This window comes from Protopterus annectens, chromosome 5.part0 (assembly GCF_019279795.1).
Source record: "Protopterus annectens isolate FY-2018-M chromosome 5.part0, PAN1.0, whole genome shotgun sequence".
NCBI lineage: Eukaryota > Metazoa > Chordata > Ceratodontiformes > Protopteridae > Protopterus > Protopterus annectens.
In genome coordinates, this window is record NC_056735.1 from 56,655,749 (window position 1) to 56,944,106 (window position 288,358).

Sequence of the window (288,358 nt, forward strand, 5' to 3'; positions counted from 1 at the left end):
CCTTCAAAAAATCTTCTTTACATAAATTTTCCCATACTTTTTTTACTCTTTTGCATTTCAAAAACACGTTCTGTAGTTCCTTCTCCTTGGTAATGTAATATAGTCTATCACTATTTTTCTCATATGACATATTTCCTTTTACTGGCAATTTATTTATTACCAGTCTCCACAAGAATCTTGACATTCTACTTTCTGATTACACCATTTGCTTCTTATTTTTATAGCTTTAATTTTTTCATCTGTTAGATTTTCCCATGGTTTTGCATAGTAACATTTTATCATTACATTTTTATACCATATTTTTCTATCATTTTTTGCATCATCAGTTTTTATTTTCCACAAAAATATTTTTTCTTGGTAATATTGTATTTCCTCATTTATACACTCTTTTTTTCTTTTTCACTATAACCCCAAATGTATCATACTTATATAAACAATTTTACTACTAATCTCTTCTTCATATATGTACTTTAATACTTTGTACAAATTTAATAAAGCGATGTATACCACTGGGTTAATCAAACCTAAACCTCCAATTTCATAATTCACATACAAAACTCCTCTTTTTACTGGGTTTAGTCTAGAACCCAATAAAGATGAAAACAATTATCTGCAATAAGCCCTTTTCAAATACTGTTGGCAACATAAATAAACTTGCTAAGTATCCTATTTTTCCATCAGTACTAAATTTATCAAATAAGCTTTTTTTCCTGAATTATAATGTATATGTTCTCCAGAAAACACTGATTTTTTTCTATTGTTTTTTCCTATTGAATTCTACTTACATATTTATTCCCAGATTGTATGCCTAACACAGAAATTTCATTCATTAAAAAATATATACTCCAATCTTAAAAATTACTTTTCTCTTTATTTAAACCCACTTCTATAATCTCTAGACACTAATTTGTGGAAATTATTACTTCTTTTATCCAAATGTTGTTTTTCTTACAATTATTATAATGTCATCTGCATATGTTAACAGAACTGGGATCCTTAACCCTTCAGGTGTTATACACCCTGCCTTCTTCATTTTGCAAGTTATTTCACACACTATTACATTCATAACTAATACAAAGGGCATCCCTGTCTTAGATCACTATTTATATGTACCTCTTGGCTTAACCAACTATTTACAAGTATTTTACTTTATTATTGCTATATGCTGACATACATCATTTCCTACCTTTTTCACTTATATTCTTTCATTATTACCCATAGGATTCCATGTCTAATTGTGTCAATTGTTCATAATATCTTCCACAATTTCTCTATCATTAATAATTATTGACAACCCTTCCTTTTAATACTATATATATGCTATCTTCCATAATAATTTCCATTTTAGTTTCAAATTAATTTTGCATTATTTTCATAAAGATCTTATAATCATTATTATTCAGTCGTATTGAGCTCTACTTTTTTCAATTGTCTTCTATCTTCCTTCTAACATATGAATCTAAGTATTCTTCTACATAATTATTAATACATAAAACCTTCATTTAACTATTCATTTAAAATATTTTAAAATATTTTTTGCCAATCCTTTAACTTTTTATGCATTTCATACCTTATTCCATCTGGGCCTGCAGCTGAATCGATATTTACTTATCCTGATACTTTATCTAGCTCATTTAAAGAAATCTGTTTTTACAACTCTTTATAGGATCATAGCAAGTTATTAGGCTACCTGCCCATAGGCCCTATGAAGACTGGTAGAGAAGGGTGAAGGCTGTCAGCCTAGCCAGATAGAATTTTGCAGATAATTCTGTCATTTGTAAATATGAATATAAACTACAGGCTTGTTGTCTTAAATGTAACAAAATACTGTTACATGTGGAACTGGAAATAAATGTGACAACACTGCACTCTACTGAACAAAGTAAAGCATGTGGTGACCCTTTGAAGTAGACAGTGGTGCCGAAAAGTCTAGATGAAGAAATTCTTAATATTGTTTTAACCAAGAGCTAAATTGCTAGATTTAAACATGCAAATGTATTGTTATTGCTCTGTTCCTGACCAGCTGCAAGATAACAAAAGGGAGATGTTAATAATGTAAATGCAGTTAATGTGTAACCTGGAAATGCCAGGAAAGTGTAACAGAATGATGTAATGTTTATAAGAACTGCAATTTCAATTTAAACAGAGAGAGTCAGAAGGCATTAAGCATTTTTGTCTTGATCATCCAATGCACAGCCCTGCCTCTTGCTCACATTTGTGGTGACAGTGGTTGGGATATCCTCACATTTGTGTTTGGGAGCGGTGGGATATCCACATTACATATTAATTCGTTGGCAAATACTAATTGGCTTGTAGTGGTGTGGGTAGAGTGAATCCTGTAGCTTGTGTACAGTGAGCTTTGAAGGTGTTTTTTGTACTCTAAAACAGCCACGCAGTGAATGCTCAGAGTTCAGATCATGATTTATTTCTTTTGTTAGCTGAGTGAGTCAGGGTGAGCAGGCAACATGTCAGCAGAGAAGTATGGAAAGCTGAAAAGGACCCAGCTAGCGGAAATGTGCCAGTCTAGGGGGACTGGTGCATGGAAACCTGACTAAGGCAGACCTGATTACAGCCTTGGTTACAGCTGCATCAGAAAACAGCAACCAGGAGGACAATCAGACTGGCAGTGGAGATATAATTCACTGGGAGAATGGAGAGCTCAACCTTTTTGCAGTGAACTTAAAAATCCAGCTGGAGCTAAAGAGACTTGAGTTGGAGGCCAGGTGTGTGAAATTAGAAGCAAATGAGAAACTGCAACATTTGCAGGCTGAGGAGAATGAGAAACTGTTATGTCTGAAGGAGATGCTGACTCTTCCCCAAAGGCATGGAGGTAATGGGGAAGGGAGTAACTGGACCCCAGAAGTACAAAAGGTCAGTATCTTCCGCAGTTTAAAGAGGGGGATAATTTTGATAATTTCATTCATATGTTTGAGAGGGTATGTAAACAGTATGACATTGACCAAGGGCTCTGCGTACAGTTCCTGAACCCCTTACTCCATGGTAAAGCTGTAACTGTTCTGTCCAAAATGTCTGATGTTGCATGTTTTGATTATACTGTTGTAAAAATAGTCTTTAAGAATTGTTTAAGCTAACACCTGAAATGTATAGGAACAAATTTCATGAGCATAGACACAAGGAAGATGAAAGTGTGTGTGAATATGTTGCTGAACTGAGCACTTATTTCCATAGGTGGGTGAGTGGATGTCAGGTCACCATTTTTGAAGGGCTGGCAGACTTTTTGGTGAGAGAACAAGCCCTTAGCACTTTACCTAAAGACATGAGGATCTGGTTAGCTGATAGACAATGTGCTACTTCAGATGAGTTGGGGAAGAAGAGAGACCTATACCTGGCAAGCAGGGCAGGGGTAGCAATGTTCCAGCAGCTATCTTCTACCCAGGTTTGAGAAATCTGAGCAGTGTTGCAGGAATTTGGGGACATGTTCACTGGGAAACCAGGGTGCACCCACCTGGTGCAGCACCAGGTGGATACAGGACCCCAAAGGCCTATTAGGCAGGCCCCTTCTAGAGTGCCTGAGAGAGTCAAATAGACTCTGAGGGAGAAGGTACAGGAGATGTTGGAACTAGGGGTGATTCAAGAGTCCAACAGTCCCTGCGCCTCACCAGTGGTGTTGGTGCCAAAGAAGGATGGCAGCACCAGGTTCTGTGTTGACTACAGGAAATTAAATAGTCATACAGAGTCGGATGTTTACCCCATGCCTAGGACAGATGAGGCCCTAGAGCTGCTGGGGGGGCTAAATATCTTACAACCATTGATCTTAGCAAGGGTTACTGGCAGGTGCCCTTGACTCCCAGTGTTAGAGAGAAGTCAGCCTTTGTGACTCCTTTTGGCTTGTATGAGTTCACAAAGATGCCCTTTGGGATGAAGAATGCCCCAGTGACTTTCCAGCTGCTGGTAGATCATATCCTAGCAGGAGCAGGAGGGTTTGCCCTTGCTTACCTGGATGATATTGCCACCTACAGCCATTCCTGGCCAGAGCACCCTCAGAATGTCAGGAAGATGCTGGGCAGACTACAGAGGGCAGGGTTGACCATTAAGCCAAGCAAATGTCACGTAGGTATGGCAGAGATCTCATACCTAGGACATAGAGTGGGGAGTGGTAAGATAAGGCCAGAACCTGCCAAAGTGGAAGCCATTCAGGCATGGCCTGCAACTGTTACTAAAAAGCAGGTGAGGGCATTTTCAGGGACAGCAGGGTACTACAGAAAGTTGATCCCCAGTTATAGTACCATAGCTGCTCCCCTTACAAACCTGACAAGGAATAACAGGTCAGATAAGGTAGTGTGGACCCCAGCATGTGAGCAGGCATTTCAGAAGCTTAAGGAAGCTTTGAGTGGACCCCCGTGTTAGCCAGTCCAGATTACAGCAAAGAATTTGTTGTGCAGGTAGATGCTGCAAACCATGGGGTAGGAGCTGTACTTAGCCAGATTTCCTCAGAGGGGGAAGAGCACCCAGTGGTTTATCTCAGTCATAGGCTCCAATCCAGGGAGGAATGCTATGCAGCTGTAGAAAAGGAATGTCTAGCCATAGTGTGGGCACTGCAGAAACTTTAGCCTTATGTGTATAGAAGGAAATTCACTGTTATGACAGATCACAACCCCCTAATATGGTTAAACAGAGCCAGCCAGCAAAATGCCAAGTTGCTAAGATGGAGCCTAGGGTTGCAAGCATATGATATATCAGGGGAGCACTGCAGTGGGAGTAGCAATGGCAATTCAGATGAGCTCTCAAGACAGGTACACCCAGATAGACCTAACCCTCTCAAGCGGCGTTTCTCAAGGGTCACTTGAAAAACTAGTTTGAGTTCTCTGGTGGTGGGGGGAGAAATGTGAAGACTAGTAGAGAAGGGTGAAGGCTGCTAGCCTAGCCAAATAGAATTTTGCAGATAATTCTGCCATTTGTAAATATGAATGTAAACTACAGGCTTGTTGTCTTAAATGTAAACAAATACTGTTACATGTGGAACTGGAAATAATTGTGACAACAGTGCATTCTACTGAACAAAGTAAAGCATGTGGTGACCCTTTGAAGTAGACAGTGGTGCCGAAAAGTCTAGATGAAGAAATTCTTTCAATTGTTTTAACCAAGAGTTAAATTGCTAGATTTAAACATGCAAATGTATTTTTATTGCTCTGTTCCTGACCAGCTGCAAGATAACAAAAGGGAGATGTTAAGAATGTAAATGCAGTTACTGTGTAGCCTGGGAACTCCAGGAAAGTGTAACAGAATGATGTAATGTTTATCAGAACTGCAATTTCAATTTAAACAGAGAGAATCAGAAGGCATTAAGCATTTTTGTCTTGATCATCCAACTCACAGCACTCTGCTTGCTTTCTTCTGTAAGTTATCTTAGACTTGTGTTTTCTTTTAGAGATAGCTAGCACTAGAAAGATTAGACTAAGTGTTTTTTCTGTGATGTCAGAACTGTACTACTGAATTATTTTAAGTATTTCTGTGTGATCTCTGAACTCTTGACTAGCACTGACTGTGTAGCAGAAAGTATTGTCTTGTAGTTTTAATTATTTATTATTAAATATTTTAAAACCTTTTAACTGTGTATGATTTGTGTAGAGATAATTTAAGCTCTAGAGTACATTGCATATTTATAGCGTTTACTGTCCAAGTCACTTCAAATAAGCTTTGACTGATCAGTCACACTTACCAATTGGATAATAATATTGCACAGTAATAATTGGATGCCCTTTTAAGGGCCTTTGGGTAGCTGATAAATATTATCTGGGTGGTGGCAAGTGGTACTACCGTATAGTCTGGGTAAAAGGGGCACAGTTGGAGATCCTATGCCAGCCATCCCCAGAAGTGTCTGTGTGGTTGTGTAAACTCTTATCTCAAAGTGTGTGTGTGTCAGCTACTTGGTCAGAGACATGAAGTTCTGGTTGGACAGGGAGGGTGCTGGAGATTTTAGCTTGCCCAGCTAGGCTTAGATCTGGACCCTATAGCTGTGCCAGTGGGGAGTCTTATTGAGGACCTGGAGAGCAAGGGAGCAACCAGCTCTGGACTGACTGTGATCTCTGTGTGCTCTTGAGGGAAATTGCACTTTACTGTGTGTATTTGTTATCCTTTCCTCATATATGAGATGCCCTCTTAGCCAATACATTAGCCCATGTTCCCACAAGTCTCTTTTTCTGTTAACTTTTTTTTGCTTTCTATGTTTTTTCACTACCTTGTACTATACTATCCATAATCTTTTCCTGAATTCTTTCTGCTTCTCCTTATATTTTTTTTTATTTCTCTCATTACACTGCCATCGTCCTTTACTAATCTGCTTAAGTAACTCAGTGTTTCTCTTTTTCCTTGTAAAATATCTTTGCTTGTATAACAATTATTGTATTTTCTTGCTTTTTTTCTTTTCTTGATTTCTATATAGAAATATATATTTGACAGGTTCTTCTTTGTTTGAGATATGTAATAATTATGTTAAATATCTTTCCAGTAAACTTGTATTAAGTAAAAAAAAAACGTCTGTGGATGCTAAACAATGTTAATTTGTTTTTCTCTTTCTTACTTAAATATATTTGTATTGACTGAGTCATGTAATTCTCTATATATATGTTCTATTGTTCATTTTTTTCTCTTTTTGCAAAATGTGGAGCTTTTCTCCACAGGCCTCTGCTGAAAAAGTACTACTTGTCCAGTTGGACTTTCCCAGTAAACAAATGTAAACTAAATAAAATAAAACAGATAATTATTTCTCTTTGTCAAAGTACTTTCTGTCATTGTGTTTCAAATCTTCCAATGCATTTCTATATTTTTCTTTGTCTACTTTTTTTCACATCATATTTCTTTGTCTACTTTTTTCACATCATATTTCCACTGTAAAAACATTGTTTTTATTTTTACTTAAATATCATGCACCATTCAGACTAGCTTTTATAAAATATTCTCATAGTAATATGATCTTTCCATAACTGTATTACTAATTTTTTCCTTCTTCATTCCATGCTTTCTCACTTATTCTTTTTATTCCTTTGTCTATTTTATATTCCTTGTTTTCTTCTGTCTCTAGCTATATTTCAAGATGATCAGAACATCCTGTTTTGCTACCTCCCCTACTCCTACAACTAAATCTTCTGATACTATAAAATAATCTGTTTCAGTTCTATACATACCCTTTTTGTAAGTCCATGAATTTTTGTCCCAAATTTTAAATTTACCACATCTTATAACATCTAACATTTTTAATATCATTATCTTTATTTTTATGCATCTTAAATCACAAAGTCTCCTATTATTATAATATTCATATTTGTCACTACATCGTCTAAAATCTGATGAAATAAGCTTTTCCTTTTTTACAATTAGTGTAAGCATATGATGTTATAATTATATATACTTGTTCATTCTATTTTAAATCTGCAATGGTTAAACTTACCATTTTTGCTAACGTTACATTTAATATCTTTACTGTATTTCTACACAACGCTGCTATTCCAGAACATCTCTTATTTCCCAAATTCCAGATTATCTTTCTTCTCCATAGTTTCTCTGTTTGTAATAATTCCTCATTTGTTAAAAATCTTGTGTCTTCTAATATAATTACATCTACATCACATGAATTACACCACTCCAAAATTCCTAATCTTCTTACTATATTTTTAATACTAGTCACATTTACAGAAAGCACTGTTTTCCCTTTTCCTTATATTCATGTTTTTTCTAAGTTCCTAGCTAATTATGTGACTATCTTTCTTAAGTGGCTATTCTAAGTCTAACCAATTTTCTTCCCAAAAGTGAGAATAAAACACTGTACATTGTGTCTGTGAATTAAACTATTTAAAAATTATACCAAGCTCCAATCTTTACTTGAATATATTCATTTTCATCTATTTCCTTTCTTTTTTCTTTTGCACTTATACTTTGAAATTTTATTTTTCTGTCTTTTACCTTTTTACCAACATAATTATTTTTCCCTTTTACTATTTCCCAGTTATGCCTTCTTCATCGTTTATTTCAGAAACTTTTTTGTGTTCTCTTTAGTGTTATTTTTCTCATCTAATTTTTCTTCTCTTTCTTTTTCCTTTTCCTTACTCTTATTTTCATGTTTGCAATCCATCCATAATGTTCCAATTTTTTATATTTATAACATTTCAACTAACATTTTTTGCATCATGTCCAGTTTCCCCACAAATATAATATTTTCTTTTGTCACACTTACTTATCAAATGTCCTTCTTTTCTCTACACACACACACACACACACACACACACACACACACACACACACACACACACACACACACACCATAAAAAACATATTTTGGGGTTTCCCCAGTATTTTACAACACCCCTATTCCACTCCACATTTATCAAGCTTGGTATGTGTTTAATTGTTTTCTCTTTCTATTTTTAACACAATATTACAAACCCAGCCACCAGCCCATAAACCCTTTATGTCATAAATGTTTGCAATGTCCAGTACTTCTTTACATAAAGCATTTCAAATGTCCTTTCAAAGTCAAAGTAGGGTTGGGAGGGTGGCTCAATGGCTAAGGTGTTTGCCTTACAAACACAAGGTGCAGGGTTTGAGTCTCACAAGGGATAATTGGCTAGGCTTAAAATGGCTCGCAAGGGCAGTTAGCTTAGTACTAAACTATGAACCTAATCCTAACACTCTCTTTCTACCTCTGTCCAAAATTGTACATGAATCTTCTTGTTTGTTTCCCTGCTAAATTATTCTGTCACATAAAGATCCTATGGGTTACAGTCTTTCTTTTTTCAAATTCTCCAAGAACATTTTCCATTGAAAATCAGTCTCAGATATAATGTCACAAAATGTCTCTGTTATTAAGAATACATGCTCTTACCTCACATGCTTTACACCCAAAATAGTTAATTAATTGTCCCATACTTCATACCTGTCCATTTCTTTGTCTTCTTTACTTTGAATCCTTACCACATACTTCTTTTTTTCATTTTCTTCTTCTTTGCTACTCCACTTTTGTCTTCCTTTACTTTTTCTGCATATGTTTTCTTTTCCATCTTACCACTATTCTTCAGGATTGTCTCTGCATCCTCCTTTTGTGTTTTCTCTATAATGTTCCCCCAGGAAACATCTCTTTCATTTTCTGTCTCACTCTGCACAATCATTTCTTTAAGTAAATTGTCCTGCCACTCTCCCAGTTGTAATTATATATCCATCATTCACTGACTCATCCCCATCAATCAGGTTTCTTTGAAACATTTCCTCAGAATGCTGCACAAATTCTCTGGTCTTGATATTCGCTTTCTTCTTCATTTCTTTCACCACTCCACAATCACCTTCTCTCTCCATCTGCCTACCTGTTTCTCCAGGCCACCTCTGCACTTGGAATAAAATCAAGAAGTGCTCCTCCGAAATGGGTCCCACTCACAACAATGATGAGTAAGGGAAGTTCCTGATGGCCAAATTTCTTCTAGTACTATAAATACCACTTCAGTTCTTCCTTGAAAAGAGGCTAGTAACCTAGTGGGACTAACCCGGTCAATAAGAATAAATAAATAAAATAAAAAGTCTTTCTTACTTCAACATCACAAAAAAGAATCAAACCATATTAAAAATAAAAGTTAAACTTTCACATTTCTGATTAAGATATTTGAAAGTCACATTTGTGGGATCAAGTACTATGTAGTGAGAACAGTCCTGAACTTCCAAGATATTGGCATTGCTTGTCTGATGTGTCAAATGCCAGCTTTTATAAACCAGGCAGTGCTAAATATAACAAAAGTTAGGTGTGTGTATGTGTGTGTGTGTGTGTGTGTGTGTGTGTGTGTGTGTGTGTGTGTGTGTGTGTGTGTGTGTGTGTGCGTGTGTGTGTGTGTGTGTGTGCGTGTGTGTGCGTGTGTGTGTGTGTGTGTGTGTGTGTGTGTGTGTGTGTGTGTGTGTGTGTAAAACCACAGGCCACCTGCAGTTGTGGGCTGCAGATGGCTATCTATGTCTCCTCTATTATAATCCAACACTGTTCTATATGCAGGATGTGGAGATGGAAAAAATATGGCATACAACAAAAGTCTGACCTAGCTATAGACTACAGCCCAGTGATATTCAACTCCCCCTCGGATTGGGCATAATCTGGGGAAAACAATGGAAAGGGGAGACATCTCAACTAAGTGATACTTGGTGCTAATGCCACATGACATAGTGTACTTTATGGTTTCAAGGGGTTACTGGGGAGCAAGATGGTCATGATGACAAGGGCCAGGGCACCATGCTTGTAGGACATTCTTTCACTATTTATTTATTTATTCATTTTAGAGCAATATTCTTTGCTCTAAAAAACAAATAAAATACCTCTACTAAAAGAAAATGCCCACAACATCAAATTTTACACACACATGCTGCAGGTATTGATGAATGGCAAGGTGTTGTCACTGTTTTTGGAATAACACTGTCAGTGATCAGCCTGATACTTTTTTGCACTATTTCTGACTTCATGATTTGTGTGGATAGGGGAAGAGAGTGGTGGTGTGGTGTTATTACTGATTTTTACAAAAAGACTGTCAGTAGTCAACCACAGATTTCTGACAATAGTTCTCTTGTTTTGTGATTTGTATGAAGCAATTTGAATGGAATACTTTAACCTGTGACAACTTTTTGTATGACTTGTAGAATAGACCTCTCAGCTGTCCATATTTTGGAAGAACTTACTTATTTTCAGGCATTATTTACCCATATACATGATTCCTCTATATTGCAGGCATGTCCCTATTTTCAGACTTGATTTACCCCATTACACAATTTTTGGAATCCCTCATCACATGTGATTTTTAAAGCTGTCTAGTATACAGAACTCTAGACTGCATGACCAACATAACAATGGCAACAAAACAACAAAAATTTAAAGAGAGGACAAATGTCCTACATTTCATTTATTTGAAGTAAAAATAAATGACCTTGTGTAATAACATTTCACAATGCAGTTCAGTAAAGTCAACATATATTACAGTATCTCTTTAATACTGTGTTTATACTTTTCCATCTTTTTTGTCACTTTCAATTTTTAACATATGTCTTGGAGTAGTATCCCACATTCCTCCTGTAAGCAGGAAGAGTTATGTGCTATTTGGTATTCAAATTACATGCTAATTAGATGTCCAGATTTTTTTGTCGGCTGTACCTATGTTTCAAGGCCCTTTGTTCTTATTTTCAATGTCTGTGGGCTAAGAGGTATGCTGTGGAGGTGAAATAATATTACATAACCATCAGACTTTCTGGCTACAATTGCTGGTTAAGGCTTGGTGTTGGCTGGATGAATGTAGCTGACCCTCTTGTTGTGTGTTCAGTTTAAACAGTCACTTTCTGGCTTTGTCAGACTAGTGCTTATTTATGGTAGCAAGGTAGGCTACTTTACTGGACACCTGATATGCACAGACAGAGTAGGTATAGTTGCTGTGGCTATCTGCTGTGGTAGAAAATGACCAGCTGCATGCTGCTATTTGCTTATTGTTTTGGCTTCACAGGACTTATTTCATTTTGTGAAGCAATGTGAAATATTTTAATGTGTGGCAAATGTTTGGAACAATGATGAAATCTATTACAGGGTCATCCTCTTTTATCATAATCAGATATCTGAGTTGTACATGGAAGTGGCTATAACTGTTTGGTTGGGGGCTGCCTGGATGAAAGTAACTGACTCTGTTGTCACCTGCTCAATTTAACAGTCATCTCTCAAAATATGCAATAAATGCCTCACAGCATAAACAAACTTTCATAAATTATGGGGCTGGTGCCCCACTCCACAGACCATGGCTATATAAATAGATATTGACATGGGTTAGTAATCATCTCTGCCTTGAATCCCACCTATTCTAAAACCAGCCCTGCTCATAGGGTGTACACAGAAGGTTGTCACATTTGTGTGGGGGCGTTGGGGATGATGTAACATTTTTCCCAAATCTCAGAGGTCACTATATGTTGTTTTGGTCTAGGGACAGTGTGATCGTGATTTCTTTAACTTCTCTCACAAACTTCAGAGGGGTGCACAGAGAGTCACTATGACTTGTATAAGAGAACTGTGCTGTTTCTAGAAGTAAAACATAGAAAATATTGTAATCATTATTTTTTGTCCCCCCCAGTCAAGTAGCTGATACAGACACAGGTGGCTATCTTTTGGGGGAGAGCAAATAAGCATGCTGTTTATATATGTCTGGCAGCAAATGTGCTATTTTCTGTTTTGTTTTCATTTTTTTGTCTGAGCCTGACATCAGAAAAGGATACAGAATGCAGCTGTGTTTTTGGGGTAGGGGTGAGGAGACATGCTGTATATAAATATGACAGCAGTAACATTAAATATGACTGTAGGCATATGTGCCTTAACTTCAATCCCAATTTAACACCAGAGAGAACTATACAGAAAGTGACTACTTATTCTGATGTGGTGGGGGAGGGGGCAGGTACTATTTCCATATATATATATATATATATATATATATATATATATATATCCTGACATGTAGTTGTCCTCTCATTTTATTGTGAACTCATGTGTGGTCAGCTTTGAGTATTAAAAGTAGGATACAACTTATTTTGTCTTTGAAATAAAAAGTAGGACTGAATTTCTTTTCTGTATGCATGATTTTTGTTCAAGCCATCACTGGATCAAAATGTTGGGGAAAAAACCTTTAAAATACACCTCTGAAAATCTATAACCCAAAGCCTTTTGAGTGGCCAGTAGGCCCAAGACCCTCACCATAATTTAATTATTACAGGGTTGTCTTGGTCAGTGAAGGTATGTTGAAAGGATGTAGGAAAAAGCAAAGTTGAAGAGGAAGACTGAATCTCATTCTTTAATCCATCCATCCTTCCATCCTCAACCCCTTTCCCTTTTTGCACATGGGGTCAGGGTGTCACTTCGACAGTGACAATCACCTCATGCCAAGGTTTACACCACCGGGTGGCTGGCTTTAATCTTGGTTTTATTTCAGGCCATTGGATGAAAAAGCTGGCTAAAAAACCTCAAAACTACATCTCAGACCGCCTTAGAAACCTATTTCTTTATTTGATTGTAGTTTTTGTTCAGGCAATCACCGGATGAAAAAAGATTCTTAAAACCTAAAATGCACCTTACAGCATCTAGAACCCCAAAGGCATCTGAGGCCTTGTAGCTCCCAGACTTCTGACTTAATGCAGCTGTTTTCTCCACAGTTAACAGAGTGCGATCTTGCTTAGATGGAGCATGTGGAATGTAAGGATGAACGGTTAAAATGAAGAGTAAGGCAAACTGACAGAAAAAGGAGAAAAAGGTAATCTGGATGGTGTGAGCAGACTCAGGTAGGTTGTGCTATAGGGGGAGGAGCCATCGAGACTTTTGTCTAGTGCACCAGTTTACATAAAGCCAGCCCTGATATGGGTCAAAGGAGTTAAACAGATATATTAAGTTTCTTTTAATTTCACAAAATGTTTAGGGTTTCCCATACCATGACAGGAATAGTTTCCATTCCTAAGTCAATTAAAGTTCATGAAATCAATATTGCTTACATTTTTGATGTTTGCCCAAGAGTGCTCTTCTCGGTACACATCATGTACCATGAAATGCACCTTATGTAGTTCATATGGAGTTGCCTGAATTGGAAGACACATGTAAATATGCTTGTTACCTATCTGTGCATTAATGATTTCATAACTTCATGAAGAAGTGCTAAATAAATATTTACCCCATCCAAAAAAGTTATATAAAACAAACAAAAAAATAAAATAATTACTATGTATCTGCTTGATTATATTGCCAATATTGATGTGAAATATCCAGTTGAAGCCATGTTGAAAATATGGGATGAATACATGTCCACATTTTTCAAACTTCCAAATATTTCTTGCATAAGCAGAGCTGCACTCTTGCTTCTGCATTTTTTTTTTGTCTAATAGGAGTGAAAACCCAACTCCAAAAGACTTGCTATCAGCTTAAGTGACCACTTATATAAGAACAAACTTAGAGCAAAGGTTTTGAAATCTGCTCCCTATAAGCTTGTTTATAAATAGCATGTATACAATGAAGTAAGTCACTTACACTAAGAGCAAGCCTTTTGGAATCTGGCCCATGGAGCACGTCATGTAGTAAAAATGTCTTTGTTCCCAGAACAATAATCAAAGGCCAATTGCTTGTATGGTATAAAGTATTCAAAGATGACTGATTAGATTGGAATTTTTGCAGCTTAATGTGAAGGAAAAACTGAAAGAATATCCATGTATTTTCTATTCTAGACTAAGCAAATGCATACACAGTGAGAATCAAATTATATTAACTTTGACATTTGTTAACTTGAAAAGTTGAGCTGGTCCTAATGGATATTTTTTAGCCATAAGCTGGATGTTACTCTAAGCACAATTAACATATGTGATACAGGATACAGAGTAAGTTCATTGCTTAAACAGTTTAGGATATTTCTAAAATATGACACAAAATCATATTTACAGTCCACTCCACTAATGTTATAAGAGACAGTTTACAAAGGAATGATTTTACTTACACCTGAAGTTGACGTCACTCCAAGTGGTCGGTAAAGTCTGTCATGCACCATCAGTCATGATGAAACAAAGATCATTGCAACTACATAACGAATTCTAAATTATGAAGGCCCCATTTTCCTTCCTTGCCACTAAGTGGAAAACCTGGTACAAGTTAACTTTCTTATAAAAACAAAACTTCATCAGAAAAACAAATAACATCTAAAGTTTAGAATACAATTCCTTTACTACAGTTTTAAATATGCACATCTTGTCCAATGAAAACATCTGTTTCTGCTAACGCAGAAAACAGATGCTGTTGATATATAATCATACTCGCTGGTACATCAAACACAGGTAACCAGGAATGCCAAACATTATAAATTATACAATGAAGTTATTTAAACATGTAAAATAATGCTATTGTATAATAATATACCACAAAAAAGTTGTGGCTAAGTCATCTATACCACGTAGTGGTGATAGTTTTGTCACTGCTCTTTCCTGATCATACACAGCCCCTACCATGGGTAAACTGTGTCTTACCCACAGCCCCTACCATGGGTAAACTGTGTCTTACCCACAGCCCCTACCATGGGTAAACTGTGTCTTACCCACTCTCTGCTATGGTATATTGCTTTACTGGCATGAATTTCAAAATGCATTACAATTACTCATCAGTAATATCCTTGAAATATGTAGTGTCTGGTAAACTTCGATAAAAGATTTTCTTGAAGGAGTATTTTACTGGCTGTTGTGTATAAGCCAGGTCTAGGAGAAAGCTCTATAACATTGTATTCTAAAATGCATACAATGTATCTTAGGCTTAAGAAGCATCAATGTTACCACTGTATTTGTGGGAAACTAGGCTTTTTTAAATGATAAAGAGAAGCTGTGGGGTATGGATAGTAAAATGAAATCAAACCGTCTAAAGGAGGAACAATAAATCATTGCAAACATACACAGTGTAATATTATTCTCTGACTGAGAACCATATTTGTCTTATTTTGAGTATTTAGACACATACCTCTCACTAAACTGGCCAGATTTTCACAGAATGTCCAGATTTTCACTCCATATTTTTGGTCTGTTCCTCATGAAATTTGTGTGTTTTCTGGCTTTTTATGGCAAATCTATGAGGACTTCTTCTTCTTTTGGCTTTTTCCTGGTTAAGGGTCACCACAGCGGATCACCTATCCACTCATGATTGGCAGTGGAGTTTTACGATGCTGAGGTGCCAGCCTGGTGCCCATCCACAGGACACACTCACACCTAAGGCCAATTTGGAGTGTCCAATCCACCTACAGCATGTCTTTGGGATGTGGGGGGAAACCGAAGCACCCGCAGGAAACCCACATGACCACAGTGAGGACATGCAGACTCTGCACAGAAGGCACCCCAGCCGAGAATCGAACCAGAGAACCTCTTGCTGTGAGGCCAACGCTAACCGCTGCACCACCGTGGCCGCCCCATTCACTAAATAATGACAAGCATTTGAGTTTCAGATTTCATATCCTTCAGAAAATGCATGGTAACAGAAGACCTTTCATTCTAGAAACTTTCTAAGTTTATAAGAGAAATATTTAAAATGTGTGCCTATTTTGGGGGCTTTGTCCGGATCTTTTGTGCTAAGAGCTTGACAGATATGTTTGGACAATTGTTTTATTTTTCTTTCATTGATTGCTTTCCCTGTCAGCTAGTGGTATCAGGTTCCACCTTCCATTCCAAGGGTTTTATTCAGTGAGAATGTGAGTGTTCTGTTTGCTTTCTTGCATTGTTTTCCAAATTAAATGCAGTGGCATCCTCTGTACTCAGTTATAGACTTTTAAGTGGTGACAATTTTTGTGTACAAATTGGTAAGAAATGAGGCATTAGCAGCCTCTCTTAGTGTTACATTTTTTGGGGCATAGTATCAATACCTGGAATAACATTCTCTATGCAAGACTGCTAGATGATTAAACATTAAGAGCAGGTATTTTCATCACAGAGCAGAAATGTTATGGAACACCCTCCCTAATTATATAAGGGAAGTTGGCAGTATCAAACTTTTCAAGTTCCTGATAGATAAATTATATGGAAATGTTGTCTACATTCCTGGTGTTACTGTTGGCAAACTCTTAAATGGCTCCTGAGTTTCAATTTCTTATACGTTGAACATTGAACATTCAGCGAGGTGGGAGTATACTTTTACTCTAACAAAATAACAAGAACATACATTATCTATAATTTCAAAGCATGCTATATAGTCTAGCACATCAAAGATGGCTTCCCCTTATCACAATGTAGGTTCATAGGTATACTAGGTTAGTGTCCACTAGGGCCTTTATAAGTCTAGCCATGCAACCCAAAAGTGTCCCATAAGTTATATGTTTTAGACATTATATAGGGGTGATTGCTGGGTGCAACATGATTTACTGACTGTAGATGCCAGACCAGGGGTGAATTTTTGATTTCCCATCCAATGGTCCAAGCTACACTTAAATGGGGTTAGGGAGGGATTGTTTCACATGGGTGAGGAGACTGCTCCAGAAAAATGAAATTCTCTGAGATACATATCTGTCTGCCCAACATATCCTATTTATGTTGCAAGCAAGATTTATGTCTTTCGAGCTAGAAGTAATATTGTTGTTTGTTTTGTGGATGTGCTCAAAGTTCATCAGAGTGGGGTCCATGGATGACTTGTATGCCAGGCATAGGTCACCTCTCAGTAGTCTGTAGGACACTGAGTATAAAGCTGGAGCTTTGAGGTGATCAACATAGGATATTGTGTTTATGCCCTTGTATTCTTCTTGTAAGGATCCTTTGTGGATGTTCCAGATGCTAAACATGTCTGGTGAGGTACATACCAAAGGGAGCATTATACTCAATGATGGTTCTGATGCGGGCTGAGTATAGTGGTACGATGATCTCCTTGGCTCTAGATGTCATGCACTTACATATAAGTTGAGCAACATAGAAGGATTTTGTTGCTACCTTGGATACATGTTGGTTGAAGGCCACGTTACTGTGTACATGTGCTCCCATATCCTTGACTAGTGGGTCAACTCTTAAGGGTGTTCATTGATGAGATAGTTTCCTGGGATGGCTGACTTCCCAAAACTTAATATAATGTTTCTTTGCACTGAGTTTTCAGCCATGGCTTTGGTATCAGTCATTTTTTCTGTGTTAGACCATCTTGTAAGATGTTAGTGTCTTAGGAGGATTCTATGACGTGCCCAGTTTGTAATCATCTGCAGACTTGGCCATTCAGAAGCCTTTGTCATTAGCCTTGACTTCTGAGAAGTAGATGCCAAAGAGGAATGGGCCCATCAGAGAGACTTCAGGGACTCCATTGGTGACCGGCCTCTTTGAGGAGGTGGTCTCACCAGTCCTAACTTCCTGTGTCCTAACTGTAAGCCAGCTGGCTATCCAGCATGTTATACAGGGGATTATGCCTAATTCCTAAGTTTGTTAACAATGCCACAGTGTGGTACTGTATCAAATATCTTAGTCAGGTCAAGGTAGGCAGTATGCACTATTTTATCCTCATCCACTGCTTTGGCAACCTTCTCAATTAAGTCTACCCGGTTCAGTAGGTATGAGCTTCCTTTACCAAAGCTATACTGGGATGGATCCAGTGTCTGAAGGTCTCCTATGTCTTTTTTCATTATTTCTATGATAATTTTTTCCATGGCTTTACATATAAGACTAGTCAGACTAATGGGTCTGCAGTTTCTGGGATCTGTTGATGGTCCACTCTTGTGAAGAGGCTTGACTGTTTCAGTTCTCCATTCTTGTGGCACAAAGCCTGTTTTAAGACTATAGTTAAACAGTAACTCCAGTGGCCCTGAAAGGTCATGTTTTAGATTATTAAGGAGGCATCCTGGGATATTATTGGGGCCCACAGAGACAGTGTTCTTGGCCTTAGTGAGAACAGCTAGGACATGCGCTCTATTTATAGTTGGAATGGTCATGTTTGAAGGTATTTCTTGGGAGGTGGCTGGGGGTGAGTGGAGGTAAAGTTGGAAATGAATTTGTCAGCCAGCAAATTTGTTATATCTCCCAGTTCAGTAAATGTGGCACCATTAACCCCATGTTCTGTACACTGCTATGTGCTGCCTTTGTGGTTTTTGACATAGTTGAAGAAAACCTTATGGCTGTCTTTTCCTGTGAGGCTATCTTGATCTCAGAATTGGATTTCTTGGACTGAATTAGCACTCTTAGCTGCCTGTTTATTTTGATTACCTTTATGGGAGTTGCACTTCCTGATGTTAGTCATGATTTTTTTTTCTTTTATTGTATAACCTGTTTAATTTGAAATGCCATCAGAGTGGTTTGTTTTTGGAGCTAGTTCTGGGTTTACTTCTGGTAAGTACAGCAGCCTCTATGCAGTCATAGGCATGGTTGTACAGAGCTTCTTTGAACAATTTGTTATAGGCTGCTGTGTTTCCTGGATTTGGAGGGGCATTGAATTTTAACAAATTATCGCTTAATAAAGGGTACTTTGCCTTGGAATAGTTCCTAACTGTTAATGAGTTTATTGTGGTTACTGAGTTGATTTTGATTTCAGAGGACACAGCTTTATGGTAAGATCTTTACCAGGGAGGACATGACATTGGGTGTGGTGCAACATTTTTCCATATTTGTGAGATTCAGGTCCAGTATGTTGGAACTTCTAGTGGGTGTATGCACTAAATTGTTAGGGGTGTTTGTTTTTATGAAGTCTAAGAATCTCTGTGCCTGCAGATTTGGGGGTGTGTAGAATTTTCAGTCTATAGAAGGATAATTAAAATCCCCCATAAGTAACGTGTTAGGTTGGGTGGCAAGAGTCTCCAATAGGTTTAAGTATGCTCTATGAGTTTCATGGGACATAGAGTGTGATCTATAGCTCTCTAGGCTCCAATGGGTTTAAGTATGAGCTATGAGTTTCATGGGATATAGAGTGTGATCTATACCTCGCTAGGCTCCAGTAGGTTCAAGTATGCACTATGAATTTCATGGGATATAGAGTGTGATCTACAGCTCGCTAGGATGTTATACAAGATTTCATCTATGGTGACCTGCACACGGTGAAACTCTAGTGCATCAGTGTGTTTAACCAACCTAGAGGTATGTTTATTATAAATAACCAAGTCCAGGAGGATGAGGTGCCCAAAACAAAACTAATAAACAGGAAAAAAGCACCAGCCACCCTAAAACATTTAATGTATTCCACAGCAAGCAAAGCACAACACAGCACACAATGATAACGCTGAAACTACTACCAGTTCATTTTCGTCTCCAACTTCATCAGAAAAATGCTGACAATCCAAACCCCTCCCCATTTATACCTTTGCACACTGCCAAAACTTAAAATCATGTGACCTTGAATTCAATTTTAACCCTTTCCTAAACATACCTTAAAAACAGGCATAATAAATACAAGCATAATAAATACAACTTTTCCCTGTTTAAAACACTTTTAAATATCTAAAAACACACTTTCAAAACCTGTAGTAAATAAACAGATGGATATAAAAAATTAATGCATGTTAAAAATTAATAAATGAATGCAAAAAAAATCAAGTAAAATCAATTTTGTTGAGCAATATTTCAAACCACATGTGTGAAATTCATAACTTCGCTGCTCTTAATTTTAAAACTGGAGCTAGGGAGACCATGTCATTCAAACCCGGCCACCTATTAGCTTCTAATACCAGTTGCCAGTAAACCTCTCTATATTCCATCATGGTCTACCAAGAACCACCCCTACCATCCATTACCACTTCATCTAATACAAAAAAGTGTAAGAAGCACCTTCACAGCTCAAAGTGTGTTTATATAATGCATTTCTGTTGTTACCCCTCTTAATGTCGTAAAGGTGTTCATATATTCTTTTCTATAAACACCTTTCTGTCTTACCTATGTAAAACGCTTTACATTTCTTACAGGTTGCAATGTAAACAAGTCCCTTACTTTCACAATTAAAATAGGATTTAGAGGTAATGTGTCTATTCCTGTTACTTACAGTAATTTCAGAAGTATCAGCTATAAAAGGGCATTGTTGGCATGCTCCACACTTGAAGGTACCCACTTTTCTAATTAAGTTTCCCCCAAGTTTGTTTTCCATAAGGACCTTAATACAGCTACCTTTTCTGAAGATGAATTTTAGTGGAACATCAAATTTTAAATTTAAGTCAGAGAGCTTGGAAAATCTGTTCCATTCCCTCTGGACAATGTCTCTAATGACCTGCGCATCACTACTAAAATCCACAATAAAGGCATTCTCATAGGAGTCACTGTCCCCATTGCTCGTTACCCTTTCTTTTATACCTGTATCACCTGAATGTAAAATTGGTGTAAATCTGTCCTTCCTATGCTGCAATACTTCTTCCTGGATTTCCTTAATCAAGATCTCTGGGTATCCTCTTTCTAAAAACATACATTTTAGTAGGTCACACTCATCCAAAAAGTCATTGTCATCAGAGGTCATTCGACTACCAAGTGCATATTGACCCTTCACTATTCCTTTCTTTTGGAAGTATGGGTGGGCACTAGAAAAGGGCAAAAATGAATTACAATATGTCTCCTTCCTGTGTACATTTGATTCAAACCCATTAAAACTCTTCCTAATATGGATGTCCAAAAAGTCAATACTGTCATAACCTATCTTATATGTGAATTAAAAAAAATCAGTACTTTTGGAAATGCGTTCAAAGAAGTCCATAACTTTCTCCTCACTAGCTGTCCAAAATATACAGATATCAACAAGGAAACATTTGTATAGTGCCCAACAATCCTTAAATACTGAATTAAATGCATACTTTTGCTCCCACCAAGCCATCACTAGGTTTGCATAAGTGGGGGCACACATGGCCCCCATGGCAACTCCCTTTAACTGTCGAAAAAATTCCCCTTCAAAATAGAGAAAATTGTTGTTTAATACCAATTCCAATAAGACAGTAAAAACATAAATTTCTTTTTCAGGAAAATTATTTCCGTACCTTAGAATCTCTTCAAAAAAACTCTAAGCCAGCTCTATGGGGAATAGAAGTGAAAAGGTCCACTACATCAATAGTAATAAAAAATTACTTATTTGGTTATCTGTTTGTCCTTTACACTTTTTAAAAAAATCCCATGAGTCCTTCAGCATATTATATGCACCCACAGATAGGTTCTTTAACCTGTGATCTAAATATTTAGCAGTGGGTGCAGTGACAGACTGACTTTTCTTAGATTCACATATATAAGATAGGTTATAACAGTATTGACTTTTTGGTTATCTATATTAGGAAGAGTTTTAATGGGTTTGAATCAAAAGTACACAGGAAGGAGACATATTATAATTCATTTTTGCACTTTTCTAGTGCCCACCCATACTTCCAAAAGAAAGGAATAGTGAAGGGTCAATATGCACTTGGTAGTTGAATGACCTCTGACGACAATGATTTTTTTGGATGAGTGTGACCTAGTAAAATGTATGTTTTTAGAAAGAGGATACCCAGAGACCTTGATTAAGGAAATCCAGGAAGAAGTATTGTAGCATAGGAAGGACAGATTTACACTAATTTTACATTCAGGTGATACAGGTATAAAAGAAAGGGTAACGAGCAATGGGGACAGTGACTCCTATGAGAATGCCTTTATTGTGGATTTTAGTAGTGATGCGCAGGTCATTAGAGACATTGTCCAGAGGGAGTGGTTAAGATTTTCCAAGCTCTCTGACTTGAATTTAAAATTTGATGTTCCACTAAAATTCATCTTCAGAAAAGGTAGATGTATTAAGGTCCTTATGGAAAACAAACTTGGGGGAAACTTAATTAGAAAAGTGGGTACCTTCAAGTGTGGAGCATGCCAACAATGCCCTTTTATAGCTGATACTTCTGAAATTACTGTCAGTAACAGGAATAGACACATTACCTCTAAATCCTATTTTAATTGTGAAAGTAAGGGACCTGTTTACATTGCAACCTGTAAGAAAATTAAAGCGTTTTACATAGGTAAGATGGAAAGGTGTTTATAGAAAAGAATATATGAACACCTTTACGACATTAAGAGGGGTAACAACATAAACACATTATATGAACACACTTTTAGCTGTGAAGGTGCTTCTTACACTTTTTTTGTATTAGATGAAGTGGTAATGGATGGTAGGGGTGGTTCTTGGTAGACCATGATGGAATATAGAGAGGTTTACTGGCAACTGGTATTAGAAGCTAATAGGTGGCCGGGTTTGAATGACATGGTCTTCCTAGCCCCAGTTTTAAAATGAAGAGCAGCGAAGTTAAGAATTTCACACACGTGGTTTGAAATATTACTCAACAAGACTGATTTTACTTGACTTTTTTACATTCATTTATTCATTTTTAACATGCATTCATTTTTTATATCCATCTGTTTATTTATTACAAGTCTTGAACGTGTGTTTTTAGATATTTAAAAGTGTTTTAAACAGGGAAAAGTTGTATTTATTATGCTTGTATTTATTATGCCTGTTTTTAAGGTATGTTTAGGAAAGGGTTAAAATTGAATTCAAGGTCACATGATTTTAAGTTTTGGCAGTGTGCAAAGGTATAAATGGGAGGGGTTTGGATTGTCAGCATTTTTCTGATGAAGTTGGAGACGAAAGCGAACTGGTAGCAGTTTTAGGGTTATCATTGTGTGCTGTGTTGTGCTTTGATTGCTGTGGAACACATTAAATGTTTTAAGGTGGTTACGGCTTGCTGGTGCTTTTTTCCTGTTTATTAATGCTTATTATAAATGTATATCAGGAAACCTCCATGTTTTTTCCCTGTCTGTGCAGCTACTGGTCTAAAAGTGTGGAAGGCACTGAAACCTTGCTCTGCTGCTTTAAACCATGTCTCAGTAACTGCACAGATGTCTATATTCTCTAGGGAGAAGAGGGCTTGGAGGAAGTTTAGCATTTTGTTTAGGCTCCTCGCATTGTACAGTAATACCATGATGTCCAGTTGAGTTGATATTGTTATAACAGTAGATTTCTCAGTTTGGCATTGTTTAAAAAGGGCAGTACTCCAAAGCCTAGAGGGGACAAGTGCAGACCATCCCTGGCGAAGCAGCATGTTTTGTTAACCATGTCTTTCCATGCTGACAAATATTGGCTCTCCTTAGAATGACACCAGAAACTTAGCCAATTGTTGCAGTCACCTTTTGTTTGCATTGTGACATCATTCTTGTTGAAGGTAATATGCCGCTCAGTGTCAGGCTCATACCAGCCTGAAAGCCATAATCAGAAAAATGTATACTATTTATTTTGATATAGTCCAGTGAGGTACATCTCAGGTCATTTACACCTACATGGACTATGATGGAATCATACTGGTACCTGTGGTGCAGTGACTTGAGTGTGTGCATAATTTGATGGATGCAGGCTTATCTTCTCCTTGTTCAGCCAGGTTAAAGGGGCATGAGTATGTCCTACAATGGAGCCCCCCATGACTAGAGTCCTGGGAACTGTTTGCTTCCCTATGGGCTTCATATTTGGGGCTCCACTGATTTAGGCTGTAAGCATGTTGTTAGGTGTTGCTTTTGTTGAGTGCTTTTGGGTTTGCTGAGAATAATCTTTGCTGATGAGTGTTCTAGGATTTTTTTTTGTCTAGAAAGATTGCATTTAAGTGCCTCAGCATATATTGGTCAATGCGCATGTTGTGTGCTATTGTGCTATATGTAGGAAATGCTGTCTGTTTGGTTTGCCAACCCGATGTGTGCTTTTATGGAAGAGGTTAGCCTCCAGTGACATTGTGTATGTGCATCTCTCTCATACTGTATCCATTATTTAAATGATTAAGTAGTTGTTAGTAAATATGAGACAATTTCCACATTGTCTCGAGAAACCCATATTAGCCAGGCTGCTGGAAAGGGAGTTGGAGGCAGATTGGACTATAAAAATAGTAAATGTAACAGTAATGCCACTCAGTGTGCAACTAGCTGCTTTAAGCTTGTCAGTGTGCAAAGTATTTGCTCTATATTTACTGCTTTACTGGGTACCACTTCATGGGCAGTTCTAAAGGGAAAATGTGCTTGTAGATGTTTTCATCTATACAGGACATTGTGAGTAGGTCTGTGTAAACGTGCCAAATTTAGACCAGCACTGGAAATACAGAAAACTGACTACTGAGTCCTCTGGCCAATAACATGACTACACTTAGAGCTATTTTGTGTGCTTCCCAACTCAGATAGTCCAGCATAGCTCTCAAGTTCTTAGAGCAAGAAATCTGGACAAAGCTGCAAATAATGGGGAGAGAAAGGCTCAAAATAGGCACAATTTTTTAAATTATTCTTATAAACTTAGAAAATTGCTAGAATAACAGATTTTGCATTAGTGTGAATTTCATGAAGTGAATGAGGTCTGGAAATCAAATTTATGTTATTATTTTCTGTCTTCAGTCCTCAATAATTTGCCAGAAAGCCAAAGATTTTATGAGGAAGAGAACAAACAAAAATAATTGAGGGAAAAATCCAGACATTCTGCAAAAATCTGTACAGTTGAGAGGTATGTAGACCAGGTAAATGCCTATGGTCACTAGATGAATAATCCCAGTCCTCCTAATATAAAAGCACACTAATAGAGCATCCGATATGAAATGCTACCACAAACAAACTTAAACTTGAGGAAAGTCAATAAGTAATTCAAGATAACAACAGTGTACTTTAAGCAGCTTATAAAAGTGTGACTATTCGATAAATGTAATTTGCTTTGTAGAAATGAGCCAAGAGCCACTAAATTGTGCAGAATATATAAAGGCACCCAAAAAAGTAAGCTGATCAATAAGCCCTCCAGCCAATAAAACAACTACATGTAAGAATCTCTAGTATGTTTCCCCAACCTATACAGACCAGGTTACCACCCAAGTCCAATGGATGGAAAATCCTCTGGCCTATTGATGTAAAAACACAGAAAAGAACTTGCTAAAGTGCAAAAATATGCTACTTATCTAACAGCTAATATTATAATTAACTCAGAGCAAGTAAATCAGTAGAACAGACAGTAAGAGACAAAATGTACTTTTTCAAAATAAGAACAACGAAAGGAAAATAAGTAAATCAAGATATTAACACCTGTGTAGAAATGGAGAAGCGTATAAAGCTTAATTTACAGTAAGGGTGGGCAGCTTAAAAAATCACCAAGTTTATAAAGTAGATAAAGGAATGGGTGGGTGGGAAAAATGACCTGCAGGGAGTCACCAATAGTGCATGTAGTTTTTGCAGGCATTGAGTCTTATCAGAAAAGGCAAGGCCACAGATCTACTATGTGTATTTAAGTATCACTCAAGAAACACATTAACCAATGTAAAAAGCAAGTGAAATGTGCACCCTGTGTAATGTATGTGTCTATCCGCCACATAGAACAAAAACACCAGGCCAAGAAGATTTTTCGAAACAGAAAACAAAATGGGACAGGTAAAACAAGAAAGCAGTTCCATCAGTTTAAACACTCACAGGCACAAAAAGAGATTACTTTCCTCACCAGTAGGGAGTCACCAACTGTGCTTTTATTTTTTTCTGGCCTTGAGTCTTATCAGAAAAGGCATGCTAGTAGCTGCAAATGCACATGACAACACAATAGCCATGTGTAAAAATGCACTGTGCTTTTTTGAATTGTGACATTTTCAACATTAGATACACTCAGTGGGCCTCCTTCTTAGTAATGAATATACCTTACCAACAGATAGATAATACTCAGGAATGGAATACCAGAATTAAGTGTAGCACTTCATAGATTTATTTTTATTATTTTATTTGCAGTTTGTTTGCCAGGATAGTCCACTGGGCCATGAGGAGCTCTTTTTCAATGGAGTCCTGAGGAGAAAAGTGCCAGAAAAATACAAATGCAGGTTAATGCATCCAAATGAAATCAAAAGTACATAAAACATACAGAATATATAACTATATATATATATATATATATATATATATATATATATATATATATATATATATATATATATATATATGTATGTATATATATATATATATATATATATATATGCATACAGAAATACAAAGTATACAAATAAAGTAAAAACAGACATTAAAAGGAACAAATTGGTGCAATGCAAAGCAAACATTTCTGCCAATCAAGTTCATAACAGTTGTCTTAGTTACACAGATTATATCATCACTGATAATTTTTACAGTATCCAAAAGTTAAGCAGATTCCTACAGTTTAATGGAGGTATAAAACTGTAGGAGGCTGCTTTACAGATGCTTTGGCTTGTAGAGGGTTAATAGAGTGTAAGAAGATTATGTAGGATGAGTGCAAATCCATTGTGAAGTTAGGTGTGAGTGAAGTAAGGTTTTGAATGAAGAGAGGCTGCTGGTGGTATGGGTGAGGGATGGGAGTGAATTCCAATGGCATGCAAGAGAGAACGACATTAAATGGTTGCCTGCTGGGCATGCAGGTTTATATAGTTCAACTAGATTTTGGGAATTAGATCTGAGAAGTCTATCAGGTCAATGCATTTTAAAGGTGGAGGCAAGGGAGGGACAGAGAGAGGGGCTAAAAATAAGTTTGTGTACTTGGATAAGTTGAGTATAGATGAGGAAATTGGGCAGGTCAAGCCAATTCAGTTGATGTAGGGCAGTACAATGGTGGGATGTGGATCTGTGGCCAGTTGCAAATTTTGATATTTTATTGTATCAAGAGGAGAGGTTTGTTTTGAGGGAGGATTGTAGGTTGGTGAGGATAGAGGCACAATATAGGAGGGATGGGATAAGATAAAACAGGAATATTAAGAACTCAAAACTGTTCTCATGAAATAACTTAAGAAAGGCAGATTCTGCACATCCAAATAAAATATATAAATCATGTGATTCAAAATGCATATAAGAATGCTGTAGTAATGAAAAAGCACAATGATCAAAGATATATATTGAGGTTACATGTAGTTCTCCTGGCCCATGGAACTTCCCTAACCACTGACAACCTGGAACTTCCCTGACCACTGACAACCAGAAGAAATTCGGTGGTCTTTGCTGTTTTCTTACAATAAAACCTCATATGAAGTGTAATTTAATGATTGCGTAAACTATGGTTAGCAATGGAAAAACATGAAGAAGTGTAAAAGACTGCATCAGCAGTGAATGACGGATAGTATGTCACTGTTTCTAAATAATGGTTGGCAGATAAGAGTCATGTCACATTTTCACATATCAGAAAAGTAGCAAACTAGCTATGACTATTTACTCTTCCATAAGCATGGTTTAGGAGAGTGTGTGGGTCATTTTTCTAAAATGGTCATTACATCATGGCTTGGTTTAACTCATGCGGTCATGTCTGAGACTATCATTTATCTTAGTTGACTATCTTACTTCTTTCTTTCTGTTGTCACAAAAGTAATCTATATATAGTTTTTTTATTTTATTTTTCATGGGCTAATCTCCCTTTGGTCTTAATCTGAAAGTTTTGTTTTTCAAGATGGAGGAATTTGTAATAACTGTGATTAGTCCAGAGTCAAGAAAACATGCTGTTGTCAAGCAAAAAAATCTATGGTTGCTGCATTACAGCCTCAGCAATGCATTAACGAAGGATTTACTTTTGAGGAAAATCCTAGCAACTCCTACATGATGTTATGGGAATGGGATGCGCTGTCATATGCCTTATGTCATTCACTGCCCCCACGTTTGACATGAAGAACAACATGGCCATTTATTGTCCAGATACACAATCTCTGTTGGTTGCAGTGCTATCAGAACCTTCTTCTGCTTTTCAATATCTACAAATTTTATCATCAAAGGTAGTACTTACATAAGCTCTCTTAATCAGTCTGAAAAGCACCCTTTATATTTATGAATGCAATTAGGAAGACGAGTTCAGCCACACTTAAAACTGAATGTCCAGGAAGTGAAGGTAGCCCTGGCAGAACATTCTGAATGCACTAAATGGCTGATGTTCTGGGTGTCATGGCATGCACTACCACAGCACAGATATGGAACTAGCAGTTGCCAATCACCCCTATTTTGTCTGAGATGCAGAGTTGCTAACACCATCAGGGTTACAACAGTTTGCAGAACTGACAAGGCGTATCTTCCTTCTTTAACTCCTTTTATGTTTAGATAATCTGCTTAAGCAGTAGCCAAGTCTTTGACTTATTCAGTTATGCAATGTATAAATGAGGTTTTAGATAGAAGCACTGGTACAGTTGGGGGTACAAGTGGGGCATATGCCCCTAGACTCTGACATGAAGGGGTGTAGGTTACTTACCAATGATGTGCAAATGGGACACTTACCCTGCATAAAAAAGTTTTTCTTTCCTGATTCCGAACCTGTAGGTCTACCAGTTTTGAAATGTATATAATTTTCTGTAAACTGAGCACTACTTTGGCTGTTGTTGTCAGTGTATTCTGATTGTAAAAAAGCATCAAAAATACTTTAAAACTGTTTTCCCTTTGTTATCAAAAAATGAATATAAAATTGTAGTGGTTATTTTCATTTGCGCACAAAAGCTGTCTCATCACCTGGAATTGTATTGCCATGCAGGCAGCTGTGATGGCATGGCTAGTGCATTTCCTAGAACTACACTGTTATGCAGGTTGTTGTGATGACATGATTGCGGAAGCAAGCAGTTGTGAGAAGTGCATCACTGATGCTTTGTTGCATTTTTCTTTGATTCTCTTGTTTTTTGTATTATTCATTAACAACATTTAACCATTCTATAGCTGAGACAACTGAAGACGTTTGCCATGGCATAGAGGAACAAAGTCCTGATTACAGACAGGGCGACCCGAGTTTCATTAGCAGCTTGGGTGTCTGAAACACTGGCAGGGGAGGATGGGTGTGCTGGTCATGCTGGTGGAGGATGGTAAAATAACTGCTTGGTGTTTCCGAGGTGGCATGCCAAGGTTGACTAATCATAGATGTCTTCCTTGTAGATGTCCCACCTACAGACTGTTACCAGGACATGCATTGGATGGGCAGAAAAGAAAGGAAAACACTTCTAGTAGCAGTACGACGTGGACCCAGGATATCGTGATCTCCTTGTTGGTACTGACTCTTATCAGAATTAGTCTGGGGGTGACCAGAAGGCATAGGTAGACCTGGTGATCAAGGCACAACAGTCCCCTGACAGCCAGCTGCAGGAGTCAAAAAGAAAGTAAAGTGAAAAAGGATATAAAAAAACAAAAGAAGAGCAATAATTGAAACCGAAAAGAGGAATACCGAACTTGAGCACTCAAAGACGTTGCAAGGCTTCTTGAAGTTTAATTCAAACAGAATGGCACAGATGATGTGTGATGTTCTGAAGATGACAGCCATCAGACAGCTGCAGCCAACACAGGGTCTAAGAGGGCTGAGATCTTCTATCAGTGCTGAGGGCAGTCGTGGAAAGAAGAGTGATAAGTCCAGCGCAAGGACAATGGGCATACAGCGCTAGAGGAAAGCATTGATCTTTTAAGCCAAAAGTCATCATAATGTAGACAATTTGATGGCAAGTACAGTGAAGTGTTACCATAATCACAATTAGTGATTGTGTCAGAACAAGTTCATGAAAGAAATTATAACCCTTGGAGCTAATATATTCATGGGCAAAGATGCTCTCCAGTCCATGTTTTGCGTATGATAAAATATAGTTTAAATGATGACTTCTTAATGGGCAGACAGTGAGGTTTATTATTCTTGGCTGGTCTAGTTTCCTTTTGAACAGCTTATTGCTTTTGTTACTTACTTTTGACTCTTCCACTGCAAACACAGTCTTCATTTGAACCAACAGATGGATTTAATAAAAGGAAAAATGCAGAAAAGGTTGTGGCTCATGAGAAAAAAAAGTTTACCAGTGATTGTTTACTATTTCGAAGGAAGCAATATAGAGAGCGCATTATCAGAAAAGTATAGACTCAACTTCAGGATCAAATGTAGTCCAAAATGTCAAGATGGAGAGATGTGTTGAAAGGGTTACTGAACTATACTAAATTCTTAGTTTCTCAGCATTTGGGACTGAGAGGTGATCAGTAGATCCTGGCTAGCAAATGAGAACAAATACAATTTCTGAAAGTTCTAGTTCAGTATCACCTGATTTCAGAAACAAATATAAAGCACTCTCAAAAAATCCTAGATATGTTTCCTACCTGCTGCCATGAGCACAAAATGAATTTATCACTGTGTTTTATCTTTTCTAATAACCAATTAGTTAATGACTGATAAAGAAACAAGTAATGTGGTACATTATTAAATTCAACTACACCATTGGAAAGAGTTGTCAGAGGTGCTCAGTTCTGTTGATTTACATCAAGACATAACAAACGCAACGTACACAGCAAAGACATGCATCTGGAGTGCTTCTCCCTGGGCCTCCGCTGAAAATGGGCTCTGTCCCAGTTGGACTTTCCCAGTAAAGAAATCTTAAATAAATAAATAAAAAATAAATTTTGTGAACTAAGAAGTAGAGAAAAGGGAAATTTTTATTAGTTTCATTCTACTGCTGGCCAAAGAAGCAGCTATAGTAGAAGGGGTCATACCTCAAAGAATGGAGTTTGATACCTATCAATGACTGTTAGTCAAGGCAGCCATGTTCATGGAGGAATTTTGGTACAAACACATATAATATTGGTTGGCAAATGTGACAATTATAATTTGAACTTGACATAAGTTAATTCTGCAATGCAGGATACACTTGTAATTTTTATTTTATTTTTTTTGTGGGGGGGATTACAACCAAACTGATACCTTAGCAGAAAATCAATTACAAACACTTATTGTTATTATTTCCTTTACATCTATGAGTGGCCCTGTAAATCTTTCCTGAGAATAGTAATTTCAGTCAGTGGTCGTGAATGATTTCCATCAAGGTGAATCTTATTGTGTTTAACCAGTGTCAATGGAGCAGGACGATCTTAATTATCTGGTCCAATTTACTATAGAAAAAGAAACAAAAAATAAATGTGGATGACATAATTCACCAGTCTGTGACAGTCAAGGTGAGAAAAGGTAAGCTTGTGTAATTTTAACCTTTAAAAAATACATGCTGTTTTTTTTTTTTTTTTTTTATTTCACATGGAATTATAAAGATTTTGCAAACCACACAGAAAATAAAATGAATATATATAAATTGATTATAGCATTTTACATCAAAGAGAGATGGAAAGAGATGGGTGTGCATTTTAGGTACTTTGCCACCCCATTACCAGATACCTATGGTACAATGCAGGGTCGCGTACCTCTCAACTGTACAGATTTTCTCAGACTATCCAGATTTTGGCCTCATATTTTTGGTCCATTTTTCATAAAATTGTGGTTTCCTGGCAAATTACTGGTAAATCATTAAAGATTGAAGTTTGAAAATAATGACAGACATTTGAGGTTCAGATATCCTTCAAAAAATTCATGCTAATACAAAACCTGTTATTCTATCAATATTCTAAGTTTGTAGGAGCAGTATTTAATAATTGTCCCTATTTTTGAGCCTTTGTCTCACTTTTGTTTATGGCTTTGTCCAGATTTTTGCTCTAAGAGGTTGAGAGGTATGCAGGGTAGTAGAACTGACAGCTACCAAGGTTTTCTGTATCACAGGTGATGCTGCACTGGACACTGGCTACTTTAATACTTTAATTATTCCATCCCTGCTGTACTGACTGTAGATTGGTGGTCTTGGTCTATGTAGATGCGGTCACTCAAGCTGTGTGAGATAGTCTATAAAAACTCTTCAGTAACATTTTGCAAATAAGATCACTGCTTTTCTAAACAAACCTTGTAGGTGTTTAATATATACATCAGAATTTGAGGTATGAAGAGTTTAGAAAGGCATGACCGTTACAGAAGTATGCAAACAGAAGAAGCTGTTTAAGTACAGGAGCTACAGTACCTTTCCTACTTGGGTAGTAAAATGCTGCCATTTTATATCCATACTGCTGCCTGTCCTTTTAAGCAGCTCTGATGGATATCAGACAGTATCCTGAGAAGAATATGTGGTTACCTTGGTTCCACTCAGTAATTTAGACGCACTGATAAAATGTTATGGGAATAATTGACTTAACACTTAATGCCTTGTTACTAGAGAAAAATGAGTACTATGCAAAAAAGCTTGTAAGAAAGAAATATACATGCTGTTGTACAATCAAGCTGAAGAAGTCAGCACTAGTCCAAATGTTTATGACCTTTTTCAGGCTCTCTGCTTTTAATATCACTTTCCTGATTCTTATTCACTTTTCTACAACAGTGACTAAAGAACAGCAGATAAAGTCTTTAATAAATAATTTCATAATATAAAATAAAAGCATATGCTAACTTTAGGCTTGGAGACAAAGGCCGCCGATTTCTTTACATTACCGCGCTGGCATTTTTGAGGTCCTTGCTGTGTACAGCACCATCTAATTACAGCGTAGGCAAGAAGAGTTATTTTAGGGATAGCCTAAACAAAAAATCTCTCCTGTAACCACTACATAACCATCTCTTTCTTTGGAGTGCTTTTTTCTGTTATTACTTCTCCTTCATACAAAGTTATTACTTTTCTGAAAAAACACAGTTACAGAAAGGAATGGTAGCTATTATGAAAGAACTTCAAAATGCAGCCTGTAATGTGTCTACCTGCCTGTTTATTTACTGAGTTGTTTGAAAATCTAGTTACACTTCAGTTGTTCAGCCAGTGTGACTGTGAACATTTCCCTACTTGTCTGCATTTTTATTTGGTTAACAGTATCTGTTTTTCTAACCATGCCACCCTTTATGTAACTAGCAATCTATTTTCCTGTCCATCTATCTATCTATCTATCTATCTATCTATCTATCTATCTATCTATCTATCTAGCTGTCTATCTATCAGCTTTCCTGTCTATATATCTGTCTGTATGTCTGTTTGTGTATATATTTTTGTCAGCCTTTGATGCAGAGAAGGAATTTCCTTCTATGATGTTTACAATTTATGTTTAAGTAAACACCTGGATGTCATATGCCTGACCATTGAAGCTATGCCCGGCATAATGTTCCTAACACAGACCACATGTAGATGGATAGATTAATTTAAGTTCACTGCACATGTCATGGGAAACTGTATCTGCAAAGGGCAGTTTTTGTTAATGACATTTGTATTGGGGGGGCTGGTGCCCTATTTATCCCATTCTCCTATAGAGATAGAAAGGAAGGCGGGGGGCTGATGCACCCCATAAATATGGCATATCAAAAGCACAAGTTACTAATATATTGGATCAGGGATATGTGCCCCAAGTCCTGATGACTTCATTCTAATTGTCAAGTAATATGAATAATTAATTCTATTCTCAAAATAACTTATGGGGGGTAAGTGTTTTAAAATTTTGGTACTTCCTTGCTGATGTGCAACCTCCCTCCTCCCGGTGGACATTTGTGGAGCACTACATAAAGCAAAAATACTGAACTATGCAAATTTGTGCAGGGTCTGAGCTGATTCCATTCACCTATTCTGCTGCTGAGTGTCTCGGTATTTTCCCTGCAAGTGTGTAGCATAGGCTCCCCTTAGTGGACCTTCCCTGCTGCATCCTCCAGACCACTGAAAAACAATATCCTTGTGCATGAAACTGATCCCCTGACGTCCAACCTCTATGTTTTCTGCAACCATCCCACTTGCTCTGCAACCATATAATTTGTGAGCACAAAGAGGTCCTAAATGTGTGTCTGTAGAAACAATTTAAGACTTGTGTGTGAACCTTTGCATCAACATAGATTTTACCATTGTACAACCTGGGGTAGTGTTTCACCGTGAAACAGTCATTGTAATTATAGATTCTCAAGAAATGTGCTAGTTGCTTATGCTGATACTAGCAAGTGGAAAAGAATAAAACCCAAAGACACCGGCAGCCCTAACCTGTTTATATACCTCTTTCTTTCTTTCTTGTTCACTGTCGTTTTTGTGTCCTCTCTCTACCTTTTCTTCCCAGTCTCATCACCTGTACTCTCCCTCTGCAAGCAGTCATACTGTGGATATATGTCCCTTGCTCTGCTCTAGTATTTCGCTAATAGAACTCCTGTACTTACAATCTGAGCCAACTTGGCAAACTTTTCTACTACTTCATTCCTGTCTGGTACGACGTCTTTTTCTCACTGCTTACTTCTCTCTGGTTTTCTCTTGTTGCATCTACCTTTTTCTTCTCTCACACTAGCCAGTCATACTATTTCTTCCTGATTTTTTTATACTTTCTTTGATTGTGTGCTAAACTCAGACCTGGGTGCTATCCCCACTCCCTTGTATGGCTAGACCCCTCCCCTTTCACCTCACTTCCTGTTTCTAGCCTTCATAAGCACCCTATTTTTATGGGCGCCATATTTAAAACACTACTATTCACCTATTCTGCTGCTGAGCGTCTTGGTATTTTCCCTGTGAGTGTGTAGCATAAGCTCATGTTTTTTTCACTGTTTCAGTCATTACTAATAGTCCTACATGTCTTACCAATTGCTTTTATTTCAGGCTTTTTCCATTCTGGGGCTTACTCAAGTATTTTGTATGCATTTATCATGGTGTATTTGAAGGAAAGTAGTTATCTTTTTTTTTTTTTTGTCATAGTTCATAATATTTTTGTATAGCAATTGCACGTGGTGTCTGTGTCTGCTAGCTCTACTGACCCAACCTGCTGGCCACCTAAATGACCGCTCCATAACTGTCGCTTATGTGCTAGCCTTACTGAACGTCTTTTTAGTATCTTTTTTGAGCCTAGGAAAATGAATTGTGCCTGCTGAACTATGTTATGTTTGTTTTCTGCTCCTTAGGCCACTTTAAAGGTCCATCCTGCATGCTAATTGCCTAAACTGCACATATACCATAGTGCACATGTATTTTTAGCATGCGCCCTTGCTAAGCTGCATAGTGGTCATATAGTCCTGATAATGTTTCTGGTTATTTTCACGTTGTAGCTTATTTTCCTGCTGTAATCATGTCCTACCTTTCAAAGTGGTGATGGTTAGCTCACATTATATTAGTGCTTACTGTATTATTATATATTCAGTATATATTTAAATAGTTATACTACTTGTAATACTTACACAGTTTTTATACTTTAAATAGTTATAATACTTATAATACTTATTTTAATGCATATAATACTTAATTGTGGTGTGCCTTTCAAGCTCAGTTGATTTTTATACTATAGTGAGATTTTTGTACAACTATAGTGAGAACTGTCTCTGTACTATTTGTTGATGTATTTCTTTTTTTTTTTTTTGCTTGCTAAACAGCTCCTGACCTAACTTCCCCTCTTCTTGCTTTTTAGCCCTTAGTGGACCTTCCCTGCTGCTTCCTCCAGGCCACTGAAAAACAATATCCTTCTGTGGGAAACTAATCCCCTGACGTCCAATCTCAGTGTTTTCTGCAACCATCCCACTTGCTCTGCACCCATATAATTTGTACCCACAAAGAGGTCCTAAGTATGTGTCTGTAGAAACAATTTAAAAGACTTTTGTGTGAACTTTTGCATCAACAAAGATTCTACCATTGTACAACCTGGGGTAGTGTTTCACTGTGAAACAGTCATTGTAATTATAAATTCTCAAGAAATGTGCTAGTCGCTTACGTTGATACTAGCAAGTGGAAAAAAATAAAACCCAAAGACGCTGACAGCCCTAACCTGTTTATATACCTCTTTCTTTCTTTCTTGTTTACTGTCCTTTTTCTGTCCTCTCTCTACCTTTTCTTCCTAGTCTCATCACCTGTACTCTCCCTCTGCAATCAGTCATTCTGCAGATATATGTCCCTTGCTCTGTTTTAGCATTTCACTAATAGAACTCCTGTACCTACAATCTGAGCCAACTGGGCAAACTTTTCTACTACTTCATTCCTGTCTGGTACATCTTTTTCTCACTGCTTACTTCTCTCTGGCTTTCTCTTGTTGCATCTACCTTTTTCTTCTTTCACACTAGCCAGTCATACTATTTCTTCCTGATTGTTTTATGCTTTCTTTGATTGTGTGCTAAACTCAGACCTGGGTGCTAGCCCCGCTCCATTCCACCCTCACTATGCTCGGGCTCCACTTTGCTCCCTTACCCTACCTCCATTCTCAACCACCCCCATTACAATTACCTTTATACCATCCTCTCCCACCCCTTCCTTTCCCAAACATCCAATAATAAATAACTTCCTGTTTAGACCCCCTGTTTCATCACTTCCTCTATTCAGCTACCTTCACAGCTACTCTTCCTCCTCTACTTTCACAGCCACTCCTCTTCTCCCCTCCCCTCCCACAAACATGAAACACCTTATAATTACCAATTAACTCCTCCTTATACTCTTCATCCTAACAACTTACCACACCTACTTCTCTCATCCATTACGTCTCTCTCCCACCTCTTCCACTACAAATAGCAACACTTTTTCCTTTTATATCTTCTCTACCCTATTCAGTCTCCCCACCTCATGCTATCATAAACTGAATAGACTGCAAACACATCCCCCTACTTATAAACCCAAACTAAAGCTGCACAAACTGCATCTGCCCTTGCTTATATCTTCTCAAGTCACCAACAGCTTACTTGTCTCTGGGGACATCCACCCCAACCCTGGTCCCTCTGCCTCTCCACATAACATTTCACCTCCCTTAACCACTCCCCACCAGGTAAAAATCTCTCCCTCCCCATTAACTACCACAAACTCTACCTCCACTAATCACTTATCCATATATTCCCTAAACATCCAAAGCCTATCCAACAAACTTACTGACTTCCATGCATGGGTTGCCCCCACTAACCATCACATTATTTCATTATCAGAAACATGGTTGATGCCACATATCTCAAATAATGAAATACTCCCACCAGGCTATAACATCTATCACTCAGATAGGTTATCTAAAAAAGGAGGTGGTGTTGCCATCCTATACAAAAACACCACAACCTCTCCCAACTACCCACACCCTTACCTAACTTCCATACTGCTGAACTCATAGCACTAAATTGCTACCTTGGCCCCCATAAGAAACTAGTTATTGCTTCTATCTATCTCCCCTCTGGGAACAACTTAGCAATCCTTGAAACTATCCTATCCTGGTTTTCCCTCAACATTCCATAAAAAACCCTCATCTTGGGTGATGTCAACTTAGACGGGTCCAAACTGAAAATATACTCTCCCCAATTTAGTATTAACCTCCATGGGTTTAAACAACTTATATCATTTCGAACTCATTACCACAAAAACCCACAGTCTAGCTCAATAATTGACTGGATACTGAGTAATTCTCCTCAACTATACTTCAACCCTACAACACATCCTGACCAACATAGCGACCACCTACCCATCTCTGTCCTTCGTGTCCCCTCCCAACTTCCTAAATCCCACATCTGTAGAGTCTGCCGTAAACTCTCTAACTTCAATCTCGTCCAATTTAACTCTATTTTATCTTCCATAGACTGGTCCATCCTCAAACATATCCCTCTAAATGATGCCATACATAGATTTAATAATATTTTCCTAGACACCCTTAACTCACTGGCCCCCTCTAGAAAGATCAGACTAAAATCCAAGTATGCTCCCTGGCTCTCAAAAGAAACAAAGTCTGTGATGCTAGAAAGAGTCAAAGCTTGGAAAGCATGGACAAAATCTAAGGCCTTACCCCTACTCCATAGCTATAGACACCTGAGAAATCTTGTCAAAAAGCACACTAACAATCACAAAAGGTCTTACTATAACACTGCCCAACTTAATAACAAAACCAACCCTCAAAAGTTCTGGGCCTCCATTAATAATATTCTTTCCCCTGGCTCCCCTGCAAACCCCTCCCCCTACCCAAACTCATCACCTCTTGAAACAGCTACTCTACTCAATAACCACTTCATTGATACTATTCAATCACTCATGCCTCCCACTAGCAATTCTACTCCTTTGCCAAACCCTCCCAAACCATCCAACAACCCACCTTTTTCTTTGCACCCTGTTTCCACTTCCTACATCAGATCACTTCTCCTGAAACTCAAACCCTGCTCTCCCTCCACTGATAACCTACCTCCTTCTTTCCTTAAACTTGCTGCTGATTCTATTGCCTTCCCAGTATCCATACTTATAAACAGATCTATACAGGAGGCTACTGCCCCTATATCATGGAAATCTTTTTACACTATTCCTTTGCATAAAGGTGGAAACTCAACTGACCCTTCTAACTACAGACCTATAGCCATCTTATCCCCCCTCTCTAAGATTCTTGAAAAATGCATCCACTCTCATCTACTCAACTACCTTCTTGAACACAATCTCCTAACTCCCAACCTTCATGGCTTCCATCCTAAAGACAGCACAACCTCCTTCATTCGATCCCTATTGAAAAAAACTAAAGCCAACTACCCTTTCAGCTGATCTTCTTCCAGCTGAATACCTGCAAATAGCTGCAGATGTCATAGCCTACCCCATTTGGATCTTAATTAACAGAACTATTACTGAGGCCACAATCCCAACAATATGGAAAATATCTTACATCATATCTCTTCATAAAGGAGGAGCATCCACTGAACTCTCTAACTATAGACCAATAGCCATACTATCACCACTTGCCAAAATCATGGAAAAGTGTGTGCATAACCAACTCATGTCCTATCTCATCCAAAACAAGCTACTAACTGACTCTCAACATGGATTTAGACCCCATCATAGCACGACTACTGCCCTCCTCCCTTCTACCGAGAAAATAAACTTTAACCGGAATAACAAAAATATTTCCTCGGCTCTCTTTCTAGATATGTCGAAAGCCTTCGACATGGTAAACCACCAGTTACTCATCAAAACCTTAGAAACCTTACATCTAGACACCCTAGCCCTAAACTGGTTTCAAGCCTACCTCACAGGCAGACAACAGGCAGTAATGTGGCAGAACAAGCTCTCCTGCCTGCTACCAAACACCATAGGCGTTCCTCAAGGGTCCATATTAGGACCTCTTCTCTTCTCAATATTCATAAATAACCTCCACTCAGTTATCCCCGAAGCCACCTGCATCCAATATGCAGATGACTCAACTCTCATCTGTTCCAATCCCATCCTAGATAACCTTCTAACAACTACCCAACACAGCTTTACCATAGTTGAAAATTGGCTCACTGACCATCAACTCATCCTAAACCCAAAGAAAACCAAACTACTTCTCTTCTACCCAACTAACAAAACACCTATCACACAATTCACTATCCAATCCAATAATGGAACCATTATTTCACCTGATACCAATGCTAAACATTGACAATAAACTTTGATTTGATATCCACATCAACCAAACTATTAAAACAGTAAACAAAAAACTTAGGTCCTTATATAGGATAAAAACCTTCCTAACTCCAGCTGCTAGACTAGCTACTGCCCGCTCACATCTCCTATCCACCCTACTATATGCCTCCCCCATCCTCACGAACCTCAACAAATCGGACCTTAATCGACTCTCATCTTGTTATAACTACATTGCTAGATTCACTACTGCCCTACCCTATAGAACACACCATTGTATTAACCTGAAAAAACTTGACTGGCTAGAACTCCCTAATCTTCTTCAGGAGTACCAACTCATAGAAGCCTTTAAAATCCTGAAACATCCAGAGAACACCCCTGCTCTAAAAAACATACTAACCCCTTATACCAACCTAAGTTCACTTCGCTCATCAAACAAACTCCTAATACAAACAAGCAAGTCCCATAACCTAGGTGGGGACACACTGTATTCTAATATTATTGGCAAGGTGTGGAACTCTCTTCCTAATAAGCTCACGTTTTTACCATCACTAGCTCAATTCAAAAAAGAGCTAAAAACCCACTATAAATCACACTGGCTTTGTCCTTGCACAAACCCAGACTAACTCCAAAAGAACTCTACCCTCTCCAAATCATAACAGTCCTATGTGCAATTCAACATATAAGATCAGTCTAGAATAACCCATATTAACTAAAGAATAGGCCATTTTTGTCTTACTCAACTAATTGCGAATTATCGTGAATATAATGAACTGTAACTAACTGTAGTTTGTTTCTAATGTAATAATTTTTTTTCTCTTTGCAAACTATGTAAATTGTCTATATGTCTTTGTAACTATCTGTCATTGTTAACCCTGTCGGAGCTTTTCTCCCCGGGACTCTGCTGAAAATGGACTTATATCCAGTTGGACTATCCCGGTCAACGAATGTAAAATAAAATAAATAAATAAACTACTGCTGAAGCCCTTGATAATAACAAACTGATATCTTGTCTCTTCCTTGACTTAACTAAAGCTTTTGATACAGTCTCCCACCCTCTCCTACTATCCAAACTTGCTAACCTCAATATGAGTTCTTCCTCCCTTGCCTGGTTCTCTAGCTACTCATTCTGCAGGCAACAATCAGTAAAATGACACTCCTTTTCCTCTCCTTTCCTATCTGTCCCAACTGGGGTCCCACAAGGCTCCATCCTAGGGCCCCTTCTCTTTAATATTTTCACCAATGATCTTCATACAGCTTGCAATACATCTTCCCTCATCCAATATGCAGATGATTCTATGCTCATTACTACCTCAAATAACATCTTCATACTCCAAGATCTCACACAACAGGTCTTTCTAGCTACTGAACACTGGTTACCTAGCAATCTCTTCATCCTTAACCCAAAAAAGACCAAACTCCTACTATTCCTCCCTCAATCATTATCCCACCATAAATCTTCCTTTGCCATTACATCCTCAAATAACACTACTATTCAACCTGAATCCCACACTAAACTCCTAGGGGTCATCATTGATGATGAACTCAAATTTAACTTGCACATTCTACAATGTATAAAAAAGACAAACCAAAAGCTTGGTTTACTATATCACCATAAGAAATTCTTAACAACTAATTCCAGACTCACCCTTGCGCAAACCCTCCTCCTCCCTTCCCTTCTCTATGCTTCTCCCATGCTCACCCATATTCAAACTACTATCTTAAACAAACTCCAGCAGACTTATCATAAGATAGCTCGATTTATTACTAACTCTCCCTTTAATACTCATCACTGCCTATCTCTAAACTCTCTCAAATGGCTTGAATTCCCACATTTATTATTACTAGCCCAACTGCAAATGTTACACGCTATAGTCCATAAACCTCTAGCATGTCCTGCTCTGTCTTCCTTCATTACTAAGTACTCTCCACCCCGTACCCTTAAGACATCACATCAGCAACTACTACAAATATACTATCCCAAAAAAGGAGTAGGTAAACTCCTGTATAAGTACTCTATGGTCCAAGCTTGGAACAAACTTCCAAGAGACATTTGTAGCATTGTACACCCATCTCACTTCAAGGAGAAACTTAAACTTCATTTACTTAACTCCAAAACATGCCCCTGTCAAACCCCAACTTAACTCCTACTCCTTCATTTCTTTCCTTCTATACAGGCTCTCCGCAGCTTAGTATATGCCTACTTGCACAATGTTTGTCTAAACATATCTGTTGAATGTTTCTCTGTTGTACATATTGCATATATTTCAGGTAACCACCTATCTCCTGACACTTCTAAACTACTCTCACCTACTTTAAAAACCACTCTTCCTCTCCTTCACCTACAACCTGTATATACCTCCTATATCCAATCTCTAATCCAAAAACGTAAACCTACCACCCCAACTGCAGACAAGCTTCTTGCAAAATTCCTGCAAATAGCAGCAAAAGCCATTGCTTACCCAGTCTCTATCCTAATAAATAGATCTATAAAAGAAGATATTTCCCTGCGATCTGGAAGATATCCCACATCATTCCCCTACACAAAGGAGGCAAGTCTAATGACTTCTCAAACTTTCGTCCCATAGAACTTCTATCTCCCTTAGCCAAAATTATGGAAAAATGTATCCACAAACAACTACTTAACCATCTCCTCCATAATAACCTACTTGCTAACACTCAACATGGATTTAGACCTTCCCACAGTACTACCACAGCATTACTCTCCTTTACCAACACCATCAACTATAACCATAACAATAATAAACTTACATCTTCTCTATTCATAGACCTATCAAAAGTCTTTGACATGGTTAATCATAAACTTCTTCTGCACCTACTAAAATCTCTTGCACTGGATCCCTCTTCCTTAACTTGGTTTACTTCTTATCTAGAAAACCGTCACCAGGCAGTACTCTGGAAAAATTCGCTATCTGCTCTCCTCCATATCTCTTTAGGAGTACCTCAAGGGTCTATCCTAGGCCCACTTCTATTTTCTATCTTTATTAATGACCTCCAGTCAGCTATCCCTAACACTACCTGCATACAATATGCAGATGATTCCACTATAATTTCCACTGCTTCCTCTCAAACTGAACTCCAGTCTCTTACACAAAAAGCCTTTTCAACTGTTGAACAGTGGTTCTCTGACCGCTGTCTACTCCTTAACCCTAAGAAAACCAAATTATTACTATTTTCACATACCCGTAAATCTACTTCTATAAATAATCTTAACTATGATTGTCACATTAACAACACAATAAAAGTAGTTAATAAAAAGATTGGATCCCTGTACAGAATCAAACCCTTCCTTACACCTGAAGCCCAGACCACCTTAGCCCAATAACACCTTATCTCTACCCTTCTATATGCTTCCCCTATTTTCACTAATCTCTCTAAAAGTAATCTTAAGAAACTTACTACATCTTACCATAATATTGCTCAATTTGCCACAGGATCTCAGTTTAGAACTCACCACTGTCTAAACTTAAAACAACTAGACTGGCTTGAACTTCCAAGCAAGCTCATTTATCAACAGCTCTTAATAGCTCACAAAATTCTATATCAACCATTTAAAACACCAGTTCTCAGTAATCTCTTGACTCCCTACAACAGCCTGAAACAACTACGTTCTTCAGACAAACTACTAGTTAATGGTACCAAAACTATTAATTCCGCAGGTAATTCCCTTTTTTTCCAAAATATGGAACAACCTTCCATAAAAATATCTCCTCTTTGGCCACTCTTCCACTCTTTAAAAAGCAATTGTGAATACATCTTAATAAATTCTGGCTTTGCTCTTGTACCAACCCTGACTAACCTGCCTTCCTCATTTCCTCTACCACAATTCTTCCTTCTCTACTATGATATCCTGACTGACTTCCTCTGACATAATATCTTTCTAGATATTACTGATCTCATATATATGTTGTATTAAAAAAAAAAAAAAAATTTATATTGTCTACCATTTTTTTCAAAACAATGTATTGATACACTGTATGTTTAGATACTATCAAATTTTGTATTGAAAGTCGTTAACCATTTACTTGAATATTTTCTTGTTATGGATATTTTTTAACTCTTAGATGTGTATTACTTATACTAAAATCTTCTTATCCTTTATGCTTACTGCTTTTGTTTTATGTCTATTTGTATTCTCTAATCTTGTTGTAACCAATTGAACTTTTCTTCCCGGGCCTCCACTGAAAATGGACATATATCCAGCTGGACTAGCCCTGTCAACAAATGTAAAATAAATAAATAAAATAAATATTTTATAGTATTAGAATTAGTGTGTCTCATATATCCATATGTCAGTTATTACATATGGTAGGCCTAAATATATTCTGCCGAATGCTTTTTATTTTTTTTTTGTACATATTGTATATACTTTGGTACTCTACAGTAATAGTATTAGTGTTTTCCCTTGACTTTTTCTCTGTAATATCTCCATATGTCAGCTATTGTTCTTCTTTCAGCTTTTCCCGGTTAGGGGTCACCACAGCGGAACTCCAGTCCGCTAATGATTGGCAGTAGATTTTTATGGTGCCGAAGTGCCAGCTCGATGCCTAACCTTCAATGAAGGCACGCCCATTCATGCATGTCTTTCGAATGCCACTCGACTGCGAGGAGGACATGCAGACTCCACAAAGAAGGCGCTCAAGCCGAAAATCAAACAGGAAAACCTCTTGCTGTGAGGTGACAACGCCACAGCTGCACCACCATGGCTTCATATGTCAGCTATTACTTATGGAATTGTAAAAACTGTCCGTGCATTTATTTCAAAACTGTTTATTCTTAAATTGTATTTTTCTTCTCTGAGCTTTTCTCTTCGGGTCTGCACTGAAAATGGGCCACAAACCCAGCTGGACTAACCTAGTTAACAAATGCCAATAAATAAATAAATATCATAATTTGGGATGGTCATTATATAGTATAGCATGACACAGAAAGACCCAAATCTTGCTGTCAAGCTCTATTACTCCAGTAAGTGAAGGAACGGTCATAAGAAGCATAACGGGTCCTGAGATGACAGAGATTAGTGGAACACAGGAGGACCTCAGAAATCTGTACATGTATTAAGTAACTTTCAAAGTCAATATATAGAATTAAGGACCCACAGAAAATCTGTATACGTATTAAGTGACTTTTAAAATGGATATTCAGAATTAAGGACCCGTAGAAATCTGTACATGTATTAAGTAACTTTCAAAGTCAATATATAGAATTAAGGACCCACAGAAATCTGTACCCATATTAAGTGACTTTTAAAATGGATATTCAGAATTAAGGACCAGCAGAAATTTGTATATGTATTAAATGGCTTTTAAAGTGGATTTTCAGAATTAATTATAGTTCCTTTCATGATGAAAATTAACTATGAAAATTGAGTAGATTAAATAAAACGCCCTGTAAAGGACATTCCTCAAATTATTTTCAGTTACATTCAAACATAATGTCTGATAAACACACATATTATGTTATGAAAAAAAACAGGCACATGAAATACAAGTGTGGTTGATAGTGATAAAGTAATCAAAAGTGGAAATGAGATTGTGGCATCCATTATGGCTAACGGTGATAAAAGTATCCACATGTTATGAGGAAGTGATAAAACCTACATGAACAGATACAAACAGTTCAAAGAAACTGCAATGAAATAGCTGATGGTGGCACTGAATTTCCATCACATGCAAGAGAACAAGATGAAAAGTTAGTCAGAAGGCTTTCTATTTCACTACATCTGAAGTAAACTTGACATAAGCAAAGAATCAGGGACAGCACAAAGCTATATCCACAGGAGACGCATCAGCTCATAATATACGTTTCCTCTTACCTCTGTGAGGTATACTGCAAGTATACTGAATTAGTTCATAAATTAGTAATTCACAATCTTACTCATTCTTTACAAAGAAGTGCCAGCATTTATGCAAAAAATATACAACCCATATTAAAATAGCCAAGTTTTATATATCATTAGGAATATCTTTGTTAGCATTATCTGTTTGACAGACTGTTATGCAAGACTACGCTTGTGTAAAGATTACACTATGAAGACAAAGTAATTGTACTTTCTGGGTTCATTTTACATATTTTTTAACCTGTTTTGCTAATGTTAACTCCCTGGACAAACTGTCCATTTCTAGGGGTAGCCTGCTAGCACTGACTGGTTAAGTGACTTGTTTAAAGTCACACAGTAACTCCCTGGACAAACTGTCCATTTCCAGGGGTGGCCTGCTAGCACTGACTGGTTAAGTGACTTGTTTAAAGTCACACAGTAACTCCCTGGACAAACTGTCCATTTCTAGGGGTGGCCTGCTAGCACTGACTGGTTAAGTGACTTGTTTAAAGTCACACAGTAGGCAAATAGAGGTGGAAGGAATCAAACATGTGCCCTGGGCACACAGCGCTTTAGTCCTCTGGGCTAACTGACAGACAGTAAAGCATCTGGAATCCTTGATCACAAGAGAAGTGTAAGGTGCTGATATTAGCCCTCCTGTATTTATAATACAAACCAGTTATGTTCATGTAACCGCCAAAATATTTTTTCTAGAACTTAGCTGCAGTTTTTTTTCAAATAACTGTGTTCATTGTATCAAACATTAAATGTTATTCAGAAAAAGCTATTAACAAGTATCTGCAGCCAGCTATATATAATTCATGTCAATGAAGGCGGGTGTGTGTGTAACTCAAATGCATAGATTTGTGTTCCCAGAGAGCAAATGTGTCTATCCTCAATTCCAATAATGTGTTTCTTAAGCATGTTCAATCCAATAACTGCACAGTAAAGCGGAGAACACGTTTTTGTTAGATGGCAGAGGTATCCTTTTCCACTGTATACTGAGGGGCTAGGTGGGGAATGACATAAACAGGAATTTGCCACTGCTCATAAATCAAAGTTGTAAGTACATCTATTGGAAGGTGACTCTAGTTTGTTCATGTGATAAATGATGAAGAATATGTATTAGCAAAGTATAGCACTTTCTTGATGGAAAAATGGACTATTTTTTAACTAGAATAGATCACCCAAAGGCAAATTCTATTCAGAAAACTCAAATCACTGCAGAACTGGTTTATGCTTGAAAGTGTCTTCGGATTAGTGTTAAACAAGAAGTGGACTACACAGGTTATTCCGAAATCCTTTTCTTTTACTATGGTAATGAGGGGACCCTTATGGGTCAACACTGAAAGTTCACTCCTGCTCACTAGTCACAATAACATCTGGACCTTTCCATTTCTATATCTAAACTGTATACCATCTTAAAAGAAGAACTCCCCCATTCAGTGAGCTGAAAATCTGGACCTAGAAAAGGGATTGACTAAATTTCACTCCTAAAGTAGACACTGGCTTACCTGTTTTCCATAGCTCTCAATTTGTGCTGTCCCCAGAGGTCAGTGTACTCCTATCTCAATCCAAAATGAAACATTGCCATCTCTGATCTAATATTGGTGTTAATGTTATAATATATATTTCACTATCTGTAGAGTCAGTAAAGATACTGAGTCAAAAATCTAATCAACATTTCACTTCTAAATAGAGATCACTAAATCTGAATGCATAAGACACATCTGGCATAATGGTTAATGTCTTCGTCTCCCATGATTAAGATACAAGGCTCATTCCTGATCTCCTGCCAATGCCTGTTTGCATCTTCTCCTTGTATCTCTGTGGGGTTCCTCCTACCTCCAAAAAACATGATGGGTTTTCAACCTCAAACTCACTGAAGAACTGGAACTGTGGGCAGCAGAACATACTGTAGATGGTGCCTATCGGGAGAAGAATTGTATAGACCAACCACTTTGAGCATCAACTGTAGTACACAGTATCCTCCAGGCAGGAGAACATGGATCACATACTGCACACTGTGTCAGGGCTACACAATCAGTGGTGTAAAAATTGGGTCTAGGTGATCTGGTCACATTGACTAGTGTCACCAAAACTGGTCATGGGTATTTGCTAGTGATAAGTGGGATGAGGACTTGGCCTCCTCTGCCCTACCCCAGAGAGCAAAGCTAATGGTCGAAGAGGTCTGTGTGTCCCCGTTGGCAGGTCTGTGTCCACCATAAAGTGCAGCAGCACATGATCAATAACCCACTGGCCATCTGGTGTCTGGTTGTCCAGACTGGAGTTACCTGCGATAGCTAAGTTGAGCGAAAGCTGGACATAAAACCAATCAATCTGCCAAACATGAACTAAGAATTGTTGCTTTTAATACAGCAGCCAAAAAGAAAAAGTAAATCCTCTGCAATGAACTACTCTGTTCTAAAAATTCAATGAAAAAAACCAACAAAAACCTCAGCAGAAAAACAGCAAGTGGATAAAACAAGCCAAGACTTTAATAAAAATAATGAGCACTTTCACAAAACCACTTTTGCTTCTTCAGATCATACTCAACAACTAAAACACCTCGAGCTAAATACAAAGATACTATTCCCCAGGGCCACCCCAACCAATAGACACACAGACAATTATGGCTGCTAAGTAACTAATTACTTGATACTAATACAATTCAAAGACTAAGCATAATTAAGTCATTAGCTGTCTGTCTACTTTAAAAACTATTTTTACAAACATACCTCTTTACATCACATTAAACATGCAATACAATACAATTCTACAACATTATTTAAAACTTTTTAAATGCATTTCTTCAGCCTTCTGGATTTTAAGGCTGGTTGTATAGAAGCATAATAATTCAACTCATACCTCCAGATTTACTAATCTTCCATGCAGGACTAGCTTAGTCCTGCATGGAAGCAGCCGTTCAGGAGGAGGATGGCAGCGCACCATGCATATTAATGAAGGTGTGCTGCCTGAGCTCCTAATCTTATACAGAACGTGTACAGAATATACACACCCCTGCAATGAAGAACATCAGAAAGACCAAAAGAATGAGCGAGACCAGTCATAGGTGTCTGCATACCCCCAGCAACATCCCCCCACATGTACAAGAGCAATAGTAAACACAAACAATATAAGGATCCACTTTTTTTATGAAACATTAAATTCAACCATAGGTGCGTGGGTTTGCCCATCGCTTAGCTACGGTTAATGCAGCTTAAATGGCAGAAGAGGATAAAAAGGAAGATATAAGCAAATGAAGCAGTATAGCAATAGTGTAGTGGGCAGAGCATTCACCTTATGAGCAGTCATTCCCGGTTCGAGTCCCACTGCAACACATTCAATTTTCCATGTCAAATCACATTATGACCAATATTTTTAGTTGCATAACCTAATAAATAACATATAATTGTGAAGTGGAGTACTGCATTAAATGCAGATGTGAGGTGTCAGTGTCATAATGTTGCAAAGTCCACAGATAATCACAGGAATTAGGGATACAAATGGAAGGTAAAATGTGTAATGAATACAGCTTACTCCATACAGCTTCCAAATCCCCCACCTGTCCAAGACCCATTAGACATTATTATCTAAATTAGTGCAGTGGTAAGCGGGATTAAGCACTAGTAAGCAAGTATAAGCATTATTAATCAGTAGTAAGCAGGAGTAAGCATATGTAAGCACTAGTAAGCGGGTTTAAGACCGTTTGCATGGGAGTAAGCAATATTGAAGCTAACTCTCTGTAAGCATCATTAACTGGTGGTAAGCAGTGCTTACCCTTGCGCAAATCCATGCAAAACCACTTACAAGTGCTTAAAAGTGCCTTAATCACCATGTATCCAATGTCCCTTTTACTGCCCAACAACAAAATAAACAGCCTTGCATGTCTTGTACCCAGGACCATCACTATAGACACAGTAGTTAACCACCAAGCCATCACAGCAGTTCATAAGAATGAGGTATCACCAAACAAATCCTCACTATAGTAAAATCAAACTGAACATGTGAAAGGAATCAGTATACAGTCATATGTTCTATAACCCACTACATAACATAAATATGTGAACTGGTGTACAGCAGTAAGCCCAGATGTTAGGTGTAAATGTAATAGAGTGTTGCAGTCCCCTATTAAACACAAGGACCCCATACAGTGTACATACACATGAATCATGGATACCAGCCATATATGTATAAGATGTAATGAATAATAAATCAATGCCAAAAAGCAAATATAATGCAAAGTAAATATTAAGCAACGCTAAGCATTGCACAGGCCAGCTTAGTAAACCTATGAACCTATTAAGCAATGTGTACGCCATCTAACTCAATTTGCCCACTGGTATACCCCTTTAAACAATGCCAACCTTAGGTAAGCAGGTTTGCCCATAGCTTAGCCTTTTCAAAACTGGCCAATCACGGCAAAGTGCAGAAATTTGGCCCTACTTAAACCCAACAGGTGGGAATACATCTCATAACTGGTTTTAGCTTCCCCTTGCAGGCACCATGTCAGGAAGGGAAGAGGGAGTGCACTTTCAAGCTCAGCGCTGGGGCATCCAGGAGTCCAGAGTCATGGCAGGACTCTTTGTCAAAGACCATAAGCAGAGACTGCTGCAGGGCCAGTACCAGGGTTCCCAATACAAGAGGGAAGCCTGGGACCATCTCACCTGTAACCTCACCAGTGCCAATGGCATACTCCAAACTGGTGAGCAGGACAGGCATCACTATGCCGACCTGAAGTGGTGTAAGGGGGATCTCTTAGATCAGTGGATCCAAGAGGCTAGGAGGACAGGGGAGGCCCCAGCTGTGTGTAAGTATCACTCCACTACCTGTTTAATAATTGCCAGCTCATGTATATTATGTCCTTCACAGCGGCACGTGAGTGGGCCGCGAACCAGGAGGCCCATGACTGTTGCTTGGAGAGGTTGTGACGAGAGGCAGGTTAGTAATACTCTTGCATGTACTGTCATAGGAAATAAATGTAACTGTATTAGTAAGTAAATTGACTGTAGAAAACCAATATTGTTTAAGGCAAGTACTGCTTACATTGGAGAATATGGCAGGAAGAGTCTCATATAGTTTGTATGTAAATAAAACATAATAGCCTGGCAATAAAGGTCTAACTGCTGAACTGCATGTGTATACTCTGGTATCATATGGTAATGTAGATTTGCAATCACGTAATAGTACTGTTGTACTAAGCACTGTTAGCTACACTGTGCAACATAAATAGAATGTTAGGAATGCCTGTATATGACTGGTGTAATCCCCAGAGGTAATTTAGTACAACTGAGAGAGACATAGAGAGAAAACAGTGAAATAAATGACAACAAAATCCAAATAGCACATGCAAATGAGACGTAAGCTGTTGTATTTTAGCACACACAGCCATGGTTCGAATCCTGGGAGTGGTAGTAGTTTGCATACAGAATCATACCCCACAACTGTACAGATATGTCCAGAATGTCCAGTAAATCTGCCCAGATCTGCTGTCTGTCCACCTGGGAAATCAGTGGGATGATCCCAGACATTTAGGCAGCAAACAAGAAATGCAACTGATTGTTAGATATTTATAAGAACAAACCTGTCACTCTAGCAACTCTCCAATATGTTATGGAAGGAATAAGCCAAGTATGTCCCATCTACACCCCCATGTTGTCAAGATGTGACCAGAGTGTGTACAGTAACAGAGTGAGATGTATGTGCATAATACTAATGTGTAATCTGGTAATTTGTGTGGCAACATTCATGTAGTGCTAATAAACATTGCTCTCACAGGTTCATCAATACAGACACTGTGTCTAGAAATAACAGATTGATACCCTATACTGGTACTGTTTACTCTGGTATTATATGGCATTGTTAGTGTTGCAGTTGCTCTGAATAATAAGGTATTACTCATCACTGTCACCCACACTGTGCGACATAAAGAAGTCCCGTATAAGAGTGTTGTAATACAAGGTCGGAATGTAAAACCACAGGAGAATTATAGACAGAAATCAGATAGGAGATACACAGCAATATCTATATAGCACACACAACTGTGATGGACAGTGTTTTATTTTTAGCAGACACAGCCATGGTCCATATCCTGGGAGTGGTAGTAGGCTGCTTACAGAATCATACCCCACAACTGTACAGATATGTCCAGAATGTCCAGTAAATCGGCCCATATCTGCTGACTGTCACCCTGTCCCCCTGGGAAATCAGTGGGATGATTCCAGATGTGTAGGCAGCAAACAAGAAATACAACTGATTGACAGACATCTATGAGAACAAACCTGATGCTCTAGCAACTCCCCAAAATGTTATGAGAGTAATAAGCCAAGTATGTCCCATCTACATCCCCATGTTGTCAAGCTGTGACCAGAGTGCGTACAGTAACAGAGTTAGATGTATGTACATAATACTAATGTGAAATCTGGCACTTTGTGTGACAAAATGCAGGTAGTGCTAACAAACATTGCTCCCACAGGTAAGATGGATACGAAGACTGTGCCGAGAAATAAAAGCATGATACCCTGTACTGGTACTGTTTACTCTGGTATTGTATGGAATTTTGAATGTTGCAGTTGCTCTGAATAATAAGATATCACTGATCACTGTCACCCACATTGTACTACATAATATAACTGTGTAAGAAATCCTGTAAGAGTGTTGTAAGTCACTAAAGTTTGAAGAGGGCAATAGTCTACATATGTCCCGGTTCACAGGCATGTGGTCAAGACATGGCTAGAGTCTGTGCAAAAAGAGATGGACAGGTATGTGCATAACATCAACCTGGAATCTGGGAGTATGTGTAGAAACAGTGTTAACAAACAATTCCTCCACAGGTATACCAGGTAAGAGGTGTATACTGCAGGTAAAACCAGTTCATGTATAAAGATGTTGACAGCCATATCATTGTCCAAACTAAGGTAATAGGGTAGCGTAGTAATACTTGTAAGGTACAGATAACAGCACTGACTAGGAAAGTAATGCGAACTACAGGAATATACTAGTTGTTAATTGACATCTTTCTCTCCCCCCACCATATCTCCCAACAATACACTAAATACCCACCACAACTGGTATGTGATGACTCCACTGTTATGTTGGCACATATGTCCTGTTGGTTGATAATTATTTAAATCTGTTTCTATGCATGTGCTATATTGAAATACTCCAACATAGGTGGCATGGTGCCATCAATGTACCTGCATGCTGTTGTCATTACCACTGTGGTCCCATATATGCATGTGATCTGTTTGCTATGCAGCTGTTCCATATCTGGTGTCTGGATTAATGGGAATATCTATGCATGCTGTTATACCTAACCCTGGAATGTGTTGACTATTACTAACCCGCATATGTTGATACACCATAAAAACCGTAGCACGTATGGAAATGCGGGTCCCAGCGGACCCACCAGTCCCACCTCAGCTGGCCATGGCACCAGACACCAGCACATCTGGGGCCCAACCTGGGACCTCCTTGTCTGTTGGTCCTGCACCACCTTTGGGTGGAACTGCCTCAGGGGATGGGGCTCGCCCCCCACGGGAGCGGGCGCAGACAGAAAACTGTCACCCGTCGCCAGGTCCGGGTCGTGGTGCATAGAGGGCTCAATCAGCAGTTTGGAGATCTTCTATGCCAGCTCGAGGGCCGCGTGTCATGAGTAGAGGGTCAGCCTGGCTCTCTGACTCAGTCCCCAGCACAGCCATCTTTGGGGCTGTGAAGGTGCAGTGGTGATTGCCCATGGGTAGGGATCTCAGTCCCACTGTTTCCACTAGGGGGATCATGGGCTTCCAACTTCCCAACACCCCTCCCCATCAAGATGTTTGTCCTCCACATGTCATATACTGCCCCTGTATGCATCTTGTTTGTCTTGTTTGTTAACCTATACAACCTACCTCCCCAAATGTACCTACTATCCATCCCCAACATCCCACTCTCACCTGAAAAAAAAGGGCAACCTGTTCTCAAAAAAAAATATTGCCTCATGCATAGCTGTCCATTTCGCACACATGTCCACTGGACACATGCAATCTGGTCGAATTGGCATCACAACATATTATTGTTGTCCTCACCCCTCTCTCAGGCATTTGAGTGTCCAAATCTACCTCCAAATTCAGTGTATGTGCACAGGTGTTGCTGTAGAAGAAATGGGCACCTATGGACCTTCCCTACACCCTCCTGCACATCCCTAGCAATTTCTCCCACTGTCTTTCCCTCTTTGTACCCCTTTTTCACCATTTTCCTATCAACCCTTTTTTCTCTTTGTTTAAAGAAATTAGCACAGGGGTTAGTGGGAGTAAGCACTTTTAAGCAGCAGTAAGTGGGTTTAAGCTTGTTTGCATGGGGGTAAGCAATGCCTACACAGATTAAGTAATTTAGAAGCTAACTGAGTATAAGAAACTGTAACCAGAAGTTAGCAGTGCTTGCCTCCATGCAAACCCACTTACAACTGCTTAAAAGTGCCTTAATCACTCTGTATCCAGTGGCTCTTGTTCTGCCCAGCAACAAAATAAACAGCCTTTGCAATGCTCGAACCCAGGACCCTGCACACCATAGCCAAAGTGATTTACCACTAAGCCTTGTCAGATACACATAACCCTGATGTTTTCACAAACATATCATCCAGCCCAGTCATTCAACAGTACAGGAAATGTATTTCAACATGTAGATGTGTGTGTGTGTGTGTGTGTGTGTGTGTGTGTGTGTGTGTGTGTGTGTGTGTGTGTATGTATATATATATATATATATATATATATATATATATATATATATATATACTAATATCTAAATAGATATAACATATCTATATATGTAGATATATACATATATAGAAATATATATAGAAATATATATATATATATATATATATATATATATATATAAACATATATACATATATATGCATACATCTATAGATATATATCTATCTATATATATATATATATGCATACATATATACATACATATGCATACATCTATAAATATATATATATATATATATATATATATATATATATCAAATAGTCCCAACCTCTTAGTGCAAGGGGATGCCATGTATGTATTGCAGGTATATATGTAGACTATAGCTACTGTGATAGGGGTTGTCTTCACAGACATGTTGTGTGTGTTAGGTCGCATCTGCTCTTAACATGCGCGCCATTGGCCACTGTCAGACATCCTTAGGACATCATAGTACAGTACCACTGCTAGCACAGTAATGCTCCTGTGGACTACAGAAGATATATGGCCAATAAATGTGGACAGTCTGACACACTCTGGTCAGTCTAGAGGTATACACAGAACCCCTTAGTGCAAGATATGTGAACCAAGCCTGACAATGTGGATTTTAACAGTCATGTAGATGGGTATATCACGTAAATACTGGTATACATTTGCCCCCATAGGTTATGCATTCACACACCCCTGTCTGTCCTGACACATACTAACCACTGGTACAGAGGTGCCATGGCCACATACTACCCACTAGTTAGTGACATACATCTGTACAGCATCCCACTGCTTTGTCTGACTTACATGACTGTTATGGTGGCCTGGCAGCAGTACATCTGGTAAGTATCTGGACATAACATCACACTGGATAAGTACACTAAGCTGCTAGGCATGTAACAAAGCACTGTGCAGGCTACGGGCAGACTGCCACAACACTAGCCTACATTTCATATGGGGGAATACACATGTACCTGCATATATAGCAGGCTCTACAGGCATGTCACAGCACAGAGTAACAGACACCTGTATGAAAGTGCATAACCACAACCAGTGTGAACACAACCACAGCCACATATGGTAGCTAGTGTAATATTACAGTATATGGACTATTTGATCAACACCATGCTCATATGTGCCACTCACACACTAACCCTACATATACTGGGCCACTACACAGTGTGGTCCAATGCCTGTCTGTGGTATGGGACATGTGTGTGTTTGGCCCTACAAACCTGTAAGCTGATAGGATAACATAAAGTGGAGCAGCATGTAACATCAGATAGAACAGGACCATGAACAATGACATCTTCCACAGTCTGTACACAGGCCAAGGTACATATTCACAATACACACACTGTCAACAACCACCATGAGTACACAGACCTCAGTACTGTACACACAACCACAGAATGTCTAGGTTATGTTCTCAAATATAACCCCTACTATACCTGACATGTGTAGCAGTCTGATATCTCCCTGGCTTGTTATCAGATATGATGTCAATAAATTATGGTGTACAGACCATATGCACCTTCTACAGCATGACATATGTATAAACATTGACAGAGTTGTGGTTGGAGGCACAAACACAGGGCCAGTATTGACATGATGCTGTGATAGCCTCATACATTTACTGTTGTAACAGGGTTTGTTGTGACATATGTCCTATGAGGGATATGAAGTCTGTAACTCTCATGTCTTTCACCATGTACTAGCTGCAATCCTCACACTATGCTTCTGCAGTTCACAGATAGGTGCTCTGTGAGTAACACAAGAAACAAAAGGCACCACACACTGCCCAGTCTGCAGATGAACCTACAGATGTGGGGTTCCTCAGAAACATAGCACTGTCATGACAGGTATTAAAACATGTAGACCAGCCATATCCACACACACCCTGTTAAACCAACATTACTCCAAATGCAGAATAGCAACACTTACATTCTGTAGTCATGTCAGGCACATCTCCATCCTGTGTGTTGGCCTGTTTCCACAGTGTATGTTGTTAGAGGTAAATCCCCAATCCATCTGTGATGCTGTCTGGCAAACAACAGATTTAGGTCCTGCTCACAGTGACTGAAAAGGCTCAACACCACCATGATGTTCCTAGATATTGGAGTGTGTTTCCATGCAGTTGGCTATGGGAATGTTACCACAGCTGTTCATAGGTTCATAGGTAGGTACTAGGCTATCTGCCAAAGGGCATTTTTAAACCTAGCCAGAGTGTGTCGGCTTTCGCCGCCCCATTGATTAATTAACTGAGCCACTCTCAAGCAGAGCCAATGAAGTGATCCCAGGGGTGTATTTTCTGTTACCCATCCACTCGTCAAGGCTTATCTTGAAGAGTGTTAGTGAGGGGCTCTGCCTAATGTAGTTAGGAATTTTGTTCCATGGCATGGGGAAGTCTCTGTGACAGGAATCTATCCCTCCAGCATGTTCTATTTATTGTTGTGGCGAGGTTTAGCTCACTAGAGTGAGTAGCTCGCAGTGTCTTGGATTTCTTTAGGTGGAGCATGTCCATCAATTCTGAGTTGGACATGGCTTTGTAAGTCAGGCAGAGATTACCTCTGAGTAAGCGATATGCCACTGAGTACAGCTGGAGTTTTTTCAGTCTGGCTGCTTAGGACATATGTTTGAGGCCAGTAATCCTCTTGGTGAGGTGATTTTGTGGTCTTTCCAGCTGTTGTAAGTGTCTTGTGAGGTACATCCCAAATGGGGCATTGTACTCTATGATGGGTCTGATCAGTGATGAGTAGAGGGGCACTATAACCTCTTTATTTCTAGATGCAAACCCCTTAGTAATTAGATGGGCCACATAGAAGGATTTCCTAACTACTTTGGCAATATGATTGTTAAAGGCGAGATTACTCTCTACCTGGGTCCCCAGATCTCTTATTACCCATTCTTTAATAAGGGGGCTGCCGCCTATGTGGTAATTCGTGGGTGCTTTGTTTTTCCCAAACAGGATGACTATGCATTTTTTGGCATTTATCTTGAGGCCATGACTTTGACACCAGGTGTCTGTCTCAGTAAGGCCTTTTTGAAGGATGTCCGTGTCAGCCGGAGAGTCAATTTTGGCTCCCAGTTTGCAGTCATCGGTGAACTTGGTTAGTCATAGTCCTCATGTGTTTGCCTGTACTTCTGAGAAATATATGTGAACAATAGGGGTCCCAGAACCGAGCCTTGTGGGACACCACTTGTGACTGGTTTAGAGTTGGACCTGGAGCTCGCTATTCTTACTGTTCGAGTTCTGCCTGTAAGCCAGTTGGCAACCCATCTTGTGACATAGGGGTTTATGTCCAGGCTGGCGAGTTTTTCTATAATACACAAGTAAGGAATGGTGTCGAACGCCTTGGCGAGATCAAGGTAGGCTGTGTGAACCACCTTTCCCTCGTCTATGACCTTGGTGACTGTCTCGAAGAAGTCAACCAGGTTTAGTAGGCATGATCTGCCCTTAACAAAGCTGAACTGGGTCGGGTCAAGTGTTTGGAGGTTCTCAATGTCTTTGTTAATGAGTTTCATGATGATGCGCTCCATAGCCTTACAGACCACTAGTCAGGCTTATGGGGTGATAGTTACCAGGGTCAGTTGTGGCCCCTCCTTTGTGGAGTGGAATAACCGTTGCTGTGCGCCATTCTATGGGCACATAGCCTGTAGAGAGGCTGAGGTTGAACAGCATGTTTAGGTGGGGGGTTAGTTCGTTCTGTAGTTCATACAAGACACAGCCTGGGACACCATCTGGCCCCATTGATGCTGTGTTTTTGACTTTTGAAAGCGCTGTTTTCACCTGTGCTTCTGTGATTTCTGGGACACTACACTTTTCCCGTATTGTTGTGGGCCCTTTTGAAGGTGAGAGGGAGGTGAAGTTTGCACTGAATCTATCTGCCAGGATGTTGGCAATATCAGTAGGTTCAGTATATTTTGTGCTATTTTGCACTAGCTCAGAGTATATCTGCAAGTTGCCACTTAGATTCTTGACATAGCTAAAGAAGGCTTTGTGGTTATCTTTCGAATCCTTGGCTATTTTTCTTTCAAAGTTAGCCTTGGATGATTTCATGAGGGACCTTAGTTTCTTACTGATACTGATCAGGGATGTCTTTCCTTCTTGGGATTTGCTTTTTTTCTGAACTAGTTTCCTCCTTCTGTTATATAACCTGTTTATGGCAGGGGTCCACCAGACTGGTTTCTTTCTCTTAGGGGAGTGAATCTTGGTCTTGCTAGGGATGGCACGAGCCATGCATCATTGAAGGTGCTCATAGAGTGCAATTGTAAAGGATTATGCATCTTGGGCAGTGTTATCCTTTAGCGTGGAGGTTGTGAAACTTACCACCTCTGCCTTAAGTAAGGTGAAGTTTGCTTTAAAAAAGTTTTTCACTGTGGTTTCCTTGGTTAGGGGTGGTGGTGGGGTGTGGACATCCAGGGTGATTAGTTTATGGTCTGATCTAACCAGTGATGGGTTGACCTCCGGTACAGAAAACCTGTTGCCCATGTTGGTGACCAGGTCCAATATGCTGTGGCCTCTGGCAAGGGAGTTTACCAGCTGATCCAGGGCATTTGAGCTGATAAATTCCAGGAAGCGCTGAACCTGGGACTGTGTACTCAAGTAGTTTTCCCAGTTAATGGTAGGGTAATTGAAATTACCCAATATCAGGGTGTTTGGTAGGACTTTCATGTTTTCCATTGTCTCCAGAAAGGCAGAGTGGTGGTCCTGGGTCATGGAGGGTGATCTGTAGCAGGCCACAATTTGCACTGCAGATTTTCCTGATGTTAGTTGCACATGGATGATCTCAGAGGTATCATGTTGCACCACTAACCTGGAGGTGTGAGTATCCTTGATGAACATGGATACACCCCCTCCTTTTGTGTTTCGGTCCGTGTTCTATGGCCGAAATGTGTGGTATGAGTTGTAGCCCAATAGTGCTGGAGTGCTCTCTGGAGCCTTGAACCAGGTTTCAGTTACTGCACAGATGTCGATGTTCTCCATACTTAGGAGTGCTTCGAGTGCATGCATTTTGAGATTTAAACTCCTGACGTTGAGTAGCATAACCCTCATTTTTTACTTGTGCTGTTTACGGTGGTGGGTTTGAATTTTGAGCCTTGCCTAAAAAAGGCACTATGGGGGCAGCGAGACCCATGGCCAGCATTTGAAAGCCAAGGGGTGACAGGTGCAAGCCATCTCTTGCGAAGCAATGCAGCTTGTCGAGCATGTCATCCCAGGCTGACAGACACTGGATCCCCTTTGAATGACAACAGAAGCTTAGCCAATTCTTGAAATTGATATTTTTTTCTTTATACTGAGGTATCATTCTTGGTGAGGGCAGGATGCTACTCAGGGTCAGGGTCATACCCACCTGGGCTACATGATCAGAGAGCTCTTCCATGTCTCTTTTCATGTAGATCAGGGGGGTACATTTCAGGTCATTCACACCAACATGAACAATGACAGAGTCATATTTGTACTTGTTCTGGAGTGGCCTGAGTGCTTTTGTTATGTGGCAGATTCTGGCTCCCGATAGGCAGCTAACAGTAACCTTCTCCTTGTCCAGCCTAGTGAGTGGGGCGTCAGTGTGCAGTTTTTATTTAGAGCCTCCGAGTATGATTTCATGTATTTATGTGTATTTTTTGCCAGTGCTGGATTAGTAGGTCTATGTGAGGCTGGAGGTATGGTGCAACATTTAACCTTCTCTTCATGTGACTATCTGTTCCAGTCTTGGGTGGAGAGACCTTAGCCTCCAGTTTGGCTGTATAATTGCATCTCTCACATATGTTAGTGTTTTGTGGTAGGATGAGAGGGCTGTCTGTGTGCATGAGGCAGTTGTAATATTGCCTCAGGATACCCAGATTCACCAGCTGGACTGGAGAGTACACCTGAAGTTGCCCTTTGGTCATGCCTGAATAGTAGGGTGAGCTGCATAGTTGCTTGGTTGGTGAGGGGTGGATAAAGAGCCTTGCCCTGCTGGGCAGTCAAGTGTCGGGGTATATTAGTGCTTGCTATTAGGTCTGAGCAAGTGCTGGACTGTAGGATGCTTTTTGAGTGCTTAGGTCGAGAGTTAGAATAGTTTCAAGTGAAAAAATGAAGAGGAGACTTAGTGGAGCCGGGAATAATTTAACCCTAGCTAACCAGTGCTGCCTGGTGCACAAAACCGTGCAAACGCAGTTTTCAAACTACTAACTTTGGGGCTGGAACCACTCTTGCAGCGACAGATGTCTGCTCAAAGTTCTCCTCTCTCACAGGTGAACAAAGAAACTTCCCTCTATCCAAGTAAGGTATGGGTAACTCAGAAACTTGTAACACAGCCCTGAATTCAGCACTAGCCTGAAAACTGGACTATCCTAGCTTAGAAAGGTGGCAAAAACAGTAAAAAGTACACTTAAAACAGCTTTAAATGACCACAAGCTATCAGAAAAGGCTATCGCACTTTAGTGTGTCACCTACAACAGTTAAACAATCTATTTAAACAAAAAAAACAACTTTTTAAAAGTTCAGGCAGTCAAATAAGTACAATATGTAAAAGAACAAGCTTTTAAATCACAATAAGTGCTGGAAAAATCAGCATTTAGGCGGAAAATACTTAAGTACAGCAAGAAAATACAGACAACTGATACTTAATCACTCCAAAGTCTCTCTTTTAAGCTAGAAGGCTTGTATCAGTTTAAGGCTTTCTAGTGCTTTGCAGTACATTAATTACAGGAAAGATGGGAAACAAGCGCAGATGTGGTCTTTTAAACCAGAAAGTTGAAAGGGATGGACAACTTCATGAATGATCAATAAACTACAATTCCTGGACCTAGAACCACTCCTCTTGTGGTAGACAGGCTTCCTAGTACTTACCCCTCCCACTGATAAGCTAGAAGGCTGCACTCCAACACAAAGGCTTGGGGGGCTCAGAAGCTTACAAACAGTCCTGGATACAGCAAATCTGCTCCTGGACTAGACTAGTTACAGGAAAGGTGGGGATCAAGTGCAAACATGGGCTTTAAAACCAGAAAGTTGAGAGAGATGGAAAAAACTGCCCAAATGACCAATAAACTACAATTTCTGGGCCAGAACCACTCCCCTTGTGGTAGATAGGCTACCTAGTGCTTACCACTCTCAGTGATAAGCTAGAAGGCTTCCCTCCAACACAGAAAGGCTTGCGGGGCTCAGAAGCTTGCCAACAGTCCTGGATACAGCAACTCTGTATCTTGACTAGGCTAGTAACAGGAAAGGTGGGAAACAGTGCAGGTGTGGCTTTTAAACCAGAAAGTTGAAAGAGATGGGGCAAAACTGACCAAACAGCCAGTAGCTACAATTTCTGGGCCAGGAACCACTCCTCTTGTGGTAGATAGGCTACCTAATGCTTACCACTCTCACTGATATGCTAGAAGGCTTCCCTTCAACACAGAAAGGCTTGGGGGGGTTCAGAAGCTTACAAAGAGTCCTGGATACAGGAAATCTGTACCTGGACTAGACTAGTAACAGGAAAGGCAGGAAACAAGCACAAACACAGGCTTTTGAATCAGAAAGTTGAAAGATGGAAGAGCTTCCCAAATGGTCAATAAACTATAATTTCTGGGCCAGAAACCTCTCCTCATGTGGTAGATAGGCTACCTAGTGCTTACCACTCCCACTGATAAGCTAGAAGACTTCCCTCCAACACAGAAAGGCTTGGGGGCTCAGGAACATACAAACAGTCCTGGATACAGCAAGTCTTTATCTGGGCTAGACAAGTTATAGGAAAGGCAGGAAACAAGCTAGGATTTTTTTTAGAGAAAAGCAGCTAAAACAGCAGTAAATACAATTCAAATGCAGTGCAGGCTAGCACACATGTATCAATATTATGGCAAGTACAGTTTAATTAAATGCAATTAAATTAACAAATGACTATAAAACAAGTGCAGAAGGCATTAAATTAGAAGGCTACTAACAAGCAGTAATAAGTGCAGAGTAAGTAAGAGCACTCAGAACAGCAAGTGGTTCCACATGCAGTCAGCTAGAGAAGGGCTGCAATTCGTGCAGAGGCCATCAGCTGATCATGACCATCACTTACAAATCATATGCTGCTGCCTAAGCAAAGCAGGTATATGTCTACACATCCACCAGTGAGGGGGTGAGAGAGGCAGACAGAGGTAAAGATACGTCAGGGAGGGGGTGGGTGAGTAAAACCTAGGCATGTTTGTGTCACACACCTACCAGTACAGGGTATCAACCCCCTGACTGACTATGTATTGCTATCACATGTCTATGCAGTTATTGGATGTGCCACATAGTGTACCTGTTGAGGAGTTCTCCAAATGTATATGTGATGCTGAGTGACATCTGCAACAGTGATATGGTAGCGATACGGTAGGTGTAGTACACGTGCCTGTCCATGTGAACAGGTGTCAGCATCAACACAGCCACACTCTCTCAGGGACCCACACACATTGACACACTTGGCAGGGTCAGGAATACACCTCCTCACTAGTTAGTTTGCCACAATACAGTAATGTGCAGGTATCACATGCACCACAGGGATTATCTGGAGGTTATATGGGCAAAGGGTATGTGGAGGTGTCTGACATAAGACAGCATGTTTTAGTATGCCAATGGGGTTGTAGTGAGTGTGAATGTGGTCGAAGGCATCATACACTACACATACAGACACAGGGTGCCAGTACTGACAGGCATGGGTGCATTGCTTCATGGGTCTGTAGTGGTTGACTGTGCCAGAAGGCTATAAAAGGCTAGGTGACAGGTATACCTTGGCATCAGGCCACATGACAATGGTCTGCAGTGTGGCTCAGGGGTGTAGTGTCTGGATTGGCCCGCACAGGTGGGTATTGTATTCAACTTCCAGTCACCTGGGTAGCTATTGTGTGTGGCCATTGCTGTGCATTGCTTGCCATGTATGGGTTCTTTAGTCCATGACATGGATGGTGTGTGGGATGTGTACATGTCCCACATGCATGTACAGTGACATGTGAAACTGTACCTGGGGTGTCTGCCCCATGTTGTGTATGCAAATTGTTATCATCAGATGTGCCAGTCCTGGCCTCATGTGGCGGGAACTGGTAATTGACAGCAAGCTAACCCTGCACCTACATTGATAGCATGATACAGGTATTCCCTGGTGTCAGTGGCATTTGTCCATACAGGGCATGTGTTTAAGACATGGTATGTTTTTTGTGAGTCACATTTGATGGCACCACAGGTGTTGTAGATGTCCAGTGGGGAACACAGTGAAGGCGCACTGTCTGCATGCACATGCATATTGGACTGATGGACAGGGTGACATGCTCTCTGTACTCCACTGCACTCATACCATGGTTACTATTGTAAGCAATATGCAGAGTACTACCAACATAGCAGTTGCTGCCTAGGCAAGTGTGTGTATGAGACATAGATTGAGAGTGTTCTCTGGATAATACAAGGGTTGCTAACTTTGTTCGCCAGGCCTTGGTGTCACATGTAGAGGTATGGATTGGCACCCCAGCCTCTCAGCTATTTCACATCTGTTATCCTTGTAAGGTGGACACTGTGACATATCATAGGGTCACCATATAAGAAATTTGCAAAAGCCACTCCACAATGAGTCCAGTTGTTACACACTCATAGCCACCTCCACACAGGATATGAATGACAGACAAGACACACATGCCATGTCTGGGATTAAAACTCCTACCTAACTAGTTTATTTCACTACAGCACTACGCAGTTATAGGACAAGCCAGGGAGATTACTGAAGTACTCCTTCCCCAAAGGTGTATTTCACAGTGAATGACATCAGCAGGCTTGCCAAAGTAGGGCATTTGAATTGTAATGAGTGTGACTAGCCTAAAAAGCATTGCTCCCTACACAGACATAGAAACACACAAACATCCACACTTGCCATGTGTGGGAATTGAACCCCTACCAGAGTACTATATCACACTACAGCATTACGCTGTTATAGGACACACCATGGAGATTAATGGGCTACACATTTCCTAAAGGTGTATTTCACAGTGAATCACATCAGCAGCCTTGCCAAAGTAGGACATTTGAATTGCACAGAGTGTGACTAGCCTAAAAGGCATTGCATCCATACAGAGAGACACATGCACACAGTTGCCATGTCTGGGATTAGAACTTTTACCCAATGAGTTTACTACACTACAGCATTACACAGTTATAGGACGTGAGACAGAGATTACTGGGCTGCACTTTTTCCAAAGGTGTATTTCACAGTGAATGACATCAGCAGCCTTGCCAATGTAGGACATTTTAATTGTAGTGAGTGTGACTAGCCTAAAAAACATTGCTCCCTACAGAGACAGTGGCACACGCACACACACACACACACACACACACACACACACACACACACACACACACACACACACACACACACACACACACACACACTTGCCATGTATGGGATTAGAACTCCTACCTAACTTGTTTATCACACTACAACATTATGCAGTTCTAGGACGCACCACGGAGATTACTAGGCTACACATTTCCCAAAGGTGTATTTCACAGTGAATGCCATCAGTAGCCTTGCCAAAGTAGGGCATTTGAATTGTAGTGAGTGTGACTAGGCTAAAATGCATTGCTCCCTACACAGACACACAGGCACAAATACACAGTTGCCATGCCTGGGATTAAAACTTCTACCTAACTAGATTATCCAACTACAGCATTACACAGTTATAGGATGTGCCCCCAGAGATTACTAGGCTACATGTTTCCCACAGGTGCATTTTGCAGTGAATGACATTAGCAGCCTTGCCAAAGTAGGGCATTTAAATTGTAGTGAGTGTGACTAGCCTAAAAAGCATTGTTCCCAACACAGACAGAGACACAGAAACACACACACACAGTTGCCATGTCTGGGATTAGAATTCCTACCTAACTAGTTTATCCAGCTACAGCATTATGCAGTTATAGGATGTGCCACAGAGATTTCTGGGCTATACCTTTCCCACAGGTGTGTATCACAGTGAATGACATCGGAAGCCTTGCCAAAGTAGGGCATTTGAATTGTAGTGAGTGTGACTAGCTTAAAAAGCATTGCTCCCTACAGAGGCAGAGACACACACACAAACACACATACACACTTGCCATGTCTGGGATTAGAACTCCTACCTAACTAGTTTATACAACTATAGCATTATGCAGTTATAGGACGGGCAATGGAGATTTCTGGGCTACATCTTTCCTACAGGTGTATTTCACAGTGAATGACATCAGCAGCCTTGCCAAAATAGGGCATTTAAATTGTAATGAGTGTGATTAGCCTAAAAGGTATTGCTCCCTACACAGACACACAAACACACTTGTCATGTCTGGAATTAGAACTCCTACCTAACTAGTTTATCACACTACAGCAGTACACAGTTATAGGATGCACCATGGACAGTACTGGGTTGCACCTTTCCTAAAGGTGTATTTCACAATGAATGACATCAGCAGGCTTGTCATTGTAGGGCTACGGAGAGGGCAGCATGTGTGCATGGGCCATAACGCATTCATCTAGAGGTTGACACACCACATGCAGGCATACACAGGGTTATATTCTGCAGGCATGTGTATACAGCTGTTAGATGATGACTGCATTGTACAGTACTGTTGCACAGCTAGCAGGTGCACCACATAGTCTGTAATGCTAATGGATACCAGTGGCTACTTACTAAAGTGAGTGACATTTACACATCCTGTGGTTGTAGCCATTTGGCTGTGTGCTAGGTGGGACAGACCTCATGATGGATGGCTCTTTGTCATAGTCACTCTCTTCCACACATCTATGTATGTCTACTTTTAGCTTATTATAGTGTGTTGTCCTTGGATATATGTCTGTATGCCTATCCAATGTGTGTACAAAGCATGACTGGTGCAAACTGAGGTGTGTATGCACTAACATCTGCAACTGTCAGATATGTAAGGTCCACTGTTGTTTGCAGACATGGGCTTCATTTGTTTTAAGTGTGTGAGCATGCCCGATATGAGCTTTCAGTATGTTGTTGTCTGACATTGCCTTCATTACTCTAAGTGTGTGAGCTTGCCCGATGTGAGCTTTCAGTATGTTGTTGTCTGACATTGCCTTCATTTCTCTAAGTATGTGAGCATGCTCAGTATGCCCTTCTGTATTGAATGTGTGGATCCATTCCAGGTAGTTTGTACTCCTGTGCAGACCTTTGTGTTGTACATCTATATGTAGTGAACTGTTTCTGCAGGGTATCCATAGATCATTTGGCAATATGGGGACAAACTGTGCAAGGGATAGTGTGTACTGTAGGTGATTGTGTCTGCGCTGCTTCTGCTACATGGTACTGGTGTTAGCAGAGATATTCAGACATGTGTGCTGTTATACACTGTGATGTTTTATGTCCTCAAGTACTGTCAGGTGGACATTCTTGCTCACAGTGATGTCCTGGGGAACAAGGGTGACTGCAGCTGTATCCAGTATTGTGGGCAGATGCATACATATTTATGATAAGTTATGCCATTCTGGAGGGGGAGCTGCAGACACTTGCTGCTGGATCTGTGTATCCAGTTCAGCACCTTGGTAGAGTGCTGGCAGGGTATCCCATACTTGTACATCCATCGACATGACAGTATGGCCTTATCGTGCTGTGGCAATACCTCACAGCTGTACAGATTCACACAGGTTTCCCAGAGGAAGAGGCCATGACTCAGGACATTACCCCTAGTGTGGTGTGTGGGCAGGTTTGTAGCCACCCATGTATGTGTTTGCAGTTAGGGATAGTGTGTGCACACAGCTGTTTGTCAGACCTTGTACATTCCATGCTGCCATGCTCCCACTCCCCCCCATTATTCTATCCTCTTCCATACATTATGCATACATTTTCTGATACTTTCCCTAAGGTTATCACCTCATCACAGCTGTGTATTGGTGTTGGTCCAAAGTTCATGCAGTGGGTCATGGTGGACATGTTACTGTGGTTTGTCCACATGGCCTTGCATATGGCTTATGTGGAGTGTGTTATGTTATTTGGGTGTCCATGACATAACATGAATTGGCAGTAAGTGTGTGACACAGGCCATTGGCAGAGGCCTGTAGGCCATTTGGTGGTGATGCAGGCCAGCTATGGCAGGCCATTGCATTCTGTCAGTCCTACAGTCCCAGACTGCCATACAGTATATTCTCCTGGGATGACAGGGTAGGTGTGCTAGGTGTTCATGCCAGTACTTTCTATCAGTATTGATCAGGTGGTGTGGATGCTGGCAGGGTGCTACCTACAGCTAGGGACACACCTGCATGGGACACCTGCACTGCATGCTGCATTCTTTCGTTATTGCCATATACAGGTAGGTTTCATATTGTACCAGTTCCCAACAGCAGGGATAAAACCAGAGAGGTACCTGTGGGTGGTGTTTGGGTGAGCTGTATGTGTGCTATGGACACTACTTGCATCTGATGCACAGATATGCAATGGGCATTCCAGTTATGCTGGCATGTGCAAGTACATCAGCTGTTTCCCAGTACATCAGTCCTACCACCTTTGTGATCTGCAAGTGTCTGGGCAGACATCACCGGTATACCCTACTACAGGCCCAGATAATGTGATGCATACCTGTATGTACAATTCCAGGGGTGTGTCCATTTCACAGTTACACATTATATACTGTATGTCTGGGGTACATTTCCCTGTGTACTGCTTGTATGTCTAGTCCAACAGCCATGCCATGTCAATCTTTCAGATGGTGACACATATTACCACCATACATTTACAATGGCATACCTGCATATTGTACAAATGCTACAATCTATCCTGTTACCTTGGCCACCTCTAGGCATCTGTGCTCCACTGGTATAATACCTACACATACATGTTACTACATTTCTACATAGGATTGGGGGGCACACCTGACTGTTACAGCGTGTGTACATTGGATTGCGGGGACACGCCAGACTGGTACTGCATTGCTATATAGGAATGGGGGCACACCTGACTGTTACTACATGTTTAAGTAGGGTTGGGGGGCACACCTGACTGCTTCTACATTTCTACATAGGATTGGGGGAGGGGCGCACACCTGACTGTTACTATGTTTCTAAATGAGATTGGAGGGGTCACACCTGACTATTTCTACATTTCTACACAGGATGTGGGGGGCACACCTGACTTACTACATTTCTACACAGGATTGGGGGGCACACCTGACTATTTCTACATTTCTACACAGGATGGGGGGGGCACACCAGACTGCTTCTACATTTCTACATAGGATTGGGGGGGAACACCTGACTATTATTACTGTCTACATAGGATATTGGGGGAGTACACCTGACTGTTTTGACATTTCTACACAGGATTGTGGGAGGAGGGCACACCTGACCATTTCTACATTTCCACGTAGGATTGGGGGGGCGCATCTGACTATTTCTACATTTCTACACAGGAGTGTGGGGGGCACACCTGACTATTTCTACATTTCTACACAGGATTGGGGGGTGGGCGCATCTGACCATTTCTACATTTCTACATAGGATGGGGGGGGCACACCTGACTATTTCTACATATCTAAATAGGATTTTGGGCACACCTGACTGTTGCTACATGTCTAAGTAGGGTTGGGGGGCACACCTTACTGTTACTACATGTCTACACAGGATTGGGGGGGAGCACATCTGACACTTGTACACATTTGCTATGACTGTACTGGTATGTCAGGTACGCCATTTCATTCTGTTTCCTAACCTATCATGCTGACTAGAGGCATGTCAGTGTACTACAGGTCCTACATTTGATTGACCTACATATTAGTTTCTGACTTCCTACCCTTCAGAACTAACATCCAACTTCCTGACCTGATGTAGTCTGTCTGTGTAGGCCTGGGGGGATTACCCATAGGCATCATTCATTGGCCTTAGCACAGCCTTTGTTTGTGTTTGTCTACACCTGTCCTGCTGGCTGTGACTGTTGTTGGGTATGTGAACCTCCCTGACTGGATGTGCGTGTCATATGGACACAAATGTAACCCAGCACATTTCCTGCAGTGGGGTTTGTCACAATGTGTAGTACTGGCTACTATGATGACACCCATATTTGTTACAGATCTCATGCTGCTACTATAGGTTTCTACTATCTGCTGGCATCCCATTCAGCCACCCGATTCCCTTGCATGCTCAAATCCATACCATAGATACAGGTAACAACACATACTACTACATTCGGCATTTGGTAGGTTGAGTGACTTACCTTGTGGGTGTGCCATCATTGAGGGTGGTGCTGAAGGGCTGCCTATGTCGGATGCACATAGTACACTCCCTACATGGTTGAGCACTGGTAGTGTCATGTTTGGCATCCCTTTTAATGTATGTGCGAGCCAGAGAGAGGTGTCATTCTCTGGGTCCCTCCTGTGTCAGTATATGTGTTATGCATTGCCTCTTTGCCAATGCTAGGGCATACTGGGCATACCTCTTTCAGCCTACTGGGGCAGGATCAGGTTGTTCCTCCTCCTCCGAGTCACTCTGTGCCTGTGCAGGCCTTGGCAATGGTGGGGGGCTGTGTGGCCCTGCCCCGTGCTGTTCCTGATGCAGCTGTTTCTGCAGGATCATATTGTGTAGCATGGCACATACTATGACAATTTGAGTACATGTAGCTGGTCAGTACTGCAAGGCTCCACTGGATGTGTCCAGGCACCAGAACCATGACTTGAGAGCATCCCAAACACATGCTCTATTATAATTCTGGTCTGTGCGTGTGCCTCATTATGGAGTTCGTGTTTGGGTGTGCATGCATTTCTGATGGGTGTCATCAACTACTGCTCCAGTGCGTAACCAGCATTCCCCACTAGGTGACCGTAAAGGATGTCCTCATTGACAAATCTCTGGTACAGCTGCATCAGATGCCAGATGTGGGAATCGTGACAGCTTCCAGGGCAGCCAGCACACACATTCATTATTATGCCCTAGGCATTGCACACAACATGACAGTTGATGGAGGGGAAGCCCTTTCGGTTGATGTAGACCCTACCCTGCTCACCGGGTGGTGCTTTGATGCATTTGTGCTTGCAGTCTAGAACACCCACTACCTCAGGGTATTCTGCTAATTGGTGGAAGAGATGCATATTGCTGGCCAATGCCTCATGGGTGTTGGGAAAATATACGTGCTCACCAGCATGTGCTGACATGGTTTCCAGGAAATGGTGGAGTATCCTGGAGGCTGATGCCTATGAGATCCCCATGATATCCCCAGTTAGCCTTTGGAAGGTACCTGTAGCTAGTATTCTTAGGCCTACACACACCTTGGTATCCACTGGGATGGGTTCCCCTCTGTTAGTTCTGTGTGTCAGGCGTGGCCGGTACAGCTCAACAATTTGCTGTAGGAGGTCCCTGTCCACCCTATCGCACTCCACTATCTCCAGCTCATGTAGCCCCTGGCAGGTTACCCTGGGTCTGTACACTCTTCTCCGTCTCCTCACTGTGGGTTGGATGACAGCATTCACATCCTCAGCACACTCAGCCTCTTCCACATGTTGTATGATAGCTATTGCAGCCCCTATCATTTTGTTGTTTTCTTTGTTAAAAGTTCCCTGTTTGTATACACTGGTGGTGTAAAGTATGTGGGAAAAAACAGCAGGAAAGGTGCTTGCATAGTTTATAGTAGTGTTCTGGGCTGGGCTGGTCTGCTCCTGTGTAATTGGCTGATTCTGATACATTTCACCTGCCAGCTATGCTAGTTCTCCTAGATTACCTTCCTACTGCTGTTTTCCCTTCCCATTGCCTACCTGTTTAAGCCCGGGGGTGCTCTGTGCAAACACAGTGATCAAATGTGCGCAGAGCTGCTATTTCCTGATTTACTTTCTTTTTTCCTTTAAAACCCGGTGCACAGTGTGCACCCTCACTTAGGCAATGTACAGAGTGCTAGGCAGCCTCAGACACACACCCTTGCTTAGCTCTACTAAGCTAAGGGCAAACCCGATCCATAGGGCTCCAATCTGCTTACAGTATGCCTGACAACCCCCCCCCCCCCATGATGTCAGCTAACTCCTAGGCTTGCACCAAGCTATCATTTGCATAGGATTGCCTGCTGATGCATAGTTACATGTCCCACACTGAGCCTCCCCCCTTAGCAACCACTATTCACTGGCCATGTTGTCTTCTGCCTGCCATTTGGTATGATGACAGAATAGTGATTTTGGTTAGAATGCTTATTTTAGGTTTTATTTCTTATTTTCTGCCCAATCCCATTTCCACGCCACTGCCCTACACTTAAACAGAGTGCCCTACACTTTTTAGCAGAGATCGGCTAAAAAAAATAAAAGTTCATTATTTTATTTTTGCAACTCTTTTCCATGCCAATGGCCTTATAGTTGGCCATTGGCATGCTTTCTACATAATATCCACCCTTTATTTGGAGCTGTCATGGCTCTGTTTTATAGTTTGCAGAAATGTACTTCGCTACTGGCAGAGTACATTTCTGCTGATTACACTAGTCCTGCACGGCCGGTTTCCAGGTTCCTGGATCGCAAATTCACCTCATTTGCATGGATTTCTCCTGCAAATGGGGTAATTTGCATACAGAGGCTGAGTCCGTGCAGGACTAGTGCAGGAGCGCTCGTGCACGTCCCTACAGGTTGTTCCTGGATCGCACGGCAAACATATTGCCTGCTGGAGCTCCTGCACTAGTCCTGCACAGCGTGGAGGGCTTGATTAATCCGGTGGTCAGTCTTGATGTGTTCTCAGTCTAAATATTCATCTCAGCTTTGCCTGTTCTGTAACATTGGTCAAATCCCCTCTCCTAACACTAGGGGGTATACCTTCTAACACTGAGAACATAAAAATATGTTACTCTCCTTTCTCAATCATGTGTTTAGCAATGGCACTGTAGGTAAAGCACACAATACACATGGTCTCTCATTCTCTCCCTTAAATGCCTGTTTGTTTTATCTATGTAAAATTGATTACAGACTGTGCAGAGGGCAACATACACTAAGTTATTTGTATTACAGTCAGCCTTTGCCCTAACTTTATATGTTCTGCCAGTGTGTGGATGTACAAATATTGTTGACTCATTGATTAAATGACAAAAAGAGCAAGCTCCACATTTCCTTGTGCCAACCTCCCCTGTGTTGTCTAATATCTCTTCACCATTCCTAGGATAACTAAGTTTACATTTCAAAGATGGTTTATTCTTGATACCAAAAAGTGGACTGGGCCCCACTAACTGGGCTATAGCTGGTTCCACTTTTAACACATGTCAATGTTTCCGTATTATATTCCTAATACCCCAATCATCTGCAGAATAGGTAAGTGAAAACAGTATCCCTTAGTCTTATATTCTTGGTTTATTTTATCCACTCACTGTGTGTCTGCTGTGGTTTTTGTTGTTTTTTCTATTGCATTCAATATAGAGTCACTGAAAGGATGCAGCTTGGAAGTGGATAACATGATGGTAAAGAGGAGGCTGGACATCCTCAGTATTCAGATGACAAGATGGAAGGGCAGTGCAGCAAAGCCACCTTGCTTGGGATCCAGAGGACATTCAGCTCAGAACTAATTTATAAATGTCTTCAGATACAGTATCATTCTAGCAACTTTCTAAGTTTAAAAGCAATATTTAAAATCTGTCCCTTGCTTTGGGCCTTTATCTACCATTATTTTCTGCTTTGGCCAGACTTTTTGTAAGGGATGCCAGCAGCAACCTGCTCTTAAGTCCAAAAGCCATCAAAAGCAGATGGAAGGAGTACTTCTAGAAACTTCTGAATGACGAAAACTCCATAGAAGCTGTACTGCCCGGACACAGCCTACAATGAAAAAAGAGGAACTCACCCTAGAAGAAGTAAGAACAGCACTTAGGGAAATGAAGTTAGGGAAAGCAGCAGGTTCAGATGAGGTCACAGCAGATATGATCGAGATGTTGGGTGAGTTAGGGGAGACATGGCTTCAGTGGGTACTCATAGCAGTATGGTGCAATAGGTGTATCCCAGATGGCTGGAGAACAAGCATATTTGTGCCAGTGCACAAGATTAAAGAAGACATTCACAACTGTGGGTAATACAGAGATATCAAACTCCTGTCACAATGAATGAAAGTTCTTGACATGGGGATTGATAAATTAATCCTCAGAGTAGTGGAAAGTAAGATGGGAGATGAGCAGTTCAGATTCAGATCAGAATGCAACATAACTGATCTGATGTTTGCAGTAATACATAATTGGGAATAAGCTAGAGATGAGGAAAGAGTTCAGCTGGGTGTTCCTAGACTTGGGGAAAACATATGACAAGGTCCCAGGAAAGCTGATTTAGGCAGTCTTGTGGTGCTTTGAAGTTCCAGAAACACTGTCAGAATGAGTGTGAGCTACATACAAGGACCCAATAACACAAGTATGAACAGTTTTCATCTTCACAGAGGGGTTCCCAGTGGCAGTGGGCGTGGATCAGAGTTCAGCTCTGAGCCCACTGCTGTTCATACTGGTGCTGGACTAAATTAGCAAACAGTACAGATCAAATAAAAAGGTTGCTGAATGTTTCAAACTTCTTGATCTCATTTCAGAGTGGAGAATCTTTATAACAAACCCTGCATGGCTTCCTTCCCTAACAAAGCTACTAACTTTGCATTTTGGATACAATATCATTTCCTATTACTGGACTATTCTGAATTGTCCAGGCCCCGATCTTCAGTTATAACTGGTGTTACCTCAGCATGGCTCATCTCACTCCACCTTAACATTTGGCACAATGTATACCTTTTTATTGACAAAAAATTCCATATTAAAAAATCCTTTAACATACATGCAGAAAAAAATGCTAATAGCTTATACTTGTTACGGTCTCTTCATCGCCACATCCACTTGTGGAACAAACCAATTTGAGATTGACTGTTAGTATTTTCGGCAGACCTACCAAGATAGAATGTTGACTTGAATGTGTTTCACCTGATTTCAGCTAGTATAACAAGCACATATGTATTCCCTGCTCACTATCCACTTTGCTATTACTTCTCAAGTGCTGGAAAAATTGAGGCATACCATCTCTCCAAGAGTGGAAAAAGGGACTGAAACCGAACTGTACTAAGACAACCAAACGTAAATATGATAACCATGCAGGCAAGTCATCCAGCCATGTGTAACTCTATTAGTGCCTGAGACAACTCATGTGACCATGTGTAACTGTATTAGTGCATCAGACAAGTCATGCAGCCATCTGTGACTCTATGAGTGCCTCAGACACGTCATATGGCCATGTGTAACTCTAGTAATGCCTCAGACAAGTCATGCGGCCATGTGTAACTCTAATAGTGTCTCAGACAAGTCATGAGGCCATGTGCAACTCTCTTAGTGCCTCAGACAAGGCATGCACCTATGTGTAACTATAATAGTGCCTCAGACAAGTCATGCTGCCATGTGTAACTCTAATAGTGCCTCAGACAAGTCATGCGGCCATGTGTAACTCTAATAGTGCCTCAGACAAGTCATGTGGCTATGTGTAACTCTATTAGTGCCTCCCTAGGGAACTGATCTTATTATTTGCTTCCCCATACATTGCACTGGTCCTCGTATGACCAGCCAGTCATTATATTTGGAAACAATATCACACACTTACAACTCATTCTCTTACAACCCACTTGCAAAGACTGAAAGAAGTGTTTTTGCAGGGTAAAAAGTCCCCCTGACACCACCATACCCTTTAACTAATATGGATTAACTCACAGTCCCACAATAGTGGGGAAGGAGAAACCCACCATTAAAACACACAGTGATCTCACATAAACAGTAATCCCATAATGGCTACACACCTAGCCTCTGATCTGTGATGAAATGCAACTTTGAACAGTTGATTTCAAACTATTACAACCCATTCAACTGGTCCTTGATCACATCTATGGAATCATAGGATGAGAGTCCTATTTTTATATATCAACTGTGTATTCTCCAGATTTATGGTCTATTGCATTTTGCATATATGATGTCAACAGCATTTCTACATACTTGTGACATCATCTTAGTGTTTAAGTGGTTCTACCATTTCAGTGTCAAAGCTTGTGACAAAGAATGGACAGGGGTCTGAGTGTATAAGGGTGTTTTACTCCCTGTGCAAAATCAAAGCTGTACCTTATATAACTTCTGTGCTTTGAAAGGTAACACATTGCATATTGTCATGTAACCATTTATGACTATCATGTCTGCTACCAACTGCAACCACACAAGTCTCAGAAATGTAATTTACACCATCAATGACATCATATCACTATCAATATTGCATCATATTTTAGTAGTTGTGCAATCAGTAAAGATAATGACTCAAAAATCGAAACAAGATTTCATTCTAAATATAGATCACTAAATCTGAATGCACATTCTAACCACATGAAAGAATCTTGAATTTCTTCCCTAACATATAAAGACCAAACATTGTTCATACCAAAAAGACAGACTAATGGCAATATAAAGAAAATGTGTAACCTGCTATCATGACAAGTAATATAAATATAATATAATTACTGCTGCGCCCTCCAGAGCAGGTTTCACTACGCACTCTATTCACTTACACTCTTTTCTTTTAGGGTGGCGTGATCATGATGAAAAAATGCAATAAAGGGAATGGCTTAAAAAAGTCAGGCACATAGAAAAAAAAAAAGTTTTATCTAACAGTCGTGCTATTTAGAATATCATCAATACAATTTAATTTGAGATTCTTTGAAATACATGTTGCCAGAAAAACAGTTGGCCAGATTGCTGCAGAGCCCTTCATATGCTTGCATCACACCATTCAGGATTACAAATGTTTGTAGTGCCCTCATTATCCTATGCCCACACACACTTGTGTAGAAGAGGAAATGTGCCACTTCTTTGCTAAACCATCAGTGTGGAAGAGAAAAGATATGCAAACAAGGTACAAGTTGCAGCAGTAGTGAGGATGGCTCCCACAACATCAGAAAAAATGCAGTACTAAGACAGACTGGATTTAAACACAAAATCTTGTCAATGATACCCAACTAGGAGCAAGTTGCCTTTTTGAAGAACATATGGATGTCTTTCTCAAGCACCTTCCCAGTAGAGGATGAGTCCTGAATTAAAAATAACATGTTATTTAGCATTACTACTTGGCAGCTTCATTGACATAGGGAGATATATCCCCGACTACAACCCGGATGGGGTTTGTTTCCCTGACTACAACCGGATAACATTTGTTCAATTAGTGACTTGGGTATGAGCTGGAACTGACTAGAAGGTGACACCACTCTTGTAGTCCCAGAGAAGAAAGGGCTCAGAACAGCAGCTGATGGTAGGTTTGGAAACATTATGGCCTTAGTGGGTAGAACTGGGTAACGATATCTACCAGCCCAGTCTTAGTAGCCAGCAGTGGTCTATAAATAACATGTCAGTGAATAGGAGACAGGGCCATCATTACAATGAATAATTCTATATTTCTGGATGCAGGATGGAAGCTGTCATGACTCCATCTCTCATGTAAATCTGCTCACCTGCTTTCAGGGGTTGGGCTGCAGACACCATGTGGAAAAATTAATCCAATTAATTATATATACATTAGTGGACTGAAACAGTTCACTGGCTCATGAGAGATGCCAAACCACAGCAGAAATATAAACCTTGACTTTATGGGAATACAATAAAAAATGCTTAGTTAATTTTGTATGCTATAAAAATATAGATTTTATATCTAAAACGCACCTACAAAATGCACTGCTCAGTTACTAGAAAAAAATAAAGAAATGCAATTTTGGTCCACTAAGAGAAATCACAAACATACTGGAATACAAATATGTTGTAATACCGTTTATTGCACCAACATTGCAAAACTTAAGTTGGTCCAATAAATGATATAACATCACATCTGTGTTCCAGTGTCTGTGTGGACAGATATGATACATGTAAGCTATGACATTGTAATCAAAGCCTGTTTGGTCATAACCTGATGACCAAAAAGAGCTTCCTAAAGTTTTGCTTCTTGTTATGCCTTCATGCTCCACACCTTCTATTCAGGAGAGCCCCCCCACCACCACCACTACCACCTTTTATTATAAGAGATTGGAATTTCAAACCGCAAGGTGAAATTAAACTTTATTCATTTATTTATTTTGAAAGCTGGGCTCACACACTGTCTCAGATGGGTAGACTTAAGTTAATTATTTTTCACTCAGATAACTGAATGCCTTTTATTTGTGTTATAGTCTCTATTTCCAAACTCAGAGCGTATTATCTATGAACTTTTGATTACAAACTTGTTGCATTTCTTCAACACCACTATGAGTTTGCATTAGGCACAGCCTGAAGTGGGATTACTAAAACTCTATTTGTCTCTGCATTCTCGAGGTGTTTATTTTTCCCTTGCATGAAGCCTCTCTATTCGGTCATTCAACCACGTTCTTGGCTTATCCGTTATGACGCCTTACCCTTATCATCATCCATCACGTTAAACCTTCACTCTCTGCATCTGTCTGTTTAGCTAAAATCTCCCCAGTCTGTTTCTTAAGCCTTGTCTCTTTTCCTGTATCCCGACTTTTCTTATTATGTTCTATTATTATTCCTATATTCTCTTTGTTTTTTACTACTGTTCCTCCTTCCCGTCCTCATATTAATTTTCCCAGTATTCTAATCCTTTTTAACAAGTTCTTGCTCCAAAACTTCAGTTATAACTAAACTTTTAAACCTACCACATGTGTATTGATTCATATATTTCTTTTTCTAACTTATTACAGATATATAGATCCACAATATGAAAATAGTACTTCAGTTTAGTACTATATTGCTCTAGTACCTGATGTCAAGTAGTAATAACTCAAGTACAGTTTTTGCACTCCTCAGATTAACCTATTGCCTTCTCTTAACAGACATCAGTTATGAAAGTTAAACACAGTATGAGTTTACAGCGTGAAAGATGAAACATTTATTTAGAGAATAGATATGGAAAATCCTAGCACATATACATGAACTCAACTAAGTTAGGAATACAACAACTTTTATAGATGATTAGTATAATAGTTGGTTTCTGTAAAATCATCATGTGGTTTAATAAAAAAAAAAAATATATATATATATATATATATATATATATATATATATATATATATATGGGTCTACTTCTATTCGCTGACAGCCCATTTCACTGAAACCCATTTGGTCGACAGCTCATTTCATCGACAAACATTCTAGGTGGGGGGCTGTGCCCCCCCCCAACTATATATAACAACTCCACAGTCGCACAACAGTGGGAGGGCAAAACCCAGGTTTTTGCCTTGAATACTTTTGTCAATGAAATGAACTGTCGACCAAATGGGTTTCAGTGAAATGGGCTGTCAGCGAATAGAAGTAGACCCATATATATATATATATATATATATATATATATATATATATATATATAAAATAATTCAGACAAAAAAGAAGATAAGCAGTGACTACTTGAAATGGTGACTTCCTGCATCTGCACCTCCTTATGTGTACAGAAATATTACTTTTTAAATATTATTAATATCTGTGTGCAAGAATGCTGTCGTTACTATTTTAAGATGCTATTAATTTAAGCCAAAATGAAACTTATAATTAAAATGTATTATTTTGCACCTGCAGAAATAACAAGACTTCATTCATGTGGACAAAGGGCACGCTTTAGCATGGAAAATGCAGAATTAGCTATTTCAGAAATACTGTTTTCACCTATATTGACATTGATATAATATTTCAAAATCATCTAAAATATGTTTAACTATTATACAAGACAAGAATGACAAAATGCAAATTTAAGTGTAAATACAGCCAGTTTAAGCTAAACATATATGTATTAATACATTCAGTTTAGACTACATTCAGGCTTCTAATTCTAGTATGCTAATGTTCATAGTTTTAAGCTATTCAATTGCTTAAGTTACAAACAAAGCAGGTTTTAGTACGTGCAAATAATAAACAAGCAGATATCAGGAAGACAACAACATTGAATTACTCACCATGCTTCATTTTTCTGCAGCTTCAGACTATACCTGACAAGACAATCATTTTACAGAGTATACAGTTTATGCACTCACAAAATGGATATCCAAAATCACATCTCACATAATGTAAAATAATAATTCCCAGTTTTACCATTTTTTTTATAATACATAACTAACTCCCTTATATTAAGTGTGGTTTTTAAAACAGTATAGATTGTTAATTTTATTTCAAAACGTTTTATAGCCTAAATGTTTGGTCAAGGTACCACAGCTCAGGTTTAATGATTCATACATGTACTAAAATTAATTTTACCTAATTTGAGTTATTTTTTTTAAGAAAATATACTTCAGAGCCTGGACTATTTTAATTATCCAACACCTTTCTAAACTTTCAGTAATTAGAAATCTAATGATTTAGGAGTGATATTGCCAGCTAATTTGATATGTTCATACAACCAGCACACCATTACTGTCACAATAATTATCACGATTGCAAAAGTATGCTAACACTAATGTGAGTTTAAATCTAGTAGACTAGTAAATCCACAAAGACAGTCCCCCAGATTTACTAATCTTCCATGCAGGACTAGCTTAGTCCTGCACGGAAACGACTGTTTAGGACCAGAACGGCAGCACACCATGAATATTAATGAGGTGTACTGCCTGAGCTCTGTGATTGACAGCAGAGCTCTCAGAATATACACGCCCCCACAATGCAGAACAGCAGAAAGGGGTAAGAAATGAGTGAGACCACTCATAGGTGTCCGCATATCTCCACCAACAGTCCCCCTTGTGTACAACAGCAACAGTATATATAAATAAAATGAAGAAACCCTTTTATTTTTTTTAAAAAAATCAGATTAAATCTAACCGTAGTTGTGCGGGTGTGCCCATCGCTTAGCTATGGTTAATGCAGCTTAAATGGCTGAAGAGGATAACAAGGAAGATATACGCAAATGAAGCAGCACAGCAATAGTGTAGTGGTCAGAGCATTCACCTTATGAGCAGGCATTCCTGGCTCGAGTCCCACTGGAGCACATTCCATTTTCCATGGCAAAGCATGTTATGACTGACATTTATGTTGCATAACCCACTAAATAATATATTTTATGAACTGGAGTACTGCAGTAAATGCACATGTGAGGTGTCAGTGTCAAAATGAATAAGGCACTAGTAAGCAAGTTTAAGCACAAATAAGCAGTAGTAAGCATATTTCAGCACTAGTAAGCTGGCTTAAGCCCATTTGCGCAGTGGTAAGCAATGCCTACACTGGTTAAGCAATTCTAAAGCTAACTCTCTTTAAGCAGATGTAACGGCAGGTTAGCAGTGCTTACCATCATGCAAACCTGCTTACAACTGCTCAAAAGTGCCTTAATCACTCTGTATCCAATAGCCCTTGTTCTGCCCATCAACAAAATAAACAACCATGCAAGTCTCGAACTCAGGACCCTATACGTCATAGTCACAGTAGTTAACCACCAAGCCATCAAGTACAGAAAAATGAGGTAGCAGCAAACAAGTCCTCACCATAGTATAACCAAACCGAGCCTGTGAAAGGAATCAGTATACAGTCATAGGTTCATAGGTTCATAGGTTGATACTAGGCTATCTGCCCTAGGGCATTTATAAGCCTAGCCAGAGTATGTTTGGCTTTCGCCACCCTTTTAGATTAGTTGACTGTGCCTCTGTATAGTAGGTCACAGAAGGTAGCCCTTTTAAGGTTTGTTTACTGTACCTCTGTCAAGCAGCGACACAGAAGAGATCCCAGGGGTAAACTTATGATCTCCCATCCATTTGTCAAGATTTCTCTTGAAGAGTGTCAGTGAGGGGCTCTGCCTGACATGGATTGGGATTTTGTTCCAGAGTGAGGGGAGCCTCTGGGATATGAATCTGTCCCTCCAGCATGTCCTATTTATTTCTGTGCTGAGGTTCAGGTCCCTGGAGCGTGTAGCTCTAAGGGATTTAGATTTCCTGAGGTGAAGCACGTCCATTAATTCTGGGTTGGACATGGCTTTATACGTCAAACACAGATCGCCTCTGAGTAGGCGGTACACAGCTGAGTAGACCTGGAGTTTCTTTAGCCGAACTGCATAGGGCATCTGTCTGAGCCCCTTAATCCTCTTGGTGAGATACTTTTGGGGTCTTTCCAGTTGCTGAAGGTGTAGGGTAAGGTACATCCCAAACGGGGCACTGTACTCAATTATGGACCTGATAAGTGATGAGTAGAGGGGCACAATGACCTCTCTTGATCTAGATGTGAACCCTTTCATGATAAGGTGGGCTATATAGAAGGTCTTTCTAACCACTTTGACAACGTGATTGTCAAAGGAGAGATTGCTATCTACTTGGGTCCCCAAGTCCCTAATTACTTCTTCCGTACTTAATGGAATTTGTGGTATGTGGTAATTTGTGGGCACTTTGTTTTTTCCAAAGGGGATGACTATGCACTTTTTGGCATTTAGCTTTAGGCCATGGCTCTGGCACCAGTTATCCATCTCTGTGAGACCTTTTTGGAGGATGTTTGTGTCAGTCGGAGAGTCGATTATAGCACCCAGTTTGCAGTCATCTGGGAACTTGGTCAGCCATAGTCCACCTGTGTTAGCCTGTACCTCGGAGAAATATATACCAAACAAGAGAGGTCCCAGGACTGATCCTTGTGGGACACCACTTGTAACTGGTTTAGAGTCTGACATGGCACCTGCTATTCTGACCATGTGGGTTCTATCCCTGAGCCAGTTTGCAACCCATCTTGTGACATAGGGGTTGATATTTAAGCTGGTGAGCTTATTTATGATGCCTGAGTGGGGTATTGTGTCAAAGGCCTTTGCGAGGTCCAGGTAGGCTGTGTGGACTACCTTTCCTTCATCTATGGCTTTGGTAACTGTTTCAAAGAAGTTGACCAGGTTCAAGAGGCAAGATCTGCCCTTAACAAAGCCAAATTGGGTAGGATCCAGTGTCTGGAGGTTCCCAATGTCTTTGTTTATGATTTCCATGATGATACGTTCCATAGCTTTGCAGACCAGGCTAGTCAGGCTTACAGGGCAATAGTTTCTGGGGTCTGTTGTGGCACCACCTTTGCAGAGTGGGACCACTGTTGCTGTATGCCATTCCTTGGGAACATATCCTGTAGTAAGGCTGAGATTGAACAGTGACTTTATATGAGGGTTTAGTTCTTCTTGGAGCTCGTGTAAGACGCAGCCCGGGACACCGTCTGATCCCATTGATGCTGTGTTTTTTGCTTTGGAGAGGGCAGCTCTCACCTGTGCATCTGTGATCTCAGGAAGGCTACACTCTGTTGGGATAGACATTTTCTCTTTTGGGGGGGAAGGGGGGAGAAGTTTGCACTGAACCTTTCTGCCAGGATGTTGGCAATGTCTGTGGGTTCAGTGAATTTTTTGTCATTTTGCACTAACTCAGAGCATATCTGGGAGTTGCCCCCCAGGTTTTTGACATAACTAAAGAAGGCCTTGTGATTATCTTTAGTGTCTTGTGCAATTTTTCTTTCAAAGCTGGCCTTAGAAGATTTTATGAGGGATCGTAGTTTCTTGCTAATACTGATTAGTAACGCCTTCCCTTTTTGGGATTTTGCTCTGTCATGTAGTAGCTTTCTCCTTCTGTTGTATAGCTTATTTATGGCCAGGGTCCACCAGACATGTCTCCTGCCTTTGGAGGAGTGAGTCTTGGTTTTATTTGGGATAGCATGCTCCATGCATTCCTGTAGGTGTCCATAGAATGCTTTTGTAAAGGATTCTGCATTTTGGGCCATATTGTCCACTGGCCCGGGGGCTTTGAAGGATTCCACCTCAGTTTTGAGAAGTGTGAAGTTTGCTTTTGAGAAGTTCTTCACCGTGGTTTCCTTGGTAGGGGTGGGGACGGAATATGGATGTCCAGTGAGATTTGTTTATGGTCTGATCTTACCAATGAGGGGTATACCTCTGGTGTGGAACATAGAGACCCCATGTTGGTGATGACCAGATCCAGTATGTTTTCCCCTCTTGTGGAAGTGGTGAACAGTTGTTCCACAGCATTTGAGCTTATAAATTCTAGGAACCGTTGGGCGAGGGTGTTTGGGCTTGAGTAGTTTTCACAATCAATGTTTGGGTAGTTGAAGTCATCCAATATAGTAGTGTTTGGAGAGACCTTCATATTCTCCAGTGTTCTCAGGAAAGCCGAGTGCGGTTCCTGTGTTTGGGAGGGTGGTCTGTAGCAGACTACAAACTGAAAGGCAGTTTTGCCCACTGTTAGTTGCACATGGATGGTCTCCGAAGCTTCGTGCAATGCCACTAGCCTGGAGGTGTGGGTATCTTTGATAAATATGGATATTCCCCCTCCTTTTGTGGTTAGGTCTGAGTTTTGGGGCCGGAAAGCATGGTATGAAGTATAGCCTGGTAGTGCTGGGGTGCTCTTGGGAGCCTTGAACCAGGTTTCTGCTACTGCACAGATATCGATATTCTCCATACTAAGGAGAGTCTCGAGTGCATGCATCTTGAGGTTTAGACTTCTGGCATTGAGCAGCATTACCCTTAGTTTTTTTTTCTTTGTGTTGTCTGTGGGGGTGGGTTTGTCTTTTGAGCCTTGCCTAAAAAAGGCACTATGGGGGAGGCAAGATACTTTGCCAGTATTCAAAAACCCAGGGGTGACAGGTGCAAGCCATCCCTAGTGAAGTAACGTGGCTTGTCGAGCATGTCATCCCAGGCTGACAGACACTGGATCCCCTTTGAATGACACCAATACTTTAGCCAATTGCTAAAATGTATCATTTTGTCTTTATACTGTGGCATCATTCTTGGTGAGGGTAAGATGCTACTCAAGGTCAGGGTCATACCGGCCTGGGCTACACGATCAAAGAGCTCCTGTACGTCTTTTTTTATGTAGTCCAGTTAGGTACATCTCAGGTCATTCACACCAGCATGGACAATGACGGAGTCATACTTGTACTTACTTTGAAGTGACCTGAGTGTTATGTGGTGGATCCTGGCACCCGACAGGCAGCTTACAGTGACCTTCTCCTTGTTCAGCCTGGTGAGTGGGACGTCAGTGTGTCTGACAATAGAGTCACCTATTACAAGTGTATTAGGTGTGTTGTTTAGCCTTAAGGGCTGTGACTGTGTGGCACACTGACTTTGTGAGCTATGTGCTACGTGGATATTGTTTCGTGGTAGGTGTTGCTTGGATGTCTGCTTTGGAGGTCTCTGCTGCTTAGGCAGATTTTTATTTAGAGCCTCCGAGTATGTTTTTGTGTGTTTATGTGTTTGGTTTGGTGATGCGATAGGTCTATGTGAGACTGGATTTGTGGTGTGTGTGGTTACCTTCTCCTCCTGACAGGCTGTGCCAGTACTGGGTTGAGAGAGCTTAGCCTCCAGTTTGGCTATATAGTTGCATCTCTCACATATATTTGAGCTTGTTGGGAGGAGGAGAGGGTGATCTGTATACATAAGGCAGTTGTAACATTGCCTCAAGATTCCCAGATTCACCAGCTGGACTGGAGAGTAAACTCAAAACTGACCTTTGGACATGCCTGAATAATATAGGGAACTACTTATTGACTGATCAGAAAGAACCAATAGGGAGCAAGTGCTTTGAAGGAGTATAAGAGGATGTTGTGCTTTAGTTTGTGTTTACCTATGAGATTACTTATACGAGCAAGTGCAGGGCTTTAGAATGAGAATAGAGTGCTTAATTTGAGATTTAGAGCAGTTCTAAGGGAAAAAGTGAAGAGTAGACTTTGTGGAGTCGGGAATAGTTTAAGCTTGTTTAAGCGGCGCTGCACGACGCTGCTCTGTGCACAAGACCGTGCTAAAAGAGGGTTGCAGGGTTTTACGAGATAGAGATCAAGGAGTTTAGAATTGACCCAAAATGGCCAATAAAACTACAGCTTCTAGGCAGTAACCACTCCTACAGAGACAGGCAGGCTGTTCAGTGTTAACCACTGCCACTGGTGAACGCAGAGACTTCCCTTTAGTCCGAGCAAGCACTGGCCTCCAAGAAACTTACAAACAGTTCAGAACAGCAAATCTGTAACTGAACTTTCTTAAATTTCAGAAAGTGGTAAAAAAGCAAGATTTTTTTTTTTTCTTTTTTGTTTTAGTTTAAAGGTAGCAGAGATGCACAAGTAGCAAAATAATCACAACAGTGCAATAAATGACCCCACACTTGAGTGCTAGGCCAAAGTCAGGTAAAATGCAGTTTTAAGAGAAAAAAACAATTTTAAATTAAGTGCAACACAGGAAATGCAGTAAACAGGCTCTAGATGTGTTCTAAATACTGTTTCTAATACAGATATAAACTTTAGCAAGCTGGAAAACACAGAAAAGTAGGCAGCAAAGCAGTAATTCTTAACAAAAAAGCAGAAGAAATTACTTAAAATCTCAAAAGTGGCTCCTTTCTCCTCTCAGCGTTTTCTCCCCTTGGTAGGTGCTTCAGCAATAACTAACAAGCTTGGAAAGAAGCCAACACCACGAGCCAGCAGGGTTTTAAGAGATAGAGATCAAGTGTGTATATGTGCCATAACCCATTACATAACATAAATATGTGAACTGGAGTACAGCAGTAAGCCCAGAAGTGAGGTGTAATTGTAATAGAGTGTTGAACTCCCCAATAAAACACAAGGACCCCACAGAGTGTACGTACACATTAATCATGGATACCAGGCATACATATAAGGTGTAATGCCCAAAAGGAAATACAATGCGAAGTCTAATGTAAGCAACGCTAAGCATTGCACAGGCCAGCTTAGGAGGTGTAAGCAATGTGTAGACCAGTTAACTCATTGTGCCCAGTGGTATACCCCTTTAAACAATGCCAACCCTAGGTAAGCAGGCTTGCCCATAGCTTAGCCTTTTTAAAATCGGCCAATCACAGAAAAGTGCGGGAAATCGGCCATACTTAAACCGAAGAGGCAGGAATACATCTCATAACTGGCTGTAGCTTCCCCTTGCGGGCACTATGGCAGTAAAGGGAGAAGATGTGCGCTTCTGGGCACAACGCTGGTACAGCCAGGAGTCCAAGGTCATGGCAGGACTTCTAGTTAAAGACCATGCTCAGAGACTGCTGCAGGGCCAGTACCAAGGCTTCCAATCTAAGGCAGAGGCCTGGGACCATCTCGCTCATGACCTTACCAGTGCCACTGGCATACCCTGAACTGGTGAGCAGGTCAGGCACTACTATGCCAACCTGAAGCAGCGTAAGGAGAACCTCTTGGAGGAATGGCTCCAAGAGGCTAGAGCATTAGGGGATGTTCCAGCCGTGTGTAAGTATCACCCCAGTATGTGTGTAATAATTTCCAGCTCACGTATATCATGGATAGGTATGGCTAAATATTCCTCTTATGTCTCCCACAGCTGCAATGGAGTGGGCTGCGAACCAGGAAGCCCACATCAGTCGCCTAGTGAGGTTGTGACGTGAGGCAGGTCAGTAATACTCATGCATTTACTGTCATAGGAAATAAAAATAAAAGTAGTAGTAAATTAATTGCTAGTATAAAACCTGTTTTGTTCAAGGCAAGTACTGCATACACTAGAGAATATGGTAGTAAGAGTCTCATATTGTTTGTAAGTCAATAAAAGTGTAATAGACTGACAAAACAGGTCTAACTGCTGGACTGCATGTGTATATCCTGGTATCATACGGTAATGTAGATATGCAATCATGTAATAGTACTGTAGTATTAAGCACTGTTACCCACACTTTGCACCATAAATTGAATATGTAGGAATGCCTGTATATGACAGGTGTAATCCCCAGAGGCCATTTAGTACAACTGAGAGACACATAGACAGTAAACAGGGAAAATGCAGACAACAAAACTGAATAGAATATGCAACTAAGATGTGAACTGTTGTTCTTTTAGCAGACACAACCACGGTTTGAATCCTGCCAGTGGTAGTAGTCTGCATACAGAATCATACCCCACAACTGTACAGATATGTTCAGAATGTCTAGTAAAGTGGCCCATATCTGTTGCCTATCAACTTGTCTCCCTGGGAAATTAGTGGGATGATCCCAGACATATAGGCAGCAAACAGGAAATATAACAGATTGACACACAGCTATGAGAACAAAGCTGGCACACTAGCAACTCCCCAATACCTTATGTGACTAAGAAGCCACATATGCCCCATTTACACCCCAACTTGTCAAGCTGTGGTCAGAGTGTGTACAGTAACAGAGTGAGATGCATGTACATAATAGTAATGTGGAACCTGGTACTGTGTGTGCGAACATTCAGGTAGTGCTAATAAACATTCTTCCCACAGGTCTGTCAGATACCAACACTGTGGCCCGAAATACAAGAATGGTATGCAGTTGCTCTGAATAATGAGGTATTACACATCTCTGTCACCCACACTGTCCAACAACATATAAATGTCTAGGAAAGCTGTATATGAGAGTTGTAATACAAGGTCAAAATGCAAAAGCACAGGGGATTAATAAGACAGAAATCAGATAGGAGATATACAGCAATATCTATATAGCAGTCACAACTGTGATGGACAGTGTTTAAGTTGTAGCAGACACAGCCATGGTCTGATCCTGGGAGTGGAATTAGATTCATACCCCACAACTGTACAGATGAGGCCAGAATGTCCAGTATATGGGCCCATATCTGCTGCCTGTCCCCTGTCCTCCTGGTAAGTCTGTGGGATGATCCCAGATATTTAGCCAGCAAACAGGGAATACAAGTGATTGTCAAACATCATGAGAATACACCTGTCACTGTAGCAACCCCCGAAACTGTTGGGAGAGTAATATTTCAAGTAAGTCCTATCTTCACTCCCATGTTGTCAAGCTGTGACCAGAGTGTGTACAGTAACAGAGTGAGATGTATGTGCATAATACTAATGTGTAATCCGGATGTTTGTGTGGCAACAGTCAGGTAGTGCTAACAAACATTGCTCCCACAGGTATGTCAGATATGAACACTGTGCTGAGAAACACAGACCATTATAACCTGTACTGGAACTGTTCACTCTGGTATTGTAGGGAATTGTGAGTGTTGCAGTTTCTCTGAATAATAAAGAATCATTGGTCACTGTCACCCACACTGTGCTTCATAATATAACTGTGTAGGAAAGCATGTATATGTGTGTGTCAGGTCACTAAAGGTGGAAAAGGGAAATATTCTAGATATGTCCCGGCACACCAGCATGTGGTCAACACATGGCCAGAGTCTGTGCAGAAAGAGTTGGATAGCTATGTGCAAAACAGTAACCTGGAATCTGGGAGTATGTGTAGAAACAGTTAGTTAGTGTTAACAAACATTCCCTCCACAGGTATACCAGGTAAGAGGTGTACACTGCAGGTAAAACCAGTTCATGTGTAATGATGACGACAGACATATCACTGTCCAAAGTAAGGCTATAGGGTAGTGTAGTAAGACTTGTAAGGTACAGATAACAGCAATGACTAGGAAAGTAATGTGGACTACAGGAATATACTAGTTGTTAATTGACATCTTTCTCTCCCCCCACCATATCTCCAACAATAATCAACATACCCACCCCAACTGGTATGTATTTACTCTGATAACGTCCAGTTGTTTGATAAATATTTTAATGGTTCTCATGCATGTGCTATATTGAATTATTCCAACATTGGTGGCATGGTGCCACCAATGTACCTACGTGCTGTTCTTATTGCCAATGTGGTCCCATATATGCATGTGTTCTGGTTGCTATGCAACTGTTCCATATCTGGTGTCTGGGTTAATGGGAATATCTATGCATGGTGTTATACCTAACTCTAGAATGTGTTGACTATTACTAACCCACAAATGATGATGAAATCAAAACACAATAGCACGCTTGGGAAGTCCGGTCCCAGTGGACCCACCTGTCACACTTCAGCTGGCCGTGGCACCGGGCACCAGCATGTCTGGGGCCTAATTTGGAACCTCCCTGTCCATTCATCCTGCACCACCTTCAGGTCAAACTTCCTCAGGGGATGGAGCTTGTCCCCCCCAGGAGTGGGCACGGACAGGCACCTGTCACCAGGTCGGGGTCATCGTGTGTAGAGCGATCAACGAGCAGTTTGTTGATCTACTAAGCCAGCTCAAGGGCTGCATTTCACAATTAGAGAGTCAGCCTGGCTATGCGATTCAGCCCACAGCACAGCCACCTTCGGGGCTGTGAAGGTGCAGTGATGACTGCCCATGGGTGGGGACCACAGTCTCACTGTTACTACTAGGGGGCTTGTGGGCTTCTGATATCCCAACACCACTCTCCATCAAGGTTTTTCCCCTCACATGTGTCATATACTGTCCCTGTATGTGTCTTGTTTGTCTTGTCTGTTAACCTACCCAACCTACCTCCCCAAATATACCTACTACCCCTCCCCAACATCCCACTCTCACCTGAAAAAAAAAAAAGGCAATCTGTTCCTACAAAAAAAATCTCGCCCCATACATAGCTGTCCATTTCACACACGTGTCCACTGGACACATGTAATCCAGTCTAATTGGCATCACAACGCATTATTGCTGTCCTCACCTCTCTCCCAGGGGTTTGTGTGTGCAAATCTACCTCCAAATTCAGTGTATATGCACAGCTGTTGCTGTAGAAGAAATGGGCAGCTATGGATCTTCCCTACACCCTTTCTGCATATCCCTGGCTATTTTCCCTACTGTCTTTCCCTCTTTGTGCCCCTTTTTTCACCACTTTCCTATCAACCCCTTTTTCTTTTCTTTTAAAGAAATTAGCATGAAAGTAAGCTGGAGTAAGCACTTTTAAGCAGCAGTAAGTGGGTTTAAGCCTGTTTGCATGGAGGTAAGCAATGCCTACACAGGTTAAGCAATGTAGAAGCTAAAAGGGTATAAGAAACTGTAAACGGAAGTTAGCAGTGCTTACCTCCGTGCAAACCCATGCAAACCCGCTTACAACTGCTTTAAAGTACCTTAAATAACTCTGTATCCAATGACCCGTGTTCTGCCCAGCAACAAAATAAACAGCTCTACAAGGCTCAAACCTAGGACCCTGCACAACATAGACAAAGTGATTTACCATTAAGCCATGCCAGATATACATAACTCTGATGTTTTCAAAAACATATCATCCAACCCAGTCATGCAACAGTATAGAGAATGTATTCCAACATTTAGATGTGTGTGTGTGTGTGTGTGTGTGTGTGTGTGTGTGTGTGTGTGTGTAAATATATTAATATCTAAACAGATACAACATATCTAGATATGTATTTATATATATATATATATATATATATATATATACATATATGTATATATATATATATATATATACATATATATATATATATATATATATATATATATATATATATATATATATATATATATATATATATATATATATATATATATATATATATATATATATATATATATATATATATATATATATATATATATATAGAAATACATATGAACATATATAAATGCAAATGCCTACATCGACACTTATATATGTCTACACCAATATGTCTACATATACACAGCAAGTTACATATATGTAAGCAGTTATATATCTGTGTAGGTATATACGGACATAGTTATATATATGTAAGCAGATATATATATATATATCTATACAGGTATATATGGCCATACATTTGTAGGTAACAATGGTAAATTAACTAAAACATATATGCCCACATGCACCGTTAATGGGGTTGAGAGGCCCCAAACAATATATGTCTCGTACGAATAGGTATACCCCCACTGCCAAACATGTCCACCATGCAATAAACTACCAAGTGTTGCAGATCCATAACCAGGACCTGACATGACATGGGCACAAGATGGTAAAAGTACTACATCCCACCTGTATGATGTCAGGCTGGTGGTATTGGTAACATATCATGCAGTACAGTCTGGCTCCCATAGGAAATGCAAAATGTGGAAGCTGTCAACATTCCCAGAATACATATACACAGACACATATATGCAGATACGGATATATATATATATATATATATATATATATATATATATATATATATATATATATATATATATATATATATGTCGAAAAATTATTCTAGGCAGTTCACTTCACTGAAAGCTCACTTGACTGAAAGCTCAGTTGGTCGAAGTTCATTTGGTCGAAAATGGAATATAGCCCCTGCACCACTGCAGTGTAACCCTGGAGTGAGAATATTAAATAAGGGGGTTATGGGGGGACAGCCCCCCACATTGGGGGGGTGCAGGGGGCATAGCCCCCCACATTATGCTAATAGTTTTTAGTTTGTACTAAACATATATATATATATATATATATATATATATATATATATATATATATATATATATATATATCAATGCATTTCTAATGGATATACCTTCTTATAGCAACAAATACATTACAATTATGTGGAGGGCTGTGCCCCCCACACCCCCATTGCGGGGGATGTGCCCCCCCCCCTTATTTAATATTCTCAATCCAGGGTTGCACTGCAGTGGGGCAGGGGCTATATTCCATTTTCGACCAAATGAACTTCTAGCAAGTGAGCTTTCAGTCAAGTGAGCTTTCAGTGAAGTCGACTGCCTGGAATAATTTTCAACCAAGTGTAATTCGACCAAATGTATGGAATCCATATATATATATATATATATATATATATATATATATATATATATATATGTATATATATGTATATATATATATATATATATATATATATATATATATATATATATATATATATATATATATATATATATATATATATATATATATATATATACATATATAGATATATATATATATATATATATATATATATATATATATATATATATATATATATATATATATACATACATACATGTGACTACACATACACACACAGAGATATGTACAGTAAGATACATATGTAAAAGGTGAACACAATATGGAACAGCCACTATGCCTACAGGCTACACCTTAATAACTGGACACTGTAAGGGCCACCCATACAAATGACAATTGCTGCCTGCAACATATACCCACAGAGAGATCGTAGGATAAAACATCACACACAGTTTTACAGAAATGGAAAACCTTTATTTGTGTACTATTACAGATTTATATGCCATGTCATATAGCTGTTCAAACACTGACATCCGTATAAACAGAGTAATGCAACTGTGAAACAGTTATACTAATACAGTAGTCTTGGAAGGTTTACAACTGTTGCTGTCTAGGCCAAGCCCTTCAAATTGTACAATAGTAAAGACAGACTGGGCCACAGGATACCAAACAATCAACAGTAAGTAATGCAGGTGTATAGTTCCGCAGCCTCTATCTACACTCTGTGCAAAATCACTAGGTGGTAAAGACTTCAGTTGACCAAATGGGATGTAACTGTTACATAACAAGGCATAACTGACAACATCACAAGCACACTGACAAACAGAACAGTCTGTATGGCAGGATGCAGTAGGCCTGCATTAACCCAATTGATGTAAGTAATGTAAATATAGGTGAAGTGTATGGTACTGTACATCCATATACCTTAAGGCTGCTGACCCCTGATACCCCCACATTTTGTAACAGCCTGGGTTAGTTATAGTGCATCCCCCCTTGACTCAGTAATACAGGGCCATATACCACTGTTACATACAGTGGCCTCTGGAGTGCATAAGGGCACACGTATTTTGTAGGTGAAGCCCACACATATATGGCTCCAGCCCCGCCACATGTGTGGGGGATACAACAGCAGTGGACTGATGGCAGCAATGGCAGTGTGATATACTCACAGCCCACTACAGAACAACCCCCAACAGCATGACATATGTGCAAAGCTTGGTATGTAGGTGGAGGACAGAGGATGGAACACAGACCCATATGTGGAAAACTGTTGCCATACACTAAGTATGTCGCTGGTGTTACAGGATAGTCTGCAATGTACCGTTAGTCGGGGAATTGAGGTTAGAAATATAAATGGATGTAGCCATGTACTGATAGCACTCAACACACACTGCCAGTGAAATATCTGACACAGGACCTGTGTGGTGAACAGACAAAACATGATAGGCACACCTCTGGCCACCAAGAGGATACGCCCACAGTTGAGAGCTATGCAGACAGACTGCATTCCAAGGTAAAGTTGTATGTACACACACACCCTGTAACACCACTAATATACAAAGCATAACACAACTCTACTCACAGTCTGTCTGTTGTCCCTGAACCTCCTACAAATATGTAGCTGCCCTGAGTGTGCCAGTTCCCCTGTAAGAGGTATTGCTACCTGCTGTCTGTAACACTGATGCCCACACAAAGGAAGGATGTCCATCACACAGGAAAGGTAAAGGGACCACGCCCACATGATGTAGGGATTTATAGTAGGTGGTTGCCATGACAGTGGTAACTGGAAGTACTACACAGCAAGCTGCATGCAGTTAGCAAGTGGAGGAGACTGACTGGTGCAGAGGCCATCATCTGATCATGTGCATCACCTACTAAAGCCAGGCTGAAATCTATTCAAAGCAGCTCAATCCATTTACTGGAGAGAGAGAAAGACAAAGACAAAGAGAAAAAAAAATAAAAAAGAAAGGCAAAGCTCTTCAACCTAAAAAGCTGAAGTCACAGGCCTTTAGCCAGCTGTCATTCAACAAGACATCATTCTTGCAACAGGTATGTGAAGTATATATACATGTAATAGAATGTAGTACTTGGTCCATCATAATGGGATAGATGATGTGGAATGATTTTTATGTGCCATCGGGTCTATATTACATAAATGAAAGTTTATCTAATTGAACGCTCACATGAGCGAAAATCCATGAACTGTAAACTGGAATTGTGGGGGGCTGCATCCCCCCCCCGCTAAATATATATTCTAACTCCAAGATCGCACTACAGTGAGGGAAGGGCAAATATTCCCATCTTCACTGTACCGTGATCTCACAATTGCGGTTTTGAGTTCCGCAATTTTCGCTCATGTGAGCGTTCAATTAGATAAACTTTTGTTTATCTAATATAGACCCTGTGCCATCAGGTGTTGTTGTGATGATGTTCAAATGAACAATTGCTATGGACAATAGTGTCTGTCCCTGTGAGTAGTGGGCTATAGCCATTAACTGTGCAGGTCAGCATATACAGACAAGATGTAAGCCATCATAGTGTGTGTTGTGTAATGGGAAGTATGTATATTACATGGCCAATAGCCAGTGGTGGAAGGAATGCCATTATAATGGACATGTGGGAGCCATGGCCCACCACTGGCAGGATACTCAGATGAATCTGTAATGTAGCATGCCGGAATGCCATAGGTGTGTAATAGGGTTACCTGCAATCGGGTCCTACATATACCCCCCTAATGTCAGGCCGTGTCCATATGTGGCACCTGTCTGTGTTGTAGCAAGGCAGAACAGTACAGCTGTGCAGGAAGGTGTTGTGAGATTTTGGAGATGATGTCTGAATTTACCCCACATATAGGTATGCATATGCGTACATATGTCACATATATGATATAGAAAGATATATATGTATATCAGCATGTATGCCCAGAAATATACATATACCCTTGTGTAGACATATATATGTGCACATATATACAACATCACGCATATCTACACATATATAGATATATACCTATATGCACATGTCTACATATATGCAAATGGGTCTACTGTATATAATCGAAAACTCACTTTATTGAAAATAAACAGTAGACCCACGGGTACACAAAAGTACACTTAAGTGAAAGTGCACTTCCATGAACATTAGTTCAATGAACCGATAAAGAAAAGAGAAACATGGTTTTTGCAGGGGGCAAGCCCCCCTGCACCCCCATGAGGGTGGCTGTGCACCCACCCCCTAATTAAATATACCAACTCCGAGATTGCACTACAGTGAGGAAACACGTAAATTCCCTTTCCCCACTGTAGTGTGCTTCAGCACCTGTGTTCCTTAATGGTTCGTTGAACCATTCTTCGCAGAAGTGCACTTTTGCTTAAGTGCACTTTCGCATAACCAAGAATCCACTGTTCATTTTTGACCAAGTGGATTTTCGGTCTTTTTCAGTAGACCCATACAAACACACACACAAACATATATGTATGTAAAAACATGTCCCCTATATTACTACCACAGTGATGCGTGTTATGTGCAAGGCACCAGCAAACATAGCAATACACACAGATATCTACAGCTGTCAGTGTGTGCACCATGAATAGGTATGTCACATGTTAGTCCTTTGTTGGCACCACATTGCCCCCGTCTATGAAGTATGCAATGGGAACATGGGGACGTATGGCAGGTACACATGTGTAGGTGGTCAGGATTGGTAGATACAGAGGACAGTCTACAGATGTGGTATGTGACACATGTGGTGGGTAAACACCATGTATGGTGTGTGTGGTCTGTGATGTGGATGCCCCATGGGCCCCATTATGGGCACAATGGGAACAAGCCTCCCATTCACTGCTACTCACAATTGCAGTCCATGTCCTGAAGGTGCCTGATCTGTAGGCTGAGCAGGAGGAGTATGTTGGCCCTGTAAATGTGTACTGCATGCCTCTGACTGATGTAGCACATCCCTCATGTGTCTGTATGGAACAGACCCTAGACCTGAGCTCAGGGGACAGGAAGATGTCTGTGTGTGCCCTGGGGGGGACAACATCCCCTGGGTGTTTCCACCTGATGGTATTGCTGGAACAGTACATGAGGAGGCCCCAGGTTGGGACACACATGTGATGTGGCCAGGTATCATGGGCAGATGGGTTTGGAGAGGTGGATCTGCTGGCCAGTAGAACATATACATGTTACTGTGTCACTGTTATAGAACATATGTTGGTAATAGTCTACACAATCCCGGTACATGTCCAACAGCATGCATAGATATCCCCAATAACACAGAATGTCAGATGTGCAGCAATCTCAAAGCAGCCATTGGCATATATGGAACCATAGTGGCCCTGACAATGGTATGCAGGTGAATAGTCTGTAACAGGTCATCAATGATAGTGTCCACACAGGGGACATGACTACAATCACATAGTAGAAGGTGTGGTACAATACAATATCTGTCCAACTGGTAGGTAGGCTGTAGCCATACCTAATGAGTTGTGTGGACAGTTTGTTGAAGCTGATATGATTGGGAGAGTGACAGAGATATGTATTATGAACTGTGGTAATCTTGCCGTATGAGTTGCTCAGACCTGTTTCCATCTTTATGTCTTTCAGCCAAGATGGCACATGCACGGTTGCCCACCTATTCCCATGCAGAGAATGAAGTGTTGATAGCACACATGATCCAGTGCTATCCACTGCTGTTTGGCACACACACACATGAGCAGCAGGAGTGGACCACCCTGTGGAACGACCTAGTCCACAGGGTCAATTATGTCAGACTGCACAACTGCAGTTATGAGCAGGTCCAGCATCATTGTACTGACCTGCTTCGCAATGCCTGTTGGTCTGCTGCTGCAGTCCGGGGGGATCATCTCACCACAGGGGGAGAGGACATGCCATCCATCCCCCCCGACACGTGTGGAGGAGCTCCTGGCCAGCCTCATGGCACCTACCCGGCCGGACAGCCAACAACCACTAGAGTCCTTCGTGGAGGTGGCTGTCATCCACACACCAGCCGAGGAGCATGCAGGTAAGGACACAGGGCACATCAGTAGACCACTGTTGTGTAAACATCCACATTGGTACAGGTAGATCATGCATATCTGACATGTCATAGATATATTGTGTTGCTGCACTGTAGTAATAAACAGATGTCCAGATGTGGTAGTATTGTGGGAATGTACCATTGATGTATGGTAATACTGCAACCACCCTGTAGCACTGCCACAGGTATGGCCATGGACATTAAATCTCTCACCCTCTTATGTAGGTCCCTCTGGGATAACAACAAGGCTGCAGCCTCTAGCTGGTGAGTATGTTTTATGTAGATGCTTGCCATCACACCGGGCATGTAATGGTGATGGTATATTCCATGCACAAATGTAACACACCTACCCTGAATGCATGCTGTACATGTGCATGTACTGTAGCTGCGAAATGCATGGTCTCACAGGGGTGACCATGACTGGGTATTGGAAGGGTATGTCAGATACCTGCATGATAACAAACATCCTGTCATTGGTGAATGTGTCCACAGGGAGTAACATACTGGTGGTAGACATGGCCTACAGTAGTGACATGTTCTGAACAACACCCATATACAGTGAAACATCAGTGTATATACCTGTAGGACAATGTCAACTACTGCAGAGATACACTATGGCATAAGGCATTACAATAGTCCACATTATCCGCTGAGTCTAGGCTGCAACATGTGGTGTTCAGTGTATGAGACACTCCAACGTGACACACATTGGTAGGGCTTACATGTTATGCATCTGCATAATAGCTGAAGGAAAGGGGGTCTCAGCATGACACACCAGTGCACTGCAGCAGGGATTCTAAGAATGGTAGGAATGGCTCTATCCACACATAATCAGGTTCAAGACCTGTGGCAGCCGTGACCCTACCCTCACAGCAATAGTGACAGCAGTGTGTGAACACCATGGGATGTGCACATGAGTAGACCTTGCAATCATGCAGAATAGGGGGACATGTGTAGAGCAGAATGAACATACACTGGCAAATGCAGATGGCCCATACTGGTATACCCCTGCCAGGAGCATTGACTGCTGTAGTACACACAACAAAAGATGTGATAAACCATCATGATAAGGGTGTGCACATATGCCCACATAGTGTGTATGCATTGCAGTCAGTAGCCACATACCTAACACAATCTGTAGACACTGAATGTGAAAGTACAGGACATATGTCACATATCGGGCTTGTGTACTGCTAAGATATGCGGTGATGTGGTCCCATGGCAGATCAAGGATGTGTGTGTAAAATGAATAAAGATGTGTACACCCTGCCCCATAGCCACAGTATGCTCTGATGGTTGACAGTGTAAGAGTATTTCAGTGGTCATACATGGTCTGTTGATGTTGACAGCTATAAATCAGGCATCAGGCATTCACCAATGACAAGTGTCCACATATCATCCCAGGTATGTGTTGCTGAAAAACATAGGGGCTGTGAGAAGTAACGCTGACATAACTGACACAGTACTACACATTCCGCAATGGGTTGTACATCTGTGAGTTGTGGTGCACAGTACATGGCAGGGTGCAGAACAGGTGCACAGCAATACTGTGTACATGGGTGCAGTTTTATCCAGGGGAAGGGGCATCATCTAGTGACACAGCACATGCATCACACACATGTATACTGTTGCTAGAATGGATTGACTATAGCTGAACTGCATACTGTTCTGTACCATATGTTCTGCATGTTGGCAGATGGGTAATAGGAGGACTCTGTGTACTATCATTGTGCAACCTCACCTCTATGTGTGTGTGTTTGTGTGTGTGTGTGCATCCTGGTGGTTAGTTAATTTGCCTGCAGGGTCACTCTGGTGAAGTGGAGGGGGTAGATTCATGTTGGATGCATGTGTGCATGTGTGTGTTTGTGTGTGTGGCCATGTATACACATGTGTGATTGTGGGGTGTTCATAGGGATGTACCTCCCTTTGGGACCGTGCAGTACATGGACATGGATTGCCACATTACACACCAGGAATACCTGATATGTGTGTAATCATAGGACAGCAAATAATATAATATGGTCTGTAGCATGGAACAGGCATTCTGAGGGAAGGTAGACACCAGGTACACCCTTAATATCGCAGTCAGCAGAAAGGTCACCTACAACCCATGTATGCAGCTCTACCGATGCATTGGAGAAGTACTAGTCAGCACCAGGGTGTGTATCCAAATATTACAGTTGCCACATGATAGGCTGAAGGAGCAGCATATCTGGCATGTACTGAGCATTACATACACATGACGCACCAGTGCAAGATATTATGGATACAATATAGTAGCCCACACATATAGGGGCCATGCACATCATTTCCGGCCATACCGAGGGTGCATACCGAATGACAGCAGTGAGGCCATGTAAATCCACTACACATAGGTCAGGCAGGTAAAGTAGCAACATGGCTTTTGTTGAGGCTGCTTGTGTGGCCATTTAGAGGACTGTGATGTTTATGAGTGGTATCAATGTGTGTATGTGAACAAGTGTGATGCAGGATGGGGTGATACAAGGACATATATGTGGGACTGTCTGTAAAGCCATGGACAGGTAGGTATTATGGAGATGTGTGTGTGTGTGTGTGTGTGTGTGTGTGTGTGTGTGTGTGTGTGTGTGTGTGTGTGTGTGTGTGTGTGTGTGTGTGAGTACTATTAGGCAATGCTGTACAGGTTTTAAAGTGCGTTTATTGTTTTCCCTCACAGGTGATGAGGTGGGTCAGGGTCCCTTCTGCATGCAATCTGATGTTGGGGTCCATACAGACACCGAAGATAATGATAATAATGTTGAGGCACAGGTGGGTTTGTCAGGGGTTGACACTGCACCAACATTTGACATCCCCCTTTTAGCCACCCCACCCCATACACAGTTACAGTGCCTATACAGACCCCATCACCAGTGTTGGCTGTAGCAGAGGGAGAGCTGGCATTCGGTGGTAGTGCACAGGAAATTGTGGTAACCATGCCTACTGTGTCCGGTTGCAGCAGGCATAGCCAGATGTCTGGCAGGCCACCACATAGGCAGATGTCCCAGGGTGCTCGTAGCAGGGTCACTGGACATCATGCCCTTGGCAGAGGCAACATAGCTGGTAACAGCAGAAACATGTTTCAGGCTGTCATGGCAGTGCAGGCACATATAGAATGTTACCACAGACAGGGCCTGAGCCTGCAGAGGGCTGCTCTCACATCTTCAAATGCAACACCTGTGAACTGGCTGGTGCCATATGTGGATTAACTGAGTTCATGGATATACGGCCTGGTGAGATGATGGCCCTCATCGACCGTGGTCTGTCCGTGCTTGAACATGTAGTGGGAGTGCGGCAATGGCCGCGTGGATGTAGGCCAGCAACGCCAATGGCTGGTAGTCAATGTGGACATGCCAGGACACCAAGGGGCTCCTGTAGTGGCAATAGCAACCCGGCAGTGCAGGTGTGCTGTTCATACCACACCACAGCAGGCCACTGGCCAGTCCCAGGAGGGACCTGGTATCAGCAGACAAATGTCATCAGCAGGTGAGAGTAGCACATTGAGGCCTGTACCTGGACGTGCCCATGGCGGGAGGCAGTGAACTGCACACCCTGCCAGGTATGGTCTGCAGCTGTCCATAAACACCTGTGTAGGGCAGCCACATGGCAGAACTGTATGCATGCATACCCACATACTATGCAAACACACCTAGGGTAACTTCATACCTACACACACCACATCACCTCGCCCAGCTCCCCACAGTACACCCCTCACCCACACACATGGTGTCAAATGTATGGCCCACCCTTGGCCTCTGGCAAACCAACACCACACCCTGTGCATATGATGATACCTGTGCCCCATCCCTGTCATCCATACCATCGATGCAGGGGAAAGGCTGATATGGTTCTGATGCAAACGGTGACTGTACAACAGTGTACTACAGTACTGCAGTGTAACATGTTGTAGGGAGTAGAGTGTGAGGCATATTTGGCAGGTAGTGTAGCTGTCCAGCAATGATGCCTTATAGCTATTAGTAACACTGGCTGGTTGTGGTCTCTATAATGTTATCGATTTTTGTTGTAGGTGTACATGTGTCAGCACTAGGATGCCCTGTGCATATGATGATACATTTGCCCCATCCCTGTCATTCATACCATCGATGCAGGGACAGGATAATATGGTTCTGATGCACACGGTGACTGTACAACAGTGTACCACAGTACTGCAGTGTAACATGTTGTAGGGAGTAGAGTGTGAGGCATATTTGGCAGGTAGTGTAGCTGTCCAGCAATGATGCCTTATAGCTGTTAGTAACACTGGTTGGTTGTGGTCTCTATAATGTTATCCATTTTTGTTGTAGGTGTACATGTGTCAGCACTAGGACGCCCTGTGCATATGATGATACATTTGCCCCATCCCTGTCATTCATACCATCGATGCAGGGACAGGATAATATGGTTCTGATGCACATGGTGACTGTACAACAGTTTACTACAGTACTGCAGTGTAACATGTTGCAGGGAGTAGAGTGTGAGGCATATTTGGCAGATAGTGTAGCTGTCCAGCAATGATGCTGTGGATGATTGATACATTTTGCCCCCCCCTGGTTCATACCATTGATCATTGGACAAAGAGATAATATAATATGGTTCTGATGTGACTGTACAACAGTGTACCACAGTACTGCAGGTGTAACATGTGTGTGTTGTGAGGTGTGGTGAGGCATATTTGGCAGGTAGTGTAGCTGTCCAGCATTGATGCCTATTTTTGTTGTAGGTGTACATGTGTCAGCACTAGGACACCCTGTGCATATGATGATACATTTGCCCCATCCCTGTCATTCATACCATCGATGCAGGGACAGGATAATATGGTTCTGATGCACACGGTGACTGTACAACAGTGTACCACAGTACTGCAGTGTAACATGTTGTAGGGAGTAGAGTGTGAGGCATATTTGGCAGGTAGTGTAGCTGTCCAGCAATGATGCCTTATAGCTGTTAGTAACACTGGTTGGCTGTGGTCTCTATAATGTTATCCATTTTTGTTGTAGGTGTACATGTGTCAGCACTATGATGCCCTGTGCATATGATGATACCTGTGCCACATCCCTGTCATCAATGCAGGGACAGGCTGATATGCTTCTGATGCACATGGTGACTGTTCCACAGTGTACCACAGTACGTATGTTTTTTAATATGTTTTTTTAATATGTGTTATTGTATCATTATATATTTATGAATGCATTTTTCATTTGTTGCAGGTTTTATATACACAATTTTATATATTTTATATATATATATATATATATATATATATATATATATATATATATATTTTTTTTTATATATATATATATATATATATAATAGTCATAATGGTTATAGTTATACATGTATTTAATTATGTTAGGTTAGGAACATTAAATAAATTCATTATATCAGTTCATGTTGCATATTACTGCAGGTACATTTTATATAATAGATAATCATGTATATATATATATATATATATATATATATATATATATATATATATATATATATATATATTGTATCAGCATTTGATTGAATAATGAATTGAATTATTGGATTATTGATTGCATTATTAGTAGTATAAATTGGCATAAGCAGCATTTTGAATTTGTCTGATGAAGGCTGGAGTAACGCAGCCGAAAATGCTTACCATTTTTTTTGTCGTAATAAACAGTGGAACCTTTGGTCAGTTGTCCGTTCTTGCTTTTGTGCTACTGGACTATTTCGATACAACCCATAGTATACCCCAACATTGGTACTACAGGGGAAATGCATCTCAGGCACATGCCACACGCGTAGTAGGGCATCAAGTCAAGCGTAGGTTGCCCATACATATCCCAGTTGGATACCTGCCATCTGCACATCTGTACAGGGACTGACAGTCATCAGCTTGGCAGGTAGCTATACAGTAGCATGAGAGCGTTGACAGACCAGTAAGGGGTATATACTGTTACACAGCTCACACACCAGGGATACAACAGGGAGGCCTCAATCTCCAGCCATGCTTGCAGGTGTGCCTGTTGTCAGTACTACATTAAGCAGTCTACTCTTGCCTGGGTTAGAACTGTCAACAGTAGTACTGCCATGCTACACTGCATGCCAGTGTGACAGCACGTACCCTGGGCTACTACACCTATATGTAACACATTCACATGGATAACAGTGCTGTACAGGCCTCATATATGTCTGGGTCCCACACATGACACTCACACTCCTTGCTACTGTAATGACAGCACATAGGTGCATGCATTGGATATGGCATTACATACACTTATTACAGGTTATCTGACTAGGTTGTGGGTCCTGGTTACCAGGACTAAGCTATGCTTAGCAAGCGTCAACATTGCTGCAATATAACAGCTAAGCTGATTTGCGCACTGGTAAGCTATGCCTACACTGTGTATGGGCCCGTACCTTTACCCATAGCTTAGCACCACTTAGCTTCATGCAAACCGGCACAAACCTGCTTAAAGCTGCTCAGAACTGCTTTAACCACTCTGTATCCAACAGCCCTTGTCCTGCCCAGCAACAAAATGAACAGCACTTGTAAGTCTTGAACCCAGGACCCTTTACACTGAAGTCACAACACTTAACCACTATGCCATGACCATTGTGAAGAGTGCTGTTGTTTTACCAATATAGCTGTCAATACACATATTGAGTAGTATTGAACATTTGCATGTAGTTCCTAAATTGTGTAGCTCTTGTTATTAATATGACTGCTGCATCACATATGTTGTTTTATAATAATGTGCACATATCAGATACATACGGTGAGATACACGTGGGAGGGTATACACAACCATGACTTTTAATCATGACAAGAATATGGTTGTATACATATACTAGGTCTATATATGTCTATGTGTGCATACACATGTATACTCATGCATATGTCTGTATACACATCTGTATAGTGCTACATATATATGGCCATGTGTACATCTCTTTGTATGTACATATGTGTATATATATATATATATATATATATATATATATATATATATATATATATATATATATATATCTTTATACATATATGTATATAGTACTTACCTATATGTATATATAGATATATGTGTGTATATAGCTATATATGTATGCACATCCTATGTCTACAGATATGCCTAGTTATGTCGGTATATATGTAGATATCTATAACTATATGTGCATACATATCTATTCTCATATGCCTACTACTGTCAATATATATGTAGATATCCATACGTATATGGGCATATGTATCACTATCTGTATATGTGTAGACATATATTGCTCTGTATATGTATATATCTGGGTGTGTATATGTATAGCTATGTACATATACATACCCATCTATATATGTCGATATGTATATGTGTAATTATCTATATAGATATCTGGATAAGTATATGTACATATATTTTCACCATATGTCCTGAACATGGAGTGTAGCCCTACCTCAGCCCCTATAGTCCCAACTTCGTAGTGCAAGGGTATGTCAGGTATGTATAGCTGGTATATTAGTAGACTATTGCTACTGTCATAGGGATTGTCTTTGCAGATGTGGTGTGTGTGGGAGGTCACATCTGTTTATACATGTGCACTGTTGGCTACTGACAGACATCCTAAGGACATCATAGTACAGTACCACTGCTAGCATGTAATGCTCCTGTGGACTACAGCAAAGATATTGGCCAATATATGTGGACATTCTGCCATACTCTGTACAGTCCAGAGGTATACACAGAACCCCTTAGTGCAAAACATGTGGACCAAGCCTTATAATATGGATGTTAACAGCCATGTAGATGGGTATAACACATAACAACTGGTATACATTTGCTCCTATAGGTTATGCATTCACACACCCCTGTCTGTCCTGACACATATTAACTGCTGATACAGAGGTGCCATGGCCACATACTACCCACTAGATATTGACATACATCTGTGCAGAATCCCACTGCTCTGTCTGACATACATGACTGTTAAGGGAAGCCTGGCAGCAGTACATCTGGCAAGTATCTGGACATGGCATCTCACTGGGTAAGTGCACTAAGCTGTTAGGCATGTAACAAAGCACTGTGCAGGCTACAGGCAGACTGGCTCAACACTGGCCTACATCTCCTATGGGGGAATGCTTATGAAAATGCATATATAGCAGGCTCTACAGGCATGTCACAGCACAGGGTGAGATACACCTGTGTGAAAGTGCAAAACCACAACCAATGTGAGCACAGCCACAGCCACATATGGCAAACTAGCATAATATTACAGTATATAGACTATCTGTTTAACACCATCCTCATATGTGCCACTCACACTCTAACCCAACATATAATGGGCCACTACACAGTGTGGTCTGATGCCTGTCTGTGGTATGGGACATGGGTGTGTATAGCCGTACAAATATGTAAGCCAATACAGTAACATACAGTGGAGCAGCATGTAACATCAGATAGGACGGGACCAAGAACAATGACATCTACCACAGTCTGTACAAAGGCCAAAGTACATATTAACAATACACACACTGTTGCCATTCACCATAAGTACACAGACCTCAGTACTATACAAACAACCACAGAATGTCCAGGTTATGTCATCAAATATAACCTCTACTGTACATAACAGGTGTAGCAGTCTGATATCTCACTGGCTTGTTATCAGATATGATGACACTAATTATGATGTACAGCACATATGCACCTCTTAATGCATGACATATGTGCAGAGGTTGACAGAGTTGTGGCTGGAAGCACATACACAGGGCCAATATTGACATGTTGCTGTGATAACCTCATACATTTACTGTTGTAACAGGGTCTGTTGCAACATATGTCCTATGAGGGATATGAAGTTGGTAACTCTCACGGCTTTCACCATTTACAGACTGAAATCCTCACACTAACTTCTGCAATTCACAGATAGATGATCTGTGAGTAACTCATGAAACCAAAGGCAGCACACACTGCCCAGTCTGCAGATGACCCTACAGATGGGTATTTCTCATAAACATAGTACTGGCATGACAGGTATTAAAACATGTAGTGCAGCCATATCCAGACACACACCCTTTTAAACCAACATTACTCCAAATACAGTATAGCAATACTTACAGTCTGTAGTCAGGTCAGTCACATTCCCCTCCTGTGTGTTGCCCTGTTTCCACAGTGCATGTTGTAAGAAGTAAATCCCCAATCCATCTGAGATGTTGTTTGCCAAAGAACAGATCGAGTTCCTGCTCACAGTGAATGAAAAGGCCCAACACTAACATGATGTTCCTAGATATTGGAGTGTGTTTCCATGCAATTGGCTATGGGAATTTTAACACAGATGTTCCACATGCAATCAGCTAGGGGAGGGCTGCACTTTGCGCGGAGGCCATAGGCTGATCATGAGCATCACTTAAAATACATATACTGCTGCCTAAGCAATGCAGATGTAGGGCTCCACATCCACCAGAGAGGGAGTGAGAGAGGCAGACAGAGGCATAGACAAGTCAGGGAGGGTTGGGAGAGTAAAACTTAAGCATGTTTGTGTCACACACCTACCAGCACAGGGTATCAAACCCCTGATGACTATGCAGTTCTATCACATTTTTATGCAGTTATTGGATGTGCCACATAGGTTACATGCTGTGAAGACCTCAGAACGTATATGTGATGGTGAGTGACATATGCAACAGGGATATGGTAGCTATACGGTAGGTGTAGTACACGTGCCTGTCTGCATGAACAGGTGCCAGCATCAACACAGCCACATTCTCACAGGGATGCACATACATTGACACAGTTGACAGGGCCAGGAATACAACTCATCACTAAAGAGATTACCACAACACATTACTGTGCAGGCATCACATGCACCACAGGGGTCATACGGAGGTTATGTGGACAAAGGGTATGGAATGGTGTCTGACATCAGACAGAATGCTTCAGTATGCCAGTGGGGGTTGTAGTGAGTATGAATGTGAACATATGCATCATACAACACACACACACACACACACACACACACACACACACACACACACACACACACACACACACACACACACACACACACACAGGGTGCCAGTACTGGCATGCATGGGTGCATTGATTCATGGGTGAGTAGTGGTCAACTGTGCCAGATGGCTATACAAGGCTGGGTGATGGGTATACCTTGGCATCAGGCCACATGACAATGGTCTGCATTGTGGCTCAGGGGTGTAGTTTCTGGATTCGCCCACACAAGTGGGTATTGTATTCACCATCCAGTCACCTGGGTGACTATTGCATGTGGCCAATGCTGTGCATTGCTTTCCATGTATGTGTTCCTTAGTCCATGACAATGACAGTGTCTGGGATGTGCACACCTCCCACATGCATGTACACTGACATGTGGAACTGTACATGGGGTGTCTGGCCCATGTTGTGTACACAGATTATCATCAGATGTGCCAGTCCTGACCTCATGTGGTGGGAACTGGTAATGGACAGCAGGTGTACCCTGCACCTACATTGATAGCATGCTAATGGCATTCCTTGGTGTCAGTGGCATCTGACCATTCAGGGCATGTTTTCAGGCATGGTATGTCATTTTTGGGACACATTTGATGGCACCACAGGTGTTACAGGTGTCCAGTGGGGAACATGGGGAAGGTGCACTGTCTGCATGTACACACCTATTGGACAGATGGTCAGGTTGCCATGCCCTCTGTAGGCCATTGCAATCACTCCAGAGTTACTATCAGTGGGCAATATGCAGTGTACTACCAACATAGTGGCTGTTGCCTAGGCAAGTGTGTGTGTGTGTGTGTGTGTGTGTGTGTGTGTGTGTGTGTGTGTGTGTGTGTGTGTGTGTATGAGACATGGGTTGAGAGTGTTCTCTGGCAAATACTAGGCCTGCTAGCTTTGTTTGCCTGGCCTTGATGTCACATGTATGGGTATGGATTTATACCCTAGCCTCCCAGCTATTTCACATCTGTTATCCCTGTATGGTGGACATTGTGATATATTCTAGGGCCACCATATAAGAAATTTGCAAAACGAGCTCCACATAGGGCCCAGTTGTTACACACTCACAACCACCTCCACACAGGATACGAGTTACAGACACACACATGCGAGCGCGCGCACACACACACACACACACACACACACACACACACACACACACACACACACACACACACACACACACACACACACACACACACACACACACACACACCTATCATGTCTGGGATTAGAACTCCTTCCTAACTAGTTTATTACACTACAGCAGTACGCAGTTATTGTACATGCCACAGAGATTACTGGTGTACTCCTTTACCAAAGGTGTACATCACATTAGATGGCATCAGCAGGATTGCCAAAGTAGGACATTCGAATTGTTGTGAGTGTGACCAGGCTAAAATGCATTGCTCCCTACACAGACATTGAAACACACAGAAAACATCCACAACCGACATGTGTGGGTATAGAACCCCTAACAGAGGTCTATATCACACTACAGCATGAAGCTGTTATAGGATGCACTACGGGGATCACTGGAGAACTCCTTCCCAAAAGGTGTATTTCACACTGGATGACATCAACAGGATTGCCAAAGTAGGGCATTCAAATTGTAGTGAGTGTGGCTAGGCTAAAATGCACTGCTTCCTACACAGACATTGAAATACACACAAAACATCCACAACTGACATGTGTGGGTATAGAAACCCTAACAGAGGTCTATATCACACTACAGCATGAAGCTGTTATAGGATGCACCATGGGGATTACTGGAGAACTCCTTCCCCAAAGGTGTATCTCACATTGGATGACATCAGCAGGATTGCCAAAGAAGGGCATTTGAAATGTACTGAATTTGACTAGCCTAAAATGCATTGCTCCCTACAAAGACATTGAAGCACACGCATAACATCCAGAACTGCCATGGGTGGAAATAGAACCCTACCAGCGTTCTATATCACACTACAGCAGTACACAGTTATGGCACTCATTAAGGAGATTACTGGGCTGCATCCTTCCCAGAGGTGTATTTCTAGGTGGATGGCATCAGCAGCCTTACCAAAGTAGACTATTCAAATTGTATGTAGTATGGCTATCCTAAAAAACATTGCTCTATACACAGACACACACACACACTTGCTAAGTCTGGGATGAGAACTCCTACCTTACTAATTTATCATATTACAGCAGTACACAGTTATAGGATGCACTATGGAGATTACTGGGCTACAACCTTCCCAGAGGTGTATTTCTAGGTGGATGACATCAGCAGCCTTGCCAAAGTAGAGCATTCAAATTGTATGGAGTGTAACTACCCTAAAAAACATTGCTCTCTACACAGACACACACACACACACACTTGCCAAGTCTGGGATTAGAACTCCTACCTAACTAATTTATAACACTACAGCAGTACACAGTTATGGCATGAGCTACAGAGATTACTGGGCTACAACCTTCCCAGAGATGTATTTCTAGGTGGATGACATCAGCAGCCTTACCAAAGTAGAGACTTTCAATTGTAGGGAGTGTGACTACCCTAAAAAGCAGCATTGCTCTCTACACAGACACACAAACAAACAGTTGCCAAGTCTGGGATTAGAACTCCTACCTAACTAGTTTATCATGCTACAGCAGTATGCAGTTATGGCACATGCTATGGAGATTACGGGGCTACAGTCTTCCCAGAGATGTATTTCTAGGTGGATGATATCAGCAGCCTTACCAAAGAAGAGCATTTCAATTGTTGGGAGTGTGACTACCCTAAAAAGCATTGCTGTCTACACAGACAGAGACAGACAGACACACACACACACACACACACACACACACACACACACACACACACACACACACACACACACACACACACACACACACACAAACACAGTTGCTATATCTGGGATTGGAACTCCTGCCTAACTAGTTTATCACACTACAACAGTATGCAGTTATGGGATGTGCCACGGAGATTACTGGGCTACAATTCTCCCTAAGGTGAATTTCACAGTGGATGACCTCAGCCAGCTTGTCATAGTAGAGCTATGGGGAGGGCAGTGTGTGTGCATGGGCCATAACCCATTCATCCAGAGGTTGACACGCCACATGCAGGCACACACAGGGTCATATTTCACAGGTATGTGTATACAGCTGCTAGATGACTATTTCCTTGTACAGTCATGTTGCACAGCTAGCACGTGCACCAGATAGTCTGTAATGCTGACAGATACCGGTGGCTAGTATCTGCAGTGAGTGACATCTGAACCTCATGTGGTTGGAGCCCTTTGGTTGTTTGCTGGGGGGGACAGGCTTGGATGGCTCATTGTCACATTCACCCTCTTCCACACATCTATGTATGTCTACCTTTGGCTTATTATAGTATGTTGTCCTTATATATATATATATATATATATATATATATATATATATATATGTGTATGTCTGTATTTATATCCACTGTGTGTGCAAGGCAGGAGTGGTGCATACTGAGGAGTGTCTGCACTAACATCTGTGACTGCCAGATATGCCTGGTCCACTGGTGTTTGCAAACATAGCCTTCATGTGTTTAAGTGTGTCAGCATTCCCAGTATGACCTTTCAGTATGTTGTTGACTGACATTGCCTTCATTTCTCTAAGTGTGTGTGAGCCTGCCCAGTATGCCCACCTGTATTTAATGTGTAGATCGAGTCCAGGTAGTTTGCACTGCAGTGCTGACCTTTGTGTTGTACACCTACAGGTAGCATGCTGTTTCTACAGGGTATCCATTGATTATTTGGCATTGCCTGTTACTACATTTCTGCATAGGCTGGGTGGGGCACACCTGACGATTTCTACATTTCTACACAGGATTGTGGGGCACAACTGACTGTTATCACATTACTATGTAGGATGGGGGGCACACCTGTCTATTTCTACATTTCTACACAGGATTGGGGGGCACACCTGACTGTTATTACATTACTACGTAGGATGGGGGGGGCATACCTGTCTATTTCTACATTTCTACATAGGATTGGGGGGGCACACCTGGCAGTTATTACATTACTATGTAGGATGGGGGCACACCTGACTATTTCTACATTTCTACACAGGATTGGGGGGCACACCTGACTGTTATTACATTACTACGTAGGATGGGGGGCATACCTGTCTAGTTCTACATTTCTACACAGGATTGGGGGCACACCTGACAGTTATTACATTACTACGTAGGATGGGGGGCATACCTGTCTATTTCTACATTTCTACATAGGATTGGGGGGGCACACCTGGCAGTTATTATATTAGTACATAGGATGGGGGGGCACACCTGACTATTTCTACATTTCTACACAGGACTGGGGGGCACACCTGACAGTTATTACATTACTATGTAGGATGGGGGCACACCTGACTATTTCTGCATTTCTACACAGGATTGGGGGGCACACCTGACTGTTATTACATTACTACGTAGGATGGTGGGCATACCTGTCTAGTTCTACATTTCTACACAGGATTGGGGGCACACCTGGCAGTTATTACATTACTACGTAGGATGGGGGGCACATCTGACATTTGTACATATTTGCTATGACTGTACTGGTATGTCAGGTACTCCATTTCATTCTATATTCTTACCTATCATGCTGACTAGAGGCATACCAGTGTACTACAGATCTTAGCTTTGGTTGCCCTACATATTAGTGTCTGACTTCCTACCCTTCAGAACTGACATCCCACTGCCTGACCTGCTGTAGTCTGTCTGTGTAGGCCTTGGGGGGGATACCCATAACCATCATTCAGAGGACATAGCACAGGCTCTGTTTGGGTTTGTCTATGCCTGTCCTGCTGGCTGAGACTGTTGTTGGGTATGTGCACTGCCCTGACTAGCATGAGTGAGTCATATGGACACACATGACACCCAGCACATTTCCTGCAGTGGGTTTTGTCACCCTGTGTAGAACTGGCTACTATGGTGACTCCAGTATGTGTTACAGATGTCATGGTGCCACTATGGGTGTCTACTTTCTGCTGCCATAACATTTAGCCACCCAATTCCCTTGCATGCTCACATCCATACCATAGATACAGGTAACAACACATTCTATTCCATTTTGCAATTAGTAGGTTGATTGACTTACCTTGTGGGTGCGCTAGAATTGTGGAAGGTGCTGGAGGGCTGCCTATGTCAGATGCACATAGTATACTCCATATACATGGTTGAGCACAGGTAGTGTCATGTTTGGCATCCCTTTTACTGTATGTGTGAGTCAGAGAGAGGTGTCATTCCCTGGGTCCATACTGTGTCAGTGTATGTGCTATGCCTTGTCTCTTTGCCGTGGCCTCAGCATACTGGGCATGCCTCCATCTCCCTACTGGGGCAGGCTCAGGTTGTTTCTCCTCTGAGTCACTCTGTGCCTGTGAAGGCCTTGGCATTGGTGGTGGGCTGTGTGGCCCTGCCCCGTGCTGTTCCTGTTGCAGCTGTTTCCACAGGATCATATTGTGTAGCATGGCATATAACATAACAATTTGGGTACATGTAGCTGGTGAGTACTGCAGGGCTCCACTGGATGTGTTCAGACACCAGAACCATGACCTGAGCATCCCAAACACATGCTCTATTATAAGTCTGGTCTGTGCATGTGCCTCATTATGACGTTCTTGTTCAAGTGTGTGTGCATTTCTGATGGGTGTCATCAGCCACGGCTCCAGTGTGTAACCAGCATCCCCCATTAGGTGACCTTAGAGGTTGTCCCCATTGGCAAATCTCTGGTACAGCTGCATCAGATGCCAAATATGGGGAATCGTGATAGGTTCCAGAGCAGCTAGCACACACATTCATTATAATGCCCTGGGCATCACAGACGACCTGACAGTTGAGGGAGGGGATGCCCCTGCGGTTGGTGTAGGCCCTTCCCTGATCACCAGCTGGTTCTTTGATGTGTATGTGCATGCAGTCTATAGCACCCACTGCCTCAGGGTATTCTGCTATTTGGTGGAAGAGATGCATATTGCTGGCCAACACCTCACGGGTATTGGGGAAATATAGGTGCTCACTGGCATATGCTGACATGGCATCCAGGAACTAGTGGAATACTCTGGATGCTGATGTCTGTGAGATCCCCATGATATCCCCAGTTGTGCTTTGGAAGGTACCTGTGGCTAGTATTCCTAGGCCTTCACATACCTTGGTATCCACTGGGATGGGTTCCCCTCAGTCAGTTTGGTGTGTCAGGCATGGCCGGCACAGCTCAACAATTTGCTGTAGGAGATCCCTGTCAACCCTATAGTGCTCCACTATCTCCAGCTCATGTAGACCCTGGTAGATTACCCTGGGTCTGTACAGTCTTCTCCATCTCCGCACTGTGGGTTGATCAGCAGCATTCACACCCTCACCACCCTCAGCCTCTTGCACATGTTGTTCTATGTTGCCTGCTGAAGCTCCTCTCATTTTGTAGGTTTTTTTGTTAAAATTTCCCCACCTGTATACACTGGTGGTGTAGAGTGTAGGAAAAGCCAGAGGGAAAGGTGTTTGCATAGTTTATAGTAGTGTTCTGGGCTGGGCTGGTCTGCTGCCTGTGTAATTGGCTGATTCTGATACATTTCACCTGCCAGCTATGCTAGTACTCCTTGATTACCTTCCTACTGCTGTTTTCCCTTCCCATTGCCTTCCTGTTTAAGCCCAGGGGCACACCGCACAAACAGAGTGCTCTAATGTGCACAGTGTTGCTATTTCCTGGTTTAACTTTTTTTTCTTCCTTTAAAACCCAGTGCGCGGTGCGCACACCAACTTAGACAATGTAAAGAGTGCTAGGCATATTCAGACATATCCCCTAGCTTAGCTGTGCTAAGCTAGAAGCAAACCCGAGCCACAGGGCTCCAATCCACTTATATATATACATATATATATATATATATATATATATTTCTGTTTCCCTTTTATACAATTATACCTTGAAGCTGCATTCTACCAATCTCTGAATGGGATGTGTATAATTAAACTATTATTAGTTGCTTTTTGACAACACAGCATTTAAACAACAGCCTGTTTTGTGATTATTTCTTGTTACCTTATATTTTAATTTGCTAACAGATATCTAAGTGGAATAAGAAAGTCTGATGAAGTCCATAGTTTCTATGACAAAAGCACTTAACTAAACTTGATATTAAAAGTATTATCACCTTATTTTGGTTGTGCTTTACACATGACTGCCGGTTCACTCTGTGTTTTTGATGACTTTGTACCCAAAACACCATTTTTAGATTTTTGTATCTATACTTGTGGTTTGTGATTTGTGGTTTGTTTATTCAGCCAGTCTCACAAGCACTTATCTGGTTATTAATTTAATTTAGGTTCATAGGCAAGTATGAGACAATACATCTGCAGACCATTGTAATCCTAGCAAAAAAGAAATACAATTCTACAGTTCCATCCAGCTTCAAGGAAGGCAAAACAAGATAAACAGGGAGAATTTGAGGCAGACCATCCAATTACCTAGGTTTACCTTGAAGGTAGCAAGATTGTTACTCTGGTGGACATGTATTAGAAGTTTGTTCCATTGGTGAGGGATACATTGGAATAAGAATCTACCATGCCAATTGTCTTATTTATCTGTTGGTGAACATTTAGTGGGTATTCGAGATACCATTTGTTCTGAAAATGAATAAAAAAGCAAACAGGTTTGGCACTTTGATGGCTCAAAAGGCTAGGTACAAATCTTCACTGAGGAGTCTATAAAAAGCTGAGTAGAGAGAGGGCTTCCAGTTTATTCTCATAACTAAGATTTTGGGGGAGACTGATCTTTTTGGTTATGAATCTCTGAGGTCTGTCAAGGAGAGTGATATGTTTAGACAAATACACGCCAAAATGCGCATTACATTCAATAATGGGACTGATGAGGTATGAGTGGTGAGCTTAAGACTTCTTTGGATCTGTTAGAAGTGCCTTTGGGAATTGGGTGAACCAGAGAGAAGCCTTTCCAAACTACCGCAGATACATGATGGTGAAATGATTGAGAATTATCAACAACAAGGCCAAGACCCCATAAGACAATGTCTGAATGGAGGCGTGTGACCCTATATGATATCTGAACATGTTTTGTTTACCAACTGAGCTATAATACATTTTTTTACATTTAATTTGAGATCAATGTCCTTACACCAGTTGTTAATATGGTCTACCCTATGTTGGAGCAATTATGATTCAATGGAAGATTGAATAATAACCCCTAGTTTACAGTTGTCTGCAAACTTGGATAACCATAGGTCAGGAGTGCTGGCATGGATGTATGTGAGACAGATGTCAAATAAAACAATGGCTAACACCAAGCCAAGTGGCACACCACTTTTAACTGTTTTCCATTCAGAAATGGCACCTACAACTGTAACTGCATGGATTTTGTTAGACAACCACTTAACTATTGACCTAACAACGTAAAGATTTACATTCAGATTTACATGTTTTGTCAACAATACCTGCATGAAGAATAGTGTTAAAGCTCTTGGCCAGGTTGCAATATTCTGTCTATACTGCATAACCACTATCCACACCTTCAATTTCTTTTTCAAAGAAATCAATATGGTTGAAGAGGCAAGACCTTCCTTTGTCAAAGCCGAACTGATGAAGGTTCAGGGTTATGAGATTTTGAATGGGCAACTTTATTATGTCTGAGATGATGGGCTCCATAGTTTTACATATGAATCTAGTGAGACTAATAAGTCTATAGTTACCAGGGAAAGCTGTTGGGCCATCTCTGTGTAATGACATTGCAATGGCTGTTTCCAGGCTTCAGGAATGCAGCCACAGCAGAGGCTAAGATTAAACAGGTTAAGTAGGGGTTCAGATATGCCATATTTGGCATTGATAATCAGATAATCTGCTTTATTCTCAGGGACCAGGAATGAGGTGTTTTCAGCTTTTGAAAGGGCTGAAGGAACTTGTTCCATAGTAATCAAAGTGGATGGTTGGGATTGCGGAATGCGTGGAATTGCTATAGCTGTGGATTCTTATCTTAACTTTGTTAACTAAGTTAATGGACTGGTCAGAAATCTGTTTTCAACCATAAAGCAAGCCTGGAAACAAAAACTTAAAAGGCATATAGTTGTCCCAAAAGGATGCATAGATAAGTGGTAACCATTTAAAATGCCAGGACTTGGACTGCCAGTTCTCAAAAAGCTGAGACTAAATAGCCAAAAATCCAGACTAACATTTATTAAGTCTGAGATGCAGTTTCTAAGACAATTCCCTTTACTCTGAGGTATGACAATAACGGACCTGGTATATATAACGTTGGAGGTGTGTACATTTAAGGAGAAGACCAATGTTCAATATTCACTTTTTGCCTGTATTTTCAGTCTTTTTTTTTTCCATATTTCAAGTCGTGGGAATCCAAGCAGAGCTGGATCCAGTATTAGGTGCGTTCTTTAAGAAAGCCCTCCGCATCCAGTTGCAACAACTGTTGCCTCTGTGCATGTATCATCGTACAGACCTGTTGTTTGTTTATGTCTTCCATGCTGTGTGCCCAGAATTTGAATAGAACAAATTCCTGTTTCAACAGACAAGTACGAGATAGTATTTTCCTCCCATACCTCTCAAGTGTACAGATTTTCACTCATATTTTTGGTCCGTTTTTCATATTTCATGATGATCAGTTGATGGCACATTCATTGCAAGAAGTTCCAAGACAGTGCTTTTTGCAGTAGCCCGCCCATCCCCCACAATGTCCCATCCACAGATCTCTTTCTCTCTGTCTGGTCACACAGTAATGGAGAAAAAGATGCATTTCCTAATCCCACTGTCACTCATCTTAGTTTCCAGCCTTATTATTCAATGTGCTGATCAATCCAACCCCACTATATGTCCTGAAGTAAAGAATGGAGAAACATTGTCTATAATCCAGAGACAGGAAGTTAAAGAATTTGAGCTCAGAATAAGGATTTATTCTCAGAACTGCATAGCAGAACTAATTTAATTCAGTAGGTTATTGACACTGGCCCTACTGAAAAAGTAATCTTACAACCATATCAAATTAGAATCTCAACGGCAAGCAGTAAAGCCGTGAATGCAGGAGAAGCTTATGCAGGGCTCCATACAGGAATCACAGACTGATTGAAAAAGCTCTACTTCCTGTTTCTAAAACATGATGGGACTAAAGGATCTTGCAATGTCTGTAGAAAACAAAATTATATATCCAAATTTGCTGCCTAACCCAAGCATAGATTAAGTGAATTAATAGAAAAGCACATTTCTGTCCAAAGTGTATGTTACTAAGTATTATTGACAAACACACACACACACGCATGCACGCACCCGCGCACACAAGCACAAACACACACCCACACACCCACTCACACACACACACACACACACACACACACACACACACACACACACACACACACACACACACACACACACACACACACACACACACACACACACACACACTTGTAGACACAGTCTTGTAATCATCCAATCATGCATGCAATATGTTGAGTGTAGTAATTAGGGATAATTGTTCAATATTTTGATACATTTTACTGAGAGTCCTGGAATAGGGAGACTGAAAGAGCAGAAATGGGCATCTGCATATACTAAATTCAGGATTGCTGTGTCTCAGATTTTTCCCCTTTTGTCTGCAATATGACAGTCTTGAAGGTGGTATAAATAAGTTTGTGAATGTGAGTGAGCTTCTCCCCATATGAGGAAATACTGGGGGTTGTGTCCCTGCAAAAAGTAAGTTTAAAGATAACAGGGATATTGTATATGCTCTCTTTCCTTTTCAGACTATTGTTTTAAATTCCAGGGTTTCTATTTACACATCTCAGAGTTACAAAAGGGAGCTACTATAGGATGTTGAGCCTTTAAAGCCAAACCAACATGACTGGTGTGTGGGTACATTCCTACAAGACGTTTATCTAGAACCTAAATGTAGTAGCTATTTAACAGGGCACTGATTTCCACTTGCTGTCAAATGTATTGGTGAAGCCCACCACAGCAAGAGAGGAAGTTAGTTTCCTCAAGGGGGAGATAAGCAGTAGCTTTCCCAAAGACCCTTAAGGCATGTAGTGCAGCGTCCCAGTTGTAAGCTGTAGTTGGTGGTAGTAGTGGTAGTCATGTGTGCATGCAACTTGTCCTATATTGAATTTAACTGAGCAGTCCAGTTTTGTTTTATCATGTGTTTTTGTGATTTTGCCTACATTCCAAAGTAAGAACATACACATTCAGTATTAGATGAGGCTTTGTAAACCAGGAATCCAAACACCCTATTGTGTCCAGTAGGTTAAGGAGATAGATTAATTTCAACCATGTTTCATTATATCCCTCATCTTGTATCCCTTTTTACTTAATGCCATTGACTGGTCTGTACATGCCGTAGTTTATATACATCTCTATATTAAATGTCAAAGAAAAACTTAGCATTTCAGATGTCTGTGTATAAGACAACTGCTTAGTCAAAACCAAAGTTTTCCCTTCCCACAGAAATATAGACTTCCTTTTATGTCTCCTGTTGCACTTTGCATAGATATATCCAAACTGCACTGTGGCTGAAACTGATGCTCTCAAGAATTAGAACACTTAGACCTGATGTGACCTGCACTTCCCTTATTTTGAAATCTGGTACATTTATTTATATGGCAGGTAACATGTTGTTATATAATAGGTATAAAATACTGCTGAGAATAAATGATTCTGTATTTTTGGAAGATGGTGGAGGCCTCACATCCTTCCCAGAGAGAGAGAGAATGATGGTTGTACACAATGACATCTCTTGAAGCTGCACCATGTTGTTAGTAAAGGAACATTCTGGAATAAGTACACATGTGGCATTCCGCTCAGCCGCACTTCACTTACATGAACAGCCATTGAAACTTTCATCTTGACCCCAGCGAGTCCACATCCTGCTTGATGTTTTCCTTTCTCACACCAAAGTCACAAGAAAAGAACCAGACATTTTCCTTGGCCTACAGTACTAGCTAAATTTACTGAAAATGTTGTGATGTTGTAGGAGGATTTTTGCACAGCTCATGGTACACTCTGTCCTGTTCACTTTTGATAATAAAAAATGGCATTATTTAGACATGACCTTGGTTTCATGCAGATGGAATGCTCATGGTGGAAGGAGACAATAAACTCAGTCCTGGTACTTTTTATATTTAGTTACCATCTGACACCAAGTTATGTCAGCCACCTGTGGGGCCCCTACTGTTTTACCTAACAAAAGGTGGTTTTTGGCCAGAAGCTTCTTACTTTTTGGTTCGCTGGTTTTTGGTAAACTCGTTTTGCTTTGGGGCCCCTACATGTTCTCAGTAAATCACTTGCTCTCTCCTGCGGCAGTTTTCATGGCTCAGTTTGGCAGATGTAACATCTGGCATTTATTCTGTAGATTTTGTTACTGTAATCTGTGAGTACTGCTGGCATGGGTGCCCGCAAGATTTTTTACAGGGAGGGGTGCAACCCCAGAGGCAGATCTCCGGGGTATATTTGTTTACGTGTGGATAACCAAGAACACCTGCTGTATTTCACACTGTAGTACAGAAACTGATGGTGTCTCTGTGGATTTTTAGTGTTATGAAATAAGTCCTCAATGGAACTGTAATATTGACCTCATTCATGGCAAAATTATAAAGTTTCTGGGTAACTGTAATTTTTAAAAACAAACAAACACTGAATGTGCTATAATGTTGTAAGTTTAGGCTTATGACTTTGTCTGAAGCTGCCTCAGTATTTTCATTTATGCATTTATTTTTCTTGATACCCCTTAATCCAGTCAGTCTAGGGTATGGAAAAGCCGGAATCTATCCTAGCATTCAAACGTGCTGTGTGGTAAACATGAACCAGCAAGCATAAAAGAGACAATCAGCAGAGAAGCCGCCGATGCATTATAGAACACCCCCTCCATAACTGCACCCCATTCTGAACAACATGCATCATTCGGAGTCTTAAAAAGTCCACCCCATTTCATGCAGAAAGGGCCTTTACTGTTAATAATCCCTAAGTAATATCAAACCATATTATATCAAGGTAACGAACTGTTTGCAAGAATGAATAAGGTTATTAATGTACTGTGAACTTCCTAATTCAAGTTATTAATGAAGAATACTGTGGCTCTCAAGTTAATCAGGGGCCTTCATCCATTGCTAAGTTAGAGTGGCTTGCAAGGGTCAATGAAAATATTCACAACTCAAGCTTTCAAGTTTAAAAGTAGAGGGTAAGTAACCTGGTAAACAAAGGCCTGTAGGAGTCAGTAAAAAGTCCAAACACAAGTTACAGTTTCAAGTGTAATGTTAGAGGACAAGTATTGTAATACAATCACCAGCGAACAAAGCAAGGTAACAGAACTAGCATTCAAAACATGTTCATCAGACTTTGCAGCCTCCAGGTATAGTCAAAGTGCACTAACAGCTGTGGGAACATTATAGAACATTGGTAAAATAAACTGAACCAGAAATCTAGCATTACTGAAAATGCAGACAGACTCCAATGCAATACAATGGCTCATTGATGGCAGATAATTGTAGCAAGTAGCAGGTGGCTAAAGCTGTAGGGCAGGTAAAAATGAGACAATATGTCAATGGCTGGTTAATACACTATGCAGTGTAATAAAGAGTGAGACAATAACAAGTACCTGATGGGTAGAAATGGATGTAGTTAAGTAAAGGTTGGCAGTGAGAGAAAGGAGGGCCAAAATTCTTAGTTTGTTCAGCAGATATTTAGTGAAGCGGACTGGAATGTAATTTAGCGGCACGAGGCATGAGTAACTGTATATGTGCTGAGGTAGTGGACAATAGCAAAATGAGGGAGATGATGGGAAAGATGAGGTACATGTGAATAACTTTTATTTTTTAATTTTATTTAACATTTGTTAACTGGGAAAGTCCGACTTGGAATGAGACAATTTTCAGTGGAGGCCCAGGGAGAAATGCTCCAGACACATGTCTTGGTAACATGGGAGACAACTGGAGCATCTGGAAGGAACCCACACAAATGCAGGGAGAACATGCAGACTCCACACAGAAGGCACTCCAGCCAAGAATCAAACTGGACAACCTCTTTCTTTCTGTGGTGACAATGCTACCACTGCACCACTGCACCATGATGATGGATAATTCTTATTAAGATACAGAGCTGTGATTAGCATACAAAAGGGGGAAGTAAGCAGGTATCAAGGTTAGGGAAGTTTGAAATTAGCAGGATGTGCATGCCAGTTAGACAGGTAAGGATGAGAAATCTTGTAAAAGAGATAATGAAGAAATAGTGACAGGTAGACTAGAAACACAACAGTTTAAAATATTACAGCTCTGCACATGAGCCAATATAAAGTACTGGATAAAGATATTAGTCTGTGCCAAAGAAACATAGCTCCAGAATATTTAAGTTCTTTTTGCAAAACTGTGGGCAAGAAAGTGTTTATATACACAAACTTAATTTGGTTTACGTACCTTTATAAAATGTTATAATAAAGAAGAAGCGTGTGGCAACATAAAGAGATAATAGTTCTAACTTGCAAAGATCAATTTGTAGTTCAGAAAAAATAAGAAAGTATTTTTGAAATTGCAAATGATATTTGGTAACACAGCATCACCCAAAATGACATAAATCAATAATATGCAATAGAAAATGTTTGCAAAACAGAATGATTTAGCAGGACATGAAGTGCACATAAAACTTAAGAAATGAATCAATGGACTTCCAAACTGTTGAATAAGTCAGTAAAGAGAAAGGTAGTTCAACATTAAAATGAATTTAGATATAAAAGATAGATTCATGACATCAGCACACAGGGATAGTGAGCAGGGGAATAAACAGAAAAAGATTAGATGCAATCTAAAGTGATCGGCATACAGTCCTATAATACCTGATATGCTACCATCTACTATAAGTGAGAGTGAAACGCAGAACATATGGACATGAAGACCACATAAATAAAGCTTACATCACAATTATTACTGACTCCTGATAATGCATTAACACAATCACACAGGGCTGACAACCAACAATACAACCTGCTCACATAACAGTGTATCAACACTCATTCAAATCTGCCATGCAGCACATAGTCGTCATACTGTCAAACCAATCCCCCTCCCCAGCACACAGTGCTGTACAAGCAGCACATGCATGTCTCAACACCAACCACACACATGTATGTTAAGTCATAGCTATACATCTGCATACATATACATCCAGTAATCTGTGCCATGACAGAGAACTAGAAAAGTGCTTTACAAATGATCTCCATGCCACTGCAGCCCACTGCAGCCCACTGCTGCTCACTGAGGCATGGCAGCTCCATACATAGTCTGGTGGCAGAGACTGATATGACCTGCCTATTGTAGTATCCAAAAGGGTGTGTAATGTCATAGATCAGAGGAATAAATCTATGCGGATAACCACATAAATATATATAGGAAAATGTGTGGTAGACATGAATATAAATTAGGTGTGGTAAGTCTCCAACATCACAAATTTTACATCTATGTTCTCTGTTCCACACTGTTAGCCCTCACACTGCAAACTGCATTCAGGTATGCAACTGTAATAGTGTTTAGGATTCTTTCAGTAAATACTATGTAGAGATACCAACACAGGTGAAAGCAGGACACATGAACACAGTGATGCAAACACACTTTTGCAATCTGGGCAAAATGTTGTCCGTCAATTTCTGTACACTATATGAACTAAACTTAGCAGAGGCTATATTTTAATATGTCTGTACAATGAATTTCACTCTTTCTTGTGTGTTATTTCACCTAGATGAACAGTTATTCCTAAACGAAAAAGCTGAGATATCCCCTTCACATCAAAAACCTTATGAGTACAGATGTAGCAATGTTTATCAGCCACTGTTAATCATTAGAACCTGTCATAAAATACTCTGTCAGTATTAACTGATGTAGTCTCATACAGTCTTTATATATATTTTCAATTTATGTGATGCCCACAGGGAAAACAACCCATAGGTGACCTCATCAAATCAGCCTGGTATTTGTTCAACTCAGCCTTTGACCTTAACTGCTTATTGATCTATTGTTTCAACTGCATATCCATTTTAAAGGCTGATAAACACTTACTGGGTAGTACGTCATGCAATTTCCTATCATATAAGAGAATGAAGCAATGTATGTTCATGACATATATGATTTTCAAACTGTTAGTATCAAATATAATGACAAATGTGTGTCTGAGAGCATATGCAGTCAGTATCTCAGTAGCTTAAGATTGATACAATGAGGAAATGTTCCTTTTTGTCAAAGTGCAGTGACTGTGGAGCTGATAATATTAAATAGGTGTACAAGGTGTCAAAGCTTCCTTCATGGTGGATATGAAGGACTCTGCCCCCACAAAAATTTACTGAGTTGTGTTTTATATATTTTTTTTTCAGTAATTCGTTCAACCAACATCATTCACTCAAATAGTCTTTATGTAAATGTACCTTAACTACATAAGCATCATGTGACAATTGTCCCTAAGCTATTTATGTAATGACAATGTTTACAGCATAATAAAAGAGCATTGTGCTGCGATTAGAAACACTGACATGAGAAATGCTTTGGCTAAACATACCCTATACTGCTGTGGCTTTGTACAATTTAAATTTATTGTGTTAGAACATGTTGACTTTTTTTTTTGGGGATGTGGGCACTCTGGTAGAGGTCAAGACATTTGAACTGGCGACCGAGATTAAACGCAGAGTCTCTGCCAGGTTTAAATGAAAATCTAAATATAAAATGTACAGTCAGGTGGTGCTGCTAAACTCTTACATTACACTGTATTTAAATATACAACTACTTGTTGTTGTTGTTGTTGTGTCCTTCGGCTTTTCCCGGTTAGGGGTCGCCACAGCGGAACTCCGGTCCACTAATGATTGGCAGTAGATTTTTACATGCCAAGTTGCCAGCTGTGATGCACAACCTTCAACGAAGGTACGCCCATTCACGCATGTCTCCAAGCGGAAGACGCTCTAGCTGAGAATCGAACCGGACAGCGTCTTACTGTGAGGAGACAACGCTACCGCAGCATCACCACCGCAGTCTAAATATACAACTATTACTGTTATACAATTACTATTGGTTACCTGCATGCCAGAATGCCTCTGGACTCTCATAGGACTTTTTCAAAGGATACTGATTTTTATTATATGATGTTTTTACCTATTGGCTGATTATTTTTTATTACTTACTAACCTGTACATATATTGACTGATGGTATTCCTTTATTTTGTATTTTCTGATGAAGTTCTTATCACGAATTAAAGAACGAAAGCGCTAAATACTTGTTCGGCTTGTCTTCTTGTAATGATGAAGTTGTTTGTCTTATAATTAAATAAAAACCACAGTGTGTAGCACAAGGAACATGAAACCAAGAACCAAACAAACCTTGTGTAGTGCTAGCAACAACTAACCACGTTGAGAACAAACAATTTAATGTAGACAATGTCAAAGAAATAACAATAAAATTCTAGTCAAGCGCTTTCATCTGTACTTGTCAGGACTTCATCAGAATGATTCTTCAGTGCTGTTATTCAATGTTTACAACCTGTTTTCCTGTCTGACTTGCTTCATCTGTTTTGCTTGTCATTATGATAAACTGTTCACTGCATCTTAAACTTAAGTAAGGTGTGCTACGTCTGATGTATGTTTGCTCCATTCCCTATATGTGCCATAAGTTGGTTACTGTTTGACCACATCCCTGCCCAGTGCTCAATGGGGCATCTTCAACAAGTCCCTTTGTCAAGGCAGTTATCACAGAAAGAACCATATGTTGTAAACTTTCACAGTTCCTTACCACAATTTCCTTGTTTCGGTTACAACCTCTGGCATTTGTTTTAGAGAATTAAGGAGATGTTACCAAGCTGTTTCCTGTGGTGTGGTAGTGCACAGTTAGATTCCCTCAGCTTCTAGTGCCGACCTGTGTGACTGTAAGCAAGTCACTTAACCAGACAGTATTCCCCAGCTGTTATTTAAATGTGCACTCTAGCCTAGTTACAGATATTGAAATAAAATAGTACAAACGCTGATAATATTAAATAGGTGTACAAGGTGTCAAAGCTTCCTTCATGGTGGATATGAGGGACTCTGCCCCCACAAAAATTTACTGAGTTGTGTTTTATATATTTTTTTTTCAGTAATTCGTTCAACAAACATCATTCACTCAAATAGTCTTTATGTAAATGTACCTTTTCTACATAAGCATCATGTGACAATTGTCCCTAAGCTATTTATGTAATGACAATGTTTACAGCATAATAAAAGAGCATTGTGCTGTGATTAGACACACTGACATGAGAAATGCTTTGGCTAAACATACCCTATACTGCTGTGGCTTTGTACAATTTAAATTTATTGTGTTAGAACATGTTGACTTTTTTGGGGGGATGTGGGCACTCTGGTAGAGGTCAAGACATTTGAACTGGCGACCGAGATTAAACGCAGAGTCTCTGCCAGGTTTAAATGAAAATCTAAATATAAAATGTACAGTCAGGTGGTGCTGCTAAACTCTTACATTACACTGTATTTAAATATACAACTACTTGTTGTTGTTGTTGTGTCCTTCAGCTTTTCCCGGTTAGGGGTCGCCACAGCGGAACTCCGGTCCGCTAATGATTGGCAGTAGATTTTTACATGCCAAGTTGCCAGCTGTGATGCACAACCTTCAACGAAGGTACGCCCATTCACGCATGTCTCCAAGCGGAAGATGCTCTAGCTGAGAATCGAACCGGACAGCGTCTTACTGTGAGGAGACAATGCTACCGCAGCATCACCACCACAGTCTAAATATACAACTATTACTGTTATACAATTACTATTGGTTACCTGCATGCCAGAATACCTCTGGACTCTCATAGGACTTTTTCAAAGGATACTGATTTTTATTATATGATGTTTTTACCTATTGGCTGATTATTTTTTATTACTTACTAACCTGTACGTATATTGACTGATGGTATTCCTTTATTTTGTATTTTCTGATGAAGTTCTTATCACGAATTAAAGAACGAAAGCGCTAAATACTTTTTCGGCTTGTCTTCTTGTAGTGATGAAGTTGTTTGTCTTATAATTAAATAAAAACCACAGTGTGTAGCACGAGGAACATGAAACCAAGAACCAAACAAACCTTGTGTAGTGCTAGCAACAACTAACCACGTTGAGAACAAACAATTTAATGTACACAATGTCAAAGAAATAACAATAAAATTCTAGTCAAGCGCTTTCATCTGTACTTGTCAGGACTTCATCAGAATGATTCTTCAGTGCTGTTATTCAATGTTTACAACCTGTTTTCCTGTCTGACTTGCTTCATCTGTTTTGCTTGTCATTATGATAAACTGTTCACTGCATCTTAAACTTAAGTAAGGTGTGCTACGTCTGATGTATGTTTGCTCCATTCCCTATATGTGCCATAAGTTGGTTACTGTTTGACCACATCCCTGCCCAGTGCTCAATGGGGCATCTTCAACAAGTCCCTTTGTCAAGGCAGTTATCACAGAAAGAACCATATGTTGTAAACTTTCACAGTTCCTTACCACAATTTCGTTGTTTCGGTTACAACCTCTGGCATTTGTTTTAGAGAATTAAGGAGATGTTACCAAGCTGTTTCCTGTGGTGGGTAGTGCACAGTTAGATTCCCTCAGCTTCTAGTGCCGACCTGTGTGACTGTAAGCAAGTCACTTAACCAGACAGTATTCCCAAGCTGTTATTTAAATGTGCACTCTAGCCTAGTTACAGATATTGAAATAAAATAGTACAAACGCTGATAGTCATTTGCCAAACAAACAATACAATCTCACAATGAAAACAGACAACATGAGCGGTAAACCTCTCTGCCCTTGATACTCACATTCATTGAAACAAAATGAAAACCCACATTCAAAGAAAATGTATCTGGCCATTGGAGAATTAAGTTTACATCTGGGCTATTTTAAAACCATAGGCTCCTTACACACATTTTTCAGATCATGCATACATATATGTTTCTCTGATTCACCTTCCGGATTGTATTAAATTATATTCCTTGTATAATACAGCACCACTTGTTAGAATGTGCTTTAAATTTGAGGTTTTGGACATTGTTCTAATAAACAACGAAACAAAATGTATAAACCAATCATGACAAAACTACACATTTCAGAACATTTCAGCCATAAAAGCCCACTCAAAAGTGTCCCATTACAATTCACCAATATACCTCAATATAATAAGCACAATGTCTGCAGAAGTAAAAGTCATTCGAATAATTCCACATTAAAGACATCTGTAACTAACGAAGAAGTTACTACGGGCAACCAACTTTACATGTCAATGTTTCATCTACAAATTCAGTGCCTGCTGCCCTTGAAGTATTAATTGCTTATGGTACATTAAAATATTGGTAAGCTGGTAATATTGCAATAGCAAATGACTGACGAACTGACAATTTCATAATTACTAGGTGTCTCATACAAAGGAGGACACACTCAGGAGTGTAGAACCACTATCCCACCTTAAAATGCACCAACTAATTGGCAATCAAAATGGCACTGCAACATAAGCACTCCATCTATATGCGCAACAGTAAACTTTCTTCCCTTGAAACTCAAACTTCTATGAAAATTAACTGAAACTCATAATCCCTTGAAAATGCACTGAAACTCAAACTCACAATTCCTTCAGCAGACTGGTAGTCGATGTACAGGATTCAGGCTCTTGTCTCCTGCAAGCAAGTTACAGGGTCAAGCCTGATGAAGTTAAATGACTAACCTGCCCCCTAACTAGGGCATTATATACCATAGCTCCATACCTCTCAACCTCTTAGCATAAGAAATCTGGACAATGCCTAAAATTATTTTATGACTTTTATAAGATTAATTTTATATTTTTCTTACCTCCTCTAACACCTAACTATCTGTAACATCACAAATTTGCTTTGCTGTTATTTTTCATGTGTTACCATCTCTTAATAATGACATATTTATTGTAATATCTCTTGCTTTATATTTATTGTATCATTTCTTGTTATGTTTCTTGTAATGTTACAATTTTGTTGCGCTTTTCTTCCCAGACCTCCACTGAAATGGGCCATTGGTGCAGTTGGACTTTCCCAGTAAACAAATGTAAAATAAATAAATAAATAATGGGGACAAAGGCCCAAAAATAGGGACAGATTTTAAATATTGCTCTTACAGACTTAGAGAGTTGCTAGAATAACACAATTTGTATTATCATGCATTTTATCATGGATTTGAAGTCTGAAACTCATATGTCATTATTTTGTCTCTTCAGTTCTCCCTGATCTGCTAGAAAACCACAAATTTTATGGGAAACAGACCAAAACTATGAGGCTAAATCTGGACAGTTGAGAGGTATGTTAAACATACATGCATACACACAACACGCACACACACACACACACACACACACACACACACACACACACACACACACACACACACACACACACACACACACACACACAAAATGTTGAGTGCAGTAATTAGGGATAATTGTTCAATATTTTGATACATTTTACTGTGACTCCTGGAATAGCGAGACTGAATGAGCAGAAATGTGCACCTGCATATACTAAGTTCAGGATTGCTGTGTCTAAGATTTTCTCCCTTTCTCTGCAATATGACAGTCTTGAAGTTGGTATAAATCAGTTTGGGAATGTGGGTGGGCTTCTCCTCCATACGAGGGAATACTGGGGGTTGTGTCCCTGCAAAACGTAAGTTTAAAGGATAACAGTTTTTTCAGTATATGCTTTCTTGCATTTTCAGCGTTTTTGTTTTAAATCCCAGGGTTTCTATTTACACATCTCAGAGTTACAAAAGGGAGCTACTATAGGATGTTGAGCCTTTAAAGCCAAACCAACATGACTGGTGTGTGGGTACATTCCTACAAGACGTTTATCTAGAACCTAAATGTAGTAGCTATTTAACAGGGCACTGATTTCCACTTGCTGTCAAATGTATTGGTGAAGCCCACCACAGCAAGACAGGAAGTTAGTTTCCTCAAGGGGGAGATAAGCAGTAGCTTTCCCAAAGACCCTTAAGGCATGTAGTGCAGCGTCCCAGTTGTAAGCTGTAGTTGGTGGTAGTAGTGGTAGTCATGTGTGCATGCAACTTGTCCTATATTGAATTTAACTGAGCAGCCCAGTTTTGTTTTATCATGTGTTTTTGTGATTTTGCCTACATTCCAAAGTAAGAACATACACATTCAATATTAGATGAGGCTTTGTAAACCAGGAATCCAAACACCCTAGTGTGTCCAATAGGTTAAGGAGACAGAAAGCCTAAAGGTTCCTAGAATTCATAAATTCAAATGCTATGAAACAACTTGTTACCACTCCCACAAGAGGGGAAAACATACTGGACCTGATCATCACCAACATGGGGACTCTATGCTCTAGACCAGAAGTGCATCCCTCACTGGTAAGATCAGACCATAAACTAATCTCACTGGATATTCACATCCCGACCCCACCCCCTGCCCAGAAAACCACAGTGAAAAACTTCTCTAAAGCACATTTCACACTCCTCAAAACCGAGGTGGAATCCTTCAAAGCTCCCGGGCCTGTGGAAAATGTGGCCCAGACCGCAGAATCCTTTATAAATGCATTCTATGAACACCTTCAGGAATGCATGGATCATGCAATCCCAAATAAAACCAAGACCCAATCCTCCAAAGGCAGACGTCCTGTCTGGTGGACCCCAGCCATAAACAAACTATACAACAGAAGGAGGAAGCTACTACATGATAGAGCAAAATCCCAAAAAGGGAAGGCATCTCTGATCAGTATTAGCAAAAAACTACGGGCACTCATAAAATCGTCTAAGGCCAGCTTCAAGAGAAAAATTGCACAGGACACTAAGGATAATCACAAGGCTTTCTTTAGTTATGCTAGGAACCTGGGTGGGAATTCCCAGATATGCTCAGAATTAGTCCAAAATGAAAAAATACACCGAACCCAAAGACATTGGCAACATCCTAGCTGACAGGTTCAGCGTAAACTCCCCCCCCCCACCAAAAGGGCAAATATCTATCCCAGCAGAGTGCTGCCCCCTGACATCTCAAATGCTCAGGTAAGAGCTGCCCTCTCCAAAGCAAAAAACACAGCATCAATGGGACCAGACGGTGTCCCGGGCTGCATCCTACATGAAGTCCAAGAAGAGCTAAACCCAAACATAAAACTACTGTTCAATCTCAGCCTTACTACAGGATATGTACCCAAAGAGTGGCGTACAGCAACAGTGGTCCCTCTCCACAAAGGTGGTGCCTCAACGGATCCTGGAAACTATCGCCACATAAGCCTGACTAGCTTGGTCTGCAAAGCTATGGAAAGGATCATCATGGACCTCATAAATAAAGATATTGGGGACCTACAGACACTGGATCCTGCCCAGTTCGGCTTTGTTAAGGGCAGATTCTGCCTCTTAAACCCGGTCGATTTCTTTGAAACAGTCACCAAGGCCATTGACGAGGGGAAGGTGGTCCACACAGCCTACCTGGACCTCGCAAAAGCCTTCGATACAATACCCCACTCGGGCATTATAGATAAGCTCACCAGCTTAAATATAAACCCCTATGTCACTAGATGGGTTGCAAACTGGCTCAAGGACAGAAGCCACATGGTTAGAATTGCTGGAGCCATGTCAGACTCCAAACCAGTTACAAGTGGCGTCCCACAAGGCTCAGTCCTGGGACCTCTCTTGTTCGGTATATATATTTCTCGTAGGTACAGGCCAACACAGAAGGACTGTGGATGACCAAGTTAGCAGATGACTGCAAACTGAGCGCCATAATCGACTCTCCAGCCAACACAAGCATCCCGCAAAAGGGCCTCATAGAAACAGACAACTGGTGCCAGAGCCATGGCCTCAAGCTAAACACCAAAAAGTGTATAGTCATCCCCTTTGGCAAAAACAAAGTGCCCACAAATTACCACATAGGTGGTAATCCATTAAGTCCAGAAGAAGTAATTAGGGACCTGGTGACCCAAGCTGATAGCAATCTCTCATTTGACAACCACGTGGCCAAAGTGGTTAGAAAAACATTTTATATAGCCCACCTAATCATGAAGGGATTCACATCTAGATCAGGGGAGGTCATCATGCCTCTTTACTCATCCCTCATCAGGCCCATAATTGAGTACAATGCCCCCTTTGGGATGTACCTTACCAGACACCTGCAGCAACTGGAAAGACCCCAAAAGTACCTCACCAAGAGGATCAAAGGGCTCAAACAGATGCCATATGCTGCCCGGTTAAAGAAACTCCAGCTCTACTCAGTGGCATACCGCCTGTTCAGAGGCGATCTGTGCCTGATGTATAAAGCCATGTCCAACCCGGAATTAATGGACATGCTGCACCTCAGAAAATCCAAATTCCATCGAGATACGTGCTCAAGAGACTTGAACCTCAGCACTGAAATAAATAGGACATGCTGGAGGGACAGATTCATAACCCAGAGGCTCTCTTCACTCTGGAATAAAATCCCAGTCCAGGTTAGGCAGAGTCCCTCATTGACTCTCTTCAAGAGGAATCTTGATGAGTGGATGGGAGATCGTAGGTTTACCCTGGGTATCACTTCTGTGTCACTGTTAGACAGAGGCACAGTATACTAACCTCGAAAAAGGGCATAGCAAAATGAATTTAAAATGGGTTGCGAAAGCCAAACACACTCTGGCTAGGCTTATAAATGCCCTAGGGCAGATAGCCTAGTATGAACCTATGAACCTAAGATTCATTTTAACCATGTTTCATTATATCCCTCATCTTCGGTTCTACCTCACTTCAACGACACGCCGGAACATCGACACGGAAATCGCGAGCCCCAGAAGATCAACAGCGCAGAAGACCGACGCGACGGGACCTAGAAGATCGACAAGCAGAAGACCGACCCGACGGATGAAAGCACCGACGCCGAGGATGCCGAAATGGGAAAAGGCTGTCTAAGTATGCGGTAGTGACGGACGTTAGGGTGCGAGTAAGGTAAGTGTGGATAGGGGTGGGTTAAGTGAGTTAGGGTTAGGGAGCGGGTCAGGTAAGTGTGCGGTAGTGATTGTGTTTGGGTTAGGGGCGGGATAAGTGAGTTAGGGTTAGGGAGCGGGTCAGGTAAGTGCGGTAGTGATTGTGTTTTAGAGGGATAAGTGAGTTAGGGTTATGCGGTACTGATTGTATTTGGGTTAGGGGCGGGATAAGTGAGTTAGGGTTAGGGAGCGGGTCAGGTAAGTGTGCGGTAGTGACGGACCTTAGGGTTAGGGTTTGGGTCAGGGTTGTAGGTAGTTGTGTATGTGTGGTTTAGTGTGGGTTTGTAGGGATTTTGGTGTGCTTGTGTTGTGTATGTGGTTTTTGGACGGGAAATGTGTTTTGTTTGTTGATTGTGGTGTGTGAAGTGTATGAGGTTTCGTGTTTGTGTACCGTCGGTTATTTCGTTGTCGGGCATGTGGAATTTCGTGTTTTTGTACTGTCGGTTATGTGGTTTCGGTGATTGCGTTGTCGGTGTTTTGGTGTTTCGTTTATGTGAGGTAGAACCTCATCTTCTATCCCTTTTTACTTAATGCCATTGACTGGTCTGTACATGCTGTAGTTTATATACATCTCTATATTAAATGTCAAAGAAAAATTCAGCATTTCAGACGTCTGTGTATAAGACAATGGCTTAGTCAAAACCCAACATTTTCCTTCCCACAGAAATATAGACTTCCTTTTATGTCTCCTGTTGCACTTTGCATAGATATATCCAAACTGCTCTGTGGCTGAAACTGATGGTCTCAAGTATTAGAACACTTAGACCTGATGTGACCTGCACTTCCCTTATTTTGAAATCCGGTATATTTATTTATATGTCAAGTAACACGCTGTTATATAATAGGTTCAAAATACTGCTGAGAATAAATTATTCTGTATTTTTGGAAGATGGTGGAGGTCTCACATCCTTCCCAGAGAGAGAGAGAGAGAATGATGGTTGTATACGATGACTTCTCTTGAAGCTGCACCATGTTGTTAGTAAAGGAACATTCTGGAATGAGCACACACGTGGCATTCCGCTCAGCCGCACTTCACTTACATGAACAGCCATTGAAACTTTCATCTTGACCCCAGTGAGTCCACATCCTGCTTGATGTTTTCCTTTCTCACACCAGAGTCAGAAAAAAAGAACCAGACATTTCCCTTAGCCTAGAGTACTAGCTAAATTTACTGAAAATGTTGTGATGTTGTAGGAAGATTTCAGCACAGCTCATGGTACACTCTGTCCTGTTCACTTTTGATAATAAGAAATGTCATTATTTAGACATGACCTTGGTTTCATGCATCTGGAATGCTCATGGTGGAAGGAGACAATAAACTCAGTCCTGGTACTTTTTATATTTAGTTACCATCTAACACCAAGTTATGTCAGCTGTCTGTGGGTCCCCTACATTTTCTCAATAAATTACTTGCTCTCTCATGTGACAGTTATCACAGCTCAGTTTGGCAGATGCAACCTCTGGCATTTATTCTGTAGATTTTGTTACTGTCATCTGTGAGTACTGCTGGCATGGGTGCCCGCAGGATTTTCTACAGGGAGGGGTGCAACCCCAGAGGCAGATCTCCGGGGTATATTTGTTTACATGTGGATAACCAACAATGCCTGCTGCATTCCACACTGTAGTACAGAAACTGATGGTGTCTCTGTGGATTTTTAGTGTTATGAAATAAGTCCTCAATGGAACTGTAATATTGACCTCATTCATGGCAAAATTATAAAGTTTCTGGGTAACTGTAATTTTTAAAAACAAACACTGAATGTGCTATAATGTTGTAAGTTTAGGCCTATGACTTTGTCTGAAGCTGCCTCAGTATTTTCATTTATGCATTTATTTTTCTTGATACCCCTTAATCCAGTCAGTCTAGGGTATGGAAAAGCCGGAATCTATCCTAGCATTCAAACGTGCTGTGTGGTAAACTTGAATCAGCAAGCATTAAAGAGACAATCAGCAGAGAAGCCGCTGATGCATTATAGAACACCCCCTCCCTAACTGCACCCCATTCTGAACAACATGCATCATTCAGAGTCTTAAAAAGTCCACCCCATTTCATGCAGAAAGGGCCTTTACTGTTAATAATCCCTAAGTAATATCAAACCATATTATATCAAGGTAGCAAACTGTTTGCAAGAATGAATAAGGTTATTAACTGTACTGTAAACTTCCTAATTCAAGTTATTAAGGAAGAATACTGTAGCTCTCAAGTTAATCAGGGGCCTTCATCCATTGCTAAGTTAGAGTGGCTTGCAAGGGTCAATGAAAATATTCACTACTCAAGCTTTCATGTTTAAAAGTAGAGGGTAAGTAACCTGGTAAACATAGGCCTGTAGGAGTCAGTAAAAAGTCCAAACACAAGTTACAGTTTAAAGTGTAATGTTAGAGGACAAGAAGATAAATATTGTAATACAATCACCAGCCATCAAAGCAAGTTAGCAGAACTAGATTCCATCTTTTCCATACTCTAGACTGACTGGATTAAGGGGTATCAAGAAAAATAAATGCATAAATGAAAATAATAATTGGGAGGGTGGCCTAATGGTTAATGTGTTTGCCTTACAAACACAAAGTGTAGGGTTTGAGTCTCACAAGGGATAACTGGCTAGGCTTAAAATGGCTCACAAGGGCAGTTAGCTTAGAACTTATCTATGAACATGTTCATCAAAATTTGCAGCCTCCAGGTATAGTCAAAGTACACTAACAGCTGTGAGGAAAATTGTAGAACATTGGGAAAATAAACTGGACCAGAAATCTAGCATTACTGAAAATGCAGACAGACTCCAATTCAATACAATGTTTAGTTGATGGCAGATAATTTTAGCAAGTAGCAGGTGGCTAAAGCTGTAGGGCAGATAAAATAAGACAATAAGTCAATGGCTGGTTAATACACTATGCAGTGTACTAAAGAGTGAGACAATAACAAGTACCTGATGGGTAGAAATGTATGTAGTTAAGTAAAGGTTGGCAGTGAGTGAAAGGAGGGCCAAAATTCTTAGTTTGTTCAGCAGATATTTAGTGAAGCGGACTGGAATGCAGTTTAGCGGCACGAGGCATGAGTAACTATATGTGCTGAGGAAGTGGACAATTAGGTTCTAAGGTTCATATGTTCATACTAGGCTATCTGCCCTGGGGCATTTATAAGCCTAGCCCAATTGTGTTTGGCTTACGCCACCCCTTGATTTGAGTATACTGTGCCCTTTTTAAAGTTTAGTTTACTGTGCCTCTGTCTAATAGTGACACGGAAGTAATCCCCGGGACAAACCTACAATCCCCCATCCACTCATCAAGATTCTTCTTGAAGAGAGTCAGTGAGGTGCTCTGCCTAACATGAATTGAAATTCTATTCCAGAGTGAAGGGAGCCTCTGAGTTATGAATCTGTCCCTCCAGCATGTTTATTTTTTTCTGTGCTGAGGTTCAAGTCCCTCGAGCGCGTGGCTCTAATGGATTTAGATTTACTGAGGTGGAGCATGTCCATTAATTCTGGGTTGGACATAGCTTTATATGTCAGGCATAGATCGCCTCGAAGTAGGCGGTGATGGGAATGATGAGGTACATTTGAACAGATTTTATTTTTAAATTTTATTTAACATTTGTTAACCGGGAAAGTCCAATTTGGAATGAGACAATTTTCAGCGGAGGCCCAGGGAGAAATGCTCCAGACACATGTCTTGGTAACATGGGAGAAAACTGGAGCATCTGGAAGGAACCCACACAAATGCAGGGAGAACATGCAGACTCCACACAGAAGGCACCCCAGCCAAGAATCAAACTGGACAACCTCTTTCTTTCTGTGGTGACAATGCTACCACTGCACCACTGCACCATGATGATGGATAATTCTTATTAAGATACAGAGCTGTGATTAGCATACGAAAGGGGGAAGTAAGCAGGTATCAAGGTTAGGGAAGTTTGAAATTAGCAGGATGTGCATGCCAGTTAGACAGGTAAGGATGAGAAATCTTGTAAAAGAGATAATGAAGAAATAGTGACAGGTAGACTAGAAACACAACAGTTTACAATATTACAGCTCTGCACATGAGCCAGTATAAAGTACTGGATAAAGATATTAGTCTGTGCCAAAGAAACATAGCTCCAGAATATTTAAGATCTTTTTGCAAAACTATGGGCAAGAAAGTGTTTATATATACAAACTTAATTTGGTTTAGGTACCTTAAAAAATGTTATAATAAAGAAGAAGTGTATGGCAACATAAAGAGATAATAGTTCTAACTTGCAAAGATCAATTTGCAGTTCAGGATAAAATAAGAAAGGATGCTTTGAAATTACAAATGATATTTGGTAACACAGCATTATCCAAAATGAAATAAATCAATAATATGCAATAGAAAATGCTTGCAAAACAGAATGATTTAGTAGGACATGAAGTGCACATAAAACTTAAGAAATGAATCAATGGACTTCCAAACTGCTGAATAAGTCAGTAAATAGAAATGTAGTTCAACATTAAAATGAATTTAGATATAAAAGATAGATTCATGATATCACCACACAGGGTTAGTGAGCAGGGGAATAAACAGAAAAAGATTAGATGCAATCCAAAGTGAACGGCATACAGTCCTATAATACCTGATATGCTACCGTCTACTAAAAGTGAGAGTGAAACGCAGAACGTATGGACATGAAGACCACATAAATAAAGCTTACATCACAATTATCACTGACTCCTGATAATGCATTAACACAATCACACAGGGCTGACAACCAACACTACAACCTGCTCACATAACAGTGTATCAACACTCATTCAAATCTGCCATGCAGCACATAGTCGACACACTGTCAAACCAATCCCCCTCCCCAGCACACAGTGCTGTACAAGCAGCACATGCATGTCTCAACACCAACCACACACATGTATGTTAAGTCAAAGCTATACATCTGCATACATATACATCCAGTAATCTGTGCCATGACAGAGAACTAGAAAAGTGCTTTACAAATGATCTCCATGCCACTGCAGCCCACTGGAGCATGGCCAACTGCTGCTCACTGAGGCATGGCAGCTCCATACATAGTCTGGTGGCAAAGATTGACATGACCTGTCTATTGTAGCATCCAAAAGGGCTGTGTAATGTCATAGATCAGTGAAATAAATCTATGTGGATAACCACATAAATATATATATATAGGAAAATGCTCTGTGGTAGACATGAATATAAATTAGGTGTGGTAAGTCTCCAACATCATGAATGTTACATCTATGTGCTCTGTTCCACACTGTTAGCCCTCACACTGCAAACTGCATTCAGGTATGCAACTGTAATAGCGTTCAGGATTGTTTTAGTTAATGTTATGTAGAGATACCAGCACAGGTGACAGCAAGACACATGGACACAGAGATGCAAACACACATTTGTAATCTGGGCAATGTTGTCCATCTTAATTTCTGTACACTCTATGAACTAAACTTAGAAGAAGGTATATTTTAATATGTCTGTACAGGGCATTTCACTCTTTCTTGTGTTTTATTTCCCCTAGATGAACAGATATTCCTAAACGAAAAAGCTGAGATATCCCCTTCACATCGAAAACTTTATGAGTACAGATGTAGCAATGTATATCAGCCACTGTTAATCGTTAGAACCTGTCATCAAATACCCTGTCAGTATTAACTGATGTAGTCTCATACACTCTTTGTATACATTTTCAATTTATGTGATACCCACAAGGAAAACAACCCACAGGTGACCTCATCAAATCAGCCTGGTATTTGTTCAACTCAGCCTTTGACCTTAACTGCTTATTGATCTGTTATTTCAACTGCACATCCATTTTAAAGGCTGATAAACACTTACTGGGTAGTACGTCATGCAATTTCCTATCCTATAAGAGAATGCAGCAATGTATGTTCATGACATATATGATTTTCCAACTGTTAGTATCAAATATAATGACAAATGTGTGTCGAAGAGCATATGCAGTCAGTATCTCAGTAGCTTAAGATTGATACAATGAGGAAATGTTCCTTTTTGTCAAAGTGCAGTGACTGCGGAGCTGATAATATTAAGTAGCTGTACAAGGTGTCAGAGCTTCTTTCATGGTGGTTATGAGAGACTCTGCCCCCATAAAAATGTACTGAGTTATGTTTTATATATTTCTTTCAATAATTCGTTCAACAAACATAATTCACTCAAATAGTCTTTATGTAAATGTACCTTTTCTACATAGGTTCATAGGTTCATAGGTAGGTACTAGGCTATCGGCCCTAGGGCCCATACAAGCCTAGCCAAAAAATTTACCCTGGCTTTCGCCACCCAAGAAAATTATTTTCCTGTGCCCCTGTCGAGTAGAGCCACAGAAGTGATCCCCGGGGTGAATTTCCCATTTCCCATCCAATCATCAAGATTTTTCTTGAAGAGTGCTAATGAGGAGCTCTGTTTGACATAGATAGGTAATCTGTTCCAGAGTATGGGAAGTCTCTGGGACAGGAATCTATCCCTCCAGCATGTTCTGTTTATTGTGGTGGCAAGGTTAAGATCCCTAGAGCGTGTAGCTCGGAGGGATTGGGATTTCTTTAAGTGGAGCATGTCCAACAGCTCTGGGTTTGACATAGCTTTGTATGTTAGGCAGAGATCGCCCCTGAGTAGGCGATATGCGATGGAGTAAAGCTGTAGTTTTTTGAGACGGTCTGCATAGGGCATCTGTTTGAGGCCAGTAATCCTCTTTGTGAGGTATTTCTGTGGTCTTTCCAGTTGTTGCAGATGTCTTGTGAGGTACATGCCAAAAGAGGCGTTGTACTCTATAATGGGTCTAATGAGTGATGAGTAGAGGGGGAACAATGACCTCTTTTTTTCTGGATGAGAATCCTTTTGTGATGAGATGAGCCACGTAGAAGGATTTCCTGACCACTGTGGCGATGTGATTATCAAAGGAGAGACTACATAAGTATCATGTGACAATTGTCCCTAAGCTGTTTATGTAATGACAATGTTTACAACATAATAAACGATTAGAAACACTGACACAAGAAATGCTTTGGCTAAACATACCATATACTGCTGTGGCTTTGTACAATTTAAATTTATTGTGTTAGAACATGTTGACTCTTTTTATGGGGATTTGGGCACTCTGTTAGAGGTCAGACATTTGAACTGGCAAATGAGATTAAATGCAGATTCTCTGCCAGGTTTAAATGAAAATCTAAATATAGAATGTACAGTCAGGTGCTGCTGCTAAACTCTTACATTACACTGTATTCAAATACACAACTACTATTGTTATACAATTACGTCATTGGTTACCTGCATGCCAGATTACCTCTGGACTCTCATAGGACTTTTTTAAAGGATACTGATTTTTATTACAGGATGTTTTTACCTATTGGCTGATTATTTTTTATTACTTACTAACCTGTATGTATATTGACTGGTGGTATTCTTTTATTTTGTTTTTTCTGCTGAAGTTCTTGTCACGAATTAAAGAACGCAAGCACTAAATACCTGTTTATCTTGTTTTCCTGTACTGATAAAGTTATTTGTCTAATAATTAAATAAAAACCACAGTGTGTACCATGAGGGACATGAAACCAAGAACCAAACAAATCTTGTGTAGTGCTAGCAACAACCAACCACGCTGAGAAAAAGCAATTTAATGTACACAATGTCAGAAACATAACAATAAAATTTCAGTCAAGCGCTTTCGTCCGTACTTGTTAGAACTTCATCAGAATGATTCTTCAGTGCTATTCATTCAGTTTTTCAGTTATTTAATGTTTACAACCTGTTTTCTTGTCTGACTTCCTTCATCTGTTTTCCTTGTCATTATGATAAACCATTCACTGCATCTTAAACTTAAGTAAGGTGTGCTACGTCTGATGTATGTTTGCTCTATTCCCTATATATGCCAGAAGTTGGTTACTGTTTGACCACATCCCTGCCCAGTGCTCAGTGGAACATCTTCAACATGTCCCTTTGTCAAGGCAGTAATCACAGACAGACCCGTATTTGGTAAACTTTCACACTTCCTTACCACAATTTCCTTGTTTCAGTTACAACCTCTGGCATTTGGTTTAGACAGTTAAGGAGCTGCTACCAAGCTGTTTCCTGTGGTCTGGTAATGCACAGTTTGATTCACTTAGCCTCTAGTGGCTATCTGTGTGACTGTAAGCAAGCCACTTAACCAGTGTTCCCAGGCTAAGTTATTTACACGTGCACTACAGCATGGTTACAGACATTGAAATAAAATAGTGCAAACTCTGATAGCCATTTGCCAAACAAACAATACAATCTCACAATGAAAACAGACTTAGCATAAGCAGTAAACCTCTCTGTCCTTGATACTTGCATTCATTGAAACAATATGAAAACCCACATTCAAAGAAAATGCATCTGGCCATTGGAGAATTAAGTTTATATCTGGACTATTTTAAAACCATAGGCTCCTTGCACACATTTTTCAGATCATGCATACATATATGTTTCTACGATTCACCTTCCGGATTGTATTAAATTATATTCCTTGTATAATACGGCACCACTTGTTAGAATGTGCTTTAAATTTGAGGTTTTGAACATTCTACTAATAAGCAATGAAACAAAATGTATAAACCAATCATGACAAAACTACTAATTTCAGGAAATTTTTGCCATAAAAGGCCACTCAAAAGTCTCCCATTACAATCCAGCAATATCCCTCGATACAATAAAAACAATGTCTGCAGAAGTAAAAGTCATTTGAATAATTCCACATTAAAGAGATCTGTAACTAACGAAGAATTTACTACGGGTAATCAACTTTACGTCAATGTTTCATCTACAAATTCAGTGCCTGCTGCCCTTAAAGAATTAATTGCCTATGTTACATTAAACATATTGGTAAGCTGGTAATATTGCAATAGCAAATGACTGGCAAACTGACAAGTTCATAGTTGCTAGGTGTCTCATACAAAGGAAGACACACTCAGGAGTGTAGAACCACTATCCCACCTTAAAATGCACCACATAATTGGCAATCAAAATGTCACTGCAATATTAGCACTCCATCTATATGAGCAACAGTAAACTTTCTTCCCTTGAAACTCACAGTTCCATGAAAATTAACTAAAATCCATAATCTCTTGAAAATGCACTGAAACTCATAATTCCCTGAAAATGTACTGAAACTCAAACTCACAATTCCTTCAGCAGTCTGGTAGTCGATGTACAGGATTCAGGCTATTGTCTCCTGTAACCCAAGTTACAGGGTCAAGCCTGATGAAGTTAAATGATTAACCTGCCTCCCTAACCATAGCTCCATACCTCTCAAACTCTTAGCATAACAAATCTGGACAAAGCCTAAAATTATTTTAAGACTGTCATATGATTAATTTTATATTTTTCTTACCTTGTCTATCTAACACCTAACTATCTGTAACATCACAAATTTGCTTTGCTGTTATTTTTCATGTGTTACCATCTCTTAATAATGACCTATTTCTTGTAATATCTATTGCTTTATATTTATTGTATCATTTCTTGTTATGTTTCTTGTAATGTTACAATTTTGTTGCGCTTTTTTTCCCAGACCTCCACTGAAATGGGCCATTGGTGCAGTTGGACTTTCCCAGTAAACAAATGTAAAACAAATAAATAAATAATGGGGACAAAGGCCCAAAAATAGGGACAGATTTTAAATATTGCTCTTACAGACTTAGAGAGTTGCTAGAATAACAACATTGGTTTTAGTAAACATTTTCTGACGCAAATGAAGTCTGAAACTCAAATGTGTGGCATTATTTAATTATTTCAATCCTCAGTGATTTGCCAGAAAATCACAAATGTTGTGAAATAGACCAAAAATATGAGGCAAAAATGAGGAGATTCTGCAAAAATCTGGACCGTTGAGAAGTAAGCATACCTCTCAACCTCTTAGTGCAAGGAATGTGGGCAAAGGCTAAAATAATGGGGACGCAATGGCCCAAATTAGGGATAGATTTTAAATATTCCTCTTTTTAACTTAGAAAGTTGCTGGAATAACAGGATTTGTGTTATGCATTTTTCTCAAGGATATGAAGTCTGAAACTCATGTGTCATTATTTAGTCTCTTCAGTTCTCCCTGATCTGCCAGAAAACCACAAATTTTATGGGAAACAGACCAAAACTATGAGGCTAAATCTAGACAGTTGAGAGGTATGTTAAACATACATGCATACACACACACACACACACACACACACACACACACACACACACACACACACACACACACACACTCGCCTTTTCTCTCTCAATAGAATGGGCAGTTTCAATTCCATACACAAGTGTAGAGTGAGTTTATATCTGCATTGCTGTGCATGATCCTCCTTAAAGGAGAAGACACCATCACATTGCAGTAAAGAAGTTTTTTTTTTTCTTGAAGCCTCCTAGCCAACAGCTGTAAAAGTGGAAGGACACTCACCCCCCCCCCCCCCATGGTTCCAGTGCCCTTGATTACATTGCAAACATTTTTTGAGTTCAAAATCCAGGGGATGTAATTCCACCCTGTTGCACCTGCCTGTAGGTGCCCATGACTGCTGGACTCTGTTCCTGTGTGTATTGGTCAAGCTGAGTATATTTACAGTATGTAACACTGCTACAAGGAAGTGGGCTAAAATATCACTACTCTTTAGGTGATGACTAGTTGTAATTTATTTGTCACAGTAGTATAGATAGAGATAGTCTACTTACGAAACTGATGCACTTATCTAGTAATGGACTGGGCATGATATCTGTTTGGTACTATGCCTAGATTCATCTGCTGTGTTTGCAATCAAGCCAAATGCATGGTATTCCCTTGCACAACACATATTTCCTTCTTCTTTTTCCTGAGAGCTATGAAACTCGGCACAATTGGCCAGCTGTGAAGGCTTTGAGTGTCCTTGCATGGACATCAAGCTGCCACTTTTCCAACAATGTTATTTGCCATAAAAATATTATCTGGACAAACAATCTGAAAAAAAATGCCTGCAGAGACCGGTTCATACTTTTAGTTTATTGTCTGAATTACTGCAGTGCTCTTTTTCAATGATTCAAGGTATAATTCTTGTGTTCCTGGCATAAAAAAAATGTTGTGGCAGGGCAGTGACTGGACCTATATTTCTCTGCAATAAGGATGCCAGCTTTTTTTTCTGTATCATCCAGAAATGGAGTGCTCTGTCCGATTGTCAGTTTTTTATCCTGATAATCCAGAATTTCACATGGTCCAGACTGCTTTCGCCTCACTTTCAGCTGACTGGTTGATCATGATTTGACTACTTCAAGGTGGCAACCAATCACAGTGAGAAGAGTGAGAATCCTGGTTCCATATATTTAAATAGTTTGACAGTGTCCTCTCTGACAGCCATTTTGTGCTTATTCACTTATCAGTTTATGTTAGAAAAATATGTATTCACATATAAGCTGCCAAAGAATATGTATTCACATACAAGCTGCTAAGAAATATGTATTCATATATAAGCTGTTAGAGAAATATGTATTCACATATTCTGACATATAAGTTGTGTGGTTTGATATATATAAATGAACTTGAACATATATGAAACACATAGATTGAGAAATAGAGTAATATGTAATGCATTTAATTCTGTTTTACTAGAATAATAGTAGAAATAAACTCGCATATTACTGCTTGAAGCATGAGCTGCTGTGTGATTAGAAACTTGGCCTTGGCAGCGACCAGCTCGGCCTGGGTCATGTCTGTCAGTGAAAGATTATTTTGCAAAGTTAGAAAATAATGAATCTGTGTGCATGTGTATCTTTTCCTGCTTCTACCAGAAGAGCGGCCTTGTGCGCACTATCAGAGATAATGTCCAGCTGGTGAACAAGAAAGAGACAAAGAGAAGCATTAAAGAAGACATGCACCCATTGTATTCGAACTAATCTAAGAGCCTTGAATTGGCTACATCATCGGAAGGACATTGTGACTGACCAGGTGCTTGCAAGGCTGCAATATTCTCATGGGAAAGTAACTTTTTAAAAATTGTAATATCAGCATTTTTCTTATGAATGGTCATGATGTAAAGACCCTGTCACTGACCACGTCAGTGAGGTGGGCAAAAGCTGATTGTAAACCCTATAAAATATCATGTATTTCCTGAATAAAGCCAGACAAAATTCTGTACAAGTTTGTGTATGGTTTTTTGCCTCCTAATGTACATTAGAATATTTGTATAGTAGATACCTGAGAAACCTGCATTACTGTTTGTTATTGACTGTCATTTTTTAAATGCCAGATGATTTTTACAGTCTGACTTTAACGAATTTATTTAACATTTTGGTCCTTCGGACCGGAATTCCCTTGGTAAGCTGCAGGTCAGAGTATATAGGTGGCACCGAAACCTGCGCAGAAGAAGGAAAGACCTCCGACTGAATTGTCGTATCTAAAGAGGCTGTCCACTTGTCTGATCTGTGGCCGAAAAGCGGAAAACTGGATCCTAAAAAGAAGTATAACAGTAAGCGGGAGGCTCGGGTAAGCAGAATTCCTCTCTTTGTTTTTGTTTTAGATCAGGGACCAGGTTACACTGTGCTATTGCTAAGGTTTGTGATAGCAGGGAGAGAGGTAGTCAAAGTATTGTATCTTGAGTCATAGATCAGGAAGTAAACAAAGCAAAGGAAAACAGTCATTCTAGACACTACTGTGGATACGGGGAATAAGATACCACGTGGTACAAGAGAAAGGGTTACGTAACAGTTCTTTTTTTTTGAAGAAACATGGGAAATGAATGCACTAAAGGGTCACGTGACCCGCCCCTAACAGAAGACGCAAAGTATATGCAATTGCAAAGAGCAGATAATGTGAGACATTTTTCAAAATGGGTTAATAAGTATGACTTTGATGGTAAATTAGATAAAATATCACTAGTAAAACTTTTGAAACAGTTAAAATCTGACGCAGAAGGTCAGGCAAAAAAACAACAACAGTTGGGCGTTCCTCAAGCACATAGGTGGATTGAGGAAGTGAACCGAAGGGAACAGAAAAATAAAAATGCAAAAGCATTATTTTTAGACAAAGAGGATAATAATACAGTAGTAGCATCGGTCCCTCCCCTACCACCTCCTCCGATGCCTTACTTAGAATATGAAGCGGGAGGGCGGGCTGGACCCCCCCCACGTTATCCGGAGGCAACAGGGGTATTAAGACAACCATTTGTAAGAGAACCTATCGGAACTAGATCCCAAACACGTCAAACACTTATAGATGTTCAATCAAGCGGAGATTCATTAGATGGGAGTGAGGAAATCTGTCCATTAATTGAAGTACCAAACCCGCAGGCAGGACAGGAGGGCCAGGCCTCAACTCTCTTAGTGTATAGACCGTGGACACCGGAAGATATCCGGAAAGCTACAGAGGGAATTCCCCATCCAAAAATTAACTTTGAGAAATTTGTACAAGATTTACAGGGCATGAGATTGAGTTACCACCTGAATGGGGAAGAGGTAGAAAAAGTAATTAGACAAATTTTAGGTCCAGATTGGCACATGATTTGTGGCGCCTGGAATGCCCGTGACGCGCAGCTCAGGCCACTCCCACACAGTGACGCAGAACTAGATGCTAGATTGAAGGGTCTTACAGACCGCATTACTGAAAAATGGAAACCTAGGGCAGATTGGACTTGTATTAACCAATGCGTACAACAAGATAATGAAACAGTAGACACATACTATGGTAGATTATTAGAATGTTTTAATAACCATAGTGGTATGACTATTCCTGAAAATCAAAAAAATGATAGCTCGTATGAACAGCAGTTGAAGAATGCATTTTTAAAAGGCTGCATTGCCCCTATCAATAGCTTCGTCACGAAGCATATGATAGATCACCGAACGAGTAGGCTCCAAGCCTTATTAGAGTATGCTAGGCATGCCGAAAAACATTTTAACAGTAAAAAGAAAAAGAAAACGCAGGTCTTCACAGCTGAAGACGGTGCGGAAGTTTTTGTAGTACAAACAGCCAAAAAGGGTAAGCGAAATGCTCAGGGTAACAAACGTTCTGACAGAAACTCAGAGTTTTATGAGGACAGGAAGAAAAGAGGTGAGTGCTTCAATTGCGGTAAGAAGGGACATTTGGCAAGGGATTGCAGGAGTAAGGCACCTGTGGAAAAAAGGATAAGGATGATGAGGATTGACTAGATGGCAGTTATACTGCTCGACAGTCATTAGGAGAGACTAATGAGCAGGGGAATAATGTAAATACCTTAGAAGAAACAAATGACATGCAACCGGATGTAGAAGTTGGGGAAAGTGAAGTTTTGGACTTGGCACTACTGAGCTTGGAGCTCTATTTAGCAGACACTAAACCGGAAGTTACACTTCTGGTGGAAGGGAGAGAAGTCAAATTTTTGTGTGATTCAGGAGCATCACGAACTTTGATACACCCTTCAAAGTTACCGGAACATTCTGAGTCACCCGATTATATATTAGTAAAAGCAGCAAACGGACAGCTGTACAGGGAACCACTTTCCCATGATATAGCAATAACTGACCCCGTCTCGGGTATAACCCAGAGAAGTAAAATAGTACTTTCTGCCAAATGCCCCATGAACTTATTAGGAAGAGATCTTATGCAACTTTTGGCATAGCAGTAGTCCCTACCATGAATGGTATGGAGGCACAGAGACAAACTGATGCTTTTGTAGTACGATCGGAGGGTGAGGCCTATTATTGGTACAGCCAGGACCTGGTTACAACCGGTCCAGGCGCAGTGACCAAGGAACTAATGAATGTAGCCACCAGCAAGGTGCTTCCCTCGATGTTGATCAACAACCTTTGCTACATTGTACCCTATACTACTGTAGCACATCAGGGCCTCCCAAAGAATATGAACACAAATTGTTCAGGAATCCATAAATAGACTAATACTACGGACTTTATACTGGGACACTGAGGGCAATAGTGTAGTGAGTTGTTCGTTACCTCAGGAGTTCTTGGAATTGTACAAATCCAATAAACTACCGCATGTTAGCCTAACCAAAAACAGGAATGTTAGGTGGGTAGACTTGGGTGACAAAGTGACAAGATGGGAGAAACTAACTGACTTGGAATTATCGGACTTAGGAGTACAGAAACAGAAACTAAATTGGTTAGCATAAGCACGCCCAGCTGTACACTTACAACAGAGTGAAGACAGCTGATTGGCGTTCTTGATAGAAGAAGAAGAGAAAGCTTTGAGTAAAATACCAGATATTCTTTGGTCAACAGGGAAATCGGATGTGGGGCTTATTCAACAGCAGGGCCAGTAGTTATTACACCAAAATCGGCCTTTAGACCAAGAAAAAGACAATATCCTTTGAGCAAGGATGCGGAACAGGGAATCAAACCTATCATAATGGCATTACTTAAGAAAGGGATACTGGTAGAATCCTTGGATTCACCATGTAATACTCCTCTATTTCCTGTTAAAAAAGCAAACGGGGAATGGCGGATGGTACAAGATTTGCAGGCTGTAAATGATGCGGTAATACCAAGGGCACCTACGGTGCCAGACCCACATACCTTGTTAAATGATTTGAAGCCGCAACAAAAATATTTCACCGTGGTAGATATTAGCAATGCGTTTTTCTCAATACCTATCCACCCTGACAGCCAGCATTGGTTTGCATTTACATTTCAGGGCAAAAGGTATACGTACACCCGACTACCACAGGGATATAGTGAAAGTCCAACAATATTTGCACAAGAGATGGCTAGCAACCTGGCGGGATTTTCTCCACCAGGGGGCAGTCAAGTATTACTTTATGTAGATGACATCTTGCTTGCAGCTCCTACCCAGCAGCAATGTAGGGAAGACACAATAGCATTGTTGAAATTTTGGCTGAGCAAGGGCATAAAGTGAATAAACACAAATTGCAACTTTGGAAAGAACAGGTTAAATACCTGGGATATGTGATATCCAAAGAAGGTAGAACATTAGATGAAGATAGGAAAACAGCAATCTTACAAACACCTAGACCAACTACCAAAAAAGAAATGATGTCCTTCTTGGGAACGACTAATTTTGTCGAAGTTGGATACCGAATTATGCCTTAGAAACGGCTCCATTGGCTGATTTAATATTTAAAACACCAATGGCAGCACAAGAAACACTGCATTGGACATCGGAAGCAGAAGCAGCTTTTTGCAGACTAAAACAACTGATAGTTTCATCGTTAGTTTTAGGGCTTCCGAATTACCATAAGAGATTTTTCCAGACTGTAGATTGTAGGCGGGGATATATGACGTCAGTACTGACGCAACAACATGGCGGCAAGCAATGCCCCATAGCTTACTATTCATCACAGTTAGATCCGGTGGCACGATCATTGCCACCCTGTGTACAAGCAGTCGTTGCAGCAGCTATGGCAGTGCAAGCTTCAGCCTCAGTGGTATTGTTTCATCCTCTCACGTTGAGAGTACCTCATGCAGTTGCGATAATTTTACTGCAAGAAAAAATAGCATTTTTGTCCCCTGCCAGACATCTTTCTTGTATGACCATACTATTGAGTCAACCTCACATGACAATTGAACGATGCACAACATTAAATCCATCGACATTACTTCCGATTCCTGTAGATGGCACACCACACAATTGCCTACAGGAAATGGAACAAATAACCACACCCAGACAAGATCTCACTGATGTGCCTTTAGTCAATGCAGAGGTGACATTTTATGTGGACGGGTCCTGTAGACGAGGACCTACAGGAAAGAACCTAGTGGGCTATGCAGTAGTGACGGATAATGAAATCATAGAAGCACAACCCCTGCAACATAACCTGTCTGCTCAAGCAGCAGAATTGATAGCCTTGACACGTGCCTGCACTCTAGCGAAAGACAAATGTGTTAACATATATACTGACAGTCAGTATGCTTTCTCTACAGTGCATGTCTTTGCAACAGTGGAAGAACAGGGGAATGATAACATCTACTGGCAAACCGATTAATCATGCACAATTGATTTTGAACCTGTTAGATTCCATTCAGTTACCCACTAGAATAGCTATTTGTAAATGTGCAGCCCATACCAAACAACAAGATAAAATTTCAAAAGGAATGCTCGGGCTGATGCAGCTGCAAAGCAAGCTGCCTCAGACCTAGAAACTGTGTTTTCAAATGAAGAACTACAACCTTCTGAGACTCTAGATTTAGAAATGTTAAAAACAATGCAGACATTAGCTACAAAAGCAGAAAAGCAAAAGTGGATAAAACGAGGAGCAATCCTTGAAGAGGGACTGTACATCTCCAAAGAGAAAAGCCAATATTGCCATCTAATTTATTTAGATATGCAGCTTTGTTGAGTCATGGGCAGAGCCATGTCTCAACAGGGGGGATGGTACAGTTAGTTAACAAAACATTCCAAACATACGGATTTACGAATTATACACAAAAATTTTGTGCAACATGTCATATTTGTAGCAAACATCATGCACAGGGAGCATTTAAACCAAAGCGAGGGAGCTTTCCGACACCACCCTACCCGTTCCATACTATTTGTATGGATTTCATAGAACTGAATAAATGTGAAGGGAAAAAATACTGTTTAGTGATCATAGATATGTTTTCAAAATGGGTAGAAGCTTTTCCGACTAGGAATCCGGATGCAGCAACAGTGGCAAAAGCCTTAGTGAAAGAAATCATTCCTAGATTTGGCATACCAGAAAGAATTTATAGTGACAATGGAACACATTTTGTTAATCAGACAATACATCAGCTTGGGAGAATCTTTGGGATTTCTTTGAAAAACCATTGTGCTTATCACCCCCAGTCAGCAGGACTGGTGGAAAGATACAATGGAATTTTGAAAAACAAGTTGAGAAAATTGATAAGTGAGACTCAAAAGACTTGGATTTGCTGTCTGCCTTTAGCACTGCTGAGCATGAGAACTGTTCCAAATGTAAGGGGTTTGACCCCTTTTGAGATAGTATTTGGGAGAGCATATTGTGTGCCACAATGGAAGGCCCTCATGCCTGCAGAGCTGGAGGCTGATAGCTCATTAGCTAGTTATATGAAGAAATTGTTAACGAATAAGACTGTTTTGCAGTTGAACTCTTTTTCAGACAAAGAAGAAACAAAACCGGAGGCTGTGCTGACCCCGGGGTCCTGGATCTGGCTGAAAGTCATCAAAAGAAAGAACTGGGCGAGTCCAAAGTGGGAAGGTCCGTACCAGGTACTATTGGCAACACCCACTGCAGTAAAAATTGCTGAGAGATCATCTTGGGTTCATTTGACGCACTGTAAACCACTTAAAGAGTTTAAGTTGGACAAACATTTTTAACTGACATACCACAGAAACAGGATGGCCAGAGGCAGAGTGAATAAAAATGCAAAACAACCCCAAAGACATTGGTTCACTGGCCTACTGATCATACATTTATTAACCATGTTTGTAGTGACCTTTTTGTTGTTATGGTTTTTCTTGCATATAACTACAGAAGTGAAATTGATAAAACGTAATGATGAACTGGCTATAGACTGGCACCCGAACTTCAACACATACCTGGCTATGAAATGAGTCTATGTAGAGACTATGAACGTTTCGAATTGCTGGGTTTGTACTGCAATACCCACAGCATATGGAGGACTTTTGATGTCTGCTGTCCCCCTGGGGATAAATGAAACTTGGGAAAACCTATTATTTGACACGGGTACTGTGAGATCACAAGACAAAGTGGCATTATATTTACCCGTTACTCAGAAAGGAATTGTTTGCTTTGTTAAAAATGATACACTCCAGGTTGGTTGGAGTAACTGTAACATAACTGTGTCTTACAAATGTTATATAAAACCTGTAGACCAAGGTACTAGTTGTAGCATGAACTATGGTTCGTATTTAAGCTTGATGAAAACAACATTGAGAGATGTGCAAAAAACTCCTGAAATATATAGACAATTATCTGTTATAGATAAAAAAATGTTTCATTCAGGGTTAACCCGCATCAGTACTAAAGTAGAAAACTGTTATTTTGTTTGTGGGATAAAGGCCTATAAATGGTTACCTGAGAATTGGTCCGGCAGTTGTTTTTTGGGTTATCTGGTTCCAGCCATAAGACATACTGCAGAATTGACCCTGGGTAAAATACGCAATGTGAGAAATGTAGCTCAGCAAGCCGAGAATACAGTCAAAAAACCTGCTAATCCGGTGGGTAAGATTGAAGCAAGCTGGAAGGATCATTCGGTAGTGAAGGACAAAGAAAAACTGACTCATATGGACTTGAGTGACAGTGTTATATCCTGGGCTGGAATATTCCCAGCCTACGGAGCAGTCAAATCGATTTGGGAACTGAGGAAACTGTCAAAACTCCTCGAAGTAATGAGCAATGCGACTTTTTCCGCTCTTGAACTTGTGATTGATGAAATGAATGCAATGAGAACAGTCGTATTACAGAACCGAATGGCTCTCGACTTCACCCTAGCGGCGAGAGGTGGTACGTGCACGCTTATCAAAGAAGAATGCTGTGCGTACATTCCAGACAACCAACATGAAATCAATGATCACCTGGAGGTAATACAGCAGGTGTCAGCAATGGCAGAACCAGGCCCAAACCCACTGACGAACTTTTTCCAGAATCTATTTGGGGGGTGGGGGTCGGTCCTTATGAATATTCTGATTGCAATTTGTGTAGTACTGCTCATAATTGGAGCATGTGTCTGCTGCGGCATACCCTGTGTGAAAAAATTAGTTAAAGACCTAGTTGACATATCAGTAACTGAAACTATGTACCAGGACATGGAATTGAATTTGTTGATACCAAGCGAAAGCCTATCTGAAATGTAAAACAAATGACTTACTTAGCTGAAAGTCCTTGAAAGGAAGAAGCTAAGAAATGAAATAATACTGTTTATGTTTCAAATAGAATGAAATGCATTAACAGGAGGGAGAATGTTAGAAAAATATGTATTCACATATAAGCTGCCAAAGAATATGTATTCACATACAAGCTGCTAAGAAATATGTATTCATATATAAGCTGTTAGAGAAATATGTATTCACATATTCTGACATATAAGTTGTGTGGTTTGATATATATAAATGAACTTGAACATATATGAAACACATAGATTGAGAAATAGAGTAATATGTAATGCATTTAATTCTGTTTTACTAGAATAATAGTAGAAATAAACTCGCATATTACTGCTTGAAGCATGAGCTGCTGTGTGATTAGAAACTTGGCCTTGGCAGCGACCAGCTCGGCCTGGCTCATGTCTGTCAGTGAAAGATTATTTTGCAAAGTTAGAAAATAATGAATCTGTGTGCATGTGTATCTTTTCCTGCTTCTACCAGAAGAGCGGCCTTGTGCGCACTATCAGAGATAATGTCCAGCTGGTGAACAAGAAAGAGACAAAGAGAAGCATTAAAGAAGACATGCACCCATTGTATTCGAACTAATCTAAGAGCCTTGAATTGACTACATCCTCGGAAGGACATTGTGACTGACCAGGTGCTTGCAAGGCTGCAATATTCTCATGGGAAAGTAACTTTTTAAAAATTGTAATATCAGCATTTTTCTTATGAATGGTCATGATGTAAAGACCCTGTCACTGACCACGTCAGTGAGGTGGGCAAAAGCTGATTGTAAACCCTATAAAATATCATGTATTTCCTGAATAAAGCCAGACAAAATTCTGTACAAGTTTGTGTATGGTTTTTTGCCTCCTAATGTACATTAGAATATTTGTATAGTAGATACCTGAGAAACCTGCATTACTGTTTGTTATTGACTGTCATTTTTTTAAATGCCAGATTATTTTTACAGTCTGACTTTAACAAATTTATTTAACAGTTTAATATGTATTTTTTGGGGTGGGGGTGGAGCTGTGTGTGGCAGCAAAGCAGCACAGGGAGTGGGCAATGACCTTAGCTGACCTTGTGATTAGTGAAGCGCAAGTGTGCTAGTGACCGAGTACAAGGACTTGCAGTGTTACTTTACCAAGTAAACAAAGCTTAGCTAAACAACTAATTCATTATTAAACCTAAGGTGTTATATTACATACACTAATAATGACGCTGCAGATTAGTGGATAAGTGTTTATTGCTCCTGGTGTTTAAAGTGACAGGAGAATGTATGCAATCATTGAGTGGTGTCATATGTATTAAACTGAGCCAGGCAGGCTGGATTCAATGATGATTTTTAGGATGATTTTGCATTACTTTTCTTGTAGTAGTAGTGCATTTCCCAGAGTCCTGTTTGCTAGCTGCTCTGATAACTCATGAACTGAAGAGAATCACTTCAGTTCAGCAACCATGTTGACTTGTTTTTTTCAGTGAAAGTTATGGTTCAGGCAGCCACTAGTAGTATTCTAGAAGCTTCTTGTTTTATTTTAGTTATCTTTACCTGTTAGCCAGATAGAAGGTGAGATGCAGGTTTGGTGCTGGGGCCAAATGGCAGAGTGAGAGAGGAGCAGAAGTCATGTGGGAAGGCTGATGGATGGCAGGCAGATTATTGTAAATGATTTTGCAAACTGTCCCTTATTTTGGGTGTTTTTTTTTTTTTTTTTTAGGATTAGCATATATTACTAAAGTGGGCAAGGGATGCTGCCCCCCATGTCCACCTTAATATTATGTGCTAACCCTATATCTTATCTTAAAAAAGTTCTTCCTGCAACACTGCCACTACACAAGACACGTTTAGACACACAAAAACACACTAGTACGCAGTACAAACATTACACCTAACCCCTTACTTAACCCAACACTAACCCCACAATACACACACTCACAGACAAACAAAAAACACCTGTGCCCTTACCTAGCCCTAACACTAAACACACCGATACACACTTTCACCCCGTCCAAGGCCTGCTTACCTGTCTCAATGAAAAATAAATTTGAGGTGTCAAGATATTTGAGTCTCACACTTCATATCCTTCAGAAAATTTGTGGTAATGCAAAAGTAGTTATTTTAGCAACTTTCCAAGCAATATGTAAAACGCGTTCCTGATTTTGGGCCTGTTACATATTTGCAACTCCAATGGTGGCATAAACACCCACTCAATGGATGTCAATGTCTTCTGCAGCATAAATAAACCATGTTGTAGGGATGGGTATGTATCACAGAGCATTCCTTGTCTGTGGATATGTCTTCCACTCCACATAAAGCAAAGCAGTCCTCTTACTCTGCTCAGAATATAAGGATTAAAATGTACCCTGGGAATGTAAGGGTAGGCTTCTTAACATCCTCACAGATTAATAGTCTAGAAGGTACCCATGAACCTATAGGAAATAGCTTAGAGATGTCAGTATAACAATTTTAAAACTTTTTTATACTTCTCTTTTTCATCTTAGCTTAACCAATCTAAAATGTGGAATAAAAATGTTTTGCTCATAAGTATGCACAACAGATGAGTTCACTTAAAGATAGGTAGAGAATGGGGAACTGCAGATACAGGCAAAAAGCCTGAAGGGGAAGAGCTGAGGAAATTATTATCCAATGGCAATGGTCACATTTGACATGCTTGTAGTTAGATCTACAGATTTATTAGTGTAAATATCATACAAATTAAAATAAACCATGGAAACAGAAACAAAAGAATGGCTGATTTTATTAGCAATAAATCCCAGAACCACAGTGACAGATAATAAACTGGATTAGTCAGAGAGGTGTGTTTTTGGCCTGGAAGAAGGGATTAACCCATTTGGTGTACAAGTTACAACCAATTTAGTGCTAAGACTTGAGGAAACAAACTACAAATTCCATGACTATTTTTGTACATGGTTAGCATTTCTTTTTTTTATATTGTTACTTTTGTTAATCTCTGGTCGGTATAAGGCTGGGACTGACAATATGATCCAGAATATGCTGGGAAAATAATAAATACATTGGGGAGGGAGTTGGCAGAGAATAAGGAAAATGCAGAGAAAACACAAAATATGGAAAGGGAAGGAATATAGCTTAGGGGTCAATGACATGATGTGATTACCTAAAAAAGAGGAGAAATGAGTAATTTAAAATTAATATCATGGAATCAGAATGGCCATGTAGTGCACAACTAATAATGCTACAAGAAATATGCTTAACTAACAAGGAACATTTTATATGGTTAAATAAAGTGGATCTTGAGTTTTACTTTCAGTATTCTATAAAATTAGTCATGTATTGCCTTGACTCTAAATTTTTGTCTTACTTAGTTAACTCAAACTTGGTGTAATTTCTGTGAAGTGAACCCTTAAAATGCTATGGTTTGAGATCAAGTTTCTTACGGCTTAATAAAAAATGTTGATTCATTTAAATGTACTTGATTCATTATACATTTACTGTATACAATAACTGAATATGGAATTAAAATACTTCAGGGTGTGATTTGATTAAAAGGGTGGTTTTACCTGGGATGGGGGGGTGGGCCTTGCTTGTCAGGAAATGGCATGAAGGAAAGGTGGCAACCCTACTCTGCACTGCAGCTCTGAGCACAGACAGGAGCAAAAGCAACTTGTTTATAACCCTATCAATAGTCAAGACAGTTCTGAATGCTGTTCAAAAAACTTGCAAATGTCATGGAACATAAGCTACAATCTTCCATATCAAATCTTTTTGATTTTATTGTACTAGCCTTTTGGAATTTTGCACCATGAATATAAGGGATTGCTGTTCTGTTGAAACAGGCAGTGCTTCACTGAGGCATATTACGGTACATGCTCCTGCAATGAACTAGTATGCCCCAGCGAGTTCTCTGGCAAAACTACAAAGATGATGTTTTTATATTTATGCACATACACAGACAGCAGTGCACTGAATTAAGAGTAATATTCTATGTTTCAACTATAGCCGTGGTGGTGCAGCGGTAGCGTTGTCACCTCACAGCAAGAGGTTCTCCCATTCGATTCTCAGCCGGAGTGCCTTCTGTGTGGAGTCTGCATGTCCTCCCCCACGGTTGAGTGGCATTCGAAAGACATGCATGAATGGGCATGCCTTCGTTGAAGGTTGGGCGTTGAGTTGGCACCTCGGCACCATAAAAATCTACTGCCAATAATTAGCGTACCGGAGTTCCACTGTGGTGACCCCTAACCGGGAAAAGCTGAAAGAAAAACAACATTCTATGTTTCAGCTGGAACAGGCTCTGTGTTCTGCTGTTTTGCTTTCACTGTTGATGGCGCTGATTGCCATTCTTTCATTGGCTATCAAACCTAACCAATGAAGGATCAAAAGAGCCAGTCTTGATTTCTCTAAGCCACTAAGAGTTTCTCACCACTACAGTACATTAAAAAGAACTGCAAGGCACTTTGCTCATCTGTTTTGCTTTGGACTAATAGAATTATTACCATACAAATAATTTTCTGACAGGAGATACATTTTTATTTTGTTTATCTAATAAAAGTTCAAGTAAATAGGTGTCTGCCTGCTCTGCAGTGGCAAGAACTAAATATTTCACCTTTAAAACTGTATGCACCTGATGTGGGGCACTGTCATGGGCAGCTGGTGGAGGTGGGTTCCTGCTATATACAAAAGTGAATTTTAGTGAGAGGGTGTTGATGGTTCTAAACTCATGTTACATAGTAAAGCAGAAAATCCAGTTATGAAATGGAATAGCTGAAAGGGAGAAATTCTGGGGCTATAACATAGGGTACTTTACAAAATGCATGTATGTTGCTTCTGCATTTGAGTGTGAATTACATTTATATTTAAAGCAAGGAGCCTGTAATCTTGCTACCCTCTTGCAGTGACATAATGGCTGGGATTCATGAACACCTGCTTGTCAAGCTAAGCTTGTTTGCACAATGAGATATGAAGAACAGTGAGTTTGCAATACAGGAAACAACAGTATACATCATGGCTGGGTGGAAAATAAGAGTTAGCAGTAAAATATAACAATGGTCATATAACTGGTCGTATAATGAGCCATGCTGTGTGCTAATAAAGCAAAAAAAAAAAAACATGGCAGAGAGATTCAGAAATGTATAAAACATGTGAAAAAATGCCACTCCCACTTTAGTAGTGAATTTGAGTATATGCTGGAATACAGCTACTGTTGCTGTAGCCATTGTAAACTTGTATCTGCAACAGGCTGTGATAGAAGGTGCAGTTGTTGATCATGCCAGATGTCAGCATCAAAGGCAGATTGTCTTCAAAACACATTTCACTTACCACGGGCTACGTGAAATTGAAATAGTGAACTGTTGCAGAGTGTAGAGACAGCATACAGGAAATAGTAAACATCTGCTGGCCCTATCTGGAACTCCATGGAAATCAGGGAACCTATCCCAGTGAATGCTAAGGTGTGTAGCTTTACATATTTTAGCTAAAGGGAACTTTCAGTGACCTATAGGGCAACAGTGGGTGTATTACAGGTATCAGCCTCAGAATACTCAACCAGTTCCTTGTTGCAATGCTATAGCATGTAACGGAACATGCACAAAAACCACATATAGCGGAGTAGGGGGCTTAGGGGGCTGCCACCATGCAACATCTCTGTACCATTACTCATTTCCCTGAGGCACTGCAGAGACTGCACTCACATTGAAATAAAGGCTTTACCTGGACAACTGCAAAGGAGGTATGTGAACAGAAAAGGGTATCATTCCATCAAGTGCCACAGTGGTCTGTAATGTACAAGGAATCATCAAAAATGTGTATACACACCTGTGACCTCTACCAAAGGTTTGCAAGGGGGGCTTCCCATAGAGACATCTAGTGGAGAATCCTGAATGCGTCTTAGAGTCTTGGCTCATGACTCCTATGAGAAATCCACACAACTCTGCTGAGCAAGGTTACAACACTGTACATGCACAGACTAAAGATATCATAGAGTGGGCATTTAGGCTACTCAGGTAATACTTCTGTGGGTCTGCATACATCTGGAAGTGTCCTGTAATATGACCCTGCCACTTATGGAAAAATTGTGTGTGTGTGTGTGTGTGTGTGTGTGTGTGTGTGTGTGTGTGTGCATGTGTGTGCATGCCTGTTTGTGTGTGTGTGTGTGTGTGTGTGTGTGTGTGTGTGCATGCCTCTGTGTGTGTGTGTGTGTGTGTGTGTGTGTGTGCACGCGCGCACGCATGCACGCATGTGCACGAGTGTGTGCGTTTGTGTTTGTGTGTGTGTGTGTGTGTGTGTGTGTGTGTGTGTGTGTGTGTGTGTGTGTGTGTGTGTGTGTGTGTGTGTGTGTGTGTGTGTGTGTGTGTGCATGTGTGTGCATGCATGCATGCGCACACGTGCGTGTGTGTGTGTGCATGCCTGTGTGTGTGTGTGTGTGTGTGTGTGTGTGTGTGTGTGTGTGTGTGCGTGTGTGTGTGCATGTGTGTGTTTGTTTGTCTGTGTGTCTGTGTGTGTATAGAAGGACATAGCCATAGCATTTGTGCCAGCACTATGCCCTGGTATCCTGTACAGGTTTGAGTTGGGCATGTTAGAGTATCAAGTCTGTTGTGGACACCCTTGACAGGGATCTGCACCACTATCCATGATCCTGGCTAAACGTCAGGGTGCTAGTTGAATGTTATCAACGTCTGCTGGATGAGCAGTCATCATGACCACATCCACAGCCACTACCATAAGGACAACTACAGAGGAGGTCAGAAAAGATTGGGAAGAGTGACTGGAAAAGCAATGTACAACCAAGCAATGGGAAGACATATGTATTGCTCCCATGTACGTAACCACGTCCCAAAAGTTTAGGATCTTTACTTGGAAATGTTTGCTTAGGTACTTTTATACCACAAGCAGACTTCAAAGAATTTTCATCATGCAGATGGGAAATGTTGGAGGTGTGATGAGGAAGAAATAAGTAATTTGGAACATATGTTTTGGGAATATAATGAGTTGGCAGATTTTAAAAATTCCCTACAGAGTACTCTAGCAAAACTATTTGGTGAGCAAATGGCTGTAAGTAAGGAAATTATTTCTTCTTAGCTGGAATGCAGGATCTGAATTGCATAGACATAGTAATGCCTTATTAAGTTTTTTGGCTGCCTGTGATAACTGGTAGAGAAGGGTGAAGGCTGCCAGCCTAGCTAAATAGAATTTGATACATAATTCTGGCATTTGTAAATATAAATATAAAATCCAGACTTGTTTCTTAAATGAAAGAAAACACTGTAAAATGTGAACTTCAAGATTGTAGCAACATTGCCATCTGCTGTAAGGAAAACTAAGCCAAGTATTTCAAATGTTCTTTGAAATTAAAATTATGTTTTGTATGTCCTTTGAAATTAGAATATGGAGTGGATGAGTCTGTAGTAAGCATCCTGCCTATTGTTTTAAGGCTAAAGTTAATGACCAGAATTTACATGTGGAATATCCTTTATTGCTCTAAGTGTAAAAGAATGTAAATGTAGTCTCTGTGGCCTGGGAACCAGGAAAGTGTAAACAAAATGATGTAATGTGTATACTGGGAAAACCTAAGTGCCAAAATGATGTAGTCTGGGTGGGCCCAGAAGAAATGTTTGTGTGATTTTAAAAACTATTGCTCAGAGAGAGACTGTAAGCATTTTTGTCTTGATATTCAACTCAGCACTGCCTTGCTCTATATAGTATGTTTTCTTGTAGAAATATCTAGGACTATAAAGATTAGACTAAGTGTTTTTCTGTTATGTCAGAACTGTACTAGTGAATTATTTTAAGTTTGTGTGTGATCTCCGATCTCTTGACTAGCACTATGGTGTAGTAGTATTGTCTTGTGTTTTAATTATTTATTATTAAATATTTTAAAACCTTTTACCTGTGGCTGGTTTGTGTAGAAACAAGTTAAGCTCTAGAGTACATTGCATATTTATAGAGTTTATTGTACAAGACCACTCTAATAAGCCTTAGACTGTTTAGTTACACTTACCAATTGGATAATAACATTGCACAGTAATAATTGGACACACTTTTAAGGGCATTTGGGTAGCTGATAATTATTAGCTGGTGGTGGCAGTAATTATTACTCTATAGTCTGGGTAAAGGGGCACAGCTGGAGAATCTGTGTCAGCCTTTCCCAGGAGTGTCTGAGAAGTTGTATAAATACTTATCTCAACGTGTGTATATGTGTCAGCTACTTTGGCAGGGACACGGAGCACTGGTTGGACAGAGAGGGTACTGGAGGTTAGCTTGCCAGCTAGGCTGAGATCTGGACCTATAGCTGTGCCAGTGTGGAGGCGTATTGGGGACCTGGGGAGCAAGGGAGCCACCAGCCCCAGACTGACTGTGATCTCTCTGTGCACTTAAGGGAAATTGTACTTTACTTTGTGTATTTTGTTATCCTTTCCTCTTATATGAGACACCCTCTCTGGTGTTAGTGGTGAGGATTGAGGCTCCTTGATTGCTGAGCCAGGGGACGGACTTCACATGTGGCTTGCAGTGGTGGGATCCACTTCACATTTGTGGTGGCGGTGGATATCCATATCACATTTAATTGCTGGAACCTGTGCTCTGAGAGACTGCCTTCCAGACTATCTGCAAATATACAGAGCTGAGTATATATTTTTTTTGGATATAGAGTTTGTTAATTGTTGGTTAGATCTCTGTTGAAACTGTTGTCTGACTGTTCTGAGAGACTGATCTGCTAATATACAGAGCTGTGTATATTTTTTTTTGGTTTTAGAGTTTGTACTGTTAGCTGTTGCTTAGATCTCTGTTGAAACTGTTTTGTCCCACCCAACCTCCTTATTTTTGGTTTTGTAGTTTAAATTTGGTGGCTCTAGCAGTTGCCAGCCCCACTGTCGATTTGATCTGGGACACTCCCCCAGTCCCATCTCTTTCCACATTCTACCTAACAAACTCGTTCTGCATTTGCTTTTAGTCCTTTTTAATTTAATTGCATTTTTTAAACTGTGTTTGGTCTAATATTGCTACATACTCAGGTGTGCTAGCTTGCATTGCATGTGAATTGTTTTTACTACTGTTCTGCTACTTTTCTGTTAAAAAAAAACAAAAAAAAAAAAAACTGTAAGCCTGTTTCCTGCCTTTCCTTTAACTAGTGTTCCAGATACAGATTTGCTGTATCCAGGACTGTATATAAGCTTCTGAGTCCCCCAAGCCTTTCTGTGTTGGAGGGAAGCCTTCTAGCTTATCAGTAGGAGTGGTAAGCTCTAGGTAACCTGTCTACCACACAAGGAGTGGTTCTGGCCCAAAAGTTGTAGTTATTGGTTGTTTGGGCAATCTCTTCCATCTCTCTCAACTTTCTGATTTGAAAGCCTGCATTTGCACTTGTTTCTGTCCTGTAACTCATCTAGTGCAGATACAGATTCTTAGTTTTAGCACTTAAATTTGCTTGTTCATGCTCAGCACTTGTTCAGAACTTGTAAGCACTAAATAAGCTACTAATTACTAAAGCACTCTATCTTCCTCATTACCTAAAGGAAAACAGTTTTTGTACGTACTTTTCTCACTTGCTTAGAGAAAAACAGCTCTTGTACTCACTTTCCTCACTTATTTAGAGGAAAATATTTTTTTATTCAGGCATGTCCAAGGGTCAGCTCCCAGTGTTCTCTCCTGTCTATCTGATGAATCTGGGCATCTTGAGGCAATGTAGAAATTGCCTGATGTACACAAACAACCCTCTCCTCCTACCACCCAACACTACAACCTGTGAGAGATGCACTTATCTAGCCAAACTGGAGGAAAAGCTCTCTCCAACCAAGACTGAACTTGACAGTCATGAGGAGAAGGTAAACATTTGCACCACACCACACTCATCACATAGTCTCGCTAAATCTACACCACCAAAATCCACACATAGTAACACCAAAACATTTGCGGAGGTTCTCAATAATAATCTGTCTAAGCAACAGAGACCTCCAAAGCAGAAACGCAAGCAACCTCCATTGCCCAACACAACCCAAATTTCACATAGCCCACAGACTCAGTGTGCCACTCAACCACAGCCAATAAGGCAAAACAAAGTACCCAACACACTAGTCAAAGGTGACTCTATAGTCAGGCACACTGATGTCCCACTCACCAGGCTAAACAAGGAGAAGGTTACTGTCAGCTGCCTGTTGGGTGCCAGGATCCACCATATAACCCACGCACTCAGGTCACTCCACAACAAGTACAAATATGACTCTGTCATTGTCCATGTTGCTGTGAATGACCTGAGATGTACCTCCCTGGACTACATGAAAAGAGACATGGAAGAGCTCTCTGATCTTGTAGCCCAGGCAGGTATGACCCTAGCCCTGAGTAGCATTCTGCCATTGTCCAGAATGATACCGCAGTACAAGGACAAAATGATTGACTTCAACAATTGGCTAAGCTTCTGGTGTCATTCTAAGGGGATCCAGTATCTGTCTGCTTGGGATGACATGGTCGACAGACCACGATGCTTTGCCACAGATGGCCTGCACATGTCGCCCCTGGGATTCCGGATACTGGCTAAGGCTCTTGCTGCCCCTATAGTGCCTTTTTTAGGCAAGGTTCAAATAACAAATTCACCACCATAACAGGAACAGGCAAGCAAAAACTGAGGGTAATGCTACTCAATGTTAGAAGTCTAAATCTCAAAATGCACTCACTAGAGGCACTCCTTAAAATGGAGAACATTGATATCTGTGCAGTGACTGAGACCTAGTTCAAGGCTCCAGAGACCACCCCTGCACTACCAGGCTATAATTCATACCACACTTTTCGGCCATGTAACCTGGACCGAAACACCAAAGGCGGAGATGTGTCAATATTTATTAAGGATATCCACACCTCCAGGCTAGTTGCTCAGCAAAATGCATCCAAGGTTATCCAAGTGCAACTAACTCTGGGCAAAACTGCAATCCAAATTGTAGCTTGCTACAGATCCCCCACCATGCCCCAGAATTCTCACTCCTCTTTTCTTGACGTACTAGAAAATATTAGGGTTCAACCAAATACCCTAATATAGGGCGACTTCAACTACCCCACCATTAACTGGGAAAACTACTGGTGTACCAACTCCTTAGCTCAACGCTTTCTGGAATTCATAAACTCCAATGCCCTGGATCAACTTATCCAAACCCCCACCAGGGGCAATATCCTAGACCTAGTCATTACCAACATGAGTGACCGGTGTTCCACACCTGAAGTCAACTCCTCGTTGGTCCGATCTGACCATAAGCGAATCACCCTTGATATCCACATCCCGCCCCCACCCCTCATTAAGGAAACCACAGTAAAAAATTTCTCCAAAGCCAAATTCATGCTTCTTAAGACCGAAGTGGTGAACTTCATGACACCCATGCAGATGGACAATACAGTTACAACTGCTGAATCCTTCACAAATGCACTCTATAAGCACTTACACGAGTGCATGGATTGTGCTATCCCAAACAGAACCAAGATGCAATCCTCCAAAAGGAAGCCAATATGGTGGTCCCCTGCCATAAACAAACTGTACAACAGAAGGAAGAAACTGTTGCAAAAGAGAGTAAAATCTGCATAAGTGGAGGAGCTCCCTGGTCAACCTCAGTAAGAAGCTGCGATCCCTTATAAGATCCTCCAAAGCTAGCTACGAAAACAAAATTGTGACTAATTCCAAGGACAACCACAAAGCATTCTATAGCTATGTCAAGAATCTCGATGGCAACACCCAGATCTGTTCTGAGTTACAGCACAAAGGCATGAAAATTACAGAGCCGATATTGTCAACATCCTGGCAAATAGGTTCAGTGCTAATTTTACCCCCCTCTCACCCCCTAAAGGGCCCATATCTATACAGAAAGAATGCAGAGTCCCTGTAATCACAACTATGCAGGTAAAAGCTGCAGTCTCTAAAGCCAAAAACACAACATCCATGGGACCGGACAACATCCCAGGCTGCCTTTTACATGAACTTCAGAACGAAATGGCTCCCCACTTAAGCACCATGTTCAATAATAGCCTCACATCAGGCTTTGTGCTCACTGAATGACACACAGCAACAGTTATCCCACTCCACAAAGGAGGAGCCACCACTGATCCCAGGAACTATCGACCTATTAGCCTGACGAGCCTGGTCTGCAAGGCCATGGAAGTATCATCATGGAACTCATAAGCAAAGACATTGGTAACCTCCAAACTCTGGATCCCACCTAGTTCGGGTTTGTGAAAGGCAGATCTTGCCTCCTGAACATGACCGACTTCTTTGAGGCAGTCACCAAAGCTATAGATGAGGGTAAGGTGGTTCACACAGCCTATTTTGACCTCTCCAAGGCTTTCGACACCATCCCCCATTCTGGAATTATAGCTAAACTCACTAAACTAGGTATAAATCCCTACATCACAAGATGGGTTGACAACTGGCTCACTGACAGAACCCACACTGTAAAAATTGCAGACTCCAAATTTGACCTCAAAGCAGTGACAAGTGGAGTACCACAGGGTTTCGTCCCTGGACCTCTCCTGTTTGGTGTTTACTTCTCTGAAGTACAGGCTAACAAAGAAGGCCTCTGGCTAATGAAGTTTGCAGATGACTACAAACTAGGAGCCATAGTCAAGTCCCCAAATGATGTGGACATCCTACAGAAGGACCTCGCTGAGAAAGATGGCAGGTGTCAGAGCCATGGCCTCAAGCTCAGTGTCAAAAAGTGCAGTGTCATCCCCTTAGGTAAAAAATCTGTACCCATGAACTACCACATAGGCAGCAATCTACTTAACACCGAATGCATGATAAGTGACCTTGGGACCCAGGTGGACAGTAGTCTCTCCTTTGATAGTCACATCGCCACAGTAGTCAGGAAGTCTTTCTATGTGGCACACCTCATCATAAAAGGGTTCTCATCCAGGAAAAAAGAGGTCATTGTTCCCCTCTACTCAACACTCAGACCCATTAGAGAGTACATCGCCCCTTTTGGAATGTACCTCACAAGATATCTGCAGCAGCTGGAAAGGCCACAGCAGTACTTCACAAAGAGGATTACTGACCTCAAACAAATGCCCTACACTGACCACCTCAAAAAACTCCAGCTTTACTCCGTAGCATATCGCCTACTCCGAGGTGATCTCTGTCTAACATATAAAGCTATGTCAAACCCAGAGCTGTTGGACATGCTGCACCTAAAGAAATCCCAATCCCTCTGAGCTACACACTCTAGGGACCTAAACCTTGTCACCACAATAAACAGGACATGCTGGAGGGATAGATTCCTGTCCCAGAGACTTCCCATACTCTGGAACAGGCTACCCATCTATGTCAAGCAAAGTTCTTCATTAACACTCTTCAAGAAAAATCTTAATGACTGGATGGGAAATAGGAAATACACCCCGTGGATCACGTCTGTGTCTCTGCTCAACAGTGACACAGGAAAATAACTTTCTTGGGTAGCGTAATCCAGGGAACCTTGTTGGCTAGGCTTACGTAGGCCCTTGGGCCGATAGCCTAGTACCTACCTATGAACCTATGAACATATTAATTAGTTGGCAAATACTAATTGGCTTGTAGTGGTGTGGGTAGAGTGAATCCTGTAGCTTATGTACTCTAATCAGCCACACACTGAATACGCAGAGTTCAGATCACAATTGTTTTATTTCTTTTGTTAGTTTAGTTAGTCAGGGTGAGCAGGCAGCATGTCAGCAGAGGAGTATGGAAAGCTGACAAGAAGCTAGCTGGTGGAGATGTGCCAGGCTAGGGGACTGGTGCATGGAAACCTGACTAAGGCAAACCTGATTGCAGCCTTGGTTACAGCTGCATCAGAAAACAGCAGCCAGGAAGACAATCAGACTGGCAGTGGAGATACAATATCCTTGGAAAATGGACAGCTCAACCTTTCTGCGAAGGACAATCGGACTGACAGTGTAGATACAGTATTCTCAGAAAATGGACAGCTCAACCTTTCTGCAGTGGACTTAAAAATCCAGCTGGAGCTAAAGAGACTTGAGTTGGAGGCCAAGCATTTGGAGATAGAAGCCAAAGAAAAGGATCATCAGAGGAAGCATGAGAGGGAAATGCTGACCCTTCCCCAGAATCATGGAGGTAAAGGGGAAGGGAGTAACTGGACCCCAGAAGCATAACAGGTCAGTAAATTTCTTCTGCAATTTAAAGAGGGGGATAATTTTGATAGTTTCATTCATATGTTTGAGAGAGTATGCAAACAGTATAGTGTTGATCAAAGGCTCTGGGTGCAGTTCCTGACCCCCTTACTACATGGGAAAGCTGTAACTTTTTATCAAAAATGCCTGACTGTCTGTTTTGGGTATACTGCTCTAAAAAATTTCTTTTAGAATGTTTTAAGCGAACAGCTGAAATGTATAAGAAAAAGTTTTGTGAGCATAGACGCAAGCCAGATGAAAGTGTGTGTGAATATTTTGCTGAACTGAGCACTTATTTTCATAGCTGGATAAGTGGATGTTAGGTCACCACTTTTGAAGGGCTGGCAGACCTTTTGGTGTGGGAACAAGCCCTTAGCACTTTGCCTGAGGACATGAGGATCTGCTTAGCTGATAGACAATGTGCTACTTCAGATGAGTTGGGGAAGAAGGGAGAACTATACCTGGCCAGCAGGCCAGCCCTGCACAGGAAGGGGACCGCTACTTTCACACTGTGGGTTCTATCTGTGAGCTAGTTTGCAACCCACCTAGTGATATAGGGGTTGATGCCTAGTTTAGTGAGTTTATCAATAATTCCTGAGTGAGGAATGGTATCAAAGGCCTTGGCCAGATCGAGGTAGGCTGTATGAACTGCCTTGCCCTCATCCACAGCTCTAGTTATTGACTCAAAGAAGTCAACCGGGTTGAGCAGGCATGATCTACCTTTCATAAAACCACATTGCATGGGAATCTAGAGTTTGGAGATTCCCGATATCCTTGTTTAATTAGGTCCATGGTGATGCATTCCATAGCCTTACATATCAGACTCATCAGGCTAATGGGGCGATAATTCCCAGGGTCTGTAGTCGCTCCCCCTTTATGGAGAGGGATTACTGTAGCAGTACGCCATTCAGTACAAAGCCTGAGGTGAGGCTGTGATTGAACAGGGAACACAGATGTGGTGCCAATTCACTTTGTAGTTCATATAGAACATATCCAGGGATATTGCTGGGTCCCATGGAAGCTGCATTCCTGGCCTTGGACAATGCAACTTTAACCTGTTCTGCAGTAATGCTGGGAGCCTGGTATTCCTCCGGTACTGTGATCCATCTTTTAGGGGGGGGAAGAGAGGAGTAAAGTTGGCAATGAATCTGTTGGCCAGTATATTGGCAATATCTGTTGGCTCAGTATAGGAGGTACCATTGTGCAGTAACTCAGAGCAAACCCGGGTATTGCTGTGGAGATTCATGATATTACTATAGAAGGCTTTGTGGTGGTTTTTAGTGTCTGCCGCAATTCTGTCCTCATAGTTGGCTTTAGAGGTTTTGATGAGGGATCCCAACTTTTGTTGAGGCTAATAAGGGAGCTTTTCCAGTCTTGGGACTTCACCTTTTTCTGCAAAAGTTTCTTCCTTCTGTTGTAGAGTTTATTAATGGCAGGGAACCACTAAATTGACTTCCTTTTTTGGAGGAGAGCATCTTGGTTCTGTTGGGTTTGGCTAGTTCTATGCATTTATGAACGTGTCTGTACAGTGTATTGGTGTATGATTTGACAGTCATGCATCTATTTTCCATTGACATGGGTGCTGTGAAGTTAGCCACCTCTGCTTTTAGGAGCCCAAAGTCCACTTTTGAGAAGTTTTTCATGGTGGTTAACTTTACGGGGGTGTGGATGAGATGTGGATTTCCATGGTGATTAGTATGTGGTCAGATATAACCAGGGAAGAATTGACTATTGGTGTAGAGCAACGGTTGCCTATGTTTGTAATAACCAGATCAAGGATGTTGCTTTCTCTAGTGGGGGTAAGAATGAGCTGGTCCAGGGAATTGGAATTGATGAATTCCAGGAAGTGTTGGACCAGCATATTGGTGCATGAGTAGTTTTCCCAGATGATGGAGGGGTAGTTACCTATTATGAGAGTGTTGGGTTGGACCCTAATAGTTTCCAGGGTGCTTAGGAACATGGAGTGAGAGTCTTGGGACATGGTTGGGTACCTATAGCAGGCTACAACCTGAATCGCTGTCTTACCCAATCTTAGTTGTACCTGAAGTATTTCAGATGCGTTATGCTGGGCTACTAGTCTGGAGGTGTGCATATCCTTTATGAATATGGAGACACCACTGCCTTTGGAGCTTTGGTCCATGTTTTGAGGCCGAAAGGTGTGGAATGAGTTATAGCCTGGTAGCACAGGGGTGCTGTTTGCTGCTTTAAACCAGGTCTCCATTACAGAACAAATGTCAATGTTCTACATTTTGAGGAGTGCTTTGAGCAAGTGCATTTTGAGATTTAGACTTCTAGCACTGAGCAGCATGACCCTCAGAGTGCATTTATTTATAGCTGTTACAGTGGTAATTTGGTCTTTGGAACATCACCTAAAAAGGCACTATAGGTGTGGCAAGAGCCTTAGCTAGTATCCAGAAACCCAGGGGTGACAGATGCAGGCCATCTCTGGCAAAGCATCACGGTCTGTCAATCATGTCATCCCAACCAGACAGATACTGGATCCCCTTAGAATGACACCAGAAACTTAGCCAATTGTTGAAGTCAATTATTTTCTGCTTGAACTACAGTCTCATTCTGGGAAATGGTAGGATGCTGTTCAGGGCTAGGGTCATACCTGCCTGGGCCACATAATCCAAGAGCTCCTCCATATCTCTTTTCATGTAGTCCAGGGAGGTGTATCTCATGTCATTCACACCCACATGGACAGTGACAGTGTCATACTTGTACTTGTTGTGGGGTGACCTGAGTGCATGTGTTTTGTGTCCGAATCTGGCACCTGATAGACAGCTGACTGTTACCTTCTCCTTATTCAACCTAGTGAGTGGGGCATCAAGTGTGCCTTACTATCTAGTCACCTATTGTGCAAGCTGTTTTGCCTTAGGAGCTTAGGTTGAGGGACACACTGTGTAAGGTGAGCTCGGTGTCTTGTGGTTTGTGCTGTGTTGTGGTGGTTGAGTGCATTTCTGCCTTGGAGGTCTCTGCTGTTTGGGTAGATTTTTATTGAGAGCCTCTGTGAAGGTGGGTGTGTGGTTTCTGTTTTTATGTGAGAGCTGTGATGGTGGGAGTTCTGGAGGGCTATGTGTTGCTTGTGGTGTGGGGCAGGTGTTGACCTTCTCCTCTTGACCAGCTATCCTGGTCTTGTCTTGACAGTGCATGGCTTCCAATTTGGATATATACATGCATCTCTCACAAGTCTGAGTGTTGAGAGGTAAGAGGAGAGGGTTGTCTGTGTACATGAGACAGTTGCTACACTGCCTCAGAATGCCCAAGTTCACCAGGTTAATAGGAGAAAGCCCAGGGAACTGACCTTTAGATATGCCAGGAGGGATGGTCATTATTTTGAAAGTACTGGAGCTGTTTCCTTATATATTTCTTTTACAGGACAAATGTCACTCAAGGTGTTTGAGTCTGTACAGAGCACTGCCAAACACTTGAGGGGAAACTAATACTTAGACCCTGAAAATTTTTCGGATAAAGTATTTAGGCAAATATTCGGAAGTTAGAAAGAAATCAAGCAGTATTTACTGAAAAATAAAGAATTAGCTTGTCAAGAATGATGAAAAGAGGGGAGTTGCATCAGTGGCTACTGCCTGGCTACTACTAATGCTGGTTGTGATGCTCATGCCCTAGCCCAGCAATCAAGGAGCCTCAATCCTCACCACTAACACCAGACAGGGTGTCTCATGTATGAGGAAAGGATAACAAATACACACAATAAAGTGCAATTTCCCTTAAGAGTACACAGAGATCTCAGTCAGTCTGGGGCTGGTTGCTCCCTTGCTCTCCAGGTCCCCAATAAGACTACCCACTGGCATAGCTATAGGGCCCAGATCTCAGCTTAATGGGCAAGCTAAAACCTCTAGCACCCTCTCTGTCCAACCAGTGCTTCATGTCCTTGCCCAAGTAGCTGACACACACACACACACACTTTGAGATAAGAGTTTACACAACCACACAGACACTTCTGGGGAAGGCTGGCACAGGTTCTCCAGCTGTGCCCCTTTTTCCCGGACTATACGGTAGTACCAGCTGCCACCACCCACTAATATTTATCAGCTTACCCTTAAAAGGGTGTCCAATTATTATTGTGCAATATTATTATCCAATTGGCAAGTGTGACTAATCAGTCAAGGCTTATTAGAGTGGATTTGTACAATAAACTCTATAAATATGCAATGTACTCTAGAGCTTAACTTATCTCTACACAATCCCAGCCACAGTTAAAAGGTTTTAAAATATTTAATAATAGAAAATTAAAACCACAAGACAATACTTTCTACTTCACAGTGCTAGTCAAAAGAGGTCAGAGATCATACCGAAATACTTAAAATAAATCAGTAGTACAGTTCTGACATCACAGAAAAACACAGTCAAAACTTTCTAATTTCTAGCTCTCTAAAAAAAAACACAAGTCTAAGATAACTTATAAAAGACAACAGGCACTGCTGAGTTGGATAGTCAGACAAAAATGCTTAATAATGTCTGGTACTCACTGTTTAAATTGAAACTGCAGTTCTGCTAAAACATTACATCATCTTTTACACTTTCCTGGTGTTCCCAGGCTAACAGAAACAGCATTTACATTCTTTTACACTTAGAGCAATAAAGGACATTTCACATGTAAATTCTGGTCATTAACTTTAGCCTTAAAACAATAGGCAGGAAGCCTTCATCTAGCCAGACTGGAGCCGACTTGTAAAACATCAAAGGCAGTGATGAAATAATTTTAATTTCAAAGGACCAACAAGAAATGCTTGACTTAACTTTCTTTAGAAGCAGATGGCAATGTTGTCACATTGTTTTAAGTTCAACATTCATATTTACAAATTATAGAATTATCTGCACAATTTTATCTGGCTAGGCTGGCAGCCTTCACCCATCTCTATCAGTCTACACCCCCCCCCCAGAAAACTCAAACTAGTTTTTCAAGTGACTCTTGAGAAATGCTGCTTCAGAGGGTTAGGTCTATCTGAGTGTATCTCACCCCATTCCTTGTCTTGAGAGCCCATCTGCATTGGCATTGCTACTCCCACTGCGGTGCTGCACTGACATATCATATGCTTGGAACCCCAGGCTCCATCTTAGCAACTTGGCATTTTGCTGACTGGCTCTGTGTAACCATGTTAGAGGGTTGTGATCTGTCATAATAGTGAATTTCCTTCTATACAGATAAGGTTGAAGTTTTTGCAATGCCCACACTATGGCTAGATATTCCTTTTCTACAGCTGCATAGCATCCCTCCCTGGGTTGGAGCCTATAACTGAGATAAAAACCTGGATGCTCTTCCCCCTCTGAAGAAATCTGGTTAAGGTACTGTCTGCCACACCATGGTTTGAAGCATCCACCTGCACAACACATTCTTTGCTGTAATCTGGACTGGATAACACAGGGGGTCCTCCCAAAGCTTCTTTAAGTTTCTGGAATGCCTGCTCACATGCTGGGGTCCACACTACCTTATCTGGCCTGTTCTTCCTTGTCAGGTCTGTGAGGGGAGCAGCTATGGTACTTTAACTAGGGATGAACATTCTGTAGTACCCTGCTTTCCCTAAAAATGCCCTCACCTGCTTTTTAGTAACAGGTGCAGGCCATGCCTGAATGGCTTCCACTTTGGCAGGTTCTGGCCTTATCTTACCACTCCCCACTCTATGTCCTAGGTAGGAGACATCTGCCATACTCACCTGACATTTTCTCGGCTTAATGGTCAACCCTGCCCTCTGTAGTCTGCCCAGCACCTCACTGACATGTTAAAGGTGCTCTGGCCAAGAATGGCTGTAGATGGCAATATCATCTAGGTATGCAAGGGCAAACCCTCCTGCTCCTACTAGGATATGATCCATCAGCCACTGGAAAGTCGCTGGGGCATTCTTCATCCCAGAGGGCATCTTTGTGAACTCATACAAGCCAAAAGGAGTCAAAAAGGCTGACTTTTCTCTAGCACTGGGAGTCAACGCACCTGCCAGTAACCCTTGGTAAGATCAATGGTTGTGAGAAACTTAGCCCCACCCAGCTGCTGTAGGGCCTCATCTGTCCTAGGCATGAGGTAAGCATCCAACTCTGTGTGTCTATTTAATTTCCTGTAGTCCACACAGAACCTGGTGCTACCATCCTTCTTTGGCACCAGCACCACTGGGGAGGCCCAGGTACTGTTGGACTCTTGAATCACCCCAAGTCCCAACATCTCCTGTACCTCATCCCTCAGAGTCTGTTTGACTCTCTCGGGCACCCTATAAGGGGCTTGCCTAATAGGCCTTTGGGGTCCTGTATCCACCAGGTGCTGCACCAGGTGGGTGCACCCTGGTTTCCCAGTGAACATGTCCCCAGATTCTTGCAACACTGCTCGGATTTCCCGAACCTGGGTAGGAGATAGCTGCTGGGACATTGCTACCCCTTCCACTGAGGTGTCAGCCCGAGCCTCACTGAGGAGATCAGTCCCCAGATTTCCCTTAGACACCTCCTGCAATCTACTGCAAATGCTCAGCACAATGGCCTCCCTCTCATGGTAAGGTTTCATTATGTTAACATGGTACAATTTGTGCCCCTGTTGTCTGCCTAGCAGTTCCACCATTTAGTTAACATCACTTACCTTTCTTACCAAATTGTAGAGTCCCTCCCAAGCTACTTGCAGCTTGCTGTGTCTGACAGGAATGAGAACCATTACCTACTGCCCCCACAGCATACTCTCTAGCTCGAGCATTCCTGCCATACCACACCTTTTTCTGCTGTTGGGCTTCTGCCAGGTTCTCCTTGGCCAAGCCTATGATTGCCCTGAGCTTTGTCCTGAGGTTTAGGACGTATGCCACAACAGACTCCTTGTGAGACTTGCACTCACCTTCCCAGTCATCTCGAATTAAATCTAAAGGTCCCCTCACCCTATGCCCATACAGCAACTCAAAGGGTGGAAAACCTGTGGATTCCTGGGGAACCTCTCTGTAACCAAACAACAGATGGGGCAAATATTTGTCCCATTCCCTCTTCAACTGATCTGCAAATGCCCATAGCATGGACTTGATTGTAGAGTTTAACCTCTCAACAAGACCATTAGTCTGGGGATGGTAGGGGGTGGTCTTCATGAGCTTCACCACACAGGACTTCCACAGACAAGCCAGCAGGTCTGACATGAAATTGGCACCTCTGTCAGACAGTAATTCTTTTGAGAAACCTACCCCGCTGAATATCTCTAACAAAGCATTTGCCACTTTCTCTGCCTCAATGGAGAACAAAGCCACTGCCTCAGGGTATCGTGTAGCATAATCCACTACCACTAGGACATACTTTTTCCCTGTGGAACTTGGGGTACTCAGAGGACCCACAATATCCATAGCTAAGCTCTGAAATAGCTCCTCAATCACAGGCAAAGGCATCAAAGGAGCTCTCACCTTGTCTCCTGTCTTGCCTACCTTTTGGCACTGCTCACAGGTCCTGCAGTACCCTGTTACATCTCTGGAAATTCCAGGCCAATAGAAGTTCTGCATAATATGCCTCTTCGTAAGTTTTATACCCATATGACCTGCAAAGGGAATATCATGGGCTATGGCTAGAAGTGCCAGACAGTAGGCTCTAGGGGCTACTAACTGCTGTACTCTCTCACCTTCTAGCCCTCCATCAGGGGTCCACTCTCTGTATAGTAACCACAGATTCCCCATTTCCTTGAAAATCAGGTGCCTCCCTAGCTACCTGCCTCAGGCTTTACAATGTAGAGTCTGAGAGCTGAGCCTGTCTCAACTCTCTCCTTGTAACCCTTTCCACCTCCCCTTCCATGGGAAGTCTGGCATCCTCTGACAGTGGTGCCTCACTGTCAGCCTGGGTACTATTACTCACCTCTACCTTTGCAGTCACTCTGTCCAAGGGACAATCAGTACCCACAAGCAGCTGTGGCTCACCTTCAGTTTCACTGTTACAGTGTAGTGCTCTCCCTGAAGTAACCACCTCACCAGTCCTGGCTGCAAGTATGCAGTCTGTCAGGGTCTCCCCCAGGCTACAAGACCCACATGCTTGTCTCCTAGCCTGACTGCATGTAACTGCATACATGGTACTGCCTCATCCAAGTACTGCCCTCTTAGGACATCTGCAGGATGGTAGTTTAGTATCCCTGTTATCTCAAGACAACCCACTATTGGCATTTTGTCTTTCCCACTTACTGGCTCTCTCATCTTTGGTTCCCCACCTTGCCTCTATGGACACCTGCATGCCAGGTATATGTCTCCCTTCTTCCTCAACTCATCTAAAGTAGCACATTGTCAATCAGCTAAGCAAATCCTCATGTCCTCAGGCAAAATGCTAAGGGCTTGTTCCCTCATCAAAAGGTCTGCCAGCTCTTTGAAAGTGGTGACCTGACATCCACTTATCCACCTATGGAAATAAGTGCTCATTTCAGCAACACATTCACACACACTTTCATCTGCCTTGCATCTATGCTCATGAAACCTTTCCCTGTATGTTTCAGGTGTTAGCTTAAACCATTCTAAAATACATTTCTTTACAGCAGTATAATCAAAACATTCAACGTCAGACATTTTGGACAAAACAGTTACAGCTTTACCATAGAGTAAGGGGGTCAGGAACCATACCCAAAGCCCTTGGTCAACTTCCTGCTGTTTATTTACCCTCGCAAACATATGAATAAAACTATCAAAATTATCCCTCTCTTTAATCTGTGGAAAAAACTTACTGACCTTTTGTGCTTCTGGGGTCCAGTTACTCCCTTCCCCATTACCTCCATGACTCTGGCAAAGAGTCAGCATTGCCTTCTCATGCTGCCTCTGTTTCTCTTGTTCCTCAGTTTGCAGACATAAAACAGTTTCTCATTCTCCTCAGCCTGCAAACATCACAGTCTCTCATTTGCTTCTAATTCCACATGCCTGGCCTCCAACTCAAGCATCTTTAGCTCCAGCTGGATTTTTAAGTGCACTGCAGAAAGGTCGAGCTGTCCATTCTCCGATGGAATTATATCTCCACTGCCAGTCTGATTTTCCTCTTGGTTGCTGTTTTCTGATGCAGCTGTAACCAAGGCTGCAATCAGGTCTGCCTTAGTCAGGTTTCCATGCACCAGTCCCCTAGCCTGGTACATCTCTGCCAGCTGGTTCCTTGTCAGCTTTCCATATTCCTCTGCTGACATGCTGCCTGCTCACCCTGACTAATTAAGCTAACAAAAGAAATAAAACAATTGTGATCTACACTCTGAGTATTTACTGCATGGCAGTTTTAGAGTACAAAACACCTTCAAAGCTCACTGTACACAAGCTACATGATTCACTCTACCCACACCACTACAAGCCAATTATTATTTGCCAACTAATTAATATATGATGTAGATATCCCACTACTGTCAAACACAAATGTGAGGCTATCCCAACCACTGCTAATAATTAATATGAGGAAATCCCAACCACTGCCACCAATTAATATGTGAGAATATCCCAACCACTGCCACCAATTAATATGTGACATCCGTGCCCTGGCCCAGCAATCAAGGAACCTCAATCCTCACCACTAACACCAGAGAGGGAGTTCCATATATGAGGAAAGGAAAACAAATACACACAGTAAAGTGCAATTTCCCTTAAGAGCACACAGAGATCACAGTCAGTCTGGGGCTGGTTGCTCCCTTGCTCCACAGGTCCCCAATAAGACTCCCCACTGACACAGCTATAGTGTCCAGATCTCAGCCTAGCTGGGCAAGCTAAAATCTCCAGCACCCTCTCTGTATAGCCAGTGCTTCGTGTCCCTGCCCAAGTAGCTGACACACACACACTTTGAGATAAGAGTTTACACAACCACACAGACACTTCTGGGGAAGGCTGGCACAGCTTCTTCAGCTGTGTCCCTTTTTCCCAGATTATACAGTAGTGCCAGCTGCCACCACCCGCTAATATTTATCAGCTACCCAAAGGCCCTTAAAAGGGTGTCCAATTATTACTGTGGAATATTATTATCCAATTGGTAAGTGTGACTAATCAGTCAAGGCTTATTAGAGTGGCTTTGTACAATAAACTCTATAAATATGCAATGTACTCTAGAGCCTAAATTATCTTTGCACAAACCCAGCCACAGTTAAAAGGTTTTAAAATATTTAATAATAAATAATTAAAACCACAAGACAATACTTTCTACTACACAGTGCTAGTCAAAAGAGTTCAGAGATCACACAGAAATACTTAAAATAAATCAGTAGTACAGTTTTGACATCACAGAAAAACACTTAGTCTAAACTTTCTAATTTCTAGCTCTCTAAAAGAAAACACAAGTCTAAGATAACTTACATAAGACAACAGGCAGTGCTGAGTTGGATAGTCAGACAAAAGTGCTTAATAATCTCTGGTTCTTACTGTTTAAATTGAAACTGCAGTTCTGCTAAAACATTACATCATCTTTTACACCTTCCTGGTGTTCCCAGGCTGACAGAAACTGCATTTACATTCTGTTACACTTAGAGCAATAAAGGACATTCCACATGTAAATTCTGGTCATTAACTTTAGCCTTAAAACAACAGGCAGGAAGCCTTCATCTAGCCAGACTGGAGCTGACTTGTAAAACATCAACGGCAATGATGAAATCAATTTCAAAGGACCAACAAGAAATGCTTGACTTAACTTTCTTTAAAGCAGATGGCAATGTTGCCACATTGTTTTAAGCTCAACATTCATATTTAGAAATGATAGAATTATCTGCACAATTCTATCTGGCTAGGCTGGCAGCCTTCACCCATCTCTACCAGTCTTCACACTGGTCTCAGCACAGCTTCACTCTGTTGGGATACAATACACCTTTGCGTCTTCTCTCACCAGAAGCAAAATGTTAGCACCAATCCCAAGAAGAGAAGCAGGCCATGGCCTGTTTGGTGATCCACGGTCTTGTCCCAGATGATGCAAGGGTCTGCAGGCTTGTAGCCTTTTTCTGGTAGATGCCTCGAATAGCAACCAGAGCAATCAGGTATGTTAAGCACAGACACTCACTCTCCAACCAGAACAATCAGGTACATTAAGCACAGACACTCACTCTCCAACCAGAACAATCAGGTACATTAAGCACAGACACTCACTCTCCAACCAGAACAATCAGGTACGTTAAGCACAGACACTCACTCTCCAACCAGAACAATCAGCACAGACACTCACTCTCCAACCAGAACAATCAGGTACGTTAAGCACAGACACTCACTCTCCAACCAGAAACAGTCAGGAATCAATGCCTCTGCTTCCACTCTCACGAGGATCAGAATATAAGCACAGGTTCCAAGCTGTCACCTATAAAGCAGTTATTAAGCATTCTGGTGATCAGCAGTCTCCAGGAAATAATGTAACTGCACTCCTTCTCTCACCAGGAGAAAACAGAAGCACTAATCCCAAGATGACTACTGAGAGGTAGAATGTGGGCTCTCCAATAACTGGTGGTCTTGCAATAGATGCTTAAAGGTAAGATGAAAAACATTATTTATCCTAAAAACTGCAGTGTGAACTAGAGGAGATAGATATGAAAGTAGATAACTTAAGTGTTACCTCTCTAAAAAGTTAAGTTGGAGAGTCACTATTTTTAAAACAGCAAGATAGATTGAAATTATTCAATAGATTTGCAGGAAGGACATGGTTTACGTGGATTTATTTACTCCTGTTTGATAACAGAGGAAGGCTGATTTACCTTTGTCATGATGTCTTCAATGTTTTACATCGTCTTCTTCAGTTTCTCTCTCCCTACTAATCCTTTCCATCCTTTTCATTTGTCCTGTAGGTCTATATTTATGCTTCCACAAGAGGTTCTGGACATATCTGTTCTGCACAGTCAAACAACAGTGGAAAAACACAGGCACAAAGGACCATCACTTCATTCAGCTTTTGGGATACTGAAACCCAACAGACTAGGCTGTGCACAAATTCAAATGTTTTCTGAAACTAGTGTTCAGCCCTTTCATTAAATACAGATCATGTCTATTAAATGAATACCTGAAAATTAATAATTAATATATTAATATATCTTAGATGGTATATCTGACTAGGGACTTAATAACTGTTTATGACTTATATGAGGCAGAAATGCTTCTTTGAGCTTATTATAACTTTACATGTCAAGGGTGGGAGTTATGCAGGGAATTGTTCCTGAATCACTTGATCTGATCACAAGCCTGACCGCAGGGAATTGTTCCTGAATCACTTGATCTGATCACAAGCCTGACAAAACACAGGGATTGTTTTCATTTTGAAGTCCCAGGAAAGACTAAGCATACAGAATTGTATATGTTGCAGCACACCAACATTACAAATATCTATTATTATTAATATTATTATTATTATTACTACATTCTTTGCTGTAGCAGAGCATCTGTTTCACTGACAGATTCTTTGCTGCATGAATAACTAGAGCATCATTTACAGAGACAAACCAAGATGAGGGGCTTTTGGCTAGCGACTCCTTATCTTTAGCTTCTCATGTAATATAGTTGCCATTTTACTTCTTGCCCCTTGTCTGCCTCAGTTGCACATGCCTGGTGCTGCTGATGTATTACCACAAGGATTCACTATATGGTACCTAATATCCTCGCTGCTATGTTTCTTTTCTGAAACTATTTATTGCTGTTCAGGCACTGTCAGTTCAGTATTTAATTTAACATTATGTTCTGCTAGCAACTTTGTTGAGAATTACATGGTTTGACAGTAGGAATGACCCAGGAATTATGCAGCATTAACTTCACAGATCACTTTAGCTCTTTGAGCCTTGAAATGGTTGAACGAGCCATGCACCATTGGGCGTGGTATAAAGTGTATTAAATACACACGTTGTACTCAAGGATTTAAAATGGGATTTCCATTCCCATTGTTTAAAAATGGTTGAGGAAGTCATTTGCACAAATGAGAAGGAATTACTCGAGTACTGTATTTAACAGCGAGTAGCTTGCTTCATATTTTGACATGTGCATAACCCTTCACAGCAGTCGTATCTCCTATGTACCTAGGTCTAAGGACCTATAAAAAACAGACAAACTAAATCAAAACCAATAACATTATTTGATTAGAACAGTAAATTACTATAAACTGTTTGTAAAAGTCTGCATTATTTTAAATTATTTCACCGAAGTTGGGAAATTTTGGACATAATTTTAATATAAATGAGCTATAACTTTACAGGAATTTTTGTGTGTTTAGGGGAAAGGGCTGCCTGCAAAATTTATATGGTTAATTCCCCATCATCTTGAATGTGTTAAAAAATATGAATAGTGAAATAATTGATGAGACTGTAGTACACTGGAAATAACTGGAAACAACTGAAATGACTTACACAAGTATAAGCACTTACACGAGTGCATGGATCATGCAATCCCTAACAGAACCAAGATGCTATCCTCCAAAAAAAGGAAGCCAGTCTGGTGGTCCCCTGCTATAAACAAACTCTACAACAGAAGAAAGAAACTGTTGCAAAAAAGAGTAAAATCCCATGATTGGAGTAACTCCGTGGTCAGCCTCAGTAAGAAGCTTAGATCCCTCATAAAATCCTCCAAAGCTAGTTATGAAAACAAAATTGCCTCTGATTCTAAAGACAACCACAAAGCATTCTATAGCTATGTCAAGAATCTCAATGGCAACACTCAGATCTGCTCTGAGTTACAGCACAATGGCACTAAATATACAGAACTAACTGATATTGCCAACATCCTGGCAGATAGGTTCAGTGCTAACTTTATCCCTCTCTCATCCCCTAAAGGGCCCATCTCTATACCGGAAGAATGCAAAGTACCTGTAATCACGGCTGCACAGGTAAAAACCACACTCTCCAAAGCCAAGAACACAGCATCCATGGGACCTGACAACATCCCAGGCTGCGTTCTGCATGAACTACAGAATGAACTGGCACCCCACCTAAGTGCCATGTCTAATCATAGCCTTACCTCAGGCTTTGTGCCCACTGAATGGTGCACAGCAACGGTTATCCCACTCCACAAAGGGGGAGCCACCACGGACCCTGGGAACTACTGCCCAGTTAGCCTGATGAGCCTGGTCTGCAAGGCTATGGAGCGTATCATCCTGGAACTTATAAACAATGACATTGGTAATCTCCAAACTCTGGACCCTACCCAGTTCGGGTTTGTAAAAGGCAGATCATGTCTCCTAAACCTGATAGACTTCTTTCAAGTGGTCACCAAAGCCATAGATGAGGGTAAGGTGGTACACACAGCCTACCTAGATCTCACCAAGGCTTTTGACACCCTCCCCCACTCTGGAATTATAGACAAACTCACTAAACTAGGTATAAATCCCTATGTCACAAGATGGGTTGCCAACTGGCTCACTGACAGAACCCACACTGTGAAAGTAGCAGACTCTAAATCCAACTTCAGACCAGTGACAAGTGGAGTACCACAGGGTTCAGTCTTAGGTTCTCTCCTGTTTTGTATCTACTTCTCTGAAGTACAGGCTAACACAGAAGGTCTTTGGCTAACAAAGTTTGCAGATGACTGCAAACTAGGAGCCATAATCAAAACTCCTAATGGTGTGGACATCCTACAAAAGGGCCTCACTGAGACAGATGCCTGGTGTCAAAGCCATTGCCTCAAGCTCAATGCCAAAATGTGCATTGTCATCCCTTCTGTTAAAATCTCTGTACCGATGAACTACCACATAGGCGGTAGTCTACTTAACACCAAAAGTGTGATAAGATACCTTGGGACACAGGTGGACAGTAGTCTCTCCTTTGATAATCACATCGCCACAGTAGTCAGGAAATCCTTCTACATGGCACACCTCATCACAAAAGTTTTCTCATCCAGGAAAAAAGAGGTCATTGTTCCCCTCTACTCATCACTCATTAGACCCATTATAGAGTACAACACCCCTTTTGGTATGTACCTCACAAGACATCTACAACAACTGGAAAAGCCACAGAAATACATCACAAAGAGGATTACTGGCCTCAAATAGATGCCCTACGCAGACCGTCTCAAAAAACTCCAGCTTTACTCTGTCGCAGATCACCTACTCAGAGACGATCTCTGCCTTACATACAAAGCTATGTCAAACCCAGAGCTGCTGGACATGCTCCACGTAAAGAAATCCCAATCCCTCCGAGCTACACTCTCTAGGGACCTAAACCTCGTTGCCACAATAAACAGAACATGCTGGAGGGATAGATTCCTGTCCCAGAGACTTCCCATACTCTGGAACAAACTACCTATCTATATCAAACAAAGCTCCTCATTAGCACTCTTCAAGAAAAATCTTGATGATTGGATGGGAGATAGAAAATTCACCCCGGGGATCACTTCTGTGGCTCTGCTTGACAGGGGCACAGGAAAATAGTTTTGTTGGGTGGCAAAAGCCAGGGTACCATATGGCTAGGCTTATATAGGCCCTAGGGCTAATAGCCTAGTACCTACCTATGAACCGATGAACCTATGAAACTGGAATGAAAGTCTTTATCTGTTAATTACCCACATTTGAGCTGAACAGGTGCTAGTGTCTCTTTTATGTACTTTTCAGAATGAATTCTCCAAACACTGTAGTTCATTTAATAAGGCTTTATTAGATGTTCACAATACCTGAATACTGTATTCATTAACTGTACTGATAAACAATAACAGTCTGTAGAAATGCTGGGATGCTGTTAAAAATAACAGTCCTGCTAAATATATCCAAAGTTTCTGCATGCATATTCTGATTCTCCTGAATGATATAAACTGAAACAGTCTTTATTTGAGTACTCAGGCTCAAGTGTCTGTATTGTAACTTCCTTTCTGAAATGCTGGCTATTTAATCTTTTCTGTATGTCAGTCCAAATGAACTAACTGACTTCATAACTATATCTGAAGTATATTTTAATAATACAAAACCCCTGTAATGCTTTACACACCTCCTTTGCATTGGTTACCTTGTTTTCCAAGCCTGATCTTGCATGTGCCTCCTTATCTAGCATTCCATTGCTATGCACATCTTTCCCTTAAGTAAGGAACATTCTGAAGCCAGCAAGATTGTATCTTTCCCTTAAGAAAGGTAAAAGTAATGTCTTTCGGCTTTTCCTGGTTAGGGGTCACCACAGCGGAACTCCAGGATGCTAATGATTGGCAGTGGATTTTTACAGTGCCAAGTTGCCAGTCCGACACCCAGCCTTCAAATAAAGCACACCCATTCATTCACAAACCTACCTGCATGTCTTTATATGTTACTCGACCATGGGGAGGATATGCAGACTCCACACAGAAGACGCTCCAGCCGAGACTCGAACGGGAGAACCTCTTGCTGTGAAGTGACAACGCTAACCGTGCACCACCATGGCCGAATTTCCCTTGAGAAAGGAATGTTCTGTATTTCTGTATTTAGCAACATTTATCTTCCCTTTGTAATAAACTGTCTCTCTGAAACTGAATGCATCCATGTCTGACTCTATATTTTCAGGCCTTATTCTACCTTAATATACTAAAATGAATTTGCTGAGAATTTCCCAACTCTAACAAACAGTCCACTGCTTTCTGCAACAGATAATGATAAAAACTGCAAGGGTATGGCTTTTAGGAAAGGTTCAGTACAAATGATAGGAACAAAAGTAATTACAATACAACCAAAAGAAAATCAGAGTGATCATAGGTGGACCTCCAGCCACAGACTAGTCAGTTATTAAACATAATCAAACATGATATGTATTCAGTTTAGAATATCAAGGTCGCTGTTTGGAGAGGTAGTTTTATAACTAATTAACATAGTTTGTAAATAATGTTACAAGAACATGATTTTGGAAGCCTGAAAAAGGCTAGTTGTGACTCTTATTCACAGAAATGGTAGGAAAGATATGAAAATTCTAATTTGTTTGATTGCCCTTTTAAGGAAAATCATGGAAATTAAGCAAGCTGAATGCAAGCCTTTTTGAACATCTGTGACCCAGTGCAGCTCAAGAGCTATGTGACATGATTTCATGACAGAAAGCCATGCTAAGAAAAAGTTCTTTTACCAGGTAAGCAGTGTATTATATCAGTATGAAATGAATGTTGTTGCCTATTTAGATTCACAATACCATACAAAAGTTAGTGAACAAGCCACAGTAACTCAGCATAGTCCCACTGGTACTATCATAGATAAAGCACTGCTTAAACGGTAGGAGACAAGAGGTCACAACAAGTAGAAATGAGTCAGATGACATGACCATTAAGGCACTAGAGGCATTATATTGGTTCTTCTCATTTTCACTGCCTTTAGAAGCAACATTTCAAACGGTTTAGAAGGAAATAATATGGTCTCTTTTGCTGATGACACAAAAGTCTGCAACAGACAGAACAGTCAGACACAATACAACTTAAACTCAACCCAAACCAAACTGCAAAATAATCTGGGAAGCACAAACTGAGGAAAAGAGAAGGAGAGCTGCCAGAAAAAAACAAAAAAACAAACAAAAACAAACCAGCCGGTAATGGCAAAATAAGAAAAAAAGAAGACTAGAGGCTGCCATATCTGATGGCTGCCATATTGGATGAGTTAAAGGTAAGCAACCACTACATAGTAAATGGCCGGAATGCAGTGGATGAGACAGTAGCTGAAGAAAACAAGGAGATCCTAATCCTGTGTAGAGATAGCTGATAAAAGCCTTGCTATGTGATTGTGTATAGTCCTGGTAGTCTTAGAATTAGAGGATATTAACAGGGTTTCAGCACGGTATGCAACAGGAGACTAAGAGAGAGAGATGAATACGAGGGCTTATTATTTATAGTCTTTGGGGTGGAAGGTAGTTAGCAGAGATCATAAAAATGATAAACTAGGTCTTATTGTCATTTACAGACACCAAATGGGTGCTACCTTTGCAAATAAAATGATATTCATGAGACCAAGAGGATACAGACAGAAGCAAAAAAAATGGATGGTTGCTGGAGACAAATAGAAGCATATTTCACAAAAGGGTGCAACTACTAAAACAGCCTTTGTGAAAAGAGGAAGTCAGAAATAGTAACAGAATGTAAGAACACATGGTACACACATATAGCAATTCTTATAAGTGTAAGACAAGGATCTGCAGTGTATCATACTTGGAAAAAGGAATTAGTCAAGCAACCCTTATTTGAGATTATAGTATTGATTCTAACTTTTAAAAGTGAAGAAACAAAGATCAAACCTAAAAGGCCATAAGTGTTTTTTGCTGAAAATATTTGGGGTTGGCCCACATGTACCACCCATGTGGAGAACTATGTCGCAATACACTCCATTAAACTCTTCTGCCAGGTTATATATCCTCACAATAATGAATAAATGCTTGTTGTTAAACAGAAACCAAGTACTTCTCCTTTAAAACTATGTGTTGTCATAGTTACAGTATATTAGTGTGGTCATGGGAGGTAGAGTCTACGCATCAGTAGAACAGGTCGCATTTCTTCCTCCATCCTGCAAAAATTAGTTTAAAAATGTTGCTCATGTAATTGCTTGTAAAGATTTAATTAATTTTAACTTGCCTGCACTTGCACTAGTGTGGTGTGAAATACGTATGTGCTAGCAAGTTCGACAGCAATCACGCAAAGGTCAATGAACCTTAGAATCATCTACTTTAACCTTTGGTTTGTTTGTTCATTTATGTATTTATTTAGTTAATTATTACACTTCCCAAATAAATCTTTTCTTACAGATTTACAAGAATGTCGCTGCTGTCATATTAACAAAGTGAAGATAGGAAAATGAACACCAAGTGACCCAAAGTTATACTTAAATGTTTGCCTCCTTTCCTCGTAACATTGCGATATTCCAACAGTGACAGTTTTCCACTTACAGCAATTAGTTTCTGATAAGCTAATTACTCTTGTTTGTAATCCCAGTTACCAGTTTGTTCCATGGTGGTAAGAGGCTCGTCTGTTTAACTCATGATGATTTCACATTTATGGATTTCTTTTGATATCTGTTTAATATGAAAACCTTTGCATCATTTGTTTCATATAAATTTCCAACATTTTTAAACATCTGCAAACAGACAAGACTTTTTACTCAAACAGTACTTTTCCCATTGCAGGAGCAGTTCCAAACCTATTATAAAAATCGCTGTTGAATTAGATCACTCCTATACTTATGTGACCAATGCACATTGGTGGTGCCAACCACACTGGATCCATGGCTACTCTCAGCATGAACATTCATGCCTGGAAAATCCATTAGTGACCGACCGGCTGAGCTGTTTTCATGAACCCCTGCAGAGATATCTCAGCTGATGAAGCAAGCAAGCTGATTTATTCTACGAAGTCTGACAGTTACCCTGTTCATGCAATTCAGATGCAGAGCTGCTTAACACAAGTACACTGAACTCCGCCTGGCTAATTGGATATACCAGTGTAGCAAAATTAAAAGGTTAAATCATGATTCAGTGAATATCAGGGCTTGTTAGTATTTTTTAAGAGTATGGTTTGCTTTGCTGCTTTCTATATGCTCTCTTAGCTGAGGCACTGTTTGTTGCAGCTTTGACATTTGTCTAGGCTTGGTGAGTGTACTGTGGCAGCCTTCTGTCTCTTGTCCTTGTCATTTTTGATATCAGACTTCTAAAGGCAGTAGTAAATGCATTTTAAAGAACCTGCATGCACTGAGTGCTTCTAACTGTAAACTGTGTACTGTATCTTAACAGTGTTGTGCACAGTACATCTCTAATACATTTTAGGCTTTCACAGTCCAGTACACAAAGCCAGGATAGACACATTCAGTGCTGTACTGCAGAGATCCCCTACTTAGAACAAACAGTGTGATATAACTTACACAAGTCTATGTTGCAAACCACACGTCTGAAATATTCATTTATGGGATGGGGAAGCTTGCAGAGATACTATCTGCCCCTATATCATAGTGCCCAACTTTCCTTGGAATTCATGTACATGTGATAAGAACTACCTGACTCCAAGTGCAAGGAATAAAAATTGAGACAAACTGCATCCTAAAATAAATCTGATGCAGTTTTGTTCAATAATATTGTTAACATTCACTTTTAGTGCAACCAATACCATGGTACAGACTTTGTATATCATTCAAAAATGCTAGTTTGCAGGCATTATCTGAAATAGCAGATGTGGAACATTCTATAGTATTAATGCATATCGGCTACATTGTATGAAAAATGCTATAGAAAGCATTAAAGTAAGAAAGAAACTGAATGAATGAATGGATGGATGGATGAATGAATGAATGAATGGATGGATGAATATATAAGTTCACACTCGACTTTTTAGTTCCGTCATTGCTAGAGAAGTTGAGAATTGTTCTTACTTTCGACAGCATGTGGAAACCACCCACATTTATTGTATTCACTACTTCTTCTTTCATTTTTTTCTGTGCAAAGACCCCGTGGTTCTCAAAATAAAGGTGAAGGAATGTTTCACTTCTTCAAAGTTGTGATATGTTATCTGAGAAGGAAGTGCTACTGTCTGTTTACTTAATAAATGTGGAATCATTTCCGACTTCTCTCACATCTTTGTTTATATGAATACAGAGGTTCTGTCACTGCTTGTTTTTCAGCCTTTTTTCTACATAACATGGCGATCATAGGTGATGTTACCTCACTTTAGCATGCACTCTGACACACAATTATAATAAATGTGTAATAGAATAAAATATCCTGAGTGCAGTCCTACAATTCTACAGAATAATTAAAAAATCACACCAAAAATGCAAAAAATTAAAATGACAATAATGTCGAAAAAAATATACTGTAACTGGACTAGACAATCATATGGTTCTTTTAAAGTTCAGATTAATGGTTTGAAGAAAGAAATAGGAAGGCATGGTATGCAATAGGAAATGTATTTTGAATACTTAAGGGTACTGCGTTACAGTTGAGTAATTTACTTGGAGGAAAGAAAAAGAAAAAAAAGATTATAGACATTTACTGTTGCATCTGCTATGCATTCCTTCGTCTTCAGTTCATTGCTTTGCTACCAAGGTAGGCTGTCTCGCTTCTGGGTTTGTATTAGTCATTCTTAATGGCATGGAAGATGGAACATGAAACGTTATTCCAATTAGCCAGACTAGTTAGGTAGGTTGTAAAAGTATATAACGCACAATTGTTTGCCCTGGGATTTTCCTTTTTAGATGCATCATGTGAGAGTTTACATTGAAATGTAGATGCTGTGCCTTAGATCATCCCTGCAAAGTCTCATCTTACAGTTGTGCCACTGTCATATGAATCAGAAGTATTTTATTACTTAATGGTAATCAGTAAAAAGACACATTTTCTCCTAGGTCATTTGTAATGTCACCTGTGAAGACATACTGAAAAGGGATGGGTCCAGTACTGACTCCTCAGACATACCATTTGTCATCATTTTTATATCTGAAAAGGACTTCAGATAATATCACCCTCTGTTTCCAATAGTATAACAGTCCCCTCTCCACATCTAGCAGGTGACAAAACATGTATTGCTCTGACAGAATCTGCACAGAACATTTCTGACGTAACCCTGTACAAAAGGTCATCACTTTCCGCTTAGAGCGTACCATCTCATCAATCAGAACAACCTGGGACACCCGTGGGCTTTGCTTCTATTAAAGCATTTTAAAGAAAAGAGCTTGTTTTTTCCTCTGAAATAACACTCAGTGTTCTGGAGCCTGACTTCTTCATAAGCATTTGCCCCCGGAAGTGCTGCCTCAGAGCAGTAATTGCCATCTCTGTAGGAACATTTCATGCCATCATCCAGCTCTACACACTTCAAACTTCCTGTTTGCCCAGTTTGTATTTTTAGTTGGTACCTCCTCCTTCCCTTGCTGAATTGTTTTTCTCCTCAATATCACTGTGTAGCACTCCAGAATCACTTCAGCCCCCCTCCCCACATCTAGCGGGCAACAGAACACTGTTTGTTGCTCTGAGAGGATCTGATCAGTCTTTTTTATTTTTTTAATATTGATCTTAATACAGTAATAGTTCTCAGTTTTCTGTTGTACATGTAATAGATTTTGTTTATAACAGTACTCAGTTTCGTACTGTACATTTTTTATATGTAAGCTGACTTGCCCTTCTGTAAAGTTTTACATTAATAGTGCAAGTGAATCTGATTTGATATCCTTGTAGAGTTGTATCACTTTTGTGTGGGTCTACAAGTGATCGTATGCTATGTGTCTGAGATACACTTGCTCACTACCATCTGCTCAACTAGGCCGATGCTTGAACTTCCACTAAGTCGATCTCTTCTACCGACTTAACTCTCATAGTCTTACCAGAACCCTATCTCTGACCATAAAAATCCTTTCCCATTCTTTAACCCTCCCACTACCTAAGCCTAAAACTCAAAATCCCCCTACCTAAACCTAAGTTCCCCAATCAGTCCCCAAACCTAAAACTCTCTTCTTGCTCCATGAACTCATTTTCAAGTTTGAGCATTAGCAGTAGCTGACATGAGGTGCTCGTGTCCCTGACTTTGAGTCAGTGTTTTGCAACAGCGTGGGACTCAAGCACCTGTCTATACAGCAACAGGTTTTGCATTTCCATGAATTTTCTGAAGGGTATGAAGTCTGAAACTCAAATGTCTGTCATCATTTTCTGACTTCAACCTTCAATGATTTGACAATCATTTCCCAGAAAAACCAGAATTTTATGAGAAACAGGCCAAAAATATGAGGAAGAAATCTGGACATTCTGTGAAAATCGGTAGAGTTGAGAGGTATGGTAGTATAACCCTTTTGTGTATATGCATAAAGTACTATGAATTAATGTTTTTGGGCAGCCACATTGGTGCAGCAGTTAGTGTTGCCGCCTCACAGCAAGAGGTTCTCCAGTTCGATCCTCGGTTGGAGTGCCTTCTGTGTGGAGTCTGCATGTCCTTCCTGTGGTCGCATGGGTTTCCTCCGGGTGCTCCGGTTTCCTCCCACATCCCAAAGGTGGATTGTACACTCTAAATTGGCCCTAGGCGTGAGTGTGTGCAAGTGTGTGCTTCTGTGGAAGGTTGGGTACCAGGCTGGCAACTCAACACCGTAAAACTCCACTGCCAATCATGAGCAGACAGGTGATTTGTTGTGGCGACCCCTAACCGGGGAAAGGTGGAAGAAGACTATGAATTAATGTTTTTAATAATTTTTGTTAACCCTTTCACTTGCTTATGCATAATATACTTTGCACTGTTAATATATGCAAAGCAAGGTCAATGGGAAAATTATTTTGCTTAAACTAATTTAATCTGTCATTTAGTATGAAACTGTATTTGTTATGCTGTTCATGCAAATATCCTGCTTTCTCTCTTATGTCCTCATCTAATTCCCATAATATTTATGTCAGTTCTTTTTCTGGTTGTCTCTTTCAGTGCAGAACATTACTGACACAACCTTGTGCTGCTCCTCCTATCCTGTGGCTTAACCCAGTAGAGGGAAAAAAGTACAATAGGTTACCACTTTCTGCTGAGAGGGTACTATCTTATCAGCCATAAGAACCTGTGACACCCTTGGGCTTTGCTTCTAAATATCAAAATATTTTATAGAAAAGGGATTGGTGTTTCCCATCATGTGACACACACAGCATTCTGGAGCTAGCAACTACCCCTACATCCTCTTAATAATTCATTTTCTGTAACCCTACCCTTATCCTAAAGCCCCGTTTTGTCTCCTTTTCCATATCCCACCCCTCATTCATAAGCATTTGCATCTGGCAGTGCTGCCTCAGAACAGTAATCCCTCTCTCTGCAGGAACTTGTGCACGGATCTGTACAGCAGGTTCAAGCTGCTAAGTTCTGTTTGGCCTACATTTGAAGTAGCTTTTGACCTTTATTCAGAATAAAAAAACACAACTGCAGTCTTGGTCATCTACCTGCTGATGCCGATATAGTACTACTGCTGATTTCTTACTCAGTGTGCATACTCACACTGATTATCTCTCACTGGCTTGGGCTGTGGCCCTCTTCGCTCATCTTATATCCACAATTTCCCAGCCTCACCCCTACAAGATCAAATGTATGCACTCTACTCTCTACCCATAATCCCTCTCAACCCACACCTATCTTAAAGTCATACCACTGTTTACAAATAATAGCAACACTCAAACTAAATGTCATGTAATTCTACCTAACAAAATTAATCTGTACAGCCTAACCTCCCAAAACACATAAATATTACCTTTTCCCTTTTCACTCTCACCCACTGTTTCACACAACCATATTTAATATCCGCAGTATAAATACCACATAATACCATTTCAAATGAATACCTCCCAAACTAAAAATCACTGCTATGCACAGCAATTTCTGTTAGCTATCATCTGCTCCACATAACAGAACCCTGTAGTCCTTTACCTTAACATACCTAGTTAGCATAATTTCAATAATCAGCTCCTCCTCCTCTTGTTCAAGTTTATATCCAAAGTAATAGTGAGACCTTTGTCTTGTGTCGTAAGTAACCTCTGAAACAACGAACCACTACTACATTCTTCATCTTCCTTTCTTTCCTCCATCAACCTATCCTGTAATTGCCCTACACTAATAAAGGTATTACTACGACATTCCCTATGGCAAGCTATCTCCTCACTTGTATCCTCTCTCTAAGTTGATAGACACTGCCTCTTACATTCTCTATCCATATTTCAATCCACTCTATCTACACACTTCTTCTACCACCTTCTAATGCCTGTCCAGTCTAAATTTGATATTTTACATACTATTGCACCTTCAAACTTCTATACTTTGCTTAAAACAAACCTCTTCTGTCATATATCCTCAACCCCCCTCATTCTCTCTACTGTTCACCCAGAATCCCTCTATTCCTCAGCTTAGGTGGGAGATAAGCTGATTCTGCCCTTTACTTTACACTCAGTATAACTATCTATCCTTTGTACCTGTCTTTTCCTTGAAGCCTAAGTGGTATTTATGCTGTTGTAGCATTTTTCCCTTACCAACTTACAGCCTAAGTGGCAGGCTACACTATTTCCCCCTTTCCCCATTCCCTCCTTACAGCCTAAGTGGCAGGCAAAGCTGTTTCCCACTTTCTCCACCCCCTCCTTGTAACCTTAGCAAAAGATGGGCTACTCTGTTTCCCCCTTTCCTCATTACGCCCTTCCAGCCTAAGTATCAGATAGGCTACACTGTTTCCCCCTTCCCCCACTCTCTCCTTACAATCTAAGCGGCAGATAGGCTACTCTGTTTCCTCCTTTCAGACAAAGAGTCAGATGGGCAATGATTATTTCCCCTTTCCCTGTTCCCTCCTATCAGTCCAAGTGCAGTTGGGCTGCCCCTTCCTTTTTCCTATCTTCCCTTCACAGCCCACTCTGTCTGCTTCCCATCACACCTTCTTCCTGTGAAGCATTGGTATTGATTTAAAGATTGTCTGGTTGATCTCTAGTCTCTCCTTCCAACCTTAATGCCAATTAGCTATTCTGTCCACTTCTTTTACCTTCTCATTGTAGCCCAGCTCTCTCCGTTTCCTATTTCACTTCTTTCCTCAACACAGAGGCTGTCAAATAGATATTTCCCCTCATTTCATCCTCTTCTTCCTAACTTGCTAGGCTTCCCTCCTACTATTCTCCCCTCCATACTACCTCTTTCAATTCCGCACAACATACTGTTCTAAGATTTTTGTCACTATCATGTGCTTATTAATGTTTTATTTTTCTATCTAACTCACTTATACTCCTCCTCACTGTCTCCTCCTAACAGACAACCTTCCCTCAAACACTAACTTAACGTTACAATCTCTGTCACATAAAGCAGCCAACATTCCCATACAAATCTCTTTCCAACTCCAGTCATACAGTAAGCTGCTTATGTATCTAACCAAAATATGATTCCTTATATAAATACACCTGCTATAACAAATTGAATTCACCACTACCTTTAATTAATACCTCATTTCTATAGTATTGTAATTTCAGTTGAAACTACTCAAATCTGGAGACATCCAAACCAATCCTAGCCCTTTTTATCATTAAGTAAATCCAACAATATCTAATAACACCCACTATCATTCAAACTATCTTAACTCTAACAATACTCTCAGAAAAAGTCATGTATTAACCTAACTCATTCCCTCCACTACAGCTCTTTTGAGTGTGTACCTTTAACTCCAAGTGGGCATGACTTGAGCCTTTAAAAAGTGAAGTTATTACCTTACATTTCTAACAAATACTCATTGACAGAGGTCAGATATCAATATAATTGTGTTTGCTATCATGTTTGCTTCAAGATAAAATATTCTGATACTTTGTATGTAGCATGGCTTTGGAATTAATGCAAATATGAACAAGTAATATTTGACACCTATAGGTGCAGTAGGAGGTAGCTGCAGAAACATCTAGAGGCGCACAAGACTGTAATGAGTACCTGTGGTATGAACAAGAAGTTGGCCTCTCTGAAAGCTTGGCTGTCTTCAGAAAACTGTTACATAATAGTTCTTACTATGACCTGAATTAAAGATTCCTTCTGCTCTTCTACTTATATCCGAGACAACTATAGTATCCTGTGTGATTTTTTAGACTTGGTCCAGGAAATGGTTGTGGAGTCATGCTTCAAATCAAACAACATGTCTCCTTGCAAATAACTGACTCTTCAAAAGGTAACACAAGTTATGATAAAGCCCCCATCTTATTGTTACCTAACCTACATATATGGAACTTAATATTGTCTCTATTTAAATTCTTCCACCTTCCTCAATTGCTGCTGTTCAAGACACCACCTGGTCTTAGCAGAAATACAATGATTCTGTGGACTTTATTCCCATGTGGTCCTAGCAGGAATACAGTGAATCTAGGGACTTTATCCCCACATGGTCCTAGCAAGAATACAATGATTCTTGGGTACTTATCCTAAATGTTAATGGCCACAAAGTTAATAATATGAACACACTGCCATACCTTAACCTAGAACAACTTATAAAGCAGACAGCCAGACTCAAACTCAAAACAGGAAAGTATTCTACTCTTGATCTTATTTTCACCAACTTGACCCATCAATGCTTTAACACTAAAATTCACCCAAACTTCCTAAGTCACCATTGTCCAGTGCTGCCCTACTGGACCTTCAATGTTATAAACCTACAGCTGGAATAGTGACTGGTCCACGTTTCCCTCCACATAAACTAGCTGTGTTAGAATCAGATGAGAAGCAACTGGTGTCCCCTTTACCAAGCTGACGACCCTAAAAGTGCCTTGTTATACTTCACTGATACCCTTTCTGCTATCCAAAACTTTATCTTCCCTTGTGTATGTAGATGCCTATGAGGCCAGAAATGGGCTTGGCTTATTAATGAAATCAAAACTCTCATGAGACAAATGGACAAAGCTTGGTCTATCTGGAAAGAAAATCCATCTACTATCCCCTTACATGAAAAATATCTATCCTTAAGAAAACAAACAAGAATAACTACAAACTCAGCCAAAGTCATTTATCTTAGAAACAAGCAAATGTCTGCTACCAGTAATAAAAACAAAATTGAAAAAAAATAAAACACCTAACAAGACAGCCCTTCAACTCCACCTCTCTTGACAAAAATGTCACTAATAACTCTAACATTAATCCATTAGGGGATTATAGAACCTTTATCATCTCTTCCATTGAAATTATCACAAACTCTCTCCTTAATCTTATCTCCAACCAACAAACTAGTCAAAGTAACACTCCAGCTTAAATAAATGTACATTCTTGAGAGTATGCAGACCCCTTCTACTTCTGAACTGTTTTTGAGGAGGAAACTGAAAGATTATTAAAGGACTTGAACACTCGATCCCCCCATCCTGCCCTCCACACTAACCTCCTGAAGAAGGCAGCAGACAAAATAGCCAAACCACTAACTTATATTTAAACCTTTCACTTACTACAAGAATTCTTCTGCCAGCCCTGAAACATACCATCATTGTACCTCTTCCTAAGGTACGTCAGCCCAAAACCCATTAAGACTATAGACCTATCTCCACTTTTTTTACTATTTCTATAATTTTTGAAAAATGTTTTTTATATACAGTTGCTTAAACAATTTTGTCTGGATTCAGAAAACATTACTGCATAATATTAATACAGTTTGAGAAATCATCAGTGATGAGTAGGGCATGTGCAGTTCAGAAAACTCATTATTGTGACACAGCCTGCCAAAAATGAAAAAGCTATATGCTAATAATCATAAAATGAACTGTGTGATATGTTAATGAACCAAATCAAGATGGTGGAGTGATTGAGAAACATTTAAATACCATGTCTCTGACCTAAACCACAGTGTAATTGAATGTCAACATTTGCCTCTGTTCAGGCTGAGGGAATCATGGAGTTATGATACGAGTTTCAGCAACAATCATAAATGTGCATCTGTAAGAGGTTCTCATTGCAGCTGATTTGTCCGACAGTGAGTGTTGTCACCACTGGAGGTACCACGTCATCTGACCACACGTAATATTTCATGTGCTCCATGACACTAATGTAGTGGACCATTACTTTGTGGACAGGAACACCATGCAACAACCTGTGGATATGTGTTGACCTTGCATGCAGCCCCATGGAGATCATGAAGTACTTATCCTGGTGGATTCTAAGGTATGTGCAGCTTTACATATATTAATGAGCTCTGTAGCTCATAGCTACAGAGGCCTTTCGGTGATCTACTGGGGACACAATTGAGATATCTCAAGTATCTGCTTCAACAATATTGGGGTAGCATATGTGGGTCCCATGTATCCCAGAACATATAGCCAACACCATGCAGGACTTTTATGACACAGCCCATTTCTCTGAGGTACTGGGGCCATAAAATCTACCCACATTGAAATAAACACCCCCACCTGGTGAACTGGAAAAGAGGTACATGAACCACAAAAGGTTGCAGTCCATCATCTTCCAGGTTATTTGTCATGCACAGGGTATTAAATGCAATGAGTGGGCATGCAACACAGGCAGTTATCACAACTCTCTTATATGGCACACCTGTGACCTGTAGCAATGGCATTTGAAGGGTGACTTCCCACAGGGTTATCTTGTTGGTGATGCTGGATATGCCCTGGGACCCTGGCTTATGACACCCTTTACAAGTGCACACTGACAAAATAACTAGGGATACAATCATGCACTATCACAAACCATCATCACCAGTTTGGGCTGATAAAGGCACACATTTTCTGTCTAGACTCATCCAGCTGTGCCCTACAATATGATCCTGCCATGTATGCTAAAATGTTGACAGTCAGTGCAATGTTGTATAATATTATACTTACAGTTACAGCAGGGTGGTCTTAATGTATGGGCAGCAGTTCCCAATACAACAAGCAGTGGATGTTGAGACAGACAAAGAATTAGAGGGGCGACCAGCAGCAGAGGTGGACACAGTACACCATGGCATTAGCAAAGAGGCAGTGCATTGCATGTAGTTTTACCCCGTAAATGTAGAAGAGTTAATCAGACACACTGCAGTAAAAATGATGCATACAGATATACCAGACTGTGCTTACCCATTCATTAGTTGAAGATGCTGTGCATCAGAGCAAGTAATATAGAATAAAGGTCAGGGCACAGTAATTATCATTTGCACAGGTGGTGAAGGGAGTACATGAGTGCATGTCTTTCACAGGGAAGTATGTGGGTGAGAACAAGGAGGAGACTAAAAGGAGAAAGTTCCTTGTGAGGATATGTCAGAACCATTACTGTGCGGGGGGAGTAATGCTGAAGGGTCTCGGTGACTGCGTCTTTGTGAATTTCTGAGACCTGCGGTGTGTTTGTATGTGTTTTTGTGTGTGTGTGCCTGCAGAGACACAGCCACTGCAGGTGTTGCAGCACTGAAATTCAATCTACTGGACAGTCCAGGGTACACAGCAGAGTTTTCAGCTTACCTTTTGCATCCCCACCCAGAGGAACTGCCTCTGCAAGGAATAAAATGGAATGTGTGACATCATTGTCTTTGCAATGGAGACCAGAGTGATGGGAAATAAAGGACTATTGGGGGGACTGAAATGGCACAAAAGTAAAAGAGTAGCAAATGGCTGGCTGGTTTATAGATTAGAAAATGTCGATAGAGTATGAAATTGTAAAAAAATTATGAAAAAATTGAATATGTAAATTCAATATGTATACAATTGTAATATGGATTTAATGATGGCTCTGGATACATGTTCTTTGATAAAATGTGCATTAAATAAAGCTGTATTTAAAAAAAAAGAGCAATCTGTTCATATCTGAAGCCGGAAAACTTAATATTGCCATTTATCGATTCTGTGCTTCCCTGAACTTTAACTAGCCTTACGTCTAAACCCTACCCATACGAGTTAGACAGTATCTAAGTTTCTTAAATTAAACAAATGTACATGATCACAGCAGAGCCATACTGTCTTAAGAGATCACACTGGAGAAGATTGTGACAATGCAATCTACCTGTCTCACCCCAGTGGAAGGCCTCACACCCTGATGGCCACTGTGCTGATGTTTAGAAGCTGCTGAAGTGCTCACTGCTGTCCTCATTAAAATTACTTTTCAATAAACTCTCAATGTCTGGCTCTTTTCCATTATCTCTGAAACAGTCTAGGGTTATTATTGTGCTATCCAAGCCAGAGAAGAACTTTCTAAAGCTAGAAAACAACTTTCAAATCTCCCTAATAAATACAAATGCAAACTTATATGACAATGTCCATATTCTGCTCCATTGTCCACCCCTCAAAGGCTGGCTTTATTAATGGTAGAGTCACCACAGACCTCCCCCATACTCTTGATATTACACATGCAAGCAGAAAAGAGAGTTGCTTAACTAGCAATAGCCTCCTCACATATGTTTTTTTTAATGATAGAGCAGTATTTATTGTCTTGCAGTTGGCACAGAAGGTTAAGGCTGTGAGCTGTAATTGCTGTGATACAGAGTTTGATTCCCCTATCCCTCATTTCCCTACTGTATGACCTTGAGTAAATTGTATAACTAGACATCATACCTGCTCACCACTAAAAAAAGAATTGTGTCCAGTGACGCTTGTGTATGGTGTACTCTTTCATAAAGCATTGCAATACACTATTCACCATATCACCACAGAATTAATCTACCAGTTGCCCACTCCTCTAAACAATAATAGCAATCAGCACTATAACTATCACGGACAGTCACTTAGTAAGTACAATAATTTCCTTTATTTCTCTGTATAATAAACATTGCTCTCCCAGCCTTTAAATTAATAACTATTTACATCAAAACAAGAAACAACTTGGAGCATTTCCATTATGTTAAATTCCAAGTTTAGCATATCCCTTGCAGAGTGGTCTCACTATAACTATTATAGCCTTCACTTATCTTCAACAATTCACATTTCCTAGGCAGTATTTTTTTTCTTTATTAATGCCCTTCAGTTCGATTTATTTTACATTATTCATCATTTTTAACATTGTTTATATCAGTCTTTTCTCTCTCTCTCTCTTTTTTTTTTGCTTTCTTGTAGTAGACTTTATGGCTACTTTTGACAGCAAGGATAGCATTGCTTTTACATACCCTAGTTTCTTTAATCTACTCCAGTTTAAAAAAGAATACCTTTCTGGAGAAACATTCCTCACCTCTCACTGTCATTTCTACTATTTGTCTCAACACTGTTAGAACTTGTTGTAGGTCTGTACACTCCCAAAAGATGTTTTCCCATGTACAACTGTTCCTACATGCCCCCCCCTCCAAACACACACACCGCCAAAATATCCTAAAAGCTTGTGGAAACATTCTAGTGACTTTAGTGTGCAGAAATACCTATGTAAGCAATTTCAAGAAATATTCTAAACCTTATTGTTGTTGTGGCATATTTTAGAGCTAGAGCTGTTTGTTCCCAGTCTTCGTCAGTTAAGAGGAAGCACTTCATCTCTGCCAAAAATCACTGCAATTTCTAACTTCCACCATTTCCTTAAGATCTTTACTTATAATTATTTTTGGTTGTTGTTAGTCTTCCTTCAGATCTTGCTTCAAAAATCAGGTCCAAATCACTGGCTTTAGAAATTTTCATAGCTCCTAATCTCCATAAATTCTGATATCAACCCTGTTTAGATTATTATATGTCCTTTTAGTAGATCCTTTTCCTCCATTACTTCTACCCAAGGTTTAGCGTTCCTCTGACTGTTAGCTGACCCCAGTGTTTAAGATCATTTGGATTCCTTCTCCATAATCTGAAGGCTCCTAAAATACTTGTGTCTTGTATCTCAGACTACAGTTTATCGGGAAAATATTTTTCTGCCAAAGTTTAATGGTTCCTGTTTGCAACAGCTGATTAGTCAGATCTACTATATATCGAATGACCTTGTCTTGACTGATCTTTCCTATACATCCCCACAGTCCATTTGCTGGCTGCACAAAATCTACTTCTCCCAAGCTTAACATCATCTATTTCCAAGTAAACATATAACTCAGTAATTAGGTACATTAGTCTAATCTGAATGGCAGTCACAATACTATCTCCCACTGGATTCTTTATTTAACATTTTCGCCAAATGACAAAAGTACTGGTTAATATATTAGCTTGTGTTATGAGTTTGGTAGTTGGGGCTCCACTGGATGTGTTAGGTGTTACACCACTGGGTGTGGCTGTATGTGCAGTGTTAGGTCTTACACCACTGGGTGAGCTGTATGTGCAGTGTTAGGTGTTGTACCACTGGGTGTGCTGTATGTGCAGTGTTAGGTGTTACATCACAGGGTATGGCTGTATGTGCAGTGTTAGGTGTTACACCACTGGGTGTGGCTGTATGTGCAGTGTTAGGTGTTACACCACTGGATACAGCTGTATGTGGAGTGTTAGGTGTTACACCACTGGGTGTGGCTGTATGTGCAGTGTTAGGTGTTACACCACTATGTGTGGCTGTACATGCAGTGTTAGGTATTATACCACTAGGTGTGGCTGTATGTGCAGTGTCAGGTGTCACACCACTGGGCATGGCTATATGTGCAGTGTTAAGTGTTACATCACTGGGTGTGGCTGTATGTGCAGTGTTAGGTGTTGCACCACCGGCTGTGGCTGTATGTGCAGTGTTAGGTGTTATAGGTGTTACACCACTGGGTGTGGCTGTATGTGTAGTGTTAGGTGTTACACCACTGGGTGTGCTGTATGTGCTGTGTTAGGTGTTACACCACTGGGTGTGCTGTATGTGCAGTGTTAGGTGTTACACCACTGGGTGTGGCTGCATGTGCAGTGTTAGGTGTTACACCACCGGCTGTGGCTGTATGTGCAGTGTTAGTTGTTGTAGATGTTACACCACTGGGTGTGGCTGTATGTGCAGTGTTAGGTGTTACACCACTGGGAGTGCTGCACACCACCGGCTGTGGCTGTATGTGCAGTGTTAGGTGTTGTAGGTGTTACACCACTGGGTGTGGCTGTATGTGCAGTGTTAGGTGTTACACCACTGGGTGTGGCTGCATGTGCAGTGTTAGGTGTTACACCACTGGGTACAGCTGTATGTGGAGTGTTAGGTGTTACACCACTGGGTGTGGCTGTATGTGCAGTGTTAGGTGTTACACCACTCGGTGTGGCTGTATGTGCCATGTTAGGTGTTACATCACTGGCTGTGGCTGGATGTGCAGTGTTAGGTGTTACACCACCGGCTATGGCTGTATGTGCAATGTTAGGTGTTACACCACTGGGTGTGCTGTATGTGCTGTGTTAGGTGTTACACCACTGGGTGTGCTGTATGTGCAGTGTTAGGTGATATTTCTGTTGAGTGCTTCCCAGTTTGCTGAGGATAATTTTTGAGGTGGAATGCCTTAGAGACTGGCTTATATGTCCTCTGGCCAATAAAACAACTGCACTTACAGCTTTGTTATTTGTCTCCTAACTCAGATAGAACAGGTTACCACCTACTGCCACATATTGCCTTTGTGTTCAAGCCTGCCCTTTCTCAAGTCTTACCTAAGTGGGTGTAATGTTATAAGTAAGTTACCTCCACTTCAGGACTCCTTGTTAAATTTATTTAACTTATTCTCTGCTTATGGGCACTGTTAATGTACAGCAGTATCTGATGCAGTGCTTCCCTTTATCAGTGTTGAAATAAGTTAATTGCTACTTTTTGATCAACTGTTATTTGGAAGTTACTCATCCTATAGTTGTTACTGCTTGTTTTGCAATAAAAAACAGCACTTTTTTAACATTGTGATTCAAAACGTCTAATGTATGCATCTAAACTGAAAAAAAACAAGGCTCCAGGTACTGATGACCTGCCCTCAGAACTCTATGAAACCACCTGAAGGAATAAAATACTCCATGTGGTTTGAATAAAAGTAGATGGCATCAAAGATTTCCAGGTTACACTGCATTTAGGCATGTTATAATCATGTCACTGCATGGTTTAGAGTAGATGAGAAATGTAAAAATTAAAAATGAAGACAATTGCATGTGATGTTATAGTGCTGGATTATGAAGAGCTATGAAAGAAGTTTGAGATTATTTTATTTTTAATTATAGCTTGTTAACCGGGTAGGTTCCCTGGTCTGCTAGCCTCTTTTCAAGGGAGACCTCCAGGTGGTATTTATAGTACTAGGGGAAATTTGGCAATGGGATTGGGAAACTTCCCTACTCTTTTCAATTAGTGCCATATGGTCTTTTACACCTTCTCTACCACCAGCTCAGACAGATGGGCCTCAGTGTAAGATCTCATCCAAAGGACAACATACACAGGAGTGCAGCACCCCCCTTAAGTTGCTCTGTAGTGTCAGCAATCTACCTGGTGTGGGAATAGAACACCCAGCCTTCTGAATCAAAGGCAAGTATGCAACCTATTGTCCACAGACACAGCTAAGTGAGAGACTGAAGGGAAAAATAAAGAGCTGAACAAGGTCTGTTAGTAGGGGAAGGATGCAGTCTTCACAGATATGAACAAGAGGCTGAGATAAAATCAAAACAGGAAAATGATGAATAGCGTACTGCAGTTACACACACAGATGTGAAACTACTGACCAGTCTTATTTAGAAAACTTACAAGAAGTTGACAGGACAGTGTAGAGGTAAAAATAAAATAGAAACAGATGTAGGCAGGGGTGGCTCGTGCTATAGGACTGCAGGACTGCAGCCTCCCAGCTGTAGAAAGAAGAAAAAACATTAAAAAAAAAATCACGAGTCCCGGAACTTCACACATGCATGCTTGGAGTTCCTGGAACTCTAGACTGCTGTGTCAGCAGTCCAGATAGGGGGTAAGGCATCTGTGCCCAGCAGATGCTCTGAATTCTATGCAGTGACAACCACATAGAATGGAAGAATTCCAGACTGCATCATCTGCAGGATGGAGCCTACACTTGTGAGGAAACCAGCTAGGAGGACAGTTGAGCTTACACTCTCACAGGGAACCAGCTGTTAGCTTGCACAGGAAACACTGAATGGGACTGACTGCAGAAGAGAATGGGACTGACTGAATTCAGGTAACTGATACTGCAGAAGCGTGTGTGCGTGTGTGTGTGTGTGTGTGTGTGTGTGTGTGTGTGTGTGTGTGTGTGTGTGTGTGTGGTAACTGATACTGCAGAAGAGAATGAGACTGACTGAATTCAGGTAACTGACACTGCAGAAGCATGTGTAAACATGTGTGTGTGTGTGTGTGTGTGTGTGTGTGTGTGTGTGTGTGTGTGTGTGTGTGTGTGTGTGAAATGCCCAAGTTGCTATATACTGGCGGCTAGATACATGGTGGTGGGCTTGAACCCTGCACCTTGGGTGCAGGTGACAAGAGCCTGAATTCCCTACCCACCACCATTTGTAAAACATTTGCAGATTTTTGCCTCATATTTGTTCTGTTCTGTTCCTCATAAAATGTGTGGTTTCTGTATTTTTTCCTTACACAGTTAGTAGTGCAGTGATGCAGTGGTAGCATTGTTGCCTGACAGCTACAGGTTCTCTGGTTTGATTCTTGGCTGGCGTGCCTTCTGTGTGGAATCTGCATGTCCTCCCTGTGTTTGTCAGTTTCCTCTCAGTGCTCTGGTGTCCTCCCATCTTACAAAGACATGTGTCTGGAGTGTTTCTCCCTGGGCCTCTACTGAAAATTGGCTTTTGCTCCAAGTCAGACTTTCCTGGTTAACAAATGTTAAATAAATAAAAATAAAATCTGTGGTTTCCTTTTATTTTTTTCCCTTACCCAGTCAGTAGTGCAGTGGTAGCCTTGTTGCCTGACAGCTGCAGGTTCCCTGGTTTCATTCTTGGCTGGGGTGCCTTCTGTGTGGAGTCTGCATGTCTGCCCTTTGTTTATGTGGGTTTTCTCTGGGTGCTCCGGTGTCCCCAATCTTATAAAGACATGTATCTGGGGTGTTTCTCCCTGGGCCTCTACTGAAAATTGGCTTTTGCTCCAAGTCAGAATTTCCTGGTTAACAAATGTTAAATAAATAAAAATGACAGGCATTTGAATTTCAGAATTCATATTTTTCAGAAAGTACATGGTAACACAAAACCTTTTATTCCAGCAATGTTCTAAGTTTATAAGATGGATATTTGAAACTTGTCCTTATCTTTGGGACTGTATTCCACCATTATTGGCTTGGTCCATATTTTTTTGTGCTAAGGTTGAGAGCTATGGTGAGAACTGAATTTACTGAATATGTTTGGGGGCTGTATTCCCCATTACTGGCTTCGTCCAGGTTTTTTGTGCTAAGATTGAGAGCTATGCTGAGAACTGAATTCACTGAATATGTTTGGGGGTTGTATTCCCCCATTATTGGCTTTGTTCAGGTGTTTTGTGCTAAGAGGTTGATAGCTATGGTGAGAACTGAATTCATGAAATGGTAGCCATTTAAGTTTCAGTCTTCCTCGCTTTCATAAAACAGCTGGTTTGGCATAGTGGTATTTTGTTTGGACTGTTTTGCACAGGGTCTTGGATTCAAGACTTAGCAGTGAAATGTATGGTGGTAATACAACATTTTATTCTAGCATCTTTCCAACATTATGCAAGCAATGTTTAAAATGTGTCCCTGGTTTTGGGGCTTTTGTCCCCTCCAATAAATTTTGGCTTTTTCCAGATTTATTGTGCTGCAAAGTTCAGAGATACAGCTGAGTGTCGAGTAGATTTTACAAGGAGCTGAGAACTGCAGGGGAACAAAAGTTTAGTGCTGCTTATGCTGAGCCTGCTTGCATTGTCAATAGCACAACAGGTAGTGTACTTGCTTTTCATGCAGAAGGCTGTGGGTTCTACTCCACAGAAAATAGATGCATTGTTGATACTCTACTGTGTTGTAAAGGGGTGGATGCTGCAGTCCTTTTTAGCAAAGATATCTAGTAACTATGAACATGTTATCAATTTGCCATCCATTCCCTATTGCAATATTACTAGCAATTTGTTCCTCAAGGGTAACCAGCACTTTATTTGTAGATGAAACAATGAAATATATAGTTGTTTGCTAGCACAAACCTCTTCTTTAGTTACAGATCTCTTTCATGTGGAATTATTTAGATGACTTTTACTTCTTCAGAGATTGTGCATATTTACCGATACTGGTGGACTGTAGAAGTTTGAGTAGACTTTTATGATGGAAATGTTCTGAAGTGGGCAGTTTTGTCATTATTGGTGCATGCATTTTGTTTCATTGTTTACTGGAAAAATGTTCAAAACAATAAATTTAAAACACCCTCTAACAACTGTACTGTATTGTACAAGGAATATAATTTAATACAATCAGGAAGGTTCATCAAAGAGCATGTGTATGTTTCATGTGCAAAGGGCCTATGATTTGAAAACAGCCCAAAGTTATTCTTTATCTGCCACTGGCAAAATGTACTTTCTTTGAATGTGGGTTTCAATGCTGTTTCAATGAATGTGAGTTTCAAGGGCAGAGAAGTTTTAATGCCAAATCTGTTTTCATTATGAGACTGCATTGCTTTGTTTAGCAGATATCTATTAGTGTTTGTGCTGTAAAATGCAACATAAAACTTTCAAATGAAATCCAAATCATTGCAGAAGTAAAGCAGTATGCACATTACAGGGTTTATAGTAAATGGGGTGAAATAACCAAGGAAAGGGACATTGGAATGGCTGCAGGGGTGGAGGCTCCATTCAATCATGATTTTGTGAGGGGGGAAGGGCAGCAAACTTAAAGACAGCCCTAGCTGAACTATACCTCTCAACTGTCCAGATTTTTGCAGAAGGAATAGATTTTTGCTTCTTATTTTTGGTTTGTTCCTCATAAAATTTGTGGTTTTCTGGCAAATCATTTAGGAATGAAGTCACTAAATAATGACAGACATTGAGTTTCAGACATCATAACCTTCAGAAAAATGTATGCTAAAGCAAGACCTGTTATTCTATCAACTGTTTTAAGTTTATACAAGAGCAATTTTTAGTACTGTTTGTATTTTCCCCCAATATATTTGGCCTTGTCCAGATTTCCTGCATTAAGAGTTTGAGAGGTACGTGCAAATAAATCGCTGTATAGAATTAGGAATATCCAAACCTCTCAACTGTCCCCAAATTTTGGCTCAAAATGTTGCTCTCCCCCTAATAATCCCTCTGCAAAATGGCAATTTGGAAGAAAATGTGGAGGGTTTACAATTATAAATAACTGTAATGATCAGAGTTATAGATTACTTTTATTTCAGAAATGCATGTAGATTCTCTTATTTTGTCAACTGCTCAAGTTAACAGTACTAATATTAAAAAGGTGTCCCTTCTTTGACGGGTTCCCAGTTGTATTGTGTGGCAATTTTATATTTTTGCATGACATTATTGGTCTGTTTTTCACAAAATTGTGGTTTTCTGGCAAATTAGTGGCAAATCATTAAAGATTGAAGTTAGAAAATAATGGCAGACATTTGAGTTTCAGATTTCATGCCCTTCAGAAAATTCATACTAATGCAAGACCTACTACGATTCTATTATATTTCTAAGTTTATATGAGCAATATTTAAAAATTGTCCTTATTTTTGGGCCTATGTCCCACTTCTATGCATGACTTTGTCCAGATTTCTTGCTCTGAGGTTAAGAGGTATGAGTGTCAGAGCCATCACAGTCAGCTAGAGACATTTCAAATTGTGACATACTTGTTGCACCCCATTCCCCTATGTAGTGACTCTGGATGTGTCCAAGCAAGGCAAGGAGCAGTTATGCAGTGTAAGTGTGCAGAGTATTCCCCCATCCAAGGTTGACACAAGTGTGACAGTGGCTTTTCATCTGTCCTTGATTTTGCAGAATGTTCTGGTTTTCTATCATATTTTTATACTGTTGATTTATGCTTCTTATTATTCAGAAAAATGCATGCTGTTGCAGTACCCTGTTGCTCTCTGTTTAAGTAGAAATGCTTTAATGACCATTAGGTAAGCTTGTCGTTGATTGTAAGATGCAAGTAAGCTTTAATAAGCATACTGTTAAATAGTTACGAACATTGAAAACCTTCTTGTTGTTGCCATGCAGAGAATATTTACATAACTAGATAAGGCTTAGGTATTAAAATGCATACGACAATATTTGTAATAAAGGACATGATTACAGTATTTTCAGAAGCTCATTACATTTGTTGGAGACTTGCAGTCATCCTTGTAGGCTTTACCCATAAACTAAACTGCCAATCTATCATGTGTGGTCCATAACTTGTGCAGTAATCCTTTAAGCAATTTATCTTGAGCTGGTTTCTTGTTTGCTGTTCATTTTTTACTTTGATCATGTCTTCCTCATGAAACAAGTAGATAGTTGTTGTCAGGCAGCAGGTCTTTTTTGGATAAGAAACATTTTTACAAGTGGGGGTATTACAGAGATTGCTACTTTCAGCATGTTACTTGGTACTTTTATAAAGCTGAATATAAATTATAATTAGATCTGCAGTGCAATGAGAAGTGGTTTGAGTTGAGTGCTGTTTGTTTTTTTTATACTTGATTTTGACTGGCATTCCAGTAATGTATTTAAAAAGTAATTTATTTTTTCATGCCTCACAACCTTTGCATTTCCATGTAGATGTTAAGTAAGCTGTCATGTAGCCAATGCATTGAAATATTTTTTCTTCTACACTTCATTTTGTCTTGATTGGACTCTCGTAATGATGGTTTGGCACTCTGGTCAGCGTATTTAATTAAAGTTCCAGTTGTGGTGGTTTTGAGCATAACTCCACCCCTTTCTAGTTGGCCACACCCTTTCTCATTGACCATACCCATTCAGCTGTCTCCTGCAGCACCCATTTAATTTGAAGTCACCAGCCACCACTGGATGTAGGGTAAAGGTTGGTACCATACAGCAAGAATACAAACTGAAATTAAAGTGCCGACCCAACAAGGCTAAAATACAAAATACTTTAATACTTAGATAAAATAAAACAAAAAACTGGTAAGCGCTTTTGCAATGAACACACCACTTGGTCTGATGAAGCAGGGTGTTCATCACGATAGCGCTTACCAGTTTTTTGTTTTATTTTATCTATTTAAGTATTAAAGTATTTTGTATTTTAGCCTTGTTGGGTCGGCACTTTATTTAATCACAGTGTAGAGGTAAATGAGACATGTTGTAAGGAAGCTACAAGATAGGCAAAAGAGATACTGATGAGCTAAACAGTTTGCTGTAAAGGAGTGAGCAAAATGCAGAAAAAAGATAAACAATGGCATTTTAGATCTGTTTCTAAAAGAAGATGAAGAACACCTGAACTGACTAACCTTCAGAATTATGGGAGAGATTTACAGAACAAACAGTATAGTAAATTATTATTTGACCTCTGTTTCTTTGAAGGAAATGGAGGTTAAGGAGCCAAGGGGCAGAGTAGATTAAGGAACACATGGATTCCAGGATACAGGAAACCAGACTGAAAGGAAAATGTCGACCATAATGGAACCTTAGGTTTATGAACTGTTGGATCATCATAAGTAGACTATGATTCAGGTGCATAAGATTACATCAAGGAGCTGTGATATCAATGTCCTGAATGGGAAAGATATCATAAGTAGGATATGATTCAGGTGCATACGATTATATCAAGGAGCTGTGATATCATTGTCCTGAATGGGAAAGACATCATAAGTAGGATATGATTCAGGTGCATACGATTATATCAAGGAGCTGTGATATCATTGTCCTGAATGGGAAAGACATCATAAGTAGGATATGATTCAGGTGCATAACATTATATCAAGGAGATGTGATGTCATTGTCCTGAATGGGAAAGACATCATAAGTAGGATATGATTCAGGTGCATACGATTATATCAAGGAGCTGTGATGTCATTCTCCTAAATGGGAAAGACATCATAAGTAGGATATGATTCAGGTGCATAACATTATATCAAGGAGATGTGATGTCATTGTCCTGAATGGGAAAGACATCATAAGTAGGATATGATTCAGGTGAATACGATTATATCAAGGAGCTGTGATGTCATTGTCCTAAATGGGAAAGACATCATAAGTAGGATATGATTCAGGTGCATAAGATTATATCAAGGCACTGTGATGTCATTGTCCTGAATGGGAAAGATATCATAAGTAGGATATGATTCAGGTGCACACGATTACATCAAGGAGCTGTGATATCATTGTCCTGATGTGAAAGACATCATAAGTAGGATATGATTCTGGTTAATACGATTATATCAAGGAGCTGTGATGTCACTGTCCTGAATGAGAAATACATCATAAGTAGGATAATATTCAGGTGCATATGATTATATCAAGGAGCTGTGATGTCATTGTCCTGAATGGAAAAGACATCATAAGTAGGATATGATTCAGGTGCATACAATTATATCAAGGAGATGTGATGTCATTGTCCTGAATGGGAAAAACCGGAAAAAAGAAGGGAGAACAAGTAACAGATTGTACTGACCAACTTCTCACTGGATCTGAGAAAAAACTTTACACAAAGTTATGGACTCTTAGTGGAGGATGGAAATTGGCTGTAGAGAAAGAGCTTATATAAACTTTATATATGGCATGGGATACCTCTTAACTGTCTCTGATTTTCAGGGAAGTCTCTGAGTTTGACTAAAATTTTAGCTCTGTCCCTCTTAGTCCCTTCTAAAACTGCTGACTTCATGAGACAATTTGGTTATAGACTTATTTTACTTCAAAAAATGTATATTAATGCACATTCTCCTATTGTGTCAATGTTTTATATTAATAGTACTAATATTTTAAAACTGTCCATAATTATATGTGTATTTGTCTCTGATTTTTTAGAGCTATGGTCACCTGACAGTAAAATAAAGAAGGAAAGTAGGAATGGTATTTATTATAGAAAAACACTCCCTACTTGTAAACCACTTAAATGTCTTAATAACTACATTTGTCACTTAACCCTATTGGAATGTCAGCATTCATTTCTGTGACTCTCATCATCTTGTAACCATCTGCATCTTAATTCATAATTGAAAAGGATCCAGGGGCAAGTTAATCTGCATTGTTAACTGATATAAATAAACACAAACATGCTAAGTTTTTTCCAGAAGGCCATGTAGCCTGGTCTCTTCTTTGAAATAATCCAAACAAGTTTTTTACAAAGAGTCTTAAACAACCTCATTAGTAGAATCCTGCTTCACAGAAATGTCTCACAGTGTACAGACTATGAGAAACAAGACATTTTAATTCCTCAAAATCTCTGCTCTTCATCCTGTCCCACTTAGAATGCCTAATTCAGTTGTCTCTAGACCCTTCACTCATATATTTACATTGCACATTACCTACAACCTTCATCATTCCCCTCCTCATCCTCACCTCAGCATTATTAACCCACACTCAGCCTTTGTCCTCTTGCTAAAGTCATTGTGATATTAGCTTATGGCGATATCCTCCAATATTTTGGGAGATGTGGTCATCCGGAGCTATGGCTATGTCATTTGGTGCTCCGGGCAGTCCATTTGTTTAGTTGTAATTTATTTGCTAAGACAGATATTTGAATCGTATGGATCAATTTTAGGCTCAGCCCCAAGATAAACAAAACATGAAATTGATGAAATTAACAATAGGCTACGAACAAAACTTAAATTGAAAAATAAAAAACGGGAAAAGCTAGTACAAGTGATGAAAATAAATCCATAAACAGGCCACCATTGTTAAAACACCATTATTTTATCTACTCTAATAATAACAAAACCACTAACTCATGTTTTGGGGCATGTACCTACAAATAATATAGGTGGTGTGGCAAGCCCACACAGATGATAACTTAAATGCACCATCTCGCTACAAGTAAGGGCTATGGCTATGCTATATAACAAGTGAATAAATAAATTTAGTAAAAATATCTGAGAATGTCCCGTGATGCATGAAAAACCCAAAGGTAAACATGAGTTAGTGGTTTTGTCTTGCCTTGCATGCTATGGAGGGAGCCCACCACCACCTAGGGCACACACAGGTTCATACAGCCAAAGATCTTTAAGGGTTGGATCAATTGTATATTATTCAATTAATAATCAAAACCGCTTAAATAACTTGTATGTAATGATGAAATTTAAATTTTAAAGAGTGTTTTTAAATAATGGTGTTTTTAACAATGGTGTTTTATATTTCATGAAATTAACAATAGACAACTGCAAGCAACTGACAGTAGTTAAAAGTAATAAGGTAATCAAAACATATAAACAGTGAAATTAGGAACAATATAAATAGAGGAGAAACACTGGGGCAAACAAGAATTAATAAATTAATAAATAAAGTAAATACAGTCAGTAGCTTCTATGTCAGAATCCAGCTATAGCCATAGAGTTACTATTTTATTATGTTTCTATACAACAGCAATTTTGTTTCAAACAACCGTTATAAACTGTAGCAAAGAGATACACAAGTTTTTGGCATAGGTCCTAACAGACATACACTACAAGTAGTCTTTGAAGTTGAAACTTCTGAGAGCCTTTCAAGGACCAGTCAGCACTCACACTTGGCAGACACTATTTTTCACCTGGAGAAAGGATTACTGACAGGTGCCATTCTCACTGACATGAAGGGGGTTTCAGTTCAGTGGACCATCTGCTGCTCCAAACTAACTGAAGTTACACCAGACCACAGCTTTCTAGAATGTAAAATGGTTGTAGGTCCTTGACACCACAGCAGCAGTCACAGATGTTCCATGCTTTCACGGTTTTCCTGACCTTAAAAAGAAAGACCATTCAAAAATGTTGTCTCTAAATTATAAGTAAATTTTCTTAACTCTATCCAGTCATCCATTAATAATTTAAACAGTTTCTAGCCAGTTTGATCTACAGCCTATATATAAGCTGAGTAATAAACCTGCCCCCACTGACAGTATTATTAAGAGAGAGAATATATGTAGGCCCAAACAGTGTAAAAGTTTTACAAGTAACAGTACACTCAAAACACAATGCTGATCTTAAAACATCATAAAAAGTTCTATAAGCAAGACATAACTTACCCCTGGTTAAGTGATAATTTATATTAAAGAGAGTTTGATTTAATAGTCATTTACCATAACATGAGCTCCATAAAAATTTAATTTTTATAGAAAATTTCCTCTGAACCTGTTCAGATACATCTCTGTCAATCTGACTACATGCACAAAAGGAAACACTTTACTCAGTTAGTGCACATATTATGGAGGTAAGTTGGGAACAGTAGTAACATTGCTTGGCCTTGCTCTTTTTAAAAACTCAACACAGCTGCCTTATTACTCTGGACTTTGTACTGAAGACATGATCCTTGAAAGAGAACTTTTATTATAAAGTCTAAATCTTAATACTTTCAACAAATAAAAATGTATCAACCCAGGTGAAGAATTACCAAAATATATTATATGACTCTTATTACAGTTAAATGCAAGACTCATATTAGCAATCCAGAAGTAGGTATTACAAAATATATTAAGTAATGAAATAACAGCCCCAGTGTTATAGTCATCAATGCCCTTTATTGCCCAGTAATAACAGGATGGGAAGAAATAGAAAATATGTAGCTAAATAAAGTAGAAACCAATGTTGGCACCTGTGGAACAACTGAGATAACACATCTCCAAGGAGAACTTCTGCCTAGGAACAGAATATGATGGGCTCTGCTTGAAAGCCATTTATTAATCTAATAGATAATAAAAGGATTTATTTTGTGTTGTGAAGAATCATTAAAATAACAACATAAAAAATCAAGGTATTGATAAATCAAGAAAAATCACCAATGTTTTTATTCCTGGGTCACAAACCATTCCCATTATATCATTAAAATGTATAATTCGGTGTTCGTTAGTAATTGTTTACAAAGCACATTCATAACTGTTTTGCAGAGATCAAAAAAAAGCAATATCACAAACATTCCCAGTGGAGCTGTAGGTTTACAATTATTTATGAATTATTTATTTTTACCTTTGTGAATAGGGACTGGAATTAGCAGTTTCTAATAATCTGGAATGAAACGGTTCTGCAAAAGCATATTAAAAAGTGTTACTAATGCATCAATCAAGTTTAAATCATATACTGAGTGTTATAAAAATAAAAGTCTCTACACTAAGAGACTGTAAGTGGCAGGAGCTTGAGATCAGACTAAATGTATGTGCTGAGTACAACATATTGAATTATGGGTCATTTAATGCACATCATATATTTATTGCACATCGGCATGTCAAATGGTATCCGAAATACTCTTTCTAGAGATCTAACCTCTGCTGCAACATCAGCAAATTGGTTTGGAGAGATAGCTATATATATCACACATGATATCACTATTCAGGAAGAGACTCCCTATCTAAATAAAGGAAAGTTCATCCCTGTCCATATTCAAGCATACTGTAACTCGGATCTATGGATGGGAAACAGAAAATTTACCCTAGCTCTGCCCCCTGAGCTATTAATGAATAGACAAATCCAAGCATGGGTATACTCAAATTGTCTATGGTATGATCCCAGTAATTTTCATTAGGAGTAATATATAATTATTGACCATGGGATGGATAAGGTCAGTCTATAACCAAATGGAATAGTTTATTTCAACCACAAAAAGAGAAAGTGGTTAGGCTTAAAATGGACTAAAATCTATTCAGAACACAAGTTTTCACCAAAAATGCATGTTGAAGAGTCAGATGTACAAACTGCTGTTTCATATTACATCCCCTTATGAAACCACTGTATTAGGCAGTATGTCCTGCAAGCAGCTTGTCTTCTTGGCTAAGTGTAGCATATGTACTTGATATGGTTAAACAGATCCACGATGTACAATATGAGCTGCAAATTGTCACAAAATGTAGTCAAGACTATCACAGAGCTAGCAACAAGGGCATCCATATATGCCAGGCTCAAAACAATAAGCCCTCTGCTTACTGACAACTTGTAGATCCAAAGTGGGAAAACAAGAGTTGAAACAATGCAAGGCAGAAAAAATAGAGAAGGCATTCTAGATAATAGCATGTATATGTTGGCAAAACACAAAGGCCTGTTTACAGATATTGAAAGCCTACCTACAGTATACAGTATAAACCTTTAAACTGAAGTAGGGTCTGAGGTTAATACTCTTAAGATTGTGACAATAGAAATGAGACCAAGAATCAGGCAAGAGCTCAAGCATATGTAATAAATGGAAATCAGAGCCAGAAATATGGAACCCATTGCTTAGGTTTAACCCCTGGCTTCTATTACTGTTTGTTTTAGGCGGTGTAATCCCTGACCTGTACTACCATCTTCATGATTACTATATCACTCCTTCCTTTCTGATCCTTTTTATTCTACCTATACACTCTAGTCTGTTCTGCGCATTTCTACTTTCCCTACCTACTGCAGACTTTCCGGTCTGCACCTGTAAACTCCTACCCCCTGCCCCTCCCCTTCTGACCTAACATCCTCATCTACTTATAAAACCCCCAACCCTAGGGCGCATTTTCCCTTTAGCAAATCCCTCCTTGGCTGCTGTGTATCCTGGTGCTAGTGTGGGGCTGCGTTGGCAACACAATTAAGGTGAATTCTTGTATGCTTAACATGGTACCGCTATTGGTGTAAAGCTTAAAGTGTTATAAAAGTATAGCCCTGTCTGCTTTTGTATGCCATTATTGTTATAAACTTGAAAAGGGTTACTCGCTTCTTGTTATTCAGCTATGTCCATTTACTGAATGTATGCATTACGGCTGAATTGTGTATTAACCGTTCTGTACTAGAATGTGTTCAATATAGATCAATTGTGCTAGTTAGTGTCAATCGACAATTCTATCTTTTTGTATTGCTTGTCTTTCTTTTTGTGAACGCTGCTCAAACTGAATGCCACTGTTACACATGCGTTGCTTAAGCGGTGTTCAGTATAGCTCAATTGTGCTAGCCAGAGTATTCGACAACTCTATTTTTTGGCATTACATGTTTTCTTTCTTTTTTGTGAACGCTGCTCAAACTGAACGCCACTGTAACACGTGCGTTGGTTAAGCGGTGTTCAGTATAGCTCATTTGTGCTAGTTAGAGTAATTCAACAACTCTATTATTTGTATTACATGTTTTTCTTCCTTTTCTTGTGAATGCTGTTCAAATTATCAGAACGCGACTCTAACACGTGTGTTGGTTATTCAGTGTTCAATATAGCTCAATTGTACTAGTTAGCGTCAATCGACAACTCTATTTTAGTACTGCATGTTTTTCTTTCTTTTTTGTGAACACTGCTCAAATTATAAGAACGCCACTCTAATACATGCATTGATTAAGCAGGGTTTGGTCATTTAAATTGTACGTGTCTCTCTGAGCAGAATTTGTGCTGGTTAGCGTCCTACGCTTAACACTATCACTCCACATAAGTGTTGCACTAGTATTTTACTTTTTGGTGTGCGCCTATCTGAATTGTTAACCACGCCAATCCAGCATGTGAGTTGGTCAAATGGCGTAATGCTAACTACCAACAAAACTGTACTTTAAGTATCCATTAAGAGTACAGTGTGCTGGCCAATTCCGCTCATTATACCAACCCCTGCATGTGTTCTTAGACAGCTTTGTTTTTAATTGTTTATGTCAATTGCTGCATAGTTTGTTGCTTGAAACAGTTGTGAGTTTTAAATCTTGCCTAAAAGTGTATGTTACTGTATGTCAATGTGCTACTATACTACTTACTAAGTGCAATTTTCTCTCTCTGCTTATCTCCTCTTCTCCAGCTTTTTCCGCTCAACAATACCCTCTGCGTCTACGCCTGGCTTGAATACCTACACCCAAAACATAATATAGCAAACTCCACGGCTTCAACCCTTGTATGGGAATAGAACTAAGCCCTTCCTAGAAGGTGTTGAGAAAGTATGCACTACGGCTGCTAAACCTCTGTATTATATAGATTCCCAAAGGCCGACTAGGTGTTCAGTAAGCTCCCCTACCAGGAAATCCAGCAGACTACTTATTTATTTTCTTCTTTCTTCTCTAGTTTCCTTTTTCCCTCAACTTAGCCCTGTTAGGGATCTGCCTCGGTGGAGCTACTGGTGCACTACCGCATTTATCCACTAGGTGGGACCCTCCTCCCATTATCCTCAATTTCTTATATTTTGTTGTTTCTCATCTCTATAATTCTTTATACAAGCTCTATCTTCCCTTTACTTTTCTATCAATACTTGACTTTAAAACATTGTAGCTCACTCCATTCTGCTAAATCCCGTCCCCAGTACTTACCTTTCAGCACTTCAACAGTCCACTGATAGGTTTGCTGCTCTCATCCAGCCTTCCTGGCTCTGCCCGCTCCGTTCACCCTACGGGCTCACTCCACTCCCCTACCCTGCCCCCAGTACATCTAAATTAATCTCCCCCTATCTCTCCCTGCCCTCTCTTCCAACCTATCCAATCTCTCCTAAACCCTCCCCTTCCTCTCTGTAACCACTCCCCCTACAATCTTGCCTGTAACCACTCCCCCTAATATTTTACAGACTCACCTTCACCTCAACTTACTTTCCTACCACTACCATCATGCTATCCCTTACTCTCAAAACCCTTCAACTGTCTCCCTTCCTTCTCCTTCTAACCTCCCTATACCACATCACTTCCTATACTCATATCCACTTAATCCCTCCTCCTCTTATTCCCCAACACCACCCTGTCTCTCACTACCACAACATATCCACTTCATTAATTCCCTCCTTCCCATTACTCTTCATGAAAATTAAACTTTTTCTTACATCAGATGCAAACCTTAAATGTAAACCACATTTTTACCAGCCTCCTCCATCTACAAATAAAACTAAAAAGAGCCTTCCCCTTCCCACAATCATTCACTTAGCTGGAGACATTCACCCCAACCCAGGTCCTACCTTTCATCCCACAAACCCCCCTAACAACTACAAACAATCCTCTAACAAACAACTCAAATTCCTTACCATCAATGCCCAAAGCTTAAACAATAAACTATCCCTCTTCCATGCCTGGCTCAATCATAACTCCCCTGATATAGCAGCTATCACTGAAACCTGGCTAAAACCTCACATAAATGACTCTGAGTTCCTACCCCCAGGATTCCATTCTCTACGATGCGACCGACCTAATAAAAGAGGCGGTGGTGTTGCTCTAATCTACTCCAACCTCCTGTCCATTACTCCCTACCCAAACCCTATCCCATCGTTTAATAACACTGAGCTAGTAATTGGCCTACTAAAATTGAACAACCATAAAATTATCTGCATCATCTGTCTCTATATTCCTCCAGGCAACAATACTAATACTCTAGAAGACATCCTATCCTGGACTTCCTCTAATATTAATCTAGAAACCTTCATTTTAGGTGATGTAAACATCGATTGGAGTAAAATCTCAAACCCAAATCCCTCAATAACCATCAACCTACTTAATTTCTCCCAACTCATTAACTCCACTACCAGACCAAACAAAGCTAATCCTCCTGGCTCCATACTTGATTGGATTCTCGTATCTCATCCAAACAAAATAATAAAATCTGACACCTCTCCAGACCCTCTAGGAGACCACCTCCCTGCTTATGCCATATGAGCTACTCCCCCCCCACTCCCACCGCTACATTCTCACTCGAACCCTCTCTAACTTTAACCCTACCTCCTTCTCTGACTCACTTAAACTTATCAACTGGAACCCTTTAAGACTACTGCCACTAGATGAAGCTGTCCACTATTTCAATTCAACATTTTTAACAGTCCTTAACTCTCTAGCCCCTCCTAGAACTATTAGACTTAAGGCAAAAACCTCCCCTTGGCTCACCAAAAATACAAAAAAGCTAATGCTCCTAAGAGATAAAACCTGGAAAACTTACCATAAACTCAAACAACCCGAAACACTCCTTAAGTACAAGCAATTAAGAAACCTCACCAAGAAACAAATCATTAAAGATAAAAGATCTTACTACATCCAACTCCAAGAAAGCCATGCTAGAAACCCCAAACAATTCTGGAATTCCATCAATTCACTCCTCAGACCTGGCAATAAAAACAACCCTTGTCCAGACACCAGCAAAACCGACCTCGAAATAGCCTCACTATTTAATTCCTTCTTCACCTCTTCCATTGCTGAACTGACTAAAACATTCCCTAACAATCACCTATCTCCCACCACTATTCTATCTTCCTCAAACTGTTCTTACCCACCCTCTTTCAAACTAAAACCATTATCTACTGACCAAATAAAGAAACTCCTTCATAAACTAAAGCCCTGCTCCAATGCCCCCGATAACATCCCATCTGCCTTCCTAAAAATTGCTTCTGACTCTATTGCTCTTCCCATCAGCATCCTAATCAATAGGTCTTTACTTGAATCGTACGTACCCAAACTATGGCGTGCACTTTCATCCTACCTCTCCACAAAGGTGGCAAAACTGTACAGTCACAAATTTCCGCCCTATTGCCATTCTCTCCCCTATATCCAAAATCCTAGAAAAATGTATCCACTTACAACTTCTGCCATTCCTCACCCAACACCAACCTCTCTCTCCTACCCAACACGGCTTCTGCCCAGGACACAGTACTAACACTGCCCTTCTCTCCTTTTTGCACTCAGTCAACTCTGCTCGTGATTCCAGTAACATAGTATCTACTGTCCTTCTAGATCTATCAAAAGCTTTTGATACCATCTCTCACACTCACCTCCTAAGTCACCTATCAAATCTCAACCTTGGCTCAGAATCCCTTTCCTGGTTTTCCAGCTACCTTTCTAACAGATCCCAAGCGGTAAAATGGGGCCAAGCAACCTCTACTTTTCTTCCTACCCCTACTGGAGTACCTCAAGGTTCTATACTCGGCCCTCTACTATTCAATATCTTCATAAATGACTTCCATAAGGCCATCCCCAACACAACTATTGTACAATATGCGGATGATTCAACATTAATCTGCTCCGCACCAAATCTAACAGACCTCCAAGCCCTAACCCAAAGTGCCTTCTAAACCACTGAAAACTGGATGCTACAAAAATCACCTCTCCCTAAATGCCAATAAAACTAAGATTCTCCTTTTCTCTCCCTCTAGATCTTCCTCTCTTGACAAAAAGTCATTCCAAATCTCCAGCCTCAATAACTCCCCTATCAAAATCGTACCCTCCTCTAAACTTCTTGGTGTCACAATCAATGATCAATTAAAATTTAATTCCCATATCCAACTGAACATCAAAAAACACACATAAAACTAGGTCTACTGTATAGAAACAACCACTTCCTCTCCCCTCATTCCAGAGTAACCCTTGCCTCTACCTTCCTCCTTCCTACCCTCCTATTCGGTGCTCCCCTGCTCACTAATCTTTCATCCTCTCTTACCACCAAACTAGAGCTATGCTACAACAAAGTCACTAGATTTGCCACTAGCGCCAAATCCCCTTCTCATCACTGCTCCTCCCTTCACTCCCTAAACTGGCTTGAACTTCCCAACCAACTCAACCTCATCCAGCTCACCACAGCCTTCAAACTACTTCTACACCCTTCTAAATGCCCTGCCCTTTCTAATATTCTGCACCCTTATACCCCCCTCAGACCACTTAGATCTTCTCAACACAACCTGATCACAGTTCAAAAACCCCAGTACCCTGCTGGCCAGCTTCTCTTATCCTTTACACTTGCTAAAAAATGGAATGCCCTGCCCTTGTCACTTAGGACATGTTCCAACCCAAATAACTTCAAAACTCAGCTTCATTCCTACCTCTATCATAACAGAATCTGCAACTGCACTCTTCTGCCTACAAATCCTAAACTTTCTACCCCATTTGCCCCTGACTAACCCCCTCCTGTTCTTCTTCCTACTCCCTTCTAAATGTATTACACTCAGTGAACTACATAGTAAAACATACTCATCATGGGTCGCCTTTCTCCCAAAACAAAATTGAAACTACCTGATATTTGTAATTCAGACTACCTATGACTATGAATGTTCTTTGTAATTATTTTTGTAATTTCAGAGTGCCGATGACTTTGCATGCTCATTAATATTCCCTATGTAACTACCTTATTATTTGTAATTCTGAGTGCCTATGACTTTGCATGTTCATTGAAATTATTTTTGTATTTCACAGTTCCTAAAACTTTGCATGTACATTGATATTACCTTGTAATCAAAATATTTGAACTGTAATAATTCCTTGTTTTGGAGCTTTTCTCCCCAGGCCTCCACTGAAAACGGGCTACCAACGCCCAATGGACCTCCCCGGTAATCAAACTGAAATAAATAAATAAATAAATAAATAAATAAATAAATAAATTAGGTTAACAGTAGTCAAACCAAACACAATCAGAATCAGTACAGAATTATAGAATTCAATTAAATCATCAAAGGGAATCACTGCTTTCTAAAGACTGTAAAATAAGTTATTGCAGTGATGAAAAAGGTTAAATACTTCTTGGTGAAAACCATGGCTTTTGGCAAATTAAACTCAGTGATCAAAGCTACAGACTGTTTACATTCAATACCCTGCCTGAAGAATATACATTCTTCAATATGCCATTTGGAATCCTGTCAGCAAATGATGCATTTTAAAAGGCATGAGCTCATACAATGTAAAGTCTGGAGGGGACTAGTATCTAGAATGCCATTGACGACATGCTGATCTGGGTGTCAAACCAAAGCCAAGCATGGTTATGGACTGTGAATGCTAATGGACAGACTGCAGCTTTACAGTGTAAAACTGAACTCTTAAGAATTACCAGCTTGGGATACAATGTATCAAATACGATGCCTGTACTAATTGAAGAATGTGACCCAAAAAGGCATGAGCTGCTCTGGGGAAGAGACAATAGGAAGGTATGTCAGCATTCAAAAGGTAGTTGGGTATGGTGTAATACCTGCCTAGATTCGTACATAATTTGAGTGTCTCTGTGGCTATGGACCCTTTTGGAAAAGAATTCTGAGTGGTGCTGGGTAATGAATGGATGAAGTAGAATATTCATTCATTTGACTTTTAATTATCAACCTGGAAAACATATGTTACATTGCAGGTGTTCTCAGCAAGGCCTACGTCAAGGATATTCATAAAGAGCTGCTGGTCAATGAATTACAGGTGTTTGCTGTATCTATATACCAACCCCTCATGAAGGAAAGACATCAACAATTCATACAATGCATTTTTGATTTGCTTATTTTGCAGTTTGATTTCTAGGTAGGTGAGCTAGTGTAGTGATCCTTTTGAGTCATGACCTTGGCACAAGAGTACATAAAATCAATGACATTTCATAAATAATATAAAATCACTAACAATAGCATACAAAACAACATTACATAAATCAAAGTACGATGGAAAGAGATTCAGTTCCAAGTATAATGAATAACATATAAAAATTATGTTTTTATTCACAAGATAGTTACAGACAGTTTGTAAGAACATACCATATGGTATTTCTAGTTACAAGATAGTCAAGACATACTACAGTGATGTTAAAACTGCAGGTATTAGCCAGTGTCCTGAAAACCATAATGAGTACCCAGTACCTAAAAGTACAGTGAAGAACCAGAAATGCAACAGTTCAAACTGGTGCTGCTAAATGGCTGGTTCAAGAGACAAAAGATTGCACCCCCCCCCCTGAGAAACCTAGCCTTATTTCAGCTATCTAGATGAAATTAACTTTAAATAAGGGATGTTATTTAGATCATGAGATATGGCTGTGCCTGCACCCTGGAGAAAGCTGATGCTAAATCAGATTCACAAAGCTCACTTTGGAATTATCTAGTAAAAGAGTGAGTCAATAGTGTGCTACTTTGGCCTGATATGCCCTCTGAAAAAGCAGCTAGCCACATACTGCCATGAATGCAGTGAATATAGAAGGAGGCAGCCTAAGGAGGAAAAACTATCCCATGAAGTATGGAACTACCCTGGTGTAAGAGGAGGTGGATTTATTCAGGTTGCAGGAAGTCAAATACTTACTGGTTGTTGGCTACCACTCAAAGTATCCACAGGTGGTCAAACTCCCTGAGACTTCATCTGCAGCTGTCATCAATATATTATAAGACCCTTTTGTAGATTGCAAAATGCCCAAGTTCTTCCATTGAATAATGAGCCAGAATCTAAATGTGCCAAGGATTTGTCAAATTTGCTATTGCTTGGAAGGTTACCCATATTATGGCCAGTACAAAGTACCCCCACCTACTGGCAAAGTTGAATGAACTGTGCTAACAAGCATGTAATGAAATGGTTTGCATCAGCAGGAAACAAGAATGAATATCTAGTTCCTTCAGAGCCATGAAACACACCTCTGCAGCCAGAGGGACAATCTCCAGCCCAAATCCTATTGTGACATTTGACTATACAACACACTCCTGCAGCCAGTAGGGCAATCTCCAGTCTGAATGCTAATTGAACATTGACCATGCAACAAATTGCCTTCATCCAGTGAGGCAATTTCCAGCCCAAACCCTAGTAACACACCCCTGCAGCCAGCTGGGAAATTTGCAGCCCATACCCTAATGGGACATTTAGGGTGGCCACAGTGGTGCAGCAGTTAGCATTGCCATCTCACAGCAAGAGGCTCTTCTGGTTCGATCCTTGGCTGGGGTGCCTTCTATGCAGAGTCTGCATGTCCTCCCTGTGGTCGTGTGGGTTTCCTCCAGGTGCTCTGGTTTCCTCCCACATCCCAAAGACATGCTGCAGGTGGATTGAATACTCTAAATTGGACCTAGGTGTGAGTCTGTGCATGTGTGTGTGCCTTCCATGGAAGTTTGGGTGCTGGGCTGGCAACTCAACACCATAAAACTCCACTGACAATCATGAGTGGACAGGTGATCGGTTGTGGGGACCCCTAGCTGGGAAAAAGCCAAAAGAAGAAGAAGAAGACCCTAACAGGATATTTGACTAAGCAACACACCCCTGCAGCTGGGGATTGGGATCTCCAGACCACACCCTACTTGGAAACTGAGTATACATGTGATTACCAACCTCTTCAGCCTTATAAATACCATTACATGTACTTTTTCTCAAACCACCAAAGGAAAACTAGAGCAAACCCAAAATGTTTACAATGACAGAAGAGTTCCTTCATGTAACAAACTTTATTGTGCTAATTTTTTATGATATAAGTGCAAAACACCCTAGATAATACACAAAGGCAGACCAAATCCTTATTGCTGAAACTCTGCAGTTCTTCTTATGAACCTGGGAAGGACAGTTACTTACATGTAATCAGATATTAAGCATACATGTCCAGGATTCCTTCTCTCCTGACTTGGAAAATGGAGAAAGACAGAGAGAGAGAGAGAGAGAGAGATAGAGAGAGAAAAAGAGAGATGTTCAATGAAGTGCCACAATTCTTGGCAACTACAAGATCAGAATCTGCCTTGTACTCTGACCGATTTGAAATGGTGCCGTAGGAGGGTCCAGTCTGAGGCTAACTGCCCAAAGCCAGATTGGTGGTCCAGATATGAGAGGATGCACAATCACCAGAGAGATTATTAGACAAATATTATTATTTATTATTATTGCCACTATCATATAATTTATTTACTTAGTTTATTTTGTATTTGAATTTTTATGATTTTAACCCTGCCTTAGTCATATCTTGTCCTAATATAGCATTACTAGTAACTAACATGTACTCTAGACAGTTGTCTGATGGATTATCTGAAGTCAAAATTACATTTACGTGTTAGTGTGTGTGTATCTCTTTCTTGTTTAATTGCACTACTATTTTAGTGTCATGCTTTATCACATATTTGATTATGGTACATGTCATTATATCAAAAAAGGTAATAGGTTGAAGTACTGCATTTTTATGTCGACATTTTAGTATATTGGACTTTGTTCAAACGAGAGGATGTGCTATATTTTTAGGCTGCAAGACTCAGAAAACAGAGAAAAGGTGAGGATTTTTTGTTACCTTTTCTATTTTTCTCAGTTTGTGGACTCAGAGTACTGGGGATGTGGGGAAAGAGCACCCCTCATCACAACTTATACCAGCCTTGTTCCCTCCAAATAACCTCTTTTTTTTCTTACTGTTTGGCAATTTTATTTACTGCTTTCATGTTGGGAGCATGATATTTTTGTTTTTTTGATGTTTTGGTTGTGTTGTTTCATGTCTTGAAGTAATTGATTTGATTATTTGTAGTAAATTGTAAGACTTACTATGAGGTATTTAAATTAGTACTAGACAGCTACAATAACTAATGTCCGTCAAGGAAAATATTTAATTTTATCTTAAAAATGTGTAAGCATTATATTATTGGAACCTACTGAAAAAAGAGATGGCAGAAATGCTGTTTGTTTTAATACATAAAGTCAATTGCCCAGAATGTATAAAATATTAATCAAACTCAGATTAGCCATTAAGTCATCCTAGGGGGAAAAACACTTAGTTTTGTTATTAAGACTAGAGATTCCCGTTTTGCTGAACATCTACAAATATTATAACAATTATGAAGGTATGAAGTTGTATAAAATTGTATGAAAGACAAAATCAGAAATCTTCTGGTAACCAAAATAAAGGACGTGCCTCCAATAGCAGCTAAATAAAACAAAAGATTTAATTTGGTAGCAAACAATGCAACAGCAATTACTTGCATTTATTTTGTGTTATTATACGACACAGCATCCGAGGTACCTACATCAGCTTAAAAATGTCATAGAATTTAAGGGAAATAAGTCTAAATGTCAGTTATATGAAATTCTTCAAAGAAAGATTTGCAGATAACTATATGCTAGTTTCAGTATATGCCACAGTTGCACAGAAACAGACTCAAAAGGTCCATAAGAGAGAGAAACTTAGTAAAACAGAAAAAACATGTTTGATTACAAAAGTAGTGGGAGGTTATATGATTATATCATACTGGCATTCGTCAGCATGTCGCGCAAGGGCTTAGAAGCATTTTACCTAGTTACATGCACATATACCCAGGCATTCAGGCTTTTGAAACTACTTTACTTTGGCATAACTGGTATATTATATGTTAGAACAGGGTCATCTAGTGCTTACACTCAGTGTCAGCAGTTGGGCGCAGCTGTTGTAGGAACTACTATTATGACAAAAACCCACGAGCAATACATTAATCAACTAGCATTTTGAGGTGATAACAAGTTGCCAATTATACTGTCCTTAGTCCCCTCCCCATACCAACATCAAGGTTGCCTTGTAATCAGAGTTAATTTATAACAAATATCCATAACTTTACATCCATGATCTTCATGGTGGCAGGTAAAATATCACTACACATTTACACATGCTCTCATTCCAATTCCACATAGTGAACACCAATTTCTATCATTTTTCCCACTCAATAACATTTTTATATGTATATTTACAAACCAACTGGGTCTTTTTGTCACAGATTAACTTATTCCTCCTTGTCTTGTTCTGTCTTCTCTCCTAAAGCTCCCTCCATGGCTTCTATCAACCTTAAAATTCAGAATGCTTCTACAGTCTACAATTAGTATGCCAATCACTTGAGGCCATGGCTAACGGCCTGAAGCCTTTGTGAGTGACAGCTTTAAACTACCTTTAACCTACTCAAGATGTTGAGGGCATCCCTTTGTGCCCTCAACTCCATCATTATATCCCAGCAGAAGCATCTCAAGGTGTTCTCTAACCACTGGTATGGGGGTGTCCCCAACCCTATTACCATTTGTCAGTCAGCCATCTTTTCAATCATCACCATCAAGTGGGGGCCTTTCTTGCATACCAGCCATGTCAATGCATTCAACTCCAGTGAGGGAGCCTATATGCATCATCTCTCACCCACAGTACTAGTGCTCTGTTCTATCTAGGCATGGCTGTCTCTTTGCCTCACCACTCACATGCAGTGTGGAAGTCTCAACAACACTCCTCAATCCCTTTTATGAGGACTTAGTCCTTTGCCCATCAGGGTATTTTCTCCTTGGCCAGGAATGATAGTCTGTTGCCTCTGTTTAGGGAAATAACCTTCTCAGCACTGGGATCTTGCTCTCCCTGGACTTAATCTACTATCACTTTTTACCTCCACTCGGTCAATGTCCTAACCAGGGAAACCTACTGCCCCATACTTACAGGATATCCTACATTAGCATATTTAAATGAAGAATGACTAAATCCACCCCTATGTCTATCAGATGAACCCCATGCAATCTCTTCTAGCTGAGATCCCTGTCCTCCAGATCACAGTACCTCAGGACTAAGAAAGTACTCATTTGTGCCACAGGACTTCTTAAACATTGTTTTATTAATAAACATACTGGCTCACTCCATCCCCATCATTTGTTTTTCTGCAGATATAAAGACCAGTCTTTGAATTATAATGTAACATACAAATGCAGTTGTAAAAGACATTTTTTTCTAGTGTAAAAAAGACATGCATTACTCCTATTAACTATTTTCATTCTAACCAGATCCAAACAATTTTCCTCCCAGATGAATGCAACTGATGTTTGGACTTTTTCATGACTTTGGCAACTGATATGCCAAAGGCAGTAATGGATTCAATGTCATCCCACAGAAGCCATTCCACTGTATTCTTCCTTCAAAATTATTGACTCCAAATGTGTGACACATTGGCTCTTCAAATCATGCTTTTTATCTCAAAACATTTAAATGTTCCCAGAGTACACACCATCTTTTTCCTCCTATAAGGCAAACAAAAGAGCTAGTAAATGACCTACATTAACATGCACTAACACCTCACTTCCTCCACTTTTCTTGCTTCAAGAATATCTCTCACATCTTTCTTATTTATGTATTTATTTATTTATTTATTTATTTATTTATTTATTTATTGGGTGAGAAAATAATACATATATAACTGAAATGGTACATAAAAATATAAAGAGCAACACCAAATTGATAACATTGAATCATTTTTTCATAAAGACATTTTCCAATGGCAGATAATTAATAACTGTCTTTTGCTGTAGTATTTGCTTCAAGAATTTGCATACATGTGGCAACTTGGTCCGATATTGGAGTTTGCTATAATTATGCTGTTTAATGTTTTACACCAATGTGCCTTTATAGATTCTACACCTTAATAAGAGTGCAGGGGTAAGGTTATTAAGAGAGAGGATTGCTGCACAGTATTGCCCTTTGGCCAGGAAACATGAACATTTGTACGTCTTTAAGATGTTCCACCATTTTTGTTTCCTGAAAGGTGTTTATTCTGTAATTTTCCAGAGTTCTATTGGGAGATGGCTCCAATTATGAGACACAATTTTACTAAAATAGTTTCTGCAGCAGTGAATCGAAAAAGGGGGAGGGTCTTATTAGAGTCATAACATTATTCTAATGACTTCTAAGAGAATAGGGGAGAACTTTATTTATAACCCGCTTCCAAAAGAGGGGTAAGATCTGCTAGTCAGTATCTTGAAGGTAAGAGTGGATAACAAAATGATGGAGTGAACTGTATCCACTTGGCTTTTCTAGGGTGATGCGGTTGTACTCCAGATGGGGGTGATAGTTTAAAGAAGCCAAACATAAAATTTATAGTTGATTGGATTCTGCTAGTATTATAGGTCAAGCAGACAGAGGCAATAGGTAGAACACAAAGTATGGAAATAAAGAGATTCTTAGCATTTATTTAAGATATGCCATCTACCATCTCCCTGAATAATGTCCACAGAGACCTAATGTGCCACCAGGTCTGTGGCTGTACATGTCCTAAATGAGTGGTCCAAAATGAGACTGCATTGATTTCTATATCACACTAGATCAATTCCCATATGAACTATTAAGAACTTCATCAGACTGCATAAGTCATAAGGCCTCTACTGCTGGGGAGCTAAATATAGGGTTACTTACCTCAGGTCTTCTGGTGGTGGATTAAAAATTACTAGCCAATCTTAATGGGTAAAATAATACTTGCACTCTTCCTCTCAGTGTAATCTGTTGGCATTTTTTCTTGGCCTTTTTGTGTTTTGCTACCTCCGCATAACTGACCACCCTATCATATGAAATGATAATATCTCAATCCAAGGAGTAACTAGCCCATTCAAGACCACTTCCTACCAGCTTGCTCAGTCTAAATGTACCACAGTATAGAAATGTTACTGATGAAGCTAACATTGAACAGTCTTTTGAATTTGTTAAAAGCCATTTAACCCCAAAATACTTGGGGAGTACTTGTGTTCCCACAGACTGTCTCTGATCTTCTTATTTCCCTTGCCTTCTCCCACTGCCCAGTATTTGGTGTGGCTCAGCTAACCCTGTACTTGAAAGGTGAGACTTAAAAGTCACAAGGTGGAGTCCAATTGTCCTAACCGTGTGCCCCTCCCCACATTTGTATCTGTTTAATAAGAGTCTCTGCACCATTCCCAAAGAGTGACATCTCTTGTACTGTTCATTTGTGCCCAGAGAGGCCCATCATGCTTTCTAACCCCATTTTCTGACTTCAAAGTGCTGGATGCCCATGAATCTCTTTAACTGGCCTGGTTTGACTTTCACCCCCCTCACCACCTCTGGTACCATTGTCTCCTGTCATTGCACCATTTTTAGAAGGCTTTAAAATCTGTAAATCAGGAATGAGGCAAGCTAACAGCAATGCTTGTCAACGTACATGAAAATTATTTTGCAGAAATATTTTATACTAGGCTTCAAACAAGCAATGGCTAAATAAGCTATCAACGTTTGCACAAGTTCTGATTTTAATATTCACCTAGTTAGTGCCTGAACTACTACATGGTTAAAGACGACACGATGTTTGTTGGTCAACTCAATCTTCTCCCAAATACAGTGGCTGTCCAAATGACAATGACTCCAGGAAAATAATGTCCATTAGGATGCCCGACTGTCCCCATTTGTTTGGCCAGTAAGAACTGTGCCATATGCCCTCCCCCATCTCTGTGGTACCCTCTGCATTTATATAGAATTATTACTCTGCATTATCTTCCCACATATCTTGCCAGAAGAGGTGCCATTGTAATCCGTCAAAAGTTGTGTCAGAATCTCAGCTCAGCCTTGATGTTAAGTGGAATTCTCTTAATGCATTTTTTTCTCTTTTTTGAATATTTCTTTTTTAACTTTTCATTCTGCCTGTTAGCTTTCAGAAGGGCTGGTAGTGATGTTGGGAATGTATGTCCATCGACAAATAACACTGAGATACCCTAGCACCTCTTCTACCATGTAGTTCTATTTGCCTGACATATCTTTAATATTTTTCTTCATGTCCTGAGTTTCTTCCCTGGCAATTTGAACCTCTGTTCCCATCTCTTGCTATCTAGTTCAAGGGAAAAGCAACTGTTTAGAAATACCTCACTAAAAGAATCACAGGCCTAAAGCAGATGCCCTATGCTGACCGCCTTAAAAAACTCCAGCTATACTCTGTCGCATATCGTCTACTCAGAGGCGATCTCTGCTTAACATACAAGGCCATGTCAAACCCAGAGCTGTTGGACATGCTACACTTAAAGAAATCCCAATCCCTCAGAGGGATCTAAACCTTGTCATCACAATAAACAAAACATGCTGGAGGGATAGGTTCCTGACCCAGAGACTCCCCAGACTCTGGAATAGATTGCCCATACATGTCAAGCAGAGTGCCTCTTTGGACCTCTTCAAGAGGAACCTTGACGATTGGATGGGAGAAAGGAAATTCACCAGTCCCCTGCTAGACAGGGGTCCAGGAAAGTAAATAATGTGGGAAGAAATAGCCAGTATAGGCCCTAGGGCTGATAGCCTAGTACGAACCTATGAACCTATGAACCATTCATCTTGCCATAGCAAGCAATACCCCTTGTTCTTCACATATCTGCTGAAATGCCCAACTGCTATCATGTGAGGACTTCTGCCCATCTCCATATATTAGCAATTCATCCAGGTAGAGCATTTTCAACTTGCACAGCCCCATCTGTTTCCCAAATCTACTAAGGCTTTCTTAATCAATCAAAAGTGGCACATTGCACCAATCAATCCAATTCCCACCAGGAGGGCTACTAATGACTTTTTAAAGGTCCTCCCATGCCTTATTGCATTACTTGCAAAATTGGGCACCTAAGCTTTGACCTCATTTTTTCTACTATGCAGTTTTCCTTGTCTGGCCTATTTTATTTTTTCCCTTACTAATTCAAGTCTCCATTGCACATTAAATGACAGACAACTAAATTTCCTCAAGACTAGAAGGGCATGTTTAAAGGTGCCACCTCTTTATAATTAAGTGCAGGTTTGAAAGCACCTACATCTTAATCTGACAGTCCTTCCCTGTACTGGTGCTGCTAACAACTTAAGAGAACCAGCAGGAGATACCATAAAGAAATGAAGATGTAATGCATGTGTGGGAAATGATACAGAAAAGTAAGAGGGCTAAGTACTACACCTCATACATAAAACCAGATAACATCATAGGTTCATAGGTGTGTACTAGGCTAATGGCCCTGAGGCCTTTAAAAGCCTAGCCCATAGGATTACCCTGGCATCATGCCACCCGACCTTAGTTCCCAGTGCCTCTGTCGAGTAGAGTCAATGGAGTGATCACCGGGGTGAATTTTCTATTTCCCATCCACTCATCAAGATTTCTCTTGAAGAGGGCCAGTGAAGTGCTCCACTTGACATGTATGGGAAGTCTATTCCGTAACATGGGCAGTATGGGATATGAACCTGTCCCTCCAGCATGTTCTGTTCATTGTGGTAATGAGGTTGTGGTCTCTAGAGTTTGTAGTGCAGAGGGATTGGGATTTCTTTAGATGTAGCATTTCTAACAGAGCTGGGTCAGACATGGCTTTGTAAGTCAAGCAGAGATCACCTCTAAGTAGGCCATATGAGACAGAGAATAGTTGGAGTTTGAGTTTGTCCATACAGGACAAGTGTTTAAGGCCTAGGATCCTCTTTGTGAGGTACTTTTGCAGCCTCTCCAGTTGTTGCAGGTGTCTAGTGAGGTACATGCCAAATGGGACATTGTACTTGATGAATGGCCCAATGAGGGAAGAGTAGAGGGAGACAATGACCTCTTTCTTCCTGGATGCAAAACCCTTAGTAATGAGATGTGCCAAATAGAAGGACTTTCTGACCACAGTGGCAATGTGGTGGTCAAAAGAGAGGTTGCTGTCAACCTGTGTTCCCAGATCTCTTGTAAAGCCTTCTGTATTCAGTGGACTACCATCGATGTGGTAATTCATGGGAACTGGGTTTTTCCCAAAGGGGATGATGACACATTTTTTTGGCATTGAGCTTAAGGCCATGGTTCTGACACCAGTCATTGATCTTAGTGAGGCCTTTCTGTAGGATGTCAACATCACTTGGGGAGTTAATTATGGCACCCAACTTGCAATCATCTGCAAACCTTGTCAGCCAGAGTCCCTTTGTTTTGGCCTGGACTTCAGAGACGTAGATACCAAATAGTAGAGGACCCAGGACCGAACCCTGTGGACTCCACTCATGACTGGTCAGCAGTCTGACTTGGAATCAGCTACTTTCACACTGTGGGTTCTATCTGTGAGCCAGTTTGCAACCCACCTAGTGATATAGGGGTTGATGCCTACCTTAGTGACTTTTTCTATGATTCTTGAGTGGGGAATGGCATCAAAGGCCTTGGCCAGATCAAGGTAGGCTGTATGAACCACCTTGCCTTCATCCACAGCTCCGGTGACTGACTCAAAGAAGTCAACCAGGTTGAGCAGGCATGATCTACCCTTCACAAAACCAAAGTGTGTGGGATCCAGAGTTTGGAGATTTCCTATATCCTTGTTTATTAGATCCATAATGATGCCTTCCATAGCTTTGCATATCAGGCTTGTCAGTCTAATGGGGTGATAGTTCCGAGGGTCTGTAGTCACTCCTCCTTTGTGGAGAGGGATGACTGTAGCAGTGCGCCATTCAGTAGGGACAAAGCCTAAGGTGAGGCTGTGATTGAAATGGGCACATAGGTGAGATGCCAGTTCAATCTGTAGTTCATGTAGAACACAGCCAGGGATACTGTCAGGTCCTTGGACAGTGCTGTTTTAACCTGTACAGCAGTAATACTGGGTCCCTGGCAATCTACTGGTATTGTGATTGGTCCTTTGGCGGACGTCATGCTGCATATCACACCACTAACCCATAACCTTGCAGGCCTTCATGTATAACTCTCTTGTTCTCTCTATATTAATACATGACAACCAGTTTCCTATACAATTATTCACACTGCACTTATCTAATTTCCGTACATCTCTGTTCTAGCATACCTACTTTTGGACATATGACATTTTATTTACATTCTCTCCCTCTCTTTTTGAGGGGCACAGTTGGTGTAGAATCTACATATACTTTGAAGGAAACCTAGATAGAGGCAGGTGCAGCAAACAACCCCTTCATGTTTAAAGCACACCCTCGTGACTATCTTGCTATCTTTCTTGCACAGTAGAGGGAGGCAGGTGCGCTTCCCCTTGTACACTCCTTCTGAATTTGTTGTCCTTCTTTCTTCGTTTCTTTCATCTTTGTAACAGCCCTATATCTTTTAACAGGAATTAAGCTACGTAAAACCTTTTACACTAAACCCTCTGACCTAATGTTTATTTTTTGGCATCTTAACCATGTTTTCAACATCTCTAGCACATTGTTCCAGGGACTTCAGTGCTTTAGTAGAGATATAACCCAAACTCATTAATCATCCTGATTCAACAAAAGCTGAATACTTCACAGCAGGATAATCCATATTATTTCATCCTTTTTTTGCTAAGTAACTGAGATAATTATTTACCAGCATACAAGATGGTAACTAGTAAGTTAAACTGAAGTGCAAAAAATTATCAGGGAAGGTAATTCACATCTACCACCAGTTAAATAACATCGGGATAATTAGTATTCCTAAAGTCCCCCATCCACCCACTGTATACAATGGCTTATTTGATTTGTACCCTTCTACAGGCCTGGGGACCCTAGCTCACAGAAGGTCATACTGTGCTTTGTTCTAAATTGGACTGTATACTCAACCTGCCAGCACCCTTTAAATTCAGGAACAATTTGCTGAATTACCAACCAAGGTAACACTTCAAATAAGCATCTCACTAGCATTTCACACAGCTTTGAATGTGGTTTTGTTGACTGGCAGGCAAATTTCTCCTTTCTTCTGTCATCAGTGATGCATGTATTCTGCACCACACATTTGATTTACTTTATATATTTTGGTAAATAAAGAAGTACAGTTATATTATAATACTACTTTTTATCACATTTTAATCATATCAGTGTTTCAGTTTTTAATATTTAATTGTTTCATACTGCCAGCAGTCAGGGATGTGCATCTGGTAAGGTATCAAGAGACTGGTAATATAGAAGTTGGGTTTGCTACTGCATATCTGATGTGCTACTTCTTTGAGATACGGTAGCAACCAATAATTTTTTTAGGATCAGAACAAAATTCTGTCTCCAGGCTGCCCTCAACTTCCTGCCCCTACCCAAATACATCTCCTCTGGAAACTGCTACTCTTCTCAATAAACACTTTATTGAAACCATTCAAACACTCATACCTTCCAACTGTTCACAACTTCTGTGCCTACCCCTCCCAATCCTTCTAACAAACAACTATTCTCTTTACATTAGGTTCCTACTTCCTACATCAGATCGCTTCTTCACAAACTCAAACCCTGCTCTCCCTCCACTGACAGTCTACCTCCTACTTTCCTCAAACTTGCTGCTGACTCCATTGCCTATTCATTATCTATACTAATCAATAGATCTATTCATGAATCCACCGTCCCTACCCTATGGAAATCTTTTTTCACTATTCCCCAGCATAAAGGTGGAAACTCTACAGACCCATCTAACTACCAACCTATAGCTATTCTATCTCCCCTCTCTAAGATTCTTGAAAAATGTATATATTCACAACTACTCAACTACCTCCTCCAGCATAACCTCTTTACTCCCACTCAGCATGGTTTCCGTCCACAGCAAAACTACTGCCCTCTTATCCTTTACGCATACCATTGTTGAAGCCCTAGACAATAACAAGCTCATATCATGTCTCTTCCTTGACCTTTCCAAAGCCTTTGATACAGTCTCCCATACCTTACTGCTATCTAAACTTGCAGATCTCAATCTATCTTCTTCCTCCCTTGTCTGGTTCTCTAGTTACTTATCCTACAGGCAGCAATCTGTTAAATGGCTCTCTTCCACTTCTCCATTTATACCTGTCCCAACCGGGGTACCACAAGGTTCCATCCTGGGTCCCCTCCTATTTAACGTCTTTACCAATGATCTCTATACTTCTTGTAAACAATCCTCCTTCATCCAATATGCAAACGACTCGACTCTCATCTCCATCTCAGACAATATCTCCAATCTCCACACACTTACTCAACAGGCATTCCTATCCACTGAACAGTGGTTGTCCAGGAATCTACTCATTCTCAACCCTAAAAAGACCAAACTCTTATTATTTTTCCCCCAATCTCTCTCTCACCTCAAATCCACCTTTACTATTAGTTCCTCTAATAACACTATTATCCAACCTGAAGCTCACACTAAACTCCTTGGGGTCATCATAGATGATGAACTCAAATTCAACTTGCACATCCTCCAAGCATAAAAAAGACTCACCAGAAACTTGGTTCACTGTATCACAACAAAAAATTTCTAACTACAAATGCCAGACTCTCCCTTGCACATGCTCTTCTCCTCCCCTCCCTTCTATATGCTGCCCCAGTACTCACCAACATCCAAACTACTACTGTAAACAAACTCCAACAAACTTACCACAAGATAGCTAGATTTGTCACAAACTCTCCATATAATACACATCACTGCCTTGCCCTAAATACTCTCCACTGGTTAGAATTCCCCCATCTTCTACTGCTGTCACAACTTCAAATGTTACACTTCATTCTTTACAAACCTTCATCCTGCCCTGCTCTCTTTTCCTTCATCTCTATCTACACTCCTCCATGGACTCTCCATACCTCTAATCTGCAACTACTACAAATCTACCAACTCCCCCCCAAAAAAAGCTAGCAAACTCCTATATAAACACTCAGTCGCCCAAGCCTGGAACAAACTCCCAAGAGACATTTGTTCCATCATTCACCCATCCCACTTAAAAAAAAACTCAAACTTCATCTACTTAACTCCAGAATATGTCCTTGTCAAGCCCCTACTTAAGTTCCCCACAACCCTACTATATACCTTTTCAGTCCCTCCACATACAGCTAAGTACTCCACTATTGTGGATACTTATTAAACTGTACAATCAATACTGTTTGATTTGACTCTTTTTGTAAATATGTAAATATATTTTTTAGTCTGTAAAAATATTGATATGTATATATCATGTGTTTGCATTTCTGCTTTCTCTCTCTAACATTCTTGTATAACTGATGCTGATCATATTTTTGACTCAAATGTTTGATTCTCTGTAAACTGTTTGTGGTTTTTTTTTTGAGCTTTTCTCTGTGTGTCTCCACTGAAAATGGGGCACAGGCCCAGCTTGACTTTTTTTTTCTGTTTTGCTCCCCAACAAAAAGTTAAACAATAAATAACATTTAAATCAGGAACAAGCCAGTTGATCATCATTTAAACTAGCTACTAGTATGAAGTTTAACACTATGCAGATATTTAGTCCCAAATTCTTTGTCCCACTCACCAGCCTGTTTCTGACATTTGCCAAAATTAAGCATGCTGTAAGTAAAGAGTAGCATTATCGCTGTGCATAAACCACAATACCAAGTGAAGTGCGTAACAATGAAGAGCAACATGCACCATGAAGAATCAGAAGCTTACAGTGAGCCAAATGACAGCTACATTGCCTTGCAACTAGATGTTAAAAGAACACTCCACCTTAGAACGCATGATTTTGTTATTGTCTTTGTTTTCTGAACTATTTTACTGAATCTGATAAACTTTTCATATGTTTACTCACAAAATGGCTGTAATGGGGTCTGGCATATTAATGTGATCTTATTTTCCTGATTTTGTTTCTTTTTACCAGAATTCGTTTCAAGTCCCATTTATATGCGCCATGAAAGACATAAGAAAGTGCTGTTTTCTCATTCTGTACAAATGCAATGGCAGTAGCGGGAACCCCAGTCATCAGTAGCCAGAACCCCTGTCATCGTATTTATCTTCTGCTGCTGGACTACTTCTATTTTTCCTTGGTTAACTGAGATTTATGTTTATCTCAGAGCATGTTCATCTAGACTCAAATCAGTCATGCAGCTCCAGAAAAGAATGTAGCTAAACTTCATGTTTTTATAAGGATAAAAACTTCAACTATTCACAGTCTCTTCCCCTTGCTCCTCCTGAGGTGTATGAAGTGAATGAACTTTGCTGGATCATGTGCGAGTTACAACAGCTACCAGAAAGAAAGGGGCATGTTAATAATTCTGCTGTCCTCCAGTGCCGGCAGTGGGAAGATTTGTTTTTTCTCCTGAAAGTTGTAGAATTAAAAATTTAAGTTGCAAACATATTTCACTTTTATACTGTCATTGTGTTTTTTTTCCGTTACAATGCAGCATTGTCATGCAATTCTATATCAAAATATGTCTGACATTCTCTTGTTCAATTTGTCTTACTCTGCATTCTTTTTTATTTTGGGGGGGGTGTCATATTCTGGTTATTTTTCAGTCAGCACTAATGTTTCATATACTGCCCACATGATGACATCTTCTGCTATTGATCTGCCCCTTTTCTAAAACAACCACAGCGACAGACTGAAAGGGGCATGTAAGTTAAACACACCTCAGTTACATTTACAGAAGAGAACAGGACTCTCGCAAATCATACCATCTAATGTAGTGACTAATCAGAACTATGTTACAGAAAAATAAATAATTGTATTGGTTTGTGAAGAATGAATCACTTAGGTTAAAACAGTCCACTTATGTAACCACTAGTTCACTACATGTCACAGTGAAATGATTCAATTCCAATGTCAGCAAGGGGCTGTAATTAAAAGAAGCATGGAGATAGACAGAGATAGAGAGAGTATTTCTTGCATTGCTCATAATCCTCCTCTAGAGCTAGTGAAATGTGAACTTTCAGGTTAAAAGCTCCATGAAGGTAAACATGACTTACTTCTTCTTTCGGCTTTTCCCAGTTAGGGGTCACCACAGCGGATCACCTGTCCACTTATAATTGGCAGTGGAGTTTTTATGGTGTCGAGTTGCCAGCCCAGTGCCCAACCTTCCACAGGAGGCACACATGCACACACACTCACACCTAGGGCCAATTTAGAGTGCCCAATCAACCTACAGCATGTTGTTGGGATGTGGGAGGAAACCGGAGCACCTGAAGGAACCCCACGTGGCCACAGGGAGGACATGCATACTCTGCACAGAAGGCACCCCAGCCAAGGATCAAACCAGAGAACCTCTTGCTGTGAGGTGGCAACGCTAACCACTGCACCACCGTGGCCACCCAGTGAGCCGACTGTCAAATATCATTTCCAAATTCAGCATTCTCAAATATTGCAGATATCTGGGGAGCAAAACTGGAAAAGAATTATGAGCTGTAGCATGAATAGCCATGGCAACAGTCTTGGAGGTGGTCAGTTAGCTGATTATCAACCATCCTTTGTGGATGCATTCCAAGTCTGATGCAGGTTTGTTTAGCATAAACAGAATCTTGAAGAAAATAGAGGTACAACTATGTATCAACATGACAATGCTAGTTTTCCCTCTCCAAGTGCCAGAATATACACAATGAACATCATTAGACCTAAAATTAAACAATGTTGTACTCCACATCGGACGGATGTGACAGAAGTGTTAACCCAACCTACGGGGTATGACCAGATAAATAGAAGATAAACCACTGTCTTACTACCTGAAATACTACAGCAACAATTCAAACAGCCTAGATAAATCTCACAGTTCATCTTGTGAAGTGATGAAGAGAAATGTGAGATGGCCATGCTAAAGTAAGATGATACCCTGGAATAGACTGCCTATACATGTCAAGCAGAGCGCCTCATTGGCCCTCTTCAAAAGGAACCTTGATGATTGGATGGGAGATAGGAAATTCACCCGGGGATCATGTCAGTCACCCTGCCAGACAGGGGCCCAGGGAAGTAAATATTGTGGAAAGAAATATACAGGGAATTGTTATGGCTAGGCTTGCATAGGCCCTAGGGCCGATAGCCTAGTACCAACCTATGAACCTATGAACCTATGATCTTGTTTAAATACCTTGATTACATTACCACTTAAAACACTGAGACATACATTAAGAGAAAAGAAAAACTATACTAACATTTTTCCATTTACATACATTATACATTACGTTTTCTTTCTTTATAATAGTTTTTCAGACCAACATTACATAGATTGTTCAATTCCTGCAGTCCCTTAAACCTCACTCCTCCTGAGTATTATTTTGCATGTGTTATTCCCACAAATTCCATCCGTAATTTGCTCCTTCCCTTTTCTAAAGATCCCTCTTCCATTTTTTTCTTCTCTCTTTTAAAATACGCAATACTTCAAATACAGTTTGCTTAGCTTTTTGATTTCTATTTTCTAGTAATTACTAACTTACCAAAAACAATGAAGCAGTTGTAAAATCTTGACACAACACAGAGGATCTGCTGACATCAGCTTGTGGGCAGTATCTGACAGGAAAAGCTGCAGATTTTCCTATGACTGGTATGCCATGCTGATGGAAATAAATTCCTCTGCCAAAGCATGCAAGAGGTTAAACTTAAGACAGGTGGAAGGGCTTTCCATTCCTTTCATTCCAAGGAAAGGAAAGGAAATGTTTACAAAGTACGGGCTGGTTCCTGATAAATATACCATAATGGAACAAAAGTGTAGGAAGAAAAGAAAGCTTGGGATTGAGTTAAACTGCAAGTTAGGTTCAACTTTTCCTTTAAACAGCTAAGACTTTTTTAAGCAAAAGATGAGTTAAGCAACAACAGATTCAAATAACAATCAAGATTATTACATCTATTAGACCCAGGCCTAGGACTAAGCTTACACACTGCAGACTTCCTATTCTATAGATCCATAGCTATGTGTATGTATATATATATATATATATATATATATATATATATATATATATATATATATATATATATATATATATATATATATATATATATATATATGTATACACACACGCTAAATATAACCTCAAAGCTTTATAGAAAATGCAAAAGTTTACATGACGATCACTAACGCTCCTTGCTCTACAGGGACTGAAACACATTTTATGGTGACTCGGCTCCTGTTATGCAGACTTACTGCAAACCCATAACATACATTTTGTCTGCCTGACAACTGTAACAATTTCTAAAGCTTGTTCCTCTCACCAACATAGCTTTTTTGATTTTCAGAAATTAACTTCTTATGCATCAATATCAGCCCACAGTTTACTGCAGCTACCAGTACAAATCAAAAATGCTTTACTGCAAAATGTCTGTCCCTTTACTAACATTTTCTCAGCACTCTACTCTTTAACAGCCTTACACTCTTAATTTAAGCAAGCACATTTAGACAGATGCACATCCACTCTTCAGCATATGCCATGCTTAGTGTATTTTGTTGGTAACACATTCAAAGCACACTTCCAAAACATGTAGAACTTAACCAATCATCCCCACAAAGCAGCTGAAATTCCACATATAAATCCCTGCTGAAAAAGTCATACATTAAAATAAGCAAAATGTTTCCTTTTGAGAAAGACAAACCCACCTCCATAGGTATCACAAGGGATAAGAAACTAAGAGTAATGCTACTCAACGCCAGAAGTCTAAACCTCAAGATGCACGCACTCGAAACTCTCCTTAGCATGGAGAACATCGATATCTGTGCAGTAACAGAAACCTGGTTCAGGGCTCCCGAGAGCACCCCAGCACTACCAGGTTATACCTCATACCATGCTTTTCGGCCCCAAAACTTGGACCGAACCACAAAAGGAGGGGGAGTATCGATATTCATCAAAGATACCCACACCTCCAGGTTGGTGGCAAAGCACGAAGCATCAGAGACTATCCATGTGCAACTAACAGTGGGTAAAACTGCCTTCCAGTTTACAGCCTGCTACAGACCACCCTCCCAAACCCAGGAACCCCACTCGGCCTTCCTGAGAACACTGGAAAATATGAAGGTCTCTCCAAACACCATTATATTGGGCGACTTCAACTACCCAAACATAGACTGGGAGCATTACTCTAGCTCCAACACCCTAGCTCAAAGGTTCCTAGAATTTATAAACCCAAATGCTATGGAATAACTTGTTACCACTCCCACAAGAGGGGAAAACATACTGGACCTGATCATCACCAACATGGGGACTCTATGCTCCAGACCAGAAGTGTATCCCTCACTGGTAAGATCAGACCATAAACTAATCTCACTGGATATTCACATCCCAACCCCACCCCCTGCCCAGAAAACCACAGTGAAAAACTTCTCTAAAGCAAATTTCACACTCCTCAAAACCGAGGTGGAATCCTTCAAAGCCCCCGGGCTTGTGGAAAATACGGCCCAGACCACAGAATCCTTTATAAACGCATTCTATGAACACCTTCAGGAATGCATGGATCATGCGATCCCAAATAAAATCAAGACCCAATCCTTCAAAGGCAGACATCCTGTCTGGTGGACCCCAGCCATAAACAAACTATACAATAGAAGGAGGAAGCTACTAAATGATAGAGCAAAATCCCAAAAAGGGAAGGCATCACTGATCAGTATTAGCAAAAAACTACGGGCACTCATAAAATTGTCTAAGGCCAGCTTCGAGAGAAAAATTGCACAGGACACTAAGGATAATCACAAGGCTTTCTTTAGTTATGTTAGGAACCTGGGTGGTAATTCCCAGATATGCTCAGAATTAGTCCAAAATGACAAAAAATACACCGAACCCAAAGACATTGCCAACATCCTAGCTGACAGGTTCAGTGCAAACTTCTTTCCCCCCTCCCCACCAAAAGGGCAAATATCTATCCCAGCAGAGTGCTGCCCCCCTGACATCTCAGATGCTCAGGTAAGAGCCGCCCTCTCCAAAGCAAAAAACACAGCATCAATGGGACCAGACGGTGTCCCGGCTGCCCCTACATGAACTCCAAGAAGAGCTAAACCCAAACATAAAACTACTGTTCAATCTCAGCCTTACTACAGGATATGTGCCCAAAGAGTGGCGTACAGCAACAGTGGTCCCTCTCCATAAAGGTGGTGCCTCAACGGATCCTGGAAACTATCGCCCCATAAGCCTGACTAGCTTGGTCTGCAAAGCTATGGAAAGGATTATCATGGACCTCATAAATAAAGATATTGGGGACCTACAGACACTGGATCCCACCCAGTTCGGCTTTGTTAAGGGCAGATCCTGCCTCTTAAATCTGGTTGATTTCTTTGAAACAGTCACCAAGGCCATTGACGAGGGGAAGGTGGTCCACACAGCCTACCTGGACCTCGCAAAAGCCTTCGATACAATACCCCACTCGGGCATTATAGATAAGTTCACCAGCTTAAATATAAACCCCTATGTCACTAGATGGATTGCAAACTGGCTCAAGGACAGAACCCACATGGTTAGAATTGCTGGAGCCATGTCAGACTCCAAACCAGTTACAAGTGGTGTCCCACAAGGCTCAGTCCTGGGACCTCTCTTGTTCGGTATATATTTCTCGGAGGTACAGGCCAACACGGAAGGACTGTGGCTGACCAAGTTCGCAGATGACTGCAAACTGGGTGCCATAATCGACTCTCCAGCTGATACAAGCATCCTCCAAAAGGGCCTCATAGAAACAGACAACTGGTGCCAGAGCCATGGCCTCAAGCTAAATGCCAAAAGTGTATAGTCATCCCCTTTGGCAAAAACAAAGTGCCCACAAATTACCACATAGGTGGTAATCCATTAAGTACAGAAGAAGTAATTAGGGACCTGGGGACCCAAGTTGATAGCAATCTCTCATTTGACAACCACGTGGCCAAAGTGGTTAGAAAAACATTTTATATAGCCCACCTAATCATGAAGGGATTCACATCTAGATCAGGGGAGGTCATTGTGCCTCTTTACTCATCCCTCATCAGGCCCATAATTGAGTACAATGCCCCTTTTGGGATGCACCTTACCAGACACCTGCAGCAACTGGAAAGACCCCAAAAGTACCTCACCAAGAGGATCAAAGGGCTCAAACAGATGCCATATGCTGCCCGGTTAAAGAAACTCCAGCTCTACTCAGTGGCATACCGCCTGTTCAGAGACGATCTGTGCCTGACGTATAAAGCCATGTCCAACCCAGAATTAATGGACATGCTGCCTCAGAAAATCCAAATCCCATCGAGCTACGTGCTCGAGAGACTTGAACCTCAGCACTGAAATAAATAGGACATGCTGGAGGACAGATTCATAACCCAGAGGCTCCCTTCACTCTGGAATAAAATCCCAGTCCAGGTTAGGCAGAGTCCCTCATTGACTCTCTTCAAGAGAAATCTTGATGAGTGGATGGGAGATCGTAGGTTTACCCCGGGTATCACTTCTGTGTCACTGTTAGACAGAGGCACAGTATACTAACCTCGAAAAAGGGCATAGCAAAATAAATTTAAAATGGGTGGCGAAAGCCAAACACATTCTGGCTAGGCTTATAAATGCCCTAGGGCAGATAGCCTAGTATGAACCTATGAACCTATGAACTTTCTTTAACTTATTTCCAGTACTCTCAAAAAATCACACCCTTTATGCACCTGGGAACCTTCTTCTCCTAGACATTAACTTCCAGACATCTAACTAGGCCCACTGGAACCCCTGCCAACCAAATTGGTCTGACACAGGTGCTCTGATTAAGGGAGAACAACCTGATTACATCTTTTATCAACTTGAGTAAAAACAGGTTTAATGCAATTACACCTCTTGCTTTATATCCCTGACTGGCCCTTCCGTAACTTGGCCTTAGTCCCTATCACTGGCACCTGGTCCTTCCTTAATTTGGCCTTGATCTCATCATTAGAATGTGACTGATGGCTTGGCCTCCCCCAGTGTTTCTTACAATCCCCACCTCACCACCCCCAATCTTTTGCTCTACCTGCCACTCAGTCTCTGACAATGAGTGGAAGAGGGAGAGATACCATGACAAAAGTAGTCTGTTCAAAACTTTCATTACTAGCACTTAACTTATGAGATACTTGCTATGACAAAGACCACATTGTGCACTGCCTTATAATCAGGATTTTTTTTCTTTCTTTTTTTTTAATTTTTTTTATTAAGTTTTAAATAATGAACCACCATGTTAACATCCAAAACAAATAACTATTTATAAAAGTGTCTACAGCAAACTTAATCAAACTCATTTGTAGTTTTGATTAAAAAGAAGAGAAGGCACTTATAATTGAACCCAGAATCAATATGTCTAACAAAGCATTCAACTTTTAGCAATAGTTATATTCAGATGAGACCTTATTCAGTCTCAGCTTGATGGACAGTAACTAAATGTGGCACACAACAGTAGCCATATTTAAATACTCTGTGAATAAGAGAGTAGCTTTATTTTTTCCATTTTTTTAATAATTTCTTTTCTAGCATTTGTTAACATACTCCAAAAAAGTGGATGTTGTACTCTAGGAACTCATCTGGGAACTGGAGCGTTAAGTATCACCAAAGAATTAACGAGGTTTAATTTATTTGACCATAATGCTTGCATAAAATTATTAATTTGCTTCAAAAAGGCTGTACAGTCTTACAATCATATACCATATGCTTCCAATCAACTTTCAGTAATGATTCTCCAACAGCCAATGTTCTCATTTTTATATATAATTTCTATCTTGAGTGGAGTAATAAAATCCCTATGTTACTATTATTACTTTCAGTAATGATATATATCTCCAACAGCCAATGTTTGCTTTTTTATACGTAATTTCTATCTTGAGTGGGGTAGTAAAGTCCCTGTGCAAAAATTTCCAAGAAAATAGTCTTCAGTAAAAAGAGGATATAGTTATTTTAGATGATACAATTACTATTCTGTATCCTTTTCAATTAAACCCAAATGTCTTATTTGTGAGACATAATCCCAATACTTATTTTTAACATACAGCGTAAAGTTTCTTACTATGTTATGTATTTAATTCAATATGATCTAGAAAATCAATAACAGGTAGGAATTATTTAAAGAACATTTTTCTTCTTACAGGAAAACAAGTCTGAGATTGCTTTTGGCAATCTACTTCAAAGTCACTAAATTGATAAAGTTTATGAACCATGTCAAAGCAGCAGGTTGTTCTTACTTAATTTATTGCACTCTTTTTGAATTAGTGAGGGCCTGATAATCATAACTTTGTCTTTCCCATCCGTTTTAATATGCTTTTCTATCTGACAAAAAGCAATTTGTTAATATACATTAAAGTTTGCATGATGGATTCTCAAAAGTAACATAACAGTTATATTGTATAGTGAACCATGTGGATTCCATATGAACACAGTCAGTAATATATTGTGCACAATGTATAGTACACTGATCAACTTTCTTTGGATATAGTGCTTCACATCAAAATAGGGCTGAATCTCTGTGGTCTGAGTCAGTCAAAATTAAAAGCAAATACAAGTTCAGACAACTTTGATTTTAAAAGATATACAGCCAGCATGCACTAAGTACTCAGTACATTAACCTGAGAGATTTAACAAAGAAACTTCCCTTTACAGGTAAATGTTACAACAACCAATGCCACAGGCATGACTCTTACTCTGAGACACTAATGGATTTAATTACCTAAAGAAAGAAAACAGAAAAGCTGCATGAACAAAGGAAATCCTCTAATATTATATGATTAGCTGAAAACCACAAACAAAAAGCAGAACCAAATAAAAGAGAACAAAATAGAACTGGAGAAGATACTTTCCAAAAGGTGAAGAAGTTATATGAATTTGAAATTATATATATGTTATTTGCTTTCAGAAAAACTGGCCGCGGTGGTGCAGCAGTTAGCATTGTCGCCTCACAGCAAGAGGTTCTCCCATTCGATTCTCAGTTGGAGCACCTTCTGTGTAGAGTCAGTACTCCCTGCAGTCAAGTGACGCTAAAGACATGCAGGTAGGTGCATACGTGAATGGGTGTGCCTTCTTTAAAGGTCGGGCTGGCAACTCGGCACCATAAAAATCCACTGCCAATCATGAGCGGACTGGAGTTCCGCTGTGGCGACCCCTAACCAGGAAAAGCCGAGCGACTTTTATTTGCTTTCAGAAAAAAAAAGTCAGCACAATGTGGTTGCTGTCAGGGTCACTAATCTTACTGCAATATTTCATGCATTCCATTAAAGTATTCTGTTTTGGATCTTTTGGAGGAGTCCATGGGACATCCTGCTTTGCTGCACTAATGCTGAGAAGCGGCCCTGCATGGGTGCTTCCATTTGCTTAACTGAGGATTACAGTTCAATTTAAGCATGATGTGTATTCTGGGTCAATATTAGTTGAATCACTGACAACATCTGCTTAATGCACCTGCATTCTGAATAACATGCATAGAAAAATGTTCATATCAATCACCCGCGTACCACATCTAATGTAGAGGTTATCACATCTAGTGCAGAGGCCTCCATATCTGGTGTAGAGGGATGAAGACCTGACTATAACCCAGATGGATACTGGCTCACACACTGGAAGAACCAGGCAGAGCACAGCATAGTGGAAGTGAGTGGGTTAGAAAGCTCACCATCCTTGAGAAGGTGCGGAGGTAAAGTGGAGGCTTGTATAACCCCAAAAACTTAATCTGGGTGGGGGCTGTGAGCTTGGAAATCTCAAGCTGATGACAGCAGGCTTCATGGGAATATATACAGGAGCACATACCTATAGGATGAAAGGGCACAGGGTATAGGACACACCAGCCATGATGTGGGGGATCACATTGGTTTCCATGGGACAGGGTTCGAATCATAATAAATGCCCTCATTGCCAGGATGCTGGCAAGGGCCCAAATCACCTCCATAGTTGCTTGGGTTACAATGTTTAACTCATTCTGTCTTATTCACTGATATACAATGTTTAGATGTAATTTACTTAACTATATATTTATATTCATCTACCCAGCCTTGAAGAGTCACTAGCCATCTGAAAGTTGCATGGAGCAAGCCAAATGAGCATGCCTTAGCAGCAAAAATGCACTGCCAAAATTGGTGTTCTAACTGCCTTTATATTGGAGCTACCCATGAGCTCCTGAAAGAGCACATGGAAGGCACCATCAGCCTTTGAAAGCTAACTAGTCACTGGGGCATGATGCATATATATTATGCTACTGCAAATAGTAATCTATAAGATAATATACAATGTGAGCTTGTTAACATTCAAAAATGTGCATGCTGATTGGCTAGTCCAACCAGTGTGTCCGTTGTAAATCGAGCACATACCAATAGAAAAAAAGTCCGGTCACCCAGATTTTCTTCTATTAATATATGCTAAGACTTCAGAGTTTTCCTGAGCTAAGAGGTTAAGAAGTACATATGCAGGGCAGAGAAAATACAAGGAAAATCAGGTACGTTATGCAAAACTAAAGAAACAAACCTGATTTTCCTTGTATTGCTGCCCAGTCTCTCTCTTGTACCTCTAAACTGTCAGGATTTTATATTTATTTTCACTCCATTTCTAAGTCAAAGTATAATTATAGTTCATGAAATTACTGTTGTTTCTATCTTTGATATTAGCCAAAAATTGCTCTTCACAGCACCCGCAGTGTGCCGAGTACTTCTACAATTCATTCAGAGCTTTTCCTATGATGATTACAACATAAAATGAGACATATGTCAATCACAGAAAGAAAAACTTTAGCTTTCCTTCTGGTAGCTGACATATATTATTATTTACAGTTTCTTAGTGGTGTAATCTGCAATCCACCATGCTGTATGGTCATTATAAGATAATCAGAAACATATGTCCCACTGAAAGCTTGTGTTCAGGCATTCTTTCCCCATGCATTTAACATGCATATCTTACAGAAAAAGTTTATTAAGTTGGGGAATTTGCAAACTTTCACAATATATAAATAAAAGAATGAATAGACCAGTACTGACAGAGATGAGATATTGTCTGGTGCAGGGGGTCTTCTGGTAAATTAATTCATCAGATGAGATGGACATAAATTAAAAATGCAATTAATATTGATCAAAGTCCTACAGAAATTATTAACATTGAGCATCTTTTAACAACAAAGTCAGGGAAGTCTGAACTGTTCTATACAAAAATCACTGGGCATACATATTCCAGCTTGAAATGTGACATATTATAACAAGTCCAGTAATGGAGCCCAGAGCTCTTAAAATTCAGCAGGGTTACAATTACCAGTTATGAAAACACAGGTCCAAGTCCCTATTTATTATTATTTAACATTTGTTAACCGGGAAAGTCTGACTTGGAACAAAGCCAATATTCACCAGAGGCCCAGGGAGAACTGCTTCAGATGCATGTCTTTGTAACGTGGGAGGAAACCGGAGTAAACCCACATGAATGCAGGGAGGATATGCAAACTCCACACAGAAGGCACCCCAGCCGAATATCGAACTGGAGAACCCAGGTGCTGCACCACTGTGCCATCTGTTATCTGCTGTTATCTGAACAAATGACAGCAAATCCAGCTTGTAAAATCAACCAGCTAGTAATGAATCTTTGAGCAATCAAAGCTCTGCTTCACGTTTACAGATATCATGATAATGACCATTTCTTCTTTCTTTATCTCTCTTCCTTGAACAGAAAAGAGAAGCAGAAGGCCAAGTTCCATATTTTAGATGATATGTTGTCATAAAGCTATTATTTACTGAAAATAAACAAAAAAGGCAGTAAGAAAGCAAGCTAGCCATAAGAGAACAGCATGATCATTTGTAGAGTATTATTTTTCTTCCAGGTTTAATCTAGGGCTGTTTTGTTTTAATTGAATTATAATAATTATTTCAAAAGTGTACAGATGAAATCTTTAACTCTAAACTAATTTCAAGGCAGGGAATTTTTGCTTTTTTTTCAAATTTTAAAATAATTTTTATGGTTGTAAGATAAAGCAGAAATATGAGAAAACCTGGTTTTCTTAGCAGCTGATATAAACAGATTAAACTAATGCCGTCATTTTTCATTCACTGATTAAACATAAATGAGTTTAGGAAAGTCCCAAATCCCTGCAGGCGTAGAAATGGCAACAAACTGCATGCAGAATTCCTGTAGCCAAGTTGCAATACATTAAAACTGTTGAGCTGTTTAGAAAGCACTGTTCACTACTGCATTTAAGTGCCTATGAAGCACTCGAGGAAGCAGGGACTTTATAATTGTTACACAAGAAGAAAGAAACAAAAGGGCGGATGATGCTGCCGGACACTGCTTTTAGAAGGGCGAATAAGATTACAGATCTGCAAACAATAGTCATGAATGTGTAAGTGACTATGTCAGATGTCAATGCACCCTGAGCCACAGATGATAGGAGTGCAATGTGGTTATAGAGAGAGCACAGGGCATTCAAAAAGTGCATAAGATGAAAAAATGAATTAGTAACTGTGTTGAAAATAAACAATACTAACTGCACAACAGATAAACAAGAAGGACACAAGAATTGCATGGCCTGAGACAGAGAAAGCGCTGGCCAGAAAGCAAGACTAAAGCACTTATCACTGATGGCATATAAATTACCAGGAACCATCACATTAAAGGATAATTGTTCAGAAAAGAAAAGAAAACATGCATCATTAATAAAAGATTTTTGATCCTGAGGGATTTTGGAATGCTCATAGCAAAATGGGATTTGGAACATCCAGGCATTAAAGGAGACAAGCTCCTTCTGGAGGGTTCTTCTAAATGAGGTGCAAAATGTAAAAGACTATTCTGGGGATATTTTTCAGTGGTTAGACAGTGGAGTTTCTGAACAGAGCCAATACCATGTGAAAGAATGGTGTATCTATATAGTCCATGAGCAGTGATAATTGATAAGTTGTTGTTGTGTCTTTCGGCTTTTCCCGGTTAGGGGTCGCCACAGCGGAACTCCGGTCCGCTAATGATTGGTAGTTGATTTTTATGTGCCGAGTTACGAGCTCTGATGCACAACCTTCAACGGAGGTACGCCCATTCACGTATGTCTCCACGCAGAAGATGCTCTAGCTGAGAATCGAACCGGACAGAGTCTTGGAGAAAAAAATCAAATAAGGCACATGACTGGATGATTTGAGGAAAAACTTAATGAAGTTAAGATTAAAGCAACCATGACAACTTAGGAGGTGGTAGAAATAAATGCCACCTAAAATGCTTATGAAATATGCACAGAGAAGGAAGGGGGGAAGGTCGGATGATGCTAAGGATTTTCTTCAGGAAATTGTGAGGTACAGTTTGGTAGAGGAAGCCCAGTTTTTGCTGAGATTTCTTGATGGCCTGGGTGACATTCAGGTCAAATTTTAGTTTTTTGTCTATTATGACTTGTAGGAGTTTTGTATTTTTACAGTTTCTATGAAGGTGATATTTGCTAAAGTAATATTAAAGGGGGTTTATGTTGTTGAAAGAGATCTGGGTGTGAAATGCATTATTTTTGGGGTTTGTTTTTTGGGAGGGGGCATGAAGGTTTATACATAATTCTGTGAAAGGAGTCGTGTGTCATTTTTTGAAGTAGTGGAAGGGTTGGGCAGATGATGGTGGCATTATTGTACTAAGGTGGCAGCTTTGCTGGCTTTGTGCAGGTTGGTTGTAAAAATATTGAAAAGTACTGGGCCTAGAACTAACCCTTGTTTTACACCAAAGAAAACCGGGAGGAAGGGAAATAGGTCCTGATTCCATTTTATGGACTGTTTTCTGTTGGAAATAGCTACAGAACCATGTAAGAGCTGAATGAGACAGTGATAGGGAAGGTAGTTCATTGATTAGGAATTGGTGGAATACTGTGTCAAATGCTTTTAACAGACCCAGGAACAGGAAGGATATTAGAGTACCATTGTTTCTGTTTGTATTTATGGTTTCTGAGAATCTAAACAGAGCTGTTGCGCTGTCGTGTGATCAAAAACCATGTTGTGTAGGGAAGAGTAGTTTGTTGTTTTTGAGATGGGTTAGGAGTTGGAAGTGTATGCATCTTTCTAAGATTTTGTACAGTGGAGAGAGAATTGCAATGGGGGCTGTAGCTGGAAAAGTCTGTAGTTGATCCACCTTTGTAAAGTGGCAAAATATGTGACTTTTTTCTAGACAGTGGATACATAGGTTTCTGTGATATTTCTGAGTATTGAGATGAGGTACCCAGGACAATGGCAGATAACTTAAGGTACTTGAGGGGGGGGGGTGTTTTTCAGCTTTTGAAGGTAAGTTTTGATAGCTGAGGTAGGTATTTGGTGGAAAGAAAAGAGAGGGGTATTGTGAGTATTGTTGGTGGGTAGAAAGAATGGAAAGGTGGATTTGATTCTAGTAGAGAGAGGTCAGATTGAATGAAGTGCATGTTGAATTGGGTGGCAATGGAGTCTGTGTCATTGCTTGCGGTAAGAGATGGGGTGGTGGTTTGATCATGGTATAGTAGGGTTTTATGGTTGTTCAGAATTGCTTTGTATTGTTATAATGTTTGCCATGACGTAACTGAAAGAATACAATTTTGTCTAGTTTGACCTGTTGTTTACATTGATTTCTAAATTGTCTAAAAATTTGCCACTTTTTATTGTGTTCTATTTTTATACCATGTCTTTCAGGCTTTGTCTCTATTTAGCATGAGCTGTTTGGTTCCTTTGTTGAGCCATGGAACAGGGTCACTTTTGGTTGATTTTGCTCTTATGGGCGTTAACTCATTTGGAATGTTACGGAATGTTTTATTGAAATGGGTAGCAGCACCTTCTAGTGGTAGGGTTTTAGAGTACTCCAGTTCTGTTGGAAGAGGTAGTTTATAAAAGGTGTCTTTGTTAAAAGAGGAGAGTCTACGTACTTGTTTTAATACTGTATATTTGGGGTGTGATTAGTTTGTCTTCTAATAAATGTGGGGATATGGTCACTAATATTGTCTGGGAGACAGCCAAATGTGTTTATGTTTGAGGGTGAGGTGGTAAGGATCCAGCCTAGTAGGTAGTGCCTGTTGCTCTGTTTGTTGATTCTAGTGGATGAGGTGATTACTTGAGAGAAACTGAGCAGGTTAAAAGACAGAGTAGAGGAGTCAGTATTTACAAGTAAACAGTCTATATTCACATCCCAAGGTATAATACTTTCTTTATTTACATTAGTGGAAAACCATGGAAGGAGGCCTTCAATAATGGGAATGTTGCTACCTGGGGGAATATATAAGACAGCAATGCAAACAGTTTTGTTTGTTTTACAGGAAGGTAATAGATATTTTTGTGTTAGGATAGTTGGGGTGACTCAGTGGGCATCTGGTGATATTTATTGAGTTTTTAAAAGGTATTGAAACATCTGCAGCTTTTTTGTGTACTGTATCATTTCTTATTATATCGCATCCTAGGCTAGCTTTTTCTTCATCTTTCATGTTTAGGTTTAGCAAGTTTCAGTGATGATTAGGACATCTGGGTTGTGTGCTGCAATGCACATATGGAGATACAGAATGTTGCTGTAGATGCTTCTGAGGTTTATGTGCATTAAAAGTAGGTTGTGGTTAGAATTAGTGGGTTGCGTGTTGGTAATGGAGGGCGCTGATGGGTTAGATGGGATTTGGTTGGTTTAAAGGGATGGTCCAGGATTTAGGTGGATGTCTGCACAGAGTGGGAGAGTGGAAGTGTGGTAAATAAGTTGAACCATTTTCTGCATTTATATCTTAGGTCTGATACTGATATATGGGTCTGGTCATTCTATTTGATGTAGCTGTGTCTGAAGAAGGCCTGAGTTCCTAATAGATAGGGGCTATGTACGATTTTGTAGTGGATTGGTGGGTGTTTGTTGACTTGGACTATAGAGTTGGGGAAAACAGAGTGATGGGGAAGGGGAGTGTGGTAGAATATGGTAATAGTGAGTATGTTTAGTACAATTGTGACAGTAGACTGGAGGAGTAACATATTATACATAAGCTGATGGAAGACCGAGTTAGCTGGGTGGAAATTTTATGCTATTTTTTTTTGGACCAGATTGGGAGAATTGAATTAGGTGGGCCTGTGATGAGTTTGCAAGTTGAGGAGTGAGGCCAGTTTGATGCTTCATTGAATATGGTTGGTTGTTTTGTTGTATGGGGTGGGGGATAGAATGGTATAAGTTTATATGAAGTGGGGGTGTGTGGGAAAAGAGGGTAGAGTAGGAGAGCGGAGTAAGCTGCAGCAGGTTGAGAATGTGGTACAGCTGCCGTGGGTGAAAAAAACTATCTGCAAGCTTATAAACTATATAGGAATGGGAATAAAATTGGACTGGACTACTAAGGTGAAAGAAGAGATTTAGGTGTATTATGAGTACACAAACTACAAAGGTGGGTGAGTCAGGCAGTAGACTGAGGTAGTTTGGAAAAATAAGAAAATAACTTTTTCATAAATACTTTTAAAGCGAACCACATTTAATGCTCAAAGTAGAAATCATTTGTTGATTAGTTAGTGAAAGCTTCAGGGCATGCAAAAGGGAAGAAATAAACCAACAAAGAACTGCCTACACAAGCAAAGAGGGAGTGTCACAAAAGCAGTAGCTGGAAAGAGCACTTAAAAAGTGCAGGCTAACAGGAAGAGAAGATTGCATCTCATTAATTAGAAGGAAGGGGAGGGGAACGATTAAGGCGCAGTGTAAGCTATTTTTGATTCTAGTTAACAGCCCAAAAGCAGACCAGTAAGTACTAGCCAAGCAGGGAAGAGACATTAAACTTGGTACCATTTTCAACAAAGCATTATTAGGATAACAGAACAAACAAATAAATTCCCATTACAATGACTAAAAGACGAGCTTGTATGTGTTTGCAGAGCTGCATGCTGAATTTATTCTGCTGTAGTCTTTGGGGTGGGAGTGGGGGCATATTCCACAACTATACTGAATAAAAGGCAAGTCTGTACAGGCTTGCAGGGCTAGATGCTGTATTTATTTTGCTGTAGTCTTTGTGGTGGATAGTGTAGTCCATGACTATCTGTCTAGTGCAAGTGGTTGATGGTGGACAGTTCTTGGAGGCTAACTCTCCAAACTATATGTATACTAATTCAAAGATTTATTTTTAGTTTGTTTTTATTTTTTCTTTGTTGACCATGTTAGTCCCACAAGGCTAGTAGCCTCTTTTCAGGGGAGACCCAAGGTGGTAATTATACTACCGGGTAAATTTGCCATGGCATCAGGGAATATCTCCTACTCTTTTCAATAGGTGCCATGGAATCTTTGACATCAACCTGAGCTACCACCCACTCAAGCAGATGGGGCTTCAGTTTAACATCTCATATGAAAGATGGCACAATCAAGATTGCAGCAACCCTTTTATACTGCACTGCAATGTCAGCAATTAATCTATCTAGTGTGGGAATAGAACACACGGCCTTCTAAACCAAAGGTGAGTGTCCTACATGTTGCACCACCGACACTGGCACAAAATCTCACATACTCAAAAAAGAGGCGGAAGTGAGAGAAAACCTAACATTATCTTCTTGCTCTTCTCCAAGTTTCATATCAAACTAACCTGAAGACCTACCAGTTATGGCCTTCTAAGATTTTCTCATATGGATGTCAACAAATAAGTAAGAATGCCCATCAGGACTATGGCGATCAGCAGTCTGTTCAGCTTGCTAAAGTTTGCTCTTGACACCCTTAACTGCACATGAGAAAAATTCAGGTAGGATGTACCTATTACGATATCTAGTTACCTCCTTCCCTGTTGCATACACCTGTTGTAATATCTAATTACCTCATCCCCTGTAATATGCACCTACTATAATAACCAGTCATCTCATCCTCTGTAGCATACATCTACTGTGATAATATGGTACCTCATCCCATGGATTTTACAACTATTATAATATCCAGTTACCTTCCCTCCTGTAGCATACACCTGTTGTGATATCTAGTTGCCTCATTGCTTGTAGCATACACCTACTGTGATACCCAGTTACCTTCTCTCCTGCAGTATACACCTGTTATGATATCTAGTTACCTCACCCACTGTAGCATACATCTACTGTGATACCCAGTTACCTTCTCTCCTGCAGTATACACCTGTTATGATATCTAGTTACCTCATCCACTGTAGCATACACCTACTGTGATACCCAGTTACCTTGTCTCCTGCAGTATACACCTGTCATGATATCTAGTTACCTCATCCACTGTAGCATACACCTACTGTGATACCCAGTTACCTTGTCTCCTGCAGTATACACCTGTTATGATATCTAGTTACCTCATCCACTGTAGCATACACCTACTGTGATACCCAGTTACCTTCTCTCCTGCAGTATACACCTGTTATGATATCTAGTTACCTCATCCACTGTAGCATACACCTACTGTGATACCCAGTTACCTTGTCTCCTGCAGTATACACCTGTTATGATATCTAGTTACCTCATCCACTGTAGCATACACCTAGTGTGATACCCAGTTACCTTCTCTCCTGCAGTATACACCTGTTATGATATCTAGTTACCTCATCCACTGTAGCATACACCTACTGTGATACCCAGTTACCTTCTCTCCTGCAGTATACACCTGTTATGATATCTAGTTACCACATCCACTGTAGCATACACCTACTGTGATACCCAGTTACCTTGTCTCCTGCAGTATACACCTGTTATGATATCTAGTTACGACATCCACTGTAGCATACACCTACTGTGATACCCAGTTACCTTGTCTCCTGCAGTATACACCTGTTATGATATCTAGCTACCTCATCCACTGTAGCATACACCTACTGTGATACCCAGTTACCTTGTCTCGTGCAGTATGCACCTGTTATGATATCTAGTTACCTCATCCACTGTAGCATACACCTACTGTGATACCCAGTTACCTTCTCTCCTGCAGTATATACCTGTTATGATATCTAGTTACCTCACCCTCTGTAGCATACACCTACTGTGATACCTAGTTACCTTCTCTCCTGCAGTATGCACCTGTTATGATATCTAGTTACCTCACCCACTGTAGCATACACCTACTGTGATACCCAGTTACCTTCTCTCCTGCAGTATACACCTGTTATGATATCTAGTTACCTCATCCACTGTAGCATACACCTACTGTGATACCCAGTTACCTTCTCTCCTGCAGTATACACCTGTTATGATATCTAGTTACCTCACCCACTGTAGCATACACCTACTGTGATACCCAGTTACCTTGTCTCCTGCAGTATGCACCTGTTATGATATCTAGTTACCTCACTCACTGTAGCATACACCAACTGTGATACCCAGTTACCTTGTCTCCTGCAGTATACACCTGTTATGATATGTAGTTACCTCATCCACTGTAGTATACACCTACTGTGATACCCAGTTACCTTCTCTCCTGCAGTATACACCTGTTATGATATCTAGTTACCTCATCCACTGTAGCATACACCTACTGTGATACCCAGTTACCTTGTCTCCTGCAGTATACACCTGTTATGATATCTAGTTACCTCATCCACTGTAGCATACACCTACTGGCCTCTTGTCTTGTCTCCTGAATGACCCCTGTATTCCAATGACCTGCTGCTCATTCTTCCTCTTTTAACACCTAGTTTTCCCACACCACTAACATATTTCCTATTAACAGACTTGTCTTCCTCTTCACATCTTCACATTTTCCCATCATACTTCAATCTTCTTAGGTACTCTCTCTTTCCCCTGGTTATCCTTTGTTTCTCTTAGCCTAATCACCTCGTTTCCTAGTTTATAGTCTATATTTGTCTTTTTATTCACCTCCATCTTTCCTTTTTATGTTTCTCTTCTCTTTTATTTAGTCCTATAAAACAAAAACTCTCCTGTTTCACAGCTTTCCTTTTGCATCTATATACTTTATCTTTACACTGTTTTGATTTTTAGTGCTGACTAACTTTAAGTCACTGTCCTTATCAGTTAGTATATATTTTTCCATTTATATTTAAGGGTGCACTTATGAATGCTTATCTTTTTCAGACTGCAGAGAAAAATATCTTGTGTAATCATATTCTGAACTCTTAAGAATAATTTGTTGGAATAACTTCATTTTGGAGGTTCTCACCCTGTTTCGCTCTATGTTCCAACTTAGTGAAATCATGCCAATATACATTTCAATTGGCTTTTAATGAATTTTTTAACTACATTTATATAACAGTTTTTCCCAGGCCTCAACTGAAAATGTGCCCAGTTGCACATTCTTGCTTTACAAATGCAAACAAACAAAGAGGTAAACTAATAAATGGTGAAGCAATCACAGTGGAGGCTCCAAGGAGCTTTACTAACTGAACATGAGTTTAAAATGGAATAAGTGCATTTATACTCAACAAGATGATATGTTTGATTAGGAATATAAAACCACAAGTGGGAGATTTTGGGATTAGGGAGTCCTGCAGACTGCGAATTTTCTGAAGATGTTATGAAGGCGGTGATGAGATTGTCCAAGTGTGGTAAGGAGTAAGGAGCAAATTTCATTACTCACACTGGTTGCAAGAAGGGGTCCTGAAGAAGGTAATGCCATTGTAGTACCGCTGATAGTAATTATATACAGAAGATCACCAGTTACAGAGATATGATAAAGGAAGGGAATATGCCAAGCGTTCTTAAGCACAAACGAGTTCAGGAAGGATGCTGGGACCTTTTACTCATTAGACCCTTGCTTTAATTGAATAATTCATCAAAAATGAATTTTCAAGGGGCCATGACCAAGATGGTGGGCTGTTAGCAGCACTGTTTTAGCTCTGCTTCATTTTAACCTCTCTGACAGGATTTCTGCTACAAAAATCAAATAGAATGTTTCAAAACTTGATGGATTTATAGTTGAACATCTGCTGAAAAATTTACTGCAAAAAATAACACATTTGAAACCATTTTAATTGTTTTTACATGTCATAAAAACTAGAAAGACTTAATTGTCTCAAATGGGCCACTCTAAGCCCAGTGTACAGGACAGTGCTCTGAAAAAAGACATACAACTATACTAAGTAACATCAGTGAGTTATATCTAAAAAAAGTTAAATTATAAAGCAAAATGGACAATTTTAAAGTGGAATGTAAAAAAACAAGTTGAAGTGCTGAGGGAATCTCTGAAACAACAATCATCACAACTTTCAAGTATAGAAGAGGTAATGTCTGATTTTGATGGATAATTACTTGAAAATGAGAATAACATTGAATTTCTTCGGAAACAAAATGACTTATTCCAGGATAAAATAGAAGACTTAGAGAACACATTTAGAAGGAATAACATTAGGATTCATGGGATTCCTGAAAAGAAAAGGGAGACAGTATGATTTAATTCCTTAATATCTGTCTGCTTAAAACTTTGAATCTGCATGAAACTTTTAACTTTGGCATCAAAAGGGTACATAGATCACTTTCTAACATCTTTACAAAAAAAAAAAAATACAGTCTGCTTTATATTAAACATCTCATACAAATAGTGCTTACTGACTCGTTGCATATTATTTCTTTAAATACAATAACTTTTAGTGGTTAACATACTTTTAAATGTTTTTTATCATTTTTATTGGTTTGGAATTCTTTGAGGGCTTGATGCAGCCTTCCTGTGTCCTGAAAGAGTGCTCTTCAAACTATCTGGAGATATACAGAGCTGAGTATATTTTTCTGGCACTTCAGAGTCGTGTACTGGTAATTGTTATTTGACTAATTTTATATCATTGCCGGCTGACTTCAGAGTTGTGCACTGTTATTTTTGCTTCACTGTATAGTTTTTTAGATCTCTGCTGAAGGTGTTGGTTTTTCCATACCCACCCTCCCTATTCCTGTGTTGTTGTTTAAATTTGGAGGCTTTTGCAGTTGCCCACCCCCACTGTAGATTTGATCTGGGACACTCCCACCAGTCCCATCTCTTTACCTCATTCTACCTAATAGACTCCTTCTGCATTGTTTTTAGTCATTTTTTAATTTAATTGCATTTTTTAAACTGTTTGGTCTAACATTGCTACATACTCAAGTCTGCTAGCTTGCACTGCATTTGAATTGTTTTGACTGCTGTTTTAGCTACTTTTCTGTATATATATATATATATATATATATATATATATATATATAACCTTTCCTGTAACTAGTGTAGTCCAGATTCAGATTTGCTGTATCCAGGACTGTATGTAAGCTTCTGAGCCCCCCAAGCTTTCTGTGTCGGAGGGAAGCCTTCTAGCTTATCAATGGGAGTGGTAAGCACTAGGTAATCTATCTACCACATAAGGAGTGGTTCTGGCCTAGAAATTGTTGTTATTGGCCATTTGGGCAGTTTTTCCATCTCTCTCAACTTTCTGATTTAAAAGCCCACATTTGCACTTGTTTCCCCCCTTTCCTGTAACTAGTTTAGTCCAGATACAGATTCTTACTTTTAGCACTTAAATTTGCTTATTCATGATCAGCACTTGTTCAGAACTTGTAAGCACTAAATAACCTACTAATTACTACAGCAGTCAACCTTCCTCATTACCTAAATGAAAACAGTTTTGGTACTTACTTTCCTCACTTGCTTAGAGAAAAAACGCTCTTGTACTCACTTTCCTCACTTATCTAGAGGAAAATAGTTTTTTTATTCAGGCATGTCCAAGGGTCAGCTCCCAGTGTTCTCTCCTGTCTATCTGATGAATCTGGGCATCTTGGGGCAATGTAGAAATTGCCTCATGTACACAGACAACCATCTCCTCCTACCACCCAACACTACAACCTGTGAGAGATGCACTTATCTAGCCAAATTGGAGGTAAAGCTCTCTCCAATCAAGACTGAGGTTGACAGTCAAGAGGAGACGGTAAACACTTGCACCACACCACACTCATCACATAGTCTCACTAAATCTACACCATCAAAATCCACACATAGAAACACAAAAACATTCGCGGAGGCCCTCAGTAATCTGCTCAAGCAACAGAGACCTCCAAAGCAGAAATGCAAGCAACCTACACCCCCCAACACAACCCAAATGCCACATAGCCTGCAGATTCAGTGTGCCACTCAACCACAGCCAATAAGGCAAAACAACGTATCCAACACACTAGTTATAGGTGACTCTATAGTCAGGCACACTGATGTCCCACTCACCAGGCTAAACAAGGAGAAGGTTACTGTCAGCTGCCTGTTGGGTGCCAGGATCCACCACATAACCCACGCACTCAGGTCACTCCACAACAAGTACAAATATGACTCTGTCATTGTCCATGTTGGTGTGAACGACCTGAGATGTACCTCCCTGGACTACATGGAAAGAGACATGGAAGAGCTCTCTGATCTTGTAGCCCAGGCAGGTATGACCCTAACCCTGAGTAGCATTCTGCCATCACCCAGAATGATGCCACAGTACAAGGACAAAATGATTGACTTCAACAATTAGCTAAGCTTCTGGTGCCATTCTAAAGGGATCCAGTATCTGTCTGCCTGGGATGACATGGTCGACAGACCACGATGCTTTGCCAGAGATGGCCTGCACCTGTCACCACTGGGATTCTGGATACTGGCTAAGGTTCTTGCCGCCCCTATAGTGCCTTTTTTAGGCAAGGTTTAAGTGACAAATTCACCACCATAACAGAACAGGCAAGCAAAAACTGAGGGTGATGCTACTCAATGCTAGAAGTCTAAATCTCAAAATGCACTCACTCGAGGCACTCCTTAAAATGGAGAACATCGATATCTGTGCAGTGACTGAGACCTGGTTCAAGGCTCCAGAGAGCACCCCTGCACTACCAGGCTATAACTCATACCACACTTTTCTGCCATGTAACCTGGACCGGAACACCAAAGGTGGAGGTGTGTCCATATTCATTAAGGATATCCACACCTCCAGGCTAGTTGCTCAGCATAATACAGCCAAGGTTATCCAAGTGCAACTAACTCTGGACAAAACTGCAATCCAAATTGTAGCTTGCTACAGATCACCCACCATGCCCCAGGATTCACACTCCTCTTTTCTTGATGTACTGGAAAATATTAGGGTTCAACCAAATACCCTAATAATGGGTAATTTCAACTACCCCACCATTAACTGGGAAAACTACTCATGTGCCAACTCCTTTGCTCAATGCTTTCTGGAATTCATAAACTCCAATGCCCTGGATCAAATTATCCACACTCCTAGCAGGGGAAACAATATCCTAGATCTAGTCATTACCAATATGAGTGACCGGTGTTTCACACCTGAAGTCAATGCCTCATTGGTCTGATCCGAACATAAGCTAATTACCCTAGATATCCACATCCTGCCTCCACCCCCCCCCCCCCATTAAGGAAACCATGGTAAAAAAATTCTCCAAAGCCAACTTCATGCTTCTTAAGACAGAAGTGGTGAACTTCATGATACCCATGCAGATGGACAATACAGTTACGACTACTGAATCCTACACAATTCCACTTTATAAGCACTTACACGAGTGCATGGATCGTGCTATCCCAAACAGAACCAAGACGCTATCCTCCAAAAAAAGGAAGACAATCTGGTGGTCCCCTGCCATAAAAAAGCTGTACAACAGAAGGAAGAAACTCTTGCAAAAGAGAGTAAAATCCCACAAGTGGAGGAGCTCCCTGGTCAGCCTCAGTAAGAAGCTGCGATCCCGGATAAAATCCTCCAAAGCTAGTTATGAAAACAAAATCGCCTCTGATTCTAAAGACATCCACAAAGCATTCTATAGCTATGTCAAGAGTCTCAATAGCAACACTCAGATCTGCTCTGAGTTACAGCACAACGGCACTAAATATACAGACCCAACTGATATTGCCAACATCCTGGCAGATAGGGTCAGTGCTAACTTTACCCCCCTCTCACTTCCTAAAGAGCCCATCTCTATACCGGAAGAATGCAAAGTTCCTGTAATCACGGCTGCACAGGTAAAAACCACACTCTCCAAAGCCAAAAACACAGCATCCATGGGACCAGACAACATCCCAGGCTGCGTTCTACATGAACTACAGAACAAACTGGCACCCCACCTAAGTACCATGTTCAATCATAGCCTCACCTCAGGCTTTGTGCCTGCTGAATGGTACACAGCAATGGTTATCCCACTCCACAAGGGGGGAGCCACCACGGACCCCAGGAACTACCGCCCCATTAGCCTGACGAGCCTGGTCTGCAAGGCCATGGAACGTATCATCATGGAACTTATAAACAAAGACATTGGTAATCTCCAAACTTTGGATCCCACCCAGTTCGGGTTTGTAAAAGGCAGATCATGTCTCCTAAACCTGATAGACTTCTTTGAAGTAGTCACCAAAGCCGTAGACAAGGGTAAGGTTGTTCACACAGCCTATCTAGATCTTGCCAAGGCTTTCGACACCATCCCCCACTCTGAAATTATAGATAAACTCACTAAACTAGGTATAAATCCCTATGTCACAAGATGGGTTGCCAATTGGCTCACTGACAGAACCCACACTGTGAAAGTAGCAGACTCCAAATCCAACGTCAGACCAGTGACAAGTAGAGTACCACAGGGTTCAGTCCTGGGTCCTCTCCTGTTTGGTATCTACTTCTCTAAAGTACAGGCTAACACAGAAGGTTTTTAGCTAATGAAGTTCACAGATGACTGCAAACTAGGAGCCATAATCAAAACTCCTAACGATGTGGACATCCTACAAAAGGGCCTCACTGATACAGATGCCTGGTGTCAAAGCCATGGCCTCAAGCTCAATGCCAAAAAGTGCACTGTCATCCCCTTTGGTAAAATCTCTGTACCCATGAACTACAACATAGGCAGTAGTATACTTAACACTGAAAGTGTGATAAGAGACCTTGGGACACAGGTGGACAGTAGTCTCTCCTTTGATAATCATATCGCCACAGTAGTCAGGAAATCCTTCTATGTAGCACACCTCATCACAAAAGGTTTCTCATCCAGAAAAATAGAGGTCGTTGTTCCCCTCTACTCATCACTCATTAGACCCATTATAGAGTACAACGCCCCTTTTGGTATTTACCTCACAAGACATCTACAACAACTGGAAAGGCCGCAGAAATACCTCACAAAGAGGATTACTGGCCTCAAACAGATGCCCTACGCAGACCATCTCAAAAAACTCCAGCTTTACTCCGTCGCATATCGCTTACTCAGAGGTGATTTCTGCCTAACATACAAAGCTATGTCAAACCCAGAGCTGTTGGACATGCTCCACTTAAAGAAATCCCAATCCCTCCAAGCTACACACTCTAGGGACCTAAACCTTGTCACCACAATAAACAGAACATGCCGGAGGGATAGATTCCTGTCTCAGAGACTTCCCACACCCTGGAATAAACTACCTATCTATATCAAACAAAGCTCCTCATTAACACTCTTCAAGAAAAATCTTGATGACTGGATGGGAAATAGGAAATTCACCCCGAGGATCACCTCTGTGGCTCTGCTCGACAGTGGCACAGGAAAATAATTTTCTTGGGTGGCAAAAGCCAGGGCACCTTTTTGGGTGGGCTTGTATAGGCCCCAGGGCCGATAGCCTGGTACCTACCTATGAACCTATGATGTATAATGTAGAGGTGGCTTGGATTCACTTGTGAATGTTTTTGTGTGAACTGAAGCTGATAAACTGTTCATTTGCAAGCCCTTGTTACAAGGACCAGCTTGAAGCAGCTTAATTAGAGTCATGAGCATTTTTGTGATGCCGTGGGAGATCTGTAAATTCGAAGAACTGTCTAGGTTACTTCTTCCTGTCTAAAAGAAAATAATCATACTATTTTGAATCCCATGCTAAGATGTCAATGAATACATATTAGATTAGAACTGCATTCTAAACCACTGTCAGTTATTAAATAGTTCTGATTGCATACAGTATACCAGAGGGATAGTTTATATACTAGCCTATAGAATGACACTTCTGATAAAAAAATAGGATTGTGTTTCTCATTACTGTTTCATTTTAATGACAACAGAACTTAATATCTCAGAGCAATTTATTATGGAAAGTTTTAACCTTAAAAGGAAAGATTTTTCAGATGTTTGTTCAGATATTATTAGACATAACATTTAAGGAAAAATAGGACTGAGTCTCGCAGTAGTAGTAGATTAAAGAGTATCAAATATATAAGAGTAAATATAAATGTTCTATTATATGACATTCCAGACTAGGAATATAGTTAAAATATAAAACCTGGGAATATAGACATAGTACAAGACATAGTATGCAAACAGAAATAGAGATTAGAATAAGCAAATATGTATATAATTAAAGAATATAAACATGCCTACAATGGTGGGAGGTTGGCATAGTGGTTAAGGTATTCACGTTATAGGCACAAGGTGCAGGGTTTGATTCTCACATGGGGTAATTGGCTGGACTTGGAATGGCCCACAAGGACAGTTAGCCTGGCAATAATTTATGAACTAATCCTATGTACAACTTAACATATAGTAAATAAAATAGAAAAAATATAAAATCATCTGACCTATAAATTAATAAATATGAAAATAACAACTGACTTCCTCCCTATAGTAGACCAGGAAGATAATGTGAGGTAAAGGGAAAGATGATTGTAGAGATATTCAGTTTGGTCAATGTATAATGAAGATTCTAAACACCTGTTTAACTTTTCTTATTCATGATAACCCACTGACAGGCTTTTTTAAGATGATGCATACTAAAAATATAAGACACATTAATGTAAAACACAAGTGTTAAGCTTTGTTAGTCTAAAAGAAGAATTTGAGAGGTTGTTTGTTCATCTTTTTCAGCAAACTAGGAATACATTATTCCATGGTAAAATGTTTCAGTGTTTTATCATTAAGTAATTTTTTTATTAGTTTCAAAAGTTTTATCCATAGCTTAAGATTTCATGTTGTTATATATAAAGTATATAGTAAGTTCTGAAAATAAATGCAATTTTATCATACTTGTGTTTTTTTTCCTTTCTCTTATATAAATGCTTGCTTTTAAATGCATATATATTAATATTAATGGATTGAATCCAGTAAGGAGGAGGAGTTTGTCCAAATACTTGCAATTACATAAACCTCAAATAGTATTTCTACAGGAAAGACGTTTACTTAATATGTAAATAAACTTTCATTAAATAATTATTTGTTTTTGGCAGGTTTTGGCTTTTGAGCTAAAAGAAGAAGCACCCTCATTTTATGGAGGAACTCACCAGTAATGCCTAAAGTGAAAGATACCTATGTTGATAAAAATGGTATGTTATGCATTGTAATAATTGAATGGTACAGACAACTATATACATTGGTGAACTCTTACTGGATTCCAGGGATTGGAGCTAAATATGCAAAAAATTACTTGGATACTACAGCCTATTTCAAAAAAGGTGAGGTCATAATGGGTGATGATTTAAATAGTATCTTATCAGATAAAGATTCCACTGTAGATGGAAAGTTGAGAATCACATCTTTAGCCAAAGATCTAATGAATTTAAAAGATATATATGAGCTAAGGAAAACAAACTAACTTCAAGTTAACCATTATTCATATAGCTATGGAACACAAACAGATATTGATAATGTTTTGTTTCAATCTGTTCTCACATATCAGAGAAGTTTCAATAGTTTCATGTCCATTATTGGACCACAATGCTATAATCTTTGATATTATTTTAAAAATTGACAATCTAATACATCCCAGGATATTGCCAACATAAAGATTCAATGATTGGTATGGTAAAGAGATCAAAAATTTCCTAGAAATAATCATGAATGGTGAAGTAACTGGTATTGTCCTGTGGGATTCACTAAGGACTTACCTAAGTGTAAGAGTTGCAAGCTGTTATATTAGTAGTACAAGAGAATGGAATGAAGAATTGAATATACTACAGACCAAAATAGACACACTAAAGTTAAATCTAAAACCAAGTGACATTATCAGTCAGTCTGAACTTAAAAATTGAAATACAAAATATGTTGAAATTCTAAATCATAAAGATTCAATAAACCTGGAAAAATTAAAAATGTCAGACATAGTCAGTAAAGGCTTTAAGCTTGCATGAACTTGCTCTTAGATCAAAGAAAATGAATAAACCAAATCTTATCAAATAAATTATAACATAAATAACAAAAAAGAAAGTAGAAGAGATATTAAAAGGTATTCTTGAGAGCTTTAAAATATTTTATGAAAATATAAATAATAATACAAATAACCTAGATAACAGTGATATAGTTAAAGCTTTTCTAAGGGAAAATATAAATAATAAATTAACAAGTGAACAAATAAAAAATGACAAACCATTCACTTTAAAATTTTATTTATTTATTTTATTTTACATTTGTTGACCAGGATAGTCCGGCTGGATGCATGTCCATTTTCAGCGGAGGCCCGGGGAGAAAAGCTCCAACATAAACAAAAACATTAAAAACATGTTACAATTATAATTTTGACAAAGGGTACATAAGCAAACAATAATAAACATGTTCTACAGGTTACCCTGGTGAAAGCCAGGGGTAAATTAAACAGTAGCTGATTAAGAGATTTTACACACAATCTAGAAGCGAGTTAGCCAGGCTTGATACAATGACATAGTCAGTTTAGTGCCAGAAGTTGTTTGAGTCTAGTTTAAATTGACCTAGGGAGGAGAGTAAAGTAATGTCAGCTGGAAGTGAGTTCCAGGATCTGCCTTTGCAAAGACAGAGTCGCTAGCTGCATTGTTAATTTTGCTTGTCTGAATAAGTAGTCTGTTAGAGGATCTAAGCAGTCACAAATTGTGTTAGGGGGTGATAAGATTTTTAAGTGCAGAAGAATTATCCAGATTATAAAGGATTTTATAAGCCATGATCAGTTGGTTATACTGAATTAGACTGGGTAGTTCAAGCCAACTAAGTTGGTTAAGATTGATGCAATGATGTTTCCTAAAAGGCAGCCCAGTGGCAAACTTGGCAATGTGGTTATAGCAGGTTGAGAGTTTAAGTACAGTCTTATTTATATTAGAGAGTATAGGGGATGCATACAGAAGTGTTGAGAGAAGGTGAGAATGAGCTATGGCAATTTTAGCTAGGGGGTTAGGAAGGCTTTTATGCTGTAAAGTGACCCTAGTTTTTATTGATAGTTTTGATCGACTGGTGTACATGTAGGTTGAATTTTAGATTATCTATAATGACACCTAGATGTTTTGTACAGGCGTCAGGGGAGAATATGTTCCATCCTTTGCATTTATGGTAAAGGTAAAAGCAGGAGACCTTTGTGTTGGTGAGAATAACAGCATTTAAATTTTTGTTGGGATTTAGTATCAAACGACATTCAGAAAGCCAGTTTTCTATAGTGTTAAAGGTGGACTGAGTAGCAGACCGTAAATCTGTTGGAGATATGGCAAAGCAGATCAAGGTAGAGTTATCAGCATATTGGATACGGCTGACTTTTGGGATGATGGTATACAGGTCATTAATGAAGATGGAAAATAGCAGGGGCCCTACTATAAAGCCTTGTGGTACTTCAAGGGTGTTGGGTAGTAGGCTAGAGAGTTTGTTCTGCCAAAGAACAGCCTGCTGTCTCCCATTCAGGTAGGATGTAAACCATTGAAGGGCCTTAGTATCTAGACAGAATGTTTGCAGGGTGTGTATTAGAAGTTGGTGGTCAACCATGTTGAATGCCTTGGAAAAATCCAAGAAGAGGGCGGAGGATATGTGATTGTTTTTGCAATTATTGTTTATGGTGTTGATGAAAGCTAGTAGGGTTGAAGTAGTGCTGTGGTGTGGACGGAAGCTGTGTTGGGTATCTGCCATGAGGTGATTATGGATTAGGTGGTGCATGAGCTGTCTGTGAATACATTTTTCCATAATCTTTGCAAGTGGAGAGAGTATGGCTATTGATCTATAATTGGAGAATTCAGTAGAGCTGCCACCTTTATGAAGTGGGATTACATGGGATATTTTCCAGATGGTGGGAATTCTAGCTTCTCTTATGGTTCAATTAATTAGTATTGATACTGGGTAGGTAATAGCATCGTCTGATTTTTGAAGGTACACGGCGGGGAGTTGATCAGCAGAGAGTGTGGTGGGTTTTAATTTTTTGATCAAGGTATGAATAAGTGACGTGGCCGCTGGTTGGAAGCTGAATGAGAGTAGGTTTCTAGGAGTGGTACTTTCAGGACCAGGGGAGCAAGGATGTAATTGGCTTGCTAGGGCTTGAATTGTCTAAGTACTTAAGAAATAAAAGATCAAATAAAAAAGCTAAAAAATAATAAGGCACCAGGCTTAGATGGTCTTATACCAGTACTACATAAAATACTACTGGATAGTGCAGTTAAAATAATAGATAACGTCTACAGAGGAATACAAATAACTGCTGAAGTCCCCCATCATGGAAATATTCCCTTATATCACCAATTTTAAAATAAGACAAGTATCCTAGAAAGTGTTCATCATAGAGACCCATTTCACTTTTAAATGTGGACTATAAGATGTTCATGTCCCTTTTAGCTAACAGAATTAATCTACTTATACCTAAACTAATTAATAATGATCAAACTGGGTTTATTTTAGATAGACAAGTACAGGATAATATAATAAGAATAGAAACATTAACAGACTATGCAAATACAAATAAAAATAATTTTCTATCATTAGTCTTGATTTAGGAAAGGCTTTCGACTCAGTTATTTGGTTGTACCTGTTTAAAAAACTTAAAGTGTATAATTTCTCATCTGAGCTAATTGCATTAATTTCTAAGCTATACAATAACTATTGTGCGTATGCTAAAATAAGTTATTTTCTTTCTAATTCCTTTAAATTACAAAAAGGCACAAAACAAGGCTGCCCATTATCACCATTACTTTTTGCAATAGCTATAGAGCCCTTTGCTAATCGTATTAGATCCAATAAGAACATTAATGGTATCAAAATAAAATAACATTTTAAACTAAACTTCAATGATGATATTTTACAAACAACAGGAAATATAGAAAAGAAATATAGAACATTCATTAGAGCATAGAATTTGTTCTATGAATCAGTTTGAGGAAATCCCAAATTTAAGAATTAATTATAATAAAACAGTACATTATTAATTAATTAAAAATTTTAAAAATTCATACAAAAATACACAAAAGTATTCTAACTTCAATTCTAATAGCAATCAAATGAAATACATAGGTATAACCATTATGTCTAATAGTATACAAATTATACAAACTTTCAACAGGTTGTTGATAAAATTTTAAGTTTAGTCACAAAATGGAACAAATTCTTCTTTGCCATAGAGGAATGATTAATGCTTATTAAGATGGTAATTTTCCCTAAAATATTGTTTGTCTTACAATCCTTAGAACTATCTCCACCAAAAAAAATAAAGATAGATAATATTCTATTTGATTTTTTTTGGCATCCTAATAAACCAATAGTTTCCTTTGATTGGTACAGAAAAGGTTGGGAAAATGGTGGAATGGGATTCACTGATATTCAATTGTATGATACTTCAACAATTGTAAAAGTTATAGCATTGTGGAAAATTCCATATTATGATTCAAAATAGAAACACATACATCAAGAAATATTATTAGTAAATAATAAATATATCACAGCCAGTCATAAACAAATAGTACCTAACAGTTTTATCTGGTTATTAAAAGATTTTTGCATAAAAGCCATTACAACTTCTTCTCAAATTCCTTATTTAAATACCATCATTTCCACTTTCCAAAAGTTCACATATTCTAACCATTGTATTAAAGACTTAATATTTTCTGTATTTCCAATTGCATATACAAGTGACTGTTTAGAAACTCATAACTTTAACAAAATGCTAGTATTAAAACCACAAAGTAATTTAATTTATTTGCATCAATTCTTAAATAGTACTAATATAAAGGGTCTACTTCACTTCTTTGAAAACCCTAATCTTGACTACATTTTTGTTAAACCCTATTCATCAAAGCCTCACTCCACTGAATGTCCATTTAAGTAAAACTTTTCCCAGGGAAAAGAAACAGTGAACCATCATTGGAAATTTGCCCCTTTCACCACTGTAGTGTGATCTCAGGGTTGGTATATTTAGTTGGGGGGGTGGCAGGTGTGGGGGGTTTAACATTTGTTATTTTTGAGGCAGTCACTTGGTTGGCCAAGCATTTTATTCCCCTGGGGAAATTTTCATTTAAATGTACATTTGATGGAGTGAAGCTTTGATGAACAGGGTTTGACGGAAAGGTATTTGAAGATTAGGGTTTTCAACTAAGTGAAGTAGACATTATATATATACTGTTAAAATGTTAAGGTCCAAATGCAATTAAAATTTTGAGAATTGGTTAATTTTACACATATTTAGAGATGTTGTGAACACAGAAGTAAATAGTTATTTAACCTAGATACAAAATTATTCCCTTAATTATCAGAATTCTTAGTCAATATCAATAATAATGCAATGAAAATTAAATCATATTTATCACAAATTTATAAAATTCTTAAGTTTGATTTCACATATTTAGAGAATTCCTATTAGAACGGCTCTTCAGAAATGAATAATGAAGACTTTTCTATGGAATGCAAGAAATTAACATTAAATGTACTGATAAAACTACATCTTCATTATATTGGAAATGTTTTACTTAAAAATGTTTACACAGAGCTTTTGTTATTCCTAACAAAATCACAAGTATGTAAAAATGAAATAGAATTAAATGTTGGAGATGTCATTCTGAAACAATACCTGATTGGATGCATATGGTATATGAATGTGAAGTCATCTCCCTTTTTGGAAAGAATTAATAAATTTATTCAAGCTCTATGCTCAGATAGATATAATATTTCTAAAACTTTAGCTTTGTTTAATACTCTGACTCCTGAGATAATTCCAAAAACTCAATTGCCTCTTCTTTAGTCTATTCCTACTATAGCCAGAAAAGTAATTACTAAAAATTAAAGCTATCCTATCTAGTGTTGCATTAATTAGTATGGCAACAATTGTTTGCAGTAGTCAATTGCATATTATAAGGATGAGCACTACTAATATTACATATTCATATAAATCTAGGCTTAAACTTAAAGACTTGCTTGAAAAATATTAATTGTTGTTCATGTATAACTTTATTATATTGATCAGCTGTGGAACTATATAAATAGTTATTTGTTTGTTTTATAATTGATATATTTGTTTGTTGTTTTAAAACCAAATAAAAGAAATGAAAAAACGAATTTTCAAAAATAAAATAAAAATAAAAAAATTGGGAAAGTACATTTCACAGAAGATACAGTCATTTCAGTCAATGAATAAATAAAGGTAAAGTACATAAAGGACAGTCTTACAGTTTCCTCAAATGATGATATGCTGGTACTGGTGCTGATACTGGTACTGGCATACATCTAGCATAGAACAAGGAGCCATAGGTTCTGCCAGTGCAGCACAGTATGACTGAATAATAATGAAATGGCTAGGGCTAAATCAATCAGCAACATGTGAATACCTTTGTTTTTCCTCTCTTGGTCTTCAGAAGATGTTTTAGGTATGGCTTTGTGAAAATAAATGCAATCATTGACTTAAGCAACACTGAATTATTTTGTCTAAAAGTTTACCACTGTCATTTTAGGACAGCACAAGATGTATTGTACCACTGTTATTGTTCAATTCTATAACAAAGTATAAAGTTTGAGCTGCTGTACATTAATTTCCTAGTCCCTATGCAAAAACAAAGTCCACTTTTTTGATAGAACTGCATAATAACACTGTAGTACTTTATGAATAACACCTCATATATGATATCCTGAATTAAATTTAAAGTAAAAATAAACTGAACATTAAAATAGTTATGATGATTTCATCATAACCAAGTTAAGAGTGGTCCATCAGTTTGACAGTTACCAAAATGACTGTTTCATGTACATTCTTTCAAATTCCTTGGTAAAGGTTTTGTAACAGATTAAGCAGGATTGTCCAAACTTCCCTTTGCCCAACTAAAGACTACAATTAAAACTGAATTATCACCAAACACTCCTGAGACAGATAACAGATATACTCCCTCCGTCATATCCGGGGTATAGACCAGACCCTATTCTTAATAGAAAATATCCAGCATAACTGCCATGGGAAGCAGTCAGAGGGCATCCGTATAACATGTCCAAACCACTTCATTAGGGCCCTTTTTATCTGAAGATGCAGCACTACTGTGAGGCTTTTCCTGGACCACCAAGCTCCACAACAAATCTAGGAAAGTAAACCAAGTAACGCTGGTGAAACATCATTTCTGATACTTGGAAAATGAAAGCCATTCTTTCTGTCATTATCTTCAGCTGTGACAGGAACTTATACTGGTTCTGTCATTATCTTCAGCTGTGACAGGAACTTATACTGGTTTGTAAACTCTTTCTGTCATTATCTTCAGCTGTGACAGGAACTTATACTGGTTTGTAAACTGAGAGCTTTAGCTAAGAACTCATCTTTTAATGCACACACACAGATCATTCACCCCTGAAAGACTGCAGCTGCAGTTTATCTATGCTTGTCAGGCTCACTGACCCTGTGGCATTATTTATGAATAAGACTACACAAAACGAAGACAAACCAGTTAAACACAAACCAGCCAGTGATACAAACACAGTAAATTTAATGGTAATAGTAAGCGCTTTCGAAGGAGTCAGTGCCCCAACTTCTTCAGACAAAGAAAGACAATGAACTCCACATTTAAATACATAAAATGAATACTCAATTATTCAATTATCAACTGATTAATTTACATTTCAACATTTAACTATTTAATTATATTAATACATTTCATCACTATGTCACTAAATATCAATCCTTAATTAAAATATTTACATTTCTATATAACTTCAACTTTGTTTAAACACATAAAATTTTAAAATTGCATAAAACATTACATAGAAAGTATGCCTATAAATCTAATTATTCTTAAAAGGCTTTGGTGTAGGCTTACTACCCTAGTTTTAAAGTATAATATTTTTATGTAAAGCTACTAATTTATATAATTAATATTTTATTATTTACAGTTTGAATTGTTTACTAAATTTATTATTTATATATATATATATATATATATATATATATATATATATATATATATATGTACAAGTAGGTATACACGAATGTGCCTAAATTATTCACTAGCATATAAGCCAATTCTACACTAAAATGTATGGTTTATCTGGCCAGTGCTTTTAGTTTTAAGATACTTTTAATTGAAACATATTCATTAAGGCCTGGTGGAATGTGAGCAATAGTGCAAATTTGCCACATCAATTCACTTTCTTCCAATTTAAGTTCCCAAGGACCTCCCGTTATTTCACATTCAACTTGGTATATAACTACATACTTAAAACTATGGCCTGGGTTTTCAACAATGTGCTTAGCTAGTGCATTAGTATTAGTATTAGTGCATGTATTAATATAATTAAATAGTTAAATGTTGAAATATAAATTAATCAGTTGATAATTGAATAATTGAGTATTCATTTTATGTATTTAAATGTGGAGTTCATTGTCTTTCTTTGTCTGAAGAAGTTGGGGCACTGACTCCTTTGAAAGCGCTTACTATTACCATTAAATTGACTGTGTTTGTATCGCTGGCTGGTTTGTGTTTAACTGGTTTATCTTCGTTTTGTGTAGTCTACAGTTTGCTTATGGCAAGCGATGCAGGAGGAAATTCACAGTCTTTATTTTCACAACAGGATAATGGAACTTCAAACAACTTTAATGTTCCCACTGAGGCGAATGCCATAGGGAACCTTACAGCTTTGGTGCAATTGTTGTTGGGTCGAGTGGATAACGGTAGATAACCTGACATGGAAAATGGATGAAAGGAGTAAAGCTACTTTTAATATTTCCCAGAATATATAAAATATGCAAATTACTTCAGCACAAACTGACCAAGTGCTTTTAGGTGAGCCTAGTCGCCTGTATTCTGAAGTATCTAGTTTACCTGCAATGGGCATTTAGCGGAACGGCATGGTTCATAATAACATTGCTAGTAACATTATGAATAACTAGCAGGGAAGGGCACAATTAACACCAACATCAAGGGCTATACCTACAATGGCTGAAGTTCTTAGTTCTCCTCATTTCTTTGAAGAAATACCTAACGCTACAATACAAGAAATGAACCGTAGAGAAAACTCTATCAGTAATTTACTCAACGAATTAGATCGGAAACTGTTTAAATGCCACAAACTGCAGCTGGAAGTAGCATACTTGCAGGAGTATATTAACAAAAAGATTATCCCTAGAGGGTTGTGCCACTGGTGCTATACCATTGGGTTAGTAGAGAATTCAATTTTCCACCGTAAATTATTGAACCTTTTTGACAAGCAGGGAATGGAATTCTTACAGGTATTAATTAAACAATACACTTCTGAAAGTGAGTCGTATAAATCGGAGTTAGAAATAATGGAACATTCTGTTAATGCTGATATTGAGTTTCCCAGATATAGATACGAGTATGCTAGAATCTTTACTAGCACAGATGCCACTCTAGAAAAATTAACTTTGATGAAGAAAAAGAAAATCAACAGAGATATAAATAAATATTCAAATAATAATGCCTACCCGTCTCCCCCAAGGATTTTATAAACTTCAAGCAGTCCACAAGACACATTAGATCAATGTGATGACAAGGATGATGTGAATATAGAGGGGAGGGAATCTAATGCAGATGGCGAGGAGATAGCAATGCAAGCACCACCAGTGTGTTGCAGTGAGAGATTAATGAGAAGCAACCAGCAAACAAATAATGCACAATGTTTGAATGATCAACAACAGTCTGGGGTAACAAACAACAATAATGGCAAAAGAAACAGCCAACGGAATTTTCGGGGAGGTGGTGGCAACCAATGCAACAATTCTAACAATTTCAGGAACCAAGGGCAGAGAAGAAACCGTCAGAATCGGAGAAGGAGATAGCTGAGGATCCACAAGAAGGACTTGAAATTATTGTGAGTTCTGAAGGGGACTTTAAAATATTTAATTTTACTGCTTTGAACATTGAGCATGATAAGGTGGAATTGTTTGCAAAAGGGCTAACATTCGTACCAGATAGGAGAGCCGATTTTGTCAGGACAATGACAGACTTAAAGTTATTTGTACGTAAGCTAAGTCTAACATGTCTAATGGGTTCAAATTCTTCATTAACCAATAGTCTAAGAGTTTCTAGCTTGTTTAATTGCCCCTACATGAAACCCTTGCAATGTCTGAGAAAATGTGCAAAACAGATTTGATGAGCATGTTGAATAAGACAAAGGTTCATAAAAAGCAGAGTAAGAACATCACTGCTAATGAAATAGAATTTAGTCAGTTATTAAATGTGTGTAACATCAGGGTAATGAAGCCTGATAAAGCTGGGGGGTTGGTCTTTATGGATCAAACTGAGTATAACAGGAGAATGGAAACGTATTTGTCTTCGAATGTGTACAAGCAGGTCAGTATTAATGAAGTTAATGGTGCATACAGAAAGATTAGGAGCACACTTGATTACCTCTTTTTAGAAGGGACAATTGACATTGATGCTGTTCAGTATTTAACAATGCCAGCACCGATCATTCCTGCTTTATTCGCTTCTCCTAAACTCCATAAAGATTTCACTAACCCACATTTTAGACCTATAGTAGATGGCAGAGAGTCCATTACATATGCCTGTGCTAAACTTATAGACAGCATATGGAAACCACTCATTAAAGAAGAGCCACAAATATGTCGTGACTCTTGGATTTTTTAGATAACATCAATAAATTGGAATACAATGACAACTATACATTTGTTACCGTAGATGTAAAAGATTTATATATGGTAATTCTACAAAACGTAGGGTTAGAATGGGTCAGAGAATTCATAACCACAAAAAAATCAGAAGAAAGAGATATATATCTGGTGGAAACACTTTTAGAGGTGGTGTTGTCTAATAATTCTATGATTTTTAATGGTCAAGTATACTTGCAAAATACAGGAGTCGCGATGGGCTCACCTTGTGGGGGCAGTTTTGCAAATTGTGTAATGGCACAATGGGAGAGAACTCTGTTGTTTAGAAATACCTTATTTCAAAACAATGTGATATGGTACACTAGGTACCAGGATGATATGGGTTTTATCTGGCAAGGTGAAATTAACAGTATAGGAGCTTTTATTGAAAATTTCACAAAAATGACCAAGTTATTCTAAAAAAGGGCCTTACAGAAACAGATGCTTGGTGCCAGAGCCATGGGCTCAAGCTCAATGCCAATAAATGTATAGTTATCCCCTTTGGGAAAAAACATGTACCCGTGAATTATCACATAGGTGGCAGTACACTAAACACCGAAAGTGTGATAAGAGACTTAGGGACACAGGTGGACAGTGGTCTCACCTTCAATAACCACATTGCCACAACAGTCAGGTAATCCTTCTATGTGGCACACCTCATCACTAAGGGCTTTTCATCCAGAAAAAAAGAGGTCATTGTCCCACTGTACTCATCCCTCATTAGACCCATTATAGAATACAACGCCCCATTTGGTATGTTCCTCTCAAGACATCTGCAACAACTGGAAAGGCTGCAGAAATACCTCACTAAAAGAATCACAGGCCTAAAGCAGATGCCCTATGCTGACCACCCTAAAAAACTCCAGCTATACTCTGTCGCATATCGTCTACTCCAAGGCAATCTCTGCTTAACATACAAGGCCATGTCAAACCCAGAGCTGTTGGACATGCTACACTTAAAGAAATCCCAATCCCTCAGAGCCACATGCTCCAGGGATCTAAATCTTGTCATCACAATAAACAAAACATGCTGGAGGGATAGGTTCCTGACCCAGAGACTCCCCGGACTCTGGAATAGACTGCCCATTTATGTCAAGCAGAGCATCTCTTTGGCCCTCTTCAAAAGGAACCTTGATGATTGGATGGGAGAAATGAAATTCACCTCGGGGATCATGTCAGTCACCCTGCTAGACAGGGGTCCAGGGAAGTAAACAGTGTGGGAAGAAATTGACAGGGAATTGTTATGGCTAGGCTTGTATAGGCCCTAGGGCCGATAGCCTAGTACCAACCTATGAACCTATGAACCTATGAACAAAGCATCTGTTTCTGTAAGGCCCATTTTTAGAATATCCACATCATTTGGGGATTCAATAATGGCTCCCAGTTTGCAGTCATCTGCAATCTTTGTTAGCCAGAGTCCCTTTGTGTTGGCCTGTACTTCAGAGAAGTAGATGCCAAACAAGAGCAGTCCCAGGACTGAACCCTGAGATACTCCACTTGTCACTTGTCTGGAGCTGGATTTGGAGTCTGCTACTTTTACAGTGTGGGTTCTGTCAGTAAGCCAGTTGGCAACACATTGGATGGCGTAGGGATTAATGTCCTGCTTAATAAATTTATCTATGATTCCAGAGTGGGGGATGGTGTCAAAGGCCTTGGCCAGATCGGCTGTGTGGACTGCCTTACCCTTGTCCACAGCTCTGGAGACCAAAATAAAACTAACTGCCACAGTCAAACCAAAACAAGCTTAACAACATATTGATTTTCCTATCTCTCTTAACACTCTGTGGGGATATTCATCCCAGCCCCTGACTCCCCAGTACCCTCAAAACTGCATCCCAAGCCAACCCCTCTCTCATACTCAGCCCACTCATTTTCTTAAAAAAAGGGACCACACCACCATCATCAAAACCATCAAAACCCAGCCCATCTATCTCAAATTCATCCAAACAGCTTAAATTAATTTCCTTAAGTACTCGTAGCATCTATAACAACATTTCAGAACTCCATACCTGGATCTCCCATAGTATACCTGATATTCTTGCCATAACTAAAACATTACTAAAACCCCATATACTTGACTCTGAAATATCACTCCCTGGTTATAATATCATCAAGGCTGATAGAACTCAAAAAAAAAAAACGGTGGTGCACTAGTGACCAGCCTTACTAAATCCAGACTATTTTGAAATCATGCCTTACAATAAACGGATTCCCAAGTTCCATAATGCTTAATTCATCATTTCCCATCTTAAACTACACAATAATAAGCAACTATGTATTATAGTAATCTGTATTCCCCAGGTAATAATGCTACGACCCTACAAAACATCCTCAACTGGATCTCACAGCAACTGTATTATAGTACTCTATATTCCCCAGGTAATAATGCTACAGCCCTACAAAACATCCTAAACTGGATCTCACATACACTTTCGAACGAAAAGATAATCCTATGTGACCTTAATTTCTATTGGCAGATTAACTTCACATAATATCCATCAACTAGCCAAAACCAGTTTGGATTAACTCAAGTCATTTTCCTCCCTTACACGTTATAACTACCCCAAAAACAGTGACTCAGTTCTCGACTGGATATTGGCATCCAATTACACTAAGTATGTCTCCAGTGGCACCCTCTCTGACTCCCTCACTGATCACCTCCACATATATGCAAACAGACCACCGGTACTCATCATGTCACACAATACTTACTTAGAACTTTCCGTAATGTCGCTAATTTTAACCCTGATACATTTAGCAGAATTCTAAGCTCTTTTAACTGGACTAGCCTGAAAAATATTCCACTCAACGAAGCTGTGCACAAATTTTGCTCACTTTTCCTGAAAACCCTGAATAGTCTGGCTCCAACTAGAACAAAACGGATATCCCTGCTCCTTGGTTATCCACTCAAAGCAGGCACCTAATGTATGAAAGAGATAGGACTTGGAAAGAACGGTTATAATACAGATCTTCAAAAAACCTACAACACTTTAAAGAACTATGTAACAGTACTAAAAGACAGATTATCGCAGACAAGAATTTCAGTAACCCCTTACTAAATCAGTCTTGCAACTCTAAAGAATTCTGGTCTTTTGTTAATATACTCTACCCTGGATCATACACCACTCCTAAACCTGCCCCAAATACCACTCCCCCCAAAATAGCTGCTCAGTTTAACACATATTTTATAAAAAGCATTAAAGCCCTTAATAAAGATTTTCATCCCAACAATCCTGACATGCCATCTCCTCAGACAGGAAATGCCTCGTATTTCACCCTAAGATCCATCCCAACCTCATACATCAAATCGCTACTTCTCAAACTGAACCCTGTTCTCCTTCAGCAGATAATCTCCCAGCAGAAAACCTCAAGTTGTCTGCCAGGTCCCTAGCTTACCCTATGTCTCTTCTAATTTACAGATCTATAAAGGAATCATAAGTTTCTTCTCTGTGGAAAAAAATGTTTCACCATCCTCCATCATAAAGGAGGAACCTGATATGATGCAACAAATTTCAGACCTATTACTGTATTATCCTCTTTTTCAAAAATTATTTAGAAGTGCATTCAGAAGCAACGTCTTCAAAATATTCTTCAGAAAAAGCTCCTGAGCCCCCCCCCTCCACAGCATGGTTTTAGACCCACCCATAACACTACAACAGCTTTATTAACTTTCACAGATACTTTAACAAAGCCAGAGACAAAGACAAACTTGTTTCTCTGTATTCCTTGATTTCTCTAAAGCTTTTTACCTAGTCTGTCATCAAAAACTCCTCTCCCAACTGTCCTCCCCTTGGGCTATTACAACGCATGTAGCTATGGTTTAACAACTACTCATCTGATACAGATCAATCTGTTAAATGGCTCTCCACTTTTTTCCCTTCCTTCCTGTCAATACTGGTGTGCCAAAGGGCTCCATTCTTGGCCCTATACTCTTTAATATATTCACTAACAATTTACATAAATCCTCTCAGCAAACTTCCCTCATACAACACGCTGATGATTCTTCCCTAATACGAATTTCTGACAACCTAATACATCTTCAGAGAATTAATCAAGAAGCGTTTAACTCTGTTGAAAGTTGGCTACAGGATAATCACTTGCTACTAAATTCCAAAATAAATAAACAAATAACTAAATTAAATACAGAACGAAAAGAGGTCCCCAACAGCAAGTAATCCAAAATATGAAGTAACCACAAACCACAGGCTAAGACGGACTGCATAGTACCATATCCCAGTTCCACGAATATAGCTGCATAAATACCTTTATTCAAAGTGATTGAGCACTTTCATCCTGCTTGACAGAACTTCATCAGAATCTAAAATCAATAAACAAATAAATGGCCTTATATAGCCTAAATCGTTGTCAATTAACCAATCATTGCATTTAGTTAAAAATTAAAATGGCAAGTAGCAAAATTGTCAGTAAATCACCACAAAAAGCTTGTATTCTAACAACACTAATTAAAAAAACACATGAGCACTTCTATAATGAATGTAAAAATTTATGCTCTACATACACGCCATTACCTATCTAAACTAGGCTACTTAAGAATATTCAGCTCCAAGTTGTAGGACAGGTTTCAAAGAAATATTTTCATTAATACCTGGTGGGGTAGTGGCATTCAACATTAACTGCCACTTCACTTCTATTTCTTCAAGCAAAACTTTGTGGTTACTACCCCTTGGGTTAACTGCAAATTTTTCCAATATACCAAATTTAAATGTATGGCACCCAGACTACTAGACAGCTGTCTATATAAAGCACTGTTTGTATTGTGTTTCCTAATCTGATATGTGTGCTCATATATTATATTTTTTAACACCCTGTCGGTTTTCCCAACATAAAATGCTGGACAGGACATACACACTGCTAAATATATGACAGATGTAGTTTTACAATTACCATTTTTAACAGAAACCCTTGTTTTATTAATATTCTCCATCTGTAACTCAACCTTCACCAAAATGTAAGAACATTGACTACATGAGCCGCTCTTTTTGGTACCAAGGTTAACCGTAATATTTGTATGAATTTTTACATTTTCTAGATTATTTTTCAGATTGGCTCCTATTTTGTATACGAGACATGGGCATTCTCCTACAAGGCTAAAAATCTCCCCATTGCTTCTTAGTAAATTCCAATTTCTAGTAAACACATCCTTAATCTGTTCTGTGTACGGACTATATTCTAGTACAAGAGCCCGGCTGTAATGACTATCATTCTTGTTTTCAACTAAAGGCTCAAAATGTTCCCCTAAAAGGGGTTTGTACCTGTCATTCCATTGGGATAGAACATATTCCACTGTCTTTCACTAGTTTAGATGGATACCCCTCTCAAGAAACATACATCCTACCGTATTTAATTCCTTTACCACATCCTCATAAGTAGATGTCATCCAGGCTGCCCTGATGCATTGACCTTTCAGAATTCTTTTTTCTGGCTATAAGGGTGATAGCTACTATATTCAAGGTAGGAATTACTAAAAGTGGGATTACAATAAACTATGGATTTAAACACTTTATTAGAATGGGAGATATAGGTGCCTAGATACAAAATGCCAGTACAATCATAAGTGTACATAAAATTGAAAACAGTACTAACATTGTTCAAATATTTCATAAAGTTGTTGATTTCTGTAATACTCCCTTTCCAGCGAATAAAGATGTCATCCAGAAACCATACGTATAACTTTAAATTGCCTGAAAAATCACTATTAAACACATTTTTCCCATTCAGTAAGGACAAGATTAGCAAATATGGGGGCACAAGATGCCCCCATAGCAACATCTTTTATCTGCTTGAAATATTCCCCTTTGAAATAGATTAAACTATTTTCCAGCACTGTAGTCATAAACTCAACTACTAGTTGTACCTTGTCGCACTGTAAACTGGAAAATTTTACCATGGTGACTTCAAACAATTCCAAAGTAAACAGCAATAGATCCACATGGATGGCAGGTGCAAAGGCTCAAAAAAACAGTAATAAAACAACAAAAAACAGCCAGCACCATTTGTGAAGGGAAAAAGACGTTTAATAAAATCACACCACAGTCAACAGACCAGTTTCGGCCCAATGGCCTTTGTCAATGTATATACTCAACCAATATCTCTCTCTCTCTCTCTCTATATATATATATATATATATATATATATATATATATATATATGTGTGTGTGTGTATATGTATAGGTCCATGTCAGATGGATGAAAGAGCAGGTAAACGAAGACCACATCACAGAGAAGACTTCGCCGACAGGAAGAATCCCCGACAACGGTAAGTCAATGCATTACAGAACAGACTACATTCCCGTTTCCATAATACCACTGAAAATTACATGTATAGGAGGGGGGCAAGCCCCCCTGCACCCACCCACTTAAATATACCAACTCTGAGATTGCATTATAGTGAGGGAATGGGACTAACTCCCAGTCTGCACTACTTGCCATTGTTGGGGATTCGTCCTGTCGGCAAAGTCGTCTCGGTGATGTGGTCTTTGTTTAGCTGTGCTTTCGTCCATCTGACATGGATCCATATATATATATATATATATATATATATATATATATATATATATATATACATATATATATATATATATATATATATATATATATATATATATGTATAGATAGATAGATATAGATATATATACCTGGCGGTTTATTAACATCTTTCTGGATTTTCAGAAATAGATAGAAATATTGTGGCAATGGAGCTTTTACTTTCAGATGAAATTAATTTTTCTCACTGATAATACCCCCACTAACTGCAGTTTCCAAAAATTCAGCAATCTCCATTTTAAACCTGGAAGTAGGATCAATGGACATTCCTATATAAAATCTAACATCTTGTAGCTGTCTATCATACATGGACCAATCCATCACCACTAGTGTACCTCCCTTATGTGCTTGAATGATAACTATATTCTTATTTCTCCTTAACCTATCTAGTTCTTCAACATCTGGAACTGTTAGGTTATTAGGAAGATAATTTTTTCTTAATGCTGGAACCAAAGTGTAATTCTTTAAGAATACATTTCTGGAAAATGTCTACATGTTTGTTCATAGGTGGAATAAATGTAGATTTATAAAATTAATTCCAGGTGTGTGGGGAATAATACCATCAGTGTTACCATCTTTGAAATGCAGTTTGAGGGTTTAATAATCTACAAAATGAATACAAATCATCAACAAAAGTATCTTCAGACACAAAAAAGCCAGGTATGAAATTCAATCCTTTATTAAGTACCTTGTAATCTACATCCAACAACACAACAGATGAGATATTAAGTACATTACTGGTGCTTATTTTGATTTCAAAAGGTGCAACATTGCTTCTAGGGATACATCTAAACTTGTGCTTCCTACCCCACCTAATAATCAACAACAATCTTAAATTTGATTTACATATCCATAACAACACCAAGAAAACCCTTCAAAAGCTAGGCACCCTACATAGAGTAAAGAAATTCCTTATAGACTCTGCCTAGGTAATACTAAATACCACTTACCTCTTACCCTCTCTCCTATATTGAGCCCCTATTATGACCAACCTACAGGCCTCACTAAGTTCTAAACTTGAACAATGCTATGATAAAGTTGCCAGATTCACTTGCAACAAACCTTACCAGACCCACCACTGTTTAGGCACTAAAACCACTTAACTGGCTTGAGTTTCATCACCTCCTATCTCATACTCAGCTCACCTTAATCCATAAAATCATCAATATCCCATTCAACTGCTCAACAGTTGGACTTCTACTCAAATGCTGTCTTCCAGATTGTACCCTTCAGTGAAATAATAAGCAACTGATTACTATATACAAACCACAAAGTGCTGCCGGAGTCAGTTTCTATTCTAATAGTGTAGCTAGAACTTGGAATACAATTCACACATCACTTAGGTTAGCCAACAGGGTGCTGGCAGAGATTGGGCTACTGTTGGCCAAAGATGAAGAGGAGGGGGAAGGCATGCCAGAAGGCAGGAAGAGAGGAGGAAGGTTAGGAGTGTAGTACTGAGGGTAGGAACTTTGAATGTGGGCAGTATGACTAGTATAGGGAGAGAGCTAGGTGATATGATGGATTGAAGGAAGGTTGATATATTGTGCGTGCAAGAGACCAGATGGAAGGGAAGTAAGGCCATGTGTATAGGAAGCGGGTTCAAATTGTTCTATCATGATGTGGATGGCAGAAGAAATGGGGTAGGGGTTATCCTAACAGAACAGTATGCCAAGAGTGTTTTGGAGGTGAAGAGAGTGTCTGATAAAGTGATGTTTATTTAGCTTGAAATTGATGGTGTAATGATGAATGTTGTTAATGCATATGCTCCACAAGTTGGGTGTGCGATGGATGAGAAAGAAAAATTTTGGAGTGAGTTGGATGAAGTGGTGGTGAGTGTACCCAAGGGTGAGAGACTAGTGATTGGAGCGGACTTCAATGGGCATGTTGGTGAAGTGAACAGAGGGGATGAGGAAGTGATGGGTAGGTATGGTTTTAAGGAGAGGAATGCAGAAGGTCAGATGATTGTGGATTTTGTGAAAAGGATGGACATGGTTGTGGTGAATACGTATTTTAAGAAGAGGGAGGAGCATAGGGTGATGTACAAGAGTGGAGGAAGATGCATACAGGTGGATTATATCCTATGTAGGAGGGCCAGTCTGAAGGAGATTGGAGACTGTAAAGTGGTGACAGGGGAAAGTGTAGTTAGGCAGCATAGAATGGTGGTCTGCAGGATAATGTTGGCGATCAAGAAGCAGAGGAGGAGTGTGAGGGCAGTGCCAAGAATTAAATGGTGGAGGTTAAAAAAGGGTGATTGTGAGGTGGAGTTCAGGGAAGAGTTAAGACAGGCACTGGGAGGCAATGAAGAGTTACCGAATAGCTGGGTAACTACAGCAGAGCTAGTAAGGGAGACTGCTAGGAAGGTGCTTGGTATGACATCTGGACAGAGGAAGGAGGACAAGGAGACATGGTGGTGGAATGAGGAAGTACAGTAGAGTATACAGAGGAAGAGGCTGGCGAAGAAGAAGTGGGATTGTCAAAGAGATGAAGAAAGTAGACATGAGTATAAGGAGATGAGGTGCACGGCAAAGAGAGAGGTGGCAAAGGCTAAGGATAAGGCATATAGAGAGTTGTATGAGAGATTGGACTCTAAAGAGGGAGAAAAGGACCTGTACCGATCTGCTAGACAGAGGGACATAGCTGGGAAAGATGTGCAGCAGGTAAGGGTGATAAAGGACAGTGAGGGAAACGTATTCACAAGTGAGGAGAGTGTGTTGAGTAGATGGAAAAGAGTACTTTGAAGGGCTGATGAATGAAGAGAATGAGAGAGAAAGAAGGTCGGATGATGTGGGGATAGTGAATCAGGAAGTGAAGCAGATTAGCAAGGAGGAAGTAAGGATAGCTATGAAGAGGATGAAGAATGGAAAGGCTGTTGGCCCAGATGACATACCAGTGGAAGCATGGAGGTGCTTAGGAGAAATGGCAGTGGAATTTTTAACCAGATTATTTAATGAAATTTTGGAAAGTCAGAGGATGCCTGAGAAGTGGAGAAAAAAGTGTTTTGGTACCTATCTTTAAGAATAAGGGTGATGTGCAGAGCTGCAGTAACTACAGAGGGATAAAATTGATCAGTCACAGCTTGAAGTTATGGGAAAGAGTAGTGGAAGCTAGGTTAAGAAGGGAGGTGATGATTAGTGATCAGCAGTATGGTTTTATGCCAGGAAAGAGCACTACAGATGCAATATGTGCTCTGAGAGTGTTGTTGGAGAAATACAGAGAAGGTCAGAAGGAGTTGCATTGTGTCTTTGAGGACTTAGAGAAAGCATATGACAGGGTGCCTACAGAGGAGTTGTATTGTATGAGGAAATCGGGAGTGGCAGAGAAGTATGTCAGAGTGGTACAGGATATGTACAAGGGTAGTGTTACATTGGTGAGGACTGCAGTGGGAGTGACAGATATGTTTAAGGTAGAGATGGGATTACATCAAGGATCAGCTCTGAGCCCTTTCTTATTTGCAGTGGTGATGGACAGGTTGACAGATGAGATCAGACAGGAGGCCCTGTGGACTATGATGTTTGCAGATGACATTGTGATCTGTAGTGAGAGTAGTGACCAGGTTGAGGAGACCCTGGAGAGGTGGAGATATGCTTTAGATAGGAGAGGAATGAAGATCAGCAGGGCTAAAACAGAATATATGTGTGTGAATGAGAGGGAGGGTAGAGGAATGGTGAGGATGCAGGGAGTAGAGTTGGTAAAGGTGGATGAGTTTAAGTACTTGGGATCAATAGTTCAGAGTAATGGTGAGTGTGGAAGAGAGGTGAAGAAGAAAGTATAGGCAGGGTGGAATGGGTGGAGAAGAGTGTCAGGAGTGATTTGTGACAGACGAGTACCAGTAAGAGTGAAAGGGAAGGTCTAGAAGAGGGTAGTGAGACCAGCTATGTTATACAGGTTGGAGACGGTAGCATTGACGAAAAGGCAGGAGTCAGAGCTGGACGTGGCAGAGTTAAAGATGTTAAGATTTGCACTGGGTGTGACTAGGATGGACAGGATTAGGACTCAGTATATTAGAGGGTCAGCTCAAGTTGGACAGTTTGGAGACAAAGCAAGAGAGGCGAGATTGCATTGGTTTGGACATGTGCTGAGGAGGGATGCTGGGTATATTGGGAAAAGGATGCTAAGGATGGAGCTGCCAGGCAAGAGGAAAAGAGGAAGGCCTAAGATAAGGTTTATGGATGTGGTGAGAGAGGACATGTAGGAGGTTGGTGTGAAAGAGCATGATGCAGAGGACAGGAAGAAATGGAAACAGATGATCCACTGTGGCGACCCCTAATGGGAACAGCTGAAAGAAGATGATGATAATGATGATGATGATGATGATGACTTAGGTCTATCATATACCTTCATCTTTTTAAGCCATTACAAAAAGAAAAGACTGCTTATCTGCCTCCTGAATTGTCCCTGCACCTCATCTGGGGCATAGCTCTCTAACATCCTTTATCTCCTTTCTTATATGTCCCATTAAAGCACTAAATCACATAACCTGCTTATCCCCTTCTAATACCTCACTTTATTGTACTTGTTAAACTACTATACCTACTTGTAATTAGCACAAGCAAATTGCATCACTACTACTCTGTTAGCACTGACTCTGGTTATTCTCCTTTAATACCTCACTCTATTGTATTTCTTAAATTACTCCATCCTATCTTATACACCAGTCTTCTATCTGTAAAGTCTCAGCACAAGGCTTATAAATTTAATGTTTATGAATATCATTTAATTTTTATTAAACTGATGATTATGCTATATAATCATTGAAACTGCATTAGATGTGATACAGTGGAGCTTTTCTCCTTGGACCTCCACTGAAAATGGGCACCTGTGCCCAGTCAAGCTTTCCCAGTAAATAAATGCCAATAAATAAATAAATACATGCATAGATAATACATTAATATCAAGAAATGTGGAGACTTCTTTTGCAGTATTCATGCAAGGACCAGGCAACAGGTACCGCATACTTTCCAGGACTTTCAACAACGTAGGTCAATAGGTCAAGAAATGCAGTCAGAATTCATTTTCGAGTCTACAAACAGCTTTATGTTAGATAACCCCTTAGTTCCTCACATGGTTCTGCAAAGCTAAAGAGATGGTCTACAGCTTTATTGCCTTAACAGAATTAGGACTGTTTCTTTTAAAATCTGAGGTCTGCCCTACCATTTGACTACCAAAATAGTTACTTTTAAATATGAGGTTCAGCTGTCAGCTGGAGTCGCTTTTCCAGAAATCTGGCACATTTGTCCCAAGATGATGAGGAGTATGGTGCTCCAGAATACATCCTTTCTCTTTGTTGAAGCTGGAGACCACCACCATAGCGTGCCACCCTAGAGGATGTCTGTCCACATATTCCTTGTAACAATGAAGAGATGTGTTATCCATGCAACCCATGATTCTACAAGTATCGTCATCATCTTCAGGTGAGCATCATTCACACCTGCAACCTTATGACTATAAAAACATTTGACCACCCACTGTCTTCAGCTAAACCAACAGACCCCGGAGATTTCAAACACTGTCTTCTGGTCTGAGGGCACATCCACAGGGACCAGACTTTCATGATAGTCATGTTAGGTGTTGATGTCATAATAACCACCATTTTAAATTAATCTCATCCATTTTTAAAAGGATAATTCATAACATTGTCAGTTAATTTATCAAGCTTAACACTTACCAACCTTTAAAAACCTTGATTCCTATAACTCACACTGATATTTTCTGCTTCCCATATATCTACAAAGATTATTGCTAAACAAAGTTAATGACTGACAATCTAACATTAAAGGTAAACAACAAACAAAATGAAACCAGATCGGAGCAGTCCACAATATCCAAACAGTCCACGGTACAGAAACCACCAAGAATACAGAATCAGTATTCTTGGTGGTTTCTGTACTGTGGACTGTTTGGATATTGTGGACTGCTCCGATCTGGTTTCATTTTGTTTGTGGTTCTGTGTGCCGTTTCTCCAGCTAACATTAAAGGTAAGTCTATAATCTTGAAAATGTATAAATTTTAAGGAATACGTTCTGCAGTGGTATGTGAGTTCCTTCAGTGAACGTACTAAGCAAATATTTTAAGAAGAGCCAGATCAAACACATGGCCTATAAACCAGACAGAAGCCATGTTGACGTAGCTAATAAGAATCAAAATATAACCAAATCGCTGACTGCCTCCCAGATGAACCACAATCAATTAGCCGCATGGGGGCTGATGGGGTTGGGTCAGGAGGATGGGAATGAATGGTTGATGCCAGCATGCTTAACCTGGGGGGTGGGGGTCATCTCCACCTTGTCACTAAGCTAACAACTAGAGACAGCACTTGGTGTTGGTTCTTTGATGTATAAGCCTATACTGAGCTCTGCTAGTGAGGTACTGCACATGCTAATTTAGTCATGTCTAACTGCATGCATGCTTCCCACAACATGCAGCAACTGTGGAGTACAACAGCTGCTGCACAGGTTATGGTTGCAGGTGATGGGAAGGAAAACCAAAGGATCTAGCATTCTGGCTTGCTCCACAACAGCCAATGTTCTTCTGTCTGGAAAAGAAATAGACTCATAAGGTCAGGGAAAGAATAAGTCACATGGCTTCAGCCCTGACTGGAGGTGCCAGTCTTCTACTCTGACAGATGAACAAGTGAGAGAATAGGGAACAGAAAATGGAGCCATTAGGTAGATGTCGTGGATGAGGAGGAGGAAATGAAAGAAAATATAACTGCAGTGCATCAGCCTTTCTGGAATGCTCACATTTTCCACAACAGGGATTTTTCTAGTAAGGTATTATTTTATGTTTTTTATTCATTTCAAGTGCCTAGTTTGAAGATTACAGCATGTAGCATTGCATTAATTAGTGGGTTGGAGCACAGGCATGTAGATGGAGCTATATGGAAACAAAGAGTCTTGCTTAGTTTACAAGCAAAATATTATACTTAAAATATCTAAACTTTACTATATCACAAAGAGAGAATGTTGCAATGCACATAATGATTTATTATAAACTCTCCCTTCTGTAAGCATCACCATATAAGACTAGAAAAATCCATATGGCTACCCATAAAACAGAGATTGAATCTAGTTTTAGGATACCAACTCTACAGACTATTCCAGTACCAGACATTTACTCCCTTTGCAACTAAACTTCATGAAAAAAACTCCTCATAAAACCTTAGACACTACTCACAAGCCACACCAACTTTCATTACCCCAAAAAGCAAACTGCACACCTCTACTCACTCATTCTTTTTTAAGGCACCTACTCTTTGGGATGTTCTCTCTGCTAACTACAGGAAATCAACAATACTCCAAATTTAGAACTCAACTCCCAAAGCACTTCTTCATCTAAACCAAGTGCTCCAGGGGCTGTACCGACCCCTTGCTCCAAAAGTGAAGGGACAATGACATGCTTTCTCCGATCTTTAAATATACTTATTCTAAACTCACAAAACCTGGAAAAAAGTGAACAGTAACAAAAAATAATTACTCTGAGTCATGTAACATAAACAGAATCAGCAATAAAAGCAGCACCTGATACAGTGAAAATTAGTAATGCAACAGTTCTCTTAAAAGTTACATGACCTTTCAACTGCCAATAAAATGATGATTAACAAATTTGCTTCTTTCTAGTATGCCAAGACTTGCCCTTTAGAATTAGATGGGCTACAGAATACACTTTGATGACTTTTATAGACACACACTGGCATAGGAAAACAATTGTGGTCTACTATGTACCTAAGTTCTTCAAGTGGGGTTATGTACTATGTTGTGGTCATTTATTTAATAATTATAAATGATGGCCTCTTTAAAAGGTTCCACAATTTTACATTTGCTTACACTAAATGACAGTTTACTGCTATTGCACCATTTAATATTTTTTAAAACGTCATTCAAAACATACATTTTACTGAAGTAATTATATTACTAAGTTTACAGTTGTCTGCATATTTGGTTATTCAAACCAATCTCCTAGTTTTATACCTGAGAATAACCCGAAAAATCCTGTCCTGCACAGAGCTCTCTGTGACATCACTGGTTGCCAGCACTGGAAGAGATCGGTAACCCGTTATCCCGTTGTGTTGCATACTATTGTTTAACCAGTATTTTACCCTTTGGCTAATACAATTGAAGCTTAGTTTGTCTGCAATTCCCTAATGGTGGCTACTGTTAAAGGCTTTTATAATGTCCACATAAACAGCATACACTGTCAGTCTTTCATCAATTGCTTCTTTTTCCTCTTCAGAAGATACAATGAGGTTCTTGGCCTCATGGCACATAAAGATGAATCCCTGACAATGCATGAAGTGACCTGTGTTCAATTAGTGGGATGGGCATTAAAAGAGAAGGGAAGCAGATAATGGGGTCAAGTGGCTAACATCAGCTTGACTATCGGGGGGGGGGGTGGTTGTTGCAGTCATGTATATTTTTCTCCACCCACACTATCATTGCAAGTCAATTGGCAGCCCATTGGGAGAGGTTGGAGAGGCCTCCTGAAAAGCAGTACAATGGCACACTCCTGAATGCCCTACTCTTATTTCCAGGGAAACAAATACACAGATTATTCTGTTGAATGAGAAAGAATGACTCAGGTGGTTGTTGTCCAGCTTGATACTTGTTTGTTGCCCTTAAGAGAAAAATGAGTAATCTGGACAGGTGTAAGCCACTGGACAAGATCCAAAAATGAGATAAAAAAATTCTGAGAGGTTCAGAAGGCAAGATCTAAGCGCTCTTGTTAAAAAACTATATTGCTACATATATGGCAGGAGAAGGTCAATTGGATTATTTTGGATAAACTTCATCATGGGTCTCTTCATAATCTTCATTAAATACTGATTAAAGTGATAGGGGTAAAATTGTTTGGGTTCAACAAATGTAACATCCAGCAATGGGAACATAAGACAGGAAAAGAATAAGAAAGTGAGAGCAAAGTGACAAGTCCTGAGTGATGCAATATAGGGAATTTCATAAAAAGTGTTCAGTAGAAAAGGGAGGGATACAGCTGAACACCTTAATGTAACAGTAAGCTATTTCATGTAGATAATATGACGCTAATATGAAACTAACAGGTTTTACTTATGCAACTACTAATTGAATGCGATTTTTAATTCCTCTTCAAGGTGTACTTGTCTATTTCTCTACGTAGGGGGATTTCTCCTGTGTACTATATCCTATTTGGACAGACCCATAATTTCCACTGTTATAGGGAATATATATATTTGCATATAAACTTAAGATTCAAGTTCAGATCTTAATACTATTGCTGCTGATAGTGCTGTTGCTTGTGCTGGAAAATCAGAAGGCAGTGGGTTCTAGTCACACACCAGGTATTTGGATTAATTTCCAATACTGACACTGCACTGCACGACTGGGGGGGGGGGGTGATGCATTCCTGAGGATGCCATACTTCAAATGAGACATTAAATTGAGAGTCTATCTGCCTGAGTTGGTGGTAGCTCATGTAGATGTAAAAGATTCCACAGCACTTATTGAAAAAGCTTAGGGGGAAGTTCCCTTGTGCCCAGACAAATTTCCCCAAGTCCATATGAATAACACCTTGAGTCTCTCCTGAAAAGTAGACACTGCCCTAGGGGGGGCTACCCCCGTCAACACTGAGAAAATGAAAATAGGAACTACCCCGAGCATTTCATTAACGACGTACTGAGCACTTGTTTGTGATAGTAAATGAAATTCCTTCATGTTCTGTTAGATGGCAGTTATGTTACCCTGGTAGCTTTGGTTTTGAACCAAAGGGTATCATTTTCAAGTAATTCAAGATTCAGTTTAAAAAGTAGAAGGGATGAAAAGATATCAGCAACCAATGTATACCACTGACACTGGTGATGTGAAAAAGTCAGTTGTTGTTATTGTTTGTCTTTCGGCTTTTCCCGGTTAGGGGTCGCCACAGCGGAACTCCGGTCTGCTAATGATTGGCAGTAGAGTTTCACGAACGCCGTGGTGCCAGCTCGACGCCCAACCTTCAACGAATGCA